The following is a 288,358-nucleotide window of genomic DNA, read 5'->3' as shown; positions in this document are numbered from 1 at the left end:
TTCTTCAGGGATAAGAAGATATCCGCCAATGCTGTCAACGCTTTCATCAAGAATGATAAGGAGAAAAGAAAACTGGTAAAGATTGACACCTACTATGACATTGAGTCCATCAAGAAGTTCTGGGGGCTTGTTCTGAGGATCATCATAGAGTATGTCACTTTGGAGCCCAGGTTTGATAGAATCAGGACCCATCATTTTGTTCTGCTTAATCATTTTAGACATAAAGTGAAAATCTCCTTTCCTTTCTATATTTTTACTTCTATGACTAAGAATATAGAGAGTTACAAGAAATGTCCTGTCAAGAACCCCACCCTTCACGAAGGTCTTCTGCTCCTCATTTTTGAGTTTCTGAAAACCAAGACAAGAGTCAAGTCCATTGGGGTTTTGGGTGGCTCCTCGGAGGACACAACCAGCTCAGACTCAGGGGAAGTGCACGTTGTGAAATCTGTCAAGTCTGAAACCCCAAAAGCCAAACCCTCTCCCCACTTCCCTAGCAAGAAGAGCCCCAGGTGCCCTCCCCCTAACCCCCCTCCCCCTCATCCTAAGGAGTCTAGTGATGAGTCGGATATGGAGTTGGAGGAGGTGGATTCGGTGGATGAGAAGGAAAGTGAGTTGGAAGATGACAAGGAGAAAGATAATGACAAGAAGGAGGTGACCCCCTTGGTAACCCAGGATAACCCCAAGAAAAGAAAATTGGACCAGACCCCAACCCATGATCATATCAGTGACTTCGCTGATTTGCCCGCTAGCTCTACTGCGCCCACCTCCCCCCTGGAGGTCCCCATTTCGCCCCCAGAAGAGATGATAGAAATCATGGTTGAAAAGGGGGGAGAGGCCATCAGGAAAAATAAGAGAAGAGCCTGAAGAAATTTCAATATGGACAGTGTCAGTATGGGCATTGTTAGAGAACTTGCTAAAATCCAGGTGTTGGGGGATCTCGACAGTAGCACCCACTATGACGAGCTCCTTGACTCGACTCTTCTGGTTCTCTTTAACAATGTTCGTGAAACGAGATTCAACTTTCTCAACAATGCAAAGAACAATCTGATTGACAATTTTCGCTCCATTAAGTGGCTTGTTTAGGAAATTGAGACTCTGAAGGACAGGTCCAACCAGACCAACAACAGGGGGGATGTCAAGGATCATGAGGCCAGAGGTAGTAAGGACCAAGTGGGCAGCCAGGAAAAAGACAGAAGCCAGGACCCCAAAGACAATCAGGAGGACATAATCACCTAGCTCGAGCAGAAGGTCCAAAGGCTGGATTTCGTCCACCAGGTTGTGACTAAACAGATTGTGGATACCCTTCATACCTTGAATGAAAACATTGTTAATCTGGGGGACTATCTGACCAAGGCCGGCCTTGTAGGGAACGTGGAGCAGAGTACAAAGCACGGAACTAGCCGGGAAGATACTTAGAAAGAGACTGGTATCTAAGAAAGTTAGGGGGACCAGATGCATTTCCTCCCCACGATCTAGGAGGAAGAGGCCAACCAGAAGGAAAGTGACGCTGCAGAAACCCTGCAGGCAATGGAAAAGAAGGGACACTAGTTTGCCCACCAGGCTTTGTTCCTGGCCTTTGTTTCTCAGGCTTTGGACCTTTTTGTTTCTGGCCTTTTGAGGCAGCTTTTGTTTTTTCTATCTTTTCTGCTTTAAGTTGTTTTATGCTGTAAAACTTTGGGTTTCAGGATCCCTGTAAAACCTATTTTCCTAATAAAAAACAATAGATCACTACCTTTAGTATTCTTGGAACTTACATATTTTTTAATCTATATTGCCATTAATGCCAAAGGGGGAGATTATTAGCATGAATATTGATGATATTCCTATGGGGGAGTATTCTAGCATTACTTGAACACTAGAGAGATTGATAACATGACTGTGTGTTGCATTCATGACTATGTTTGTTATTGATGTCAACATACCATGAAGATTGGTAGAGTAGCATACATATATCAAGTTTGTACAGATCCAGGATTGTAGATGAGGTCAAGCACAGTGGGGGACATGTTATACAGTGTGTCATGATTCAATGGTCAAGTGCACATGCAGAAAGTTGAAGACTAGTGAGAGTTATTTAAGATTTATAGAAGACAATTTGTAGATAGAGTTCTTGAGAAGTGGTTTCTAGTGTTTGGATTATATCTCTTAATAGAGATAGAATGTGGATGAATGCAATTAGATAGAGATAGAAAACAACCTGATGATGATGTCAGCAAGTGCATAAAATTTGAGGTCACATGTGTGAAGATTTGTAATTACTGTGAGCCAACAATATTTTGTAATTATGAAAAGATGCAATGAAGCATGTAACTTAATGAGGTCCTATGTAATTAATTGAGAAAGCCTCAAGATCAAATCAATAAACTATTTTGAGGACTTGGTATAAAGGAAAGTTATTTTCCTTGTGGTGAAATATATGCAAGTGAAGAGTATATGTGATAAGTGAAGAAGAATGGTAAACGTGAGTAAGCAATCTAAGGGATTACTGTGATGCGAGTTTGTAGATATGGTATTGAGATCTGAGAAATATTTGGTGCAGAAAAGACACAGTAAGAGGACCTAGAAAGAGTTTGAGTTGATAAAACTAGTTGTCTTTTTATTATTCTGAAAGGAATAATATAGAGGACAGTTGGAGAGTGAGTTTGGTGGTCTTGCCCCTAAAGCTATGTGGATAGTAGGTGCTTCTACCTTGTACAACTCCTACCATCCCCATCAAGGTTTTCCTTTTGATCAAGGATTTCCCTAGTTAACATATTTAGTGTTATTGTGTATGTGTATCTTCTTATGATTGTTGTTTATATTGATCACATGTTTGAAATTTCATAAGGTTGATAACAATAATATTGATTTGATAACTAATTCCCCCTCCCCTCTGGTGAATTTTACTTTCTAACAATGTTATCTTCGTGTTCTTCTAAGATATATGCTCTCTAGTTATGAATCTTTATAAAGAAACCAAAACCAACGATATTGTGAAGCCTTTTCTCTTCAATTTCAAGATGATACTATCCAAAAATATCTTCATAAATAACATACTCTAAATAAAAAAAATGAAGTACCATTCACTTTCAAGAATCCCTTTGTTACCAAAAGTTTCTTACCTTACATAATATAACCTGACTTTAAATTGCACCACTAACCTCTCCCACTAACTATCTAACCGTTAAAATTAGCAGATACATCACAAAATGTGGAACTCTCCACATGTCGTTGTCAACGTCACTAGTACGGAAAGGGAGCCGTACTGAATTTATTCATATTTTATTATTATTATTATTATTATATCACAACTTCGATTACGAGAGATTTGGCTCTATCATGCGGTAGAAACTTCCAAAGTAAAGTTTTATATAGGACATTCTCACCTTCACTAGGCTGATCGTTATCACTAAGATTAAAGAAAACAATAACAATAAAATGCCTTGACTGGCCCACATAATTATTGGGTTTTTTTTTTTACGGGCGTATGACAGTCTCGTGTTCTGTTTCAGCACGGTGAAAAATTTAGCGAGTGAACGAACGGATGATTTGTTATAATAATTGTATTTTGGAGATTAAACATTTGATGGGATTGACATTCTTTAACTTATCTTCAATTCTGCTATTTTTTTTTTTTTTTTTTACTAAAATCGGATCCCTGGGGCCTGTACAATTACCAGACTCACTTTTATTTCAAGAGCTGCCCTAATTATATATCTCGAAGACAGCACCATAATTCTCATCTCGATTTAATTAGTCCATAAGTTTGGATCAATCTGATTTGTGCACATGTCTGATCCTAATTTTTTATGGAGAGCTTTTTTTTAACATGTCAGTCATTGAGGACATACCGGGGGCTATGTATCTGCCTCTCATTTCGGTCGTTAATATATTTGAAAGAGAGCAGAGCTGCTTGTCTTGGGGAAAAGAGAGAGGGAAAGGGATTTCGAGAGGAGCAGAGCACAGAAATAGGTATGGCGGACGGATCCTGATGGCCGCACCAGAATATGTAATGTAACACAGGTTTTTTCCCTCTGTTCCTTTTCTTATCATTCATTTGGTTTTCTTGAATGGATTGATAGATGGGATGAGTTAGTATAGATTTCCATGGAGTGGTGGGGGGTATTGCAGAGCCTGAAAGACGGCTTTTTGTTTCTCTGCACAAGAAATTTACATCATACTCGTGTAGCCCTCGTGGGTGGAAACCATACCGCATCCAGGTTTTGCACTCGTTAAGTTGGAACCCATTTACCCCCTTGGCTTATTCTCAATTGATTTTTTTCAAGATCCCCATCCAAACCCTGGAAATAGATCCATTCTGCTATAGCATTTCCATCGGATTGCCGTGTCAAGATTAGTGGTACGGAAGAATTGGGCATGGATGAGAAGCGGGTTTATCAGAGAGAAAAAATGAGCAGAAGTAGAAATCCCCATGCCCATGGGCGAATGATGATGCCCAATTCAAGGTCAATGGCAGCCCCTTCCTCCGTTAAAAGATTCATGGTGATGCCATCATGGGGCTGCTTTGCTATTCTTAGAGTTGTGGCCAGATCTGTGCTGATGCTCATGGCATTGGCTCTCTTACCTTTCTTTTGTGCCAAGCCCAACTCCAACAGCTTTGCAGAGTCCGATCATGGCGGCTCTGCCAACACTGTTCTATTGTCCAACCCGGTGAATCAATGGCCGAGTCACACTTTATCTATTGTTTTTCAAGACATGATCTCTGAAGGGCTGTTGAAGGCAGGGCACAGAGCCCTCTGCATTGGAGTTGGAACAATGTCCGAGGAAGAAAATTTGGGAATTGATTTGATCTTTGAAGAAGATATCCGGAAAGCCCGATTTCCTTACAACTCTTTTGATTTTGAATTGGGTGTGAAATACTCTGCATTTCCCCCAGCTGAAGTGGATCGAACCCTCAAGATTGGGGGCGTTGCTGCCGTGCATCTTTCGCTTGATGAACCAGATCTGAATCTGAACACCCTACTTAAGCTACATTTGCCCAATTTTAAAATTGTTTATCTCAGAAAATTCGATGCATTTGGGCTTGACACAGTGATTGCCTTCAGAAAGTTCCAGCAATTATCAAATCACATCAAAATGATCCCACAAAAGGCCAAGAAGTGCCCTATGGATGATCTGAAAAGGGCTGCCATGAAAAAACTAGAGCACATTCTGCTGGAACAACCCAGAGCTTCATGGATAGAATCTAATGAAAACCTTAACAACATTCAGTATCTCCCCAATCTCTTAGGCTACCCCCACAATTCCACTTCCCATGTGTTTGTTGATGTAGGGGCAAACTCTTACACATCATCCATTGGTTCATGGTTCGAGTCTCACTACCCCAAGCACAACCATAAGTTTGATATATATGCAATTGAAGCAAATGGGTCATTTGAGTCTGAGTATTTACATCATCCAGAAGTGAAATTTCTTCCTTTTGCTGCTTGGATCAAGAATGGTGTAGATATTGAGCAGAAGAGAGTTAGGTCTTTGGATTTGGCAGATTGGCTGATGAAAACTGTGAATCCAGATGACTATGTTGTCATGAAAATGGATGTTGGTGGAGCTGAGTTTCAAGTCTTGCCTAAAATGCTGAGAAGTGGAGCTATTTGCCTGATTGATGAACTCTTCCTTGAATGCCATTACCAGACCCCACAGAAGAAGAAGCAACAGAGGAGATCATACTGGCAGTGCCTGGCACTCTATGGTTTGCTCAGAGAAAGAGGTGTTGTAGTACATCAATGGTGGGGATAAAAGGCTGAGCCTATTTGGACTCTATAATCAGTCCTTTTTTTTAAATGCATATGGATACTTAGTAGGCAGTACTACTTAGAAGCTGCAGTAGCATGACTTCATATATTTTATAAATAAATCCCTGTACCATGGCAGCAGAGCTTGCTCAGCATGGGACCATTGCTTCTTATTATGTACTTGATTTGGTGTGGTGACTTTATTGTTGATTAAATATTATGGTTATGAGTTTGGTGTGAATTTTGCATATTTGTGCATCTAATAAGTTAATTTATCTAGGCATCTTTAAAGGAGTTTTATGGTGTGCATTATACAAAAGTTTATTTTGAAATATTTCATCTCAAAATTTATGAAATTAATTACATGATGTAAAAAAACTTGTTTTGAAAAATTTGAAGTGGTAGAATATCAATATGTGAATGTTTTATTTAATGATTTTATTATTAATATCAATTTTTATTTTGAAAATTGTTGATTTTTTTATAATAAATTTTATTAAATATTATGGTTGTATGTTTGATGTGTATTTTTGTATATTAGAATATGTCATAAATTAGTTTTAAAGAAATTTTGTAATCTAAAATTATAAAATTATTTTGCATTTTTATTTGAAATACTTCACTTTTATTATAAAAAATTGAAATGGGTAATAAAAGAAAATGATTTACATAGTATATAATTATATGATTAGAAACTATTTTATTTAAAAATATTCAATATTTATAAAATTAGAAATTGTTTTACTTAAAAATATTTAATATTTATATAAGTTAGAGTTGTTATATAAAATAATATTTTTCTTCTCTTCAAGATTAAAATTTGGAAATCTATTACATTGGGTGAAGCTTTTAGATTTCCAAATTTAAGATGGCCATGGGCATACTCTCAAAGTCTATTAGTGAAGTAAGATGTAATATCAGTAAAGTAAAATGTAATATGTAATAGAATCAGATTTTATTTTAAAATTGGCGATTTCTTTTTAGGATCCCTTTTCCTCTTTCTTGGATTTAATAAAGTGACAAGTTTTATTTATTTGTACTTTTAGAATAAAATTTAGTTTATGTAAAATTTATTTATTCACATTATTAAGAAAAATAATTTGGGAATTTTTTTTATAAATTATATTTATGATGAATGATTGGAAATAGTCATTTTGTATAGATAGTTAGAAAGCATTTTGTACATATTTTAATCTTATAATGGCCAAGATGAATGTATATTTCTTATTTTGAGATAATTTTATATTAATAAGTAAGAGATATTTTCTAGAGCAATTGAAATTTGTCTATTATTCTTAAGAATCAAGTTTGTAATTTTTCATAGATCCATTTCTAGTGAGAAATGAAGCGTTTTATACTACTATTGTAAAAACATGGATCAATGAGCTTGGTTGAAAAACTAGAGAATTGATTCCTAATATCAATATCAATATCACAATAACTTAAACTCCACTTATAATTCTTTTAATGAAAATATTTATTTATGTTTATATAATGTTTTAAAATTATTTATATATTTATATTCTTATAAATAAAAAGTAGACTGCAGTTTATAGGGGGGCCGTGTTGCACCGATTCCTGCAGTCTAAAAAAAAAGAAAAAGTAGAGTTTTGTTATAAATAGAAAATAAATAGCCAATTTAATTAAATAAATTTCAAATCATGATTTTGCATGGTCAATTTTCATGTCTATATTTATATAATTTTAGAATTTTAGTGGCAATTTTTCTCTCTTTTATTAAGTTGAATACAAATTCAATGCTATTTGTTATCTTATTATGTTTTACTTTTATTTTATTTGAACATATTATTAGAAATATTCTTTTCGACAATCTTCTCATTTTAATGAGTTATATGTTATATTGTTAACGAATTTAAATGTATTTTGTGTAATTATTATTTATGTAAGTTGAAAATAAATGTGTTCCTCTTGATTGATGTGTCATTTAGTTTAAGAATATTTTAAAAGTTAATAATAGGTGTTTTCATATGATATAGTATAAATCATTTTATACATGATAAATTTTTTAATAAATAAATTCTTAGTTTCGTTGTATAAGATCTCTATTTGTGTTTTAATAAAAACTAAAATGATGTTTCTAAATATTGTTTATGTATTAGAAGGTTAAATTTAATTATTTATATTATATTTTGTAAATTCATTGCTATAATAAATAGAGGGAGAAAGTAAGCAAATAACCTTAAAATCGTCATTCATAAATGTGAACAAACAAACATGTTCACAAACACGTAAGACTCATTTCATATATGATGCCCATAATATTGATCACTACCTATTTTCTATACAATTTTTAAGAATCATTCTATATACATCTTTACTCAACGTAATAGACATCACATGTTTTTGAAAAGTAATGCAAAAAAACAAAAAACAAAAAAACATAAATATATTCTTGTAAATAAAGATCGTATCATCTATTGATTATTAAGTTGGTGTAATCCTAGCTATTACTTTTGAGTTTAAGAAGGAAGCTTTGTGTGTAATCTAGTTGCTTAAACACCAATCCTCAATAGGTGTTCCCTCAAGGTTCGTTTGGCTACGGGAATATAAAAATGGGAATAGGAATACTTATTCTCGAATAGAAAATGGGGTTACATATTCCCATTCTTGTTTGGTTCACCCAGAATTTGATGTGGAATTCACAAACTCAAAATTTTATGTTTTCTAAAATGAAAAAAATTTGGAATAGGTATACGTATTCCAATTCCACCTATTTAGGTGGAATAGAAAATGCTTATTTTTGGGTCAAAATTGGAATATGTATTCCAATTTTATTCCTATTCCAATTTCGATTTGGTACATCCAAATAGAGAATTCAAAATTTTAATAATATACATATGCCTATTCCACTTGTATTCCTGTTGCCAAACGGACCTTCAAAGCTTACAGATCTAAGCCCTCAAGCATTCCTTGGTACAATTCCTCAAGGCGCTTGAGGTTGCTGATCCTTGCACTATTTTGGAGACATTCGATTGGTTGGAATTTACTCAAGCATCTCCTTGATTGCCTCCTAGTCTCCCCTCCTTAAATGTGAGGTAATAATGATGTTGGAGACAAATAGTTTGAACTAAAGGTAAGAATGAGTTTTAAAGAGACCTGAAACCCTTTACAACATCAAAACACAAAGATATTCAAAGGGTTCCACAAACAAAATGCTGCCAAAAACCAACAAACACCCAAAACAACACCAGTAATGGTGAAAAATCACTAAACCCAAACTATCTTGGTGGGTTTTAAGATCAGGATACCACAACCTGATAAACAAAAGGAAAAAATACGGTTTTACTTTGCTACCCTTCTTTTGGGAGTGTAGAGTCATGTAAGAATGATGAGGAAACTACTCATGGCGTTTTCCAATAATCAAGATCTAGCATTCCTCCACCATAATAACTTTATCATGTCAAGCCTGAGAATCCAAATACCTCAGATTAGTAACACCAAGAGCCAACATCAACTGAGCCAAAAGGAAAGTTTTAGATAAGACCAACATTGGTAACCTCCACGAGAACCACTTCAGTATTTTGCTAGCCAGATCTTGTAATAAAAGAGAACAATATCATGGTGGACATAGCCATTAACACCAACATTTCACTGGTGAGAGTCAGCAATCAAAAAGCCAACAATTGTGCATTGACCGGAACTAGCAGTCATAGTTGTAGCATTCTTGTGCAAATCGAAACTAGGAGACATCACAATTTGACCAATGAAATTCTTCACTACCCCAACCTTTTGATCTAAACCAACAAGATCAACAACCACCAATTTTTTTGGAACAAAATATGAAGTAGGAACCTCACCCCCATCTAGAACAACCTACACCTGATTCAAACCAAATGAACCTTGCATAAGTTTGTAGGATTCTCATCCTATTGAGAGGATTTCTTAACCACTGTATATTGCCGCAAAGACGCTTCTTTCCACCATCAAGAGGGCTTCTTAGACTTAACTCTTTCAATGTCACACCTTTCCATTATATGTTCTGTTTTAAAATATTCTCTACATCTAAAAGGTAAATCTTCATAATCTAATATCTGAATCCAAGAGGCCTTTGGAGAGCAATGTTTAATCTTCACTAGAAGACCTTTAGAAGCATCTAAATCAACAAGAATTTGTGCATAGGTCGAATGAAAGATATAAGAAGAATCATAGTCTACCATTGAAAGATCTCCTAAAGCCTCACCCACTTCCTTGCAGATAGAATCCACCTAGGGATGTAGACAAAGGTTAGGAAAATGTACCCAAATTATCATCTTACAAAAAGATTTTGAATATGGGTTAAAATCTTGGTGCCAGGGATTAACTATTGAAGGAAAGCGACATTTCCATGTAAAAAAGTGATCATAGAGATTGACCCTCATATCCTTTATATTATCAAAATTGACTATAAAGATACATCTTACCAAGGGAAAGATATGAAAAGAGTATGTAATATGTGGTTCCCAATGCTTAGATATCAAAACATGGAGCCCTGAGAAGGTGACCTAGAAATCCCTCAAAAATTGACAAATAACAACATCTACAACAAGAGCCTTAGTCCTCTACTCAATATTCATTACTGCTTCTTCATCTAGGTCCAAGAGAAGAGAATGGTAAATAGGAAAACATGTAGTAACTTGCCTTCTAGTAACAACCTCAAACCTCTAGCTAGTAACAACCCCCAAACCTCCTCCAATACTTAAACTTTGTGCATAAGAAGACCCATTTTGAGTAGTCAAACATCAATCACCAACAAACAACAACCTAGAACAAACAAGACACCCATATCCCACACAACACTGGCCTAAGAACTTGAACCACCCACACACACATATGATACACTAGTAGAAACAACTTGCTCGAGACATTACAACCCTATAGAAGGAGCAATGGGAAATTCCTCACCCATGGGATATCCAACAGGGGAGACCTGAGACATTAGGGCCCAACGTCTAAGCCAACCCCATGCACACAAGAAGGAGCACAATGAAGAGAAGCCCAAATAGAGCCACCAAACTAATGTTGGAAACAAATATTTATTCATAATAATGATAATAATATTAGACATTACATTTAATATATATTATCAGTTCTATTCTCAAATTAATAACATAAGGATTTAATTATATTCTTAATATTTGATGATATTATTAATACATTCCTCCTTTTATTAAGTTCAATGCTTGTGTATTATTTGAATCCTCCCTTTGATACAATTATCCTTATTTATTTCTTATTCAATGCTAATTTATACATCTTGTTTTATTTTTCATCCATCCTTCAGAAAAATCACAACCCTCTATGATCCAAATCATTTCAAAAATTCATAATATTTCATTATTACAACATTTTTGAAGATTCATAACTATTTATAATTACAACCCTTTCTAAGAGTCACATCTTCTTATCATTTCAACCTTTTGAAAAAGTCCCTTATTTCCTTCTCATATTTTTACTCTTTAATTAATCCTTCATTTACTCCCATCTTCTCCTCTTGTTCTTTTTTCTTTTAAATGAACTATCCTCCCTTTTATAGCTTAATTTGAAGGAGTCAGATCTCCTTATTACACATTTATTGACTTTTCATTAGATTTAGTTAACTTATATTATTTATATTTTATTATTTATTTTATGTTTATTATAATTTATTATTAAATGCTATTTAGAAAAGTAACACACTTTCTACAATCTTATCTCTTGTAGTTAATTTAATTTATTTAGTCATTCATTACTTAATTTGTTTTATGTAATGTGCCCCCATTGTGCAACATGCCCTTAAAGTTTGTATACCACTTTTCAATTGCTTAGGGGCATTGCATCAGTTGTATAAGGATCATCAATTGCATTATACTCATGATAATTGTTTTGTATTTAGGATTACTTGAATCTAGGTTAGAACCTTTAACGATTGGTTTTTTAACTCTTAGTTTATGCTATGAAAATAATAAATTATGATAGATTTTGAGATGAAATATAATAATCTTGAAATTTTGAGCAAAAGAGGTATTGAACATGTGTAACTAAAAGGAATCATTTTTATTTTAAATTAAGAGGAAAATTAATGTTATTATCTATCAAATAGTTAAATAGATCTCTAAGAATGATGTGGAGATTCTACTCCTCTATATTCCACCAAGTGGAAACATGGTCTCTCAGGTGCATGATCACACAATGGGCTCTAAGGTTTCTCACATAAGGATGCATAGAGAAGAAATATCCAAGGTCTAGCAATCACAATTCAGCTTTACTATTGCCTCATTTTCAATCAAAGAATGGTGGCCAAGGTAGCATAAGGTCTCTCATCACATCCAAATGAATAGTATCCTCGTCATTCCTTTCCATACCTCTCCTATGTGCTCCTCTGACATTGAGTGGTGTATGAGAAAGCTTGTGATCTCTCCTCCCTTTTTCTTTCTCTAACATCCAGGAATCTCTTCATGTGATCCTTAATGTTGTGAACCATAAAGTCTAGGCCCCAATTGAGCTTGAGCTCCTAGATCAAAGGAACCAACACCTTTATGCCACCCTTGCTCTCTCCTTGTCTATCCCCCCACCTATTTGTTCCCTCTCAATGCTCCTCCTCGTGAAATTGCTCATGATTCTCTTCCTCATGGTCATTTCAACTAGAATTTTATCGATCATGCCGTCGTCCACATCTATGTGTAGGAGACATCCTTCATAAACCAATAAAACATAGCTTAGAACCTCATGATAGTATACTAATTCATAGCACAAACATAAGCCAATTTTTAGAGACAAGTATCAATACATAAAATATAAGACTCAAAATAATACAATGAGAACATAACATAGAGATCCTAACATTTGAACACGGGCTTTGATATTAGATGCAATACCCCACCCTAGAATCCTTGGACACAAGGATCAAAATATATACTAACATAATTTTTTATTTAAAGATAAGTTTAACCATCATATATAACATATCACAAGTGGAAGACTAACACACTAATTAAAGATTAGCAATCCCTTGTGCTAAGTTCAAAAGAGAAATTGCCAACTGAGTGCTTAACATGCAAGATTCATCTAATTATTTGATGTTCATTTTAAAACCAAAAATATAATTCCTACATGGTTAATCATACAAGATCAATTTTCTAATTAAAATGCATATTCAAACATGAAATTGCATCTAACTACTCCAGTAGCGATCAATATCTAATTTATTCTAAATTGGAAAGATGTGTCTCCCAATATGGTATCTAAATATCTATTTTGTATAAAAAAAATATCATGCACAAAATTTCCCTCTATCCAAGATATGAAGGTTTCCTATAGAATATCGTGCAATAAAACCTTGGAAGGGAAATAGTGAAATGTTGGAGTCATATGATCGACCTTTTTGTGTCATGTAATATGATGCATACTGTGCACTAGATGCTCTATCTTATGATGAAACACTAGAAGGGAAATGATGAAATGTTGGATCATATGATATAATGTTCTATTATATGACTAAGATGTCTTCTTTCCATGGAAAGAAGTTAAAAATATGAGATAAAATATAAATCCTCCACATCAGAGAGTACTAAGAACTAGTAACTCAAGGAAGCAAACATGAAATAAAACAAGTACTAACATCTTTGTCATCTAACATATCAATTAAAAAATCTAATATGTTCTATCTAAGAGGAACTACATCAAAGAATACAAGAATAGAAAGAAGAGGACAAGAGAAGAGAGATGGACAAGGCGAGGTCCTGCAACTAGATAATGATTGTTCTTGTTCTCCAATCCCTAGCAATGGGATATGTAGAATTGCCCCTCAATCACTTGGAAACCATATGACTACCCCATTATGCTTATGGAGATAAAGAACCAACCATAGTCACCTTATACATATGTCAAACAATACTTGACTCATGATTACATATGATCAAAAATACATTGCAATACTTCATTTTACTACTAAGAACATTCTATCAGATCTATCTAGGGACTCTGGTGGACTGTAATCAATTGGCTTTTACTAGCCCGAGTAATATGTGGGTATGGTAAATCGATTCCCTTAGGAGGACTCACACTATGTCCTTGTACTGTCTCACAAATGAGATTAACAACCATATATATACACCACCCTCAAACAGACTCTCTTAGGATACTTGACACCTGTTTAAGTGGTTCTCTTATCTTTTATTAAGTTTAATTATCCAATGTGTTTAGTTTGGTTATCAATTTTTAGAACCTCCTCACATTACCTTATCAACCACTTTAGGGATGAGATACCCGTGAGAGGCTACTCCACCCTTCTACCCTACATACTGTAATGTCCCCATCTTTTTAGCCTCTCAACAGAGTTCTTAGCCTTTCATCTTTTGAAGGCTAAGTGGAAATAAACAAATTTAATTTCTTATAAAGTCATTAAATAATTTAAAAAATAAAAGATGACTTTATATTTAATTAATTTAATATTATGAAAAGGGAATTGTCGAGAAGCACAGCTAATTATTGTTGGAAAGGAGGAATCTTCTAGAATAGTGCAATAAGATAATACTTATGATTCTTCTAGAAGGGGGGCAGGAATAAAATAAATAGAGGAGAGAGCCTCATGGCAAGGCATCCAGATTTGATATTAACATTTTCATGTGTATTTGTGGAGCCAAGGGCTTGTAGATATTCAATTTGTCTTTGGGAGCGAAAAACTCCCAATGATAGCAAATTTGAGGGTGTGAGACGTCACCTGAATTATTGCAGATTGGAGGTGATATTTCAATCACTTCATTGTGCCGAATTTGTGGCCAAGGGCCAAGTGTAAAGAGGAAGAATAAGTTGGGTGTTGGCTACAGGCACCTATTGCAGGAACGTATCATTAGGGCATCATTTGGGCACATCATTTTGGAGCTGTTTGGCAACCTCATTCTAAAGAATCAAATACTTTAAGGAGGCTGCAACATATCTAGGTTTCCCTTGTTCATTCATGCATCTTATATGCTACTGCTGTAGGTGGAGGTCTTATCACATTGAGCATTCATTCATATATATAATACCAGAGTCTTGGGTTTGATATTAGCATTGTATTGGATGAGGAGAATTAATAGATTGTTACAAATAATAGTTTTGTATTCAGATCTTGTAAATATGTCTTGGCTATAGATGCATCATATTCTCTTGGTTTTTTTATCTAAATGCATTAAAAGGAGAAAGAAAGCCTAATTTTTCATTGAGGAGCTTGCATAGTAATTGTAGAAACATGTTTACAAGTAACAAATAAGGCAATTTGTGATTATTTTTGAGCTAGGCTTATTATAGTGGTATCAGAGCCTTCATCCTGCCATCCTGTGATCAGTCAAACAACAGATGAGCGAGAGAGAAATTAGATGTTATAGCAAGGAACAATGAAAACAACAATATCAAAATCCATGGGTTGAAGGGGATACATCCTCAGAAGCATTAAGAGAAAGAAATACTATCAAAACAATTCAAAATATGGTAGAAGAAGAAAATAGGGATGCAAGTGCTGAAAGGAAATTTGATACCATGCTTGATATGATATCACGCTTATTAGCAAAATTGGATCAGCAAGCCACTCAAAATCGCAACACAGCTACTCAAAACCAAAACATAGCTGAACACAGTGGAGATAATGAGGAAAGGTCTATACATCGCACGGAAGACACTAGAGGATCAACCTCTAGGCCTCTTTTTCCCACCTTTACACCAAGAGAAGAACAACTACATGCTAATCCAGTTGTTTCTTTTGGAGATGAATCTCGACAAGCCTACTTGGAGTATACCACTCTCCCTTATGATATGAGAGAAATATGGATGTTTGATCAATTCATGAAGCAAAGGAATAGGAGAGGAGGAAGGAATGATCACTATGCTCCAATAAATGACTATCAACAAACACTTGGTAAGATTTCCATGCCTTACTATGATGGAAGTAACAAATGCACAGCTAGGTCTTGGGTTCAAAAGCTTGATAATGATCTTTCTTTGAGACCAATGCCTGAAGAGGATGCCACAAGATTTGCCACATTACATCTGAAGGAGCTGCTCACGAGTGGCGGTATCATGGGTTAGTCACACTTGGACACAACCTTATCACTACATATGAGGAGTTTACCAATAGGCTGATTGAAAGGTTTGATGTCAAAGATCTTGAGGTGAGTTTCCGCAAATTGGCACAACTAAAACAACGTGGTTCCCTTGATGCTTATGTGAATGAGTTCCAACAGTTATCGGTCATGGTTCCTAACATCAGTGAAAGAAGATTGGTGGTCTTATTCATGGAAGGATTGATTGAGCCATTGAAAGGTTGGTTGAAATCTTTTGATCCTCCCTCACCACAAGAAGCAATGAAGAAGGCAAAAAGCATGGAGTTTGCTGCCCCTACCAACAAGTTTACATCAAAGGGAATATTTTCTAGTTGTGACAACAAGAAGTTTCCTAAGAAGCAGGACAAAGCTAAAGATAAGTCTACTTTTCCGCTTGACCGTGAGACTCCTAATGATTTGAGGAAGAGGAAACTATGCTTCTATTGTAAGGGACCATATGATATTAACCATGATTGCCCTATGAAACCTAAGGGAAAGTCAAATCGTGCAATGTGGGCACTAATTGAAGATTCTGATTCAGACCAGCAATCTGAAATTAATGATTTAGAATTAGAAAAATTAGAACATGATGAAGAATTAGAGGAAGAAGTGAAGCTTAAAGAGGCTCATCTCACAAGTTTCAGTGAGAATCGTCTTTTAGGATGCGAGGGGTTCTTGCTGGTCAAAAGATTATTACTCTTCTTGATACAGGTGTGACACACAATTTCATTGATACTAGGTTTTTTGAGAGACATGGTATACACACTGAGAAGTTTGAGGGAATTTGAGTTAAGGTTGCTGATGGTTTCACTCTTAGATGTGACAAAATGATTTCAAAATTGCCCATGCACTTGAATAATTATGAGTTCAAGGTAGATTTTTATGTGGTGAACATGGGAGACACAGATATGGTTTTGGGAATGACATGGTTACATGGCATAGGAATATTCACCCTCAACCTCCATGAGATGGAAATGAGATTTGAGATGGATGGGAAAACTCATGTGTTGAAGGCACTCAGAGACACTAGTTGCAAAACTATTTCTCTCAGGAAAATGGAACATCTCTTATGTCATGACATGGTTGAGTGGGAAATAGGTTGTGTTTTGAAGCCAACATAGGAAGAGCAGCAAAAACCTATTTATCATCCTGATATACAAGAGTTGAGGATCAAGCATGATAAGGTCTTTAGTAAGATTCCACCCAGTAGACCTCCAGATAAAGGGATAGAACACATCATCGAATTGGAGGAAGGTGCTAAGCCCATGATAGTCACTCCCTACAGGCACCCTAAGTGGCTCAAAGATGAGATAGAAAAAACTATGAAGGAGTTGCTAGCTATGGGGCATATTAGACCAAGTAAGTCACCTTTTACTTCATTAGTAGTATTGGTTAGAAAGAAGGATGGTACTCTGAGGATGTGTATTGATTATAGAATGCTTAACAAGAGAACAATCGAGAACCAATACCCCATTCCAAGGATTGATGAATTGCATGCTGCCAAGTACTTCTCCAAAATTGATTTGAGTTTGGGTTACCGCCAAATTCATGTGAGGGAAGAAGATATTGAGAAGACAGCTTTCCATTTCCATTGTGGACATTTTGAGTTTGTGGTTATGCCGTTTGGGCTAACTAATGCCCTTGCTACATTCTAATCTACCATGAATAGGGTATTTCATTCATAGTTGAGGCGATTTGTATTAGTCTTCTTTGATGATATCTTGGTTTATAGCTGGACATGGGAAGAGCATCTTGCACATCTTGACATAGTTTTGGGTATTCTTGGTAACGAATCTTTATATGCCAAGGAATCTAAATGTGACTTGAGCATGATAGAATTATTGTATTTAGGTCATATCATTAGTACCAAAGGAGTTCAGATGGATCCAGATAAGGTCAAGGCAAATGTTGAGTGGCCTACTCCAACGAATCTGACACAACTTAGAGGATTTTTGGGTTTATGTGGATTCTATTGCATATTTGTCAATGGGTTTTCTTACCATGCATCACCACTTACAGATTTGACTAAGAAAGGGGCTTTTGTTTGGACTCATGAGGCACAAGAATGCTTTGAGATGTTCAAATGACTGATGACTACTTGCCCAGTGCTTGCATTGCCTGATTTCACTAAACCCTTTGAGTTGCAGTGTGATGCTTTAGGTGAGGGGATTGGAGCTATCCTTATGCAAGACAAACATCCAATTACATATGAGAGCATGAAGCTAAGAGGCCTTGAGAGGAGCTACAATATATATGACAAGGAAATGTTGGCCATTATGCATGCATTGGCCAAATTCAGACAATACTTAGTGGGCAGTAAGTTCGTTGTTAAAACAAACCATAATAGCTTGAGACATTTCCTTGGGCAACGGGATCTTAATGACCATTAGCAGAAGTGGGTAAGCAAGTTGCAATCTTATGATTTTGACATTTCTTTTGTCAAAGGTTCACAAAATATAGTCACTGATGCCTTGTCTCGCCGACCACATTTGAGCTCTACGGCTAAGGTTTTAGAGGATTGGAGTCATTTGATTGTGGTAGAATATGCTAAGGATTCTTGGGCTTTAAGTATTATTGATGGGTCACTGTAGGATGATAGGTACATGGTGGTGAATGATCTTATCATTTACAAGGGGAGGACTTTCTTGACTCCAGGATTAGAAGTAAAGAACATAGTATTGAGGTCCTTTCATGATTCACCATTGGTAGGCCATCCCGGGTATCTCAAAACTTATCGACAAGTTCGAGAGAGGTTCACTTGGAAGGGACTAAAATTTGATGTTCTACGATATGTGAGGGAGTGTGTTGTATTTTAGCAGAACAAACAAGACCATACATATCTTGTTGGTTTATTACAGCTACTTCCAATTCCAAACAGGAAGTGGGAATGTATATCTATGGACTTCATCACAGGATTGCCAAAAGTGCAAGGCAAGGATTGCGTTTATGTGGTGGTTGATCGCTTGACCAAGTTTGCACATTTTTTCTCGGTCACTATTTCATATTCAACTACATAGGTTGCTGAACTATTTTTTTGTGAGTTGTTTAGATTGCATGGGTTGCCACGAAACATTGTTAGTGACTGAGACAGTCGGTTTATGGGCAATTTCTAGAAGGAGCTTTTCAAATTGTGTGGGATCAAGCTTTCTCTGAGTACTAGTTATCACCCTTAGACAGATGGACAGATAGAGATAGTCAACAAATGGGTGGAAGGGTACCTCAAAAATTATATTGCTGGGCAGTAAAAAGGATGGGTTAAGTGGATATACTTTTGTGAGTACTGCTACAACACCACTTACAATCTTTCTATTCAGATGACACCATTCATGGCCTTGTATGGTTATGAGGCTCCTAGCTTTCTTGATTTGTTGATAAGTGATAGTAGAGTGCCTAGTGTTAGAGACATGTTACAGGAAAGTCAAGATATCATGAGGGTTCTTTGTGAAAACATCCGAAAGGCACAAAATTGGCAAAAACAATATGTAGATTAGAAGAGATTGGAACACTCTTTTGAGGTTGGAGACATGGTGTATTTGATGTTACATCCCTACAGACAGTCTACTCTCAAGAACAGTGGTACAAAGAAACTCAAGCCACATTACTATGGACCCTTCCGAGTCATTATGCATGTGGGTGAAGTGGCTTACGAGTTAGAGTTGCCGGTGGATAGCAAAGTGCACAATATTTTTGATGTATCATGCCTAAAGAAGGCATTGGGACATCATGTGGCTCCTTCTATGGTTCTACCACCCTTAGATGATGAGGGTAAGTTGATTTTAATACCAGAGGCTATACTAGATTTTAGAGAGAAGTAGTTGAGAAGCCGTGTCATTAGAGAATATTTGATTAAATGGAAGGACCTACCTATTGAGGATGCTACATGGGAGAGTGAAGGGATTCTGCAACATCCAGAGTTGAGATTGCTTGGGGACAAGCAATTTCCAGAGGGGTAGACTATAATGTCCCCATCTTTTTAGCCTCTCAATAGAGTTCTTAGCCTTTCGTCCTTCGAAAGCTAAGTGGAAATAAATAAATTTAATTTCTTATAAAGTCATTAAATAATTTAAAAATTAAAAGATGACTTTATATTTAATTAATTTAATATTATGAAAAAGGAATCGTTGAGAAGCACAACTAATTATTGTTGGAAAGGAGGAAGCTTCTAGAATAGTGCAATAAGATAATACTTATGATTCTTCTAGAAAGGGGGCATGAATAAAATAAATAGAGGAGAGAGCCTCATGGGAAGGCATCCGGATTTTATATTAACATTTGCATGTGTATTTGTGGAGCCAAGGGCCTACATATATTCAATTTGTCTTTGGGAATGAAAAACTCCCAATAATAGCAATTTTGAGGGTGTGAGACATCACCGAATTATTGCAGATCAGAGGTGATATTTCAATCACTACATTGTGCCAAATTTGTGGCCAAGGGCCAGGTGTAAAGAGGAAGAATAAGTTGGGTGTTTGCTACAGACACCTGTTGTAGGAACGTATCATTAGGGCATCATTTGGGCACATCATTTTGGAGCTGTTCGACAACCTCATTCTAAAGAATCAAATACTTTAAGGAGGTTGCAACATAACCAGGCTTCCCTTGTTCATTCATGCATCTTATATGCTACTACTGTAGGTGGAGGTCTTATCACATTAAGCATTCATTCATATTTTATAATACTAGAGTCTTGTGTTTGATATTAGCATTGTATTGGATGAGGAGAATTAGTAGATTGCTACAAATAATAGTTTTGTATTCAGATCTTGTAAATATGTCTTGGCTGTAGATGCATCATATTCTCTTGGTTTTTATCTAAATACATTAAAAGGGGAAAGAAAGCCTAATTTTTCATTGAGGAGCTTGCATAGTAATTGTAGAACTATTTTTACAAGTAGCAAATAAGGCAATTTGTGATCAGTTTTGAGCTAGGCTTATTACACATACCCTTCTTGTAATACAATGAGTGTCATAAGGTAATATAAATTCCAAATGCAACCCCAAACTATCACATACTCAATTGGCCTATATATCCAAGAATTCAGCTCTTGCAAGATCCCTACATAAGAATGGTCATGTACTTGTGGGCATACAATCAACACCACACAAATTGATGAAACACAAATATTCAACGGGATAGATTTGGTAAATGCAATCAATAGTGATAAAAGTACAAAACTCACTCAATTAGTAGGTGCTTTGTCATGAGTAAGAATTCATTTACGAATACGAAAGACACAATACAATATGAGATGGATGAACACATGGAGGAAAATTCCTTTCCATCATCCAAATTCATGCCACAAAATGCCAATTGAAATTGAATGACACAAAATGGGGCTAAGGGAAAATGCCCAAAAGTGAACATCTCAAAATATGATGAAATCTAAAACTCACTTACAAAATATATCAAAAGTCCCCAAAATAAAATAACCATCCCATTCCGAGTGCACACAAAATTTGAGAGTATAACTAGGCAAGAACTTATATTTTCAACATAAAAATAATAAAAATGCATGTACACATCCAATCCGTCTATGAAATCACATGAAAAGGAAGGGAAATACTAATTCTCAACCCCCAAACATTTATCATCAAAAGAATGCACTAAATCAAAGTAAAATAATTAAAATGAGAAGGCCTTACCTCAATACAACTACTTGAAATTGGGGATGAGGAGAACTAATTAGAGAATGATTTGAAAGGGGTGAAAATCAAGGGGAAGATGGAGATTCACACGACAAATCTAAGGAGTTGATCCTCGCGAAGATCCAACAAGCCAATATCTCCCAAATGAGAAAAAATTAAAATCTCCTAGAGAGTTTTGGAACAAAAAATTGAAATATTCAATTCATGAAATAAGTGAGTGTAAAAGGCCCACTTTTTGTCTAATATATACACTTTTATTAAAGTGACTTATAAATTAGAATAGCAATTCACTTAATAACTAATTAGTCCTTTTCCCAAATTAAATAAAATGATTTTAGGCATTTGGAATCCAACTACGAAAAATTAGTCAGTAAATAAATTAAATTATTAAAAATCCCCAAAATATAGTAAATTTCATAATTTTTGTGACAATTGTAGAACCCTAAATGTACAAATAGATTCAGTGGTCTAGTCACATAGTGAATTATGATTCCAGACGGTTAATAATAATGCAATAATATGGATATGTTATCAATACACAAATGATATTGGCTCAACATGAGAGGTCAATGTCACTATCTCCTAGTGTCATTGTTAGGGATATAGATACACATTGAAATCCTATACTCAAGGTGAATGTACCTGATACTTATTTAGTAAACAAGAAAACATCAAGTGCAAATTTTCAATAATTCATAGCCGAAGCACATGCATACTCATAGTGACATTAAAGGAGAATATGACACCTTGTAGATCTTGCAAGTAAATGACTATGACTCCATTCCCATTTTGTACTAGCACTAATATGAAACAACACATAGAAATGGTGTAGTACAACATAACAAGATATAATCACATGATATTGTATTAAACATCCATCATATATAAATATAATCCATAATCTAAGTATGGATATAAAATAAACTACCCGCATCATCATAAAGCATCATGTCACATCATTAGCATCATTATGCAAATATGATCAAATTGGATAGAAACATAATCTAACATCTAAACACTATAATAATGTTAATGAAAATCATGTATGATCATCAAAGCATCTCATTATACAAATAAACAGGTCATAACAATGAAATTGTCTCTAGGGTCAAAACAGACATGGAACAAAATACAAACACATGACGCACTTCAACATGTGCAATCAAATGTATGTGAAAAGAAATAACTTAGGAAACACCACATAAATGTAAGTAAGATGAATCTGTAATAGATGGAAAGCTAATTTGAGTTAGGGTGTCATATAATATAGACATCATAAGGAATTACATATGATAATGGGAAAAGATAAATGTGAAAGAGGAGGCATCACAAACATGGAATCAACATAGCATACCAATAAGTAGATGTATTACAGAAGAGTATGATTGAAAGTAAGATATTATGATAATTTATGTATAAATAAAGGATATAGGCATTAAGATGGAGTTGTAAATCCATTATGAATGAAGTTATTGAGGGATTTGTATGAAAAAGAGCAGGTTTTATGTTCGAATGATATATAAATAGTTCAACGAAATTTTTTGTAAAGGTCAAAAGTTGAAAGAGATTAAGAATTTGGAGAAAGGTATTAGGTAAGTCTCAGGGTTCACAGAATGGATGTAAATAAACAATATAAAAACACATAGGTCTAATAAAATGATCACATAATGAATCTAATCAAATATAAAAATGTGAGCTAATACTTTTAAATTTAAGTAAATAAAGAAGAATTCACATCACTTTATTTATTTATTCTATGTAGTCAATGATATGTATTTTATTATTAAATGTGCTTGACTATAGAGATCTTAGATTTGGTAGTCACTCAACACATCTCTATTTAACAAAACAAAATCTTGGTAGTTTTGTTTTATAAATAAATGAGGCAAAACTCATAAATCTATTATAGGATATTTTGCTAGGGCATACATTTATCATGCACTCCTTTGCAATAATTGACCATCTATTAGTTTGCATATACTTGGGGTGTTTGGGCTTGACAATCATATGGAGGAAATGCTTTTATGAAAATGAAAGATAGAACTTCCTTGCTAATCAATAACCTCCTCTTGTCGATTTGCAATTTTGGCAAACACACTAACAAGTATGAAAGTGTGTCCCTCTAGTTTGGCACGTGGTTCTCCACAATTGTTTTAAGATTCTCATTGTTATATCTTTCTTGTCCCTTTGTACAAGGTTCCAGGTCCTTTCAAAACCTATTTTTACTTAATCAAAACAAGTATGAAAGTGTCTAATTATTACGCATTATTTGCTAATGTAATGCTAATGCAAGCTTCGTGATCTATATGAAGTAATATGAATACAACTCCTAATGATCAACCCATGATAATTAATGATATAGAGCTACCCTTAAATACAAGATCCTAGATGTCAAGGTGTTTTAGCACACAAGCTCACAAGTAATTATTATAACTCTAAAGGAGTTAGCTCCAAAAACAAGAAACTGGGGTTTGAATTGGGAGGATTAGGTTGTGTGCTCTAATCTATAGAGAGATAAAACCCTAAGCGAAATGAATAATATTATATACAAGACAATATAATAAAAACTAAGAATGATAGTTTCAAGTTAGTGTCAACTTATACTTTAAACAAGACAAGTTAAACCTTATGATATTACATTTAAAGTACTCCAAGAAAAGTGAGTAAAATGAAAGGTTAAGAAACAAGGCAAATATTTTTATCTCTATGATTTGAAATGCTTATATAAAAAATTAAGATTTTTTTTTTGAATCATACTTTCTTATGAGTCGCCATAGAATGTGAACCAATACTTTAATCTAAAAAATTGATAAAAAGATTCAAAAGCATTATTAAGTTATGAAAATGTAATCTCTAATGGATATCTCCACTAGAAACCTATACTATAACCATCCTCACAATAATTCAAATTATATTTAACATTTATATATTTAGAAGAACTTAATACTTTACTATTAATAAAATATCTAAAGATATTTTAGTGCAATGTGCGGATAAATTAAGCTCAATTAAACTACAAGTTAAGCTAAATTGATTTAAAATCATCTTACAAGTTTTATTATTTTACAAATATATTTGCACATGATCCTTTTTTAAAATCAAAATATTTCAATTCAAACATTTTAAGACATTTTAGAAAAATCTATTTTTATTTCAGTGCAAGGTTATATTAAGAAGATGCTGATAATTGAATATAAAGAACATAAAAACAGTGACCTAATCTAGTCATTGATATTAGAATGAAAATACTTGAATAAACAAACATATTATAAATATATGTTTTTCTTTGTAAATATATATTTGTCTATTCTTTTCCTATTATGTACACAATAGTTTAGACACCTATATATAACCTCATACACATAAAGTATAAAATATAATGTGACTCGTGTTAAGATACCCAAAAAATCTTCCAACCAAGGAATTGACAAGAGCACTAGGGAGCATTATTTGCTCAATTTATTTTCAATGCTTATACATATAACCTGCTTGTTTTACCCCCACCATTGATGCACTGCAACACCTTTTTCTCTGAGCAGACCATAGAGTGACAAGCATTCCCAATATGTTCTCCTATGCTTCTTCTTCTTAAGGGGAGTCTGATAATGACATTGAAGGAAGAGCTCATCAACAAGGCACAGTGTTCCACTCCTCAGTAAATATGGCACTAATTCAAACTCAGCTCCACCAACATCCATTTTCATAACAACATAGTCATCTGCCTTCACAGTTTTGCTCAACCAGTCTGCAAGCTCCAATCCTTCTCTATTTTGTTCAATTTGTACTCCACTTTCATTCTTAATGGAATCACCAAAAGGAAGCACTTTTATCAGTGCTTGGTCTGCATAATCAATCTCAAATGACCCATTTACTTCAATTGCAAATAAATCAAACTTATGGTTGTGCATGGGATAGTGAGAGTGAAACCATGTACCAATGCTTGGATTCTGTCTATCAGATCCTACATCAATATATGCATAGCCTGTGGAATCCAGGGGATAACCTAGTATGTTGGGGAGATACTGAATATTGTTGTAGATGTTTTCATTAGATTCTATCGATGAATCTCTTGGTGCTTCTAGAAGAATGTGTTCTAGATTCTTTATTGCTGCCCTTATCTTTTCATTCATGGGGCACTCATATGTATACCTTTCTGGGATCATTTCAATGAGGGTTGGTGCTGTTTGTACCTTTCTGAAAGCAATCACAGTGTCAAGCCCAAAGTCATCATATTTTCTCAGATACACAGTTTTGAAATTGGCCATGAGCTCAAGAAGGCGCTTTAGATTGAATGTGGCTTCATCAAGTAAAAGATGCAAAGCAAAAACACCCCCAATCTTGAGAGTTCTATCCACTTCAGCAACTGGAAAATAGGGATATGAAGATTTCACTGCACTCAGCTCAAAGTCAAATAAGTTGTAATTACCAAATCTGTCTTGTTGGGCATCTTTTTCAAAAACCACATCCAATCCATCAATTCCCAGAGTCTCCTTTTTACCAATTCCAAGGCAGAGGACCCTGTCCCCTCTTTTCAACAGCCCTTCAGACATCATATCTTGGAAGACCATAAACAATGTGTGACTTGACCATTGGTTCTCTAAATGAACCTCACTAGACACAACAGTGTTGGAGTTGGGTTTATCACAGAAGAAGGAAATAGCAGCCAAGGCTAGAAGCAAGAATACAGATCTTGCCATAACTCTCAGAATACTAATGCAACCCCATGATGGTCTTATCACAAATTGTACATCAGAGGAGGAGACTGATAAGGGCATTGGCATTGATATTATATGGGCATTGCTGACTCTGCTTCTATTCACCTTTTCTCTGTGGAAAATCAGCTTCTCCTCCCTAAATAATGTCATCGTGAAGGAAATGGAGAAGATAATAGCAACGATTTTATAGACTCTTATGTGCTTGCAAAGATTTCTAGAAACCTTAGAAAATTGATGACTTATAAACCATGGAGAAAATAGAGAATAGTTCCACCCATTAGAGTCACAAGAATATGATGCACATTTCTTGTAGAAACAAACAGATAGCTGTCTACCAAGCTCTGTAACATTTTATCTCATTCCATGCAAATTCCATTATAATTCAAGCCATCTACCAATCCATGGAAAGAAAAATGAATGAATTGAACAAATAGAGAGTAAGACCTGCCATATTTATTTATAGTGAGATGAGCATGATCAGTATCCACCCATCATAGCTATATCTGTTCTGCTCTACATTATCATCTCCTCCCCTGCTACAATTGCTTCAGTTTTCCTCTTCTTTCCACCATTAATTGTACAAAACATGTGATCTGGAATTGGTATATGCAAAAGAAATATACACTGCAAACTTATGATTAGATTCCATGAATTCTGGTTCCGAATGCAGGATGCATCTTACCTCATCCAGCTTTGTAAACATCGACCGAGTTGTTGTACTTGTGGGCGTATTTAGTTGGTAGTATAGTTGAACAAAGACCTTACAAAGATGTCCCACACGTCTAAATTCGTATTTGCTCTATGATGGATGTGCCAAACCTTGGCGGATCGAGCAAGAGTTGACTGAAACAAATATAAAATATTAATGGTAATCAATGTACCACGTAATGTTTGTTGGTATGTTTCCATCTTGTGCTCTTAATATACTTCCGTAATTGTTAGGCATATTTGTGAGAAGTAGCAATAAATATGTCGATACATAACAGGTCCATTATAAAGACATATTAAATATTTATGGTTTTAAAAGAAATATTATAAAAGTTCATATAATATACATTGTAGTCTTTTTTCAAATATTTTTATTTATTTTTAATGGAGGGACTCTTCATTCACGAAGTCATTTGAGTTGTTCTATATTTTTTTGGCAGGTTAAAACCTTTTTGGCTAAGAACCAAAGAATGAAGAGTATTTATTTGGTTAAGTTTGTTTAAGGCATTTCACAAGCACACCAAAGACCCAATGACATCTTAGAGAGCTTTGACGTTGTTTCCTTTTTCACCAAGGTCCCTACTCCCAAGGCCATTGAAACTGTTAGACACACACCTAGTGTAGAGATTTCCATCCTTGTAGAGTTCTGTTTAAGATTGTCATTTTCCTCTTTTCAAGAGGTTCTATATGAACAAGTTGACCCTCTTGCCCATAATTGCAAACTTGTACGTAGAATACTCTGAAGAGATAACTCTAAATTCTTTCCTACTCAAGCAAAAGTTGTGGAAGAGTTATGTAGATGAAACCAATGTTTGTTGGCTCCATAGTTAGCAAAAGTTGGAAGAATTCCATGCTCACCTCAATAGCTTAGTCTAACAACCAACTACCTTTCCTCGATATCTTGCTCATCAAGAAAGTAGATGGGTCTCTTGGTAGTTGAGTGTTCTACAAACCCACCCACACCGATTGTTACTTGCATTCCTCCTCTCATCATCACTCAAGTAAAAAAATTAGTGTTGTCAAATCTCTTACTATGAGAACCTACCATATTTGTGATGAAGATTATATAAATGAGAAACTTGATCATCTATGTAATATTATCAGATTGAATGGGTACTCGAACTAGCAAAAATCTAAGGCTCTCAACCAAATGACACTCCAATCCTTTTCCAATTCCAAACCTCTCCCCTTCAACCATTGTTGCCTCAACTTTACCCTACATTGAAGGCTTATCCCAAAAAAATCTAGAATCTTTCTCAAGAAAGGTCTTCAATGTGCCTTCAAACCTTTAATCACAATGAAGCTTCAAATCCTTTCCCTCAAAGACCCATACAACATCTTTAATGAGTCTCGTGTCTCAAAAAAAAGTTCTCTTGCAATATTCCATACATTGGTGAGACAAAAAAGGTCATTTAACACTAGAATCAAGGAGCATTAAACTAAAATTATGCATGATTGGGTCCTCGAATTTTCTCTTGCATGTTACTCTTCCTCCACTAGCACCACCTTTGTCTTGAGAGTGCTCAAATATTGTCTAAGGAAGATATTTTTTTCAAGTGCAAAATTAAGGAAGCCATCAAAGTTAGCAATCACCTTTCCAATCTCAATTAGGATGAAGGGTGGATTTTGAGCTTGTCGTGGTAACCCTTGTTATCCTTCCTTAGAAATTCTAACCCTTGTCCCTAGCTCATGCTCCCTTCCACCCTCTTATGCTCTTCTTGCCTTGCCTCCACTCATTATCATCTTTCTTATGTCCTTGCTCTTATTGTTCCCCTCATTTGTTTCCTAGTGTCCCTTGATTTCCCTTTATTCCCTTATCATGGCACTTTTCCCTCCCTCTTTCTTTCATTTTTTATTCTTTTATCTTTTTATTTACTTTCTAAAGAACACACACACACATGCATATATATACCTATACAAATACATACAAAATGGAAAGAACATAATAAAAAATAAAATCTTTAATTTTAATTATTTTATATCTATTACTTACATAAATGCAATTAGTTATATATATATATATATTAGAGTTCTTTTATTTCTATTGTGGAGTTTTTTTTTTTAATTTTGACTTTTATTATTATTATTATTCTTTTCCTCTATTTTTTCACTTATTTTATTTTATTTTTGTTTCATTTGTTTTTGTTTCCTTTCCTTTTTGTTATTTCTTTTGTTCTTCTAATTGATTTCCTTTTGTTTGTCTTTGTCTAGTATTTTTTTGTTGAGTGTTTCTCTTTGTTTTTCCCCATCTCTACTTCTTGGGTTATTTATTTAGTATGAACCTATCCTTTTTATTTGTATCTCAGGCAGGCCTTCTAGTTCTCCTTGGTTTTATTTATTCTTATTCTTTTCTCTCCTTTGACTTTTTTGTCTTCCTCATCTTTTTGATGGTTGACCCTCTTACTCCTTTCTCATTTTGATGAAGGGCCACACCACCCTTATAGATTCACAACCAAGAACACAATAATATGGAGACAAAGAGAAGATAAGATGCTTCAAAAAATATGCTTTTATTATACTTGAAAATCCTTACAATATTCTCCAAATGAGAGAACTCCAAACTCTTACAATATAAGAGAGCTTCCACACTAAGAGCTTCCAACTAGCTTGCACACCAAGAGCCTCTACAAGAAGAAACCACACCTTGAGAGCTTCACTACAAGAGCTTACACATGAAGAGTTTGATTACAAATGCTCATATGCCTTTCTTAAATAGGCACTTACCATCAAAGATGTTACAAACACAACCAATGTGGGATAAAAGGTAAATACAACTACCTTAAAACAAATATTAAATTCCCACCGAAATACAACTAAGCACTACCATGTGGACCAATTAGAAAATTACATTTCCTTTGTGGATCACAACAAATATTAAATACATGATTTAAGGAACTTTCAACAAACTTCTAAGATGCCATCTACACACTTTGATAAATGGAATGACAACTATTTTTCTATTTATGCCACCTATGCACTTTGAAAATAGAAATTCCTCTTTTCTCCTTTTTTATATTTTATATTTTTTTTCTTTCTATTTTTATCACTTTCTCTCTCCTCCACAATTTTTTTTAAAATTTTTAATTTTACTTTCATTATGCTCCCTTTTATTTTTGATGCATAACGCTCTTGCATCAGACACCCATGGTAGGAAAAATTTTGTGAATATGGATTCACAAAATGATGTAGCTATTGCAAGCCCTTTTTTTCTGCTCTTCCAAGACCTAGCTGGAACAAGTATCCATTGCTGAAAATTCCCCTTTGCAATGAACTCTGTCCAAGTATAAATCTCATCCTCCTCCAATATTGCTGAATTAAATACACCTATAATAAACTCAACAACGCCACACCAATCTTCCTTTGTATACCATACATCACTAACAAGATCCTCATGGAAACCATCATCAATTTCTTTCAAACTCATTTCAAATTCAACATCCCATAATTCATAGAAAATTACCTCTTTCACATCTTCATCTTTGATTTCTTCTTCCATGTCTTCAACAAGACAAGTAACTGCTTCACTTGTTTGACTTCCAACCAAGGAATTGTATGCATTCTCTACTGCTACAGTCTTCAAATCATCTTCATTTGCTTCTAGCTCACAAATCTTTTCATCTTCATGCTCTTCATCTTCTTCAACTTTAGGTTCACAAGTATATGTATCTTCATCCTCTTGCTCTTCCATTGGATCATCTTTCTTTTCTGCATCCAAAGAATTACCAACATCTCTTTTTTGGTGATACACTCTTCTCTTTTGCAACTTTGCTTCTAATTCGTTCACTTACTTTTGCAAATTAAAGAATGCAACTCGCAATGCCTCTTGATTTCTTGCTCTAATTTTCTCAAGTCTAGGAATCCTTAGAATCCATCCAATAACTAAAGTAATCTTCTTCTTTCTCTTCTCCATGATCAAGCCTGTATAAGACAAACTTCGTGCAAACAAGAACCTCATGCAAACTGCCTCACAGTTGGCGATCTGTCTACACACTCAAGAACTTCTTCTTGAAAAATTTTACCCAATCTAAGGTCGTGGTCCAAACTGCCTCACATTTGGTGATCTGTCCACATGCTTAGGAACTTCCACTCTAATACCACTGATGAAGGGCCACACTACCCTTGCAGATTCACAACCAAGAACACAACAATATGGAGACAAAGAGAAGATAGAATACTTTGCAAAGCATGCTTTTGTTATAATTCAAAACCCTCACAATATTCTCCAAATGAGAGAACTCCAAACTCTTACAATATAAGAGAGCTTCCACACTAAGATCTTCCAACTAGCTTGCACACCAAGAGCTTATACAAGAAGAGATCACACCTTGAGAGCTTCACTACAAGAGCTTACATTTGAAGAGCTTGATTACAAATGCTCATATGTCTTGCTTAAATAGGCACTTACCATCAAGGATGTTACAAATACAACCAATATGGGATAAAAGGTAAATACAACTACCTTAAAACACATATTAAATTCTCACCCAAATACAACTAAGCACTACCATGTGGACCAATTAAAAAATTACGTTTCCTTTGTGGATCACAACAAATATTAAATGCATGATTTAAGGAACTTTTCATAAACTTCTAAGATGCCACCTACACACTTCGATAAATGGAATGACAACTATATTTCTATTTATGCCACCTATGCACCTTGGAAATAGAAATTCCTCTTCTCTCCTTTTTTTTTTTCTATTTTCTATTTTTTTTCTTTCTATTTTAGTCACTTTCTCTCTCCTCCACAATTTTTTTTTTCTAAAATTCTACTTTCAATATGCCCCTTTTATTTTTGATGCATGATGCTCTTGCATCACATTCTCTCTTTTTTCTGTGTACATCACATCCCCCCTCTTCTTATTTTTTCTCTTTTTATTCTTATAAGATCTACAATTATTTATTTTACATTGTTTTGAACTTTCTAGTATTAGAAAGTAAAGTCCACACACACAACTAAGAGTAGGGGGGTGAATCAGTTGTGACCAAATTAAACTTGAGTCTGACTTAATATATCCAATATTAATAACCAAAATAACGAAGCATAATAAGAGATAAACCATGCCCAATAACACAATGACTTTTTGACTAGGGAAACCCTTGATTAGAGGGAAAACCCTGGTGGGAATGACATCCACAAGATAGTGTACTAATATAAATGTTCCTTGTAAAAGGATGTAACTATGTTAGGAGCCAATTACAATGCAATTAGTACACCAGTCCTTGTTAAAGGATAGATCCATGTTAGGAGACCTTGAACCCTTGTTAGAAGGTTCAAATCATGTTAAAGGATGATAAGAAGAAAACTAAACTCACTATCTAAATTGCTTCAGTCAATAATAGAGAGTAGATCTTCTAGATAACAAATCCAACAATTGAACTAACCAATACAACAACTCAATTGCTAATGGGTAAAAGTACATAGTTGTGTCACCTTTTAGACTGACTTATCAGAACAATTGGATTTGAGTATTTGTATCCAAAAACTAATTCTTTTCAAACATATGACCTAGATAAATTTATTCTAGCTAAGTTATATATGGTCTCACACTTTTCCAATTGGAAATGTTTACTAAATATATGTTTTATACTAGTTTGTATCCAATTACTAAAGAAATAAAATTATTTTAGAAAATTAGCATTTCAACAACTCTTACTATTTTTTATGATATTTTGTAAGTAACATATAAACACCATTTTGTAGAGCTCAAAGTCTAGAATATTCTCACATAGAGTTGATAGTGTTTTAATTAGATATAGTATATTGTACTTAAAATATTTTACAAGAATGTATTTTAACACTTGAAAAGATGTTGATTTGGAGGAAGAAAAAAATATTACATCATATAAAAAAAAATTAAAAATTAAATGTCATTCTAGAGGAGAGAGTCCTCTTCCAGGATGTATAATTTTTCTTTTGGTCATAATAGATTTGTTTTGAAAAATGTGGTGGGAGCTAAAAACTATCGATTTCAGGTGAGTAGAAATTTCAATCATTATAAAAGAGAAAATATAGGTCTAAAGTCAATTTTTATTTTTGATTGTTCTAGCTATATATGTTACCTATAACATAGTCTGGTTTCAAATTGAAATAAGTTTATTTCCATATAGTTTTTGGGGTGGGAACTAAACCCCCAATTTTTAGTGTTTTTCAACAACTAATAAAATATCTATAAAAATTAGAAAAATTTATCAATTTTTATTTAAATAATTATTAGAAATTATAATCCTAAACTTCATCCATTTCTACACATTTCATTAGTTTACTTCATTTTCAAATTCTAAATAATAGTACCAGTTTTATGTCATTGAAGGTGAAGAATTATATTTTTGCTAGCCTTTTCCTTTACAAAAGGGTGACACATGTTTCTGACACATGTTTCTCCTTTTACCCTAATACAGTTCCTTTGAAGCTCAAAAACATCAACCAATTCTATATTTTCTCTTCTTTGATTATATTCACATCCTTTGACCACATACATGATTCACTTCACATCCAAGGAAAACATCTTTCCTTTATACCTTATCCAAATAACTAATTAGCCGACTTGTTGATGAGGCTTTCCCAATATACAATTGATTACATGGAACCTCATTAAGGCATACATGCATTTTAAAACATCATTACAAATATTACAATAATGTTCTGACATGTTACAATACAACTAAATCAATCTCCAATAATGATCAACACATTTCACCAACATAATTAATTACTAGTAAAACATATATCATGTTTTACTTATGCGACCTTTCTAGAATGATATCCAAGACTTTCTATCATGAACACAACTTAACAAACACGTCTTCAACCACGATCCAAGCTCACTCACTTGGTTCTACCTCATTGGTAAGATACAACTAATTTTCCAACAATTGTCTCTATCAATATTTCCTATGGATTGGTCTTCTACCATTCTTTACCAAATGAACTATAAGCCATCCAAACCTCAACATAAACATAAGTGAACATAGATGCAACATCTATACTCATCCATGAACATGATCCCAAGTTTGCATAGTTTAATATTTTGTGTGCCAACTTCGATAATCTCAACCCTGTGTGATGTACATAATCCATGTTTGTCTTGAACTCAAGAAGATATCATGAATACAACACATACCAAGCATATCGAAGTGCCAACCAAACATGTATTACTAACAATCTCCCCATTTGGCATTGATGACAAAATATGATGAAAAATCATTAATTGAAAACAATTTTCGAAATGTCTTCAACATAGCCCATTTGAATACAATTTTCTGAATATCCTCAACATATATAACCTATACATGCTTTAATATCAATGTTTGTTTCTCCCTTTGACATCAATCCTTTTTCTTTCTTGGTTTTTAATTGATCTCTCCACCTTTGACATCAATGGAAAAGGTTCCAATATGCCAAATCAATCTAAAGCACTCCCCCCCTCCTCCCCAATTAAGACCTTCATCAAAATATCTTCATTGGATCAAATAAATTTGCAACAATAATGTTTACCAAGTGCCAATAGACACTATTATGCCAAAAATCAATTATAAGAATTCTTCAATTAAGTTTTCTCACTGCGATCACTCCCCTTGAGTAATAGTACCAAGCATCATGTCCAAATGTATGATTAAAGCTCTAATTGTATTGGATGGATGCATTGCTGCATCATTTACTATATATCAGGAGGGGACATTACCCCAAACATGCCCCTAAAATACTCAAAGGTGTACTTAGCCAATGGTTTAGTAAAGATATTTGCTATCTATTCCTCTGTACTTACATATTCAAATCTAATCTCATTTTTTACAACTTTTTCTCTCAAAAAGTGATAATAGAAATATGTTTGGGTTTTAAATGTAAAACTAGTTTCTTTGACATACTCATAGTGCTTATGTTATCACAATGTCAAATTATAGGTTCTAAAAATTTAATACTAGTGTCCTTTATTTCTTCATCAACATAATCCAATTATAATTGTTTGTTGTTGCAATATATTTTGTTTCTATTGTTGATTGTGAAATACAATCTTGTTTCTTGCTTAGCCAAGAAACCAATCTTCCACCAAGAAAGAATGCACCACTGCCAGTGTTCTTTCTATCATCAATATACTTGCCCAATCAAAATCAGTATATGCACATAGTGTAAATCATTAGATCTATTATACCTTAAGCCAAAGTCTAAATCCCCCTTCAAATATATGAATATTCTCTTGACCACTACTAAATGTGTCTCTTTAGGGTCTACTTGAAATCTCACAACACTTCCAACTGCATTTTCTATGTATGGCCTTGTATGTGTCAAATATTGCAATCCTCCAATCAGAGATATATATCTAGTTTGCATAGCATTAGGCAAATCATCCTTGCTTGATAATTTGCATCCAACCACCATATGTGTTCCAAGAGGTTTACAATTTTCCAAACGAAATGTTACCAACAAATCCTTAAGATACTTATTTTGAGATATAAAGATACCATCTTTGTTCCATGTTATTTTCAATTGCATAAAGTATTTCATTTCTCAATCATAGACACCTCAAATTCATTCTTCATTTCATCATAAAATTTCTTACTAGCTTCATCATTGCCTCCAAATATAATATCATCAACAAATACAACAATGATTAATTATCTATCTAAACTTGTCCTTAAATATAACTTATTATTTGCATTACCTTTATTGAAGCCCAAACTTAGTAAATGTTTGTTTGACCTTGCATACCATGCTCTAGGTGCCTTCTTTAGCCCATTTAATCCACATTTTCAATTTGCATACCATGTCTTTGTCTTTAGTTAAAGGAAAACCACTAGGTTGTTCACTATATACGTCTTCCTCAAGTTTGTCAATCAACAAAGTTGACTTTATATCCATCTGATTTAACTTAAAGCTCTTATTAGATGTGTAAATCAAAGACATTCTTACTACTTCTAATGTTGCAACAAGAGAAAAATTATCCTCAAAATCTATACCTTCATATTGTGAGTATCCTTTGTAAAATAACCTTTCTTTTTTTCTTTGACCTCACCTTGTTCATTCAAATTGTTCTTGAATAGCCATTTTCTATCAATAACATTCTTATCTTTAGGTCTAGGGACCAACTCCCATATCTTATTCTTCTCTATTTGGTCTAGTTCCTCTTTCATTGCACTTATCCAAAATTCCTCTTTTCATGCCTCATCGGTAATTTTAGGTTTAACTTGTGAAATCAAACAAATTCCTTCTCTTACCTTGTTTCTTGTCATTACTGGACTTTGTTTGTACTACCAATGATTTGATCTTCAAAATGATTTCTCGCAACATATTTTGGTGTTCTTTTCTTTTCTCTAGTTTATTCTCTAGATTCATCTCTAGGTTTTTCTTCAATCTGCACTTGTATATCATTATCTGATTCAAAGAATTGTTCCTATTCTTAATTTTGATTAATCACAGGTCTTTGACTTGTACTAGCCTGATTATCATCTGAATCATAATCAAGTATCCTTTCTTGCACTTAAAACCTTCCACCAACTCTCATATTAGCACTTTCAACAATATTCTTTAATCTCATATTATAACAATTATACGATTTTCTCTTTATAGAATAACCAAGAAATATACCTTCATCACTCCTAGGGTCAAACTTCCCTATATCATCTTCTCTCTTGATGTAGCATTTGTTTCTAAAAATTCTAAAGTATTTCACAATAGGTGTGATCAAACCATAATTTATAAGGTGTCTAGCATGTTCCTTGTTTGATTTGAACACTTTTCATAGTGTATATTATAGTAGTAACTACTTCTCTCCAATAAACATGTGTTGCATTTCCTTCTATCATCATTGATCTAGCTACTTCACTCACTTCTTTATTCCTTCTTTTTGATATTCCATTCTATTATGGAGTCTTAGGAGTCAAAATTTGTCTTCCAATTCCATTGTCTTCACAAAAGATGTTAAAATAGTTAGAATCCTTTTATCATTATGCACACTATCTTTGAAAGTAGTTTGAACTCTTGGAAAATTATCTTTTAGTCTATTAAATTCAAATGTTTGCAATTATCCAATAAATATTTTAAAAGAGGGATAACTTCTTATATTGCAATAACCTTAGTATCATAAGCAGGAGTTAAGGATCTCAAAATTTTGTAGTGTACCTCATCTTATGATATTATACCTCCAAAGTCTTTTATACCTATAATAATCTTAGTAAGCCTTTGGATGTATGAAATAGAAAATTCATCTTATTGCATTCAAGAACTTTCAAGATATAATTTCTAATTATGTAACCTAGCCTTCCTTATATATTCACCACCTTCACAAAGTCTTTCTAATATAATCCAAATTTGATGAGAAATATCAAGACCCTTTACCTCAACAAATTGTGATTCTGGAAGTGTAGAGATAAGTTCTTCATATTGTAGATAGATATATTATTTTCATCATTTGTACATGTGTGTAGATCACTTTACTTCTTTACAATAATTTCAATCTTTATAATCAACCAATAGTCAAACCCCATGCAAATCAAATGAGTTTGTATCTTATCCTTCTAACTGTCATAGTTGTCGGCATCAAATTTTGGACTCTACTTCCTGAATGGCATGGATCTCCTCAAGCTACTAGGATTCCTTATCAATGATGGCTTAATGATCTAATAATAATTGTTAGAAAGTAAAGTTAACACATACAACTCAGAGGGTGTGGTGGGTTGAATCAATTGTAACCAAATTAAACTTGAATCAAACTTATTATATCCAACTTTAATAACCAAAATAATGAAGCACAACAAGAGATAAACCATGCACGATAACACAAGTATTTGTTGACCAGGGAAACCCTTGATCTAAGAGAAACCCCTAGTGAAGATGGCTCCTACAAGATAGTGTACTAATATAAATGTTCCTTATGAAAGGATATGACCATTTTATGAGAAAATTATAATGCCATCAGTACAACAAACCTTATTAGAAAACCTTGAAACCTTGTTAAAAGGTTCATAACCTGTTAAAGGCTGATAGGAAGACAACTAAACTCCCTATCCAAATCACTTCAGACACCAATGAAGAGAAGATCTTCTAGATAAAAATCCAACATAGTGAACTAACCAACACAATTACCAATACAAATCCTTTGAGGCTCAAAACCATCAACCATTTATATATATGCTCTTTTCTAATTACATTTGCATCTTTTGACCGCAAACATTACATACATGATTCACTTCACATCCAAGGAAAATATCCTCCTTTTATACCCTATCCAAATAAATAATTAGGCTAGCCCTTTGAGGCTTTCCTAATATACAATTGATTTCATAGAACCTTATTAAGGAATATACCTCGCTAATAAGCTACAACTAATTTGCTAAGAACTATCTCTGTCAATATTTCCTACACACTAGTTTGCTACCAGACTTTGCCAATTAAAATTTAACTCATCCAAACCTCAACATAAACATAAATGTAGCATATGTACTCATCTTTGAACATAATCCTAAGTTCATATAGCTTAACCTATTATGTGTCAACTTCCCTAACCTCATAAACCTTTGTGATGTATAGAATTCCTGACTATCATGAACTAAAAAATATATGTTGACATCAATGACAAAACTTGTCATGACTACAATACATAACTAGCATATCAAAGTGCCAATTAGACCTACATTTATAACATCTAGGTGTGCTTCTTTTTTCCTAATCATGAATCACAATATGATCTAGACCATTGATTAAATACATGAACATACAACATTGAAAATAACTCTAATAACACTATTTCAAAATTTTATTTTATATTAAAATAATTTCATTAAAATTTATAAAATTAATATGTTAATTGCATTTATTGTATAGAAATTTTAATTGTTCATCATTATTTATTCAAGTTAAATTAAATTTAAGGAAAGCTTGAGAGTGAACAAAGATGAAGATAGAGGATAGATTTAAACGGACTTGGTAATTGTTTCCTAAAATGATTGGTAGGACTTCAAGAGATAATCAACAAATATTACAAAGTGTTAATTTTTTGATTAATTTAAAAATTAAAGTTTCATTGGAAGAAGTTTCAATGTAAGGTTGTGGCTCCCATGAAGAATAAATAAAGATCTTGAGGATAATATATTCACACAACATATTTATTATGTAGTACAATTTTGATAACTAGATGTTATTTTTAGTTGGATGAATTATTTTGTTTCAGTAAATTATAGTGTTAAAGGCCATTCCCTTTATATTGAAACCAACAAAAAAATTAATTATATTTGATGCAATTATAGATTATGATAATCTTACTTATATAAAAAAATAGATTATGATAAAATCTAGGGATCACCCCACAACACGGTGGTTTCCATGAGCCATCTTGTATGGGTGGTTTTGTATTCAAATCCCACCAACCATTGATGCCCATGCCGTGTGCTGCCAGCCTAGTGAGATCAATCGACAAGAGGTATAAGGATGCTTATTATGCAGTAGGTCATCGGCTAGGGAGATATAAGAAGAGGTCATTGTTGATCTGTCATCTTGGCAAGGGATGTGTTGGTGTGCTCTTTGGGAGGCATAAGGAGCTTAGCTTGGGAGGTATAAGGAGTGGTTCTTCAAGAGAATTGATTGGAGGATAAGGAGATCCATGCAAATATGGTGGGTTAAGGTGGTCATGGTATTATAAACATAGGTGTATCTAGGAGGTGTTGAGGCCTCGACAACTACTTTCTCATTGGGGATGGGGTCCCCCTTAATGTGACCCCACTGGTTCAAAGTTCCAATAAAAAAAAGCACTTACCAAAAAAAAAAGATTATGATTAAATCTATAAGTTATAAAAATTTAAAAAAATCTATTAATTTACTTTTAAAAACTTCTTTTTCTATTTATATATGAATATTTATTATATGAAACATCAATGATTTACTTGTCATATGACAATAGACTAATCATTATATTCATTTATACACCAAACATATATGGATGAGATCAACTGATTAATGACTTAAAGAATATCAAGATTGAGGGTCCCAAAACCATTTCTTATTAATATTTTTATCTAGAGGTAGCCTTGCTTAATGAACCATTGCTAATATAACATCACTCAATTCTCCAAGTGATTGAATTTTTTAATAAAAGAGGGGTTAAAATTTATTGAAGCAAGAAGAACATAGCACATGCATTAAAGTACCCTCTCAAGATCCACTAATTGATCTTACTATTGTAAAAAACCCAAAGGTGATTCCCCTCTATCCGTAATGTTCTAATTTTTCATTGGACCGAAAGCCCATTTGACCAAACAACCAACAACTCCATTCCATTCTCTAGGGATATGATTGAAAGAAAAAAGGTCCAAAGAAGCATATAAATTAAGAATTTGGTTGACAACCAAAATTAATTTCCAACTTGTTGATTAACAGGTTGTTCTCCTATTATATTTGATAATCTTGACTCTTTGATACCCAATGTTTGGAGAAATAAAAGGATGTTTACCAACAAATGGGTTAGTGTATGTATCCTATCACTGCCCTCTGAATTGATTAGATACAACTCCCTATGATTCTTGAAATAATATGCAATGAATATGTCTTTATGTGATAAAAAATTCTTGATATTATAAGCTCTTAACCTGAGAGTAGCAAAGGATAACCAAGTTGTTTGTAGGCACAAACAACTCAAGCAAGATGTATATGAATAACCTATCACACTCAATGAAATGATTGCAATAGATTATCTTGATATTTTATGACTTCTAATTCTATTCTAAATGCAAATTACTCACCTAAATGCAAAAGTAGGAAATAAAGGATTATACATATGAGGGAAACCAAAATTGCTTTGGCTATTAGCCTTGACTAAAATGGAATTCAAAAAGTATACAATAGATTCACATACATTATCCTTTAATTCTCAATGAAATATCTAACATATATACTATCAAGAGAAGAAAAAAAACCATATATGAAGTAAAAAATGGAATTACCATACTACAAATATCAAAATGAAGTGGAATCCATCTGATTATTTACAAGATCATACACAATTGTCTTTCAACTCTAAGTGCAAAACTATCTAATGCATGCACTGCAAAATATGAAAAGAAAATACTGTAAATGGAATTACAGAACCATTCCCTCTCAAGTTTTCTGACCTTTATTATGTTAAATGAAGTTACATTTATAGTTCTCTACCATTTCTTAATTCTGGCAGAGCAACAATCATAGAATAAAAAGAAAATCAAATATGAAATTATCCAATCATACAAACACGTGACATCTTCTCCACTACTAATTTTGAATCCATTATGTTTCTAAAACACACGATGACCATTTGGCTTCTTGCAATCTTCAGAAAATCTTGTGGAAAATCACTATTTCTTTAATTTTCTCTTGTTTTGCACCAAATCCATATATTTCATATTCCAATAGTCACTATATTTTCAAATTCCCATCGTTGATCTCAAATCGATGGTTGAAATTACAATGTTATGACTTCCTCTATAACTTCCTCCATGGGTCCCTCCGTATACATGTCTTCTTGTCACTTTGTCACATAGAATAACGATCTAGCAACTTCACATAGCAAGATAGCAACATCCATGGATCTCTTTCTGATCTAAAGGTGATGACAAAATAATGTTAGGTCTCTTTGTTTCGTGGTGCGGGTCCCTCTTTCCAACTAGGCACACTGTGGCAAATAGTTGGCACCATTTGATTGCTTAGAGAATTTGACATTGACTTTATTTCCTTCGTGGCATTTAGTATCTAGATTCTGACTGCGTCTTGTGAAATGTGATGGCCCACTGGACACATGCCTTCATGTCACTTTGTCGCATAAATTATCAAACATGCATCTTTACATAGCGATATTATGACCTCCGTAGATCTTCTTTGATCTAACAAATGAAGGAATCCAACTTTCATTTAATATTTAAATGGGCCTGATCTGATAGGTAAGCATTTGGACTTTTCAACTAGCCAATATCACCCTTTTTTTCATTCGATTAACTTTTCAACTTTGGTCTTCGTCACCTTTGACTTGTTTCTTTTTCCATTTCTACATTTTAAAGCATTCATTCTATATTGAATTCAACTAAACTTGATTCTGAACTATTCTCACAATCTATATATCAATCTTCAACTTCAGTCTTTTGTGTTCTCTTTTGCATTTGCTTTGTATATATCTATGAAAATGTATCCTTCTTTACATATAGATCTTTGACCATGGAATTAGAAACTTTCAAAGATGAATAAATGCTTTCATAAAGAACTGATCCTTAACATGGATCTTGTATTCAACATGATTAGAAACAAATAATATGAATCATTAGAGATATTCAGACCTTCTTCTCATCATGAAAATGCATAGCAAAACCTTCCCAAAACCTAATCACCTAGCCAAGAAATAATGTATTTCTCATATGATTTCCCACATTAGATTAACTAAAAGGGAGATGAGAAGAAAGACCATTCTAAGTGAAATCTAGACTTTAACTTTTGACTTGACTCAAAAACCCTAAAGCAAAGATATAGACTGAAACTTAGATAACAACTAGCTCTATCTAGGGATTTAAGTGTGATAATGCTTGAAAGAATCCAAGAAAGCTTTGGTTTTGCACAAGGGTGACAACTTGGAAACAAAAAGGACATGATAAAACTAAGAAAATAACAAGGAACTACCTAAGGAAAACAAGCAACTAAACTAAGAAAAATGCATGAAAAGGAAAACCTACCTAGCTATCTACTACACAGGGGTTACCTGTTTTCAATTTTTCATTTGATACAACTTCATATCCCTCCTATTATAAGAACATGGAAGGGTTTCTCCACTTGGATATTCTAAATTAAAAGAATTGTTTAGATTTTCTTGTGTGATTTGAAAAGGTCATTTCCACAAAGACTGAAACTTGGAATGCATGCCTATTGGCTAATGTCTCTAATTCCATAACAACACCAAGTCACCTTCCATAAAATTTTGAGGCCTTTCTCTTCTATCAAAAAATTTCTTTATCCTTCCCTGATGTTTAATAATCTTGTCAACCATATCTTCTCTCTCTTCTTGTAGTTTAGTAAGATACAAGATCCTCTTCTCTAACTCATCTTGGAAGACATCATCTTCAATTGTAGTTTTCAATTTATAAGTAGCTAGTTCTAATGGCAATGGCAAATTAGCTTCTACTCCACACACTAATTCAAAAGTGAGAACCCAATAGCCCTTTTAGGTGTGGTCCTATCAGCCCATAAAGCATCATGAATTTTCCTATGCCAACCGTTCTGATTATGTAAGACCAATTTCTTCAAAATCTTAATCAAATTTTAGTTACTAGACTTAGCCTATCCATTTCCTTGAGGGAAATAATCAGAGGAATGTCAAACTTGAATACCATTATCATAGAGAAGCTCAATGATATCTAAAGAGGAAAAATAAGATGCATTATCGATTACTAACTTCATAAGAACTCCAAACCTGACCAAAATATGTTCTTTGAGGAACTCACATACCACTCCTAAGGAAGTCTTCTTCATTGGCTTTGCCTCTACCCATTTGTTGAAATAATCTATGGTAGTTTGTATATATGAATGTCCTTGACTAGAAGGGGGGTTAATTGGGCCTATAAAATCTAAACCCCATTGATGGAAAGGAGCTTCAATTACTACTAGTCTAAGAGGTAAGGCAACTAGCTAAGATTTACCAATAAACACCTTGCATTTCTCACAATTAGCCACCCACTTATATGCATCTTTAAACATACTAGGCTAATAATACAATTCTCTTAAAATTTTGAATGCAGTGACAATGCTAGAAAAATGTCCCCCACATGCTTCATCATGAAAAGATCTTAACAACTTTACCTATTGTTCCTTATCCACACATTTTAAAAATATTCCATAAATGGCTCTCTTGTATAAGACATCATCATGAATTACATATTTCAAGGCTTTTGTTTTGAGATCCCTTCTTTGTTTAGTAGTCAATCCTTCAGGGCATTCACCATATGTTAGAAAGTAAGTAATGTTTGAGAACTAGGGATCCTAAAGATTTACCATAAGAACCTTTGAGTATCTTCTTCTTTCCTTTGTTGATCTTCTGCTTAGGCTTTACATAGTACATTTCCTCTTACAATTTTGGTTGATTTTATTTCTATATCACTCCTCTATTATTGCAACCAACATCTTGTTGTGTCAAAATACTTTTCCCTGCAAGATTTGGCACATATATTATTTAATGAGAATGCAACACATAGAATTTGAAATTCTTGAGAGTTGTCACCACTGCATATGCATGTTTTTCCATTTGATAATATCTCAGCTCTTAGTTTTTAAATGGGATACTCATGAAAGCTATTGGAGCTTGTATTCTCTCTTTATTCTCTTACATCAGTATAGCTGACATAGTATGTTCTGAGGCATAATAGTAGATGGTGAAATCTTTGGTGTAGTTAGGATGAACAAGCACAAGGGCTTTGGCAATGGCCTCCTTGATATCTTCAAACGCCTATTTCCCAACATAACTCCATTTGAAAGTTTTATTTCCTTTCTTCATATCAACTATATATTTAACTATTTCAGAGAAATCAGGAACAAATCTTCTCAAGCAATTTACCTGGCCAAAGAAGGACTTTAGTTTAGTTTTACTTGATGGTAGACTTAATTGTTGGATGGATTTAACCCTATTTGGATCAATCTTTACTCCTTCTTTTGTAACACAAAATACTGATTTCTTTGGGTTCATGGAGATACTATGTTCTTTACATCTTTGTAAGACGTTTTCGAGATCCTTGATATGATCTTTTCTCTTGTTGGAAAAGATTGTCAAATCATCAAGATCTATGACAATAATTGTATCTTTCAAACCTTCAAAAGCCAAATTCATTCCATGTTGAAAAGTTGCTCCTGCATTGATTAAACCAAAAGAAATTCTATTGTATGAAAATGTACCCCATAGTGTAGCAAATGTAGTCTTGAAATAATCTTCTTCATTTACCTAAATTTGATTGTATCCTAAAAATCCATCCAACATGGACATCATCTCCGATCCTGCATCAGTCAGTAAAAGATGATCCATATTAGGGAGAGAAAAATTATCCTTCAGTGAGGCTTTATTTAAGTTTATGAAATCTACACAAATTCTTATTTCTCCATTATTTTTCCTCACTAATACAATATTAGCTACCCAAGTGGAATGATGAATAGGGTATATAATCCTGGCCTGCAACATTTTGTCAATTTCCTTGAAGATTGCCCCTTCAACTATAGGATTGTAATTTCTCTTCTTCTGCCTGAATGGTGTTGCATCTTTTTAAAGAGGGATTTCATGTTTGAACTTTCCACCCATGAAATTATTTAGGTCTTCATAACTCTAAGAAAATTCATCTTGAAATTCAATTAGTAATTTCTTGATTTCTACTCTCTCTTCTGGTTTGCAATACTTGCCTATGTTTATTATCTTGGGGTTGACTTTCGTCCCTGTGTTGATTCCATCATATTCACCATAGGTCTTTCCCTTCTTATCTATTTCTCTCTTTATATATGTATCATGCCTATCAAAGAGTTTCTCTAAATAGATTAAATGAGGTGGAATCTTATTACCTTTCAACTAAAACATGTCAAATCATGTCTTCTTTCCATCTCCTACCACTGAATCATCACCGTTTGCATTAGTGATTCCTTCAAAATAAAAAAATTCAAAAGGATCCTCCCCTTCAATGAATTTGAGTATTTTTTTATCATCTTCAAATACCTGCCATGACTCTTCATTATCAGGGACATTAGGCCTAAATAGAACTTCTACTTTATACATTTGATTTTTGAAATCAAGGTGTGGTAAGAGCAATGATGCAAAGACTGCCAAAGAATTAGCTCTTGAATCGAATTATCTAAGTATTGATGTAATTGAAAAGGCATCAAAACCCTCAATTTCATCCCACACCTTACTATGATATTTTCTTAATCTTGAATTCTTCACTACATATTGATTCCTGACTTGTCTTATTACCAACTCTGCATCTCCTTGTGCTTTAAGCATCTTGAATCCCTTTTGTTTTGCTGCTATTATACCAAGAAGGAGAGCTTCATATTCTATAATATTATTAGTGTTTTTGAAATCCAACTTATAAGGCAAATAATTCATTTCTCCATCAGGTGATATCAACACCACACCTACACCTAAGCCAACATTTACACAACTGCCATCAAATTATAGGGTCCACAATTGATCACCTTTATTTGGTTCTAATTCTTCTAAGATCTTAGGGGTACCATAAAATAACATATAATTGCCAAACTGTATTTCATGATACAAGATTTGAGATCTAGGATCATCTAATTTCAAAATAGTGAATTTTGCTTTCTCTTTTGGTTCTAGTTTCACTTTTAATCTCCAACTTGTATAGTGGCAATAAACCAATCTAATTTTATTTTTCCCCCATATCTTTGCAAAAACTTCTACTCAAGAGCATTCCATAGCTTTCAAGGATATCTTCTACTAGAATAGTAAGCTTCAATCTCTTAGAGGGGTGGGCAGCGAGGGCAACTTGAGCATCTTTAATCTATCCTAGCAATGGCACTTGTTTGGCATCCATTGAGTAGCATTTACCAAAAGTTTTAGTCAATAGGAGTCCTAAAGTTTTTGCAATAGAAGCAAGCATTACATTATCAGAGGCTCCTGAATCTATGATGCAATTAGTCAATCTATTTCTATTGATGAACAAAGAAATATAAAAAGGATCTAGCTTTTGATTTGGGCAGGTAGCTAAAACAATGGATTCTTCTTCTTGAAAAAATCTAGGAACTGGAAAATATTGATTATCAAAAGAAGCCCCACTAGTGCTAGCCTTATTATGATGTTCAACATTGGCATTAATACTAGCATGATTTATCTCTTTACTATTGCAATGCTTAACTAATCTTTTCAATTGATCAGGATTAGATTTCAAATAATGTCAAAGGAATTAGTAGACTTACCTTTGTACTCCTTTTCTAAAGATGAAGTTACTACACCACTATCTTTATCAACTTTATTTCATGGTACGTTATTCTTGACAAGAACTGAGTTGTTGTTCTGATTTCTATTTTTTCTAACCTCTGGTCATTACTGTTAATTGAGGTCCTTCTAGAGTAGCAAAAAAATCTCCTCCTACCTCTGAATTTGACTCATACTCCAAGAAATATTTTTTAGAGTTTCCACAAGGAGCATGATCATCCTCACTTTCAGGATATTCAATTGTTTGTTCTTTGTTATCCACCATTTGTCTATATATGATCATATCAACACATGTATCTCCATCATGATCTGCTCTTAGGTGAAATGTACACATATGTTGTCTTTTTGGACAAGTTCAATTGCTAATCTCTATTGAATAGGTGGTATTTACAAAGATTTACCAACATTTGGATTTATATAACCTTCCTGATGAGGTTGATAAGTAGGTCTATTGACTTGTTTTTCCAATGAAATGAACTCATTAGACAATTTTTGAAGCATGGCTTCTATATTATTGGAAGTACTAGCTGTATTTCTCATAGTTCTAGATTGGAACTCTCTTTTCCACTTACTAGAGGCTATCATTTCATCCTCCATCTCCACAGCTAGTGTTTGAGCAATTTGGAAGTTGGCTACATTTTCTCTTCTAATTTGGTATCCTAGATCAAGTGGCATAGAGCTAATGTAGAAAGTTTTCTTATTATCATCAGTAGGTGCACTTGCAACAAGAATTCTTTTAAGAAGTTTATTGAATTTTCCATTTAAATCTCTCATAGAAATTGAGGTTTATTTCTTTATTTGTGCCAATTGTAATAACAAGGTTTGTCCATCTTTTGTTCTTTTGTATCTTTCCTCAAACCTTTGTTTCATTGTGCTCCAACTTGTGATACATCGTTTAAGTAGGTCTTGAAACTAATCGGTAGCATTATCCACTAGTGTATCTACAAAAATTATGACTACCACATCCTCATGTTGAGGATTTACTACACCACAAGCCTTATGGAAAGCACTCAAGTGCTATTTTGCAGAAGTAGAGCCATCTCCATTGAATCTGGGAAAGTTCTTCCTTGATGCTCTTGGCAGATCGTTATTAGCCCCCAAGGAAAGAGGACCGATAGCATTTCCCCATGGTTGTGCCATAACTTATGGTGCAATGATTTGATTTGTTTGAAAAGTAATAGAAATAGGAAGAGCAATGCCAATCAATAGCAAAGCATCAAAAATAGAAGGAATATAATTTAAGGCAATAGGAGGATTAGAGGATTGAATTCTCTATGTTCTATTTGGAGGAACAATTGTAGACAATAAAGTATCTTGAAGTTGCTTGGTTATAGATTCCCTTGCATGTGTTCTTCCTCTTCTGCAAAGCTCTTCTAGGATAGGAAAGTTAGACTTGTTGAGCTCTTCATATATTGGGTCAATCTTTCCTTTCTCCTTGGCACTCCTGGTATATTTGGAATCTAGAGTGTATCAAATGTTAAGATAAATGGTATTTTTCAAATTTACCTTATTAGTCTTCAATTTTAAATTTGTTTCTACTTCTTCGACAGGTTTAGGTTGTAGTATCAAGTACTTATGGAAAATTCCTGAATACCACAAGTCTTTTCTCATAGCTCAAATATATATTTTGAGTGTAACTAATTTCGAAGGGAAATTCTTCAGAACTTTCATTTGAATTCTCCCCAATAGAGTCACCAAAAACTGTTGGTTAACAGTTTTTTGTCCTATTATATTTGATAACCTTGACTCTTTGATACCCAATGTTTGGAGAAATAAAATGATGTTTACCAAAAAATGGGTCAATGAATGTATCCTATCACTGACCTCTAAATTAATTAGGTACAACCCCCTATGATTCTTGCAATAATATGTAATGAATATTTCTTTATGTGATCATAAATTGTTGATATTATAAGCTCTTAACCTGAGAGCAGTAAAGGATAACCAAGTTGTTTGTAGGCACAAACAACTCAGGCAAGATGTATATGAATAACCTATCACACTTAATGAAATGATTGCAATGGATTGTTTTGATATTTTCTGACTTCTATTTCTATTCTAAATGCAAATTACTCATCTAAATCTAGTAGGAAAGAAAGGATTATGCATATGAGGGCAAGTGTAATTGCTTTGGCTATTAGCCTTGACTGAAATGGAATTCAACAAGTATGGAATGGATTCACATACATTATCCTTTAATTCCCAATGAAATATCTAACATATATGACACTATCAAGAGAACAAAAAGAACCATATATGAAGTAGAAAATAAAATTACTGTATGACAAATATCAAAACAAAGTGGAATCCATCTGATTATTTATAGGATCATACACAATTTTCTTTCAACTCTAAGTGCAAAACTATCTAATGCATGGACTACAAAACATGAAAAGAAAATACTGTAAATGGAATTATAGAACCATTTCCTCTCAAGTTTGTTGACCTTTATTATGTTAAATGAAGTTACATTTATAGTTCTCTATCATTTCTTAATTCTGGCAGAGCAACAATCATAGAATTTTAAAAAAATCAAATATGAAATTGTCTAGTCATACAAACATGTGACATCTTCGCCGATACTGATTTTGAATACATTATGTTTCTAAAACACATGATGCCCATTCAACTTCCTAAAATCTTCAGAAAATCCTATGGAAAATCATTGTTTCTTTTATTTTTTGTTGTTTCACCCCAAATCCATATATTTCATATTCCAATGGTCACTGCATTTTTGAATTCCCATCGTTGATCTCAAATTGACGGTCAAGATTAAAATGTTATGACTTCTTTTATAACTTCCTCTACATGTCCGTCTATATACACGTGTCTTCTTGTCACTTTGTCACATAGAATAATGATCAAGCAACTTGACATAGCGAGATAGTGACATATGCGGATCTCTTTTTGATTTGATAGTGATGAAGAAATGATGTTAGGTCTCTTTGTTTCATGGTATGGATCCCTATTTCCAACTTGGCACACCGTGGTGAATAGTTGGCACCATTCCATTGCTTGGAGAATCTGACATTTACTTTCTTTCCTTCATGGCATTTAATGACTAGATTTTATCTACACTTCATGAAATGTGATGGCCTACTGGATACATTCCTTCACATTGCTTTGTCACATATATTATCAAAAGTGCATCTTTACATAGCAACATTATGACCTTCGTAGATCTTCTTTGATCTAATAGATGAAGGCATCCAACTTTCATTTAATATTTAAATGGGACTGATCTAAAAAGTAAGCATTTGGACTTTTTAACTGGCTAATAGCACACTTTCTTTCTTTCAATTAACTTTTCAACTTTGGTCTTTGCCACCTTTGACTTGTTTCTTTCACCATTTCTACATTTTTAAGCATTCATTTTGTATTGAATTCAATTGAACTTTATTCTAAACTATTTTGATGATCTATATATCAATCTTCAACTTTAGTCTTCAATGTTCTCTTCTGCATTTTCTATGTATATATCTATGAAAATGTATCCTTCTCTAGATATAGATATTCGACCATGGAATTAGAAACTTTTAGAGATGAAGAAATGCTTCCATAAAGAACTGCTCCTTAACATGAATCTTGTATTCAACATGATTAGGAACAAAGAATATGAATCATTAGAGATATTCAAAGCTTCTTCTCATCAGGAAAATGCATAACAAAAGCTTCCCAAAACCTAATCACCTAGCTAAGAAATAATGTATTGCTCATATGATTTCCTGCATTAGGTTAACTCAAAGGGAGATGGGAAGAAAGACCATTCTAAGGGATATCTAGACTTAGACTCAAGACTTAAACTTTTGACTTGAATCAAAAACCCTAAAGCAAAGATATAGATTGAAACTTAGACAACACAACTAACATGCTCAGATTGTCTAGTATTCAACAAATGAACAATCACCTAAAAGTAATATTCACAAATAATCTTTCGTCATCCAAGAGAACAAGCATGATTTATGACATACAAAATAGTCATAGCCTCCATGAAGTTGTTAGTATGGTACCCTTTATGAATAGAAAATACAAAATAACCTTTCCCAAGTTGTCTCTACCAACTCCCCCAATATTTTCAAGACCTAGATTTCCATGAGAAAACTCGTCTCTATTGGTTTTCAAAATGCCTTATAGAAGAGGACTTCACCTACCTACCATATTAATCTTCTAAGTAGGGACTTGTTTATATCTATCTCACATGAGCTATCATTATTGAAGAGGAAAATGGAGATGATTATAGGAAATAACATGACTAGGATCTACAACCTCTATCACAACACATTTTCCAAGATAGTTTCTCCGAAAGAATCTATAATTTTCCACCACAAATAGTAATTGCCCAATGTTACATATTAAAAGATATGTTAGAGTAAAGGGTTAATTTACTTTCATTTTTTAAATTACCTTTACTCCCTTTTAAAGATTTTCCTTTATGCACATGCATTCCCATTTAATAATTAATTATTAAATGTCATTTACCTCTTAGGGTTTCCCTTTTAGGTTTTATGATCTCCTTCTATGATGATTGATCAATTATAAATTCATTTTCAATCTGATAATATATTCTTTCCTATTTTTAGAGCCAAACCCTTGCCTTCTCTTTATCCTTTCTTCTCTTTGACAAGTTCTTGTATGCAAGTTTTCTTTGAGTTTTTTGGATTTGTGTTTCTCAAGTCCTTCATGGTATCAAAGCCAGATCTGTTGTAGCTTGTTCAATTTTTGAAGAAAGCGAGAACAAGAGTTTGTTGGATCAGATTTGGTTGTTTTTGGGTTTTTTTTGTGAAAATAGGGGGTCTTCTAAATTTTGGAGAACTTTGAAGCCAAACAGACCTCACAGTTGGATTCAAAAGATGTCAAAACCCCTATTTTCATATAAACTTTGTCAATTTTGGACACTTGGAAAATTTGAGGCAATTTATTTTTGCATACTAGGGTCGTATGACCACTGACACACAATCTGAGGTGCACATGTGTGATTCTTTAAAAAAGTTAAAATTAAAGAAGCAATACAATCACCATTATGGTTATTAAAATTGCACAATGATTAGAATACCATCGCAACGGTTTACCTAATTGTGGTGGTGGCCGATTGTGGTTTGTTGAACATTGTTTGCAGTTTTAAAATTGTTGTCCTCAACCCTTTGCCGACCTTGCCCGTGCACCATCACCAGGCCACCACCATCACCAGGCCACCACAATGCCACCACCACTTGGAAGTGTTGTGCCCAACCACCACCGACCAGCCTACGGTCACAACAGACGCCAGGTGCTTCTTTTTAGCCATTTTTTCATTTTTTTGAGGGTTTCAAGTTTTATTGCACTTCCAGAGGCCCTTTCAATTTTTTGGCTCTAACTTGAGCATACAAAGGTTCTTTTGGGCAAACAAAATATTGTTAGAAAGATGATTCCAACACGGACATGATGTAGAAGGTATATTTTGGTGGGCAGGCCACCTTTTCTTACTTCATGTTGGTGTTTTGAAATGCTACAGGTTTCAAATTACCCCAATGAGAACAAGACACATCTAGGGGTAGCTAACTCCCATCTTCAACATGCTATTTCATACATCAGACCAACTATAAGGCTAGACCCTTGTTCTACTTTAGGCTCTACAAAACCTAGGTGGGTGGACCTCAAATTCACTTATATGGTAACAGTGTAAAAACATATTCCTAAATCTATTAAGCAGATTTAACCCTTATTTCTCCCGATGACTCATGCAATCACATATATCTATGGTAGCTAAATGCAAGATAATGAAATTCATAAGCTGGGTGAGGGCATCCTTTTTAGCTCTTCAACATGAAAGGGAAATACAATTGATTAATGATTTTGAATATCAACACAACCCCAAACATGCAACAATATAAACAAGTGATCCTATAATTGATCAATGCCTTAACCATTGGGAAATTTCATGAATCAAATGTCTACATCTGTGATATCAAGGACATATTTCATACACCCAGACATCAGATCTATCCTATCACTTTGTGAATTAGACATCGATGTTCATAAATACCTCATTCTCATGAGATATACTTCTCAAAATAACCAATATTCCTGTCAAACACATCAAGCATTTACTTGACCCTTTGTTCCAATAGAAAAACATATCTGACATACAATCTTAAAGGGATGCAAATGAGTCTCAGTTCTTTGTTCCTAGACCACATAAGATTGTAGATTACTGAGATAAGAGATGAGAATCATAATGAAACTAAAGAGATTTTGCTCATTTGTATTCATTTCTTTGAAATATACATTCAGATGCATGAAATTAAGACATAAAAAGCACCTAATAGATCTAAACTTTCATTATTATCTTCACTACTACTGTCATACAAGAGAAATATGCTAAAGAATAATGGTGGAATCACAGTTCTGGATCCAACAAGGTTGCCTTATAGAAAGACTAAAAATTTCCAACCAACAATGGTCTCATAGTGAAAAAATTGGAACCCCTACAATGGATGAAAGAAAGAAAGATATAGAAGAGAGTGAATTCTCGAATCTGATCTGAAGACAACATATGTCCACTTGAAATTCCCTCCTTTGCTATTGCAAAACCTCTGCTTTCTTCCTACCCCTTTGATCTGATTTGGTTTTCACCAATATTCTGTAACTGACTTGAAATATCTCTTGCTCAATGATGAAAACCATTATGTTTGCCCAAAATCTAAAAGCCTCATGAAATGCTGGTAAAACTCTGGGTTTAAACTAAATGAAGTGACCAAAATCATCCCCAACTGCATTTTTACCATATTTTACCAAGCCTATAACTATGTTTTCAATTTTAACCCATTTCACTGAGAAGGCCCAAATTTTACATTTCTGGCTATAACTCAAACTAGTGAATTCTTGTGCACAAAAAAACTCCATAATCGAAAAATTAATCTTCTCCTAGTTCTGGTGATATATAATATGTCTATATTCACCTATAGGAAACCCCCTGAATCTCATTTTGAAAAATCTACCCCTCTACTATAAAACTCTGGTTTGCACTTCTTATTTTAAAAAATTTAAATTTTTCTAAATTTTCAACTTTAGAATATATCATTTTCAATTTAAAACATGTCTGCATGTACCCTTTTTAGGAAAATGTTTAAGAAAACATTTTTAAAAAATTTTGATTTTTGACCTTCATATTGCCATTCGGGTCAACCTTCCCTTGACTGTGCTACCACATGGCAACATCTGATTGGTTGACCTTTGCAAACTCACCTGCCATTGGGTGCCACATGGTGGCCTCTGATTGGCTTGCCTAGAATTGCCACATGGCAGCCTCTTATTCGTTCTTGGATATCCACATCGCTACTGATGAGATCCACCACCTTACCACCAGCCTAGGACCACTACCACATGGCACCCGGGTGAATTCCTGCATTATTTATCTTTTGAGCAACTTCCCGAAGCAGGGAAGAACTCACCACAGGATTTTCCACATGGTGTAATTTGATGCATTTGCTTCCACGTCGTTGCATTAGCATCTTCCACCTGTCACTGTCTGCTTTGCTTATAGGCCACCATGTGTCCATTTCTTATTTGTCCAAATTTTATGTTGCTACTAAATTAGTGGGGCCCATTTCCATGTGGTGCTTAGGCACTTTACCACATTATTTAAACCTTGTGCATCTTCACAATGCGGGGATGCACTAACCACTAGATCTTGCCACATGGCGAGATCCAGAGCATCCACATGTCACAACTTGGTTGGTAGGCAATTCCAAATCAACGCTACTACATCATCATGTTAGGTAAAAATTATGGTCTTAGTTCACTACCGACCACGGGTCCCACATGGGCACTTACTGCTTCCAAAGCAGTGGTGTCTTTAAGACACTATGGCATACTTAAACAAATAAGGAGCCCATTCCACAACCAATGTGGGATCTTACATGGCGATGTTTTTTGTTTTTTATTTAAGCTGCGACCTTCTTTTTTCTTCCTCCCATGTTTTTAAAACATGAGGCTGCTCCTCTTGGCAGCTACCATACTGATGGTGTCCTCTTTCTTCTTCATATGTGGGTTTCCTTTGTTCTCTGCCCTTCATTTTCTTCAACACAGGGCTCCTCCATTCCTCTACCAAAGAGCTATGCAACCTGCCTCCAATAGCTTCTCTTTGGCTTGCAACTCACTTCCATGGCGTCTCCCCTTAAACCTGGGTGTATTTGCAAAATGTCTGGCCCTTGCTTTAGCACTAAATTCCTCTGATGCTTACTTTTCCTTCATTCTTCAATTGTGTGGGCTGCTTCGTTTTGGACTCCCTGGCGGCTTCTTCTTGCAAGATGTAGTCTTCCATGTCATAGTGGCTTCCCTTGTCAGCAGCTATCCCTGCCTAGTCACCCTTGCATGCAGTCTGCTCTCCCACTTTTTACAAAATATAAGTGGCGGCCAACATCAAGCAGCTACTCTCTAGAGATATCTTGCCAAGGATCGCAACACTTGTCAAATTGCATAAGCTTCTCTATTTCATTTGGGTGCTTCAGATACTAGTTGTTTTGGTATGCAAAATCTCATGGGTTATGTCAGATTTTGTGGTTGGCAAGATTTTACGACAGTGTTGCAAGGGGCTTGGAGTTTGTGGAAGAAGATATTTGAGCAGTCTAGTGCAGAAAGGTATTGATATGAATCCTATGTTGTAGTCGTAGGGCACATCTGTATGATTGGTGAGAATCCCTCAGATGTGTGGGAAGCCAATAAGAGTGCCATCGACAAGACAACCCTTCTTTTCAAGACAGGACATGATGAGGGCATCATGATCATCAATTGTCTCTTCACCCGACCATTTCTATTGAATGGCTGCATCGAGGTTTCCAACTCCTAGATAAGCTTCAAAACATGACACTTACTAAAGTTGTTACTATTTTATCACAATCTTCTTTAACTTTCATGCGTATTTCCCATAGTAGATACCTTTTTTGGATCTTTGCTTAATTCATAATGTTTGGCTTGATAATGAAATCAAATAAGACTCTTTATGCAGAATGGTTCCCGTTCTAGTAATATGTATGGAGAGGCTCGATGTAAATATATATGTTATTTGATCCTTCTCGATAATCAGCTATGGTGACCATACTTTGGATCCTTCTGTTCGATCTAGAACATCGAGATATGTTCTGATATATTAAAAATGGTGGATATTTGACTTTCAGTATTCTTATATTCCTTACACCATCCATGTACGAGTCCTCCCAAAACCTTAATGGATAATGGCAATCCCTCATGATATCAGAATACCAGGATCTCAATTGGTAACCACAATAACACCCTTTAGGCCTTGACACCTTCCCATAGTTGCATATTTTGAAGAACAAGAATCCTAGCAATATTTTGAATCAACTTAAATTCTCAAACACATTTATCATGCCTTATACTTACCAATCAATACCATTTTATTTGTTACATGCAAAGCCTTATATATATCCAATTGATCTCATGTGCGAGTAAGCACACCGAGCAATTATAATGATTAAAGTCATTATGACTTTCCTTTTAAAACCAATGCCTGATCAATCTGGTGATATTAGTCAGGCCCCAAGTGGGTCGACTAAAAAAAAAATTATTTTCAAAGAACTGAACTGGAAAATTGATCAACTAAACATTTGATACAGATCTGAATCAAAAACCATCACTAAACTGCCAATTAAAACTCCTTTTATCACTTTCTTGCAACCTATCAACTTTGTGCTAGGAGGTCCTTTGAATGTCTTTAAAAACTCATCCAAATAGATAACTAGGCTCTGAAATCAACAATATTGATTCTCTATTTCGCATACTCCTACCCTGTCAAATCTCATCTCATGATGAATTCATAGTCAAAAGATATTGATTATCAAAGTTGCCTTCTTAGAACTTCCTACAAGAAAGCATGTCAAAAAATAATAAATCACATTTGGATTTGGCTTTGAAAATTGGGTAAATTGACACTTGGAGACACAAAAATTGGGATGTTGGTTCACTGTCATGAGAAGAATATAAAATCTAGATTTGGCCTCATGAAAAATAATTGGGCGCATTTGGCAAGCAATCAAAGTGAGATACTTGGAATTTGCAGACCAAAAACACTGACAGAAAAACATTTTTTGCAAACAGAATGGACTTGGGAAAGTTTGTAGATGGGTTTGTCAAGACTTGAAAATTGGCACACTTAAAGTATTTTTAGAGTACACCATAGTGGTATAATTTGTTTGATCTCACCTATGACAGATTCAGAGATATGACATCACAAACAGGGGTTTTGACAAATTTGCACTTCTTGACACCAGTAATAAGTTAGAAGTTGCATTTGGAATCATGTTTGAAAACTGATCAAACAGATTTTTCATAAGCTCAAAATCAAAACATAGTAAGTCTCTGACCTCTAAAATGCAATGCAAAAGGAACTTTAGCATTTTGCTCAATTGGGTCAAAATTATGACAAGTCAAATAGGGCTTCTTAGAATTTTGAACAATTCACATCAAAATGGCAAAAATAAATGACCAACTTTGAGGGATTCAAAACCTAGTCAAATGGATTCAAAATGAATCAAAATCTAAAACATAGGCTCTCTGGTATGGACACTAAATACTCCCAAAGTAGCAAGTCATGAAACATTATTGGGTGTGAGATACTCAATTGCAAACACAACCTCCTGTTGCTATTTGACACAGGTGAAAATGCAGAATTCAAAATTGCTCAAAATGGGACTTCACATAATGGCTCAGAATGGCAATTTATCATCATAGGACAAGTGGATATACTAAATGCAAGGTGTTAGAAACATTAAACACCTCCTAGGCTTCAAATGGACAACCGGGTACATATGCATCAAAAAGTGCTCATGGGGCTTGATTTTTCAATGGTACTCAAAATTGAGGCTTCAATTTTGAGTCCCAACATTTCATTTACCATTTTTTTCCAGATTGGTACCTATATTTTTGCTCAAAGTTAGATAATGCTTTCTATCTTTAGGGGCATAGCTTGCTCATTTTAGCTCCTTTTTCTGATTCGAAAAAAGCACCAGAAAGATCTTCTCGAGAACTATCCAAATTCTCTATTATTTTCATTAGTAATTTTCAAAGGTACATATGATTCTCAAACTAAATATTTTTTTCTCTTTTCTTGTATATGCATTCCTTCTTGTAGATGGGGTTTGGATTTTTGCACTGTGGGGGGTGTTTTTGTATTATTATTTCTATTATTTATATCAATAAACCAAAATTTTTAAAAAAAATCCAACACCTTCTAAAACAATGGCCGAGACTTCTTCTTGTCTATAACTTTTCACCTCTCATGCCTATCACACATGGAAGTCCCTAATGACATTACTTCTCTAGTCAAAAGGGTTGTGGTCTTGTTTAGACGCAGTGCAACTAGTTTGACAAAGGCATTTTGAGGTCATGTAGCATAGGAACAAGATGGAGGAGGCAATGCGATTGATTTCTTTACAAGTATCAAGATAGTCTATAGTTTTATCTTGATGAGTGCAATGCTCCTCTAGCTATGTGGACCAAGCTTAATGACTTGTTTGGTATAGTGAATGAGTTTAGGGCACTTCTAATTGAGGCAGAGCTTACGTCTCTTGTACCAAATTCTTTTCCTTCCATTGAAGAATTCTTGATGAAGTTCAAACAACAAAGATCTTTATTGTAGGGTTGTGGGAAAACCAAGGCTGACACTAAGTGCATTTGCTTGATTCTTTCTAAGCTTCATGGAAACTTTCAAATTTTTGCTTCTACTGTCCATTCTACCATGGATGCTTTGGGCAATAGATTTACCATGCCATCCTTCGTGGTTTTATGTGATCATTTGACTCAAGAGATAGCTAAGCTCTCTCAGTTGGATTCACTCATAGGCTCACAAATTTATGCATTGTTAGCTCAAACATCATCAGGAAAGAAGGAGAAGAAATAAAAGTCACATCCTAAGGGGGATAAACCAAATCCATAAAGACCAAAGTTTCCTTATTGTAATAAGCCTAATCATGACAAGTCACATTTCTATGAGAAGAAGTTATACGAGTATGCAAAACATGTTTCATATTTGATAGCTCTCCTCTAGAAGAGCAACATTGATATTCCTTCTACTTCTCACAGATCTTCTTCATCATCGTCATTTCAATCAGATGGTAAAGACATAGGAAAGGGTCATGTGCTATGTGCAACCACTACTCCACATTCTTCTAGATGGTTACTGGATTCAGGTGCTTCACACCATATGTTTTCTTCTCAAGATTTGTTCTCTTCTTTTGAGACTTCTCCTACTCCACACATCTGGATGGGGAACAACATTGTTATGACTATATGTGGGAAAGTTTTTATTGAAATTGATGATAGTACATTTCATGATGTACTATGTGTTCCATCTTTGTCCTTTAACCTTCTTTCTATTTATCAGATTACACACAGTGGGATAGGGAAGACAATTGAGTTTAGACAAGATTCAATGCACATCAGATATAGTGAGACATGCAATATTGTTGCTATAGGGACCATTGATCATTATTCCTACTTATACTCTTTCTCTCATTTTGGCTCACCATCTCCACTATTAGAGACTCACTCTCCTTCATGAGAGATTACTGAGGTGAAGTTAGGTGATGGGTCACTTGAACTTATGTGTTGTTCTTGAGACCAGTGTTGTGACTTCTACACCTCCACCTCCTATTCATATTCCATCTATTGCACATGATTACTCTTCAACATTTCCTACCATTGAAGCTCTAGTCATCAAGTCACCTGGTGCAGTTGTTGAGGATATATCAGAGGACACACATCTCCTCTCAGATGACAAAATCAACACACCTACTATCCCACCTCCATTGGAGATTCCATTTCAAGATTCTTACACATTCTCCTTTGAGCATCAGCTAGGACTTCTAGCTTCACCTTACATTCAGGGGTTTCATCCTCCTTGTCCAGTGCCTTTTTTTCTTTAAGATTGGAGCCACATTGGTCTATTCATTGACATAGGAGTCCTTCCATTCTGGGGGAGCTATGGAGTCTCAAGCCTCTATTATGGTGGGTTTCATTATACTTATGGTTTTGAGAGAGTATCTTGAGACATATCATTTGTACTTTTTCTTTCTATCTCTTTTTGGAGTAGGATTTTTCCCACGTTTTCCCCCCTATTTCTCTGTTTGTTAGAGATTTAGTTGTAATTGGGTGCCTCATCTAGCCTTGCCTTCAGGACCCAAGTTTGCTTTCAGCATTATAGTTTCCTTACTTTTTCGTGCATGGTTTGTAGCTACATTATTGCTCATCTTAAGTGGGGTTGTTAGAGTAAAAATTCATCAAATTATCTTTACTCCCTTCTTAAGATTTCCCTTTATACACATTCATTCCCATTAAATAATTAAATATTAATTATTAAATATCATTTACCTCTTAGGGTTTCCTTTTTAGGTTTTACGATCTCCTATAAGAATTGATCAATTATAAATTTCATTTATTCCTTTAATCTGATAATATAATCTTTCATGTTTTCAAAGTGAAACTCTTGCCTTCTCTTTGTCTTTTTTTCTCTGTGACAGAGTCTCACATGCAGGTGCTCTTCGAGTTTTTTGGATTTATATTTCTCAAATCCTTCATGGTATAATGACTCCCCTCTAACCAAATATGCTATATAATAAAATAATGACCAAGAGTTCAATCCACTTGAAGATACAAACTTTTGATAGAAGCCTTTCCTCGAAAAACAAAAAACTCAACCAAGGAAGAAACATGCAAAGAGGCTTGATTTCACACATCCCACCAAAGATTCCAAATATGACTACTAAAGGAACATTGGAAAGAGCCTTGGGAAACTCTTTCCTCACTATTTTGACATAACACACATATCAAGGGGCCTTGGAAACCATGCTTATATAAATTATCTTAGATACGACATTGGTTTTGGAGCACCAACCTCATGCAATTTTTTACACTTGGTCCATGATCATTTGTACTAAAAATGTTTCCACCAAGGATCCTAATTCTTCATAAAATTATGTTGCACAAGCTCCACATAACCTATATAAACATAAAACCTCCCTAGGTATATTGCTTCTTTCTGAAGCTAAGACATCATTTCAAATCAAGGTAGATCACTCTTGAGACTCAATAATCTAAGTCAAAATATTGTCTATCTTCCTCAAAACATCCAAGGGACCATTCAAAAGGATGATTCTTGTGAAAAAAATTTCCAACCCAAAACTATGAGCAATCTTATAATGATCAATAGTGTCCTAGCCAATAGTTGTTATGGTGGCACAAAGAGATTGATGATGGGGATGAGTAGAAAGGATAGAAAGATACTATCCCAAGAGTCTAACCAAAAAGAGCTTGAGATCCCAAAGGGAAAAGAAGAGGTCATTATTCACTAGATAAGCGTCCAACTTTAAAGTATTCCATATCATAGAGCCTCTTTCTGCTATAGGAAAGCGTGAGACGTCAAACATATTAGCATTAGGAAGATAAGTATGAGTGAGATTATAGGCCCACAACTTATTCTTGCTAGTACACCAATGACAATATAACTTAGTAAAAAGTTCTTTACCATTTAAAATAGTAAAACATAAGCCAAGGCATCCTTATCCTTGAGTCTACATAAAGTCTCCGATTTAATTGGCCTCTATTTAACAATTGACAAATTATCACTCCAAAAAAATTAACAAAAAAGTACATCAAATTCTCAAATAAAATACATGGCAACACCTATATATAAGAAGAGCTTAAATTCTTGACTTTAAAAGAGTCACAAGAACAAGAATAGATAGCTAATGATAAGTCCAATTATTAAACTTGATTCAAAATTTATCAAGCAGGATTTCATAAGAGGCCTTGGTATGTCTACTAATAATAAGAGGAATGCCCGAATAAACAAGGGCAAGAGACCCACTTTGAAACCAAAAAATATCATCAATATGCCTTTGAATGGCTTGAGGAGTAGTAAAGAAGAAAATTTAGGATGATCCAAAGTTGCAAGGTAGATATCCAAAAGATACCTAAAAGATTTAGCTTCTAAACAATAAGCTAGATCCGTAAGAGAAATATAATCCACAAAATAAGATGTGAAAGTTTTGGCATTCCATTGTTGACCTAAGTGTTGAAGATTGATAGGTAAAGCAAGCCAATAGACTTAGTAATTATAAGTGTTGTCATTGTTGGCAACACTTACAAAGGAAACAAAACCAGTAGAAAGGTACAACTAGTAAGGCACTACAATGTGCATCTCTAAGTCACACAAGTAAAGAAGATATGGGAGCCCAAGTAAGGAAAAAATAAAGGTGATCCACTTAGATGAAGGACACTAAGTGAAGACCACATGCGCAACAAGAAACCAAGCGATAGAAGCAAGTGAATATATTAGCAAGAAGATCCAGCCTAGATGTCATGATGAATATCAAGTAAGAAATATGTGACTAACTATTCATGTAAAGGATAAGAGAGTAGTCTATGTCATATTTAATGGTGATGGGAATGGAGATTGAGGAACAAGTGGAAGAATTGGAATTTGAATTCTTCCTAACTAGGGTAAACCATCAAAGCCACATGACACCCATGACTCTTGTATGAACACACTACATTTGACAAGAGTGGCTCACTATTGCAATAGGAAGCTAAGGTAGCAATAGGGCGAGAATTCATAATATGAGGATTTAAAGAGAAGCTAAAAGGGAAGAATAAAAGAAGATGAAATGTAAAGAGAAAAGGTTAGATTTCCAAGTGTTTTTTCATAGAGCTAGATAGAGCCGAGAAAAGATAAATCTCTACAAGGAGAAGAAGAGTGACAAGAGGGGTCATCTTGAAAGTGTTGTTGGACTAAGGAAAGCTTGGGAGAGGCCTCCAAGATACAATAGTGCAAAGCTATTGTGTGCAAGAGAAAGAAGATCCAAGCGCACCAATGATCAAAGACTAGAGATTACAGAGCCACGAAGAGGAAGATCATAGTTGTAGATCAATCAAAAGAGCCAACCAAAGATCTATGTCAAGCTAAGTTTAGTAGCAACATTGATATATCATTTCCCTATTGTTTACTTACCTTTGCAATAGTAAATCCCATCGAGGGTGAATCTTTGCAAGCTCTTTGTCTAAATCCCCTAATAGGGTGACACATTAACTTGTGTTCTAAAGTCCTTTAACTAGGCTTCTCTTATTAGGTAAAGATCTTAATAAGTCTTATCTAAATCCCCTAATAGGGTGGCACCTTACAACGTCATTGTAATCTTTCAATGTGGATAATCTCTTGACCAGGTGCACTTTAGAAGAGTGCAAATTTGTGAGGATTGACTCACACACCGTAGTTTTTACCCTAGCTAGGTTTCCACAAGATCTGAGAAATTATGCTATAACATGCACTAACCTGTAATTCAACCTTCTTCTTTGGTTGTGGATACCAAATGGAATATTATAAATTTTATTCCTAACCCTAAAAATAATTTGGGTTACTTAAGGTCATTCCTAGCAATGTAAAGGCAAATTTTTGTGGAGTTTGGGAGACGGTGTTGTGAGCAGGGTTTTTCTCTAGAATTTGATTATGTTGTAAGCCTATAGGGAATTTGGTTGAGTCTATTTTTTCCTATAATGAATGTAATAGCATACTATTTTTGATAAAAAAAAGTCTCCTTTCATGTTGTGTTCATTTTTCTCTTGGGTTGTGCCCTTATCAATTGGTATTAGAGAAGGAGTTCTTGAGTGTGTAAACAAAGTACTGACTATGAGGTAGTTTACACCAGGACTATGTGGTTGTGGGTTCTAAGATAGTGAGAGGGTTCCTCCATGAAGAGAGTGTGGTGGAAGGGCCATAGGTGTTCCCTCTAAGGTTAGATCCCTGTAGAGACAAGTTCATGCATTATAAGAGGAGATCTGTAGAGGGATGAATCCTCGCATAAGGGATTAAAATGAGGAGGAAAATGAAGAAGGAAATGTTGTACAGGAAGGAGAATTCCTAAACCAAGTGTAGCGAAATTTTCTTAGGGCCATTTCCAAGCTAGGAAAAAGACCTAAACTTGAGTTCTCCATGTTGTCGAGAAATCTAAACCATGATGAGTTGATCAACTAGATCAATGAGATGGAGAAATATTTTGAGTATGAGGATATTCAGGACACTGATAGGGTTAAGTTTTCAAAGGCTAGACTAAAGGGCCATGCCAAAATTTGGTGGCAAGAGATAACATTAAAGAGGAATAAAAAAGAAAAGGATAAAATCACAAGGTAGGATCACATGATGAACAAACTAAAGAAGCACTTCATTCCTATTGAATACGAGCTTGATTTGTTCAAGAAGATGCAAGGGTTCAAGCAAGTGAGAAAATCTATCCAGAAATATATAGAGGAATTTTACCAAGTCCTTATTAGGATAGGGCATGCAGAATCTAACATGGAGAAGGTTGCTCGTTCTCTTAATGGATTAAGACCTACCATTCAAGAGGAGCTAAGTCTTGTTAGAATGACCAACATTGAAGAGACATACCAGTTTGCCTTGCGAGTTGAGGAGAAGCTAAAAAAAATTTGATGCAAAGTAAAGAGGAAGGGGTGGTGGTAGGTCTTATGGAGGCCAAAATGAGGACTAGAAGAAAAATGAAGATGTGGATACTAGTCAAAACTACTAGAACAAATGTTTCAACTGCTCCCATGATCAAAATTTTGGAGACCAAAGAGGAAGAGGTAGAGGAGGAGGAAGGGTTCAGGAAGAGGAGGCTTCTATAGTAGATGTTTTCACTACAATGAAGAAGGCCATCGATCCTATGAGTGCCCTCAATGCCAAGGAAGGACATATAGGAGAGTTGATGGTCAAGCAAGGGTTTCTCATGCAGATGGTGATATCAAGTCATCACATCTAGAGGATATAGAAAGAGGAGATGTTTTGGTTAATAAAAGGGTCTTGCTAAGTGGTGAGATTGAACCTAGACAAAGGAGTATTTTTTGTACTAGGTACAAGTGTGAGGCTAAATGATGTGATGTGATTATTGATGGTGGGAACACTAACTTGGTGTCAGAAGAGATGGTCATGAAGCTAAAGCTCAAGAGGGAGAAACACCCCCATCCATATTAGATAGCTTGGGTGCAGGATGATCATAAGGTCCTGGTTAGTAAACAATATTTGGAAAATTTCAAGATTTGGAGTTAACATGATGAGGTTCTCTGTGACATCATATCGATGGATTTATGTCATTTGTTTGTGGGAAGGTTGTGGTGGCATGATAGGCATGCTATATATGATGGTCATGCAAACACATGTTCTCTAATGAAGGATGGAGTTTGTTGCAAGTTGAAGCCCTTGATAAAGGAAGATGGAAAGGTATGTAGTAGTGTTAGTGTATGTCTTGATGATGGAAGAAAATTTTGGATGGCATGAAACATCAACATGTGTGTGATATTTTAATTCCTAGAAGGGATAAGCAAGGTAGTAGTGAAGTTCTAGTAGAAGTCTCAGGTCTATTAAGTGAGTATGGGGATATCATATCTAATAATATCCTAGAAAGGTTTCCGCTAGTAAGGAAAATTAGTCATCAAATAGATCTAGTCACTAGATCTAGTTTTCCTAACAAGGCTGCTCATAGGATGAATCCTACTGAGACAAAGGAGTTGAATAGACAAGTTCAAGAGCTATTAAGGAAAGGTTTGATTCGAGAGAGCATGAGTCCATGTGTAGTACCTAAAGTAATAGCACCTAAGAAGGATAGAGAGTGGAGGATGTGTACAGAATCTAGGGATATAAACAAAATAGCTATCAAGTATCAGTTTCCTTTGCCAAGGATGGATGATCTTATGGACTACTTGTGTGGAGCTCAGTACTTCACAAAGATAGACCTTAAGAGTGGCTATCACCAGATACAGATAAGAGAGGGAGATGAGTTTAAGACCACATTCAAGATGAAGGAGGGTCCATATGAGTGGTTAGTCATGCCCTTTAGACTGACCAATGTGTTGAGCACCTTCATACGATTTATGAATTAGGCACTTAAGAAATTTTTGGGAAATTTTTTATTGTTTATTTGGATGATATTTTGATTTCTAGTAAGTCTCTGGATGAACATTTGTTGCACATTGATAGTGTCTTTGAGAAGTTGAGGGAAGAGAAATTGTTGATTAATTAGAAGAAGTGTAGCTTTGTCTAAAAGGAGTTAGTCTATTTGGGGTTTGTTATATCAACTGGAGGTCTCAAAATGGACACAAAGAAGGTGAAGGTCATCTTGGAATGGCCTAATGCAAGGTCTTCCACTAAGGTGAGGTCATTCCATGGCTTGGCTATTTTTTATAGAGAGTTCACTAGGAATTTTAGTAGTATCTATGCACGCCTCACTAAAGCAATGAGAGGGGATAGGAAGGAGTACAAGTGGGCTGCTGGAGCTACAAGGAGTTTTGAGTTGTTGAAGAAGGTGACAAAGAAACTTGTGATGGCACTCCCTTATTTTAACAAGGTGTTCTAGGTGGATTTTGGTGCTAGTGGCAATGTCATTGTAGCTATATTGAGCCAAGAAGGTAAGAATATCACATATTTTAGTGAGAAATTGAATGATGTCAATAAGAAGTATTCTATTTATGATCAAGAGTTTTATGCAATAGTTCAAGATTTAAATAAATTGAGGCATTATTATTTTCCAAAAGAATTTTTTTTTTTTATACTAATCATCAGGCATTAAAGTACCTAAAAATCCAAGATAAATTAAGTCAGAGATATTTGAAGTGGCTAGAGTTCTTGCAAAGCTATACATTTGTATTGAATCATAGAAGTGGATGTCTAATAGGGTTGCAGATGCATTAAGTAGGAGAAAATTATCACTGACAAAATGAAGGTTGAAGTGGTTGGGTTTAATGAACTCAAGACTTTGTACCCTAAGGATCTTGATTTAACAAAGGCTTGGAAGGCCTATAAGGAACCTATTAGTATAGATAGGCCCAAGTGGTTGGATTATATGATCCAAGATGGTATATTGTTCAAAGGTAGTCAGTTGTGCATTCCAAGGAGTTCCATGAGGGAGAACTTGATCAAGGAGAAACATAGTCGAGGGATGAAAGGACACTTTGGCCAAGATAAGACCATTGCCATTGGAAGTGAACATTATTTCTGGCCTCAGTTGTCATAGGATGTGAAGAAGTTTGTGCAGAGTTTTCAAGTTTGTCAAACAGCTGAGGGAGTGAGTCAAAATATTGGACTCTATCAGCCATTTCCCGGTCCATCAAGGCCTTGAGAAAATATAAGTATCGATTTTGTTCTTGGGTTTCCAAGGACACAATGAAGTAATGACTTGGTATTTGTGGTGGTTGATAGGTTTTTGAAGATGACTTGTTTCATTCCTTGTCACAAGACCCACGATGTGATGCATTTTGTAGATTTGTTTCTTAGAGAGGTGGTGAGGCTATATGGTCTCCCAAAAAAATTATTTCTGACAAAGATAATAAAAATATTGGGTATTTTTGGAGGACTTTGTAGAAGAAGTTGAAGAAAAAGTTTAAGTTCAGTTATGCACATCATCAGCAGATTGATGGACAAATAGGTGGTGGTGAATGAAAGTATGGGTAATTTGCTGAGGTGTTTAGTAGGGGATAACCCCAAAGGATGGGATTTGATTCTACCATAGGTGGAATTTGCTCACAATAATTCTATGAATAAGAGTATTGGTAGGTCACCATTCCAATTTGTATATGGGAGTAGTCCAAGGACAACACTAGAGTTGAGGAAGATGGAGCAAGGAGAGAGGATTAGTACTGAGGTAGAGGAATTTGTTGAACATGTCAATAACCTACATGAGGAAGTATGTGTGCATATTGCCAAGATGAACTTGCAGTATAGGGCTAGAGAAGATCAAAAGATGAGACATAAGGAGTTCTAAGTTGGGGATTTGGTTATGATGTACTTGAGAAAGGAATGATTTCCAGTGGGCACCTACAACAAGCTAAAGATGAAAACATTTGGTCCCTGTAAGATTTTGAAGAAACATGATTCAGGGAATACATATGAAGTGGAGTTGCCAAATGGGATCCATATTTCTCATGTTTTCGATATTGTAGACTTAACAAAATATTATGAAGATGGTGTAGAGGAGGAGTTGATACTTGAGCCATGTTCCATTCCTACTTTTGAGAAGGAGATTGAAGAAATTTTGGATAGTCGTATGGGGCGGAGTTCTAGAAACATGTAATATGAGGAGTACCCAGTGAAGTGGAAAGGATGACCGATGGAAGATTCAACTTGGTTATCTAAAGTGAAGGTCACCCGTTTGGGTTTTCCTCAACCAACTATAAAGTGATAGGGTTACTTTTTAAATCACCCTAGGTGTTTGATGTAGGAGCATCTAGTGCTGTAAGGGAAATCATGTATCACCCAAAAATATGCTTAGTGTTAGTTTTTGTTTAATGTGTTTGTATTTTGAGATATCCATTTAGGCAAATTAGAGATTCCAACTCTTATAGTTCCACTATTCCTTTACTGGGTTAGTGTTTTTGAGCACCTCAAGTCACGTACCAATGTAGAAAATGGGTTGCTTCACAATAGATCCATAATTATGATGAGTTAGAGGGTGTAAGCTGGAAGGATAGTTTTAATTCTAATTTTAAGCACTCCAGAACAAGATTCGGGTGAAAAGGCTTCATGCTTTGTGTAGACACCTAAATTTGATTACACCACTTTGGTAATCTAATTTAGCCATCTCTAAGGGCATCATTAATTAAATTTTTATTTAATTAATCATTTGCCATCCCTAGTTGATTAATTTAATTAATCATCTATAGTCCTAATTGATAAATCAAATAACCTATTATTTATCAATTAAATCCTATTCTTCTATCTAATTCCAAAAAATCCCCATTTATTAAATAAATCTATTTGATAAATAAAATTCTCAAATCCAAAAACCCCTAACTTATCCCTAATCCTCCATTTAGCCTAATCCACCCCATCCACCCATACTAACCAAGCTTAGTCACTAACTCACCCACCCTCATTAATGCCATCCACTTGCACATCTCTAACATCCCTAATCTAATCCTAGACCCAAGCCTAATCCACACCCTAATGTTGTCACATTCCCTAAACAAGTTTAAGACTTTCCTAAACCAAATCAAAGTCTCCCCTCAAAAATCCCAACCACCAAGTCATGAGTGCTCTTACAAACCATAAAAAACTCTTACAAGCCTACTCATGACTCTTACACCCATCTTCCACACTCTTCCCTCTTCCACACTCATTCCTCTTACATCTCTCTTACATACTCAACCCCACTCATCATGCCTTTAACCAACCCTTTACCCTACCCTCTCACACCCATCCTCTTTGTGACAAGTGTCACCTTCCCATTGGTGCTAAAAAAGCACAATCCATGTGCTCTCCTTTGAGTGCATCTTGGCCCTCCTTAAGCCTTCATCTCTCCTTGCATCTTAGCCCTCCATCCCTCAAGCCCTTAGCCTATAAATTGAATCCCCTCCCAAGCCATTTCAACAACAATCCTTGAGCTAAAGTTATCATGCTCTTTTGAGAGCCAAAATCCATACCCATACCCTTATAATGCCAAATTGAGAGCTCACAAAGCTACCAATTTTCTATTACCCATCTCCACCATTGAAGCAACTTTGAGCATCTTGAGCATACATCCACATCAAAGGATGCATCTACAAAATCAAGAAAGCAATGGAGTGTTTTCTCTTTTGAGGTTTGCACTTCTTGTTTTCTTTTCTTTGTCTAAACATATATGTGAATTTAGTTTTAGTTTGTGAATGTTTACTTTATTGTTAATGTTCTTTGCATACTAAATCTTGTTCTACACTTTGAAAGTTATGGCAGTTTAAAGTTTTCTAGAGACCTCCTAAGAACTCTTCAAAGTCAGGTTTGAGACACTAAACAACCTTGTAAGGGCCTGAAAAATGGGGGATGATAAAAGATGGTCCATAGGCATATAAAGAACCTAGAGAGCTTTCCAAAAATGTAAACAAGTCATCAATCGAAGTCCTAGATCAAAAGTTATGCCTCCTGAAAGTTGGACTACCATTTCTGGAATCTTCTAATTTTGCACCGACTTCTAACGTGACTTCCAGAGCCTTCTTCTTTGGTGGTGGATGCCAAATGACATATTCTAAGATTTATTCCTAACCCTAATCCTAATTTAGGTTAATTAATGTCATTTCTGGCAATGTAAAGACAATTTTTGGAGTTTGGGAGAAGGTATTGTGAGAAGCTTTTCTCCAAAATTTGATTATGTTGTAAGCCCATAGGGCATACAGTTGAGTATGTTTTTATTGTAATCAATGTAATAGCATATCATTTCTGATAATAGAAGTCTCCTTTCTTATTGCGTTCATTTTTATCTTGAGTTGTGCCCTTATCAAGAATAGTCTCACTAAAGTAGAAGCTAGCATAGAGAGAGAGAGAGAGGAGTGACTAAGACCCACTAAAGAGAGAAATATCACATGAATCTTGAAACGAAGCCAAACCTGCATAATTATCCTATGAACCAAGGCACTGGAACTGACCAAAATTATTAGATACAAGAAGTATAATGAAGCATAACATCAACACAATCCTTAGTCTCCTAAATGTAGAAGATGTATGGTGAATGAACTACAGCCAAATCATGAATAGCTTTTTGATAGGAGGTTCTATTCAACCCCCTTACATTTCAAGAGATAATGATCATACTATGGGTCAAGAAAATTGAACATCAATGGGCTTGACATACCCTAGTTCCACCAATGAATCTCCAAGAATCTTAGTCTTTTCTAGGTCCATCTTATGCCCTTTTGAGAAGTTATCATAAGAACCTTTCTCACTAAGCCTTGAGAAGACCCCTTATCCTTAGCACTAGCTAAAACCTCTCTATCCAAGTCTCCTAGAGAAATATAATCTTGCACACAAATAAGTAAAAGTCACATGTTGATCTTACATTCCATGAAGATCATGGTTCGACTTTGGAATTGACACAACATTCATAGCCACACCATCAACTATAGAAGATATATTTTGAGGGGACCCTTCCACCAATGATAAAATATCTAATACTTCAAAATCTTAAAGTCTCAAACTACTTGGCTATCTTTCAAGGTCAGTTTTTGCTCTCTTCCCTTAACTCTTGTGTTGACTAGTACAAACCCATCCTTATTCTCACATGGATCACACTCACTAATGTGAGCATCTCACTTTTCTTTTTCACCCAAAGTGGGAGAGGGGAATGAAGGGGTATTAGTAGATCAAGGTTCTTGACGAAGTCTAGGTAATTTCCATTGAAGGTGACTATACTCATGATAGAGTTGACACTAGAAAGGAAAATATTCATAATCTAGTTGTTGAATCCAAGATAAAGATCAATTCCATTGAGTTTGATAGGGAATTATTCAGATCAATTTCTACACATATGTAAACAAAAGAAAAACCTTCTTATCAAGTGTTTGTGTAGAGACGACAACATGCTTGCCCAAAAGATCACCAATGCTTTGTAGAATATCTTCTTTCCAAAACTCTAAAGAAACTCATGGAGAATGAACCTAAACAAGAACCCAAGAAGGAAAATCTTAAGCCAAATTAAAACCCATATGCCATGGTTTAATAAAAAATTCAACATGATTGTAAAAATATCTCCCTCCTTCAAAAGCACAATTTCAGTTTGTCATATTGAACATAACTGTGTGTGAAAAATGTGGACAAATAACAAACACACATTTTTTGTGCCCACCATGGGAACATGAGTTGGATGCTTAATCTTTATATTTTTGACATAAATCAATCTTTATACACACTTTATCTTATGGTTCTTTGACTTAATGTGCTTGTCATGTATGTGGACACACATTAATCAAAGAGGGGCAAATGTAAGCACACAAAAATGGTCACCTTGACTATGTGCCCCGGTTTCATAATTTAGGTCAAGCTTGAATCAATATTTGCATCATCATTTCCTTTGATCAAATTAAGTTATTTGAATTATTCAATTTATTTGAATTATTTGAATTATTTAATTAATCATTATTATTTTACATCAATTTCTTTGATTAAATTGAAATTATTTTATTTAATTATTTTAAATAAATGGTTTGATCATCTTGATTTTTGTATTATTTAATTAGAGGAGTTTTCTCTCTTTTAATAAAACCCCTCCTCACTTAATTTTATGTGCAAAAATTATTATTTTAAAAGAAACAATTAAATAATTGTTACACACTTTATTTTATAAGAAAAGGGATTATTTTACATTTAAATTAAATAAAAACAACCCTCATCTTATATTTTTATTGAGTGTTACACTCCACATCTCTTAATTAAATGTTAATTGCACATTCTCTTATGTGGGTCATACCCTTTCATTTAACTTTCATCTTCCCTCCAATTTGGGAATGCCTCTTTGGATTGATATATAAAAGAGACCTCCTCCTTCATTTTAACATCATGATGATTTCCTATGCTATGGTTATTATAGACATTTTTGAAGCTTTCTTGGAGACTTGGAGATATCTTGCATGTTTATGATCATTTTGAATCTTTCGTTCATTGGATGTACTTGTGAAAACCAAGACCGATGTTCATATGACAGCCACCACTTCAAACTTTCAAAGGTCTTTGCACATTGATGATAGGAAGCTATAAGTCAATTCTTGATCTTGCATTTTCATGGTGTTATTTTGAAAGATTTTAAGTGTAAGGATTCATAGAAGTGTGTTTGCTATTTGTCCACATTTTTCACACACAATAACCACCATAACATAGATGTGAGTGGAAAGCACAACCTCCATATCTCCTTCAATCTTCTATGAATGTTGAATCTAGGTTTCCAAAGAAGACAAAATCTAATTAAAATTTGACACGTGTACTTTATAGATAAAACACAAGAAAGAAAGATTCTTCAAGAATTTTGTATATGAGTCTATAGATGGCCTATAGTAATATGGGACTACCTCGTACTCCTTGTAGGAGACATCTAACTCTTCTAGGATTGTAATTTGTGATCTCCCTTTCCAAAGAATAAGTTCACCACTAACCAACTCAACTTTAACTACAATATGCTAGATTTTTCCCTCGAGACAAGTCTTTAATCAAAAATCCATAAATGGTTGAGGGAATGTTCTCTTAAAAGAAACATCAAAAAGTGATATGATGCAGTAGCTCTATATCAATTTATGTTTAATGACTATTTGACGAGAACACACATTGTGCTAGATTGAGACTTCTTCTAAATCCAAAAAATAGATATGGTAGATGGGATATTATAATGAAAGGAACATTAAAAAAGAGCCTTGATGAAGTAACTCTATGATCACTATTATTTATCAGTGAACACTCACCACATTATACAACCTATTATGTGCACATAATAACCAAGATTGAATGAACTATCATAGACCACACTAGAGTGGAACTTACCTTATAACACTATTGCACATGTAAATTTAGAAATAAAAAAAGCAATTGAATCCTCAACTAGTATGTATAGTCACCCAATTTTGATCTAGTAAACTATAAGCCCCCTTTATGAGTATTTAAATCCATAAACTAGACCACACTCTGCATTTAATCAAATTTGCATACTTTATTAATAATTTATCCTTGATCAAACCATCTCATAGTTATTTATTTTATCTTATGGTTTGACTACATTATCCTATGTTTTAATTTTATTAGAACACGTCTCCTTTTAATTAAATAAGAATCCCCTTTATCCTATGTGCACATAAATTATTATTTTTTGATTTAAAAATAAAAAGAAAATGAAATTTGTCTACATCTTAAATACACACTTTTCAAGGTGAGTGAAATCTTGACTTTTCGAAAGGTTTTTGCCTCTTTATCTCCACCACTCATTCTTTTGCCTCTTGACAATCGTAAGCATGTGGAGCAACTAAAGAATAAATCTCCACTATTGCTTTTTGCCTCTCAATCTCTACCATCCAAATCCCTTTAAAAGGAGGCTTTGCCCTCACTCTCTCATAACCTTATATCGTCATGCTAGTGTTATGTTTCCATTTGATTCTTTATTTCTTGAGCACTTGAGCACTCACTTGCACTCTTGCATACTTGCATCCTAGATTAGCATTTCTTCTATTGCATTTACCTTAGCTCATATAGCTCAACTAGGAGAAAGTAATCTTTCATCTTGTTAACTTAGTTTTCTTTCTTGTACTTGCATCTCATAGTAGCTTACTCTCGCATCTTCAATCTAGTTTACTTTGCATTGCATATTCACTTGAATTATTGGACACTAGCATCTTTATTGTTTGTACTCTTTGAATCTCTCATTGTATGTTGCACTTTGCAAGGGTCTCTAATCCTTAGGTTCATTTGAGAGTCACTATCACATCATTTGATTCCTTATACACCATGGATAGAGAGCTATAAGTCATCTCTCAAGTTTCCTAATCCATGGGATTCTTTGAGAATAATGGTTTATAGAAGCGTGCTCACTTTTTAGCATATAGTATGGCATTCTAATTATGCTAGTATGGGAGAGTTTGTCATATGCTAAATGACTTGATGTGTGTACATGAATCATCTTTTAAGTGCTCTAAACTCAAGATATGGTTACAAAGCCTTATCACTTTGTAAATCAGCTAAAGATCCAATTCCTTATAGGTCATTAGATCAAAGTTGACATGGTGTATTAGATGCTTCTCACCAATACATAGAGGACATACCCTTCTTAAGCTACTACACTCCATGGGAGGGTGCCATGTGTCATGTATTGAGATTCCTTATTAGTCAATATCATTAGAAAAAAATTAATAACAAACATACTAAAAAATGAAGAACGATGCCTACCATGATATGGTGCAATGTCAAGAATCCACCTTAGAAACTCTTCATTGTCAATCTTAAATCCTCGTGCATTATTTAATTTGATGTGACCTGACATGATCTAATGAGGAATGTCACCACCAACCTCCATGAGGCTTCAAATCACCTAGTAGTATATGGAAATTTAGAGAACACCAAGGCAAATACTTTGTAATATTAATTATTTAAGTAATTATTATTATTTGCACATTTAATTTATAATCAATTTTGTAAAGAAAAAAAATAAGCTCAATAATGGATAAAAGTTAATAATAAATTAAATAAAGACTAAAAATGACCAAGAAAAGCATACCCTTACTTTGAACTCTTAATGTTCATCATTCATTATTGCATTACTCAACTTGTTAGATGATATAAGAATAATTCATGCCATATATTGACTACACAAACATGTTAAAACGAACTCTACTATAGGTCCTCATAACTAACACAAAATAAATGTAGTGTTGAACCATCCTTTGCCACAAGACAATATAGGACCCATTATAATTCGTGACTCGAGACCATGGGCATTGACATAATAAATCATATCTAGTGCACAAGAGACTCTGATAACTATCAACACAATCTTTCATGCATAAGAGGGATCATTATATCATTAATTATTTGATGAAGGAAAAGTAATTTTGAAACTCAAATTACTTAAAATTGTAATTCCATTGAGTTGCCCTCTTAAAAAAAGGGGGTGATAAAAGGTCTTACTGCCCCTCTTACAAAATATTCTAAAATTTGAATATATAAACATTAGGTTACTTATAATTTAATTTCTTAATACACGATCATATTAGCATGTCAATAAAAATTCCTATTAATTTACAACTATGACAATTAAAAATGACATACACGCTTCATTCTTCAAATCAACATATAATACACTAATTTAAGTAAGCTAAAAATAAAGAAGACAATATTGAAAAAATATGAAACTATTGATTTTTAACCACTAAATTATATCATATTAGACGCATTTTTAACTTCAAAATTATATCTAAAAAAGATTTTTCAAATTTATTTTGAGAAAACACGAAGAGTAATTCAAAATTGTATATTATAAACACAATCACTTAAATTGGAAATTGCTATCATACATATGACATTGTATGATTGGTTTTTTGTAATGACCCCTTTTTCCATCCACATTTGATAACATAAATTTGAGTCAAGAATCATATTTTTTTTTCTATTTTTTCCCCATCTCCCCAATCCAAATCATAATTCTTATTTTATATGGAAGAAGAGACCTTTCAAAAGCCATGTCCCTTCAAAATTGTGACTATTTATTAAAAACACAAATATAATTTATATATTAATATATTGAATACTACTTATTATTGCATATGAAAATATAATAATATTATAACTATAATTACGATTATTAATGTTATGGTTATTCTTTATTTATTAAATATTAATCTTTAATATTATTATTCTAATTATTATTTATTTATTAATAATAACTTATATAGTTAATATTTAATATACTAAAACCAAATTAAGATGCATGTATGTATAGTAGTACATGATGATATTTATTTTATAATATATAATGAATTATATTAATATTATTTATTTGTGTATGTATTATTTATTCTTTTGATATCATTAACTTTATATAATTATTTATTATTAAGTCTTATCTCAAAGTGGGTATATCATAGTCCCCCCCCCCTTCGAATTTGCTTGTCCTCAAACAATTGATTTGATCCTCATTAATTCTTAGTCTGGATTCATTCTCTTTCTTGCATATGTGTTAGGCACTTGCAAAGTAGGCATTTAGCATATAATAGCATGTACAAGAACATATGAATGAAGACACAAAGTAGACACATAAATGCATGAAGACGCGATGCAAGCACGAGGTAGACATGAATGCATGAAGACATGAAGGAAGCATGAAGCAAACACATTGACGCGTGAAGACACGATGTAGACACATAGTATACATGTTAGAATCTTGCTTAGAGGTAAGAAAATGTTTTACTACTTTGATCGTGAATGTCGTGTTCCTTTCCCCCATCTCGAAATCAAAAGTTCTTGAAGATGCATATTTTTAACAACTTTTTTTATAGCTAGTACTATAATAGGGTGTATAATTCCATAGTGGATGGTAAATTTACTACTGCTCGAGTTTGGACACGTTCAGCTTGGGGCTCCCTCAAATTTTTAATCCATATTGAGATTCTCTTGCCCTAACGTGACCGATTTACTCCTCCCCCTGTGCGCACTACCTACCAACTAGGAACATGTTTAATTGCATTATGGATGGAAGGTTTATTGCTGCTCGAGTTTGGACACATTCAGCTTGGGCCTCCCTTAGATCTTAAAATTCATATTGGGATTCTTTTGCCCCAATGAGACCGATTTCGTCCTCCCCCTATGCACACTCCCTACCCACTAGGAACATGTTTGGTTTCATTATGAATGGAAGGTTTATTGCTACTCGAGTTTGGACGCGCTCAGCTTGGGCTCCCTTAGATCTTAAAATCCGTGTTGGGATTCTCTTGCCCAAATGCGACCAATTTACTCCTCACCTTGTGCACACTTCCTATCCATAAATTTAGGGGAAAAGGACATTAAATGTCCCCCAACCGGGACATTAAATTTTTAATGCAATTTCCCTTCACAAATCAAATATCTCATTTTTTTTTTTGTCTTGAACTCTATATTCTTACAAACCACCAATCACTTTCTCAATATCTGATAATTAAGTTTGAATATCCATTTAATTTAAAAGTCAATCTGAATATTTGAAATATTTCAAACCCTTTGTGACAACATAACTGCAGTCTATATTCCAAAGAAATGCTTAATTCTAGATCTCTAAATAAACTTTTTATCTCTGTAATTATTGCAGCGTGTCTAAACCTTTCCTTATTATCAGTCTTAGCCTCTTTATAAGATAACTTTCCTTTCTAGTGTTCTGAATCATAAATCTTCTTCCAGCTATAAAGGAGTGTGTTTAATTCATGTGATTTTAATCGACATATATGCAGCAATTGTTTCATTCTTGCACCTTCCAAATATTCACAATACATAAGTTTTACGCCCCTTGAGACACTTTCTCCTAACTACATTGGCCAATCCAATATGTCATTTGATGCCCTTATTAAATCCACAAGTTCATTAAACAACCTTTTGGTCAACCCCTTATGAACAGTACCATCCAAGAACATCCAAATTTTTTGTCAAACATTTTACATATACTCAACATTTAAACATTTTAATAATAACTGTAACTGGTATTTATTTCTTTACTAGCCGACTTAAGAGTTTCTTTCAAAGAACTTATGCAAGCAATAATGCGACATAATTTTTTTGTTGGAGATATTAGTCAACACTAGTAACAGAAATAAGAGTTCTGGAATTAAATCTGTGCACTTGGTAATTCATCAGTCTATTATGTTCCTCAGTAGTATAACAAACTATATAATAACTCTTTGATATGGAAAGATTGCACTTTGTCTTGTCATAAATCTGGAAACAGCAGTTTGAAAGTCAATTCCCAATATGTGCCTAGAAAACTCTTCCGTTTGTTTAAACACAGAGCACCTGCAATGCCTCGTACAATCACAAGAATACGTGAAGCTACGATCATTTTCAGAGAGGGCCCCAACCATTGAAATCCTATCGCGGTTTAAATTACTAAATCATTTAACTTCTTCAAACTCCAATCTCTGCACACATCGATGAAGATTTTGCAAAATGCCTAGTGCACCACTGAGTGCATGTTCTATTCTCTCGTGTGAAGAGAGCTTTATCAACTTTGTGTAAATGACTGGAAATGGATTCTGAACCTTCATAGAGTTTGCAGTCATACCTTCATCGTCTTCTCTAAAGGAATCATTATTATAATCTTCTCTGATTGTAGCGAACCATTGTTGGCACTTTTAGTTTTTGGTTGATGCTGCAAACCCCACGTTGCGACATATTTGTAGCCAAAGTGAAGGAAATGAAGGGCATGTTGCATTAAGAAGTCGGTCAATGGTTGCACAAACAATTTTTCCAATGATCAAGTAAACTCCATACAATAACAATATTTCTGAGAACGTTTTCCAGTAGACCCCACAATTGTGACAAGGTTATGCATGATCAAGTAACAAGAAAGCCGAAAAATGTTATTGCAACATTTGTATAAAATATTTAGCGGCAATGCAGCTTCAAGCCACCTTTAGGAAAACGATCACGAGCGTTTGAGCCAATAGAAAACTCTCCTCTCAAATATTTAGCCCGAGTCTATAGACTTTATCTAAATATTAGAATATTTCACGACAACCTTCTTCAAAACTATTAAATTGAATTATTGAACCATTGGAGAACACTGAAAATAAATATTGGGTGTACAAACATTAATTCGCCACTTATACTCCCAGCGTTGATAAATATTATTCTTCACACTTCCACTTCCATAGTTTTTCTTTCAATATAGTAGCCGCAAACATTACATGGATACAAACATTTCTAATAAACTTCTGAACTCCTTTCTTTGGTTTCAAAAATAATTTCATATAGCAATCTTCAGATGAGTCAGACCCACACTAAAAATATGCGAATTCAGGCTATTGGTTCCTCAAGAATTTTTTCTTTAATTTATGCCAATGTTATATGTCCCACACACTCTTTCTCAGAAATAACAAATGCTCTAGTATTGCCTTTTCACATATTAAAATTATAAAGCTTGTAATAGCTTCCAAATTTCAATCAGTTAAAATACCAGCTTCAGAATAGATTACTGCAAACCAATTAATTGTTCAACGTATTGGTTATCCTTCCAAACTACAATCTATACTCTGCTCCAAACAAATGAACTGTATTTTATTTTATTGCTCATACACACTCTCATAGGCTGGTAGGAAAACAGCTCTGAGACCAATTGTAATGTCCTCTTTCGAGACATTACTCATTTTTACCTTCGATTTATATTTTAGGTTTTATAAAATCCATTCATATCCCCCATACTGATATAATACTTCTTTTTATATAGTAATAAGAGAAGAGACACGTCTTTTCTTTTAATATGTATATTATATTATTGATATTAATATTATATCACTGTTTATTAATACAATATTATTAATATTAATTCATTATATATACTTTAATTAGATAACTCATAACCTATATGCTTAATATATTAATATTTATTATTGTATAAAATATAATGATAGTTGATATATATTTCTATATATATTATGTTATTATTATTTCAATATGTATATGTCTATAATGATATGTTATTATATATAAAATATATATTAAAATTTATATTTAATTTGATATTATTATATATATTTTAGATTTAAATATATTCAATAGTATATATTAAAGATATTTAATATTATAAATAATATTTGTATTTTAAAATAAATAATAATAATAAGATTATTTTAATAATCTAATATTAGTAATTAATCTTTATTTCCCATTTAAAACTATTCTGAAATTAGGACATCACATTTTTTAAGGAGAAAAACATACTACATTAAAAAGCATGATACAGTCTTACAATGCCGAATCACATACGCTAAAGCAAAAACCTCGCAGCTTGGACAAAGACCAAGAGATGGACACATTATCATGACTGGTTGGCATGGTAATATTTTAAATATTTTAGCATTTCTGAAAGCTTTGAAAGCTTAATTGATTGGTTTTCAAGATAGATCGATGCTAACAAGAGTTGCTAGCATTTAAAAAACTCCTCCATGTAGTAATGATTTCACCACTTGCTCAATTGCTAAATACATAGAGCCCCTCTTTTCATGGTCTAACAAAATAAAGGATCCATGCCTTTTGAATAGTGTTATGAATGACCCTCTTCAGTGCGAGCCAAGTCATGCTGAACTAACAAGCACAAACTAGAAAACGTGTTCAACTCTCATCTTTGCAATTAAAATATCATAGCAATGATCGCATCATTTCATGCTCAGTTTGAACATGAGACCTAGTGATAGCTTTGACAGAACAACAACCGCTGAGAGACATGGCCAATTCAAGCTCATCATGAAGCATATCTAACACTTTCTTAACGCCACTCTGGCCTTTCACTGCGAGACCAAATACTATTGGCCGTCCCACCTGCAGTGTTGCGAATTGGAAAACAACTTGAGATTCTTACTCAAAAGCAAGAAAATACTAATGCAATCATGTGAAGCCAATCCATTTACCTGGCCATTCTGCATTTTCTGTGTAACATTTAATAAAACTCCGGAAAAAAATAAAAACAAAAAAGAGAAAGATGTCACAGACCAGAACTGCTTGTGCTCCAAGAGCCAATGCTTTGAACACATCTGTGCCACGACGAATGCCACCATCCAATAGTACAGGGACTCTTCCTCGTACAGCATGGACAACCTGCTCATAATAAGTATATAAATATTAGTGCATATTAATATTTTGGAAAGTATGCAAAGACCCTTCAACTATCAAATAAGGAAAATGTGCGCCTAACGGCATCACTTTCTTATGCGTGGTATTCAACGTTGTGATTCATTGTAATTAATATTGAATACTATACACAAGGGGAGATGAGGGGGTATATAGCAAAGAAAAACTATATAAGTGATTGAGAAATAGTTTAAATATTTATTGAAGCTAAAAAGTCACAAACACAACTTTGCAGTGGATACTAACCATGGAAGGCATTTAAAATTTCAAAAGGCTATAAAAAATTATCAGTGCTCCATACTTACTTTGCTGTTGTATAACAGATGGACACTCTGCGTAGGAAATATTTCTCTATTTCAAGTTAAAAAATATATTAGCTCACTACCATATTTTACATGGAACTAGACTATTTCTCTATAGGCCCTAGCTGAGCAAAAGCTCTGACGGCCTACTCCGTTATAGAATATGTTCCCATTATTTTGTGTGTTGGTTATCTTCTACAACTATCATAGCAATAATGAGGCGATGAGGAAAACAATGTGTAGCCTTTTCCACTTAAGATCCTCTTCAACTAATTATATGGTATCATTCCGAATGGATCATGAAAAACATATAGTCGAGCGGACTATTTTCCACCGGATAATAGTCGAGGATTATTAATCCTCGTTAAAATTAAATTGTGTTAGAATTTAACTTATCATGGGGTGCCAACGCTACGAGTTCTTCCCTTCTAGCATCTATCAACAACATAGAAATAGCAAAGCTAAAGAGTCAAAATGGAGAAAACCCTCACCATGCTACCTTGTCTTGCGTCTTAACTAATTTCCTTACTGTGGCGAAGAGAAATTATAATTAATTAAAATTCAAACCGATGAGAAAATAAAATAAAATAAGCTGTTTTTCTTGCTCTGTACTTGCGCAAATTGATCCAAAGAAGTTGATTACGCAGTTAGCATGCAATATATCTCCACTCAAAATGATTATTGCTACGTTAGACTCAAAAAAGCTTCATGGTTTTTCCTTCGAATATAGAATTTCAAACTATAATCTATGTCTACGTACCTAAGGATGCATCCCTAGCGGAACTGGACTCGCACCTCATAAGTGATTTTTTTTGCACAAAGTTGGTTTGATGGTGGAAGATGATTAATGTTTTTGCACTTTCCAATATAGAATAAAATGCACTGGGTATCTTCTTCTCTCTTGAAAGGAAAACCTATTTGACGGCTCAAATATCATTACCCCAAGGTTTTGGTAATCAGGTCTTGACTGTGCTTCAGATAGCTCAGTCAATGTATCTGATTTTGCTGATATCCCACATAGTTGGAAGTCTGTTTGTGCAAGATTTCTCAGAAAACCCTAAGATCTAAAATATCAATATCATCAGATTTTACAATAAGAATTGACGTTATAAAACTCGTCAAAACTAATTCCAAAATAAACTTAAAGAGTAGAGTTCAGAAAGCTAAAGTAAGACCTGAATGAAAATTTGTGAATATTAAATTTTAATATATGAATTCCAAAATGTCAACCGGATTTAATTTCACTAGATTATATCAAAGCTACAACAAAATAGATGCAATCTTCAGAGGAATTCTTCAAATTTACAGAACCAACTCATTCATAAACAACTAATGATTGAACTTGAATACATAAATGATGGGCTCAGACTAACCATACGTTGAAACTTACAATTAGCAAGCACCGGTGGTATGATCCTGGAACTTTACCAAATATCAATCCCAATATATCTTCATACTACTGAACTTAAAAATGACTTTAAGAAGCAAGAAACCATGCTAACATTCAAGCTTAACACAAATATTCACCAAGAGTGAAATTTGAAATTAATTTTTACTGTCTTTTGGCAACTATTTCTAGTTCTTTTTAGAATGAGAGAGGCTAAGGCGTTTTATAGATTTAATTTTCTAAATGGAGAGACCTAAGAGAGTTTAGGTATTTTTAAAATGCAATTTCTTACAATAGCCAGAAAAAATATGAGGCTTTATGAGAAAAATGCAAAATAAACTTTTTGGCACAGATTCTCTTGAGGAAAAAGACAGATGTTGCAATTTTGATCTGAAAATTTGCTAAGTGCCTAGATTACATCAAATCATCTTCAGGCACAACACTCCTGAGATGAGGGCTTGTAACCCAGATCACAACACCATGACAAAGGCCGACTCAAAATAAAGATAAATAAAAGTAGACTAAATCTGTTTAAGGTCAACCTCCAAGTAATATGTTGCCTTCAATCAAAACAATAAATTTTAGATATTTTGGCCAACTTGTTCAATGTTTAAAATAAATTAAATTTATATTTCCTTAAGGCTGACACTCTTTTGAATAATGACAAATGACGTGCATTTAAAAAGTAGAAAGGTCTGATTACTTGGAAGGCGGTGATCATTATTAGGAGGGTGTAAAAAATTCATAAAGGAAGCAATTTGTATTAAAAGCAGTAAATTATGTATAAGGCAGAGATTTGTTAGAATAAGAAAAATTATTAAAATATAATTAAGTTTTAGCTTAGTTAATGGATTCGCATATCGGATCACAAAATGAAAAGAGAGACATTACTCATCACAAAATTGGATGTTGTTTAATTGTGTAATAACCCTCCTCAAATCTGCCCTCAAAAATGCTGATGAAAGCTCAAAGAATTTTGTCAAACAATTCACATGCAAGGGACGTATGACTGATATAGTATTTCAGCTAGCTTCAAATGACCTTTTTACAATTTGCATCAATGAAAATCTTGTGCTAGAAGACTACAATGGACTACACAAATGACCTAACATGAGTGTGCTACCAATTTTGACAATATTCAGTGCATATATATGATCTAAGCATGAGAAATGAACACCTACAGCCAACTGACATTTTTACAAACAGTTGGTATGCAAACTAACTAGCCGATAAATAATGATATTAAATTGCTTAAATGACACCAGCAACTATTATCTTCTTAATTGCAATGAAAATTACAATGCTCATGAAATATGGCCAAGACTTTGGCATTTACATGGATTACAAAATGATAATACTGGTATAATGCACACTTACAGCTGAAAGTTTATAACACCCTAAAAACAATACTAACAAAAGAACCTAGTTGTAGATGGCTGAAATAATTTCCTTCTATACTGCCCCTTCTACTTTGCTTTTTCCGAATTGCTTTTTCGGCTTGCTTTTTCGTACCCGCTTTTTTAGCTTGCTTTTTCGGTTCCGCTTTTTTCGGGCTGCTTTTTTGTATTTGCTTTTTTCAAACTACTACCATGTTGAATCTCAAGACCATATCTTTCAATGGCGTCAAGATTTCCAACTTGAAGGGATTTCATCCTTCAAACTATTGAGATATAATCTCCAGAAAATTCTCCAATTTCTTTGATATTTCCAAGCTTCCATAAATGAGAGCTATCCTCTTCCTTTTAATCCCTTCCTCACTTGCTCCACGCTTCCGTCTTGCCAATGTGGGATAATACATGACTTTTAATATTACTTCTTTTTTTCTTTTTACAAAGTCCATGTATGTACTCAAAAGGGGGACTCTTGATTTTTATAAAGTGACTTTATGAAACATTATAATATTTAATTTAAATAGTCACTTTACCGTTGTAACTTCAAACATTAAAATAATATACCAAATAAACTCGAAATCCCACATATAATAGCTCATTAGAAAGAGCCCAACAAAACGCATCTCATCCTGTCACTGAAAATTGAAGGCACTCCATCCCCCTATTGGCTTACTAAAAATAGTAAGTCTTCCTGACAACCCAACAAACGAACTCCATTTGGCCTATAATTAAATTTGACTAGGCCAAATAACCTTAGGATCCCTTTTGAAGTCCTGGTTAGCCCTCGAGACCATACAAGAATGGGCTAATGACAACATACCTCCAAACTGGCTAAGTGGGGGACATTACAGTCCGCCCCTCTTGAAATTGCTTGTCCCCAAGCAATCTCAACTCAGGATGCTGAATAATCTCCTTTGCCTCCCATGTCGCATCCTCAAAGGGTAGGTTCCTCCACTTTACTAGGTACTCCCTGATAGTCCGCCTGCGAAGCACCCTCTCCCTGGAGTCAAGTATAGCCTCAGGAATCAAGATAAGTTTTCCCTCATCATCGAGAGGTGGCAATACTACTTAAGGCACCACATTATGCCCCAATGCCTTCTTAAGGTGTGACACATGGAACACGTTATGTACTTTATTGTCTGCAGGCAGCTCCAACTCATAAGCTACCTCACCCACTCTCCTGATTACTTTGAATGGTCCATAGTAGCGTGGTTTCAATTTCTCTGCTCCACTCCTCTTGAGAGAGGACTGTCTATACGGCTGTAACATGAGGTACACCATGTCTCCTACCTCGAAAGATCTCTCAACCCTATGCTGATTAGCATATTGCTTCTGCTAATTTTGTGCCCCTTGCAAATTTTCCTTCAAGGATCGCATAATGTCCTGACACTCCTGCAATATATCCTTGGCCTTAGGCACCCTACTGTCCCCAAATAATAAATCCAGAAAATTAGGAGCATCATACCCGTACAGTGCCATGAAAGGGGACATTTGAATAGACATATGGAAAGAGGTATTATAGCAGTACTCCCCTAGATGCAGCCACTTCACCCAAGCCTTCTGCTCTCCTGCAATGTAGTTTTGAAGGTACCCCTCAACCCATTTATTCACTATCTCTGTCTGCCCATCAGTTTGGGGGTGGTAACTGGTACTCGGAGTTAGCTCTGTTCCACACAACCTAAACAACTCCTGCCAAAAGTGGCTCATAAACCTACTATCCCTGTTGCTGACTATGTTCCGTGGCATCCCATGTAATCTAAATACCTCTCGAAAGAATAGCTCTGCAGTCTGTACTGCTGAATATGTGGACGAAATCACAAAGAAATGTGCAAATTTTGTCAATCTGTCTACCACAACAAAAATGCAATCTCAACTCTGTATCTTGGGGAGGCCTGTAATGAAATCCATGAAAATGCTATCCCACTTCTTCTCTGGTATGGGTAGGGGCTGTAGTAAACGACCTGGAAAGGAATGTTCTTGTTTGTTCTGCTGACATACTGGGCACTCCCTAACAAACTGAAGCACCTTTGTTTTGAGTCCTTTCCAAGTGAAGCGCTCTCTCACCTGTCGATATGTCTTAAAGAATCCGGGATGTCCTGCCAATGGTGAATCATGAAATGCCCTCAGAATCTTCTGCTTCATAGCAGACTCGGGTACTAAATAAATCCTTTCCTTGTAGATGATCAAATCATTTACAACAGTGTATCAACTATCTTGAATAGTTCCTTCAATAACACTAGATGCCCAACAATCCTTGGCATACTCTGCCAAGATCAACTCTCTCCAATCGTCCATGACTATCCCAACAACAAGCAAATGAGGCCTTCTGGATAAAGCATCTGCGACGATATTTTTCTTCCCTTTGACATAGACTATGTCAAAATCATAAGCCTGTAACTTACTCATTTCTGTTGCCTGTCATTGAGATCCTTCTGTCCAAGGAAATGTTTCAAGCTGTTATGATCTATTTTTACTGTGAATCGGCTCCTTGCTAAGTATTGCCTGAACTTAGCTAGCGCGTGCATGATTGCTAGCATTTCTTTGTCATAGATGCTGTAAGTTCTCTCAACACCTCGTAATTTCTTGCTCTCATATGCGATGGGATGTTTGTCCTGCATGAGGACAACTCCTACGCCCTCTCCTGAGGCATCACACTGCAGCTCAAAAGGCCTGGTGAAATCTGGAATGGCTAAAACAGGGCATGTACTCATCGGCTCCTTGAACCTGTCAAAACAATCCTGAGCCTTCTCTGACCACTTGAAACTGTCTCTCCGTGTCAAATCTGTAAGTGGTGCTGCTATATGTGACAATCCCTTCACAAATCTGCGGTAGAACCCGCAAAGCCCAAGAAATCCCTTGAGTTGCGAAATGTTCCTCGGCGGTGGCCAATCCAAAATGGCCCTGATCTTGTCTGGGTCAACCCGAACACTTCCTGCACTAATAATATGCCCTAGATAGAGCAACTCTGTCATCCCGAACTCGCATTTACTCATCTTGGCATATAATGACTCCCTCTCTAGAATGTTGAGCACTGCATCAATATGCTTCAAATGTTCCTCCCAAGTACGGCTGTATATCAGTATATCATCAAAAAAAATCAACACAAACTTCCTCAACTGATCTCTGAATACTCTATTCATACAGGACTGGAAATTGGCGGGGGCATTAGTCAACCCAAAGGGCATGACTAAGAACTCAAAATGTCCATAGTGGCATCTAAAAGCTGTCTTCTCCACATCCACCTCTCTAACCCGTATTTGGTGGTAGCCGGATCTCAAATCAATCTTAGAGAAGTAGCAGGCACCGTGCAATTCATCAATAAGCTCATCAATGCGCGGAATAGGGTATCAGTTCTTGATTTTCTTCTTGTTTAGTTCCCTATAATCAATGCACATCCTCATTGTACCATCCTTCTTCTTCACCAATATTACTGAAGAAGCAAAAGGACTCTTGCTTGGTCGTATGTGCCCCATGTCAATCAACTCCTTGATTGCCTTTTCTATTTCATCTTTATATCTCTTTGGATGGTGGTAGGGTGTGATGATGACTGGCTTAGCCCCTTCCTCTAACTCAATAACATGCTCGATTCCCCTATCCGAGGGTCTCCTTGGAGGTATCTCACCAAACACCTTAGTATGTTTGGTTATTATTTTTTGTACATCAGGGGGATACTCCTGTTTATGTTGCTCTGTCACCTCAGGCATTACTCTAAACTCTGTTGTCCACTGCACCTGGTCGTGTCTGAAGAAACTCTGCATCCGCTTGAGTGACACCACTCGTAGTCTCCCATCTGACAAACCTCTGAGTACTATCTTCTTACCATTTGCCTCAAACCTCATTTCCATTTTCTGGAGGTTAAATGTAAACTCTTCCAGAGATTTCATCCAATTCATCCCAAGCACCATATCCTGATCACCAATGTTGACAACAAAGAAATCTCCCACCATGTCATAATCTCCCAAACGAAGCTGCAAGTTGGAGATTTTCTTGGTACAGTCGATTTTGAAGCCGTCGGCAACCATCACCTTAAATCCCCTATGCTCTTCTGTATGTAGCCCTCTGCGTGTCACAAACTTTTTATCGATGAAGTTATGTGTTGCCCCCGTATCAATGAGTGCCACAAATCTTTGTCCATCCAAAGTTCCCCTAACTCTGAAAGTGACGGCCTCCTGTATGCTAGACAATTGAGCTATCGTGCTATCACTGTGTGCTTCCTCATGTGAAGAATTATCATCTCCATCTGATTCTGATGACTGCTCTGAATCTCCATCCACTGACTCTTCGGCTGAAAAGTACTCCATCTGTTTGGCTTTTGCTTTCAATGGACACTTATGTGACAAATCCCAAGGCTCCCTGCAATGAAAACAAAGCTTCTTCTTCCTAAGATCATTAAGTGTCTCATTGTCCAACCTCTTACTTTCCTCCCTATGTGGCTGACCCTCTCTATGAAAAGGTTTACTGACCTTATCTTTCCTCGAAGGGAAACTCTTTGCCTGGAATTTATTTTTAGAAGCTGAAGAGGAATCCATGTCACGAGCTTTCTTAATGGCTTCCTGCAAAGTGGGAGGGTTGAGAGCTTTAATCCACCCTCTCAACGAATCAACTAACCCATCCATAAATAGAACCAGTATCCTCTGTTCAGATACATCTGTTACTAACACTGCAAGTATCTGAAATTCTGAAATGTATGTTTCCAATGATCCCCATTGTTTAAGCTGAGCTAACTCCTTGAAATGGAGTTCTGGATCCTTCCTATCAAAACATTCAATCAGTCTCTCTGTAAACTCCACATATGAGGTAATGTGTGCATGACCCATAGTGACCATACCATGATGCCACCACTCGTGTGCTAACCCATCCAGATGAATTGCTGCATACTTAATAACTTCTTCCTCAGGCATAGGGTTCAATTGAAAGTATGTATCAAGCTTTTGAACCCAAGCTCTTGCTATAGACTTCCACGAGCCATCATAATATGGTAACTGAAGTTTCCCTATTTTCTTTCGTAGCTCATAGCTCTAGTTCCTATCATGTCCACGTGGCATATGTTTCATCCGCACATCCATATACTCCCTAAAGGTAATTGTAGCAGTAAAATCTGGACCTCTGGACCTCCGGCTTCCCAATCTCTCCTCAACTGGTCCTGTATATCAGTGATCTGGGGCTCTGGTACGGGCTGCTCTAGAGCTCTAGGAGGAAATGTGGGAATCATGGGCCTCGAACTCACTGTCCTAGCTTGTTGGGGTGCTTGACCGAAATTGTTCTCAACTTGTTCACCTCCATTATGTGTCCCATCCTGATTATTCCCATTCTGATTGTTACCATTCTGATTATTACCATTCTGATTATTTCCTCCACCTATGTTAGCGTTCAACCCCATTTGACGAGCCATCATCTGCATCATAAGCTCCATTCTCTGATTTTGTTCCTATGCCCTCTGTTCTGCTAATCATTGTCCCTGTGCCAAGGTCTCTAATAACTGTAAGAATCTTTCCTCTCCAGGATCTCGAGCATTCCTGTCATCTCGATCACCCATATTGATGTCTTGATGAAAGAATACCTCCTCTGTGTCTGTATGACTGGATTCTATGTCCAACTGCACGGATGAACTAGATTGTTTGCTCTGCAGGTCTGAAATCCTATTTTGTCTTACTCTGGTATTGCGGAAATTATAAGGCCCCTATCGCATTCTCAAACAAAAAATGCTCTGATTTTAGTGTTTTGACATTTCGTCAAACACTTTCCCCTCTATTTGGCTGTTCCAAATTCCCTATAAGACCACAGGATGGCAGGACTTATAGCCCTAATACCACAGTAATAACCCTCCTCAAATCTGCCCTCAAAAATGCTGATGAAAGCTCAAAGAATTTTGTCAAACAATTCACATGCAAGGGACGTATGACTGATATAGTATTTCAGCTAGCTTCAAATGACCTTTTTACAATTTGCATCAATGAAAATCTTGTGCTAGAAGACTACAATGGACTACACAAATGACCTAACATGAGTGTGCTACTAATTTTGACAATATTCAGTGCATATATATGATCTAAGCATGAGAAATGAACACCTACAGCCAACTAACATTTTTACAAACAGTTGGTATGCAAACTAACTAGCTGATAAATAATGATATTAAATTGCTTAAATGACACCAGCAACTATTATCTTCTTAATTGCAATAAAAATTACAATGCTCATGAAATAAGGCCAAGACTTTGGCATTTACATGGATTACAAAATGATAATGTTGGTATAATGCACACTTACAACTGAAAGCTTATAACACCCTAAAAACAATACTAACAAAAGAACCTGGTTGTAGATGGCTGAAATAATTTCCTTCTATACTACCCCTTCTGCTTTGCTTTTTTCGAATTGCTTTTTCAGCCTGCTTTTTCGTACCCGCTTTTTCAGCCTGCTTTTTCGGTTCCGCTTTTTGAACTGCTTTTACGGATTGCTTTTTCTGCCTGCTTTTTCGGTTCCGCTTTTTTCGGGCTGCTTTTTCGTATCTGCTTTTTTCAGACTGCTACCATGTTGAATCTCAAGACCATATCTTTCAATGGCATCAAGATTTCCAGCTTGAAGGGATTTTGTCCTTCAAACTATTGAGATATAATCTCTAGAAAATTCTCCAATTTCTTTGATATTTCCAAGCCTCCATAAATGAGAGCTATCCTCTTCCTTTTAATCCCTTCCTCACTTGCTCCACGCTTCCGTCTTGCCAATGTGGGATAATACATGACTTTTAATATTACTTCTTTTTTTCTTTTTACAAAGTCTATGTATGTACTCAAAAGGGGGACTCTTGATTTTTATAAAGTGACTTTATGAAACATTATAATATTTAATTTAAATATTCACTTTACCGTTGTAACTTCAAACATTAAAATAATATACCAAATAAACTCGAAATCCCACATATAATAGCTCATTAGAAAGAGCCCAACAAAACGCATCTCATCCTGTCACTGAAAATTGAAAGCACTGCATCCCCCTATTGGCTTACTAAAAATAGTAAGTCTTCCTGACAACCCAACAAACGAACTCCGTTTGGCCTGTAATTAAATTTGACTAGGCCAAATAACCTCAGGATCCCTTTTGAAGTCTTGGTTAGCCCTCGGGACCATACAAGAATGGGCTAACGACAACATACCTCCAAACTGGCTAAGTGGGGGACATTACAAATTGCAAATGGTGTTTCATTTAATTTTGTGAGATCACCTTATTTTAGGGAGATGGTGGAAGCAATAAATGAAGCAACCCATAGTTACAAACCATCTGGTTATGAGAAGTTGTGCACTATCATATTACATGATGAGAGGAAATTTGTAGAGGCTAAACTTCAATTAATAAGAGATTTTTGGGTTCAATCGAGTGTGTCTATTATTTCGGATGGGTGGAAAGATTGTAGAAATTGTCCATTGATCAATGTTGTTGTATGCCCTAAGGGGACAATGTTCTTGAAGGCAGTTGATTGTGAAGGGCAAGTGAAAAATTCAGAATTTATTTCACGCATTCTCATTGATGCCATAGACTCAATGGGTCCTGATAATGTTGTCCAAGTGGTCATGGACAATGCAAAAGTTTGCAGGGCTCGAAGGATAATTGTAGAGTCTAGAAATGATCATATCTTTTGGACACCATGCACCGTCTCACTCTCTCAATTTGGTGATGAAAGCAATTGGCACTGAAATATATTGGGTCAAAAAGATATATGAGGAAGTTGAAGAGATTCAAATGTTTGTGACAAATCACATGTCACAAGCAATTTTTAGGAGTTTCTCGGACTTGGAATTATTGAAGGTAAATTTGTATATTTAATATATAATTGAATATTATTGGATTCCATAATTGTTTTTGTTTTTTACATTAACATGTTTTAATTTTTAAATGTATTACTAACTTGAGTTTAACATGTTCTTAGATTGCTGAAACCCACTTTGTCTCTCACACAATCGTTTTGAGATGACTTGTGAAGGTCAAAGAAGCATTGAAACATATGGTCATTAGCCCCCAATGGGGCATTTGGAAGAATTTCAATACAAGGGTCTTAAATGTGAGAAGAATGATACTGGATGAGGATTGGTGGGGTCTTGTGACTTATGTGTTGGAAGTCACTGATCCAATAATGGTAATGCTTCGCTTTGCAAACAACGATGAGTCATGCTTTGGGGATATTTATGATTCCATGGACCCTATGTTAGAAAAAATTAAAATGGTAAGTTCTACACTCTTTTACAACAATTTTTTATTTAAGAGATATCTAGATTCTAAAGTTTAAATTGACATATTCACTAATTATAACTATTATTCAAATCTCATATCCTAGGTCATACAAAGGAGGGAGAATGATCCTGAGGACACCCTTTACAAGAAGGTGGAAACAATTGTTCATCATTGATGGAACAAGATGACCACAGCTTTGCACCTCCTTGCATATGCTCTATCCCTGAGGTATTGTAGTTCTTATCAAATGCTTGTGCTTATTTTATCCAATGTTTGTGCTATTGATATTTGATAGTGTTCAATTGTCTTTTGTTATCCCTAGGTACTATAGTGTAGATGTGCTTCTCCTTCCAGGTAGAGTGCCACCATTTCGAGATGCAGAGGTTGCAAATGGGTATAAGAGGGCACTAGCTAAAATATTCCAAGATCCAGAGATTGGGGCAATTGTGAGGAGTGAATTTCCTACCTTCATCTTAGGTGAGAATTTCCACCCTATTGCCATAGTAGACCAAAGCAGGATGGATGGCATCAAATGGTGGTACCTTCATGGGCAAGCCTTCATGTACCTCCAACCTCTTTCCATAAAGGTCCTATCCCAAGTTTGTAAAATTTATCGCCTAAAGTTGATTTATTAAAGGTTAACACTCTCAATTCCTTGAATTTATTATTTAATTTATTTATCTTGATTGTTGTAAATATAATTTTTAATTTCTCTTTAGGTTGCCAACTCTTCTGCAGCTGAGCAGAATCAGAGTACTTACTCTTTTATCCACTCAATCAAATGCTACCGGTTGACTCTAAAAAAAGAAGACCTTGTGTTCATTCACAACAATTTGCAGTTGTTGTCACGGAAGGATCCAATGTCCAAGAAGGGGCCCAAAAAGCTTTGGGATGTAGCACCCGAGACTCCTAATTTACATATGACCATCCGGGATCTTGCTAGATCCACTTTGATTGATGTGGATGATGATGAGGAGGATTATGAGTTCACAATCCCCTCTACTACAACCTGGTTTTGAGTTCCTCTACTGATACAGATGCAACACTTGTAGCTCATCAGTATCCCTCTGATGGGGATTTTCTTAAAAATCCATTTGATGATTAAATCAAAAACTTTAGTCTTGAGTAAATCATGTTACAAACTTTAAGTTTAATGATCTATATTTTGAATGTTACAAACTTTCACTTTCAGTAATTCAATGTGAATGTGTTGATTTTCTTTATAATTGTGAAAATAGATTAATTATCACTGATCAAGTATACTAGATTCATAGATGCATACTAGAATCATAGATTCATACTATGTAATGATATAGTTTTAGAATTATGTATATCTCTTATTTTTTAGTATATATATGTATATATGCACAAATCCTCCACGAATCATAATTGGGAAAAAAATTCCAAATCCACGGATCCGATTCACGTGCCCAAATCGGATTCGTGTCATGAATCGGCAACTAAGAGTTTTATCCAGTTGTTAAGAGCAAAAGTCATAACTCTTTTGAAGGAGTAAAAATGGTGAAGAATCATGACTTCAACCTCATATTGGAGGGTATAAAAGGAAGAATTCATTTGAAGGGGAGGAAGAATAAAATCATCACATGGAAAGAAGCATTAGATCTATGAACAAAAAGGCAGATTGACTGAAATATTAAGGCAATGGTTCTGTAGAGAAGACACCTCTTTTGAGAAAGGTTATCCTTGGCAAAGGCTCTGGCCATTTGTCCCTTCTTGAGGACAATATAAGTCAAACCTCTTCTTGGAATAAAATGTCAAAGTGAGCAGATCAAATATACAGATCTACCATCAATAATAAAAAACCAGGCATCAATCAAGCAATTGACAAATATCAAGGAATTGGATCAAGACCACTCATGGAATCTGTTTCAAGATACTTGCAATCTTCAAAATCAGTATTATGAATTTAGTCGTTTGTGGTATGCAACTATAACATATTCATTCTCATGAGAGATGTATTCATGTGAACCACTACTCATGAAACATGGGTCAATGAGTTTGACTCAAAAAAATACATAGTTGAATCTTAATAGCAATATCACAATTTGACATGCTACGAAAAATATCTCCTACTTATCAGTTGCTGATCTTAAGGAGTTTTCTAAAGAATGGGTCATATGGCACGACACTTGTTGAAGGTTTTGCCACTGGGGTTGCAAACAGATTGGTTTTAACCATGGAGTAAACTCCATAATGAAGCTCACTCGAGCTGGATTAGTACTAAGATGGGTGACCCCCTATGAAGTCTTGGTGCTTCATCTCTGAGCATCACCTAGATTCAATAAGTGCGAAGTGTTCCATTCATTCTCATGAGTGATGGGTTCATGCAAACCACTGCCCATGAAACATGGTTCATGAGTTCGACTCAAAAAACTATACAATTGAATCCTGATAGCAATATCACAATTTTCCTTGCTATGAAAAATATCTCATATTTATCAATAGATGAGCTTAAGGGGCTTTCAAATGGATGGTTCATAAGGCACAACATTTGCTGAAGGTTTTGCGAATGGGGTTGCAAGCAGAGTGGTTTTAACCATGGAGGAAACATCATAGCAAAGTACACTTGAGTTGTAGTAGTACTGGGATGGTGGCCTCCCGAGAAGTCTTGGTGCTTTGCCTTTGTGAGCATCACCTAGATTGATGCGGGAGCATCCTTGGGTTGTTGGCGATATTGCATCACCCAAAAAGATATTTGTTTTGTTTTTTGTTTTCTAGTTCTAGTCTGACAGTTTGAGTTGGCGATCACTTGATTCCCTATTTCAGATTTCGTGGGCTTGGTTTATTATTGTAAACCTCTCCCATGTTCACAGAATTCAATGTTACACATGTTCGGAGTTATGTTTCATCTTCTCGGGTACTAATTTCCTGTATGGTTCTTCCAACAATGCATAATGTTTTGCTTCTGCGAGGTTTATCTCTTTCCATGAGGTTATGTGGCTTTGCATATGGTTTCTTGGATCAAGTGAGGACCTATATCTAAGGTCACAGATGTTCTTATAAAGTATCATGTATTCAGTCATTTAATATTTGTGGGTCAGTCCTATAATGTATAACACATTTCCTATTATTGGAGAAGGTGAACTCTGTTGGTTCCCAAAATTGCAGATTGGAATCTTACGAGTCTTGCCAACTTGATGCTGGGATATCCAATTGGTTATGGCCAACTTGACGGAACTGAACAATGTGGTCTGAGTTCCCTGCACTTCTAGCTCTGCAAAACTACCTAATCCTGAACAGAACACTTAAGCCCAGGATGCTTATAGTAGATTGGTTAGAATATGAATGCAACAAAACTTTTTCAAATGGCAAGAATTATAGAAAGCTTTTAACTTACAAATTAAAAATTAAGAATAATGAATATGTGCGGATTTTAAATAAAAGTAATTATTATAGATGATTGCAACAAATGAATATATTAATTCTTCAAAGGAAAGATATGAAATAATTGTTAGCATATGGTTGTGAATTATGAAAAATATAAAGACCAATGCGGAAGGGCGATAGAGTTAGTATTAAAAGTTTAAAACATACAACTTTTATAAAATTCTACACACGTAAATTATAAACAATTTAGTAATCAAGATGCGGCAAATCATATAAGGACACAATTTTAAAATAATCTAGAATGTATTTTAACTCCTGTGGTTCGGAGGCAAACCAGACATCGATTCATAAACAATTAAATATTTTTCAATATCTATGATGCTCGATTTTAAAATGCTATAATTGATTGTGTCCACTTATCTATCATATAAATTATTGTGATATTGCTATCAAGATTTAACTGTGTGATTTTGAGTCAAACTCATTGACCCATGTTTCATGAGTAGTGATTCAACATGAATCCATCTCTCATGAGAGTAAATGGAACACTTAGCACTCATTAGATCTAGGTGATGCTCACTGGGGTGAAGTACAGGGACCTCTCGGGAGGTCACCCATCCTAGTACTACTCCAATTTAAGCGCGCTTAACTACGGAGTTTCCTCCATGGTTAAACCCAAAGCTTACAACCCTATTTGCAAAACCTTCACCAAGAGTTGGGCCTTATGAACCATTCATTAGAAAGCCCCTTAAGCTCATGCATTGATAAGTAGGAGATAAATTATTTATAAAAGAAAAACAACAATTATAAAGGATGAAACTATATAATATTTCAACTCTAAAGCTTCATGCAAATAAAATAAATATTTCTTACTGATCATGCCCGAAATAAAATTGCATTGGAGATACTCCTTACGGACAATCCATCCAATACAGTTTGACTTCATAATCACATATGAATATATTTACTCAATAATCCAGAATTCATGAGCTTAGTTCAAAACTTCATTTCTTTACCAATGAAAGAATAAAATATATCGTAGAGTATATAGCAAAAATTGGGAAAAGTATATCTTATATATCAATATATATGAATTGTGTGTCTTTTGATTTTTCATCTCATATTTATAAAGGATGAAGGGGCATTATTAACCATTGCACCCTTTTGTAACAAAAATTCCGATCATATAATTTTAATATAATTTTGATTTAATAATGATCAGTTTTTCATGGTTTCCACTCATTATATGATGGCCAATTCCAATTTAATAATTGTTAGAGGTCACCAAATCGCTCAAGCTCTATATCCAAATAGGCTTCAGTGCACACCATAGCTTCTTCTAGATGATGACAAGGTTTCCAAGTGTATACTTTTGGACATTTGAGTGCAAGAATACACGGACAGGGTGACCTTTGGAGGCATGTATGAGTCAAACTTGGCTTGTTTGTCACTCGAGGCTTCCTCTGCAAAGACTCTCCTCCCGTGTCCATACTCAAGCTTTGCCCACGTGTTTTACATACCTGCCATAAATATAGAGTGCTGTAAGTAAAATATATGGATAATAATTGATAGGAAACAATACCAAAAAGCCCCACGGAAATCACTAATGCTAAGGAGAACAAATACGCTTCAATTAATGGCTTGCTTATTCATTTTTCGTCTTTGCATGATGTAAAACATTCCTGTAGCACTGGGGAGACCAATCCAAGTGCTTGATTATATGGAGTCCATTTTCAAACTTTTGATGGCCAAGAACATCTCAGGCAATCAGCCTTAATACACATCATAGATTGATCATTTGATGGATCAAATAACCATAGATTTTCATCACTGGTTCAAGAACCCTAATAAATTTCATTAAGTATCTACTGTTTGACGTCCATATTGTATTGCTCTTCATTTCAGACTGTGGTCGCAGTATCCTTTGCTACCTTTGCCGAGTATCATTAGGATCAACTAGTGCTGTGCTCTTAAGGTTATGTGTTCGCTGTGTGAAAACAATCTGTTCACAATCTTAGATCTTTTGACTGTAATCGTGCATGATGAATCATAAAACTTAAGCGCTCTGTGCATATCAGACCATCTCCAATAAGTTCGCTGAACCTTTTCAAGCACTCCACTGTCATAATGAAACTTATATTCTTTGCTTTGATCTCAACATATATAATCATGTACTGTTCCTCTGTAATAACCCCAATCAAGCTCACACATATAGAACTAAGGCAAGTTCGTAACTAGATGCTTCGCAACTACAACAAAATTCTCAAATTATGGCTTCACAACTGTAAATGAGATTGGGATTCTTAAAGATTTACTAATTTCCCAAATAATGAATATCGAATTGACAATTCTTAACAACAGCCAATACTGAAAGTAATAGCAAAATCTTATTAATTCAAGCTAAAGCTGGCAGAATATATAAAATGAGACTAGTGTGAGGAACTTGGAAATAGCTTCTTTCAATTAATTGCAGGCCCTGAAAATGTATCTACAGCAGCCCAAATATGCAGAAATAAATAATGAACAACATAATATTGTCATTTAAAATCCAGAGAGTTAAATGCCCAAAATAGAGATTTTATGATATTCAGATTCAGAAATAATACTGCTCTAGAATGCAGTTTGAACAACCCAAATAGTAGAGATAAACATGTCAAACAATAGACATTAATGTGTCCTTTGACAGGACTTTTAGACCACTGAAATCCAAAGCCTGCAACCAGAAATCTAGGTGTGTGAAGAGCCAATGAGAACTTACAGCAAAACTCTGAGAAATGATGCCAAACTCCAGACCCTAGGTGTACCAAAGCATGAGATTTTCTTTACTTATCAGCCCTATTCTCAATCAATGGCAGAATATAGATAACCTCCAGCCAACATATATCTTCCAAGCCACAGTAAGTACAGTAATGGAAGATGCCAATCAAACTCCAGAAATGCAATACTCCCAGCCACAAATAATACCAGTAAGGGAGATTAAATGGAATCACTTTACCTCAGCAGTGATTTGAAAACACTTTTCAACTTCCCTTATATCTTAGCAAGGGCAACAAAATTCAGTACCTCAGAAAGCCACAAAGGCAAAAAAAGCAAATATATATTCAAGCATGCTTTTCTCAATAAATGGACTTGTATTTATAACCTCCAAATTCCTTTTTGTTGTCAAAATGTAACTTCACTCAAGAAGCTTCAACACACAACATTAATAAGAAGCTTCCTTTAGATTCTCTCACTTGACTTGGCTTAACTAATTTATAAATGACACTTTTCAATGATAACACAACTGTCAACTTAAGTGAAATTATAACTTTTTAATAAGCCATTTCATAATTAATAATAATTTGGCCACTAAAAATATAATAACTCCCAAAATACTCATCATTTAAATATGTCGTCTGAAATAGGAGTCATACCTATTATTTCTCCATGTGACCAAATGCACTTTCCAAAAATAGAAAGGGTCCATCTCGATCAACACCAACTTACCACAATTAGTAAGTACACAAAACTAAGCGCAAATGAAGTCCGATCTGAGCCAAACGAAGACCAACATGTAGCTTGCTGAGATGTGGAGAAGATGAGACCCTCCCAAGCCAAGCCACTACCACAAAAGACCCTCTATCCACAATAATTAGCCTACGAGGATCACAATAATAGGCTAATCTCTGAAACTTTGATGCTAACAAAATTGGGGACATTACATCCTCTATATAGTGCATATTTCTTTTTCATCATTGTTGTACTTGTATTTTCATACGTATTTTGAACTGTGTTGTGTCTTCTAATACCTGCGATAGACACAAAATCTTCTTCACACAATGCTTAGAAACATTTTTGGATTACTTAATATGAATTATTAACTTCTGTATTCTGATGAATGTCTGATATGTTGCTTACAGCAACCATATCCCAAACATGGATTATAAATACTTGCACTTGTCTAGCTTGAGCAGTGATATAGTTACTGTTCCTTATGTGGTTATATAATCTTATAATATTAATTTGATGCTCTCTCAATGATATATTCGTGACTATATCCTTTAGTAATTCTATCAAATAATTTCATATACTCTTGATAGGGAGCCATAGGCTGGGATAGTTCATGGGCCAACTCAATACCTCTAAACTTTCCATATATGGCTACCAAGTCATTCCCAACCTCAATATGTTCTAATTCCACATGTTCACGTAGTTAATAAAATATATACATGCTTGGTCTTCCATAATGGTCTCCAGATGCAGATATTCACCAAAAAAGTAATGAGATTGGGATTCTCCTTATGCATGCTCAAGACATTTACTGATGTTTAGTGTGAAATCTCCTAAAATATGCAAAATAGAACCATATTAACCATAGGGTGAAAAGTTCAAAATAATGCATAAATGGAGATCCAAAAATTAGGGCTCCATCAAACTCAAAGCCGACCTGTGTCCTGATGGCTATATATGTAATGTAGATGTGTCTTGTAAGGTATCATGGTTGGTAGGGGAGGTGATAGTTCGAGAGCTAAGAGTTGGTCTATAATATGGAATGTATTGGCCATAATTGGGAAGGCCTTACAGCCAACATGCATGGTGTTCATTTGATGTAATTCAAGATTTGATGTTTATAAAGGATGTTGTTTAGTTTTCAATTGTATCTTGTTGTATTTCCGTTGTATTGTCTTTGTTGGGGGTTTTAGTCATCTCCTTTGGGGATACACCAATCTTGTACTGCATCAGATGGTATTAGAGCAAGGTTGATCTAGTTAGTGGCTTATTAGAGAATGGTTGATCTTGGTGGGCTTGCCAAGACCTGAACTTCTTGGTTGTGAGGTGGTAGATCGTTGTTCTGGGTCGCAATTGCATATGACTTGCACAAGTTGGTGGAAAATTATTACAAGCTTGTTGACTTCTTGATGGTGAACAAATGTCGAAGATTGAGGTAGTTGCACCTTGTTTTGATACAGCATGCTGCCTAGAAGGATGAATCCTAGGAGGTTGGAACATATGTTTGAAGAATTTAAGGCATAAATGAAGAATGAGATCCATAATATCTTGAATGGCTTGAGGAGAAATCCTGAGACGGAGGATGAATATGTAGAAGCTGTTGAAGATCTTGAAGCACCTGAAGTAGAGATTCCTATAGAAGAAGAAAGATTATTGAGAGTTATGGCACAAGTTGGTAAGAGTCATAGAATGGAGATATCAAATTATTCTGGTTCATTAGATCCTAAGGAATTGATAGATTGGATTAATGAACTTGAGGATTATGTTGAGCTTGAGAATATTCTAGATCCATAGAGGGTTAGGTTAGTACAAACTAAATTGAAAGGTCATGCTGCCTTGTGGTGGAAAAAAACTGCAAAAAGATAGAGAAGATAATGATGAACCTAAAATTAGTAGATAAGATACGATAAGATAAGATAAAAAAGTAATGTCCAACAAGAAACCACAAATATTAATGTAGATGGAAACCTATGGTTTCTAGATTGAAGGCTAAATTCATTCCTGAAGATGATGAACATGAATTATTTAAGAAGTTGCAGAACTTGAGACGGAAGGGCATGAATGCAAAGGAATATATTGAAGAATTTTACAAGGTACAAATCAGATCTGGACATTGTGAATCTTGTAAGGAAAAGGTTGCAAGGTATTTTAATGGTTTGAAATTTAACATTTAGGATGAGTTGAGCATGCTGAAACTTAGTTTAGTTGAAGATACTTATCAATATGCATTGAAGGCAAAAGATAAGTTAGGAAGGAAGCAAGCTAAACAGTTGACAAATGTGGATAATGGTAAACAAGAAATTTCTGATAAGAAATTTGCATTCAAAGGTACTTGTTTCAAATGTGGTAAAGAGGGACATTAAGAAATTGAATGTTGGTAAAAAGATTGACAAACAAAACTTGGTAGTACAAGAAGATCATAAAAAGGAAACATCTGATGTTGATTTGGCTTCACATGAGGTTGGAAAATCTCTCCTGCTGAGAAGGATCATGTTAGCTAAGCATGATGAGGAACCAGTACAAAGAAGAAACTTATTTAGGTCTATTTGCAAATCTCAAGGAAAATGTTGCAAGGTTATTATCGATGGAAATGGTTAGAAAGCTTGAATTGCAAAGGTTAAAACATCCTACTCCTTATGGTATAAGTTGGTTTCAAGATGATCATATGGTGCAAGTTAGAGAACAACTCTTGGTTAACTTCAATATTGGACCTTTTAAGGATGAAGTTTTAAGTGCTGTTGTTAACATGAGTGCTTGTCATGTTTTACTTGGGAGACCTTGGCAGTTTGACAAAGGAGCTATTCATGATTGCAGAAAGAATATTGTTATAGTTGAGAAGGATTGACAAAAAATTGTTTTGATTCCTTGAAGGATGGGGAAGGATGAAGGGCAAAGAACTTTAGTGTCTTTAGAACTTTCAGCTTGAATACAAAAGAGCATGCGGTTCAAGTTGTAGTTAATGGAAGATAGTCTAATTGGAGAAAGTTGTCTAATTCTATAGTTAAGAATATAGGTGAGATAGTTTGATAGAGGAGCTATTCATGATTGCAAAAAGAATACTGTTACAGTTGAGAAGGATTGAAGAAAATTTGTTTTGATTCCATTGAAGGATGAGGAAGGAGGAAGGGCAAAGAACTTTAGTGTTTGTAGAACTTTAAGCTTGAATACAATAGAGCATGCGGTTCAAGTTGCAATTAATGAAAGATAGTCTAATTGGAGAAAGTTGTCTGATTCTATAGTTAAGAATATAGGTAAGGAAAGAAGATTTCTAATCAGATGAAGATTTGCAGTAAGTGTGATTCATTTAATCCTGGTAGTAGCAGCAAATATGAGGTATCTGATGGAATAGTGGGTTATAATAGTAAGTTTGGATAGACTTCTGTGTTGATTGATGAAGAGGTTTGTGGGTTAAGAATGAGCATAGGATTTATGTGTTGAGTCCTTTCAAATGTTCATAAGTCCTTATGGAACATCTTTTTATCACCTTGGGTGTCTAATGTAGGAGCATCCTTGGGTTGTTGGCAATCTTGAATCACCCAAAAAGATATTTGCTTTGTTTTTTGTTTTCCAGTTCTTGTCTAACAGTTTTAGTTGGTGATCACTTGATTTCATATTTCAGGGGCTTGGCTTCTTATTGTGGACCTATCCTAGATCATTCTTCTATGTTCACAAAATTCAATGTTACATATGCTTGGTGTTATGTTACATTTTCTCAAGTGCTGATTTCCTATGTGGTTCTTCCAACCATGCATGGTGTTTTTTCTTTTGTAAGGTCCATCTCTTTCTGTGAGATTATGTGACTTTGCATATGGTTTCCTGGATCATGTGAGGACCTATATATTGTTAGTGTAGTTTTTTATTTTTCCTATTTTGCTAGGTTTTTCCTACACTTTTAATAATCCCACTTAGGTTAATAAAGCATGTCTTATTAGGTGAATGGTTGTGAGGTGTCACCTTCCTACATGTGAGCATCCATTAGCTATCTTGGGAAGATACTTTGCTATCTTTAGTCCGATAGATGGTTGCTCCTCATTGGTTGGTGTTGCCACCTCCTCCCTCTTCCTAGCCTATATAAGCATGCTACCTGGCTTGTATTTGCATATCTCTAATTTTTTGCATCCTCTTAATGCTATTTTGCTTCCAACATTTGCATTACTCTCTTGGATACTAACTCTATGATGCTATTTTGATTTTGTATCATTTGCATTCATAGTTTAGATATTTATTCTTTGCACTAGTTTTCTGGGTTATTAATTTTATCAGATTCTAACATGGTATCAGAGCTTTTCTATGTCCAAGAGTAGATTTTAGTTTCCTTATTTGAGAGATTCAGGGGGGGCTAATAAATTTTTTTGTAGTTTTTTGAAAAATGAAGTATGCTCTTCTCTTGCATCTTTGGATGATCTTGAGAATCAGAAAAGTTTTGACAAAAACCATTTCTTTCTGGGGTTTCAATCTCAAATTTGACAACCAACTTGCATATTTGGAGTTTTCAATCAGTATTGCAGGTTCCAGCATGCCATTGATGGACTTAGGAAGCTGATCCAGCATTTGCATGTCATATTTTGGTTGCTAGGGTCGGTTTTTATTTTTGGAGCCGTTTTTTACTGTTAAAGGCGTTTGATTTACACTACAGCAACATCTTCTGTACATCAGCAAGGAAAATGCTTTCTGGGTTTTGTTCGCAGCCCCAAAAAACCATCTGGGTATCTTTTAGATTTTGCATGCAAGCTGTATATTTTTCAGAATCGAGCATGAAAGGCTACAGCCATACCCCTCTCCGTTGGCAGTCGCAGATTTGAACGCAGTTTTCAAATGTCTCATTCTTGCTCATACGAACTCCGATTTTGATGATTCTTGTTATGAACTTGGCTATTTTTTTGTTCTCTATCCACTAGTGGAGTTGTTTTTTGATTTTCATGCATGAATTCTTCAGAAATTGCAAATTCTCAGCTGTGACTGTGCACAGTTCTCGTTTTGAAAACTTCGGAGGATCATAACTTTCTCATAGGACCTTGTATCGAGGCGATTCTTTTTTTGAAAGTGCATGATTTTTCGAGTAGATCGCAGTGGTGCTATTTATTTCTTTGATTATTGTGCCCAAGTTTCACTTCTAGCATATGCTCTTCATGAGGGTTTGTAATGCATTGAAATCAAGACCACTAAGTATTTCTTTCTAGTGGTAGTTGTAAACGCACTAAAATAAAGTGCCAAATCATATTTCTTTGGGAGGGGGTTCTTTGATTGAGTAAAAAGGGGGGTGGGGGGGCATTGTCATGGCTGGGTTCTCTTCTTTTTAGCATTTCTTCTCTGCATTTCTTCATTATGGATCAAACAAATATGCCCATCCTAACTCCATACAATTACTTTGAGTGGAAATCACGCATGACAATTCACTTAATGAAAGTTGGATTAAATAGGATAACTATGGGACTTGAAATTGAACCTACTAAAGATGAAGACAAGCCTAAGTGGTTTAACAAATGTGATGAGGCATATGGAACATTGTGTTTGTCTGTTTCTCCTGACTTGCTATTTCACATTGAGTCTTTGGATACACCAAATGAAGTATGGACAAAGCTAGAGACACTATTTGGCACACAAGATTCAATGAGGGGTCATATGTTGGAAAATGAATTAATTAGTTTGAGTCCAGGCAATTTCAACACAATCCAAGATTTCTTCACCAAATTGAAATCACTAAGGCTGCAGTTAAAACAATGTGGAATTGAAAAGAAAGATGAACAACTGATTCTTAGTATTCTCTCTAAACTAAGTTTAGAATATTCTGCGTTTGTCTCTACCTTCGATGCTACTAAGGGTGCACTTGGTACTCAATTCACCATGCCATCTTTAGATGATTTTGCTGTCAATCTCACTCGAGAACAGGACAAGCTAATCCAGATGGGCATTCTTAAGTCCTTTAAGTCACATGCCTTGGCTGCTAACCAAGGCACAAAAGAACAAGGACAAAGTAGTAATAACAATAGTAAGGACAAGAAACAAAAGAATAGCGAGGAGAAGAAGGATTAGATGCCGGTTTCTTCAAAAGCAACTATTAATACACCATCTTCCAAGGGCGATAAGCCTAAGAAAGAAAATGTCAAATGTGCCTATTGTAAAAGACTTGGTCATGATGAACATAAATGTTTGCAGAAACAATTTGATCACTTGACATACATTCTTGAGAAGAATAATATCAATGTTCCTGAGTCTATCAAACAAAGTTCTAATGAAGGGTCTAACAAGGAAAAAGAAAACAGCAAGGGGCAAGGAAAGGGCAAGGCCCTTTTTGCAGTTGCTTCCTCACCATCCACTTGGGTTCTTGATTCGGGTGCTTCACACCACATGGCTTCATCTAAGGAAGAACTTGCATCCTTGGAGCCGTGTACTATGCCTTCTATTTTGATGGGTGATAACACTCTTGTTGAGGTGTGTGGGAGAGGGTCTGTTGTTGTGGGGGATGGTACATTCCATGATGTTCCTTATGTACCCTCATTGTCAACTAATCTCCAATCGGTACACCAGATCACTCATACAGGTTTAGGCAAGCGGGTTGAGTTCACTCCTAGTTCAGTGGAGATATGTGAGTTGCACAATGATTCTACAATTGCAGTTGGGAGAGCAAATCATCAATCATGACTCTATATGTTTTCTCACTTTGTTCCTGATCCTCCTTTGACTGTTTCACTCACTCACTCTAATGATGTGAGCAGATTATGGCATGAGCGGTTTGGCCATCTTAACTTCCACTACTTGCATCAGCTTAACCAACAGAGCATGGTCACAAGGTTGCCTTCTACTTTGACATTGGAGTCACTTGGAATACATGATAGATCTTCTAATGGGTCAGATTCATTTGAGCAGTCTTCTACCTCCACTTCTGATGCAGAGAGTGATTCAGAGGACTCACCTCCTTCCTCTCCTAGTCATCATTCACAGGTTGATGATTCTTCTCTAGATTCTCCATCTTTTGGTCCACTTTGGGCTAGAGAGACCTTGCAGTTTGCAGGTGATTGGGTTGGGGATCCATCAGACACCAAGCAGACTCATTCACAATTCTAGGATGCTCTACATATCTTCATTGCTACTGCCTCAAATCCACAGTCCTTTCATGAGGCTTCTGGTATTTCTGAGTGGGATACAGCTATGTAGGAAAAGTATAGTTCCTTGTTGAGGAACCACACTTCGGATCTTGTCCCTTTTTCTAAGGGAAGAAAAATTGTTCGATGTAAGTGGATCTACCGGACAAAATTTGCAAGCTTTGTTGGAGGTATGGGATGCTTCATCTTTTGGGGGGGCCGCTTCCTCTCACTTGGAGTCCTAATTTTCTTTGGGGAGTCTCTTTTCTCTCTCTTTTGGGGGAATTTTATGTACATGGGTACCTCATTAGGCTTGACTTGCCGGGACCCATTTTTACATCCACCTAAGCTTCGCTTATGGGGGGGTGTTAGTGTAGTTTTTTATTTTTCCTATTTTGCTAGGTTTTTCCTACACTTTTAATAATCTCGCTTAGGTTAATAAAGCATGTCTTATTAGGTGAATGGTTGTGAGGTGTCACCTTCCTACATGTGAGCATCCATTAGCTATCTTGGGAAGATACTTTGCTATCTTTAGTCCGATAGATGGTTGCTCCTCATTGGTTGGTGTTGCCACCTCCTCCCTCTTCCTAGCCTATATAAGCATGCTACCTGGCTTGTATTTGCATATCTTTGGTTTTTTGCATCCTCTTAATGCTATTTTGCTTCCAGCATTTGCATTACTCTCTTGGAGACTAACTCTATGATGCTATTTTGATTTTGTATCATTTGCATTCATAGTTTAGATATTTATTCTTTGCACTAGTTTTTTGGGTTATTAATCTTATCAGATTCTAACATATATAAGGCTACAAATGTTCTTATAAAGTATCATGTATTTAGTCCTTGAATACTTAAGGTCAGTCCTATAATGTATAACACGTTTCCTATAATTGGAGAATGTGAACTCAAAGTCGACCTATGTGTCCTAATGGCTATTTAAGTAATGTAGATGTGTCCTATAAGGTATCATGGTCAATAGGGGAGGTGATAGCTCAAGAGGGAAAAGTTGGTGTAATAACCCCTCACTGGTTATGACTAAAACAAACATCAATTTCCTTAGTAATCAATTGTTTGACATTTCGTCAAACATTTCGCAGGCAACCATGGTAATGCTAGATGATGCTAGCTTAGTTTTTACTCAAGATATTAGCATGGGAACTTAGTGGATATAAAACTAGATGTAATGCCAGCATAGAACTAAATTCTCTAACACTTTTAATTATAATTTCACATACACAGCTCAATTCAAAATAGATATTAGAATGATGATGAACAATTCCCACTTAATCTATTGTTGTAGCATATTTCGGCATTTGCTAAACACATTACAATTATTAGCAAAAAGAAAAATGAGCCTGGTATTATCTCAGCCCAATCTCAATCTGCAACAGCAATTAAAGTTGCTTAAGCTGAACTGGATGTTTTCAGCTTCCAAACTAGTCAGAAGGCTTCTCAATGAAATCACAAGCCACAATCTCTAAATGCAGGGCCTCAAGCACTAAACGTGAGCATTGAATCTTCAAATGCAGGTGTTATTTATTGATTGCAATTCTGGAAATAAATCCAATCGCTGTTGTAGATGATGTTCATAGCCTCTCTAAAGGCACCACAAATTCCCAGTCCAAACCGCAACCCTTAGGATGTTCTAATGCTGCCACAGACGAAAACAAAAGCCTCTAAATGCAAACCATCTCTCCAATCAGAATCGCTGGTCTTAATCTTTCAAATATGCAACCAAATCCCTTACAAAAGGAGGTAAATTTCTTCAGCAGTAAATAACTTCTCAAATACAGTGTAAATAGTAGAGAAGTAATAGCAAACTTGCACAATTCTCAGCACCAATGGTATTCTCTAAAGAAACAATGGTACAGAAATGGAGATAAAATTATAAATCAACCGAAATAATTCTCAGACTTAACCACAATACCTCAGCTGTGGAAAAGCCCGATGGGACAAACTCAAAAACTCCTCACAAGCAACAAAGGCAAATAATCAATCTGATGTTTATCCCATCGAATGGGCTCAAATTTATAATCTCCAAACGGCACCAATTTCCCAAACGTAACTTCACTTAAGAAGCTTTCTCAACACAACATCATTTATAACATTAAATATATTAAAGTGTTATCTAATATAATTTATTAATTTCTTTTGACTCCCAGAATTGACCTTTTCCACCATAAAATAATATTTTGACACACAAGGCCATTGTTTCTTGTGCCCACAATTTAAAACTTTTCAACCCGGTTCCAACGAGCTATGATATTGAGGTGACCAACATACAACACCAATGAAAATAGCAACTTCAACATATTTAGATGAATAATAATAATTCACCTGTCTTGTAAAAATGATTGAAAAAACATCAAAATCAAAATCAAACAACACCAAAGTCATTCTGATGAAGAAAGACTATAAATGAACCTTACAGGGTGACTTACTATAAATAGATGCTCCCTCAAATTTTTCTTGGAGCCCAAACCAGAAGCCCAAAATAAACACTAAGAGCATCATTCAACTCCTCCAACTCAACTGAGCTCATTGGAACTAATAGTTGACATACTATACATAATTAAGTCCCTCAAACTGAGCCAAAACTCACCATAGGCTACTAGAAAGCCTAATAACTTCGCAACTGAGACCCTCAAATTCGACTATCAGCTCACGAGGTTAGCGACAATGAATTGACCAAGTCAATTGCTGGAACCTGTTTAAAATGGGGACATTACAATCCTCCCTCCCTAAAATTGCTTGTCCCTAAGCAATCCTAGAGCAAAAATGTACACCATAGTCCACTTAATTCCCAACAGTGAAACTATGCAATATCACTGTTGCATACAACTGGCTCCTGAATTATCAACACCCAAATAAAGGATAGCAATAACCAGATCATCTGAAAACTGATTGTAGACACTGATGGAGGTAACAACCCATGAGATTCATCCCAACTGAAACACCAACTCTATCAACACCCGAGTCCTCATCCAACTGACACTCACACCCAACTGCTCTATGGAGATGGTAACAACCATAGGTACCTGAATCACTACCACTGACTCCAACCTCCGCTAAACTGTCCCGAGTGTGTCAATACTACAAGTGATCTAACTTGCAGCTGTTGATCCCATTTGCAAAAGACAATGCTAATTCATCCCATAATGGATGGTATGATACTAGAGCCAACCCACATCGACGTGAAACTAAGTCCTTTACCTATGGGTCAAAAGAGAAGTGACGAACATTCCTCATAGTGTAATGTCGTTAGAAATTCCCAATCTATGTCAAGGGCTCATTAGTATCAAACTAGGAATCAAGAGACAACTCCAAGATTTGACTCCAAACCACTGGCTGGGTAGGATCTTGGGCAACCCTCTCAACAAACCCAACCACAAAATCCGTGTGGAGAAGCATTGCAGTCAAGGTCTCTACAATCTTCCCTACCAAACACCGCATAGCACGAGAGCCCCAAATGAGACTACCCTTAGATACTCTATATGAATCCTCTTGCAACACCGAACTCGAGTAAATACTCCATGAATGACTTAGTGCAGTAGAAATTGTATGTGGAAGAATCAATATGCTCCCTCGCGACCCACAGCTGATCCCTCTGAAAATGTGGCACTTCCAACTATCCATTGCTACTAGTTGTATGATATAGAGATGTAGATTTGCTTCCAGCAAAAGGGAGAAAATCACCATGAGAGATCATCTCCATTGATGCTCTCATCTCCCTTTTACCTACTGCACCCATATCTTGGATGGATGTGATTGTCACATTGTCATGTCCCTCATCCCCAACAATGGAAGCAAACTCACCAACAACCACCACAATATGCAACTAAACTGGGTCTAAGGTTGGCGTAGACTATACTCGCTCCAACTCCACAATCACCTCATCCAACCGTGACTGTGACTCCTAGAAAGCCAACTGGGTACACTATAGTGAGTCCATAGTCACCTCGAGCTCATGGGTGAGCTCAACCACCTCCTCTTTCTCTGACAATGTCCCATAACAGGTGCTATCCCACTCCAGAAAGTAATCCCTATTAGCAACTAATTGTGAATAATTATGCTTCAAGATCTTGACAACCTCTCGAAGCACATGAACCTTTGCTAGAGAAAGAGTACTATTACCGTGCTCATTTGACATAGGAGCACTCGAACCATATGTGGCTAACATCTAGTGAATCACATCATAATGCTCAAAAGCTGAAGAGATGTCACCATCACTCACCTTCAACAGACTAGCCACATGATGCCTCTGTAACCCTAGACCCCTATGCAAGCCTTTTGTCTCACTAAATGCACTATGATAAAAAACTCAATCAAAGTTGCTCATCACATGATCGCTCATTGCATGTGCGCTACCGTCCTTGCACACATCTGCAATCGAGATACAACTACTCGGTACCTCAACCGACACCTCCTTTGAAGAAGCGGAAGTCCACACAGTATAGCACTCCTCGCATGACTCTACTTCCCCCTCAACAGAAAGTCGTTGTAAATCTTGATCCCAGAACCCATCCAAAACCTCCTCGAAGTCACCACCTGATATCCGACAAGGGATATCATACCCAATGCAGCTCATAACATCATCCAACAAATCATCAGAGATATCCATACTTTATGTATCCGCATCTCCTGACAGATGCTCAACTGCTAGCACCTGACTCTGCGCACATAACTCGATGTCAAACTGTGAATCAATAATGCGAGAGCATGATCCAACACCCACCAACTCTGTTGTAACACCTACATCACCAACATTATGACTAAGTGACTCCCTGCATGCACCGGTCCCACTTGAGGAGTTGCCTCTTGCGTTGGAGCAACACTATGACCACTGACATATAAATCTCCAATAAAAATTCCCTCCTCTAGAGAGTCTGCACAATTAGTGGAAACTACTACCCCAATAGCCCTTGCACTATCTGTAGTGACACCTCTGAAATCTTATACTTGTTGACGCTCAGTGTTGCTGTCTACCAAGGGCCCTGACACATCCACATGTCTCTGTGTGGAATGTCCATCATCGAAACTATGGATAGGACTAGTAGGTGTCATACTAAATATAGGAACATCTGCATCATGGACACCTGTTGGCGAAAACTCAAGCTTCCTTGCAAACTCGATGCTGGCCTCCTAAACGCAGAAACCATATAACTCACTACTCTATCAATTGTCACTAGATCTGACTTTGCCGCTAACATCTGCTAACGAAGCTTAAGTTTTCCCATACTCTCTCTCAAGGCATTTATTTTCTTGCTATTCTTCACACTGCTCCATCGGCTCATAGAACTACTAGTCCTCATGTATCTGTCCATGGCTAGAAAATGTCAGGGTGTTGGTCACTCCCAATATAACAACAAATCTAAAATAACATTGAATTTCCTACCCCACAGGATGACAATAAATTGCTCTAATACCATTCTAATAACTCTCCACTAGTTATGACTAAAACAAACATCAATTTCCTTAGTAATCAATTGTCTAACATTTCGTCAAACATTTCGCAAGCAACCATGGTAATGTGTAATGTCCCCTTTTTCTGGGACATTATAATTCTGTGTGGCCAGCTCACTTCGCCTAGGTTCGGGGGCGAAAAGGTTCTTATGGGGTTTAGTTCAAGATTTGGCCTAGACATTTCCAGTTCCAGACCCATCAAAGCAGTTTTGGCAAGTTGTCTAGATGCTTACTATTTTTAGTAAGTAATCAGAGCATGGTATCTTCGATACCTCAGTGTTGGTTTGGAAGCGTCTCGCCGAGAGCTTTCCAATGAGCTATTGCATGAGATTATCTAAGTTCATTTAGTCAGCTATTTTAATGCTTGATGATTATATGGTTTCCTGACTAAGTGACTAATAACGTCATTTAACTTGTCACTTTATTTTAAAAAGTTACTATGTTCACTTAAGTGACTAAAGGACAAAAAAGGTGTTTTATCCCACATTGCCTATAAGAGCGTGCATCACATTGGGAAAAGGCTTAAAGGTACAACGGGCTCCACTTGGGAGGATATGAAGATTATAATATTCAAGCAAATATTAATCTGGGAGCTGGAAATAGTTGCTGGTTATTTCTTTGAGGATGTAAATCCTTGAAGAAGCGTTTGAAGGTTGGACGCAAACCTAGCCTTCTTACAGGTTTCATTTACATTTCCAATCTGACTGTCATTTTTGTTTATAAGATTGGATTACTTGAGTTGTTGCACGTTATTGTATTGCTGTTGTATAATACAGTAGCGCATTTTGGGTTATTTGTGTTAATTCTTGGTTTATTATGTACTACCTGATTATTGGAGAAATAAACAAGTTTTTCTGGAATTTCTCGTATGCACATTTGCTGGTTATAGAATCGATTTAAATTCTGGAATTTTTATTGGATATTGGTTTATTGTTTGGGTTTTAAGATTGCACTTTAATATTACAAGTTTTTGGGGAAATATCCGAAAGGGGATAATACAGTGGTATTAGAGCCAAAGACCTTGCCCTCCTGTGGAAGTTTATTCAAAGAAAATAAATAAATAAATATATATATATATATCCTTTGAAGTTATAGACCCATTTGCAGAACTGTAACAGATGTTTATTTCTTTAATGAGATTGTTGGGTGTGGTGTTAATGATCACAAAACTACAAGAAATTTATGAGAGCAAATAATGTGTTCCTGAAGGTTGAAAGTAAGTTCAGTATTTTGGGTATTTGGAGTTTGAAGTTTGAATATTGTTGTTTCTAAACTGGCAGTCGAGTTGATATTTGATGGTATGTTCATTGTGATGGTCTAAGAAAACGATAATCAGATTAATCCCCAGGCTGTGTTACAAGGAGTTACAGGTTGGCATGAGTTTTGTTACCACATCAGAGCAGAGCCAACTGGTGAAGATTGAATAGTCGGGAGTTTGAACAAGGGCATTCTCAACGTTGGAGTATTCTAACTATTTCCAGACAGGTCGTCACACTAAAGGAACTTAGACATAGAAAAAAAGGGGCGTGCTTGCTATAGCTGGAAGTCATTTTTTTTGAGCAAGATAGGGTTACACAAAGGTAGAAGGCCCACGGGGTTCAGGATACAGGCAAGAGTCGAGGTGGCTAACCCAAACTTGATCTTTTCCCTCGTCCATTGAGAAGTCTATGTCTGGTATGCAGCAAGTGTGGACGGTGGACAGTATATATTTCTACGCCTAGGTTAATGCCGACAATCACCTTGGACGGGTTGCAAGTTTGAAAACGTGAGTGGAAGACAATACAGATACGTGGACACAGCTATAGCGAGTTAGTTCCTCCCACTTCCAACAACAGAAAATCTTGGAATAGCACACTCGCTAGTTGGGTTAGTTTCTAGCATTCATGTTCGGGCTATCTGCATCCTCGTTTTTCCTACAGCGTGGTTAAGTTTGATATCAACAGTGTTTTAAGGAAGGGGACCCTCAACTTTCATGCTTTGGCCTTATGAAAAATAGCAGAGATGGAAAGAGTTACAACGCAAATCTTGCATACACACCTCCAGAAAATTTGAGAACTAGAAGAGTCACACCTAAGAGTGTCAGTTACAGTTATGGCACTGTTCTTTTGGACCTTTTAAGTGGAAAGCACATTCCACCAACCCATACCAGAGGGTCTCGAACCAGAGCCGACTATAACATTCAGGTGCACATTGATACAGCAGGACGTCACATGTTTTAAACCAACACAGGAGCTCTCTTACGCATAGTAGGTGTCTGAGGAGGTAGAAGGGTCGGGTTAGAAGCAGACTTGATATTATTTCCAATAGTGGCCGGTTGGGAGTAGGGTGCGAGCTAGAGGTGTATTCCCTAGGCGTCATAAACTCTGAATAGATTTCTTCATCATTCACGGGTCTGTCATCTTAAATACCTTGCATAAACTTGAACAACTGTGCTGTTATTACATTCCATTATACAAGGTCGACTGTTACTTACATTGCAGAGTAGTGAATGAAATAATGCCCAGTCTCAGTGCGGATGTTATTATTAAATTTCCTTGAGTTATTAAATGTGATTCAGTCATCGATTCTGAAATTTCTAGGCAGTCGTGTTTTAATACTAGATCTATATTCATTGCTAGAAATATATGATATTTGTGGCTCCTTTGATAACAATTACCAAATATAAGTTCTGCACTTGTGATTGAGCTGGTGTAATTTCCTTTAATGCTGAGACAGAGATATTTCAGTTGTGTTGGTGTGGGTAGAAGTCGGCAAAGGCATGAGGAAACAGACCAGGCAATAAGTACAGTGTTTAATATATATCTAGAATGGAACAGTTATATATAGGTGAATATTCACAGGTGGCTAGGCAGAAAAACTAACGTCAAGATATTCTCATACGGGCTGAGGCATTAGCTAACTAAAAACACCTTGCAGTATACCTACATGCTAAGTTTCTTTCACTTACACAAGTTTCACCATTCTCATGTTGGGAAGGGAAACAAGAGCTAGCAAAGATTGAGACTATCAATCTTGGGCCACGGCATAGTTTCATCCTGGTGTGTGTTAATCTACAGCAATGCATTACCTTTCAAAGCAGCAATTGTATCAAAAGGGTGTTCCTATAGCGGCAAAAACCAAAACAATGGGGGTGCTGAATCAAATGGACTTCCAACTTGATATTAAAACTGAAGTAAGGAGACTATACAAAAATTATAACAAATTCCCATCAAAGCTTCAAAAAGAATTTCCTTTCATGGATTACGTGGACTTTCCGCTAGGGCTGCAAAACAAGACGGATATGATAAGAAATAAATGGTATGATTTGGCTTGAGATCTCCTTGTAGAGGACAGATAAAAAAATTTATATAAGGAAGTCGTTGATCAACTTGATAATAGTACTAAAAGGAAAGAGGAACAAGAGGTCCCTATAGTATCTAGAAGACTCTATGATGAATTCCCAATAGTTAGTGACCATCGTATAGATGACCTTATGGAGGGCAAAAATCAGACCTTAGAAAATGAATCAGAAAATTCATTTGATGACAATGAATCCCAAGATTATGATGTGGAGGGACACGCAACCACCTTGGAAGTGTAAGAGTGTGAAGATATTGTTATGTCAGCAGCTTCTACCTTGTCAGTTGGGCCATCCTATGAGGTGCATAGCAACAAAACCCTAGATATTGAGGAGTGCCTAGATGATAGCATACACAATGCTGCTTATCATATGGTGAGTGACATTGATTCAGCCTCATATCACAGTGCGGGTGACAAATTGGAAGATTGGTATGGAAGTGTTTCGTCACAAGGGGATCATCATTTAGCAAGCCAATTGAAGGTTAATGACATGATGGTTGCCACAACCATTAAGCATTTTGATGTTGCTCGTCAAATGTTGGCCACCTATGGTTGGAGTACTCCTTTGACAGATGAGCATGGTGATAGTGTTTTTTCCCTTGCAGAGATACGTGCACTCTGAGAAGCGATTGAAATGATGAAACAAAATTACCTACAACTACTTGCAGATAGAGATTTTCTTCTCGAGCGGGATCACATTTGTTATGTTGCATTGTAGGGAAATGAAGAGAAGGTTGATAAGCTCACTCATGAGCTCGAGGTGACTATGGACTCTTTGCAGAGTGCCCAATTGGCCCTTCAAGAGTCACAATTATAGATTGAGAAGCTTACAGAAGAGTTGAGTTTGGCACAGTCTCCACCAACTGCAGATATAGTACAATTACATACAGAGGCAGTTGATAAGAATTTTATATCCATGGGTTGTAGTAGGGATGTGGTTACATCTATTGCAAATATTTCAGTTGGGATGAGTACCTTGGTGGAGAATAGTAGAGAACCACTAGTTGTATCGAGTTCTCTTGAGGTTAGTGCCATGACAGTTGATACGAGACAATTTACTGGTAGCTCTTGTGTCACAATGGTGGATTCTCCTGAGAGTTGTGTGGTAGTACACGACGCTACTCTGTCATCCACATAGGGCATTCGTAGAGTGTCATCTGATTGGGAGTATAGCTCTCATGTTGGTTTGTTTCCATCTCCTAGAAGCAAATCTGTCACTTCATTCCATGCAACTGATTTTGAATGCCGGTTTGTTGATTTTCAGAGTCAGAGGGATCAGCTGATTGATTCAAGTGTTTCTAGTGATGAGCCATTGACAGAGGTTGGAGCATTTTACCATGAATACACAGTGAGGAGTGCTCATCATTTTTCTTTTGACCCACGCATGGAGGACTTGATGATGCATCAGTGTGGGTTGGTTCCAAAATTATATCATCCTTTGTGGGATGGGTATACACCATCTTCAAAAGGTGGGATTAGTGGATGCAAGCATCCAACTCAGCTGTTTGTGGGGGATTACTTGCAGGGAAAGCTATCGGTTATACATCATGCTGATATGTATCCAACATGGTTTGCTACTTCTATGTCACGAAGTTCTCTTATGGGTACATGGTTACAGGACGACTATGGTGTCAGTTGACATGATGGTTTGGTTAGTTATCACATCCATGGGAGTTTAGCGGGAGCTGTAGAGAGATGTTGTGTTATAGATGCTACTAGGTATTTTGACCTCTATATGGCGAATGGATGTGAGGTTCGATTGTTTTGGGATCCAGGTGGCGATAGGTTTGACACAATGTATTGGTTGATCAAGAATCCAGGTGTTAATATTACCTTACATCTAGTGGATTATGCTGTGACTATGAGCTGTGTGTTTCACCCTTCTAACACATTAGAGTTCCAGAGATTAGGAATACTTCATTTCCACCAAGGTGATATAGTGGTGGAGTCAGATTGGCTGGATCTACCATTGTCATCGGTATGGATATTGCCAGAGTGGTATAGTGGTAACGCGGTGCTGATACTATAGGAGTTGGTCAGTGGTAGCTCAGTTAGCGCACGAGTTCTCATTTGGGATCCAGGGGGAGCATCCCTATGCACATTATCATCTTGGGGTGGATATTGGTATATTGCCGAGCTCCCATCATCACTTGACGGTAGAGATTCGCAGGGGCACTCATGGAGTGAGGCATTCATTCTGTTTGAGGGTAGTGGGACACGGGGTAGTAGCACATGGCCGTTGGTGTCCCTTTATGGTGAGACTTGGGATCCTGGCATTCAATTATCAGGCACATTGATTTTTATTGTACTATTTCACCATTCTGAGTTCAGGAAGATGCATGCTGGGGTACATCGGCTAAGGAGTAAAACCGCATTCTCGAGGCGAGTATGGGATCCTGGCATTTGGTTTCTACAGGTATGAACGGATTGCTTGTCCAGATGCTTACTATTTTTAGTAAGTAATCAGAGCACAGTATTTTCGATACCTCAGTGTTGGTTTGGAAGTGTCTCACCGAGAGCTTTCCAACAAGCTATTGCATGAGATTATTTGAGTTCATTTGGTAACCTATTTTAATGCCTGATGATTATATGGTTTCCTGACTAAGTGACTATTAAAGTCATTTAACTTGTCACTTTATTTTAAAAAGTTACTATGTTCACTTAAGTGACTAAAGGACAAAAAAGGTGTTTTATCCCACATTGCCTATAAGAGCGTGCATCACATTGGGAAAAGGCTTAAAGGTACAACGGGCTCCACTTGGGAGGATATGAAGATTATAATATTCAAGCAAATATTAATCTGGGAGCTGGAAACAGTTGCTGGTTATTTCTTTGAGGATGTAAATCCTTGAAGAAGCGTTTGAAGGTTGGACGCAAACCTAGCCTTCTTACAGGTTTCATTTACATTTCCAATCTGATTGTCATTTTTGTTTATAAGATTGGATTACTTGAGTTGTTGCACGTTATTGTATTGCTGTTGTATAATACAGTAGCGCATTTTGGGTTATTTGTGTTAATTCTTGGTTTATTATGTACTACCTGATTATTGGAAAAATAAACAAGTTTTTCTGGGATTTCTCGTATGCACATTTGCTGGTTATAGAATCGATTTAAATTCTGGAATTTTTATTGGATATTGGTTTACTGTTCGGGTTTTAAGTCTGCACTTTAATATTACGGGTTTTTGGGGAAATATCCGGAAGGGGATAATACATAATGCCAACTGACACTAGTTTAGTTTTTACTCAAGATATTAGCTTGGGAACTTACTGAATATAAAACTAAATGTAATGTCAGCATAAAACTAACTTCTCCAACACTTTAATTATAATTTCACGTACACCACTCAATTGAACATATATATCAGAATGATGATGAACAATTCACACTTAATCTATTGTTGTAGCATATTTTGACATTTGCTAAACACATTACAACTATTTGCAAAAGGGAACAATGAACCTGGTATTATCTCATCCCAATGTCAATCTGCAACAGCAATTAAAGTTGCTTCAGCTGAACTGGATGCTTTCAGCTTCCAAACTAGTCACAGGGCTTCTCAATCAAATCACATGCCACAATCTCTAAATGCAGGGCCTCAAGCATTGAATGCAAGCCTTGAATCTTCAAAAGCAGGCCTTATTTATTGATTGCAAGTTTAGAAATAAATCTAATCGTTGCTGTAGATGATAACCGCGGCCTCTCTAAAGGCACCACAAATTCCCAATCCAAACCATAGCCCTTGGGAGGTTCTAACGCTGCCACAGATGAAAATGGAAGCCTCTAAATGCAAACCATTTCTCTCCAATCAGACTCGTTGGTCTTAATCTTTCAATATGCAACCAAATCCCTTACCAAACCAGACAATTTTCTTCAACAGTAAATAACTTCTCAAATAAAGTGTAAACAGTAGAGAAGTAATAGAAAACTTGCACAATTCTCAGCACCAATGATATTCTCCAAAGCAATAGTGGTACAAAAATGGAGATGATTCAATTGGAATAATACTCAGACTTAACCACAATACCTCAGCTATAGAAAAGCACAATTAGCTTCAAACCCTTACACTTCAGTAAGGGGACAAACTCAAAAACTCCTCACATGCAACAAAAGCAATGGTTTTTCCATCAAATGGACTCATATTTATTATCTTCAAATGGCACCATTTCCCAAATGTAACTCCACTTAAGAAGCTTATTAAACATATTAAAGTGCAATATAATACAATTTATTAATTTCTTTTGGCTCCCAAAAATGACCTTTTACAGCACAACATAATATTCTGACACACAAGGCCACTATTTCTTGTGCTCAAAATTTAAAACTTTTCAACCCGGTTCCAATGAGCTATGATTGTTGTTGGTAAATGTATAGTGTAGCCGACGGGTAGAGTAGTATCCGAACGGGCGCGTGACACTTGAGTCACCCCTTCGGAAAAGTATATGTACACATCCGAGATGGACTTTGGAATCATCGATAGATCATTGTAATCATTGTAATCGGATTGTAATCAGCAAGTGCATACATGAATAAAGTACCTGTTCTAAATTGAATCGTGTTATACATGTGTTGAACTTCTTACCCTATGCAGTAAACATTTGGCGCCGTTGCTAGACGTACTTGGAATGAACGAATGATATGAAGATTAATGTCGAATTTGCCAAACAAAGATCGGAATAAGGTGAAAGATAAGAATGAACTAAGTACAGCAATTTAAATTTAAATTTTAACACAGCAAGCAGAGCGTCGACAGAGACTTCAGTAGATTGCTGAGGGGCACTGAAGGGGTGACGAGGCATAGACGGAGGGAGTGCACTCACCTATTAGGCTGAGGAGTGCCAAGGAATTGCTGAAAGAAACTCGACAATGCTTAAATTTGGTGGAGGAAACAAGGGAAGAATTCCTTAACCTGTATATGCCGAGGGGAGAGTCTCCGAACGGAAGGGAAGCAACTCGCATGGCTCGGAGTGCCGAGGGAGCACGAGCGTGGAGTGATCTCTTCGTTCCTGATACACTGGACGAATGGATACAAGCGGAGAATAGAACGTCACTTGAAGATTTCTCACCAGACAACGCAGTTGTTGAGACTGTTATCCAGAACAGCGCGGGAGTCCAGAACAACGGGAGAGCACAGAACAACGGGGGAGTCCAGAACAGCGCAGGAGCTCAGAACAGCGCGAGTACACAAGTACCTTAGAATCAAAGGCAAGTAACGATGGCTGGCCCTAAAGAAAAGTTACCCAAGTTTCATGGTGATGGTTCAGTAGACCCTATTAGACATTGTAAAATGTGTGAAACCATATGGATGGCAAATGGTGTGACGGATGAGGATGATTGGGTACGACAATTTCCAGCGACCCTACGGAGTGTGATGATAGATTGGTTTTCTGACACTAATCCTCAGAAACTTAATACATGGGAGAATGTAAAAGAAGAATTTATAGCAGAATTCAGATTGCTCCAAGATGATAATGAAATAGTGGCAAAAATATACAGCACCAAACAAGGAAAGAATGAGACAGTCCGAACCTATGCCAGGCGACTGAAAGATGGAGAGTCAACCAGCGGATTGGCTGAAAAAACGATGGTTCGTGGAGGGGCTACGGCTGACTCTTAAAAAGAAAATGAAGATTGTACCGCCGGCATCGTACGCCGATGCGTATACTCGCGCTATGGATTTGGAAAGTGAACAGAAGACGAGTAAGAAGAAAAAGCATAAGTCCTCTAATTCAAATGATTCATCCTCAGAAAGTAGTAGTGATGAGGAATCAAACAAGAAGGTGAAAGCACTACAGAAAGACATGCTTCGGATGATGAAAGAATTCAAAAATTTGAAAAAGAATCCGGATATAATAAAAGGAGAACTGTGGTGCACAGATTGCAAGGAGGATGGCCATACGAAGAGTTCATGCCCGAAGAAGCAGTTTTGTGACATCTGCTAGGTGGCGGGGCATTCCCTGAAAGAGTGCCCGTTTAACTTGAAAGCAAAAGGACACCAATAGGTGTTACTAACGTAGGAAGCATCGAACAATAGTAATAACACGAGCAATGATGCAACTTCAGGTGGATATCGAAATAATAATAGAGGCGGAAGGGGTGGAAACAATAACAATAACAATGGAGGCCGGAGTAGAATACAGTATGATGCGAGTGGACGGCCAATGATACAGTGTCGGGCATGTAATCTTTGGGGTCACTTCGCGAGGGACTGTACTACAAAGGAGACGCTGCAGCTACTGTGCAGATGGTGTGGTCCAGGGGACCATGAAGATTCAAAATGTCCAAAACAAAGCGTAAATTTATTAAGTATTGAAACAAGTAATGATAACGTGTTGGCAATCACGCAGGAGCAGGCGAGGAAGGCAAAATATCGGAATGCGGAAGAAGAGAAGGAGAGGTTACAAAAAGCCCAAACAAAGATAGAGAAACAGATGAAAGCGGAGAAGTCACAAGTGAAAGAAACTGCTGAAACTCCGAAAAGAAACTTGGCAGAACAAAATATGGTGAAACAGATAATGCAAACAGAAGTGCCAATTAAATTAATGATCTTCTTCTCACCATGCCACAGGTGCATACGGCCATTATAAATATGACAACATCCCCGAGAATGACGGAGGAATCAAAGGATAGTAAGGAAACAGCCATGGGAGCAACAACAAATCCGATGTTACTAGCACTGACGACAAGTAGACATCCAGTAGTGGTGGAGATGGGCATTCTAGGTACGGTGCTAACGGATACAATAGTAGATGGAGGATCAGGAGTGAATGTGATGTCGGAAGATATCTGGAAAAAACTTGGACAACCAACACTATGGCCACCCACCTTTCAGTTACTAACAGCAGATCAACATGGGATAAAACCCTTGGGCACTCTAATGGCACAGCCAGTAACAATTGGGACACAACCATTTTTACTGGATTTCGTAGTTATTCCATTAAAGAGAAGAGGGTATGACACCATCCTGGGATGGGGGTGGTTGGTGCAAACTAAGGTAAAGCATGATTGGAAAAGGAACACCCTGTCAATGGAGAAAGGAGGTAGGAGATTTATAATTGATTTGCATACACAAATGGTAGGAGAGGAAGCAGCGTTGTCGGACTCAGAAGGCGAAGGTGAGAATGATGACGAAGGGAAAAAAAGGATGGAACCAGATGAAGAAGGGGTGTTGAGATTAGGAGGGTCAACTGATGACGACCTAGATTCTGTAAATGGACTACTACATTGGCAAATGGAAGATTATGAGGTTTTTCTGAGTTGCAACGTCTTGAGCGTTGAGGAAGAAAAAGAAGGCAATGAGTTTCTGAAGGAGTATAGTGAACTGAAGGAAGGAGAAGTGCAGGTGGATGAAACATCGGCCCATACGTTCAGTAAAGATAAACCAATGAAGTATGAAGAGCCGACAGTGAAAACAATAAACTTGGGTGATGAGGAAAATCCAAAGAACATTCTTGTAGGAGATGATTGGAACCCAGTATTGAAGGCAGCAGCTTGGACGTATAAGGACTTAAAAGGAGTGCCACCAGAGCTGTGTGTCCACCGGATACCATTAATCGAAGGTGTGATACTGGTACAGAAGCGGCCGTACCAAAGGAATAAGAACTATGTAGCATGGGCCGTGGAAGTTGCACAAAACAGGTGGAAGGTATGGCATCAGAAGCGTTTAAAATTGAACAACTTTCAACCCGGTCAATTGGTACTGAAGTATAATAGACGAAATGAAATAAGGCCTGGAAAATTTAAAGTTAAATGGATTGGACCATACAAGATACGGGAAGTTGGATATAACAGAGCAATTAAATTGTAGACACTAGACAGAAAAGAAATACCAGATGCCGTAAATGGATCAAAGTTGAAAATATACAGGGAAAGGAAGGATCCTCCGCGGGCAGATAATTGAACGAAGAAAAGATGTCTGTAAATAATGTATATATGTATAATACTAAAGTTGAATATTGTTTTAAAATGTCAAGTGAGAAAATGTAAAAGTATGAAGTGATAAAATGAAGCATGAAGTAAAGGCATTAAGAGGCAGATTTTTAAAGTAATCGAGAGCAGAAGTCTACCATACGGCTTTGGCAGAGATTGTATAGAAGAGAAGCAAATTAATAAAGTCATAAAATAAGAAGAGTCGGGAGGAAAAGACCGTACAACCTTAAAAAAAGAAAAATGGAGGCAGTTAAATGACCATACGGCTTAGTTAGATGACCGTACGGCCCAAAAAGAACATATGTTAAATAAAATAAAATATTAAATAGGAACAAAAGCATGATCGTACGGGCCAGATGACCGTACGACCTCGAAGCTTTGGTGGGGGCGAGCAAGACCATACAGAAGATATAAAGACTGTACCGTATGGAAGATTGAAAGACCATACCATACAGAAGACAGATAGACCGTACGACCTCAAGTGGAAAAGACCATACTGTATGGTGGAATAAGGATTACAAAAGGACCGTACGGCATGAATCCGTACAGATTGGGGGACCAGAGGAAGCAAGGCCGTACGTAGGAGGAAGAAAGAAGGTCCGTACAGCTACAGGAGCAAGAAGAATATAAGAATGTATGCATTATATGTAAGAGATATTTGAAGCCATCTTGAAACACAGTCTCAAGCTAGGAAGGAGAAGTCGCAGGGCTAGAAAATAATTTCCCTAGGAGATCAAGCGTATCCATATTGAAGGCTCATGAAGAATAAAGTCCGTACGGTGGGATCAGAAAGCATTTCACATAGATTTGGTGACCAAAGGAAAGGGAGAAGCTGGGACAGCCGTAAGAAGGGTATCAGGAAAGGAAGAGGAATTGTTGTAGCCAGTTCACAAATCAAGTCTATAGGAAAGAGAAAGTGGAAGAGCAAAAAAAAGATTTAAAAAAAAAAAAAAAAACGACGACAGATTGAAACAGTTCGGAATGAGTAATGCATGATGCCAAAGGGAAGGGTAGACATAAGCAGTTGCTAGAAAGAGTGTGGAATTGGAAGAAAATGACAGAAATAGTGTGTTCCATGCAGTTTTGTGTGGGTTTTGGAATGCTATTTTGGTCTTGGCTAGTGTGTTCCATGCTGCCCCAGGACCTCGCGGGGGCACTACCCCTCGACCCCGCTGGGGGCGTTGCCCCCTAGACCCCTAGTCGTTGCGGATATCAGTCATGGAAAGTCTGACTAGTTGGTGAAGACTTGGAGCTATTGCAGGCATGGAGTGTCTTTGTACTAGAGGCACTTGGAGCAGGTGTTGGATGTAAGGCTGTCTTGGTGGATGCGTACAGAGCTCGGGAGGAGCTGATCATCCAGTTGGAGACAGTACAGCGACACTTGGCTCAGGGTACTCAAGAGTGGGAAGCAGAGAAAGCAGCATGGGTGGCTATCAAGGTCAGCTAAGGAGACAGTATTGTGTTAGCAGAGACTACAGATGCAAAGTGGTTTGGAGACCAGTTTGGTGCAGGCATGAGATGAATGTGAAAGTGATGTGACAGAAACAAATCTGTCTTGTTGTAGTTAGTTAGTTAATGTATTTTGTTGTTAATTTGTTTCAGATATTTTCTAATTGTCGTCTGAAGACGACCTTTCTTTTGGGGGAGGGATGATGTTGTCGGTAAATGTATAGTGTAGCCGACGGGTAGAGTAGTACCCGAACGGGCGCGTGACACTTGAGTCACCCCTTCGGAAAGGTATATGTACACGTCTGAGATGGACTTTGGAATCATCGATAGATCATTGTAGTCATTGTAATCGGATTGTAATCAGCAAGTGCACACATGAATTAAGTACCTGTTCTGAATTGAATCGTGTTATACATGTGTTGAAATTCTTACCCTATGCAATAAACAATGATACTGAGGTGCATACAACACCAACAAAAATAGCAACCTCAACATATTTAGATGATGAATAGTAATAATTCATTTGTCTTACGAATATGACTAAAGAAGCATCAAAATCAAAATCTGACAACACTAGAGTGATCCAGATGAAGAAAGATGGTGAGCGAACTTGACAAGGTGACTTATTATGAATAGACACTCTGTCTAAGATTCTTGGAGCCCAAACTAGAAGCCCAAAATAAAAACTAAGAGCATTACTCAACTCTTCTAACTCAACTGAACTCATCGGAACCAACAGTTTCCTTACTATAAATAGTAAGTCCCTCAAAAATGAGCCAAAACTCACCAAAGCCTATTAAAAAGCCTAATAACTCCACAACTGAGGCCCTCAAATCCGACTATTGACTCACGAGGGTTGCGAGACTTCGTCGAAGATTCTTGGACCCCAAACTAGAAGCCAAAAATAAAAACTGAAAGCATTACTCAACTCCTCTAACTCAACTGAGCTCATCGGCGTTGAAAATAGTGGATCACTGATAGATAAACAATTACAAATGCTTGTAGATAAATTCTTAATCAAACTATGCAAAATATAATTACTTATCTGAACTGTGACTTGCAACAAACTTTTATCAGTCTTCCTTCTTTAGCAATGGCAAAGACTCCTGATCACTATATAACAAAATGAAGATGATAACAATAAACAATGTTGATACTTATCCGTAGGTACTCAGATGCCTTTGTTCGATGCTTTTCCCAGCGGCAGCAGTGAGTATAAATATATGCAAGAAGAGAAATGACTCTGAAGAGTCATGTCTCTACATGGACCAAAAGCCACGTAGGGACATGCCTCTTCAGAGGCATGTTTAGTTAATACAACTGTCCAAAACAAATGATATAAGCCGCACCCGATAACAATCAAAGGGCTCAATAATGCTTAATAAATAACCACGGCAAAGCAAGGGTATGAAACCCGATACAAATAATGAGTCGTTGATAGTATAAGCCGGACCAATATAAGTTGGTCAACAGTATGTTTACCTTGTTGTTAGTAATTCGTATGTATGATAGAGGTATATGGATACGTATATGTATGCATATGTAAGTATGAATATATGTAGATATGCACATATCTCTGTGATACATATCAGACAGTGGTAACATAAATTTGATACTTATCTCTCTGTAATATAAAACAGATATTAGTAATGCAGATGCTTATATCTTTGTGATGTAAAGTAAATAGTGGTAGCATTCATGTTTTGCTTCTTCTAACGCTAAACATTAACACTCCCTCTTTAGCTAGGGAGAAACAAAACATCAATTAAATCAAAGTCATCACATAAGCAACATCATGTGAATCAGCAAATGGTCTCTACTTGCACTTAAGCAATGTCTAGAGAAGCCCGGAAATAGTCTCTACTTGCACTTAAGCAATGTCTAGAGAAGCCCAAAAATAATCTCTACTTGCACTTGAGCAATGTCTAGAGAAGCCCAGTAATAATTATCTACAAGATCGTCACCTTGTAAATAATTTTCTTACACTTGAATATGTCCATGAAAGATCGTCACCTTTCATTACATATCAAATACAATTAAGTAACTAATAGAAACAAAATCTCAAATGAAACAACTCTTTTATTTCAAATTTTTCCATTACAAATAATCATACCAAGTTTTTCTCTGAAGTATTCTAGTTTCACTTTAGGAAGAGGTTTGGTAAGGATATCAGTTGTTTGATCATTTGTACATATATATTCCAATTGAATGACTTCTCGATTAACCATATCTTTGATGTGATGAAATGGAATTTTAATGTGTTTAGAGTGATTGTGAAACACAGGATTAGAAGAAAGCTGATACAACTTTGATTATCACAATAAATCATAGTGAGCTTCAAAGGTCTTTTAAAGAGATCTAGAAGCAACTTTCGTAGCCATACTGCTTCTTTGGCACCCAAGGAAGATGCAATGTACTCGGTTTCGGTAGAACTTAAAGCTACAGAAGTTTGCTTCTGACTAGTCCAGGAAATCATACCAGATCCAAGACTGAAACAATATCTTGATGTGCTCTTACGCTCAATAGAACTTCCAACCCAATCAGAATCTGAGTATCCAATTAGTTCAAGATTGACTTTGTCATATTTGATTCCCATTCCAATGGCACCCTTCAGATACCTCAATATGTATTTAGCTACATGCAAATGTATCTTCTTAGGTGCACACATAAATTGACTCAAGGTATGAGTTGCATAGCATATGTCAGGACGGGTATTAATCAGATACATCAGGGATCCAATAATTTTTTTGTAATAAGTAGATCCACATCCTTAGATTCATTCATATCATCTTTTAGTTTGTAGGTTTATCTCCATAGGCGTAGCAGCCGGTTTGAATTCCATCATTCCAAAATTGGTTAATATACCAACTGTATATTTTCCTTGATTTAGTATAATACAGCTGTCCAACTGCCAAATTTCTAACCCCAAAAAATAGTGAAGTAACCCTAGGTTCTTCATTTCAAATTCAGCAGAGAGATCTTGCTTACATTTCTTTATAAGATGTTCATCACCTGTAATTAGCAAATCATCAACATATAATACAAAGATAACCATATCATTACCTTCAGATTTGAAGTATAGATTCGGATTGGCTTCATTTTTGACATATCCCAAATTCAGTAGGTGATTATCTATTCTTTCATACTAGGCTCTAGGAGCCTATTTAAGACCATAACGTGCTTTCTTTAATTTACAAACATGAGTCTTGCAATCAAAAGTATTAAACCCTTCTGGTTGTTCAACAAAAACTTTTTCTTCAATCTTTCCATTGAGAAATGTTGTTTTGACATCCATTTGATGTACTTTCCATCCTCTAGATGCAGCAATAGCTAGAATTGTTCTAACTGAAGTATACCTAGCAATAGGGGCAAAAGTCTCATCATAATCAATACCTTCCTTTTGAGAGAAACCTCGGGCTACAAATCTTGCCTTGTACTTTTTAATACTGCCATCTGCAGCTTGTTTAATCTTGAACAACCATTTGAAAGAAACAACTGATTTGTTTTTGGGTCTTGGTACAATGTCTCATACATCATTTTTCAATATAGAGTTATATTCCTCAATCATAGCTTCCTTCCAAGATTGATGTGATAAGTGTTTCTTTAACATTAGTAAGTTCATATTTTACGAGTTCAGATAGCAGTGCAACATAACAGGATCGATTCCTAGTTCTTTTGGTTTTCTGAATTACATCATCTAGTTCAACTTGATTTTAAGCTAACATTTTCCTGGCCCAAAGGGGTCTCTTCTTATTGGTATGGTTGACATTTTCTGATTCTGTATGATTTGACATGGAAGAGATGTCAGAATTATCCTCCCTCTCAATTTCTGTAGCTTGATCTTCTTCTGAAATGGATTTGTCACTATTACTAGAAATTTTGAAGGCATTGTCTTCTTCAAATATAACATCTCTACTAATGTCAATTGTTCTTTGTCCAGGAATATAGATCCTGTACCCTTTTGAAGTTTCACTATAACCAATGAATATTCTCTTTTTCCCGGAAGGCTCCAATTTGGTTCTCTTTTCTTTTGGTACGTGAATATAGACCGGACATCTGAATATTCTTAGGTGACTTAAATCTAGTTTAACATCGGTAAATACTTCTTCTGGAGTAGTGTTTTCTAATATAGGGTGAGAGCAATGATTTTGAATGTAGACAACAACATTGGATGCTTCAGCCCAAAAGGAGTAATGAAGATTTTGATCATGTAACATGGCACTGGCAGATTCAACAATAGATCTATTTTTCCTTTCAGTTATTTCACTCTATTGAGGATTATAAGGTACAGAACACTCTCTCTTAATCCCAACAGAAATACAAAAGTTTTTAAAGATATCAGATGTGAACTCACCCCCATTGTCAGACCTTAGGGTTTTGATCTTTTGTCTTGATTGATTTTCAACTAAGGATTTAAATTCTTTAAACTTGGATAAGACCTCAGATGACTCTTTTTGTTTTAGAAAATAAATCCATGTTCTCCTAGAGTAATCATCAATGAAAATTACATAGAAATGACATCCATTAAGAGAGGGGACTAACATAGGACTACAAAGATCTGTATGAATCAATTCAAGAATGCTTTTAGATTTATGATCACTTTTGGGAAATGAATGTTTAGTATTTTTGCCTAAAGCACACCCTTTACAAATTCTTGAATGATATGTTTTTAGATTTGGTAGGCCTTTCACAATTTTACCTATAGATGATAAGGCTCGAAAGTTAAGGTGACCTAGTCTTCTGTGCCAAATTTCAGTGGAATTTGACTTTTCATTACTAAGGGTTAACTTTAACTTAGGATTTTGATTATTACAAAGCTTATAAAGACTTCTATCCCTAACCCCAATGGAGATGGCTTTCTTAATAGATGAGTTCTTAGTCCAAGATAGAACTCTATCTCCTTAAAATGCAATTTTGTACCCTTGATCAGCAAGTCTAGAGATGGAGACAAGATTTCTTTTAATCCCTGGCACATATAGGACATTCTTGAGTTGAAGGATTCAGAATTCAGTTGAATAGAGCTAGTACCAATTCCTTTAATAGGGTGAGAGGAGTTATCTCCAATAGTTACTTCTTCTGATTCATGATTTGAGAGGGTATTAAACTTATCCTTAAATCAAGTGATATGACGAGAAACTCCACTATCTATGATCCAAGTGTTGTGATTAGTGCTTAACTCACTTGAGAGAGCTACTATAAATGTACAATTTTCTTTATCCATTTTCTCATTATTTTCTTCTTTAACTTCTGTTAAAGCTACTTGAATTTTCTATTTTTTAGGACATACATAGTAGGAATGACCAAGCTTATCACATTTAAAGCATCTTACTTTGGACCAGTCACATTGTTTGTGAGATTTGTGATTTTTGTTGTTGTCCTTCTTGTTATGCTTGAACTTTCTTTTCTTATTAGATTTGGAATATAATGCTTGGATGTCCCCATCTTGATTTAAAATTAGACCTCTGGAGGCTAATCTAGACTCTTCTTGAGTGCATTCATTCTTTAGTTGATCAAATTTTGGAAGTTCAGGACGCGAACTTAAACCTCATATAAAGGTTTCCCATGATAGAGGAAGACCTCTAAGAGCAATCATGCTTAGTTTTTTATCATCCATTTGACTTTGCATAGTAGCAAGTTGATCCTTTAATTCAGTAATTCTAAGGAAGTAAGAGGTAATGAATTCTCCATTTTTCATTTTTATGTAAAGTAGATCTTGTTTCAGAGTTAGCAATCTACTTGTATTATTAATTTCAAATGTATTTTGAATAGTGGAGAACATATCAAATGCGGTTTTAAGATTTGCTATGGATGGAAGTATATGATCCTTTACTGAATTTATGATTATTTTCATTGCCTTATTATTATGCCTTTTCCATATTGCTTTCTTAGATTCATTTTCAGCCATGGATAATTTTGTTTCAATGTGATTTTCTAATTCCATCTATTTTAGAATTATTAATAGCCTGGTTTTCCAAGATGAAAAGTTAGATGCTCCATCTAGCCTATCTTCAATTTTTACGTGATTCACAATATGATCTTAATTTCATCCAAATCTGCCAATAGTTCTTTATTGGTTAGAACATTATCTCAGAAATCGTCATCTCTTATAATGTCTTTATACAAGTGTTCATTATTTCAAAAATTGTCACCTCTTAAATAACAAACACAAATAGTGAAGCCCCATAATAGTCAATATCCTGACAATAATATAAATTATTATAAGAATACAAAACAATTCAATCATACCTGGATCTTTCCTGAGATGATCACTCTCAGAGAGGTTTGATAAGAATGCCTGCTTTCTAATTTCCAGTACTTAAGGATAAAGTCTAGAGAATAATTAAATTCTCTCTTTATCCAAGTTGTGATTCATAGACGTCAAATGTCTCTTTCACAACACAATCTTGAATCTATTCAAGATTTTCTAATAGGCCTCTACTGATTTAAAATGCCATAAGATCATTTGCTAGCATAGCAAATTCGTGCTAGAAGATTCTTTTGTATTACTGCAAACTGATGTTGCAAGATTGTTTGCTGAGAAATGCTTCCACACAATGATGTTTATAAAGGTAGGCTGATCAGATGGTTGCTTTCTTTAGAATTTTCAAGACTCCTACTAGATATCAAATCTTTCGAGCTCCTTATTCAAGGTTGCCTTGATGAGATGTTAGACTTCTTTTGAATCCAAACTTCTTTCCTACAAGAACATTCTTCAGAAAACAAAATCAAGGCATATACTCTTCTTATAAAAAATACAAATGAAAGATATTATAGACATAAGGTAAAAGAAGAGCTCAAGCACAATAGATACTTATCTTTCCATCATAACCTTGATGAAAGCTTTTGTACTTTATGAGTATACACTATCTTGACATGGTACACTCAATCTAAATTTGTATAACCTAGATCCTAGGGAGTCAACTTGATCTTCTAGGTACTCTCTTTGACATATAACCTTCTTATAAGATGATACTTATGATTTTCTGCTACAAATTCTTTATTACTTGGGAACCAATAAAGCATGGTCTACTCCCTCTGAGTCAAGATTCACCATTGCAGATCATTTAGCTTCTCCTTTTGTCAGGAAGGCATACCATGCTAATATCCATGATCTTAGTGTCACAACATGATGTCACTTTATTTACTCCTTTCTAAGAGAACCAATACTAATAATCTGAATAGACATAAGGTTATATAGAATGCATCTTTTCTAAGTCCACAGTCATTAGCACTCCCTCTTGGACTTGAGGGAAGATCAGAAATGCCTTGAGTAAAATGTTTATCTTAATAATCTGTAGTCTCATGATGTAATCTTTATCCATGTGTATCTCATCGAGTTATCTTCAATGATGAACTCCCTCTCAAAATAATCAAGTTTGTCTAAGATGATAGAATCATTTGTTCTTATTCCAAGGTTCCCTTTTATAGTGGATCAAACTTATTCTGAATGGGAGTTTCTGGCATTCAGCTTGCTGTAAATTCTCCAAATGTCTCCATATCTTATGATTAAAAAATTAGACTCTCTCTGATTCTGAGTCTTGACAGGTGCCAAGAAAACTTTCTAACTTGATGCCATCTCCCCTTCTAGAAGAACATGTAAGAAATTACCAGGAACTAACACACAATTCCATATACTACCAATCACTGAATGGAATTCATCAATCAACCCGGTATGTCAATTAATCATCCGCATTACTTCAAATAACAACAATACATGTCCTTTCAAAATTATTTTGACAAATAACTATATAAGTTCCCCTTTTTACTTCACAATTTCAAATAAGGCTCCTAGGCTTCATGCTAATATTGAAATGTCAATATAGATTCCTTCTAATATTTAGCAAAATATAATGAAGCCTGCCAAAAAGAATTGTGGCCATTCATCAACATCAGTATATCATCTTTCAGAAATATTATTCCCATCCTTGGCAAAAATTGACTCTTTTACAGACAATTAATAACGTCCTCAACTTAATATTTCATTATATTCTCTAATTATGACAAGGTCTATATCAAATCACCGTACGCCTTCAACTTGTAACTCTAATATTCCCTAAATCATCCAAATTGCACAACGACACTTCAAGGTGAGAATCATGGACAAACAATTCAACGACCATTGAGAACATTTTCCTTTTAGGGTTATCGCTTCTTTATTAAGAAATGAGTTTTTCTTCAAATAAATATATCTAACTCCACATTGTGATCAACATTCCACGAGGAATCATTTTGGTACAATCACATTTCACTTTATGACCAAAAAAAATTTAGACATTGGTCGTAGCTTATTCTCACAACAAACCTATCATACATTTCAATTCATCCAAGGGCAATGATATCGTGTCAGACTTAAAAGGAATTTTATATTTTTCTTGTTCTTCGTATTTTTGAGGATTATAAAGGATATGGAGTTATTCCTGTTTTGAATCTCCAAAGTATTGATGATGTCGATTACTTCTATTGCCCTATGTATCTGATGTTCACAATGATTGTGTCCTCATAATATTCCCATTAATCCAAAGTCATCTATTATATGCTTGTTCTCACCACTGCCGGTTTGGATGAATAGTACATTGATAGTGCAAAATGTTGGTTGCGTGCTTGGTTGTGTCCAATTTCTTCTCTTTGTTTCTACCTGCTAGAAGAAGAACGATAGTCTCAGCATTCTCCAAATATGAGTCTGTTTGTAAATTCCTCCTATGAGTGCAGGAATAATTTCATTCCTATCTTTCGTGATCTGTCGTTTAACTCTACTTGCCTTTCATTCCCTCTTGCACCCCTGAATGGATTAGATCCAAGGCCATGCACAAATGACGTAATACTTGCCAATGATTTCCTTCTCAAACTTATCTCTTGTGAATTCTTCATTTAATGATAACACCATCGCCTGAATGTCTCCCTAGTACCCCATGATCTGGAATCCAGCGGAAAACAAATTATTCTTACTGGAAAGGATGGTACTGTTGTCGTTTTATCAATTCCTTGAGATTAACTCTGACTAGTTCGGGTGCATTTAGCGGAAAAATTTTACACCGAAGAAAAAAAATCCTTCCATTTTGCATATATTCAATCCTCCATAGAATGTTCTGCCATTTCTTCCTAAACTTTGCTCATCAGATCTACCTTCTAGTTTGTAATACTAATCTGAAGGAACATGGCTCTGATACCATGTTAAATTTATTGATCTTCTACAAATGTTTTCATTTCTATAGATGATTCAATTTGGGCAAATTGCTAGAAGAGCAGACTTATAGATTTCGGTGTGTCTTCTAATCTGCAATCTAGCCCTCCCTTATACCTAACTCAAGGGGCATGTGCATTGAATGGACATGTCCCTCTCTAGGTTGGCCTATTTAACAACATAATAGTTTCCTCAAGATTGGTGCTCATTCCAAGAGTTACTAATGGTTACTAACTAACCACGCTAGTAAATAAGAAGGCTTATAAAAGCTACAAGGAAGATGCTGATCTGTCTAGAGGGGACAATATGTTTTATTGACCAATATTTTAAGGGAACGCATGCATCCATATCAGACTGATCTGAAAATCAGAACACTTGTCTTATCAAAGTAACAAGGAATTAATAGATAGAAGGAAAATACTAAGATTTGGCTCTGTAAGCCTAGTCTCTTAAGTTCATAGATTGTCATTAAGACTTATATGGCTGCAACCAGGTAGGCCTTATGCCTGGCATGTTGAATGAAAATTATTTGGTCATTGCTGCATTGATTCCTCTATAAATTGTGTGTTTTCTCTATTTAGTGGCTTTCGTGTGTAACTCTAAGCAATGGTAGGTGGGAGGTGCTCTTTTACCCTCCAGCCTTGCGTCAACGACACGTAGAATTCAAAGACAAATCATTTATGTCACAGGAGGTTCCAAGCCAATTAACATCTTACATAAACCTCCTTGTATTCAGCTAAATCAATTATTGTTCCTTGTTACAATTACTATTTTCCTATATTTTTTCTTATATCAAATGATATCCATAAAACTGGTCATCAACTAGTTGTTTTAGGAAAAATTCCATCATTTTATTGTTGAATGAGATCATTTGATATTCAAACTACTCCCTTGTTTATTACCCACAAGTGTAGATCCCTTTGGGTTCCCTCAATTGCTCCTTGGGTTCCCCACAGTCCTTCACATGCGCCTAGGTTCTCTATGGGGTCGACTTTTCCTTGGTTCTCTGTTTAACCTACAAAGGCCCAAGCGCATAGTAAGGGCTTGGAAAGGAACCTAAGGATAACTGACCTAGTATTGGTACCAAGATTGCACCCATACTAGAACCCGGGCTAAGCCAAGGGACTTGGTAACTTAGGAATTAGGTGAATAAGTAGAACTAGACCAACATATAGATCCCTGGTTATTGAATCCAGCAAAAATTACACTAGTGGGTATATTCATCTATTCAATGTTAAGATCAGGAGATTGTGCCTAACCCCCTACTTTTAGAGTTCCATCTCATTTTAATACATGGTTTTCACCACTTCAAATGCCCAATGCACTTTAGTTGGCCTACAATCATCAAATGTGGTATTATTAAGGACCTTTACAAGTGATCAAGCTTATCATTCAAGCTGGTTATAAAGATAATTCAGACTGAGAGAAGTTATGTGTTAATATTTAACAATATTTGAAAGTTCTTGTGAAGAAAGAACACACAACAAACTTTCTCTTATGGAGAGAACATGGACACTTGTGGTCCTCATTCTTGTTAAGTACATTGACACAAGTTTGCAAAAATGTTATGATGGAAGTATAGAAATCCCTCATCAATATAAAGGCATGGGGCATAACTCCTTTTCTCTTGGGAAGAATTGTGTACATTGTTAAAGGTATTCAGAATCAAGTATACTGTAAATGGAAAAGTAGAAAATACGTGGCCAATAGGTGAACATGGGTTTCTCTAAAGGGCACTAATTACATTACTACCTTCCTCACAATTGCAAGGAGATCTATGATTTGCATTATGATTTCTACAATTACTTCTTCCTAGAAGTTTCACCAAATGAATGAGACATCTTTGCTTCTAAATGAAAACATTGGTGCGGAGTCCAATCTACTATTGCACTAGTTTTGTCAAAGCTGGTCTTCTTATGATTGGTATGTAAGATGAGGAAAACTTTCTATGAAGAAAAACCGTAAGTATTGGTATTGGCAGATGTATATTACCCTATTGTGAGTTATTTTATCCAAATTGTGTATTGATCATAATAGTTGTTGCACAATTATTTCTGGTATGTTGCCAATTTGAAGACAATCGTTTGAATATGCTCCCTCATAAGGACATAAATAGAATTATAGTCTACAATGGTATCTGTATTTTAACTAAAAAATGTTCTTTTCCCTAAAAAAATCCATGATTTTAGGTGGAACCTTATCTAAATTACTTTGAAACATGTTAGTTTAGACAAACAAACCCTTTGAATTGAAGAACAAATAGATAAATAACCTCTTCAAGAGCAGTAATAGATGCTGGTGAATAATCAAGTTGACGAGCACCGTGATTAGAAACAATAATTCCAGCAGCTCCAGCTTGTACGGCCAATTCAGCTGTTAAACACAAACTGGATTAAAGTCATTTTTTTTTTCACATTAGATCTGACTTAAGGGCTATGGTCTAAATAAATAACATTAATTTTAATTGCAATCATGACCCAAAGTTATTTAAGATTGTAAGCAATACCATAATAATACATGAAAATCATTCAAATTCAATGAAAACAATTCAGACAATGAAGAAGAATTCAAACATGATACTAACCATCCTCAGAAGTCAGTATCCCCTTCATTAAAATTGGTAAATTTGTAATTGATTTCAACCACTTAATATCCTGCAACAACTCAACGAGACAGATAGAAATAGAAATCCTCCAGACATTAGATGTATTTTAATGTTGAAAATTCAATTTTGAAATTCCAAAAGGAATTCAGTTAAAAGATAATACTGAAAATATAAATTCACAAAATCTTTCACACAAATCAATGAGCCCGTGAAACAGATACTAATTCCAAGAGACATTTGAAAATTTCCAAGCCTAGGATCATTTTTGTTGAATATAAAACCCAATGATTTATTACAACAAATTTATAACAACTTGCCGGCCTCATATGGCAGGGCTTCCAGACAGTTACTACTCTTGTTCTAGATGGCAATCATGAAACAGCAATCTTATATAGACATGTCATTATTGGTTCTACACTTCCACTAGTCTACTAGGTAATACATACATTAAAAATAATAAATGCTAAATAAAAAGACCACTAATTGTCCTCTATTCTTGGATGAATGCATTGACATCAGGTTGCCTCTAAACTATCCCCAGGCAACAGAACTATAACAAAGCAAATGATGTTCATGTTGACAAAGTGCTTTACAAGAATACCCCAGACTGTGGGAAGAGATCAAAAAGAAGAGGTAGGAAGTCCCTTTCAGAACTAAGAGAAATGATAGATTATTATTTACAATTGATACCACTTATAATATGATGTTATATAATATATTACTGAACATTAGGATACAGTATCATTGCTCTCTGTGATATTTCAATTAGATTTATGCAAGGATGATCTCTGCTCTTTATATCTGATCTGTACTTCTGCTATAACAATATGAGTTGTGTAATTAGTAGCTATTTCTGATATGGCACTATGGAATATGCTGTAATGTGCCCAACTGGTTATAACCTTGACAAATACCAAGTTCCTTACTTATTCAGTTGTTTGACATTTCGTCAAACACTTTGCAAGCAAGCTCAGATACTACTGTAATTAACCCAGGTGGCTCACACTGTTTTTGAACACAATATGGGAATATGGAATGAAAATTGCTTCAAAAAATTTGAACACAATATGGAAATATGCAATAAAAATTGCTCACAAATACCAAGTAATCTTGTGAGTGAAATCATGCAACTAAGTTTGAAATTTCAGATTGAGCAAGAATTACCAATTAGAAGAACATGAAATTCTAAGATAAATTACTCACACTAACCAATGAACTGCAATATTTATTAATGGTGCAAATGATAGACGTTACAATATGAATGAACTGAACCTGGCTGGCAATGTCATTCCCTCACCCTCTCCCTTAAATTCAGAATTGCAGCTAATATGAAAGCATGTGCTGCAATGGCGAGCCATGATTTGGATGCCAATAATGGGTATTCAAGTCGCAGGTGTCAAACGCCTGCAAGAGGGAAATCTAGCAGCCATTTGCACTTCCAATCAGGGTGTCAATTCAGGTCCCAAACTCTATGATGGAAGAGGTCCACATTGCAAGAATAGTCGCTACTCACACAGACAATCTAAGCCACGACACCTTTCAAGGAAACACAGATACTACATGCCCAGGAAGGAAGAATTGGCATTTGCAAACAGTCAATTTAATGCCACAAAATGCAGAACAAATTCCACCTCTAGGCATTGATTCTAAACAGCTTATACAGGACTGAATTCCCCAGGGTGCAATTCTTCTATAAACCCTTAGTACAATCAAGATCTTCTCACAACCATTACTGGGCAACCAGTATAGATGAAATGTCAATTTGCAGATTAGGCATGAGATATGTCTTTGGCAACTCAATGTCCAGACTTTCAAAACAAATCATTCCCAATCACCATGTTGTGAAATTATAAATCAGAATTATAAATCACCAATATCCAGAAGTAGGAAATTACCAAAATCCCTAGCATTGATTTTCCTTCACAGCCACAAGGATCACAGTAGAGAAGGCAATAATAAATATTAGGATTTAATCAGCAATACCTCAGTTGTGGATTAAATGCACAACCCAGCTTTAAACCCTTATACCTCAGCAAGGGACTCGAAAACCAGACAAAACTTAGAAACCCTCACAAAGACAAATAAAATCAAATAGACAATTGGAATTTTTTTCCCTTCACAATGGGCTCATATTTATAACACCAAATGCCACTAAGCTTCTTTGTCACACCTTTTACTTAAGAAGCTTCATTTTCAGAATTTCATTTTATAACATCAAATAACATAAATTGCCTTAATAATAATAAAGCATCATTAATTAATTAATAAATATGAACCCCATCAATAAATAACTCTATCCAATGAAGGTGATGACCAATTGCCAATGCCACCAACAACATTACCAAATATGGCAACTATCCAGAGTAGATTTACTAAAAATAGCAAGTCCACAACTCAGACCCTCAAATCTCATTGCCAGCTCATGAGGGCCGCGATGATGAACTGGCCTAGCCAATTGCAGAGACTTGCTAAAAATGGGGACATTACGTATGCCAAGTCTGCTCCTATCGCTTGCTGAGATATCTTGTTCTTGATCTATCTTTATAAATATGCACGTCTTCTAATATTGCTTATACCAATGATATTTCAGATCCGTTCCTAATAAGTATGCAACGTCTCCAATTATTGCTTATAGCAATGATATTACTGCATTTCATCTTAACTTTATAAATGTGGAATGTTCAGGTTGTTTCTACTAGCAATCTTGTATGCTATGCCACCGATTAATGCCAAGAAGGTAATGGAGCGATCCAAACTGGGTATAAGAGATAAATGAGTAAGATTTGGTGATGCCTTGAAGATGGGATTGATTTTCAATATATATCTTATAAAAGCAAATAGTTGGATCCTTTGAATATTAAGAGATTGATGCAAGAGCATTGAGGGGTAGTTGGCAATCTTGCATAACCCAAAAAGATTTCCTTTTTGTTTGTTTTTTGTTCTAATTGGACAGTGTCTCATGTTTCAGTCTAGTTGATCATTACCTTATACGATCCTTATGGTGTGATCTAGGCATCATGGAGATCCTATGCCTAGCTTCGCAGCTTGATCAAATGTTTCAAAATGAAATTATCTTAAGATTGATTTGGTCATGTAATTGGTTTCCTGTTCTACAAACCAGGTTGGCAAGATTCGACATTTGATGAAGATCCACATTATGCATGTTGAAGATTGTAGCTACGATAGAGATATTTATCTCTGATTTTATCTAATAGAAATATAACCGTTATGGTCATCTTCATCTCAAGAAGAAATTTATTGATAATGTAATAATCTCAGCTAGTTCCAATCAAAAGTTCAAGTCTGGACTATAGGTATTTTGTCAAACATTTGCCACTCAAACCACTCCTTTTAGTAAATATTAATACTATATCATTATTAAATTGCTTCTGTAGAAATAATGCTATGAAATAGATATAACAACCACTGTTACCGAAAACTAAGAAGTCACAGAATCAAAAACTTGATCTCAAAAAATGGTGTTACGCTTCATTCATGACACTAGACCAACATTTCTAAATTGATAACAAAATTTCAATACGGATTAACCCATATGTAAACAAAATGTAGAAGGAACAAAAGAATGATAGACCCGTGGTAACTAGTGTGAATCTGTAGGGGTCTACTTACGCAAGTGAGAACACGTCTAGTCTTCACCTTCTGAAAGATCCCTGATGGATCTCTTCCACTGATCTGCTGTAATTTATATTTTTAAATTTGTTTTCCCTATTTATTAAAATTTTCTTGCAGAGCTAGACAAAAGTTGCAGAAGGGTTTGAATTTTTGTATTTTTGATGATTTTCAATAAGTAATAACAAAAGTACAATAACATGAACCAGTTCTAAAAATGTATTCCAAACATATTTAAAACAAAGTCGCTTCAAGCAGATTTTCTTGAATATATGCCTAATAAGTAACCAGATGAAGATTTATAATCATATTTAGATGAATACAACAAAGGACAAAGCCAACCTAAAGACGTGAATGAGAAATATGACCCGAGAAAGAAGTTACGACTAGATTCCAGCTCTTCAAGTGCTGCATGTGGGAAAGAATATGGCTGCCAGGCGCGGTTGTACAGCTACAAAGTGCCCACATGTGGATAAAATGTCCAAATCCTAGCTAAAACTCTGACTCAATACTGCGTTCCCCTGAAAAAACAAAGCACAATCTCCAAGATTCTTCTGATTGCTAAGAATCCAAACCATTGTTTTGGGGGCTACGTCTCAAATAGGGAAAGCAAGTGAGTTTGGCGTCCCAAAAGCTAAAAGCTCAATCAGAACCGAAAATCCCAAATCCAAAATGTAATATGTCAATAATGCCTTCAAACTTTGTCTTTATCTCCTTATAACCCACCAAACTTAGCTCAAACCCTAAAAATGTCTCCATGTGGCATTGGGTTATGAAATAATATATTTCTCATTTTTAAAGTGGTCAAGTATCCAGAAAATGACCTTCTTCCCAATAGAAAGAAATTTGTTTACCGAAATGCTCTAAGTCAAAAGAGAGATATTTAGAAAAGTTAAAGACCTTTCCAACGAGCTATTACACCAGGGGATATTCACACAGATGAGGCCATAAAACCCCTTATTACTCCAAAATGGCTATAACTTAGCCTTATTTAAATTATTAAAATGCTAACTTAGGAGAATATTTCAATATATTTAAATATTTCCCAAATAGCGAACTGATAGCCAAAACACCTCTACAACGTGAAACTGATCTCGTCACATCTTGTGACTGATGCTGGATAATCTGAAATAACAAAGTCTCATTCCTCAAAAATAAGGATACTCCTACAAAATAGGAATGTCTCTGAATCTCCCGAAACTAAAACCATAGAATGATCTCATAGAGACTCAAGAATGTAATCCATCTCCACCTCCTAAAATGTAGGAAACTCCTACAATTAAGGAATTACTCTCAACTGATCTCCTACTGTCTGAAACTCCAAATCCAAACACTGTGTAACTTGACTGAGTCCCTAAACACCATTGCCAACCTACGAGACTCTAATGATAGGCCAACTCTATCGTCTCTAATGTCCACTCTAGAAAGGGGACATGACACCTTCGAACACTCCAACCCATTGCCATATGTCGTAGTATTCCCTGCGTTAGGTTGATTGTGTTAGACTCCTTCCACGTGACTTCCAAATTGCATATGTCTGCAGTTCAGCTAAATGCTGCAACCAGTGAATGAAGGGCTTGGCTATCACAATACTGGTGCAATCCCGTGAGACACTGTTCCACTTTAGGTGAGGGACCAACACATTATCACTAAAACTTCTCCCTGTTAATATCCCTGTCCCAACCTACTAAAATAGAGTTACTCTGCATTTACTCCCATGGCCAAATGAGAATGTCAGCCAATAATATCTATTGTTAACCCTCAGTTCAGCCAAATCTCCTTATATTGCCAAAATTTGCTACTTGCCATGGAGTTCTAGCTTTTCTAAAAATTCAATAGATCAAATCAACTCTCATCTCTGAATATGCAACATGAGTACTAGGTTTGCATCCAACCTCACTGTTTTTCCTTAGGGGTTTCGTCCTCAAGAAAATAACCATTCACATTTAAGCAACCAGAGCAGTAGAATATTTAATTCATAAACTTTTTCGTGTGTTCTTTCCCAAGATCGAGTCTCATATTTGTAACCTTGAAGTGAGGGAAAAGTGTTGGAATAAGACATATGGGATAAAACACCAATTTCGTCTTCTAGTCACTTAAGTCACTTTACAAAGTGAATGACTTTTAAACAGTGTAACGAGGCTCGGACTCGGCAAGGGTAACTTGACTCGTGACCCAGCTCTGACTCGTGACCCGGCTCGGTGATGACTCGGCAAAGTGAAAAAACCTCGAAATTTTGAGATTTTTTAGGATTTAAAGAACATTCCATGCACCCATTATTGAATAAAGCGTAAAGACACAATAACATCATTAAATAGAAGATAATTTGATCATAATGCACATGCTACATGCTTAAAGTTAAAAACTTAAAACTTAAAAGTCAAACATGTACAATACTACAAACTTACAAACTTACAAAGGTAAATTGCTAAAAGTAAATACTATATTACTAGTAATTAAAGTCAAACTAAGATAAATCCATGCAAACCATCAAAATGTATATGTATTATCATTTATGCATTATTAAATCCAACACATCACTATAGACTGTTATGGGAGCCCTTTTAGGGTTATATGAGTTGTTTACCGCATAGGGTAAGAAGTTAACACATATATAACACGATTCAATTCAGAATAGGTACTTTATTCATGTATGCACTTGCAGATTACAATTCGATTCCAATGACTATAATGATCTATCGATTCTAACTGATGATTCCAAAGTACATCTCGGACATGTACATATACCTTTCCGAAGGGGTGACTCAAGTGTCATGCGCCCGTTCGGATACTAATCTACTCGTCAGCTACACTATACATTTTACCAACAACAATTCTTCTCAACTGGTCAGACACGACTGATGCCCGCAATGACTAGGGGTCCAGGGGGCAACGCCCCCGGCGGGGTCGAGGGGCAGCGCCCCTGCGAGGTCCTGAGGCAGCGCCCCAAGTGCACTCCCTGTCGCAATACAGGGCGAAGTCGAGGGGCAGCGCCCCTCGCCGCCAAGACCAAATTAGCACTTCGAAACCCACACAAAACTGCATGAAACACACTATTTTTGTCATTTTCTTCCGATTCCACACTCTTTTTGGCAACTGCTTCTGTCTACCCTTCCCTTTGGCATCATGCATTACTCATTCCGAACTATTTCAATTTGTCGTCTTTTTTCTTTCTTTTTGCTCTTCCACTTCCTCTTTCCTGTAGACTTGCTTTGTGAATCGGCTACAACAATTCCTCTTCCTTTCCTGATACCCTTAGTCTCTGAAATGAAAAAAAAAAATGTAAAAAATTATATTTTAAAGGCCCAGTTTCAAGCCTGTCGCGGCCGAGTCAAGGAGGCCGGGTCACGCGAGTCACTCCTCATGACTCGCCGCTCGCAGGTCACGAGTCATTGTGACTCGGCGAGGTCAGCGCGGCTCGCTAACTCGCTTGACTCACGTGACTCACCGTGAGTCACATTACCCTGCTTTTAAAACATAAAGTAACTTTATTAAAGTACTTTAATATATTAAATGACGAACTTAAGAAAAATCTTTCCTTGTGATTGGCAGGCATCCTTACTGTTAATGACATTGAATCTATCGGATGTGGAGATAGATTAACCTAGCGCAAAAGAACTAGCGCGAAAGAGGGGACATGAAATAGACTCACCTTGCCACGTGGCGTATTCATACAGTGAATCCTTCTAGCGAACTAGATATTAGCTAACAGATTGTTTCGCAACTTCCTTTCCCTGGTCTCAATCACCTCTGTCAGGTCCAAAACAAGTCTACCCTCCTTGTCAAGTGGAGTTGAGCCCTCTGACGGTACAACCTGCTGACCAATTGCCTTCATGAGGCATGAGACATGAAATATGTAGATTCGACTGCCACCAGGTAAATCCAACTCCTAAGCAACCTCACCAACCCTCTTGGTTATGCAATAAGGTCTGTAAAATCTAGGCTTAAGCTTTTCTGACCCACTTTTCTTCAAGGAGCTCTATCTATATGGTTGGAGACGAAGATAAACCATGTCACCTATCTCGAAGCTTCGCTAAATACAATGTCGATCAGCATGTAACTTATGTTGGTTCTACACCTATTGAATATTATCCCTAAGAGATCTAAGAATATCTTGTTGATCCAAAATCCAATCTTTGGCTAAGGGAGCCCTGTTGTCGTGTAAGGCCAAATCAATGAAAGAGAGGGGTTCGTAGCCATAAAGAGCGCGGAAAGGAGTCATTTGAATGAACATATGATATGTGGAGTTATAGTAATACTCCCCAAAATACAACCATTTAACCCAAGCTCTTTGCTGACCTACAATGTAGTTTCTCAAATACCCTTCCACCCATTTATTCACTATTTCAGTCTGACCATCCATCTGTGGGTGATAACTAGTACTGGGTGTCAACTCGGTACCTGCCAATCTAAAAACCTCCTACTAAAAGGTGCTGAGAAACTTGCTCTCTCTATCACTCACGATAGTCCTAGGTAATCCATGAAGACGAAAGACCTCTCAAAAGAACAACTCTACCACTTGAGAGGCTGACCAGTCCATTGCAATAGAAAAGAAGTGAGCGAACTTAGTCAATCTGTCTACCACCACAAAAATACAGTCCCTGACCTGGACCCTCGGGAACCTTGTAATAAAATCCATGGAGATACTCTCCCACCTCTAAGCTAGAATAGGAATAGGTTGAGGTAAACCTGCTGGGAAGCACTGTTCTGACTTGTTCTACTGACAAGTCTGGCACTCTCTAACATGCTGCAATACATTGTCTTTAAGCCCCTTCCATGAGAATCTCTCTATAATCTGCCTATAGGTTTTAAGAAAACTTAGGTGACCCGCTGAAGGTGCATCATGTATAGTGTGCATAATAGTCATTTTAAGTTTAGATTCTGGTACTAGGTAGATTATATTCTTATAATATATGATATCATTCATTACCTTATACCGATCATCTTGAAGTAGACCATCCATAATCTGATAGGCGCAAGTATTTTTTGAATACTCATCTAACAGTTGGGACCTCCAATCTGCTGAAATCTCAGAAATGGCACAACTCCATCACTGGGTGTCTCCTCGAAAGTGCATTAGCAACTATATTATTTTTACCCTTGACATATTCAATATCAAAATCATATGCTTGAACCTTGCTGACCCATTTTTGTTGTCTTTCATTCAACTCCTGTTCTAGAAAGTAGCGAAGGCTATTATGATCAGTCTTTACTGTAAACTTACTTCCTACCAAGTACTATCTAAACTTGGCTAAAGCGTGCATTATCCTAATCATGAGTAGAATATATTAGTTCACTGTCCCTAAGTTTTCTACTCCCAAAAGTTACGAGATGTGGGTCCTACATCAAAACTACCCCAATTCTACTCCCTGAAGCATCACACTCCAAACCAAAGGGTCTAAGAAAATCAGGAAGTGTCAAAACCGGACACGTGCTCATTGCCTATTTCAGTCTATCAAAGACTTCTTCTAAATCCTTTGTCCATCTAAATGCCCCTTTCCATGTCAGATTGGTAAGAGGGGCTACTACCTAAGAAAAACCTTTAGCAAATCGCCTATAGTAAGAGCAAAGGCTGAGGAAGCCCCACAATTCAGATACGTCTCTTGGTGGTGGCCAATCAAGGATTGCCTGTATCTTTTCTTGATGTACCTTAACTCCCTCTACACCAATCATGTGACCAAGATAAAGAATCTCAGTTAGTTCAAATTCGCACTTAGACTCCTTTGCAAATAAAGAGTGTTCTTCCATGAGGCTAAAGATCTCCTCTAGGTGCTACAAATGTTCCAATTCCTGTTAAAGGTCAAAATGTCATCAAAGAAGACCACCACACTCTTTTGTAGATGCTTTTTAAAGATGTGGTTCATGCATGACCGAAAAGTAGCTGGTGTGCTAGTGAGCCCAAATGGCATCACCAAAAACTCATAGTGCCCATAGTGGCATCTGAAAGTTGTCTCATGCACATCATCCTCCCGGAATCGTATCTGATGGTATCCCGATCAAAAATCTATCTTCAAGAATAAAACAACTCTATGAAGCTCATCCAGTAACTCATCAATGCAGGGAATTAGATACCTGTTTTTAATGGTTCTCTTATTAAGGGTACGGTAATCAATACAAATTCGAAGAGTGCCATCCTTCTTTTTAACCAACACCACTAAAGAGGCAAAAGGGCTTGAGCTGGGCCTGATATGTCCCATATCTAGCAGTTCCTTAATCATCTTCTCTATCTCTTCCTTGTAATGCCTAGGGTGACGATAAGGAGTGGTAATGACGGGTTTGGCACCCTCCTCTAGCTCAATGATATGCTCAAACCCTCTATCTGGTGGAATGCCTGGGGGTAACTCCTCAAATACCTTCCTATGTTTGTCAAGCACCGCTTGGATGTCACAATGATATTGTTGTCCTATACCTTGTGTTTACTTAGAAGAGATGAAACACTATGTCGCCCATTCGATATCCTTGTGCCTGAAAATGGCTTCCATCCTGTGAGTTGTTATCAAATTGGGCTCCCCTTTTGGCATAGCCTTGAGGATCACCTGTTGGCCATCCTATAAGAACTCCAACTACATCTTCTAATGATCAATTGTATATCTGCCTGTGGTCTGTAACTACTGTCTCCCCAACATGGCATCTAGTCCATCTAAATCCACCACATAAAAATCTGCCTCAAGAAAGAAATCCTCAAAATGAATCGGAAGTCTTGACACCTTTCTTGTGCATCTCAATCTCTCACCTTCTGCCACCCTAACCTTAAACTCAAGTATGTCGTCAATCTATAACCTCCTCTTGGTAACCCATTGTGAGCTTATGAAGTTATGCGAGACACCTGTATCCAAGAGACATATAATACGTTGTCCTCTAACAATTTCTTTCAAATTAAAGGGGTGCCATGTGGGATTGGTAGAAAGTGATGCTATGATAGGAGGCTGCCCCTGGGTACCTTCCTTCTTCTTTCCTCTAGGTGGTCGATCCTCGTTCTCCTCCTCATCCCTGCCCTCTTGTTGCTCATCCTCCTCTGAAAGCACCTCTACATAATGTATCTTGCCTTTGCCAAGGCATCTATGATCCGGTGTCCATGGCTCTCTACAAGTGAAGCATAGCTTCTTCCTCTTAAGTTCATTTCGTGTCTCAAAGTCCATCCTGGGAGGTGTAGCCTTATGCTGGTTTTTTTTCTTTTGGAAGGAAGTGGTCCCCTTATACGTCTTTTTAGGAGGCTGTAATATCAAAGAGGGTGACTCTAAATCGTGGGCGATCTTAATAGCATCATCTAGAGTGTTTGGTTTAAGTACCTTAACCAAACCTCTATATTTATCCTGTAAACCCTCGGTGAACAGCATTACCTTACGCTGTTCTGTCAGGTCATGAACCATCACCAAGATCCACTGAAACTTGTCAATGAAATCATCTAAAGATCCGCCCTGTCGTAGCTGTGTCAAATCCCTGTAATAAACCTCTGTATCCTTCCTATCAAACCGAGTAATCAGCTTAGAGCTAAAAGTCTCGTATGATGTAATGAAACCATGATCCTGTGTAACCAACCCGTGGTGCCACCAATCATATGTTGCTCCTTCTAAGTGCATCGTAGAAAATCTAATGGCTTTTTTCTCTGACATATGTTTAAGTGTTAGGTATGTGTCTAGCTTGTGAATCCAAGCTCTCATAGATGCCTTACTGCTGCCATCAAATGTAGGGAGAGATAATTTGTTCATAGCATACTTTAGGTCTCTGTTTGGTGCTCTAGGCCTCCTATCTTGTTGCTGTCTATCTGACTCCCTTTTCTGATTTAGATATTGGACAAAGGACATCTTTTGTTTAATTGGATCGGGAAACAAATCCCATTCATCATACATCGCCATAACATTCTCTGGTAGTAAATTGGGTGCTGGTGCTGGTGTTGCCTCTTCCTCTACATTAAACACTAGCACTAAAGGCCTATTAGTGTTTCGTGTGGGAGCCCTAACAGCTCGAGGTGATCTAGCTACACTATTACCTCCACTATGATGGCTCGGGGCTCTCCTATTAATAGGGGCTAATTGTTGTATATTAACTGCAAGTTGTTGAAGCACATCAACTATGTTATTCTACCCATCTCTAATAGCCTGCAATGTTTCCCTTACTTCCCTGTCTTGTTCAATTTCATTATGTGCCATTTGAATGTTGTTTACCTATTCTGCCTGTTCAAATTGAGCAACCTGTTTAGTCGGTCCCACTTGTTCCTCTATTCCAAAAATCAATTCTTCATCCACTGAGTAACTATCCTCAATATCAATTTTTTCCGAAGACCCTACTTGTTTTGATTGGAGGTGACTATAATTATAAAAAAAATTCCTCATACCCCGCTGCCATTTTATTTCCTGTTTAACCCACAAGATGGTAGGAACTGTAACTCTAATAGCACTGTAATAATCTCAGCTAGTTCTAATCAAAAGTTCAAGTCTAGACTATAGGTATTTTGTCAAACAGTTGCCACTCAAACCACTCCTTTTAGTAAATGTTAATATTGTTTCATTATTAAATTGCTTCTGCAGAAATAATGCTACGAAATAGATATAACAACCACTGTTACCAAAAACTAAGAAGGCATAGAATCATAAACTTGATCTCAGAAAATGGTGTTAACACTTCATTCATGACATTAGACCAAAATTTCTAACTAATAACAGAATTTCAGTACAAATTAACCCATATGCAAACAGAATGCAGAACGAACAAAAGAATGACAGACCCGTGGCAACTAGTGTGAATCTGTACGGGTCTACTTGTGCAAGTGGGAACAAGTCTAGTCTTCACCTACGAACACTCGAACCCATTGCCATATGCCGTGGTGTTCCCTGCATTAGGTTGACTGTGTTAGACTCCTCCCATGTGACTTCCAGATTATATACGTCTGCAGTTTTGCTAAATGCTGCGACCAGTGAATGAAGGGCTTGGCTATCACAATATCAGTGCAATTCTATGAGACACTACTCCACTTTAGGTGAGGGACCAACACGTTGTCACTGCAACTTCTCCCTGTTAATATCCCTATCCGAACCTACTGCTATAGAGTTCCTCTGCATTTAATCCCATGTCCAAATAAGAATGTCGGCCAATAATATATGTTGTTAACCCCCAATTCAGCCAAATCTCTAGAGTGTGCTCCATACCTTATATTGCCAAAATCTGCTACTTGTCATGGAGTTCTAGCTTTTCTAAAAATTCAATACATCAAATCAACTCTCATCTTTGAATATGCAACATGAGTACTAGGTTTGCATCCAGCCTCACTGTTTTTCCCTAGGGGTTTCGTCCTCAGGAAAATAACCAGTCACATTTAAGCAACCAGAGCAGTAGAATATTTAATTCATAAACTTTTTCGTGTGTTCTTTCCCAAGATGGATTCTCATATTTATGACCTCAAAGTGAGGGAAAAGTGTTGGAATAAGAGATGTGAGATAAAACACCAATTTTGTCTTCTAGTCACTTAAGTCACTTTATAAAGTGAATGACTTTTAAAATATAAAGTAACTTTATTAAAGTACTTTAATAAATTAAATGACGAACTTAAGATAAATGTTCCCTTGTGACTAACAGGCATCCTTACTGGTAATGCCATTAATCTATCTAGATGTGGAGATAGATTAACTTGGCGCCAAAAGAACTAGCGCAAAAGAGGGGACTTGATAGATAAGGAGGTATTTTCCACAACAAGTCAAATTGTGATATTGCTATTAGGATTTAACTATGTAGTTTTTGAGTCAAACTCGACGACCCGTGTATTGTGAGTAGTGATTCACATATGAATCCATCTCTCATGAAGACATTTATGATAATATTTGAGATAATATTATATGTGCAGATGTTTCATGAAAAGAGGTATGTGTATGGAAATATGAAGAGTTTTATATTTGGAAAATGAGGAGACCTCAAGTTGTGTAATGAAAAGTTTCTCTATTCTTTATATATATATATATATATATATATATATATATATATATATATATTGGATCAAGCAAAAAGCGTTGCACTTGAAAAAAAAATATTATCAATAAAAGTGATTTTTTCATGGTGTGGCAGGGTTTTCCCCTTCAAGTGAAAGGGTTTTCCCAAGACAATTTCTTGTGTCTTTTGTGTATTTTATATTTTCTCTCTTACTGTTGTTTATCTAATATTTTCTAGGCAAAACATTAACAATGTGAAGCCTAATGGCACACTGTTCTATGGTGTTATAAACATGAAAGACCTCCTTGTGTGCTTACATGTCACGATGTATCTAATTGGGGGTGTTCTTATGGATTTGGGTCCTCATCTATATTGTTTGTAATATGTTTCTTTGTCTTGGAGATTGTTCATTAAATAAGCCAACCCTGGATGACAATCTTGTATATAAGTAGGCTAGTAGTTCTTGTCTAGAGGTGGCAATTAGATAGCAAGATTGGTAATGAGGAGAGCCAATATATGTGATTGTGAAGTTTGGGACTAAGGCTAGGTCCTTAGTAGTGAGGCATGTTTGATGAATAATCTATAATCTGCACTTCCAGGCCAACTTGACGATAATTGAAGATCCTATTTCTTTATTTATTGTTCATTGGTTTGTTTTGCCATTATTGCTGTAGTAATTTAGCTGAAAGGTTGGACATCTCCTTTGGTGATTTCTCTGACCTTGATTGTGTCCAATGGTAATTAGAGCCCAGTTGTAATTCTTGTGATTGCAGATCCGAGATCTTGAGATTGTGAAGTTGCAGATTTGTCAGTTGTGGGGTCGCACAGCCACAGATCTAGCCTACATTAACAAGGGCTTATGCAAGGCAGTTCAGGATTGAAGTTGATTCTGCATGACAACAGAGTTTTGGCAAAAGTTTGATCATGTCAAGTTCCAAAGATTGTGAATCCTAAGATCCTAGTTCTAGGGTGGTAGAGGTGGGATTGGACCTACAATTGCAAAGGATTGCACAAAAGAAAGGGTTGGTGGATCATTTAAAGGACAAGTTGGTGATTTTCATAGATTGTACTAACAAATTTGTTTGAGGCAAATTGAAGATATTGGTAGATTGCTTGATTGTGTTAGGGAAATCAACACTTGCGATTAGATCACCCAAGCTAAAGAAGTTAAGTAAATTTCTAAATTTGCAAGGATGATGCCTAGAAGAATGAATCCTAGAATGCTAGAGCAAATGATGGAGGAATTCATAAATGAGATAAGGACTGAGATCCAAAATGCTTTGACTATAGTTAAGAGAAACCCTGAGACAAAAGATGAATTTGAAGATGTTGAACATCTTCAGATAGCTGAAGTTAAGATCCCTATAGAACAGCAAAGATTACTAAGAGCTACGACAGAAATGGATGAGAGTCATGGAATGGATGTTTCTTTCTTTCTTGGTTCATTACATCGCGAGGAATTGATAGATTGGATTAATGAGCTTGAGGATTACTTTGAACTTGAAGATGTTAAGGATCCACAGAAGGTTAGGTTAGCACAACCAAAGTTGAAGGCTCATGTTGCCTTATGGTGGAAAGAATTACAGAAAAAAAGAGAAGATAATGATAAATCTAAGATCAGTAAGTGTAGGGTTATGGCTTCTAGACTTATGGCCAAGTTTGTTCACACCAAAGGATTATGAATTAGAATTGTTTAAGAAACTGCATAATCTAAAGCAAAAGGATTTGATAGTTAAGGAGTACACCGAAGAGTTCTACAAGATGACAATCAAGTCTGGACATCGAGAATCATCTAAGGAGAAGGTGGCTAGGTATGTTAATGCTATGAGACTTGACATTCAAGATAAGATAAGAATGTTGAGGATTAGTACACTTGAAGACGCTTATCAGCATGTCTTGAAGGAAAAACATAAGTTGAAGAAAAGACATGTTACACCAAAGGTAAGGGATAAACTAGTTGGTGATAAGAACAAGGATAAACTTGCGATTGATGAGGAACCTAATCAAAAGATTCATGGAAGAGCTAGTGGAAATAGATAGTTTAAAGGTACTTGTTTCAAATGTGGAAATGTTGGAGACATAGATTTGCAATGTTTGATTGGTTCTAGCAAGGGAAAAGGAAAACATAACCTAATGCAGCATGAGGAACAAGTTGACAATAATGAACTTGTTGAAAGAGAGGCTACACCTACACCTGAGATGGGAGAATCTTTTATGTTCAAGAGAGTCATATTTGAGTAAGAAGGAACTGAAGCCTATGCAAAGAAGGAAAATGTTACAAACTATTTCTAAATCAAGAGGCAAATGATAATGGACAGTAGTAGTACTAATATCCTAGAATCTCAGGAGATGATAGAGAAGCTAAGACGAAGGAGACTTAAACACCCTGGACCATATGGAATAAGTTAGTTTCAAGATGACCATATGCTGGAAGTAAAAGAGTAGTGTTGGGTTGAGCTCAACATAGGAGCATACCGGGATGAGGTATTATGTGATGTGGTTAATATGAGTGCTTGCCATGTTTTGTTAAGAAGACCTCGGTGATATGATGGTGGAGTTATTCATGATTGTGGAAGGAATGTTGTGTCAATTGTGAAAGAAGGCAAGAAGCTCACTCAAATTCCTTTGAAGTAAGAAGGAAGGAATGCTAAGAATTTGAGTGTAATGAGGACTTACACCCTAGGAAATCAGGCTGCTTTAGATCAGAAGGTGATGGATTTGAAGTAGGTGGCTAAAAGTATACTACTAGACTTGTAGATTTGGATAGTTGGCACAACAATTTGCAGAAAATGTACCTTGCAAATGACAATATGTGAATTAAGAATGAACATGGGACTTATGTCTTGAATCATGTCAGATGTTTATAAGTTCCCTTATAGAACACTTTCTATTCCCCTGATGTGTCTGATGCAAGAGCATCCAAGAGTAGTAAGGAATCTTGCATCATCCAAAAAGATTTCCTTTCTATTTGTTTGTTTTTTGTTCCAGTGCGACAATTTCTTATGTTTTGGGTAGTGATGGGTCCACTTGGCTCGTCATCTTTTGTGATCATTATGGTATGATCTAGGCATCATAGAGATTCTATGTCTAGCTTCACAACTCGATCCGATGTTTCTAGATGAAGTTATTTTAAGATTGATCCGTGTTAGAATATTTTTAATATTTCTAGTATCTTGCTATATTTAGCTCATTCTTCTAGAACCTTAGTTAATGGTCATTTAGGCTTTCTTTTTAGTTTCTCTCAGCTTAGTCTATTTTTAGACTATGCTATAATTAGCATCTATAAGTTGTATTTATGATTTCACTATTAATGTAATATTAATTCAATTTTCTCCATTTATTCAGTCTTTAACAATTTCATGGTATTAGAGCAGGAGCCGGGTATAACTCCCTTTTGGGAGGGTTTTAATCATTTTTTCCTCAAAAATTATCTGATGGATTTCTACTTTTTTCCCTCTAGAAAATTTTTGACAATGCCTTCAATAATTTTTCCTAAAAAATTATTAGATGGGTTTTCAGTATTTTCTCTTAAAAATTCAGTTGGCTTTTATAGTTTTCCCTCAAAAGCGTAGTTCCATAATCTCTAAACCGTATTTTCTATTCTATATCTCTGTTGTTGTCTGGTTTTGATTGATTTTCACTTCAAAAATCTTGTTTGGTTTTGGTCGGATTTATGCCTCAAAATCACTTCTAGTTTCCCTAATACGCCAAGTTCACATGTGATGTTATTTCAAGGTTTTTATCGCTTTTCTTCAACAAAACAATGCTTTGTACACTTCAAATCATAGTATTTTGCAATCAATTTTGGGGTATCCTGCTCATCTGCAATAGTTTGAAGTGTTCCACAGCTCTTCTCAACGTATCTCTGTTTCAAGGAAGGACAATTTTGTTATCGAACATCAAGTTGGGTGCTTATGTCATTATTTCTAGTCACCAGGTTCGCAGATTCTGGGAGAGGCAATAAAAGAATTTGTGACTTAAGACATGTATCATCTTCTATAGGGTAGTTGATAGAATAACCAATAAGGGAGGGTATTAGAATATTTTTAATATTTCTAGTATCTTGCTGCATTTCGCTCATTCTTCTAGAACCTTAGTTAATGATCATTTAAGCTTTATTTTTAGTTTTTCTCAACTTAGTCTATTTTTAGACTATGTTATAATTAGCATCTATAAACTATATTTAAGAGTTCACAATTAATGCAATATTAATTATGTTTTCTCCGTTTGTTCAGTCTTTAATGATTTCAATTTGACTGTATATTTGGTCTCCTGTTCTAAAGGCCAGGTTGGCGAGATTCGACTTGCGATGGAGAGCCACGTCATGCGAAGCCTAGTGCCACATTTTTCTATGTTATTATAAACATGGTAGACCTCCCTGTGTGTTTGCCTGTCATGACATATCTAATTGGGGGTGCTCTTATGGATTTGGGTCTTGATCTATATTGTTTGGAATACTTTTCTCTGTCTTGGAGATTGTTGATCGGATAAGCTGACTTGTGGCTAGCGATCTTGTAAGTAATTAGGGTAGTAGTTTTTGTTTAGAGGTGGAGATCAGGTAACAACATTGGTAATGAGGAAAGCCAATATATTTAATCATGAAGTTCAGGGATAAGGCTAGGTCCTTAATAATGAGGCATGTCTGATGAATAGTCTGTAATCTGCACTTGTAGACCAATTGGATGACAGTTGAAGATACTATTTCCTTATTTGCTGGTGTTGTTCATTGTTTTGTTTTGGCATTTCCACTGTGGTGATTCCGCTGCAAGGTAAGACATCTTGTTTGGGGATTTCTCTTGCCTTGATTGCATCAAAGATATATCTCTCCCTTAATTGCATCTCTTCATGGTTTACGCAAATCACTTTTTAATACAAATCACACCTTTCATAATTAATTGTTATTTGTTTCTTTTGTCTGGTTGCTGCCCTTATGTAATTGCTAATTGTTATTTGTTTACTTCAACTGTCATTAATTACTCAATCCTCTTAGGCAGAAATAGCAAAAATAAGTATCCTCCTACTCAATATGATCATCCTTAAATGATCAATTCCCTTATTCTCCTTCTCAGTAAGTGATGATTGTGATGATCATATGTTATGCTTGCTAATGATTACAAGATTGACTTCTGCTGTAATCCTTCTTCCAAAATGATGGTAATCGATGTTGGATCATGCTCTTCTTTTATTTCCTCTTTGTATGACAAGGGCATTACAATCTCCGCTCCTTGAAATTGCTTACCCACAAGCAATCCAAGATTTGAGTATTGGAGAACTTGTTCATTTTCCCTCATGCATCTTCTAGCGTAATAAAGTTATTCCTTGGGAACTCAATTCCTTAACTTTCTTTCCCTTATATCTATGATCTTTTCTGGAATCAAAACGGATTTTTAAAGGTGGATGTTCTTGGGAAGCAATGATTTATTGTCCAAAGGCTTTCTTGAGACAAGATAAATGGAATACATTGTGTATCGTGCTGCTTTGTCGTAGCTCCAACTCATATGCCACTCCTATTCATTTTGTTACTATGTAGGGCCCATAAAATCTCGGTCTCAATTTTTCCACACTACTTCTCTTCAAGGAAGACTCTTTATATGATTATGACCAAAGATATCATTAATTTCCAATCTCAGAATTCAATGCTTGTCCACACAAAACATTTCTTGATTCTTGGCATTTGTAGATTCTATTTAAGGGAGTTAAGAATGTCTTGGCATTCTTAAGCCTATTCTTTGGTATGAGGTACCTTTCTTTCACCAAACACCAAATCCAAGAATGGTAATACATCATATCCGTACCGAGCCTTGAAGGGTGTGATCCCAATTGACATATGGTATGTAATATTATAACAATATTCTTCTATATGCACCCGTTTGATCATGTCTTTTGTTTTCCTACCACATAAGTGCATAGTTAACCTTACAATCAATTTATTTATGATTTCTGTTTGCCCAATTGACTAGTACCAAAGTCTATATGTTTCCTATTGAGTGAACAAAATGATGTAGTATTTTATATTCTAAATCATTCAAATCTTGTCATACCTATTATGAAGTGTACGACATTAGCTCAACCAGGTCGTAGGACTATCTCTTCTTTTATGCAGTATATGCTAATCCTTATAGTCAGCCCAAATCTTCAATATTACTAACTTTCTCCAAGCCTCTAAGTCATCATATCTTTAGAACTGAACCTCCTACTTTCCTGATGAAGCTTGACACTGAAATTAGAAACTTCAACAACATTTATTAGCATCAGTAATACTTGGCACCTAGAGAGCCCTATTTGTAAAGGAAATTCAGCTCCTAACTTGTGCTTTTTTCATTCAAAAGATACGAGCAATTGATAACTGCTTGCAACATTCCATCAAAACAACCTAATCACTTTGACATTAAGTCAAGTTGTAAGGGTAAGAGTAGAAATAAAATACCCTAATATAGGTGAAGGTAGGAAATTGAATAAACCAATCACCCCACTCATAAATAACCATTATGATAATATCAAAAATATGAACATAATTTTCATATTTTAATTTCTTATGATCAAAATAAATAAAAGAATCATTCACTGTTTTGTAGTATTAGTTCATACTCTCCTTAAACTCTAGCCACTTATATTTTTTTCAAAAAAAATGCCCGTATACTTGAAATTTATCCAATGTATTGAATGGAAGAACTTGTTGGAATGTGAAGTCATCTAAAGTTCTCTTCTAAATGTGGTTGAGTCATCATGGACTCTCATCTAGTTATGGTTGAGTCATCGTGGACTCTCATCTAGTTGTGGTTGAGTCATTATGGCCTTCTCATCTATATTATGTTTTAAAACTAATTGTAAGTAGCAGGCTTTTATTAGACATCTTACTATAAATAGCAGGATTTTATTAGGCGAGATACTGTGAGTAGCAGGGTTTTATTTGGTGACTTACTATAAATGGTAAATTTGATTGGAAACTTATCATAAATAGTAATTCGGACATGTTATGTAGTTGTGAGAATCATACTTAATTTAGTAAGTAAATTGTAATTAGGTCTATGCAATTCAGTTGGTATATGCAGCTCAAAGTCATTTTTTGATGCCCATTTTGAAGATTGTTGCAACTATGAAAACTCCTGAGAAATAATATTGAAAGATATTTGCGCATGGCTTTCTTCTTGGTAAAATTTTACTAAGCTTTTCCACATAAATTTCGAGTGTTGTGTCTATGCTCTCTGTAGTTTTCTGCGCTTTTAAATTTCATAACAAATGTTGTACTCATGCATATACCAAACATGACATCAAGCAAAAACATTTTATTGCTAACATGAGCTAACTAATTATAGATGCAATTATCGATAAGAGATCCCCAATGAATGAACTTTTTCCCTTCATAGATGAAAATTAATCAAATAGGACATCCAATTTTTAGAATTTCAGCTTCAACTTGCCTTGACATCTTATTCAACATCCTGAAAATTGAGAAAGTTCTTTTTGAAAATGATGTTGTTTCAAGCAATTGGGCAGCTATGAAGGTCCTCTGCATTCATCCTTCCTTTTTTTGGTAGTCTCCTTTTTGTAGTCTTGTAGGTCGTTTACTATTTATCTTTGCATTCATCCAAATCAACCAACGAGGTCTCTTTAAAAGGTTGCAACTCAAAATCAAGACTATAAGAATTTTAATTGCATATCTCTCAATTATCTGAAACTATGATGTGCCTAGTGTTGGAGCAAATAGGAATTATCCTATTTACCATGCATAAGTTTTCACTTAGGCAGACCACATAATATTTAATTAGGTAATTAGCTGCATATTAGGCACATCATTCAAAAATGTTAGTGCATTTGTTTTTAGTTGCCCATAGTTCCACAGTTATTTCTCCTGACCAGTTTTTTTCTTTCCTTTATAAAAATGTGTACATTATTTCTGCATCTCAATCCAAACCATTATTCGGTGAATTTAGCTTTGCTTCTCTCTATGTGAATTGGGTTACTAGAACACCTAGTTCTTGGTTCAACCTGTGCACAGTATCTTAAGAACTCTAAGGACTGAAAAATAACTGGAAAGAAATTCATTGAATCAGTTTTCACTTTGTTCTACTATTTTTTTGTGCATATCAGGCATAGTTTTTTATTTTAAAAAACAGTAATTGTTAACTAATACTATAAGATTATTAACTACTAATTAATGTTATTTCAAACAAAAAATATAATAAACAAAAGGGTATAAAATTTCAATTACCTAAAGCTTTTTTGTTTCTTTAAATCATTTAGTAGAAATGAGGAGTATGCAAGGAGTGACTATGGAGGCACACTTTTACAATGGGCTCTGAAGCATGCTCCCAAAGTGTTTTAAAATTTATTTATATATTTATTTTTAACAAATTTAAAGTTTAAACATCAATCACTAAACTTTGTGATTTGATTTTCACTCTTGACATCATATTTTTGACTTTTCAAATTTTTTTTTTAAACATTACAATTTTACAATTACTATTATGAAAAAACTCTTTTCTATTTTCTTTTTATAATTTTAGACATAAGAAACAATATTAGTCTTAATTACCAATTAATAATTATTTTTAAAATATTAAAATTAAAATTTTTTTAGGCAAATTGCTCTCATGGGGGGGAGCTCACTTCATTAATCAAACCAAAATAGGAAAATACATAGTCGACCAATCCACGGATCGGGAAGCCCAAGGATCAAACAATTTGGAAGTCCACAATCCAAGAAGGGACAACAAGAATATAAGATATCTCTTATATGATTGTACAATGGTAATGTCACCATGGTAGCCAACACCTACAGTGCAACAATTCCATCATTACGTATCCGTGATTTTGCACAAAAAGTAATGTTCCCTTTCTTTATTTCCAATTTGTGTCTGACATCCTCTCAAAAGTTCCCCATATGAATTCCTTGTTTGATTGGATCGTCATGTCATTTTGATCAATTGCCAAGTTTGATAGCATATTAGTAGCAACGCTTTTTCTATGTTAAGTATGTTTCATTGTGTACTCCTCTAGATCATTCATTAATGCGAGTAAGCAATTGATCCGCATTCATAATTTTTAGTTGAGCACATGTCTAGACACATTGCCTTGATCATAATGTTGGAGTCAACTTTAATATCAATCTATTGAATGTTTAGTTCCTTGATGCCTTTGACCAATGCCAAAATCTCAACACCATCATTCGGCCCATTTGGTAGCTTGATTGATGCAAACCAAATTAGGGAGCCATTACTATCTTTGATAATGTCCCTCCCTTGATTTTCCTAGATTACCATGCAATGCACTACTAGATTTTCACTTTAGCCATCCTAGTGGGGGAAGTGTGCATTTTGCCATCAATTTGTCATGTTCGACTTTGATAATATTTCTTTTGGGAGGTATGTGAACCTTTTGTTTGATTATTCTATGACTATCACCCCAAGAGTTGTAAAATTTGGATTTTTTTCTTCTTACCTAACATTCTAAAATTCATTGATTCCTACCTCAAATTTGGATAGCAAGCCATGGCCTATAGTATGAACATCCTTGAATAATTGAGTATTTAACACTTTCCATAAGTGTCATATTACCATTGTCGAAATGGCCTTAGACCTCAAAGATCTTTTGTACAAGATTGGCCAGCCCTTGAACAAGTACCTCAATATGTTCAAAAGGGGGCCCGTCCAACCAAGTAGACTTTGTAATCTACAATCTCTAGCAATATGTCCAAAATTGTTGCACTTATTGTTAAATACCAAATTTGCACCCTATTGCAACCTTAAAGTTTCAGCAATATGGCATAACATGGGACTCTTCCTCTGCATAATTAGAACTCAGAAACCAATAGGAGTCCCAAAAAACTAAGTACAAACCCCTTGGGTCAAATCCATGGAAAAAGCCTCAAAAATAGGAGTCAAAACCACCAAAAATGATGACTAACTGACTCATAAACTCCACTAAGTCATTAAGAAACCTATGACTCATGCTAAACTGCCATTAAGTGCTCCAACTGGCAATAAAGACCCCCTAACTGCCATAACAAAGTCAAATTCGACCAACAAACTCCTATATTCCCTCCATATGACTCCAACTAATTCATAACTCCCAAGTCAAAAACAATATCTCCATGACTTCTAAGACAAAGCATTATGACACATCATATTTGACTCATTACAGCATAAGAAAGTATTCAATTTTTCCTTTATTTGCATTTTGAAATAACAAGTATGTTAAATGATTTATAAACACTATTTAATATCTTGTTATACAATATGGACTTAATGCAAATGTAGAGTCATAACGCCTAACTTCAAACATTTCCTAAATCCCCCCAACAACATATATTAATCTTCAACCCACGTAGGAAATATGGAAATGAAATCCCATAAAAACCCATAGACTTCAAAATTTTATGGAAAAAGTTGAGGAGAAACATATTTTGCACTTCCAACCCTAAAACCTTTGCACATCACATCTTTCTGGAAAGCTTGAGAAGAATGGAAACGCATAGTGGTTGAGCACATTTTTTCATCTGCGACACTTTCATGATCAAATTTGGAGTTGTTTTGTGTCAAGGTCGCCATTAACAGACATATTTTTGTCTTTCCTATGCATTTTCTCGCCCTTTTGGTAAATCTAGAATTTCAAGGGCTTCTAGATTTACATTTTGAAGGTATGCTGCAAGCCACCCTTGTCATGGTAACTTTTTGGGCATTTCTTAACTATTTATGCTGCAAGCTATCCTTGTCATGGTAATTTTTTGGGCATCTCTTAACTATTTTATCTCACATTTGCTAATTTCTCTGCCACTTTCAAATAATTCTGAAACTTTCATACAGCCACAGTGAGGGTTTGCTCAATTTTTCTTCTTTGTAATTTTGTTTGTCCGCCATGGAGAACATTGGATGCATCTTCTAAACTCGTAGGTACAACTTTTCTAAGTGCAGCTATCCCAATTTTGTTGAAGATCCTGTGTTATTTTGCTCAACTTATTTACTTTTTTATTCCAACTTGCTGCCACCGTGGCTGAATGTCCCCATTTTTGCTAGCATCAAAATTTCATGGATTAGTCTATTATTGTGATCCTCATAGGCTAATAAAGTGGTTAAGGGGTTTTATTGGGGATTGGCACTTTATGATGGGGCATAATTTCATATTATAATATTATAATAAAGTGATAATATTATAATTTTAATTTCATATTATAATATTATAATAAAGTGAAAATCTAAGAATATCTTTTATCCCACATTGGGGAGAAAAGTGAGTTCCCACAAGGAAAGAGTAAAAGGGCATGCGAGGTTCTTTTCTTATCATCCGATTATTATCATTTACATTTGATGAGTTGTGTGGATCCAAGGGTTTCAACATTTACCACTAGAGAATGGAGTTCTTTTGTGTCTTCATTTGAGCTAGTGAAATACCCAGTGAATTTGGTATTGGAAGGACATCATACAGGTGTTCTATTCAACCATATTGGTGAAAGATCCTTCAAGGGGATGCAGTTATTGGAAAAGACAAATCAGTCTTTTCATTGTGTCAAATTTGTGGCCTAGGGCCAAATTCAAGGAGTAAGATTGAAGGAATAAGTTGGATATTGCTACAGTATCACTGCCACAGTAACACCGCTATAGTAATGTTGCTACAATATCGCTGCTACAATAATGCTGTTACAGTGATCTGCTATAGTAATTCTCTACAGTGTCATTGCTGCTATAGGAACTTGCTACAGTAAAAATCTAGATTTTCTTGAGTAGTTTTCCAAGTTCCTATCTATTTCATTTGTATTGCATAAAGGATAAATTTGAATATTTAAGGGCATGTGTAAGAATTTAGATATCATTTGTAATATAATTTATATTAGAGTTTTACATCAGAATTTGTTGCCCTAATGTCTTATTGATGTGGATGCATATTTTCTCATTTATAGTCAATGCTTTATGTTTCAAAAAAACACAAACATTTGTTGTTGGTTGTTTGGAGTTTTCCAAGCGTATCAATTAAAGTTTGGCATATATATATATATATATATATATATATATATATATATATATATATATATATATATATATATATATATATATACATACATACATACATACATACATACATACATACATACATACATACATACATACAGACATACATACATACATACATACATCCCTTGTATGCAAAGTGTTTGACAAAATTCTCAGCTTTCCAATTTGGAAATAAAAATCAGAATTGCACGGGATATTATAGTGGTATCAAAGCTTGCTTGCAAATTATTTGACGAAATGTCAAACAATTGAACTAGAGAAGAAATTGGTGTTTGACGAAGTTATAACCAGTTGGGGATATTACAGTGGTTCCAGTGGGGTGGGAAAGTTATTTTATTTTCAGATATGTTGTTACATGTGGAGTGAGTAGCACTCTAGCATTTTCTAGTGATGGAAAGACATATGGGGACTCACAGTTCTAGAAGTTGATGGAGTAATGATGAAGTTAGCACAAAAATGAATGCTTTGCAGGAAAGTATGGAGAAACTTAAGCTTCATCAATAGAGGTTGGCAAAGAGCTTGTCGAATCCAGAGACAGTTGAGAGGGCAGTGAGGTATATGGTTTCTACCTTTAGAAGGCTGAAATCAAGGTTGCAAGGAAGGAATCTTGAGTTTTTCCCGACATGTGCCCATGATGCAGATGTACCTATATTTAGTACAACACCAGCTAGTTCTATCAACAGTGTTGATGATGTCCTTATTTCACAGGGACATGTGGATGTGTTAGTGTCCTTGGGGTGGATAGCAACACTGAGCTTCAGTAGGTGGAGGTTCCTAGAGTAGTCGCTATGGTTAGGTCAAAGGCAATTGATGATGTAGTTGTCACTAACTGTTTAGATGCTCCGGAGGAGGGAGTTGTTGCTGGAGACTTATATGTCAGCTATCGTAGAGTTGCTTCAGTGCAGGAAGGAGTTGATTCCTCAGGTGGGACCAAGGCACGCATAGTCACCCAACTGTGATGTTGGTGATGTGGGTGTTTTTAGCGGAGTCAATAGATGTGAGTTTATGCTCTAGTATTACTAATTCGCAACCTGACGTTGAGTCATGTGCATAGAGTCAGGAGTCCGCAATTAAGGCTTTCTCAGGAGATGTTGACGTAGATAGTATGGACACATATGATGATCCATTTGATGATGCTATGAGATGTGTTGGATATGACACCCCTTGTCAAATATTGGGTGATGACTCCGAGGAGGTTTTGGATGGATCCCAGGATCGATGCTTACAAGATCTTCCTATTGAGGTGGAAACTGAGACATGCCAGGAGATTGATACAGCAAGGGCTTCCATTTCTTTGGATGAGGAGTTGGTTGAGGTAAATGATAGTTGTATGTTAGATGCATAATTTTGTGAGGAAGATAGCACACATATGAGCAATCTTGTGGTGGAGAGTTCAGATTTAGTTTCCTATCTCAGTGCAGATAGTGAGCCACAAAGCTTGCATATGAGTTAGGGATTACAGAGGTATCATGTGACTTGTCAGCTGAAGGTGAGAGATAGTGACATTTCTTCAGCTCTTGAGCATTATGATGTTATCCATCAGATGCTAGCTACATCTGGTTGGGGTGCTCCTATGTTTGATGAGCATGGTGATAGTACTCTTTTTCTAGCAAAGGTTCATGTGCTTCGAGAGGCTGTCTGGATCTTGAAGCATAATTACTCTCAGTTAGTTGCTGACAAGGATTACCTTCTAGAGTGGGGTAGCACCTACTATGAGACGTTGTTAGGGAAAAAGGAGGTGGTTGAGCTCACCTAGGAGCTTAAAGTGACTATGGATTCTCTTCAGCATACTCAATTGGTTCTTTAGGAGTCACAATTAAAATTGGATGAGATTACCGTGGAGTTAGAACGGGTACAATTGACACTAGCCCCAGACCCTGTTCGGTTACACATTGTGGTTGGTGGTGAATTTGCTTCTATGATTGAGGATGAGGGACATGATGATGTGGCGAACACATTCATCTAGGATATGAGTGTAGTATGTACAGAGAAGGTGAAAGCATTAGTGGAGATGGGCTCTCATGGTGATTTGCTTCCTTCTACTGGAAGTGAATCTATTTCTTCTTTTCATAGAGTTGGTAGCATTGGACAGTTGGCATTGTCACATTTTTAGAGGGATCAGTTGTGGATTGCGGAGGAGCAAATTGATGCTTCCACATATAATTTCTACTGTACTAAGTCATTCATGGAGTATTTGTTGGAAAGCTTGGATTTGCGGGAGGTTTCATACAATATATTTGAGGGTACTCTCCTTCGGGGCTCTTGTGCTATACGATGATTGGTGAGGAAGATTGTAGAGACCTTGGCTACAATGCTTCCCAACAGGGATTTTATGGTTGGGTTTGCTAAGAGGGTTGCCCGGGATCCTGTTCGACCAATAGTTTGAAGTCAGAGATTAGAGCCATCTTCTAATTCTCAGCTTGATGATGATGAGCCCTTGATAGAGATTGGGAGTTTTTATCGGCATTACGCTGTGAGGAGTGCTCATCACTTTTCTTTCGACACACAAGTAGAGGACTTGGTTTTCAAGATTATGGATGGTGACAGAAGGTTTGGTATTCATTATACCTACAGAGGGCGTACTTCTTTGCCAAGGGATGTAGATTCTGAGATATAGGATATTGTGAAACAGTTGGATGCACTAGTGAATGAGATGAATCAAAATCACAAACAGATGACCCAACTGGTTTCGAATCAAAGATTTGAGCAGAGCATGATATTGCTTTTTCGAAAAGTGATATGTGATGATACCGTTGTGGCTTCAAATTTGTGGGACATTTCTTATGAGACATTGCATGAGTTGGGCACAATTGAGGTGGAATGTGATGAGAATTCATGTCAAGTCAGATGATGCAATTGTTGTCATGAGTTCCCCAGATCATGTATCTAATGGCAATGCCACGATAGTGGGTGTAGGAGCATGCGAGGATACTATCATATGAGCAGCCACTTCTATGTCAGTTGAGCCATCCAACAAGAAGTTTAGCAGTATGCATGCAGTTTTAGATGCGTGCTTTGATGATAGTACACTTGTTATTGTTGATGAGGTGAGTGATGTAGTGATACAGTCATGTTATACTATCGATCAACAAAGTGTTGATGTTCACTTCATGGATAGTCCTATGTTCGACATGGATGCAACATTGTCTTATGACAATCCGTTGTTTGAGGCTGATGTTGATCACTCACCTAAGTGGAATTGGGCTCAACTTTCACCATATATAAAGATCTAGTTTTGCGTTGCGGCAGTTGGTAATGTTCTTGTGTCCATAGATTTTGATGTGGCAACACCTATTATTGATACAATTGGCATGAGTGCATATGGTTCTCCTATAGCTACATCTCTTCAAGGGATTGCTGATCAAGATTCCAGTCCAGTATGAATTATACGGGTGGGGACCAAGATGAAGATATTTCTTGTGGGGTTTTCTTCTGGTGATATTCTAACTCTTATATCATTAGCACAGGTTTTGAGTGCTATACTGTAGGTTATGTTGCTGGTCCTGATGATGTTAGTGGTATACAGTTGGTTCAATGTTGACAGGGATGTCACGTACTACTTCATTTGGGATCCAGGTGGAGGTTGGAGTTCATTGTGTTGTTGGATTGCTTGAGGGCAAGCAATCTTGGGGAGGGAGGACTGTAATGTCCCCATTTTCGCCAACATCAGAATTTCAGGGATTAGCCTATTATCGTGATCCTCGTAGGCTAATAAGGTGTTTAGAGAGTTTTATTGGGGATTGACACGTTATGATGGGGCATAATTTCATATTATAATATTATAATAAAGTGAAAATATTATAATATTATAATAAAGTGAAAATATAAGAATATCTTTTATCCCACATTGGGGAGAAAAATGAGTTCCCACAAGGAAAGAATAAAAGGGCATGAGAGCTTCTTTTCTTATCATCCAATTATTGTCATTTACATTTGATGAGTTGTTTGGATCCAAGCGTTTCAACATTTTCCACTAGAGAACGGAGTTCTTTTGTGTGCATCCATTTGAGCTAGTGAAATACCCAGTGAATTTGGTATTGGGAGGACATCATACAGGTGTTCTATTCGACCATATTGGTGAAAGATCCTTCAAGGGGCTGCAGTTGTTGGAGAAGACAAATCAGTCTTTTCATTGTGTCAAATTTGTGGCCTAGGGCCAGCTTCATGGAGTACGATTGAAGGAATAAGTTGGATATTGCTACAGTATCCCTGCTATAGTAATGCTGCTACAGTAACACCCCTACAGTAACGCAGCTACAGTAACACCGCTACTGTATGGTTGCTATAGTATCATTGCTACAGTGTTGTTGCTACTGTAGGAACTTGCTACAGTAAAAATCCAAATTTCCTTGAGTAGTTTTCCAATTTCCTATCTATTTCATTTGTATTACATGGAGGATAGATTTGAATATTTTAGGGCATGTGTAAGAATTTAGGAATCATTTGTAATTTGATATATATTAGAGTTTTACATCAGAATTTTTTCCCCTAATGTCTTATTGATGTAGATACATATTTTCTCATTTATAGTCAATGCTCTATATTTCAAAAAAATACAAAAACATTTGTTGTTGATATATATATATATATATATATATATATCCCTTCTGTGCAAAGTGTTTGGTGAAATTCTCAGGTTAGCAATTTGGAAATAAAAGTCAAAATTGCACGGGCTATTACAGTGGTATCAGAGCTTGCTTGCAAAGTGTTTGACGAAATGTCAAACAATTGAACTAGAGAAGACATTGGTGTTTGACAAAGTTACAACCGGTTGGGGTATTACAGAATGTCCTCATGCAGTTATTATCCATGATATTGGTCAGGGAATAGTTGTAATTCAATTTAAAACCTGCATAGTTCAAGCTCTTATGTTCTTTCTAATTGATAAATTCTTGTTTCAGCTTGAAACCACCTTTTTTGCTTGCTGGAAATTGTGAAAAAATATGTAGGTATGCCACCATATTGGAGAAACAGAAAGTTGACATTTTCCCTTGAACAACATCTACAGATTTTGGTTTTTTCATCCTTTGCATATATATTTGTATTGAGCTTACAAGCCATGGCTGTTGTTGTTGCCCAAAAAGTTGCTTGGTTCTAACTACCCTTATTTTCACATTTGTATCTTAGCTTGCTTACAGGAACCAGCACAGATCTCCAGCTGAGGACTTTTCATAATAGACATTTTACTATTCTAGGTTTTGTTTTAAAAAAAAACCTTGACATTTCTTTCATGTCTTTAAGCTTTTCCTGTGATGGCATCTTATTTTATAAACCTGTAGGCTCCTTTCTGGATGGAACCTGTTGTTTTTAATAAATTGTAAATTTTCCCTCTTGGCTGAGAGTAGAAATCATTTTGATGAGAAGGGTCTTCTGAAACAATTCTTTCATTTTCCTCTTTTTCTTCACACTCCTTTTATGAGACTGGTTCAGCTGTTTCATCTCAACATTTAGCTACCATTGTTTATATTCCTGCATTTTCTTGATAAACAACGGTATCATGACTTCTTAAAATGTGTGTAAGTAACCTTCCTTTTTTGATTGAAGAGCTACATATTACTTCATTTGGATTTCATCATTAAGCAACACAGAATTGGGATCAATGCTGAAAATGTTCTTTGATAGGCATGCAACGAATATTACCAGCTGTAAATAGCGACTTCTATTTTAATACACCATTTTCGTTCCTCACTATATTTCTGTGCTTATTTTGTATGCCTAAAATGACTCAAGAACGCCACTTTATATAGAAGATGTTATTCCTTCTTCCAATCCCCTTATAGAATTTCCTTACTCAAAAAGCTGAAACATACAATTATGCCTGTTGTTTTCTCCCAACTTGAAATAATGAAGCATATCTGTAAGTTTACTGGATGTACATTCATGAACTGTTGACATGTTTGCTAACAATTAATCCTTGCACCTTTTCTGTTGCTGCTATCATGGAAGATGGTTCATTTTTTTAAATTTTTTTGGCACGTATTAGCTCATTGCATCCTGCTGATTGATTGTGATTGTTGAGATGATACCATACTCTCTTTTGCCCAATTAGTTACAATTTATTCAACTTCATGTTCATATTATGATTGTTTATACTTCTGTATGCATATGATGTCACATATGATGTCACCAAAATGAATTGATTGCCCTGTGATGCTCAACTCCTTTGATGTACACTTATGTCACTTCAGTTGATATCTTCAATGCATTATTTTCATTCGAAGAAGAAACTAATTGGTGACTTCTTTTATGTGAACTTGTCATATTTTCCTCACAAATATATGGAAAACTGTAATAGCTATATTGCAAATGGTAGCTTTCTTTGCTTCTGAACTTTGTTCAGTTCACTTGACTGTTAAAAGAATGCAGAAACTGTCTTTGACCATCTCCATATTGCTGATATATCACTGTATTCTGGAATATTGCTTGTATAACTGGTCCTTAAGTTGATTCATCATTCTTTACATGTTTGCTTCATCTTCTCTTTTCTGTCCTCAAGATTCATAATGCTGATCCAACCTGATATTGAGCTTTCTTTCATAGTTATTGCTGTGTAATTTTCATAAGTTCTAAGGTTTTGGTTTTTCTTTTTTTAAATACACTTTCTCTTAAATAATTGCACACTTGGTTGAAAATATGATATGCACATTTGAGATAATAAAAGGTTTTGAATCAGAAAATGATTCATCCCTTTGATATTATATTTTCTTTTGACTGATATATGTTGAAACAATAGATCTTATCCCTTATAAGCACGTCAGGCTCAATAACCCTCGTAGGAGCCTACGGTTATATCCGCGTACCTCTAAGGGATAGGATGTTGCACAAGAAACAAACATGTTAGAAAAATAAATTAGGATTTAGGGATTATGGATGTAAATGTACATGCAGGCAAGGGTAGGATGGTGAGATGTGTGGGTCATTGCTTAGATCTTTGAGATCTAACCCATTACTGTTATATTTGCAGGACTTGGAGCAGAAGCGTTGAGAGTAGGACAACAGGATCAAAGATGTGGACAACCAACAACACGGCCAGTCATTTCAGGCAATGATTGGCACCCATGCCCCATTTTACTTTCTTGTTCTTTACTTTCTACATTTACATTTACATGCATAGATAAGATTTTGGCTTATTTTCATTGGTTAGTTTCATGGACTGTGTGAAACGTGTCAAACACTTAATGAATAAAATTACATTTTAAGAAAAGATTGGGGTATTCATTTGATCTTATGTGATCTTTTTATTTTTCATCATGAAATGTAATTTGTAAGCATGAAATGACAAGTATTTAACATAACCAAGTGCATGATCATAAGCATTTTATTTAGCAGTCAGTCTAGTAATCATGGCTTTGTCAATTTTGAGCCAAAATGTGAAAAATGAGTAACAACTTTGGCGACATCTTCCATATGTTTGCCTACTAGACATCATAAAACTAGTAGCCTTAGCACCTCCATTGGACTACATAGTCTTGACAACATACATCTTTAGAACCTGAAAACAAAACTGAATGATTTATGTGCTAACCGATTGGATCAGGTAGGTGTGTATGAGCATACTCAACGGGGTTCGTTGATTTGATACTCATTGGACTTGTTGATATACAGGTATGTGATCCAACCAACAAGTAAATAAGTACTTTATCTCTGTTTTCTACTATGTGGATCAGTCATAGATGTAGAAATGAGTCTATTGGATGTGATGACCTATAGACTAGTTTGTATTTGTATGGCTGATCCAGATAGGAATATCTTCAGCTTTGACTCGTGGCTTTTGCAAATTTCAGATTTGAACTTTGACCTTTGACCAGCAACCTTAAAACTTAGAATGTGTTCAAAACACTTAGGGAAACCAAGAACTGAAAACTGAAAACATTGATAATCACTTATTTGAGCATGCTAGGATGAATGCATGTGTAAAGGTTAAGGATTAGGTATGTAGGTCAATGGTGTACATAGTAAGATGACCTATTCTCTTGTATATGTGATGTAGAACCTTGACATAAATTGACTCTAGGATGAATGAATATGTGGTTGTCAATGTGACATGCTAACAACTAATTGTGCCTCAGCACTTAGGAAAAACAAGAACTCTAAACTGAAACAAGACACCGAAGCAACCTATCCTAATATGTACAAGGAACCTTGCAGATTATACCTCAAAACAACATTAAAGGTGAATACATTGACTAGTATTGACAGCACATCTCCTTCCACAGTTGATAATTGATAAGGCTTGTGCTCCTTGCATTCTAAAATAACAAACGGGCCTCCCCAAAAAGAATCAAACTTAGTATGCTTACCTGACCTGCTCTTTAGTTCATCCCACTCAAGAACAAAATCAGCCACATTAAAGTACAGTACTTTCACCTTTCTGTCAAAGCTCTTCTTCACTTGCATTTGCTGATATTCCATAGCTTGCATTGCTTTTGATTTCTTTTCCTCCAATTCCATCATCTGGGCATAATGTACTCATAAAGGATCTCCTTCTTCAAACAAGACCAGTTGACTAACAAGATCAAAAGCTGGCAACTCTATTGAAATGGACAATTTAGCCTCTTTGCCATAAACTATTATATAGGAAGAATTCTCAATGATTTTCTTATGAGTTATCCTATCAACCCATAAGGCAGCGTTCAACTTTGAATGCCAATCACACTGATTTTCTTGCAAATTCCTCTTCAATATTCTGATCAAATTCTTGTTTGTGGATTTTGCTAATCTATTGGTTTGTCGGTAATAATTTGAACTATTGCTGAAATAAATGTCATGTTTAAGTGCCCATTCAGTCACTCTGAAATTTCTTCACCACTCAACTGTTCACAAAGCCCTTTACCCCTAACCAGCTTGATAACTATAATGCTCACATCATACTCCACGACTCTGGTTATCCAAACTGCCCTTTTCTCATTCAAATCCTTGCTAAGAAGAAATTCTTTGATACTTGGATGAGCTACTCTCAAATGGATTTTATTATAGGACAGCAAATGTCTAAATGTTTTCAAACTTTTAACAACAAGGACATGTTTTTCAACAAAGTTGTACCTTTTCTCATACTCTTCCAAACTTTTGCTAAAAAAAGCGATTGGTTGTTCCAATTCTTCTGAACATTGTTGGACCAACATAGAAGATATCACTTCACTTCCTCTATGCATACAAGATGAAGTCCTTGCTAAAATTCAGATTCATTATAGCAAGAGCTGCTGCTAAAGCTTCAATGATTGCTTGAAAGTTGTTTTTTGCTTCCTTACTGCAGCTGAAAATAGCATTTTTCTTTAACATGGTTGTTAATGGCTTCAACAAATCTGCAATATCAAGCAAAAAACACCTCACAAAATTTATCCTTCCAATGAAAGATTGCAGCCCCTTTTTGTGATATGGTAAAGGCATCTCTAAAATGGCTGCAACTCTCTTAGGATCCACTGTGACACCTTGCTTAGAAACAATATATCCTAAAAATTTACCTTCATGCATGGCAAACACACTTTTTTAGAATTGAGAGATTTTCCAAACTCTCTGTACCGTTCAAAAATCTGTCTCAAATGACTTAGATGATCTGCTGCCTTCTTTGAATAGACTATGATGTCATCCAAATACACTAAGACAAGCTGTACATGAGGCTGTTGAAGGCCATTTTCATTGCCTTCTGAAAAGTTGCACCGGCATTAGAAAGACCGAAAGGCATCTTTCGGTAGGCCATGGTTCCCCATTTGGTTGTGCAAGCTGTTTTGAATTGATCTTCCTTTTTTACAAGAATTTGGTTATATCCTGAATAACCATCCAACAATGAATACCTCTCTGAATCAGAAACTATGATAGTGGGGTTGTCGTTGCACCAAAGGACCGATCTGTTAGAGCCCAATAAAACCACTCAACTTATAGTATACAGGAGGCGATTAAACCCTTGTCATAGATCCCGAGGGAAGCGTTGAACATTTTGCCAACAATCTCCCCCTCAATGTTACCCGAGGGTTTGAGTATTTGAACCTGTGACCAAGCTCTGATACCACTTGTTAGAGTGGGGTTGTCATAACACCAAAAGATCGATCTGTTAGTGCTCGATACAACCACTCAACTTATAGTACATAGGAGGCAGTTAAATCCTTGTCACGGATCCCGAGGGGAGTGCTGAACATTTTTCCAACAAAAACATATTGCAGAATTTGCTCCATGGAGGGCAATGGGTGATGGTCATTCAGAGACAACCTATTAAGATCTCTGAAATCTACACACAATCTCAACTCTCCATTCTTTTTCCTAACCGAGAGAAGGTTAGATACCCAACTAGCGTGCTTAAAAGGATATATAATATTGCTTTCAATAAGCTTCATAACTTCTTTGTCCATAAGAGGCTCTAGTTTGAGGTTAACTGGTCTTTGCCTTTGTCTGATTGATTTGGAGTTAGGTTCTAACTCTATGGTATGGTGATAAAGTGTTGGGTAAAAGCCTTTCAAATCCTCATATTTCCAAGCAAATATATCACTAAACTCTTGAAATAACTCAACAGATGATTGTTTTTCAGAATCTAAAACTATTTTTCCAAACTTCAAAGGCTTACCCAGTTCAATCTCCAAATCTGCATAGTGTTCTTGCTAAATCAGCAGGCTGGTTTTTATTCTTTTTAGTCTGATAATCTATATTGGAAATGGATTCCAAGGTAACAAGACATTTAGATCCAAACTTCTGGGTAAAAGCCTTTCAGATCCTCATATTTCCAAGCAAATATATCACTAAACTCTTGAAATAACTCAACATATGATTGTTTTTCAGAATCTGAAACTACTTTTCCAAACTTCAAAGGCCTACCCGGTTCAATTTCCAAATCTGCATAGTGTTCTTGCTGAATCAGCAAGCTGGTTTTTATTCTTTTTAGTCTAGTCATCTATATTGGAAATTGATTCCAAGGTAACAAGACATTTAGGCAATTTACTGGACTTTAGTTGCACCACCTGATCTTCATAATATTGTTTTAACCTATCCTGATTTGAGGCTGTAAAAATGTCCTCTTCTAGCAGAAAGTGCAAAATCTACTCATCACTCTCAAAAACTTGCCAATTCATATTATTGTCAAGAATTGAAGGTTTGACAATAATTTTAATATGCTGCTGATTACACCCTTTCTTAACATTGTTAGGAATATCAAACTAAGCTCCTATAGCAGCCAACCGATCAGCATGCTGATTCAGTTTTCTAGGAATTGCAACAATATTGAAAGCTGAAAAATCTTCAATAATATCCCACACTCTATGTTTGTAGGCTTTCAAAGTGTCATATTTCCCTTGATTTACCACTAGTTCACGATCACCATGAACCTTCAGAGCCTTGATACCTCTCTTTCTCGACCATTCCAACCCATTAATCAACCCTTCATACTTTGTTGTATTGTTAGTGCATGCAAAACCGAACCTAAAGGCTGCATAATACTTAACTCTCTCAGGTGAAACTAACATCGTACCTCCACCAGCACCATGTTTACTCCTAGATCCACCAAAAAAATATTTCAGACCTCATTTTGTTGTTCAAAATCAGCCTCTGCCCCTTCATGAAATTTGGCATAACCAAACCAGCCTCTTGAAACATATAGTTACCCATACGAGCATCTAATACTAAATCACTTTCAGCGTGATGAGTACAACTTTCAGCCCATTCATCTAAAAGTATATCAGGAATTCTAGCAATGGATGTATGTGAAACAAGGGCAGTATGTTCATCTTGCTCAAAAATGACGCAATTTGCATTCATGATACTAGGTATATAAGGTTCTATATTATCTTTTGCAAGTAACTCAGATTTTATAGTTACTTTTGTTCCATACCTAGTGCAGAAAATCATGTGAGACTAGTCAAATGAAAAATAACCACTATTTTGGCTGTGAATTCTCGTGATAGGTAAAGACCAAAATAGGGAGGCAAGTCTATAACATGGATGTCTAGTGGAATGGAAAAAGTAGGACAAGCATGCAAGGTCAAACTAGAATCTTTTATGAGGCCTATAGAATTCACACATGTGCCATCTAATTGAGCTACCCCTTTTTCTATGGGCTCATACTTCAATCCTAACTAATCAACTACCTATTTAGGCATTACTAGAAAAAGGCACCACTATCAACCATACAGTTATGCACTAAGTTCTTCCCAACAATTAATGAAACATAGAATGGAGGAGGTTTCATGTTCTTACCTTGAACTGTAGTATTTGGTTTCTTGTCTGCATCCTACACTTGATCAATGTTAGCCATGACCACCTTCTCATGATCACCGGTAGCTTGCTCTTGAGTATCTTCACTACGCAATGCTTTCTTCAACATTTCAGCTCGCCTGGGAATGGATAGGGAATCCCACATAGTCATTGACACGTTCATCTTGTTCATGCTATCCACAATGTTGTAGGGCATAGCTGAATGCACCTTCTGATGTATTTTAGCAATAGTAGGATCTGCGTCTTTGTGAGGTTGATTGCTGGTCGGATGAGTTGATGACTTCTGTGGGATATTTGGACCTTTTGTGAGTGATCATCCAACATTTACAAGCTCTTCATCTTTATTGGTTGTTTGCTCCATTTCTAGAGCTCTTTTCTTTGCTCGAGTGTATGTTATAATTGTTGGATCACCATTCACACCACAAAACTCTTCACCTTGCCAATTCAAGGATGTTGTCTCATTGGAATGGGCATCCTATTGCTGTTCAGGTATAGTAGTAGATGTATCCGGATGTGAACTTGCAACATTTTCGACCATTAGAGCTTGGTTGATCATCCCATTCGAACATGTTGCTTGATTATCTATTTGATTACATAGATAACACCATTCATAATCTCCTGCAAGGTTATTTTGAGCTGGACAATTTCTTTAATTGGATCTGTTGCATTCAAAGGCCCTGGATTATATGGTTGAAATGGCCTTTGATTTACATTTTGACACTATCCTTGATCATTTCCTTGGTAGGGCTGCCTATTTTGTTGGTATTGTTGACTAAACCCTTGGTTTTGATATGGCTGATTTTCTCCTTGTTGCCTCTAGTTATACTATTGAAACATTGGCCTCGAACCTTGATACTATTGTGTTTTTATGTTGATTAGCTCATTTCCCAAGGTCTGCAAAATAGTCTTTATTTTTTATGACTGCTTTTAATCTCTTGCAGCTCATTCAAAGGTCCAGTAATAGCACTTGTCTGATTTCTAGCAGAATCTATAGTTGGAACAACACGTATTGCAACAAGAGGGGGTATATGCAATGGCATATTTGGCTAAATATTTGGAAAGTATGGCATGGGAGGCATAGGAGCTATCTTTCCTTCTTGAATGAGGCAATTTTCTACCCTTATAGTTATACTATAAGCTAGGGACAGTGACTAATCTCCCATGGACTGTATCATTACTGATATGTCACTATTGAGACTCTTCAAGTAGTACAAAAATGCGTAATCAGCAGAAGGTCTTACCATAGCAAGTATCCTATTCCAAGGCTTTTGAAATTGATGTTGAAATCCGTCATTTGCTCTTGAGGAGCTCTCTTTATAGTAGTGGTCTGATTTTTTTTCAAAAAATTTGATTAATGCATCTCCCAACTCATCCCAAGTTGATGTGGAAGCCATAGGTAGACTTTTGAACCATTCTAACACCTTCTTCTTGAAAGATGTAGCTAACAATTTTACAGTCACATAGTGAACATTACATAGTGCTACTACATCTCTCATATGCTCAAAAAGAGTAATTTGCCCTTCTCCTATGAACTCTAGCAGTCCTTTCAAAGCCGCTAATGGTATGTCATTTTGTTGTTGAAGATTCAAAGGACTACCTTGATCAAAACGTACAAAAGCGAAAGCTCTTGGTGCAACCATATTATGAGACTGTGTTGATATGCTCATTGAAACTAAGCTTGTGCTTGCTGTTATAGTACTTGAAAATGTTGAAAAAGTACTTGACTTGTAGTAGAAAAGCTTACACTTGTAGGAAAATTGCTCTTACTGTTTGGGAAGCTGAAATTCCTAGGAACAATAATGGGTGGCTCTTCTCTAACAGTCAGTGATGTTGAATGTCTTAAAGGACGTTCACTATGCAATGATCTTCCTCTTCTGACATATACTCTTGGAGGAGTTCTCTGAACTCTCTTTGCACGAGGAGTTCGATCAAGAGTCCTTCATTTCCTCTTGGGTGAAGACAACTATAGATACTCAAATGACTTTGAGCTTTTGGTTTCCAACTTTCCTCCTTTCTCATATAAAACTTTGTATTGGTCGCCTTTCTTCAAAAACAGAGTCGCCAGCTATGCTGAAACTCAACTTCTACAAAGTTAACAACTTGTTGCAGCATGTCAAAATAGCAAATAATTCTGAAAATTCTGAGTTTGAGTCCCATCGGGCATGCCAAAACTATTACCAAAAGATTGCAATAGGGTGCAAATTTGGTATTTAACACTTATAACACATAACTCCATTTCTTATGATATTATTTGCACCAATAGGTCTACTAGCTGCAGGGTTAGTACCTTGATACATATTATTATCATTAAATCTAGGTTTCCTACATTCATTAGCTCTATATTCATAAGCAAAGCAATTATAGCAGTAACTAGAAAAAGGGTTAGTTGGATTCCAAGGTCAAAAGACATCATACAACTTCCCATACAAAACTATTTCCTTTATACCCAACTGTTCTGTCCTGTCAGCCTTTAACCTTCTTGCACGCTTCCCAAAACATAAAATTACTTTATGCTAAGTTAGGATTAACATCTAGGATGTCATCCCATAATAGCTAAGTAATTATTTTGGCAAACCAAAATAATTCCTTAACACAATTTACAAATTCCTTGTGTATGTTTTGTTCTGCCTATACATGACTGCAATTGGTGAAACTCTAATAGCTCTGTCTATATAGCTCATTATAACATGTGCACTTGGAGATATGATCTTCAATGTCCATACTACCTCATGTTAATTGCTAACATGCCAATTCGCTCCCTGTGAAGCTCGCCAATCAAAAAGTTGTCTCTGCTGACAATTAACCTTTGTTACATTTAGACAATTAACTCCAAAGTTTACCTATTGGATATAGCATATATGTTGCCATGAATGACAACCTCATAGTGTTACATCCCAAATTTTGACCTAAATTGAAATATAGCCATTGAGGTTCATATGAAGTCAGTTGGCAGTTTTATTTGTTATAATCTTGCGAAATGGTAAGATGGTTAGTCATTATAATTTCAAGTGAAGATAACAAGTTAGTTGATCATTTATCACAAATTTATGGAATTGAGAAGATGGTTAACCGTTATGATTATTTATGATTAAATAATTTATTATGATAATATAATTTAACTGGGCAGAATTTCCTTGCAGGAAACACGTCAAAGGGATGGAAGCATTGTCAAAAAAGAATTAGGCAAGGGCATCACCATCATTGGGCAGATGGGTGGAGAGCCTAGTGACTTGAAACAAGATACATTTGTGAGACCCACATATGCTATTTAAATAAATAATTTAAGAAACATAAATAATTAAGCTAAAATAATAATATGTACCTGAAGGATTTTAATTTATCTTTCATCATATTATTATAATACATATTTCTATATGCGCATATGAATATAAAAATGAAATGGCGCCATTACATTATAATAACTTAATATAATGATGTCACCCCATTGATATACTTACATGAACATAAGCAAGTATATATTATAATGATAATATTCAAGATATGATAACATTTGAATTATAATAATAGTCGAATTACAATCTTCCAACTCTATTCCTTCCATTTTAATATTCTTTCTTTTAACTAATTAACACTTGGCATGATAAATCGATTTAACACTTGGGAATTCGAATGGCTTATAATCTTTCCAACTTTATCTTCCAACCTTGTATTTTCTTTTCCTCCTCTTTGTTTTAAATTGCATTAATGTTTTGAATTCGAATGGTCATCTTGGAAGTTGAGGAGTCACGGCTAACCTTTAAACGAAGCCATGAATCGACTAAGGCAAAAATATTCTTTCCTCACTTTACTATTATTTGATACATTCATATTATGCTGAGCTTAGACGTTCTCAGCCGACCATTCCCCAATTTTTCTTAATCCTAATTTCCTTATTTCCTCTTTATTTTACTGGCAACTGAAGCTTGAGATCTTGTATCAATTAGCGGGTGAGCTAGTAGCCAATAGGAGTTCCAACCAGGGCAAGAGGAGCCAAATCTTAATCACAGGTCACGAATTTTAAGCAATTGCATGTCATACTTTACCTTTTTCTTTTCTAAGTATAATCCCAACTGTAGTCGGCTGTTCATTCCAAGGTTGAATGAAATACAGTAAAAGCATTTGAATTCATAGTTCGATTTTTCACTAAGTATAATGTCTAACTGCAATCAGTACATAATGATAGGATTGTGAATAGAACAAAATATGTTTTCCAACACTTTTTTAATTTGAATTGAATATCCATACATAGCCGTCTATGCATTGTTCGACTGAGATCAATTTATAATACTTTGTTGTTGGTCCCCTGCATTACATAGAGATCATTGAAGATCTTCAACGTGTATCTTTGTGATTTACATCATATATGAATTCAAAAGGTAGCTGTAGAAAACCTAATTGATTGTGTGAATCAACATCAATGCCCATGCTATCATAATTTTCCAAACATAATCAAAACACTTATAACACTGAGGAATTCACCAACAAGATGCCATAGAAATAGTGAAGAGGTGTAAGTAATATCAGAATGCTCATAATATTACAAACACCAAGGAATTCACCGAAAAATAAGCCATGACATGGTGAAGAAGTGTAAATAAAACAGAATGATCATAATCTTTCAAGCATCTAGGATTCACCGGCAAAGAAACCATGAAATGGTGAAGAAATAGAATGATTCTGCAAAAACGCAGAAGAGAAATCAGATATGATTAAAGTAATTAATGAAGCATTAAATTTTACAATCTTTAAGAATATCTTTTTCAAATCACAAATTGTGATAAGCTAGAATATATATGTTATTCATGAATTTGTTGGGGATCAATAGACAGAGCCGATTGCTCTGAGATCCTAACACCTAAGGTTCATCGGCTGGATAGCCATGGATAAGGGTGAAAAGGTGAGATAAAGTTTGTAATGACTTAGAAAATGAAAGTCAAATATGATACATTTAATCTAGAATAATATCATTTAATAGCTCATGCATGGTCATGTTATTGTAATCTCCTGTTGTTAAGTCGAGTGGTGTAGATACCAGGATTGCTCGGTAGATGACAAATGTTCCAAGTCCAATTCTGAGTAGGGAGGGTTTTTCTCGTTAAAGATTGTGTGGGGAACAAGTTAAGGTTCGAGGTTAGGTGGTTAAGACCCTAACAATGTTTCACCTCTCCCCAAGTTGTCAGACGAACAACAGACAAAGATAAGCTATACATTGAATTGTTGTGGGAAAACAGGTATTATCACTTTTATGATGTATATGCAAGAAGGTAAGATTGATTGAGTTACATTATTATTGCAGTTATTTTTACACCTAGATGCGAGAGATAGATTTATGGATTGTTTTCATTTATAAGAATATTAAATATGAGCATATTTTCTAATCTTGAGTTATTGCCATAGTTAAGCAATCGGAAAGAAAGAAATGATATAGTGGTATCTAATACCCTAAATAATCTAGTGGTAACTGAAGCCCTAATTGATACAATGGTATATGATGCCCTAAATGATCTAATGGTAATAGATGCCTTAATTAATACCATCGTATGTGATGCCCTAATTTTTATATAGTGGTATTTAATGATAATCGTCATTTGATTTTGATTTAGAAGTATTGGATGGAAGTCATTATATGATATTGTTATAGTGTTATTTGTGGACTAATCTGGGTGATTGCAGAAGCATCTCTGCAATGTTTCTTGGTTCAAATTCCATAGTATGTGGATTTTAATTTTTATAGTAAATTCATTGATGGGGTTTTAATTTCTTAGTTAAAAATTTTGTTCGACTGTTTTTAATGGTAAATCTCTTTCACATGAACATGACTGATATAATTGTCTTCCTATGAAACAAAGTAATAATTGATTTTCAATGAGTATGTTAGTTGCTAATTAAACTCGGAAAAACTGGTTGTTACATATGGTATCAAAGCACTGGGTTCAACGCTAAAACCTTGGGCCCAACACTATTTTTGAGAATCTAAAAATGTAAATGTTGAAAAAGATTGATTTTGCATAATTGGATATTGCAATCAAAACTGAAAAATCACACCGGGAAATCATCCAAAATTGCTGGAAAAGGGCTGAGATGATAATCAAATGGACAAATGTATAAACTGCAAAATCATAAAGATGAAACGGAATTAAGAAGATGAAATGATTGGCAAGTCGAGTGGTGGTGATCGGGTTGTTGAAACCATTTGGAAATCCTTGGCCAAGGTAGTTTATAGGCATATGTGTCATTCTATGATCACTTGATGTTCGTAGACATCAGTTATATAGGTATAACTAATTGGGCACTCAAACCACCTGCTAGCTTGGTGGCTAGACTGAAGAACATCCCAAGGAAGCCATTCTAATACGTTAGAATGTGTGGGGATAAGTATGGTCTGAGGCCAAAGCTTACGCAATCCAAAACAATTTCTGTAATCTTGATAAAATGTTATCAAAAATCCATGATGATGGCTAAATATTTCTTTTCAGTTGAATGTTCCCAGCATTTACTTATGCAATTATATTCTTGTTCTTATGAAATGGTAGTAATAAATTGTTATTTATTTTGGACTTGAACTGAAGGAAAACAAAATTGTGAACCATGATCCTTTCTGATGTTGATTAAATGACAAGATCATTTTGTGCTCTAGCATGTAGTAAACACACTTGCATAATTGAAACTATTAAATGCTTGTTTACAGATGTAAACTTTTGTTTGACTTGAGTTTTTCCTTGAAACAATACACTAACGAGATGGGCACGAAAGCCTAGGTCATACAAATGGAAAAGATAAACTTCCAAATATTTACAGATGAATGATGAGCTACTCGATAAGAATGCTATGAATTGTTTATGATGCTTATGATCTTGATTAGATGTATGATGATCTTGCATAGTATATCATGTTTTTACCCTTTGACACCCTGCTATACATGTATAATGTACATGCGATGTTGACTTTACATGTTGAGCTATTGTATATTGTTTTGGAGATGAAGTGTATATTCTATCGTAAGATGATTATTCTAATGAAATGTTATTGTGATAAGATGAGCATGAAGGCTAAGGTTACATAAATAGAAAAACATGGATTTATTAATCTTTTTTAGGTGATCTGTAAGTTTGCAAGAATGATCTACCCATTAATAAGTGCCATATGTCAAATGGTATGTATAAGTGATTTAAATTATGATCAAGTTATGACCTAGAACTTGCTAGTTGAAGGATTCCAATTTTGAATACTTATCTTACTCTCAGTTATTGAACCCTGAAAATTCTCTTAAATAAAGATATCAATATGGAATCGAACTAATGATATAGTGAGGCGTCTACATGAGTATGACAGGAATATGAAATAGAATCAACTCAATTGATGCTGAGATGACCACAAGTACGGTAAAGTGAACTTAGGTGAGTATGTGTTTAATTTTATGATATCATGCAAGTATCTTTCTAAAAACATTGAAGTAAAAATTGACCTTGAGTTTTTGAGTATGATTTAGATTTGATCCAATTTTGAAAAGAAATGATATCACAATGCTATATATATATATATATATATATATATCTTGTATTTGGAATATTCTTTTAGTGTCTAATTTGCACAGATCATCGAGGACGATGAAACATAAAGGGGAATGGTATGTTACATTCCAATTTTAAAATACTCCTTTATAGTGTTCATTTCAATTTCAAGTTCATTGAGGACGATGAACCACAAGGGGAATGGTATGTTACATCCCAATTTTTTACCTAAATTGAAATATAGCCGTTGAGGTTCACATGAAGTCAGTTGGCAGTTTGATTTGTTATAATCTTGTGAACTGGTAAGATGGTTAGTCATTATAATTTCAAGTGAAGATAACAAGTTAGTTGATCATTTATCACGAATTCATGGAATTGAGAAGATGGTTAACTGTTATGATTATTTATGATTAAATAATTTATTATGATAATATAATTTAACTGTGGAGAATTTCCTTGCAGGAAACACGTCGAAGGGGTGGAAGCATTGTCAAAAAAGAATTAGGCAAGGGCATCATCATCACTGGGCAGATGGGTTGAGGGCCTAGCAACTTGAAACAGGATACATCTGTGGGACCCGCATGAGCTATTTAAATAAATAATTTGAGAAACATAAAATAATTGAGCTAAAACATAATACGTACTTCAAGGATTTTAATTTATCTTTCATCATATTATTATAATAAATATTTATATACGTGCAAATAAATATAAAAATGAAATGGCACCATTACATTATAATAACTTAATATAATGATGTCACCCCATTGATATACTTCCATGAACGTATGCAAGTATATATTATAATAATAATATTCAAGATCTAATAACATTCGAATTATCATAATAGTCGAATTATAATCTTCCAACTCTATTCCTTCCATTTTAATATTCTTGCTTTTAACCGATTAACACTTGGCATGATAAATCGATTTAACACTTGGGAATTTGAATGGCTTATAATCTTTCCAACTTTATCTTCCAACCTTGTATTTTCTTTTCCTCTTCTTTGTTTTAAATCAAATTAATGTTTTGAATTTGAATGATCATCTTGAAAGCCGAGGAGTCACGGCTAACCTTTAAATGAAGCCACGAATCGACTAAGGCAAAAATCATTCTTTCCTCACTTTTCTATTATTTGATACATTTCATATTAAGCCAAGCTTAGAGGTTCTCAACCGACCATTCCCCAATTTTTCTCAATCCCGATTTGCTTATTTCCTCTTTATTTTACCGGCAACTGAAGTCTAAGATCTAGTATCAAGTAGCAGGTGAGCTAGTAGCTAGCAGGAGTTCCGACCAAGGCAAAAGGAGCCACATCTTAATCACAAGTCACGAATTTTAAGAAATTGAATGTCATACTTTACCTTTTTCTTTTCTACGTATAAGCCCGACTGTAGTCGGCTGCTCATTCCAAGGTTGAACGAAATATAGTAAAAGCATTTGTAATTCATAGTTTGATTTTTCACTAAGTATAATGTATGATTGCGGTCAAGACATAATGATAGGATTGTGAATAGAACAAAATATGTTTGCCAACTCCTTTCTAATCTGAATTGAATATCCATCCATAGCCGTCTATGCATTGTTAGGCTGAGATCAATTTATAATACTTTGTTGTTGGTCCCCTGCATTACATAGAGATCATTGAAGATCTTCAACGTGTATCTTTGTGATTTACATCATATATGAATTCAAAAGGTAGCTGTAGAAAACCTGATTGATTGTGTGAATCAACATCAATGTCCATGCTATCATAATTTTCCAAACATAATCAAAACACTAATAACACTAAGGAATTCACCAGCAAGATGCCAAAGAATTGGTAAAGAGGTGTAAGTAATATCAAAATGCTCATAATCTTACGAACACTGAGGAATTCACCGGCAAAGAAGCCGTGACGTGGTGAAGAGGTGTAAATAAAACAGAATGATCATAATCTTTCAAGCATCTAGGATTCACCGGCAAAGAAGTCATGAAATGGTGAAGAGATGAAATGATTCTGCAAGAACGCAGAAGAGAAATCAGATATTATTAAAGTAATTAATGAAACATTAAATTTTGCAATCTTTAAGAATATCATTTTCAAATCACAAATTGTGATAAGCTAGAATATATATGTTATTCATAAATTTGTTGGGGATCAATAGACAGAGCCGATTGCTCTAAGATCTGAACACCTAAGATTCATCGGCTATATAGCCATGGAGAAGGGTCAAGAGGTGAGATGGAGTCTGTAATGACTTAGAAAATGAAAGTCAGATATGATACATTTAATCTAGAATAATATCATTTAATAGCTCATGCATGGTCATGTTATCGAAATCTCCTACTGTCAAGTCAAGTGGTGTAGATAGCAAGATTGCTCGATAGATGACATATGTTCCAAGTCCAATTCCGCGTACGGAGGGTCTTTCTTGTTAGAGATTGTGTAGGGAATAAGTTAAGGTCCGAGGTTGGGTGATTAAGCCCCTAACAATGTTTCACCTCTCCCCAAGTTGTTAGACAAACAACAGACAGATAAGCTATACATTCAATTGTTGTCGAAAAATAGATATTGTCACTTTTATGATGTATATGCAAGAAGGTAAGATTGATTGAGTTACATTATCATTGCAGTTATTTTTACACCTAGATGCGAGAGATAGATTTATGGATTGTTTTCATTTATAAGAATATTAAATATGAGCATATTTTCTAATCTTGAGTTATTGCCACAGTTAAGCAATCGGAAGGAAAAAAATGATACAGTGGTATCTGAAGCCCTAAATAGATACAGTGGTTTCTGAAGCCCTAATTGATTCAGTGATATCTGATGCCCTAAATAATCTAGCAGCAACGGAAGCCCTAATTGATACAGTGGTATTTGATGCCCTAAATGATCCAATGGTAATTGATGCCCTAATTAATACCATGGTATGGATGCCCTAATTTTTATATAATGGTATTTAATGATAATCATCATTTGATTTTGATTTAGTAGTATTGGATGGAAGTCGTTATACGATATTGTTATAGTGGTATTTGTGGACTAATCTGGGTGATTGCAAAAGCATCCCTACAATGTTTCTTGGTTCAAATTTTGTTGTATGTGGATTTTAATTTCTATAGTAAATTCACTGATGGAGTTTTAAATTCTTAGTCAAGAAATTTTGTTTAACTGTTTTTAACGGTAAATCTCTTTCACATGAACATGATTGATATAACTGTCTTCCTATGAAACGAAGTAATAACTGATTTTCTATGAGTATGTTAGTTGTTAATTAAGACCCAGGAAAACTGGTTGTTACACAGAGTATCCCCTTAGCCAAATTGTCAACATTAAGTCCAATTTTATTAGCATTCCTCCAAGAATAATTTTTTTTATTGAGTGTTGCACCTTGTGAGCAATTCCAATAGCATCAGAGATCTATCTCCTGAGAACAAAGTTGCATTGTTTAGATTAATTTTTTTTTGGAAAAATTGGCTTTAGTCTATTGTAGATCAGTTTGGCAATGATCTTATAAATCATATAACAAAGAGAAATTGGTTGGAAATCTGAAAGTCACATTAGGTCCTCTTTCTTTGGAATAAGATTGACATTCATATTGTTCTACTTCTGTAAAATCTTCTTCAAATTCCTCGACTCTTTCACTACTAAAATATTTGAGCCCTTATAAGATCTGCAATTTTGGAAAACTAGAGCTATAAAGTCGTTTGGATCTTTGTCCAAGTGGAGCTGGAAAGTAGCCACTTTGATTTCTTCTCTTGTGGTTGGGGCAATGAGCATTTTTTTATCATCATTTGTGACCACATGGAGGATTTAAACAAGAAATTCAATATCCACTTTCCCAGTAACCTCATAATCTCCTAATAGCTTTTTGAAGAACTTGACTCCTTTAAATTTGATTTCATAGAGGTTACAAAGCAAGAACCATTCATATCTCTTATTCGTGATATTTGGTTCCAACTTCTCCTCATTCAATTAGAGTTATGAAAACAAATGTACTATATCCTCCATTGGTATCTTGTACTTGTGATATCTGGTTCCAACTTCTGCTAATTGTGTTTCCTGCATCAGTGTTGAATCGACTTCAAAAATGCTAATGTGGTGTTTGATCTAGTATCTCTTGTTAACGGCATTTAAGCTCCTAAGGTTCCATGTTATAGAATTCATTGATCCTTCAATACGAGGGAGTGCTTTGCTGGATGGGATCTTAGCATAGATCTGATTGAGGTTTGATAGTTGCTGCAAGCATCCTCAACTTGCTTTTGTCTCAGAGATTTCCTACCAATTCTTACTTTGATTGGTCTTGGTTGAAGCAATTTTTCCTCTGACTGACTGATATGCCTTGGTTTTATCACATCTAGTCATTGTTCCTGAACTCTTTGTCCAATTTTGCTCCCTCTTCCCCTTCAGACTTCACCTTTACTTCCAATTATGTTCCTTATAATGGACTAGTTGACCAGTCAATTTCTTGTAGATTTACAAAGGATGATGTGTGAAGTATCCAAATTGCTATAGTAGTCTCTCTAATTTTTATTAATTTCTCTATGGTCTTGTCTGTGGCAACAAGGTTCAGCATCTTGTTGTTTGATGTTTCCTCCCCCTCTTTTGTCATCGCTTTGACTTTTCTTTGGACTAGTTCCCCGATAAGGTCTCCCATGATTGGCATTTGAGAGTTTTCCTAGTCATTGATTTTTCCTTTAATGGGGAAGTATGAATGGGCTTGTTGCTTCCTAAAATATCATTGTTGTTGGCGTATAGCTCGAGTGAAGGTGGATCATTTTGAGCCTTTGTAATCCTTTCATTGTCGTTGTCCTTTACCCATTTGTTGGTCAGTGGTTGAAGGCAATCAAATGATACATGTCTTTGGCTTGCACGTTTGGAGCAATATAATTGATTGAGCTCTACCTCAATCTATTGGTGCCAAATCCCAATGAAATTTTCCAAACTGATTGTATTGGGAAGAGGTTTTATAAATTAACATAAGTCTGGTGTACAAAGCTGAATCCTCTATCCCGATCATTGGACTGATTACTTGACCTAGGTGGGAGGCAATCTTTCTCAACCAATCCCTAGTCGAAAACTCCAGCTGTGAGTTGTAGAGTCTGATCCAGTAAGCCCTCTTTGAAAGAACCATAAGTCTGGGGTTAAAATTATTAACCAACGTTTGTACGTATACCAAAGGACCACACCATCATGGGCTTCTGTTCGGAAATTCATCCCTCTCCTTTTCGGATATGAATTCTACCATGTGAACAAGTGTGTTGGTAGGAAGGACATATCTGCTTCATGTTTTATTTCAGTGAGCCACTGATGAATTACTTCTCTGTTCATACTTCTGCCAATCACCTCCCTGATTATTGCTTCCTGTTCTAGGGTTTATGCCGCCCACATACAACAATAAAAAAATTATTAACTAAAAATAATATTCGAAACAACAACTTTGATTAGAGTTATTAACTAACAATCAATCATAAATTACTAATACTCAATTTTTAAAATAAAATTGATAGGCAGATTATTAATTCAAACATTGAATATTGACCATATGCCCATTTTTAAAATAAAATTGATAGGCAGATTATTAATTCAAACATTGAATATTGACCATATGCCCAAAAATTCTGTTTAGATTTTGACAAACAATTCGATAGACACAAATGACATATTTATGACTACATTTCAAGTATCACAATTGCTCTCAATTCGATACAACTAACCTATTAAAAAAAAATTAATTTGAATCCTATCAAAAGTAGACATGCAAATTGGGTTTCTGTTTGCTTGGCAATCAAGCAAGTCAAAGTTGGATAAGCAATTAAACGAGCATTTGATACAGCAAGAGAGAATGTGTGTATGGTCTGAATCCATATTATGGTAAAACAGTAATACCTTCCAAGTAAAAGAGCTGTCCAGAGTTTGGGAAGCATAAGAGGCAAGTCCTGAACTCTTCTCCTGCAAGGAGTAGATATTGAAGTCAGACAAAGTCATTTGACTTTTAGAAAACAGTTGTATTTTAGTTTAGTGAAAACATTAGAAATAAGAGATAATAAATACGTAGAACAGTTGGTATTGGTGTGACGCAACAACAGCTGCTGAACTTGTGATTTCAAGTTATTTGGTGGCCCATGTGAAAGCCTACATGATACCCATAAAAATTATAAAGAAAGGAAATTTCCATACAAATATAGAATGGATGGTGAGTATTTCTATTTCAAAAATATTAAGTAGCACAGGCTTAATATGGAGGAAAAACATTAAGTCACTACAAACGTTCTTGGGTTCAGAAAACCTAATAACTTTGTGCACATTCTAGGTAGAAAACTGGCTTGTGTCACTTTGAAGAATTCATTGATTAAAATTTTAAATTTTTTTATCTTTGTGAAAATTAGCCAATTGAAAATTATCCCATTGAATTTCTTAATGATGTTTTTGTGGAGCAATCCTCTATTTTTATGATTTTTTATTCCATTTGCATTGTGATACAGCAAGAAATAGTTTGTCTGGTAGAAGTGTGGTTGCAATTTTAGAAATGATGTCTATGCAATGCAAAATTGGCTTTGGTCAAAGGCACTGATGGGATTCTCTATAATACCAGGTGGTTGTTGTTTAGTCCCTAGGAGGTTTATTGAAACCCTATTTAACGTTTTTATACCTAATCTTTGTCTCCACAATGTTGGGCATTTGGTCCCTTTCTCGGTGATTATTTTGATAACAAGAGGAGCAATGTGTCATGTTCTTTCCAATAGTGTAGCTAGTTTAGAGTAGTCAACACAAAAGCATTTGAAATGATGTTTTTCATAGAAAACCCATTTCTTACATATGAAAATTCAGAGTATTATTAGTAATAAATAATTTGAAATATCTGTCAGTTGCAGATGTCATTAAAGATACTTAAATAAAAAGAGCTAGAGATGAACAAGTAAATATTTGACAAGTGAAGAGTGGAACAAAAAATAGAAACTTGATTCACCTAAAATTAAAATTCTTAGATCAATATTCTCTGCAATTGAATGAAGATCATTTGTTTTAATTATCAACTATTATTTTTACAAACTGGTGCAGAAACTAAGTGTGAAAGATAGAAGTGCAAAAACAAGGAAATCAAATGACGGAGGCACAAAGGCAGGAAACAAGGCAGAATGTTCATAAATTCAGTTATCTGAAATGATCCCATTTAAAGTAGATTTATCTTCTATTACCCACACTTTGGTTGAGGCCTTCAAACAACCTGAAATCATGGAACAATAATCCGAAAGAATGCCAATATTAAGAAAATTCTGCAATGGGTGGATGAAAATGGGGGAAACGAACCAGGAGTTTAATTCTTACCTAAACGTTTATTTAGTGGTGGACTTTACAACCGAACAATAACAGGATGATACACAGGCAAAGGCACCTTGGTGGTTTGGCAATTCACTCATCTTTGTGCAGAAACGGGAAATCATTTTAACCCTAGAGAAAAAATGACATGCAATTTGGCCTTCTAGGTCTGACTTTATAACTTGTCATTGAAATATTGGTCTAGCAGTTGTTTGAAGATGATTGGATCACAGCTTGGAATGGTGTTAGGGCTAGACATAAGGGATGACTAAGAGTTATTCATCATGATCATGATAATAACTATCAACCCGATTCCTGAAACAATCAGATTAAAATCATAGGGAGAATTCTGGAATCAACCAATAAAAATTGAGTAAAAGAAATTTATTGCATGCAATGCAATAGTTTAAGTCATCAAGAAGCAAACTGTCTAATTCCGTCTTGGAGATGGCCCTTCCCACTCTTGATGATATTGGACCCAAAACTAATGAACAAAACTGTGAAGAATAGTTAATTTTGATTACCTCTCTAAAGAAATCCTGCAATTTGGAGAAGGGTTGGACAAACCTTGTGGAGAATCATCCAAATGCAAAAAAAAGTAGCATTTAGTTCCCTCCTGCTAGCGGCAACGAAGAAGCTATGGTACAAGTAGAAATAGCTGCAGGGATACTAGAGAAGGAGGATAGAAATTTGGAAATATTTGCCACATATGGAGACATTTTGCAATGTGATGAACTTGGCATTGTGAATCCAAGATGCATCAACCATTCCGCGTATGAGTGCTTGAAAAGACTGAGAAAGGGAAGGGTCTATATAGGAAATCGAGTAGGTAGAAGAGGCAAGAAACAGTAAAGGAGTTAGGGCGCTCCAGCATTAAGAAGTACATAACAAGATACAAGGGAGGTTACTCTTTCCTTAGAATATCACAACCTTGAACATCAAGGGCTTAAACTACCCGAATAAAGGATGCTTGGTTAAATGTCATTTAGAAATAATGACAGACATTATTCTCCAAGAAGAAATTAAATTGGAATTGAAGGAAATCAAAATTGTTAAGTACAACAAAATTTGGGTGGATGAGTTCAATGAAGTAATCAGAACGATGGGAGGCCTCAGGATTTTGTAGAAAGCAACACATGCAATTACAATGTTTGGGTCAACATCCAATCAAATGAGTTCTTTTTATTTTACATTTACAAACTAATCAAAATAGAGGACAAGCAAATAACATGTAAAGAAGCAGGTTCTCAAATAACAGTTTACGCAGGTAGGGAATGCATATTATGAGGAGAATATAATGTGATCTTAGATCTTAATCGGAGGCTTGAAAAGAGTCAATAAAGTTATGCAGGAATTTCATGAATTTTTGGATGCAAATAGTTTGGTTGATAGCATTCCCAAAAATGGCTCAAATAACTAGACAAATAGACGGATTGGCTTTACCAATAAATGTAAGGGACTGGACAGATTTTTCATTGTGCAAGACTAGAAATATTAGCTTGAGACTGATGGACACCCAAATTTTATTGGTCTCCATATCTGATCATTTTTCAGTCAAACTATAATTAATGATGGATAGGGTTCCACCACTAATACAAGATAAGATGTTTTAAGACATATTTTAAGACAGATTTATTATCATCTTAAGTTTTCTTCTATTATTTATTTATCTTATTAATTATATTTTAAAGCGGTAAAATAAAGAGTTCGCTAAAATATGACATCAAATTATTTTTGATGGGGATCAATACCAAGTGATTTTTTGGGACTGTTAGCGGCATTGCAGTAGGGGACTGCCAAATGCATGTGTAAGACAGTTAGGGAGTGCCATATTGCAGATGCTTCATGTAATGTTCCCTTTGGAACATTAGAAAATATTGAAGTCTTATTTCATGCAATATTAAATTGACTTTGAGACTTGGGCTCAAAATATTAAAAGGGTCGATTTAATGTTATATTGAGGACAAAGGGGACAAGGAGGAACAAGATGAAATGCTTTGTAGAAGTTGAAGGGCCACTAGGGAATAAGACGTAACCAGAGAGGAGCTGAAGAGTCAAGGTTTTGTTTTAAAAAGGAGAAAGTTGCTCATTGTTGGACATGCTTGATTTCATATTCAGATTTCTAGTTCTCTCTTGGAGAGTTTTCAGAAAGCTTCAGCTTTCAGCCGGTGTGAGGACGTAGCCCCTCGTGCAGGCAGACAGTGGACGAAAACCCATTGTCAGGGGAGATATCAATTCAGGTGTCTCATCGAGCTTACAGGTTCTTTCCGTGTTTTTCCAATCTGACTGTAACTTCTGTGTATAAGATTGAATTTTAGTTGCTGGTTATTGTATTGCTGTTGTAAAATATAATAACATTTAGTTGTTGGATGTTATATTGCTGTTGTACAAAGCAACATCACTGTTTGAGAAATTATTAGAGTTTTCTGGTTTTATCATACCAGTCTATGAACCTTGGTTGCATGTTGATATTTTAAATGTTATTGCAAATAACGGGTTCTATAAATTTGAAGAATCTTCTGGTTTATTATAGCACTGTGTCTCATGTTCGTATACCCGATTTTTGAATGTTATATCTGGGGACATTTATATAATTGGAAAATTGTACTGGTTTCCGAATGTGCTGTAAATTGTCCACAAGGTTTAATTTCTAAGGGTATTGTTAAGGGAATCCGGCAAATATCCTATTCGGGATATTACACTTCAGAGGAAATTTATGGTTGACATGTCCTGGGCAACATATGAAACCTGTCTCCCTACTTCAGTGGGTGTACAAAAAGGGTAAGTTAGTAGAGACAACTCCATTAACATTGATTTGGGTAAGATATGAAACCATTGCCCCTACTATAGAGAATTTTGGCTGTTTTTTCAAACAAATAATGGAGGCAGGTCTAAGGTTAGATAAGTGATTGGAATTCCCCACTTCCCAAGCAATTACTAAAGGAATTATAACCGGACTGGTAAGTATATGGCTGTAAATTTGAATTTGATCCCATTGGGTTCTAATAAGAAGTGGATGGAATGTTCCAATGTCTGATTCACCTTCAAAGACTAGGTTGCCCGTGTATGAGTCTGGTGAACACCAGAATCCAACTCCAAATAATGCGTACACTAGGTCCCGGAAGTCGTACAAAGTAACTGGAATAGGTCATACGATGGGCATTGGAAGATGTACAGACCAGCCGATGGATGAAGGTCTAGCCGTACGGTACTGGGGGAGGGTCGTATAGTGCTTGTATGGAGGCCATACGGAAAATGCCGTAAAGGTCATACGGTTAGTGTGGATGACCATACGGTATGGATTGGGCCGTACGGTGGCTATGGCATGGCTGTGTGGCAAGGGACTGGAGGTCATATGGTGGTTGTGGAGTGTCTGTACAGTGATCGATTAGAGGCCAAAACAATATGGTAGAGATGGACCGAATGCACTCTTGGCAATATACAAACAATATTAGATATTAATGTAGTCCAAACGCAAATATATTCCAGAAATTATGTAACTTGTAAACAATAATGATGCTCCAATTCGCCAGATCTAAGCCAAGAAATACAGTGATGGAATAGGGTGAGGGTTGAATCCCACAGAAACCGCAAGAGCCAAACAGGGAAAATCTTTCACTTCCGAAATAGCAAACAATCCAGAACTCCAACAGGAATTTGTAGTACAAATAAATAATCCAAAACACATACCAACTACTACCTACATGTCGTTCTTAAATACCCGTTGGACAAACTTTCTGAGGGTTTACAAAGATAGCCGACGGCTACACTTACCTACGAAAACAATTAAATAAAAATGGGTCCGAGATATACTAAATCAATCGGCCCATTAACAAAGGTTTGATTATTATTTATTTTATGACGGGAACATTACAGTCCTCCCGGCCCAAACTGTGCTTGTCCTCAAGCAAATGCAATGTCGGATGTTGCAAAATTTGTTCACCTTCCCAAGTTCAATCATTCAACAACAAGTGTTTCCAGCATACCAAGTATTCCTTTAAAGTATGGTTCCGCAGGGTCTTCTCACGTACATCAATGATCTCGGTCAGTTCCAATATTAGCTTCCCTTCTTCATTGAGTGACAGCAGGTTTGTAGTTACCGTGATGTTTTGTCCCACAGCTTTATTTAGGCAGGAGACATGAAAAACATTATGAATGCGGCTTCCTTCTAGAAGTTCCAGCTCATAGGCAACTTCACTAATGCGGCGAGCTACACGATTAGAGCCATAAAACTGTAGCTTCAATTTTTATTTCCCTTCTTCCTTCAATGAGGACTACCTGTACGGCTGGAGTCTGAAATAGACCAGGTCTCCCACTTCGAAACTTCTCTTGATCTGGTGTCTGTTAGCGTACATCTTTTGTTGATTTTGCACCCTTTGTAAGTTCTCTTTCAAGCATTTCAGGATGTCTTGCCCTTCCTGAAGCCAATTCCATGCCCTTGGTGTGCGACTGTCACCCAACACCATAGAGATAAATGATAGGGATTCATACCCATATAGTGCTTTGAAGGGTGTCATCCTGAGGGACATGTCATAAGTGGTATTGTAATAGTATTCCCCCAAATGCATCCATTTGACCCATGCCCATTGTTGTGTCGAAACGTAGTTCTGGAGGTAGCCTTCTAGCCACTTGTTCACGATTTCCGTTTGTCCGTCTGCTTGAGGGTGGTAGCTCACACTTGGCAATAATTCTGTTCCTGCCAACTGAAACAATTTTGTCCAGAAAATACTGATAAACCACCCATCTCTTTCACTGACAATGTTTCGGGGTAACCCGTACAAACGAAAAACTTGTCTACAAAATAAGTTTGCTACCTGCACGGCCTGAAAGTTTGAGGGGATGGCAAAAAAGTGTGCATACTTCATCAACCTATCCACCACCACAAAGATACAATCATTCTCATTTATTTTAGGAAGTCTAGTGATGAAGTCCATAGAGATGCTTTCCCACTTCCATTCTGGTATAGGCAAGGGCTGCAATAACCCGACAAGTAAAGTGTGTTCGGATTTGTTTTGTTGGTAGACTGCACATTCCCGTACATACTACAATACATATCCTTTAAGTCCTTCCATGAAAACCTCTCTCTAAACTATTTATAGGCTTTGAGAAACCCTAGGTGCCAGACCAAGGGTGAGTCATGTATTTCCTTCAGGATTTTCTGCTTCACTTTGGATTCAAGCACCAAGTATATCTGATCCTTATAGTAAATGATGTCATCCACCACCTTGTATCGGTCATCCTGAGTGTCGTCGTCCATTAGATTACATGCAAATGTGTTTTTAGAATATTCCACCAATAAGTGTGCTTTCCAGTTAGCTGAGATCTAAGATAGTAAACAGATGGCAGGTTTTCTTGACAGGACATTTGCAACCACATTGTTCTTCCCCTTCACATTTTCAATGTCAAAATCAAAAGCCTGAATCTTACTTACCCATTTTTGTTGTCTTTCGTTTAGATCTCGCTGCTCCAAAAAATATCTCAAACTGTTATAATTGGTACGAACAACAAACTTGGCACCTACCAGATACTGCTGGAATTTGGTTAGTGCATGCACAATCGCCAACATCTCTTTGTCATAAATGGAATATAGGCGCTCTACTTTTGTAAGCTTTTGACTCTCATGGGCTATAGGGTGTCTATCTTGCATTAATTTTGCACCAATTCCCTCTCCGGATGCATCACACTCTAGAATGAATGGTAGTGTGAAATTGGGTAAGGGTAGAACCAGACCAGTGCTCATTGCTTCTTTTAACTTATCAAAAGTGTGTTGTGGCCTTTCATTCCATTGGAAGGACCCTTTCTTAGTTAGATCTATTAATGGTTTGCTGAGTTGAGAGAAACTATTTACAAACTTGCGATAGTAAGTGCACAGACCTAAGAACCTCACAACTCAAAGAGCAATTTTGGTGGGGGCCAATCTAGGATAGCTTGAATCTTCTCTTGTTACTGACAACATGCCCTAGGTATACTATTTCTGTCATTCCAAATTCACACTTGGATTGCTTGGCGAACAAGGGCAAAGCCTTCATGATCCCTAGGATATCATTTAAGTGTTTCGGGTGTTCTTCCCAAGTTTTGTTGTAAATAAGGATATCATCAAAGAATACCAGAAAGTACTTACGCAGTTTTTTGTTGAAGATGTGATTCATGCAAGGTTGAAAAGTAGGTGGTGCATTCGTTAATTTGAACGACATTGACCATGAACTCATAATGCCCATAGTGACAACGGAAAGTTGTCCATGTCTTCTTCCCGCATATGGATCTGATGGTATCTAGAACAAAGATCTATATTAGAAAAATAAACCACGCCATACAGCTCATCCAGCAATTCATTGATCCTAGGAATAGGGTATCTGTTTTTCATTATCTTCTTATTCAACACACGATTGTTCACACACATGCACATCGTCCCATCCTTTTTTACCAAAACCACTGATGATGCAAAAGGGCTAGAGCTAGGACAGATCCATCCTTTCTCGAGCAACTCATGAATCGTCTTCTCGATCTCATCTTTGAATTTTTTGGGATGATAGTATGGCGTGGTGATTATTGGTTTGGCGTCAGCTTCCAACTTGATGGTATGTTCAAACCTACAATGGGGGGTATGCCAACAAGAATGTCTATAAAAACCTTATACTCAAAATATTTTGAAGATCATCATCCCGATGGGGTGTCTATTGTCCTTTTATAGGTTTCGTCGAAACGAAACAATGTGCAGTCCATGCAATGTCATCATGCCAAAAAATTGCCTCCATCTGTTGTGCTGAAACTTCCTTCAATCCCTCATTGGCCATTCCACGGAGAACAACCTTCTTCCGATCGACAACAAAAGTGAAGTCTGTTTGTTTGAAGCTCTGAGTGTATTCATCAAGTGTCTCCATCCACTATATGCCCAGAATAACCTCCATATCATCTAGGTCCACTATAAAGAAATCCTCCGTCACAGTGTGGTTAGCCATGGTGATACTTAGTTGTGAAACAAGGTGCGTACAGGGCAAGAGTGTCCCTTCGGCAACCTTGACCTAGAATCCCGTGTGTGTCTCAGTAGGTAGACCTCTTCGTTTCACCAAAGATGAGTTTATGAAGTTTAGAGTGGCTTCGCTATCGAGCATCACCATGACCCTTTGTCCTTGAAGAGTTCCCCATACATGAAAGACTGTACATCTCAAGCTCTCGGCTAGGGCGATGGTTCCTCCACGTCATACCACTGTTGCGATTCTCTCCGTATGGTTCAAATTAATCATTTTGGTGTCCTCATGGGGATGGTCATCTTCTATGGGTAGATCCTCCTAATCGTCCTCATCATCGGATACGACTTCAATGTAGTGTATTTTTCCTTAACCGAGGCATCTATGCCCAAGCTCCTAGGTCCCTTACAATTGAAGCATAGTTTCTTTCTCCATAGCTCCTGTCTAGTAGCTTCGTCCGACGAAGGCTTCTTCAGCAGAGGTTTGTTATCTCTGTCCTTTGGAAATACTGGCAGTTTGGAGCGTGAGTAACCTCGAGAGGATGATGTTGATGATGATGCCATGCTTCGCACCTTCTCTATAGCCTCCAAAAGGGTGGCAGGATTTTTACCCAACCCTACAGTGGTTCCGTCACTCTGTCCATGAAGAGCACTATCTGTCTCCTTGCAAAAATGTTCGTGACCAAAACAAAGAATTTTTAAAATTCTATGATGTATTGGTTGACCAATCCAGCTTGCCTCAGTTGTGCCAATTCTTTGAAATTAAGTTTCGGATATTTACCATCAAATCGATCTATCAATCTTTCAATAAATTCCACATAAGTATTTATTTGGTCATGCCCCAGTGTGATGGTGCCATGATGCCACCATTCATGCGCCACTCCCTCCAAGTCTAGTGCTGCAAATTTGATTGCATCTTCTTCACGCATTCGATTAAGTTGGAAGTAAATATCGGCCTTCATTACCCGTGCTTGAGCAAATATGGATCCAGATCCGTCAAATGGTGATAGATTTACCTTACTCAACTTCCTTCTAAGATCATCGTTAAAATATCATCGATTTCCGCCTCCAAAATATCTCACTCTCAGTTCTATGTAATCTTTGTAGGATATATCCTCCTCCAAATTTGCATTATTCCAGTCTTCTCTCAACCGTTCTTGAACTTCCTCAAAGGTTGTCTTCTTTCCTTCGTGTGGTACCTCCGTCTGTGGAGGGAAAGACGACATGGAAGGTCAACAGTGTTGGATGAGGGTTTGCCTTACCCGACACTAAATCCGCACTATGACCATTTTGTTTACCGGATATTTTATTGTCTGCCAATTTCCTGAGAGTTTCTTGCATAAGTCACTAAGTATCATTGATCTATGCACAATTCCTCGAAAGATCTCTTAGTAGCGCCATGAGTTCGGCAACAGTAGGTTCTTTTTCCACCATTCTATCAATCGAATGGGATCTACCTCTCTTCCGACTATAAACTTTCATTCACTGTCCATAGGTTGGCAAGATCGTTGGCTTCGATACCACTGTAATGTTCCAATGTCTAATTCACCTTCAGAAATTGGGTTGCCCGCGTGTGAGTCTAGCAAACACCAGAATCCAACTCCAAATAATGTGTACAATAGGTCTCATAAGTTGTATAAAGTAACTGGAATAGGTCGTACGATGGGCACTAGAAGATGTACAGACCAACTAATGGATGAAGGTCTAGTCATATGGTACTGGGGGAGGGTCATACAGTGCTTGTATGGAGGTCATACGGAAAATTCCTTGAAGGCTGTATGGTTAGTGTGGATTCCCTTATGGTATGGATTGGGTCATACAATGGCTATGGCATGGCTATGTGGTGAGGGATTGGAAGTCGTACGATGGTTGTGGAGTGTTTGTACAGTGATGGATTGGAGGCCGAAACAATATGGCAAAGATAGACCAAATGCACTCTTGCCAATACACAAACAATATTAGATATTAATGTAGTCCAAACACAAATATATTCCAGAAATTATGTAACTTGTAAACAATAATGATGCTCCAATTCACCAGATCCGAGCCAAGAAATATAGTGACGGAATAGGGTGAGGATTGAATCCCACCAAAACCGCAAGAGCCAAATAGGGAAGATCTTTTACGTCCGAAATGGTGAACAATCCAAAACTCCAACAGGAATTCGCAGTACAAAGAAATAATCCAAAATGCATACCAACTACTACCTACATGTTTTGCTTAAATACCCATTGGAGAAACTTCCTGAGGGTTTACAAAAATAGCCAACGGCCACACCTACCCATGGAAACAATTAAATAAAAATGGGTTTGAGATATACTAAATCAATCAGCCCATTAATAAAGGTTTGATTAATTATTTATTTTATGATGAGAACATTATAGTGGAATCATCTTCGAAATAATGTTGAATTTGAGGGAAATTCTATAGGTATAATGGATCTTGCAGGAAAGATAAGGGCTATGACTAGGAATGGCTCTCCACAGTTGGAGATGGGTTGAAAGACTGTCTAGTGCAAAATTTGGGAGCCTAATCTAATGGTAGATGTGGTTTCTACCCCTCTTAACGCTAAGGGAAAATATTTACACAAGTATACAATTTTTGTGTAGGTTTGGGGAGAAAACCCTTCTCTTTCTCATCTTAACAAGAAAATGTGTTTTTAATGGTATGCCACTTTATATTGTTAAATTATCTCTGCAAATTGGTTGGTAATCGTTTTTACTTCCACTGAGGTAAGAGAGAATGTTTTGAAAGGGATTTATCATTGGATTGGAGAGATTCCATTGCTTTTTTATTTGTTGAAACCACATCTTCAAGCTTCTTGAGCCCTTTCAAATCTTGTTCCGATTTGGTTTAATTACCCAATTTTCCATTATAGTTTTCAGATCTGGTGATCCCTCATAAATTTGGGGATGTCTTTGTGTAATTTCTTAATTTTGATTGGTCACTTTTAAATGAGAAGTCTTCCTTTTTAGTTTTTGTTAATAGACACAATTGCTTTGACTCTCAGCTCTATTAATCTTAAATCTATTAATGGGATATGGCATCACAATATATTTCATTATAAATCTATTTTTGCTAAACTGAACATTGTTGTTGATATAATTATTGGCTCTCCCCTTTCTTCTGATAAACCTTTGATAAGATCCTTAGTCGGAGAAAAGTCTTTTAACTTGGCTGGAGCTTTGAATAAGAATCCTATCCCTCATTGGCCTATGGTAGATGATCTACCAAGCTCAACTTTGATTGGGGGGGCATCCTCTGGCACTATCATTTTGGGTGAAACCATCAACCTTCATCTTTAATTCCCTAATTTCCTTCCAATGCTTTTAACGTAAGTGGGGTTTTGGATAAGAGTATTACCCCTCATCGGCCTACTACAAGTGGTTTATTAGACTCAACTTTGATTTGGGGAGACATTCTCGAGCACTATAATTTTGGGTGATAAACATCAATCTATATATTTAGTTCCCATATTTCCCTCTAATGTTATTAACATAAGAGATGTTTCCATTTCGTCTACGAAGATTAGTTTTATAATTTTATTATAAATGATAAAATTGATATTTGTAATTCTAGTACTCCCAAAAGTCTGGCACTATCTGCCTGGAGAGGTTCAATTCTCCAATTTGAAGTGTAGTGACTGTATTCCCAAGAAAACTAGCAATTTGAATTCTACTTCTATTGATATCAAATAAACAAAAATTGGCGTGTTTAAGTCAATCATTGAATCAACTCAGCAATTTTTTCCCTATGAATCGCTTAAATCGTGATACACATAAATCGCCAAAAATTGTTGGAAACACCACAGGATATCAGTTGCACGACGTGTTTGATTTGTGACTCAAAAACATAAAAAATGACAATGTTTTTTATTTTATTTTTTACATTTGCCTTTCGAATAATCCTAAACAGCCTTCTATTTCTTTAGTATGACAAATAGAGAGGAAAAGTGAGAAAGAGGAAGAGAAAAGAAAAACCATAGGTTTGCAACCAACAAGAAAGAAGGGCATCAAGGAGATCACAAATCAATTTGGGGAGGCCATAAGTTTGCATCGGGAGCATTTGAGGAATCAATAGCAACACTCTTCAACACATTTGCAAGAGGTAGGGCAGTGTTGCTTCTTTTTTTTGTATGTTAGTGTATTCTTCATTTTTGTTTATTTTTTTAAATTTCCATTTGTAAATTAGGATCTTCAATTTTTTTACTAAATTGCAAAGTAGGATTTTTTGTTTTTTATTAGTGTAAGACTTTAAAGTTTTTAATTGAATTTTCTTATTGCAGCAGCCTTAACTTTCATTTTCCACAAGATGAGGCTTGGAAATATACCGAAGAATTTCTTGGAAGAGCAAAACATCAAACATGTATGTTTTGTAAAGATATAAATTCTGGTTGCATCTATAAATTCAAATACCATATTCGTTGCATAGCTAGACATAATATTACCCTGTAGACTCAACAAACTGCTAAGGCAAAACACTTTTGTTATGTGGCATTAGAAAAATATGAACAAGAGAAGTTAAATAAGAAAAGGCAACTTGAACACTTAAGTGCTATTGGCTCCCATGCTCATGTGGCCACATTCGCATCTGCAGGTTGTGTTGGAGAGGGTTCTTCTAGGTCTCCCTTTTCCTAGTGCTAGTGCTACTGCTTTTGCTAGTGCTAGTCATTCTTATAATGAGACTGGGCCTAATTACATTTCAGCCTACAGTGTGGAAGTCCAGATTGGATAGTTACTTTGTGCCGCACACTACTCCTGACTCACAACCCTCATTTGAGAGCATGGGTTTGAATAAGGAGATTCATGACGCTGCCAGAAAACAAATTTGCAATTTTTTGTACTTTTGCAACATTCCATTTATTGCAGCCAAGTGATTAATTATTTTTTATTTGTTTTTTTTAAGTTTTAAATTAAATTTTAATTATTTCTACTTGTGTAATCATAGATTCATATTACATAATAATTTGTCATCAAAATTCCTAAACATAATCTATTTGTGACAGGTCTCCTTATTGGCAAGGCATGGTAGATGTCGTAACTATTTGTAGTCTGGAGTTTAAAGCCCCTACAGAGGCTGAGTTTTGTGGCTACCTCAAATGATATGGTAGAGGATATGAAGCTTGAGCTAGAGGACCACCAAAAGGAAGGGACCATAAAGGGTTGCACCATCACGACTGATGTTGGACAAATAGGATGAATAGAACACTCCTTAACTTTCTTGTTTCTTGTGGAGGTGATTAATCATTCTACTTTCCTATATCCATTGTGAATTTTGATTGAATAACTTCAATTTTGATTTGTTTATTGTTAATTTGTAATGCCCCCATTTCTGGGATGGATTTAAATAATAATATAGTTAAATATAGTTAAGGCTCTTAGCTAGCTACCATTCGCAAGAGACACATGGAACGTATATAGTCAATAGTACAATCATTCGAAACTCATATATTCATGTTGGACTCAACATTCACTTATCACACAAATATATATGGAATAACAGTCCAGTCAGCATTCCCAATTGGCAGAAAAGATAAGGAAGGCTACTAGAGAATACATATGTAAAAGAATATCAATTCTGAAACTGTATAATTTAGTCAGAGAATAGATAGGAGAGGATATAGTAAGGAAGGAGCATGAAATTTAAATCTAGATCAACAATTTGTTGAATCACAGCCAATTGGAAAGGAGGGATACAATATAATCTATATTCATAAGCTCGCATAGAGAGAGATAAGAGACAAACCGTCATTTAAGGGAGCATACATGCATCATTCTCAAATAATCCTCTAATGGATATTGTAGACGAGTTCATCAATGACAACACTCAACCCTACCATTATATCGCTAAGTATAATTTAGAAATAATAATTAGCTTCATCACAATATAAAAGATTGTGAATATTTGAAGCATGTCTAGAATGATCAAGAAACAACAGTAGATAACTGAGGAAAAACTTACAACATATTTTACAGTCATATCAATAATACAATGTTCACCGAATAACTGTTGTACAGTAAAGTTGAAAATTGCAATTATCAAAGATGATATTGACAAATGATTTCAATTATCTAAAGGTGATAAATCATAAATAAGTGTAATCCATTATCATCCATCTAAGGTTTACAATGATCTTGTGTCACAAAAATATCTTGACATTGGAAAAAAAGTCGTGGAAAGGCTATTACTTATAATCATCTTGTAACCTAATCAAGGGACATTACATAATTTGCTAATGATCCATATCACATGATAATGAATTGTTTTGCTCTATTCAAATTTTGGAGGATTTACTATGTTCATCAAAACTATTGATGCTTCCTCTCATGTCAAAAGCACCACATACCTATGTGAGGTTATTTTAGAAGTCATAGCAAAGGTGGAAGATATAAGAGAAGATAAGATAATGATATTAATGTCCAACGAAAGACCATAAAAAGGTCTATGGGACTGTAGAGTTACAACAATGAGGCTGGCAACAACAGAAGCACCAAACGGTGTCCGAAAATAAAAGCAAACAACAAAACAAGAAGGAGAAAAGAAATAGAGAGAGGCCAAGACAGACGACTAAGAGTCCTTTCTAGGAAAAAAGAAATCAATAAGCCTGCCAATGAGTAGAAGCTCTGCTCTGTCTCTGAGAACTCATAGAGGAGTGTCATTGTTGCAAATAGCTGGTATGGAATCTGACAAATCAGGTAGATCTAGAATGGCTAGAGGAGCTGGCAAAGCTAGATGACCTTTTCACACCACGCAAAGGAGATAATGGTGTAAAAAGGGCAGAAATGAGCTAAGTGGAAGTATGTCGGTAAGGGAGTAGTGACTATAGAGTGCTATCACAGAGAAAAGTGGCCTCCTAAAGATAAAGTGTTAGACACCGCTGACCATAGTAACTGAAGAAATCATAAAGAGAGAAGCACTCCCGAAATAGATAGAAAAATCTCCCTCTGATCTCATAATAGATAGGACAATGGAAAAGAGAGTGAAACTCAGTCTCAGTTTCATCCAAAGTACACAGCTTACAGAACCATTTCCCGCTGTCAATATGATGGTCGGTTTGAGCCCACTCTAAAGGATCCCAAAGAGATACGCAGGGCATGAGACCATCGCCAAGAAAGGTATAGCTAGGACGAAAAAATCCCATCAAAGATCTCCAAAAAGTGCTCCGCATAAAAGGACATCCTCGGACGTAACCCAGTAGGCGGGTTAATCCAAGTAGTGGCAATGTACTTGTTGTGAGGTTCTCACACCATCGCCCCAAATTCTTTGAGGACCCCCTTTCTTGATCGCCTTGGCAAATTTTTGGCTTGTCCAAAAAAAAAAATTTGAGTTTTAAAAAATTTCACGCCTTGGTACCTTCGGGCCAAATGTGGAGAGACTTAGCTTATCTTCACCCGACTTCGCTTGATTTTCCAAAGCCACCAATTTCATTCTTAAGCTGGACAAAATTTTAAAGAGCAATATTTGGCAGGATAAAATTGTAGATTTGTACTTAGATGTTTTCTTTTGAAAATCCTAATATAACTGTGTAAATTTGAATAATCTTTCAAAAGAAAAAATTTTGTTAGACTTAAGTTTTGGAAAATCTCAAATTTTCCTTTGGTGAAAATTTTAATTTTGTTGAAATGGGGCTAAATCTCAAAAAATCAATTTTTGACTCTAGGAACAATTTTATTTTATTTTTGTCAAAAATTTCTAATTGGCATAGCAAAATTGATTTGGGGAAAAAATTGCAAAAATTGGCTTTAATAGATTTAAATTGCCTTGAAAACGTTTTGCCTTTAATGGAATTGGTAATTTAATATTGAAAAATGGCTTTTGGTTAGCCAAAATCCAATTTTAATGACGTATTAATTACTAAATCCTCGTTAAAATGGAAATATTTCACATCCCCAAGGCATCATTTAATTTCTTTTTGCAATTTGGAGCTAAATGGCAATTTAAAAGTGCAATTTTCCTTTTGACAAAATTAATTTTTTGAGCTAAGTATTTAATTGTGGGCCTTAATTTTGTTTTAATTTTACTTTTTCTCTCCTCTAGGACCAAGTCGGCTGGCTTAGAGGGAGAAGGAAGTTGGGTATAAGAGGAGGCCTCTCTCCCATTTCTTCCTCACATTTCATTTCTTCCTCTCCATGCTTAGGCGAATTTCCTTGTGAGCAGATTTTTGGTGATTGGCAATTTAATTTCAAGGCAGATTTTCTCCATTCCTCGGTGATTTTCCTCTTGGGACAGATTTCTCATTGTTGGAAGACTTGGCAAAGGGCAGATTTCTTCCTTTTTTTGGCGATTTTTGCTAGAGCAGACCTGATTTGTGTGCCATGAGCGATTTGTGTAAGGGTCTGATTTTCTCCACTTAAAAACTCGCACTTTTCATATTAGACTTAGGCGATTTTTGTTGGGAAAGAAGATACATGAGAAAGTCTGATTTTTACTTTGTGAACAAGTGGAGGATAGCAATAGATGTTTAAATTTCTGATTTGCAAAGGGTTTGAAGTTCTTAAGGTCAAGTCCTAATTCCGAAAAGTCGTTGTAAGATTATTGGTTAAGGTGAATTTTCATCATCTAGAGTTGCAAGGGGTCCTTAAGTTGACATCTTTCTTTCGTTCTAGTCTTAGGATTGCTTCCCTTGGTTCTACTTGCCTTCTCGTCCACCACTCTACCATCCCGTAATAGGGCAACGAGCATGGAGGATGTTAGTGCAAGTAAGAAACCCAAGCGGACAAACACTAAGAGAGACAAAGAGGATATGATGCCCAAAACTCCCTTCTTCTCGAAAATGAAGAGAATAACCGACACCAATATCGGTACAGTGGACATGATACAGATGAAGGAAAGACTAAAGGAAGGACAATCCCCTTTGGCAAAAAGGATATACAAAAGTGGAATTGCACATGCCGCAGCTTTTCCTCCTACACTGTTGTGTCCAGAGTTGGTCATAAAGTGTGCATCCAGATTTGATCTAAACAGTAAATCCATCATTTTTTATGAAGGGAAGAGAGTGTTGGCCAACATCGGTGAACAAGCAATCGAAAAAACATTCAACATTCCCCAGTACAAGGGTATGATGGTTGTGATGATGGATCAAGCAACCAAATCATTTCAAGATAACCAAGAGGCCTATTTCACGCACCTAAAGCAGAATTGGATTCACAAGGGAAAGAAAGATGTTAGCAGATCAACAAGGTTCACAATGGCAAATTTCAAACCAGAATATGGTGATCTCGTTGTTCTTCTCAGCCGGATCATGGGCCTAGCTCAAGGAATGCAATTTGAAAGCTAGATGTACTTCTTCATTGATGAGATTGAAAAAGAGAAAAAAAGGTTTGATTGGGCTAAGATCATAAGCGAGAACTTAGAATTGCAACTCAGAACCGTGCAAAACCAAAGGCAATTCTACATGGGCTCCTATCTGTTCTACCTAATTGCTAGATTGTACAAGAGTCCAAGACTAAAGGCCTTAGGAGAAGTTGGTAATGGACTGGGGCAATATTTGGTACATGAATGCTATCCGTAGCTCCATTTGCACAACAACAAGGATTACAAGATATTTTGTGATGCCTTCGCTATGAAGATAGTAAGGGTATTACAAGGGACACCTGCTAAGAGACTTTTACTGGAAGCAGAAGCAAGAATTAAGAAGTATGGGAGTTGGTTCATCCAATTTCCTCAATTTACATACATTAGAGTGGCAGGAAGTACAGTTTGTCCTAAGAGGCTTCCAAGATACCCACCCGACAAGGTAGTTTTAATGGAATTGGCTAGGCAACTTGAGCACTATGATAGAATGATGAGAAATGAAGGGAAAACATGCATTACATTCTCAATCATAATTGACAATGATAGTTGCCCAGATCGGGCCTCCTTTGAAGTTGCAGAGAAGGAATTGGAATGGTATCATCTAGGATGGTACAGAGCAAGGCAAGGGTTTGATCCTAAGGGTCTTATCAAGGTATCTCATGGAAATGAATTCAAGCATGTTCCCACCATAGAAGATTTTTGGGCCAACGCCAAAAATGACTTTCATGTGAGAAAGCTAGCTTTCTCAAGGCTATCGGTGAACATGATGAGGGCTATCAGATGGAGAGGCCTTGATATTTCGGATCAACTGGAGGATGATGGAAGTGTGCTAAGAAAAGACTATGATATAGTAGAAGGGACAAAATTGAATCCAGTGGATTGGGATGACCATCAAGATCCTTCCTTGGAGGCAGTCACAAGGGCAGTGGATTTACATACTAAGTCGTGGTATAATGAAAGTCTAAGGAAGCTACAAAGGCAAAGGATCCCCCTTACCTATGAAATGATGAGGCCAAAGGAGAGACAAGAAGAATCAGTCGGACAGAGAAATGAAGGAAGTGGCCGGCAATAGGAAATGGTTAGAAATAGCAAGAAGAAAGTTTTGGAGGTAGAGAAGGGCAAAGAACATCCAGAGCCTCCAGCCAAGAGACAGCACGCAGCTCCATCAAGAGAGAGTATAATTGAGGCTAGAAGCCAAGAGGTCAATTCAAATGATAATGGGGCCGCGGTGGAGGTGAGCTCTGATTCGGAATCAAGTGGCTATAGTGAAAGCTCCAAGTACTCCCCTCTCTCAGAGAACCAACAAGGAAATGATATGGCAAAAACTAGTAGAGAAGAAGATGGACCAATCGACGTCGAGGCAATAAGTTAGGCACCCGAGGCCATTGGTGATGCTTTGTTAGTCGAACCGAATCCAGATTTGGGGAGATGCATTGCACCATTATGATTAAGGAAAATGCTTATGCCAAGAGGCGAGGTGGTAACGGCCCATAGAGTTGAGGACATCCAAGGGTTAATGGAAAAAGGTGATAGCGAGAACCAAAAACAAATGGCAAAAATAGTGGCAAAGGTAATCAAGAGCGACAGTGATGGTCACTGAAAGGTTCAAATTGCTATTCCAACAGTCAACAAGGCAGTAGATGAGATTGTGGTCTAGGAATATGAGATAGTGGAACATAACTTGGGAAGGAACACAGATGATATGGAGTGTGAGGAGGTCCAGGAAGGTATAGCATCAATCAGAGAAAGGTTGAGGAAGGCAAATGAAAGGATAGTAAAGTTGGAGGCCGCGAACAAGTATTGGAGAGATTGCCAACCCATCCAACAGCTACACCAAGTAGCCCTTCCTCAAGACAGCAGGAGCAATTCAGAAGAGATATCAGCTCAACTACACAAAGTCAGGGATTGGATCCATGATACAATCCAAAATAAGCAAAATTTCTTGCCTTCCTTCATCTCGACATTCCAGTCATTAGTGGCCATTAGAAACAAGTTCAGATTATTCGAAGAAGAGTGGAAAGGTTTCCTTCCCATCAGAGATTTGGCTATTCCTAGGCTACAAGCGTTCATTGGGCTACCAGAGACATATTTGCAGAGGGCCAGGTTGGTTGATGAGAGAGGATTGAGAATAGTTGAATCTTGGTTTGTTGCATTGACCACCAGATTTAGAACACTTGAAGAAATACATAATGAGATTGCATGGCACAGCCCAAATGTCGACACTTCTATTTCAACCATGATAAGCGATGTTGGGGTGGCACTTGATTTTGAGGGTATCAAAGAAGAGGATGTCAACGAGACAGATTTTGGATCAAGAATGGATGAGTTGGGAAAGGTTGCCATCAGGAAGAAGCGTTTGGGCACCCTTTCCTCTCTCAGTTCTTTTATCGGATTTGCGAAGGAATATGAGAAGGATCACGAAAGGATACTACAAGCAGCGAGCAGCGTGGCGAAGTCAACGAAACTCAAAGTGAAACACACACCTTGTCCTCCTATGGAAGAAGTTAATGAAAGGCTAGCTAAGTTCATTGCCTTAGCTAAGAAAATGAAAGAAAAGGAAAGAGTTCTATTAGAAGATCATTTGATGTAAGCCCAAGTGGCGAATTTCTCTTCTAGAATAGGACAAGTGTCTATTTCTTATTGGCCACCATTTTGGTGCCTTCTCATTGGTTGCCACTTTTTGCACTTTTTTCATTGGTCCATTAATGAGGTGGCAGCTTCTCATTGGCCGATGGGGTGGCAACCCTAATTAGGGTTTTGAGGATCCAATCTGGATCGTTGATCTTGTTTTGATCTCCACTGTCCATTGTATTTTTGGCCCCTATAAAAGGCCATTTGCTCTCATTTGTAAAGTGTTGGAGAAATTGTTGCGAAGATAATACCAGAATTGCTCTTTTTCATTGTTGCGATTTGCATGTTGATTAAGAACACTGGGTATTATTGCATGTTTTTTACTTCCACTTAGTTAGATTTCCTTTCAAATTGTTGAAGCAAATTTTATTTGAAGTTGTTTAAGTGAGAGTAAAGTAGATGGATAGTTGTATGGTGGCATTGGTAAATGTTTGATAGGGATCAATACTAAACCACTAGCATCCTAGCAGCTAGTTGGGAAGCCTTGTGTGGTAAATTAGTTTATTATTCCTTTGAATCATTGCACCTATGGAAGTGAGGCCAATGGTCAGCTCTCATTAGGTCGAATCCCCGTTCATTTGCTAACCTTCCATTCATAGGAGTAGAAGTAGAATAGTGAGTAGCTGGGTAGTTGAAGTTTAGAGAGGGAAGTTAGGAGTAAGTCGAATATCAGAACTCACCCATTCACCTTCCACAACCACCGCTTTCCATCAACATCATCATCGGCAAACACACCCTCCATCATCACTACCATCAACATTGTCTACCGCCCGCACATTTTACAAACCGAGCCACCGTCACCTTCATCCCATCAAAGTCCAAATCATCCTCAACAATTTGCGTAAGGCCGCCTACATGATTACGAACGAATCACATCGATAAAACTGAGCCAGTATCCACAAGAGTAAGGAACATTGGAGTTATTCTTATATCCCATGAGCAATAACTTTTCAAAAGAGGAATTGTATGTTTGATACTCCGTATCAAATGTTCAATTACTAATATGTTATGTAAGTGATACAAAACTCGCATCAATAGCACTATCTATAAATGTCAAGTCTGACATGCTCATTTAAATCCTGACGTAAGGGGAAAAGATGAGTAGGAAAGATGAGTAGGGGCATTCAACAAGAACTGGTAAGGGGAGAGGTGGTTAATATCTATCCCAATCGATCCTAGCAAAGAAGAGACCTGTGCATACCAACAACGAGCATGAGGACCAAAATTAGAACTCGCAATAGTAACCGAAGAGCATTAGGCCAAGTAGGAGTACCGATCACAATCCCCAAACGAATCCACCAAACCACGTAGACGATGGAGGAACCAAATCAGATCAAAAATGGCCACAAGACTGAAAAGATGAGCCCCTAACTCAGCAAGAATGATACTATGGAGAGTAAACCTGTGACATCTAATGATGCACCGCAAAAGCAATGTTTGAACCCCCTCGATCGACGCCCAGTCAAAACCAAGGAGAGACGGGCCCCAGATCAGTGTAACAGGACTCTGCGAGTATGACCAGGACTCTGCAAGTCCGAGGTAGAGTCCCAGTTTCCAAGGCAATTGGCCTCTGGACCCGGACTCGACCGAGTCTTGGCAGAGTCCATGTGGACTCGCCGATTCCAAGGACTTGCTAGACTCACTGAGTCCTGAGCCCAGGACTCTCGCCGGCAACAAACACATAAAGCGCAAAAAAAATAAAAAAACATTGATTTAATTGTATTTTTCCGGTTGTTATAAAATCTAATTGACCTAAAAAGGTTATTCTACCATTTGCTTATGCTTGTGATAGAGAGGAAAGAGTTAGAGAAGAATATTGGGGTTTTGAGAATGAAATCAGCAAATTGGTTGGCTCTCCCGTATCGATTGTTGATGGTTTGTGCAACTTTGTAGCTTGCACTTAAGCATTGACAGGAGCTTAAGGAAGCATTTGGAGGAGGCTTCTACAAACTTACTTGCATTTCCATTGTTTGACTTTGTGCAAATTTGAAGAGGTAAACAACAAATTGCATTTCTTTGTATTGTTTTGTAATATGTTTTACATTCATATTTTTTACTTCCCATTTTGTTTACATTTGTTTAGTCTCTACTTCTACTATCTACTAGTTAGAATCTAAATTTATTCTAATTTATGTTGATAACAAAGTAAGAAGACCCTGAAGTTTAAAAATCTGATTTGATGCTAACTTTTTTCTATTTATAATATATTCATATTGCAGCAGGCTAGCAGCAAACACATTGAAATTTGACATAATGCCTCAAGGTGATAGAAGTGGAACTAGGTCTGCATTTAACCCTGATGTAGACCCAAGTGCAATAGCAAGAGATAGGGCTTGGAAACATGCCATCCCAGGGCACAAAAAGGGAGTTGTTACATGTTGGCATTGTAATGTAGTATATAATGGGGGAGGAATAAATAGATTGAAGTATCACCTAGCACATATACCTAGGCATGATGCTAAAAAATGCAAATATGTACCCCAAGATGTTATACGAGACATGCAAACTCTTCTAAAGGAAAAAATGGAGAAAAAAGAATTGAAAAAGAAGCAACAAAAAAAAATGGCACAACTAGCCCAATAGAGATCTTCTAGTTTTCGCTCTTCATTATCCCCTACTCCACCTATGGATGCCACTGCTTCTACAAGTGTGACCATTGGGCCTCGCATTCGTAAGCAAAGATCGACACTTAATTCCATGTTTGTTCCACGCACGGGTCCAGGTGCACAACCGTCACTTGAGAGCATGGGTTGGAATAAGGAGAAGCGTGATCATGCAAAATTGGCACTTGGAGACTTCTTCATCTACAACAACATTTCATTCAATGCAGCAAGGTACTTATTTATTTAAATTTAAATTTTTGTCTTACTTCTCTTGCTTTCAACTTTCAACTTTCAAGAGACAATAATACGCTTAGTTTGTTTATTTTAATTTGTATTATGTTTTCAAATTTATTTATAATATACTAATTTCTTTAACTTTAAATTTTATTTAATTTGTTTTAGATCTCCTTATTGGCAAATTGCAATCAATGTTGTTACTGTTTGTGGTCCGGGGTTCAAAGCCCTTAGTGTTGACAAGCTAGGAGGCCCTATTTTGACTCGAAGGGTGGCTGATGTAGAAGGTGCAATCAAGGAGCAGCATGAGGTGTGGAAGACAAAGGGTTGCACCATCATGACTGATGGTTAGATTGATAGGAGTAGAACACTCCTCAACTTTCTTGTCTCCTCATCAGGTAATTGTACTTAGAGTCTTAGAGATTAAAAATTTAGAAGTAGAACTTGTACTTAAGTGATTAAGTTTATAAATTATGAATTTATAAATTATGATTCATCATTAATCATTATACTAATTTGTTTCTTTTTCTTTAGGTGCCACGATTTTTTTGAAATCAATTGATGCCTCAGGAAAAACAAAGGATGTTGAATATCTTCGTGATGTAATAGATGAAGTAATAAAGGACATGGGTGAGGAGAATGTGGTGCAAATAGTTACAAATAATGCAGCACATTATGTTGCTGCAGGAAAGCTTCTTATGGAGAGACACCCTCACATATTTTGAACCCCTTATGCTGCTCACTACATTAACCTCATGTTAGAGGATCCTGATAAACTCCCTTGGATAAAAACAATTATAGAGCAAGGAAGGAGTGTAAGCAAATTCATATATAACTATACATAGGTCCTCAACCTCATGAGGAAACACAATGAGTAAAAAGAGTTGTTTTGTTCAGGGGTCACTAGATTTGAAACCAATTTTCTCACATTGAAATATTTGTTTGATTCAAAGGGACATTTGAGACGCATGTTTGTGAGTGAGGAGTGAATTGCATCATCATATGCAATGACCACTACAAAGATTGGTGCAACTGATCACGTTTTTTATGAGGCTTCCTTTTGGACACCGATTGCTGATATTGTGACGATAATTTTCTTCTTTGTCCTCATTTCAACTTTATTTTGTTTATGAAATTATGTTATAAATTATTGTTCATCTTTTAAAGAAAAAACTTAAAGCTGATTATTTCTCTTCCAACTTTATGATTGTAGTTTGTAAAGCCGCTTGTTCTCTTACGAAATGTTTGTGGAGAGAAGCCCTCGTTGGGCTACATTTATGAGGGCATGGATAGGGTGAAGGAGGTCATTCACTCTTTTTTTGTAGGGAATTGAGATAGGTATAGGCCTATATCAGATGTCATTGATAGATGTTGGCACAATCTGCTTCACAGGCTTATACATGCAGTGGCCTACATCCTTAATCCAACATACCAATTCAGCCCACATTTCAAGACTGATGATGAAGTGTGGAGCGGCCTCTACGATGTTGTAGAAAGAATGTCACCTGATTCAAGAGTTGGAATAGTTGTAGTCCATGAGATTGAGTTGTTTAAGAAAGCTCAAGTGGACTTATTTGCACGGGAGTTGTGCAAGAAAAATAGGACAGAATTGATATTTGGTAAAATCTTTGATTCTACATCCTAATTTCTAATTATATTACCATTTTAATTTGATAAAGTCAAAGTTATTGAAATGATTTAAAAGTTTCTTCTTTCAGATGCATGGTGGGAGATGTTTGGCACAAAGGTGAAAAATTTACAGAGGATTGTGATTCGCATCTTGAGGCAGCCATCTAATGCATCAGGATGCGAACATAATTGGAGTCTATTTGAGCACATACACTCGAAGTGCAATAGGTTGGCAGTGAAAAAATTGAATGATCTTGTCTTTGTTCACTACAACCTTCGCCTTCGCCATAGACAGATCCTTGGCACCGATACATCACTGATTGTATTAAAGAATGTTGATCCAGATGCAAAGTGAAACACAGAGATTGCTGATCCTGTCTTTAGTGATGAAGATGTGGAGTAGGTAGATCAGGTGGATCGAGAGGTTGAGGCAGTAGCGATGGCAGTCGAGGAGGCTAGAGCACGAGGAGACAGAGTGCAAGACCCTGAGGCTAGGAGTGATGGATCCGAGTCTAATGAGGTGGATTATGTGGGTGAGGATGAGGATGAGAATGAGGATGAGGTTCAGCCTCAGACACAGAGAGAGAGGATGGCTCTATAGTCTTCCATTACTTATCTTAGGCACACTTGTAGGACATAGACTACTATGAGCCTTAGTCTTCTAGTTGTTATTTTGATATATGTTTTGAACTTTTGACACCATGGATTTCGTAATCCATGCATATTGTAGACATGTTAGTCTTTAACATTGGAGTGACACTATGTTTATTACTTTATAGTTTATAGCTTTATATTGTGTTATTCAGTTTTTTTATACTTATGTGCTCTATGCAAAATTGTGTATGTGTATTAAGTAGCTTCTATTTATCTCAAATATTCTGTATTTAATGTTAATGCATGAAACAATCGTAAAATCCTTAAAAATCTTTAAATTTCATGGGTCTTTCTATTTTTTGATTCCTTGCCGAGTCAGAATCCGAGTTGGATTTTGACTTTTCGAGTGAGAGGCGAGTCTAAGTCCCATAACTATGCCCTAGATCACAGACCCATAAAGAACTATCGACCGCACAAGGGAGTCCAAGAGAGATAATTTGGACAAGGTATCCTAAAAGTGATGTCTAAAGAAGTGTTTCTCAAGCATAGCAAGAGAGCCCATACCCTTGTTGACCCTGGGTAGAATTGTCGGTCTCATACTGAACCGCAGTCTAGAAAACTTAACCCCAAGATAAGTATAAGATGAGGTGATCTCAATCTCCTGTCCCTGAAGAAAAAAGTGAAGATGGGAGGTCTTCAAATAGTTAAAGATCATGACCCAAGTCTTACCTAGGTTAACCACAAGCTGTCATTGATCACAAAAGGAAGCCAAGCCATCAAGAAGCCTCTGTAAACTGTCTAGAGAGGAAGCAAGAAGAACCACATCATCCACAAAAAGAAGAATGGAGATCAACACTTGGTGTAGATAGCACCCATCACCTAGGAGTGAAGACTTCATAAGGAAGTCCTCCAACTCATCAATATACAACCCGAACAAAGTAGGAGAGAGAGGACATCCCTGCTTGACCCCAATAGTGCTATGGATTGGATCCGAGAAGCCCTCAAAGAATCTGAATCTGTCAATGACAGTCTCATATAATCTCATAATAGCGTTAAGTAACATATCAGAAATCTCAATCTCGCAAAGCCTCTCAAAAAGGGCCATCCTAAGAACATAATCAAAAGTTTTGCGAAAGTCAACAAAGCAACAGTATACCTTCTCCGATTTGTGTCTAGCCTCCTCAGTAATAACCCATAAAGTGAAGATGCGATCCATAGTCTGATAGTCGGCCCAAAAACTAGCCTGCCCTCTAGCCCTACAACCTTTCTTGTCAAGTTCACCAATCAGCATAGCATTAAGTGTTGCAGCATAAAGTTTGACAAACATATGCCCAATCATGATGGTTCTATAATTCCCCGGATCAAAAATCGAACCAGTCTTGTGGATAGGATAAATCAAATGCTTGGACCAAGAAATCGGGAACCCGGTGCAAATCACTCTATTGAAAAGAATAGTGAGATAGGGATCCAAAACCGAGGCTCCAAACTTGAAGAGTTTCTCCTGGAAACCCTCCTCATTTGCCTCTTTGCTACATCTCATGGATCTGATGGCCTCATAAATGCAAGAAGGGGTGAACAAGTGGCAAAAAGGAGGTAGGAGAGGGTGCAAAGAAGGCTGCCCAGGGATGTCATAAAGAGCCATGGTGTGGGAGGCAAGGGAGCGAAAGTCAGGGTGGAGGGCAGAGGGGAATAGCAGGGAAAAAGGGTGTGCCAAAAGAGCTAAGGATTGAGGATCAGCATGGAACAAAGGGATTTTCTCTAGGAAGTGGTAAAGGAACGTTTCTTCTTACGAAGAAAACAAAGGTAAGATAAATGAAGGTGAGCAAAGTCGGAGGAGTGAGTCTCAAAAGCAAAACACATTGAGCGATGGAAAGCTTTACAGTCCACATCAAACCATCGGTTCATGGGACAAGTATTACAACATTTACTGCAGAAGGGCAGCGAAGGACGATGAGGAATGGAAAGGATGGCAGACTTCTGGATAGCCATCGCAAGCAAGTCAAACATGGAGGTGGCCTCACAAGAGTCAAAGAAACATGTAGGGTTGAGGAGTCTCGACAGATGAGAGGAAAAAAGATCACAATTGTTGTCAAGAAAGTGGAAACGAATGGGTGAACAAGTAGTAATAGAAGAGAGATGGGGCGACGAGAGATGGGGCGGAGTGAGAGGAGAGATGTACATACTAAGGAGAGCATGATTCACAAGAGGGAGGTGTAGGATGGTGAAACTGTGGATACTAGGGATGAAGGAGGGACAGGTGAGGGCATAATCAACAATGCTAGCACCACCACAATGAGGCCAGCAAGTAAAGAGCTCCGATCCCAGGAAGCAGGAAAGACTGTTCAAGATCACAATACCTGAAGACTCACATAGTTGCAGCAAATGGCGACCATAATAGGAGAGTAGTCCAAGAGCATTGTCAGAAGAACATTGAAGCCCCAAAGTGGTCGGATCAATCTCAGTGGAGCAGATAGAATTAGAACTACGATCGTAGAGCGAAGTCTGGAGTTCTCTGGTCCTCACATTGAAATCTCCAAGAATAATGATGTCCCCTAAAGCAGCAAAGTTAGAGATAGTCTCGCTAAGATCAACAAAAGGGTCCCCATCCTCCGTACTATGGATAGAGTAATAGGAGGTAGCTCGCGGAAAATAACAAACAACCAAGAAGAAATCACGTTGACGGTGAATCTTACGGTCAATGCGAACCCACAAGAATCTGGCAAATGCATCAGAGTGAATAATAGAAGTACCACTGAAAATATCATCCTTAATCAAACAAGCAACTCCACCTGACACACAGACCTCACTAGAAGCACGAACCTCCTCCCTGCAAATAGATAACCACTGATAACTTGTAACACTCGAAAGGGGACACACAAGGCTCTCATGAGTCTCAGTAATAACAAGAATATCCGGGGACTCCATAGCCTCATACAAAAAATCAGGTAATGAACATAAGGAGCCATTGTCGTTCCAACAGTTAACAAGAAGAGAGCAAGTGGGGGTCTCCCTCTTGTAAGAACTGCTGGCAAGACCGTCATTTGGTCTTGGGGGCTTGTCTTTCTTCCCAACCACTAGGGGGAGAATCCTGAATAACTGCTTTGAGATTTCTGATAACAACCCATTTACCAGCACACCTTGCCTCGGCCACTACATGAGCATGTTTCAGCTTTGCTACCTGAGCCTTCATGAGATCTTCATCTAGGAAAATCTTGTAAGGAAGAGAGAATAACTTCCTCTTAGCTCTGAGATCCCATAACCTGTCTACAAGTGAGAGGAACCGGATAAATAAGACGCCACCATGACCAACCCAGTATTTGTCCAACGTGATGTCGAAAAGGCTAAGCTGATCACAAAGAAAAAAGCGTCCAGCTGAAAGAGGATCAGAAATAGGAGGGAGCCCACAAACTTGTAGGTTGAGTTCACGAACTCTCCTCACACGCTCATCTTCGATCTTTCCCTTGAACCATCTTATCAAAAGTAGCTAGAGGCATAGAATCTGTGTTTTGGCAAAGGGAGGCCCACGACTTAACTTTCAGTTTGGTTTCAGATATAAGAGAAGAATGCTTTGCTGCTATAACAGATTGTTCCTCTTTGATGGTATCAAGCCCCTCAAGTTGCGCAATAATGGAATGGATATTGGATTGCAAACTTGCAGTCTCAGAGGTGAGTATCGGATAAGCCTTGGATCAGAGACGAGTTCGAGCTTGTAGTGGCCTTGAGTTCTGAGATAGTATTAGTCAAAGAGATAATTTTCTCTTTTAACTGCATATTATCCATTTCCAGCTTGGAAATCCTATCACAAAGTCATTGAAAGGTTAGAGTTTTCTGAACATGTGAGGAGCAAGAGTCCATTATCAAACATAGGCGAAACCCAATAAATGAAACCAGTAGGCAATAACCAGTATGATGCAAATCTCATGCGCTTTGCATAGAATCACCAACATAAAAATCCGCAAGCCCCTGCTGTAAAATCACAGCAAGAATCACAGAAAGCACCAATACACTAGTAAACCAGTAAACTAGAGCTAGTCTCAAACACAAAAGCACCCTCGACTGACAGTAAGTTATACACCCTTGACCGACAATAAGTTACACATAGTTGTATGTAGAAGCAACCACAACAGATGTAAAAATGAGGTATAAATGAGGAGCAACAAACAATCTTATGAAATCAAAAATACAAAAACTAGGAGGGTGTAAATATGGTAGTGACAATCACAAACAGTATCCAACCTGCAACCAGCAGTGATCAAAACAATAACAGCCCCGAGGTCGTCACACCCAATCTCGAACAAGAGAAAACTGCCACCAATAACATGCTACGTGAATGAGAGATATGAGAGAAAGAACATGGGAATGAAAACCGCCCGATTCACAGAGCTCGAACGCCTTAGAAAACCATGGTTAAGGTGGAGAGTAGGTGCAAGTGGAGGAAGTTGTGATGGGAATGGTCATCACAGAGAAGAGAATGTAGTGCCCGATTCACAGAGCTCGAATGCCGTAGCTAACTACAGTTAAGGTGGAGAGCAGGTGCAAGTGGAGGAAGTTGCAACAGGAGAAATCGCGACGGGAGAGGTCATCAAGAAGAAGAGAATGTGGTGCAAATGGTGACTAGGTAATGCAACAAGTTACATTGCTACAAATAAACTTTTAATTTTTAACTTATCAAGTTTTGAACTTTTCTAATTCTAAGTTTGCTAACATGTGTAAATTTCTAATTAGTTTAAAATTGTTGCAGGTAAGCTTTTGATGGAGAGGCACTCCACAATATTTTGGTCTCCTTGTGCAGCACATTGCCTTGACTTCATGTTGGAGGACATGCGTATGCTTGAATGGATCAAATCATGCGTAGAAGGGGCCAAAAATATATGCAAATTTATCGACAATCATGCGTTTGTCCTCAACACAATGAGGAAATACATGAGAAATAGGGAGTCAGCTCATCTTGGCATCACGAGGTTTGCCTCAAATTTCATCACACTGAAGTCCTTAATGAAATCAAGGGAAGAATTGAGCTGCATGTTTGTTGAGATGGAATGGATTACACCTTCCTATGCTATGACCACTACAGAGATAGATATGGTGAATTGCCTCTTTGATGAGAATGGTTTTTTGGGCACCTACTCAAGAAGTAACTAAGGTAAATTTCTTACAATTTAACTTTAATGATTTAGTTTTACTTTTAGTTTTATATTTAAGTTTTGACTCTAATGTTAATTTTACATTATATGCAGATCAATAAGCCCATTGTATCTCTCCTATGAACTGTTGATGGGGAGGAGCCCTCTACGGGCTACATAAAAGAGGCATGAATAGGGCCAAGGAAGTCATTAGAGCCCAGTATGAAAAAGTGCAAGAGAAGTATGCCCCTATTTGGGAGATCATTGATAGGAGATGGTAGAATCAACTCCACAAGCCCATCCATGCAGCAGATTATTACCTGAATCCAACATATCATTTTCGTCCTATGCTATGACCACTGCAGAGATAGATATGGTGAATTGCCTCTTTCATGAGAATGGTTTTTTGGGCACCTACTCAAGAAGTAATCAGGGTAAATTTCTTACAATTTAACTTTAATGATTTAGTTTTACTTTTAGTTTTATATTTAAGTTTTGATTCAAATGTTAATTTTACATTATATGTAGATCAATAAGCCCCTTGTATCTCTCCTATGAACTGTTGATGGGGGAGACAAGCTACATAAATGAGGGCATGAATAGGGCCAAGGAAGTCATTAGAGCCCAGTATGCAAGAGTGAAGGAGAAGTATGCCCCTATTTGGGAGATCATTGATAGGAGATGGCAGAATCAACTCCATAGGCCCATCCATGCAGTAGACTATTACCTGAATCCAACATATCATTTATGTCCTGGCTTCAAGGCAGATAAGTATGTTCTAACAGGCCTATATACAATGATGTAGAGGTTGAGTGGTGATGGCAATGCCTTCACTGCAACGATTGAGCTAGACAAATTCAATAATAAGGGGCGAATTTCTCTAGTAGGATAGTCATAGAAGCTCACAGATCATTACAGCTAGGTAAAAATAATATATTCTTAAAGTTAATTGTTACAGCTTATAAGTCATGCATTTTAGTTTTTGATTTTGTAATTTAGCCTTAAAGTTGTACATGTAAATGAGATTAATTGTTTTTCTTTTCCTTTATTTCAGATAGATGGTGGAAAATGTTTGGGCCCTCAACCCCAAATCTTGAGAGGATTGGCATTTGTATTTTGAGTCAGCCTAGCAGCGCTTCTAGATGTGAGTGTAGTTGGTCTTTGTTTAAGCATATCTACTCGAAGAGGCGAAATAGGTTGTTTGTCCAGAGATTGAATGATCCTGTCTTTGTTCATTACAACCTCTGCCTTAGGACCAGATAGATTTTGGCCACTAACTCCTCTCTGATCATTCTAGAGGAGATTGATCCAGAGTCTGACTAGCTTACTGAGGCTCTTGATGTAGGAGTCTTCACTGAAGAAGACCATGAGTGGGTTGACTAGGTAGATATAGAGGCTCAGGCTGTAGCCATGGCAAAACAGGAGGGTAGGGCATGTTCAGGCACTGGCAGACGTAAAGGTGCATGCACAGACACAGGCCCTACTTATGTTGTTTGCGAGTCTATCTCACATGCAGGGGCTATGGCTCATCACTCCTCTAGGACCTACCTTAAACACCTTTGTGGGAGGCAAATAGGATACTCAAAAGCTAAGGTTGAGGCTGAGGCTACAACCAAGCTTCAGGGTGTTGACGAGGCTTGAGCTAGAGCCTTGTTATTTCATTTTGTTTACAGATAGACATATGTTTTATGGATCTTCATCTCACATACATTTATGATTTGACAACATTTATTATTCTATGTATCTATGTTATGACTCATTATAATCCCATGATTTTGCAATGTCCCCACTAGCAAGGACAATAATACCTGGAAAACCAATATTAATATTTATGCAATAATAAAAAATATTACACTATTCTACCCTCTACCCTAACCCAACCTTAAAGATGTCTCCATATTGGGATCAATAACCCTCTTGAGGATCCTCAAATCTCCAGTTACTTCTTTGTCTTCTATGAAGTGCTCCCTTTAAGGTTGTTTCTATAAGAGACATTCTCTATCTAGGGCCCTTGACACATATGCATATGTTAACCTCTATAGAATATTCCAGCCTTATAACCATATTAAGATCACTCTCTTTCCAAAGGGATTCTCTTGATCTTAAGCTATTAACCACATTAAGATCACTCTCTTCCCTAAAAGAGGACTCTCTTGATCTTAAACCACTAACCATTAAGTTATGTGTGTTATCCATTTCAAATTACATCTTTAAATATACATATGTATATGCATAAATTATCCACAAGTATGATTTATTAATATAAACGAATTCATAAACATAATTAAACAAATATAATCCATAAGCGTACCTTTCTTACCTTCTTTGCTTGGTCCATGTGGCTCTATCATAGTCGGCCCTTCAATGAATTAGTCCTTCTAGATTATCTCAAGTCTATATTTAGTCTAAAGTAACGAGAATCAAAATCAGATTAGAATCGGCAAGGCCGAATTGAATCGTGAATCGGCCATGAATCGCAATCGAATCGGTCACAAATCAGCAAATCCAAAAAACCCTTGAAATTTAGTAACTTATTTCATAAACCCTTTATCGCTGATGCAATTCACCGATTCACAAAAAACCGTTTGGCTTGAATCAAATCACGTGAATCGCCGCGATTCTCATTACTATGATATTTACTTTCTATAATTTGTTCTTTTCTAATTATAAGGAAAGAATAAAATATACTTTTTTGTTTCTTTTTTTCCAAGGGCCACAACCTTTCATAATACAAATCCTTTTAAAAGTCACAACACTTCATGGTTATAATCCTTTCGAAAAGTCACAACACTTCATAACTAAAATCCTTTGAAAAAGTCCCAAAACTTTATAATTACAACATATTTTAAAAAGTCGCAACTATTCATAACTATGACCCTTTCAAAAGTTCACATCCTTTCAATATCATTAATATCTTTTCAGAAAGCCACTTCCCTATTTTCTTCATATTACTTTCCTCTTCCATTTTTCTTTTTTGAACTCATATCTTCTCATCCTCTTTTTCTCCATCTCTAAAATAAACTATCCTCCCTTTTATATTTTAATTTAAAGGAGTCAAGTCTATTTGTTACATATGTCTTGACTTTTCATTAGATTAAGTTAATTTATATTATTCTATGTTATATTCTTTATTTACTTACTTATTTGTGTTTATTATTATTTATTATTAAATTCTATTTAGAAAGTTAACATACTTTTTACAAAATTGTCCCCTGTATTTAATTTTATTTCTTTATTTATTCATTTTAATTTTAATAATTTTTAGTTATTTAAAATATCATACTAAATATTATTTCATTGATAATAATAATTAAATAATTATTATTTCCTATTTTTATATTTTAGTATTAGTTTTAATATAACTTTGTTATTATTATTTATTTAATTAACATTGTATTATCTAATTATTATTAAAATTTTATCTTAAAATGGGGATATGATAGATTTCTATTTGCTTAAGCTATAATTTATATTTTATGTACGTGATGGATTTATCATTTATGTTTCAAGAACATGCTGCCTCAATGTTTGCCTACTATCCACTTTATTGAAACCACGTATTGTCTATTCACGCCACCGTATAGAATAACAATACTTATTTTTGCTTGTACTAGACTATCAAGTGTACAAGAGAAAGGTGTAATGCTTCTCGAACTCAAACTCAATGTAAGCACTCAATTTCAAGAGGATATGATCTCCACCCTGCTGACTAGGGATCAGTAAACTGTCAATATTGATTTAGAAGTTTTAGGCTATTCTAAATTTTGGTGAAAGAAATTCTCGAAAGGAGATCCAATAGTCAGCTACCAGTGAGGTAAAAGTTGCTCATATCATTAGCTATAGATCCACTGTCAAAGAAATGTTCAAAGAGGACTCAAGGGAGCATTCAAGAAAACCTCCCTAAAATGAACACCCATTCTCACATCGAAGATGTCGTGCTACTAGTCTCAGTTTTCCAGATTGGAGAATACCAATTTTATGATTTCAAGTAAACTAGAAATGCACTATGAATCATGTTTACAATGCTTAGTATCAATTTGTCTTCTACGCGAATGAACCTAACTATATAATTTAATTTATGTGATGATTGCATTTTCTGTAGCTTGTTGAAGGTCTTACTACAATATGTGGCAACGTAAATGAGCAATTTCATGGTCTTATAGAGCTTTTCCAAACTGGGGAAAAGGTAGCTTCAGTTTTCTAGTTTCTCCCCTTGTTCCTCTTGTGTGTATGAATACACACAATCCCAAGTATAATGAACGTACAAACATGAACTAATTATCCAATTTCAATAAAAGCCCAGAAGAATTTTCGTTGTCAGTTTTTTTATTGATTATTAAGTTTTGTATCAATTATGCAAACATTAGAATTCACACCAAAACTGATGTGCATGATATATCCTGTAAAATATAAATGCTTCTATTGTGATTATTTCATAATTTTTCAGTATTTTATGGAAATGAAGTTGGTTTGTTCTTGTATACATGAACTTCTTTTGTGAAATGCATTATAGGATAGTATAATCAGTATGCCCTATGGTATCCACTATCAACATATGTCTCGTTTATGGATGATATAACAGTAAATTGTCAACTTTTAATAGTTTATGATCAGTTACCTATCTTTACTTTTAGCTAGAAATGCTAACCGGTCATACCCTTGAATTTATTGTTTAAGCACGTCAGTGATTTAATCCCTGTTTGTGACTTTCATTATTTTGGCCGAATGGTGAAATTTGGATAGTATGCTAACTCTGTTCTATTTGTGCAAAAAGGCAAATTCTACAATTAAATCAACTGGGACTTTTATTGTGTGCAGGGAAGTGAGGTATTGTAAGTAGTCATAATATAAAAACCCTTTTCTGAACATTTATACAATCATACTTCCAAACCAAAACTATATAGTATAGGACCATTATGTACTATAGAGGCTGTCAACTATTGTATGGAATTATCTCAACTATAATTGATTCTATTCTATATGTTAACATACCAATAGCTGAGTTGCAGGGGGCTTGCCTCTACCAATATAGGGGCTATCATAAAACACTAAATTAAATTGCACTCCCCCTATAGTTGTCTAGTTCAGCCTCATGGTGCTATAATACGGTAGCTAGTTAGTAGTCAAAAATATCAAATTCATGCCAAAACTTGGAAAACATTCAAATAGTTTTCATGCAATTTGTTCCAACATTCGTGTGTAAGTAGCAAGCTTGAGTGTATGATTTGAACTTGTCAAATCCTAACGCAATCTATCTACCCAACATTTAGCTCGTAATTTAAGTATGTTCTTGTTTGTTGCATCCTAAGAGCTTCATTGATAGTATATGCTCTCCATTTCTTGGCTATTTTCAACATCTTTCTCGCAAATGTCATTAGAAGCCTTTTTTGGTGACTTGATTTGTTTGTCTCCTCTGCGTGGCTCATATCTATAACACTAGAGAATTGTAGATTTTCTTACTTTAAAGAGTGCTAGCTTAATGGAAGAGCGCCTACTTTAGAAGTAGGCGGACGGTGGTTCGAATCCATTGTGCCCTAAATTAATAAATAATATTTTAATTTATATTTTTAAAATTTGACTAGATATTGGTTTATTTGAATAGTAAGCTATCCTTCAAAATTCATTGTCTATAACATCTCAATAGAAACCAAAGTGAGTGGGCTTAAAGACATATCTGGCTCTATTTAAGGCAAACTTTTTTTAATTATAATTTTTCTTGATAAAGTCAAATAAAAATGTCATTCAAGAGACAATAACATTGGTATTTTATTGTCTCGAGTTAAGACAATCTACTCAAAATCATCTTAAATATTATCGTAAAACCCCTCTCTATGTAGTAGTGCACCTAAGAGCTATTTCCAACTTGAGAATATGTGGCGGAGGGATGAGAGACCGATCAACTCCTTGGAGGAGTGGTGGAACAGTTGCCTTGGCAAGGAGAGCACAATCAGCTTGAAATTTGTCCAAAGATTAAGATTCATCAAGATGAAGTTGAAAATTGGAATAGGCAGTTCAAGAATTTTTTTTATGAGAAAGATATGATAGAAAGGAAAATTGAAGAGTTAAAAACAAAGTATATCCTATGGTATGTTCCAGGAGGACTAAATCATTGAAATGCAACTTCAAAAAGAGCATTCAAATATACAAGCAACAAAAGAGATATAATGGAACGATACAACAAGAGAAACAAGTTAAAGGGTTGGGATCAAAAAACTAAATATTTCTACACAACAACAAATGCCATAAGAGAAAGAAATCAAATAGGAGTGATTAAAAAGGATGGGACAGTGCAGTGATGTCGACCAAAATAGGCATAGATGACAAAACAATATGATTTTTCTCTTCCATTTGTGCATCACATTCAGATGACAATCTCAACAGTGACACATAATTCCTATCTTGTATCCCAAAATGCAAAGTGATGCAACTAACCAAGTGTTATTTGTGCCCTATACTTTGGAGTGAAATCATGAAGCCACACAACAACTATGTTTAGATAAGTCACCAAGGCCAAATGATTTTCTTACATCATTTAATTAAAAGTGTTACATTTTCTAGGCAGGGATGTTTGGCAAATAGTCAAAGAGTCCCAAAAAAAGAAAGAAATTTGTTAAAGGCATTAATAAGACTATGATTGCATTAATACCAAAGAAATAGGAACGTTCATCACTTGTGGATTTTAGAATAATATCACTATTCAATACTATATACAGAATTCTATCAAAAGCTATGTTCCCCGAGGACGCGTACCTGACCAAAATACCATAGTTTCCGAGATGGGGACATCCCAGGGACGGGGGGATGGGTATGGGACATACCCAGTCGTCCCCAAAAAATGCAATTTAGCAGAGGACATCTCTGAAACTCGAGGACACCTGGGGAAAAAAAGGGGGATGGCTTGCTATCCCCGGTATGGAAAGGGGACATCTAGACGTCCCCCGACCATACCGAGTACAACTGGCCATCCCCCTTTGTTTGTATGCAAAAAGTTTAAAAAGTTTAAAAAGTGAACATTAAAAAACATTTTTAAGCCTCCCAACTAGGTCGCCCAGGTGGCCCTACCCCTCCAAATGCCCTAAAAGTTTTAAACTCACCACATTTTAGTTGTTTTGTCATTTGTTTGGTTTTCATTTTTGTGTTGCAGTGGGCTGGAGTTTTTATTTTACAAGAGGAGGTGATATTTTTGCTTCCAATAGCTTGACCAAGGGTTTGATCTTCCATTTTGTGCCCCAAGTATGGAACTCTTTATGCTTCCATCTATCATTTTTTAAATAGATTTGCAGCTTGCAAAGTCTGATTTTTTTAATTTACTTTTCATTGTTTCAGCTCATATATCTATTGCATATTTAAACCTCAAAACAAAGCACAATGAGCAGTAGTGAGAGTACTAGTAGTAGTAGTGATGAGAAAGAAAATGTGATTGGGGTTGATGTTGCTAGTAGTGGGACTAGGAAAAGAGTCGATCCTGAATCTGATTTGTTTAAAGCCCTTCCACCATTATGAAGAATTTTGCAAAGGATTCTTTCAATAGGAAAAACCCTCTTCTCCAATATGTCACACCTAGGGCAAAAGATAAAAAGAATTCAGGAGGGACTAGGGTGTGGGATTGTCATGTTTGTCTTGATGATTTTAGAAGCAACTATACAAGGGTGAAGTTGCACTTTTTAGGTCTTTCATGCCAAGGAGACAAAGCTTGTCCTAACTTGACTGATGAACAAAAATTAGAATACCAAAGATCCCACTTAAAGACTAAAATGGATGGGCACAATTTGACAGTGACATCACCATCTATTCTCTCACAATCATCTAGGCATATGTCATCCGCCATTGGTACTAGTGGCAACCCCACTAAGTCTAGAGGGAAGAGAAAGATGAGTAGTGGTGAGAAGGACTCAGTGGAAAGTATGTTTAATGCACGGGCAAAGGAAAAGTGTGAGGCATCCATTGGCAGATTTTTTGTTGCTAATGGTATCTCATATCATGCAGCCCGTTCCACTTATTATAAACAAATGGTGAAAGATATATTGACCATGAATTCCTCATTTGTAGCCCCTAGTGAGCATAAGCTATGAACCACCATCCTAGATGAAGAGTACTCAAAGGTTGTTTTGTTATTTTAGGATATGAAACGCACTTGGGGTAGGATGGGTTGCTCTATTGTGATAGATGGGTGGACCAATGTTAGACATCGGTCACTCATCAATATCATCGTCACATCCCCTGTTGGCTCTTTTTTTTGAAAGCCATAGATTGCTCACAAAAGAGGATGCAGAATTCTAGTTCACTATTTTGAAAGATGTCGTAGAGGAGATTGGGTCGTCTAGTGTTGTACAGGTCATCACAAATTCTACACCTGTGTGCAAATCCGCTGGTATGATGATAGAGGGTGCTTATAGGCACATCTTTTGGATCCCTTGTTGTGTTCATTTCTTGAACAATGCTTTGAAGGACATAAGGAAGATTGAATGGGTGAAACAGGCGGTGCTAGAAGCTAGAGAAGTGCAAATGTTTATTTGCAACCACCACACTTCACTTGCTCTATTCAGGTCCTTCCCTAGAAAGGAGTTCCTCAAACCAGCCGAGACAAGGTATGTCAATTTTAATTATAGTTTACTTTTAGTTTGTTTTAACTTCAAGTTATTTAAAAAAATTATTTGTAAGTGTTACAAACTTACACGTGATGTTTTTAATCATTAATGTTTAAGTTTAACTTTATTAATATATTAATTTATAATTGTTGCTATAGGTATTACGCATATTTCATCTTGATGTAGAGGATGATTGAGGTGTATGAGGCCCTTCAATTGATGGTGGTGAATCCAGAGTGGGGACGATGGTCTAATTCTAAGTCCTTTGAAGGAAAAGTAGTGAAGCAAAGAATCCTTGATGAGAGTTGGTGGTCTACAATGAGGTAAGTTGCTGATTTTTAAATTTAATGTTAGTCTTTTGCTTGCTAATTTTCCTACTAACAGTCTTAAAACTCTTATAATTCTAATTCTGGTTTTCATTTTTTTTTGCATCTTGCAGATATATTTGCTCTATCATAGCACCCATTGTAGATGCCATTAAATGTGTCACCAGTAAATATGGTATCAGGATGTATGTCGTCGGTATCAGAATGTATGTCGTCGGTATCAGGATGTATGTCGTCGGTATCAGAATGTATGTCGTCGGTATCAGGATGTATGTCATCAGTATTAGGATGTATGTCGTCGGTATCAGGATGTATGCCATCAGTATCAGGATGTATGTCATCACTATCATGATGTATGTCATCAGTATCGGGAAGGTTCTATGTCAGTATTAGGAAGGTTCTTATTATGTAGCTGACATGTTGTATGTAGCCGACGGACACCTTCGGGAAGGTTCTTTGGAATGTATATATACCCCCTCCGGGGAATCATTATAATCATCATATCATAAGCATAATGTAATATCTTTGGCATATGCAAATAATATAATAAGTTCTGCTATTCTGATTCATTGTCTGTATGCATTGATTTCTTTACCCAGTACGATAAACATTTGTCACCATTGCCCAATGAACCTGGAAGGAAGGAGGAATGAAGATTAATGCCAAATCAACTTAACAAGGATCGAAATAAGGTAAAGGAAATGGACGAAATACGCACAACACAAGGAAATCTAATTTTGGCACAAGCAGCCGAACGCAGAAGGAGGTTCCAGAAGATCGCCGACGGACATAGAAGTGCGGAGGACTTGTTGGAGGAGACTCGACAACGGGTGGAGTTGGTGGAAGAAGCAAGGGAGGAGTTTTTGAATTTGTATTCGCCGAGGGAAGAGAATCCAGATGGAAGAGAATCGACTCGCACGGCTCGAAGTGCCAAGGGATCAAGAGCGTGGAGTGAACTCTTCGTCCACGATACACTTCCAGAACGGACAGATTCGCTTAACAGAGACCCTTCTTCACCAAAAAGCACAGCTACCAGAATACAAAGCGTTGGTATCGGGATACCAAGTGTTAGTGTCGAGATACCAAGCATCGGTATCGGGATTGAAGGACCAAAGGAGAAGTTGCCTAAATTTGATGGTGATAGAACAGCCGATCCCATCCGACATTGTAAAACATGCGAAACCATTTGGAGGGCAAATGGCATAACGGATACAAACGAATGGGTCCAACAGTTTCTGGCCACCCTACGAGGTGTTGCAATTGATTGGTTCACCGATACAAATCCCCAGAAGTTAAACAATTGGGACAACATCAAAAAGGAGTTCATTACGGAATTTCAACTGTTGCGCGATGACAATGAAATCGTAGCAGAGATTTACAACACCAAACAAGGGAAGAATGAAATAGTCTGAGTCTTCATAAGGAAGTTGAAGAACTTGATCAACAAAATGGAGAATAAGCCAGCTTATGGGTTACCGAAAAGATGGTTCATTGAAGGCCTTCACCTAAAGCTGCAAAAGAAGATGAAGATCGTGCCACCATCGTCATACACTGAAGCGTACAATCGGGCAATGAACCTGGAAAGTGAGTAGAAGACGAAAAAGAAGAAGAGTAGCTCGTCGAATTCAGATGACGACACATCTTCAACAGAGGAAAGCAGTGATGATGAAAAGGGTAGCAATAAGGTTCGCACCCTCCAAAAGGACATGATTCGGATGATGAAAGAGTTCAAGAACATGTAGAAGGACACCAAGGGAAACGAGCTATGGTGCACCAAGTGCAAGAAAGAAGGCCATATGAAGAGATCCTGCCCGAAAGATCAATTTTGCTGATCTTTCGCAAGATTTGCCAGATCATGGGACATTTGACAAATGAATGCCCTTTCAACCTAAAAACAAGAGCATTGCAGCAAGTGTTCCTGACACAGGAGGCGTTCGCGTCAGGAAGGAGCAGGAACACCAGTATGGAGGATGCCACGTCGAGAGGATACAGAAATAATCGGCAAGGTCAAAACAACAACAATAGCAACAACAATAATGGTAGCAGGAGTCGAATTCAGTACGATGCGAACGGCTGACCCATAGTTCAATGCCGAGCATGTAATTTGTGGGGTCACTTTGCCTGAGACTGTACAATAGCAAACACACTGAAATTATTATGCAGATGGTGTAGACCTGGCAATCATGAAGATGCCAAGTGCCCGAAGTTAGGAGTAAATTTGATCACTATCGGGACAGACAAAGAGGAGGTTCTGGCCATTACACGGAAGCAAGCAAAAGTGTACCTTGACCCGACAGAAGAAAAAAAGCGACAGGAGGAAGTGCAGGCAGAGATGCAAAAAGCAATGCAGGCAAAGAAAGCACACCTGAAGGACACTATAGGTACCTCCGCACGGAACTATGCAGAACAGAACATCGTACGACAAATCTTACAAATCGAGGTACCCGTTAAAATCAATGATCTGTTGCTCACTATGCCTCAACTCCGTACGGTACTCATGAACATAGCTCCAACTGCTAAGTTACCAGCAGAACAAGGAAGGGAGAAACAAGGTGGTGCAAGTGAAAAGATCCGATGATGTTAGCCCTCTCATCTGGACGCCATCCGACAGTTGTCAAAATGGGAATTCTTGGGACTTTGTTGACGGAAACGATTGTAGATAAAGGGTCTAGTGTCAATGTGTTACCAGAGGACACCTGGAAAAGGTTGGGACCACCGACATTATGGCCACCTACATTCCAGCTGCTAACGGTCGATCAACACAGAATCAAACCCTTGGGATTCCTGATAGCACAACCAGTGACGATTGGAACACAACCATTCCTACTAGATTTCGTCGTGATCCCGCTGAAGAGGAAAGGGTGCGATGCCATTCTAGGCCGAGGGTGGCTAATTCAAGCCAAAGTTAAACACGACTGGAAGAAAAATACTCTATCACTTGAAAGCAAAGGGCGGAAATACGTCATTGATCTACACACTCAAATGGTCGGGGAAGAAGCCCTGTCATCAAATTCCGAAGCAGAGGATGAAGGGAGGCAGTGTATGGAATCAGATTAGGAGGGAGTCCTATGGTTGGAAGGAGACAACGATTTGGATTCGGTGAACGGTCTTTACCACTAGCAGATAGAGGACTATGAATTGTTTCAGGGTTGCAACGTGCTGAAGATAGAGGAAGGACACAATGAGGATGGATTGCCAAGGGAATTCACGAAGGTAAAAGAGGGAAATGTGTCGCTCGATGAAACACCTGCCCATGCATTCACTGAAGGGAAGCCCATCAAATACAATGAAGCCACACTGCACACTATGAATTTGGGAGACAAAGCCGACCCAAGAAACATACTGGTAGGAGATAACTGGGATCCAGTATTGAAGGCAGAGACATTCAAGATATTCTGGGAATATAAGGATGTATTTGCATGGACATACAAGGACCTGAAAGGAGTATCGCCAGAGTTGTGTGTGCACCACATCCCGTTGATTGAAGGAGTCGTACCTGTACAGAAGCGACCCTACAGGATGAATAAGAACTATGCAGCACGGGTTGCAGAAGAGATCAACTGGATGTTAGAAATTCGCATCATTTTCAAGGTGCAGATCAATGAATGGGTGTCACCCATAGTAATCTCACTAAAGGACACCACCTAGATCCGAATATGCGTTGATTTCAGATGCCTGAATGCAGTCACGATCAAGGATCCGTTTCCAATTCCATTTAGAGACAGCATCTTGGAGGAGGTAGCCGGACACGAGATCTACTCATTCATGGATGGATTTTTCGGATACAATCAAATTTCAATCGTAGAGGAGGATAAGCTGAAGACGAAATTTGTCATAGAAGATGGAGCGTACGCATATAATCGGATGCCGTTTGGCCTGTGTAATGCCCCTGCTACATTCCAATGTATCATACTGCACATCTTTGACAAAATGTCTGTCGAGAACTTCAAGGCATTCCTGGATGATTGGTCAATATTCAGCGCTGAGGACAAACATCTGGCAGCACTGGGTGAATGTATGGAGAGATACTAGCGCGCGTGCCTAGCCCTGAATCTGAAGAAGTGTAGATTTATGGTTCCACAGGGAAGGTTTCTCGGACACATAGTTTGTAAGGAAGGATTGAAGACAGATCCGGATAAGGTGAGAGTCATATTGGAGATGCAGTCGTCCACCAATGTAACGGAGGTAAAATCTTTCTTCAGACATATAGGCTATAATAGACATTCATCAAAAAATTTGCCAAGGTAGCATACCCGTTGGACAGGTTAACGTGCAAAGGAGAAGCATTCAAATGGGAAAAGGAACAGGATGAAGCATTTGAAGGTCTCAAAGTACAATTGGCTACGGCACCCATCTTGGTGTATCCAGATTGGAGCAAAGAGTTTCATGTTCATGTCGACGCGTCCAACTATGCAATTGGAGCAACCTTGGCACAAACAGGTAGCCACAGGTTGGATCACCCGATCTACTTTGCCAATCGACTGTTATCAAAGGCTGAACAGAATTACAATACGACTGAATGGGAAGCTTTGGGGATGGTCTATGTTGTACAGAAATTCCATCATTACTTGCTGGCGACACCATTTGTCTTCTATGTCGAACATCAGGCTCTTTTGTATATGGTCAATAAACCTGTCATTCAAGGAAGAATCAGCTGCTGGTTACTTTTGTTAGAGGAGTTTACCTTCAAGATCATCGTATGGCCGAGGAAGAAACATGTAAGCATAGATCATCTGTCATGCCTCAAAACAGGTGAACTAGCAGACGGTGTGAATGACGACTTTCTTGATGCACAGCTGTTCCAGATTGCTATACTGCCAAAATGGTACACGAGCATCGGGGAGTACCCGTCGACGGGACAATTTCCAAGTAGCATGCCACCAAATGAAAGACGGAAGTTGGTGTTGCCGAGCCGAACGTTTCAACTGATCAATGGGTTGTTATATAAAATGGGACCCGATCAGATCCTAAGGCGATGCATCCTAGAGGAAGAGATCCCAAGGGTACTGAAGGAAGCACATGAAGGACCAGTAGGAGGACACATGGGACCAGACACAACCGCAGAGAAGATACTCCTGGCAGGACTATGGTGGCCGACTGTACACAACGACGCCATAGAGTGAGTCGTTGCATGCGATACATATCAGCGAGCCGAGAAACCTTTGAAGCGAGACTTCATGCCTCTGAATCCCTCTCATGCCCAGGAACTCTCTGAACGATGAGGATTGGACTTCATCAAACCCCTAAAGGCAAGCAAAACCACAAGATGTCGATACATCGTCGTAGCAACAAAGTACCTGACCAAATGGGTGGAGGCACGCGCACTACCAGATAACTCGGTGATAAGCACAGCAAAATTTATTTATGAGCAAATTATTACCAGGAACAGGATTCCATTGCAGTTAACAAGTGATAAGGGTGGACATTTTGTAAACCATGTTATTCGACTGCTTACCACTAAGTTCAAGATTTATCATTCAATATCGAGCCTGTACTACCCAAGAGCAAACGGACAAGCCGAGGCTACCAACAAAATCTTGGCATCAATTATCTACAAATCCTGCGTGGTTAAAGGCGAGGATTGTGAGGAAAAATTACCCTCCGCTCTTTGGCTTACTGCACAGCGTATAAGGTGACAATGGGGCACACACCAGTTCAATTGATATTCGGCCAGGAGATAGTAGTACTAGCGGAATTCATGATTCCGAGCCTAAGGATAGCATTGGAAAACAAGTTAGGCAACATGGAAAGCTTAAAGGAGCAACTGTATAAATTGAACAAGCTGGAGGAGAAGCAATTATTGGCGCAGTGGGCGACTGCAGTAACACAGAACAAGCATAAGGCATGGCACGATAAGCACTTGAAACTGAACAGATTTCAACCTGGACAGTGGGTGTTGAAGTACGATGGCCAGAATGAGATCAAGTCGGGCAAGTTCAAAGTTAAGTGGGTTGGACCTTATCAGATTCGGGAAGTGGGTGATAATCGAGCGATCAAGCTATGGACGCTGGATGGACAGGAAGTTCCAGAAACAGTGAATGGATGTAAGCTGAAAATTTATCGTGCGCCAGCTAAGTCGCCATCAGGGCCTATTAAGGAGCAATATTTTTTTTTAAAATGAGAGAGAAAAAGCACCGTACGGTCAAGTGACCATACGGCATTGGGAACAAGAAATGACCACCATACGGTATCAGGAGCAATGACTACTATACGGCATTTTATATCAAGAATATGAATCGTATAGCATTTTGCATGAACCATACGGCATTTTATATGAACTGTACGGCATTCCAAGCTAAATGGTATCCACCGTACGGCAATTTATAGAACGAACATGAAGCTATATCACTGTACGACCATCCACAGGTGGTGTGAGGGAGCATAAAGAAGCTACATACGGCAGGATCACTCCAGGTTTCGGGCAAACATAGCAAAAGGCATAAGGAAGCGTTGGTTTTCCAATTACGTACGGCACTTAAGGAAGTCTGGAGGCTCATCATTGGCAGCCGTATGGCATCTCCAAGTTAAGCAATATTCCTCGTAGGCTCTCTAGAAAATGGCGTATGGCATTTTTATAAAATGAACATGATCTCCGCAAACTAATTTAGCGTACGGTGTTGGAGATTTTTTTTAAGAACATAAGGTACAACGGCATTAGCATAATCGCCGTATGGGTTGCAGATAGGAGAAAGTCTTCCGAAGAGAGCTTCAGGACCATGCGCCAAGTATTGCAGTATTTGTATTATGCAAAGACAAAATAGAAGATCACGCTTGGAGTGCTCTGTAGAATTCCATACGGAAGAGTTGTAAAACCTTTGGTGTCACTCGAAGTGCCCAAACTGGAGGCGTTTAGAGGAGGAGACGTATAGGAGAATAAGACCTGCAAGTACCCTGCAATTGAGGGGTACGGCATTCCAAAGCTTAGAGGAGGATTTATGCTCACATCCATACGGCGTCCCCTAGCAGTAAAGAAGAGAAGCCATATGGCGGGCTAGGAAGGAGAAGGCAAATATTGCTTGCTAGGATCTATATGTTGAAGGGGATTTTGACAGAAGACAGGTGTTTGCCAGGATCCGTCCGATAGAAGGCAGGTGTATGAAAAATCACTGACCTAACGGCAACATATTCAGCAAACTCATAAAGGCATATTAGGTATGCAATCAGCCGGTAAGAGGGCTTGGAGGAAACAACTAGATCAGGATTCAGCCATGAACCAAGATGTGTAGGCAGGGCCTTCTGAAGTGCGTCCACGTGGAAAGGACAAGGGCAAGCAAAGGGCCAAAATGCAAAATCAGCCGGATGTGCACACAACGCCACAGACTGTAGTTTTCGAAGGGTTGAATGGATGAGACTGCAGGAAATGGTGGAATGAAAATCCAAATACTCACCTCGTTAAAGCAAGCATTTGAAAGGCGCAGGTGGAGTGGGCAATCCGGATGCCACTTTTCTGTATCCGAGATTTTGAGGGCGTCTTGCGTCCTATGATTGAGGCTTATGACAGGCATTCCCAGAAGTGTTCAATTCCGTATTTGGGATATGACATAGTGATATCATTTCGGCCAGCCAATTTTACTAGAGTATTCAGTATACCAGGAGCGGTGCAAGGAGGAAAGAAGATTGATAGTAAGTCCAAAAAGATGAGCAAGGAGACGAAGTTACAGCTGATACAGTTGGTGTGTAACGACCGAGTACAGCAGCAGCTGGATAACCTTATTGGCACTTCGAAGGGCAGAGGGTTTCGGAAGTTTGATATTAGAGAAGGCCAGTGGAAGTGCCTTATGGATGTGGTAAAAAGTAGGCTTACAGGGTCTAGCAGGGTGTCCGACATTTCCTTTCTATTGGTCAATATGATGAACGGGCTCATAAACGGGAAGGTGTACGACTGGGCTTCTCTATTAGCCACGTGCATGGATGAGTTCATGACTTTGCAGCATAAAACATTTTATATGTCGCACTACGCCATCAGACTCTTTCTGGAAGCTACTGCGAGGACGATACCCCATGAGCAGCTAGAAATTAAGCCAAGTCCGGTGGTACCTGGCGAGCCTCCGATAATGCAATGGAAGCATTTAGACTCACCTACATGACAGAAGGGCGTGGGCCAGAAGAGGGCACGGCAAGAGATGGAGGAATTGGGCAATAGGGATAGTGGCCACCAGGACACATCTTGTGAGGATGACTCTGAGGATATGGAGGTGGAGCTGGATGAGGAAGATGATAGGGAAGGCGGAGTAATTTCAGCAGTCCCACTTCACTTCTTGTGACAGTTGATGGCTACACCAGTGACTACTACATCAATTCTGGCATTTCCAGCCCCACATATGCACACCATGGCAGATGTTCACATCCCAGGGTTCGGACAGTTTCAGCATCCAGTGGTGATGACCCCAGTAACTCTTAATCCCAGATCATGGACAGCGGTAGCAGGATTAGTTCCACACTCAATGTTGGTCCAGACTTCAGCAAGCCAGAGGATAGCATCACCAATAGGCACGCCTACGAGTATGCAACCTACGGGATCATAGCCTTAGCCAGCAGTTCACGAACCGACTCCCGTACCCGTAGCATAAAGTTTGCCTCAGCCTCCTCCTGTAGCAGAGCCTGTAGCAGAGGGAGGAGTCAGTCAGGGGGGCACACAGGAGTAGGTTCGTCTAGAGGTGATTGGGACAGATGCAGTAGTCACCATAGCGGACACTGGTGGATGAGGATCAGGATGCTAATTTCAGTATTTCGAAAGTGCAACCCAAGGTGCCAACAATGGAATGGATGAGCACAGCGAGTCAGGCGAGTGAGTACTCAAGGCAACGGCTACTTGTCCCTGTTGCCAGAGGTCCTTCCATTCAGTCTCCTATGAGAGAGCATACGTAGTTGGAAGCCATTTGGTCGAGCAGCGAGGTAGTTGAGATACCGACATCACCAGGGGTGGAGGATCAGAGTCCAACAGCAACAAAGAAAGTAGATGAAGGGGTGCAGGTGTCGGACCCTCTACCAGTAGCGGAGGAGAAGGATAAGGATGTTCATTCTCGCCTTGCTATCATCGCAGAGCAGAGCAAGTCCCTGGCAGAGTTGGTGTTCACATAGAGAAGACAGGCAGAGGCTAGGCAAGAAGCTCGAGAGACGGCAGAGAAGGCTCAGGAGGAGACGGCCGATCGATTTGCCACCCAGCAGATTGCATGCGAAGCAGAGCAGGCCGCCCTGTTAGCACAACTCGAGGAAGGTGCACGAGGGAAGCAGTAGGCAAAACAGCAATTAGCAGCAGCAAAGCAGTGGTTGGTAGAAGCTCTTTAGGAGGACTCGGCGAAGAGGGCTCATGATCAAAAGAAGTTGAGTGTCAAGAGGTTGCATTGATGCTGAAAGAAGTTGTGGAGGAGAACTCTCAAATCACAGTTGATTTGAAGGTTTGGACAAAACAAGTGTATCAGCTTCGACGCAGCCGGTCTTCACAGTCTAAGACACAGCCTTCCGGTTCATGATGTCTGTCTATGTTGTTTTTATGAATAAATGTATTTAGTTGTTTGTTTGAGTTTTGTTGTGTGGTCGTCCGAAGACGACTTTTCTTTTTGGGGGGATGATGTCGTCAGTAAATATGGTATCGAGATGTATGCCGTCAGTATTGGGATGTATGCCATATGTATCAGGATGTATGTCATCAGTATCAGGATGTATGCCGTCAGTATCAAGATGTATGTCGTCGGTATCAGGATGTATGTCATCGGTATCGGGAAGGTTCTTATTATGTAGCCGACATGTATGTAGCCGACGGACACCTTCGGGAAGGTTCTTCAGGATGTATATATACCCCCTCTGGGGAATCATTGTAATCATCATATCATAAGCATAATGTAATATCTTTGGCGTATGCAAATAATATAAGAAGTTCTGCTATTCTGATCCATTGTCTGCATGCATTGATTTCTTTACCCAGTACGGTAAACAATATGTTGATATTGATGCTCCTAGTCTGGAAGAGATCTATGAGACTATTGACAAAATGTTGGGGAAGATAAAGAGAATTGTGGCAGCAAAGGATCCTACATTGGGGTTTTATGACGAGCATAGTAGGCCTATTGTGACGCGGAGGTGGAACATGATAAATATCCCGCTTCATATGGCAGCCTTTTCTCTAAATCGCAAATCATTTTCACAGTTGGGTGGAAGGGACCTCCCATGTGATGATTCTGAGGTATTGGATGGCTTCACAAGAGCAATTGATAAGATGTATTCAGCTCAAGATGCCTCTACCCTTCGTGCATAGTTCCTTGACTTCACCAACCTTCATGGCCCAAACTTGGGTAAGCCACAAGCAAAGTTGGATAGAGTTGTTTTGGCACAGAGAGATCCTATTAGATGGTGGACCTGGCATGGGAGAGATACACCTGAGTTAAAAATATTTGCTAGTCGTCTCCTTGCACAGGTTGCTAGTTCCTCAGTTGCAAAGAGGAATTGGTCCACATATTCATATATCCACTCTATCAAGAGGAACAGACTTACCTCTAAAAGAGTGGAGAAGCTAGTGATAGTGCATCGTGCTCTTCGACTTGTGGATTGTTAGACTCCAAAGTATACGCAGACATCACCTTTGTGGTGGGATGTTGAGCTTGAGGATGTGGCCCAAATAGATGAGGATGACACGGCACGAAAATTGGTTGGGGTTCCATTAGATGAGACTACGCTTCCTGTGGAGGATGATAGTCAGGACTCTGATTTTGATGCCATGGCAGTAGAAGCAGAATAGGAACAGCAGTCTGCTTCATTTTTCTATGTTTTGTTTTTTATGTTGAATGTGAATATGATTATGATACATTGATACATATTACTTTATGGCAGCCCTCTAGCCCTTGGGCCTATAGCTTTGGGCATATTTAGATTTTGATTTTCTCTTTTATCATGTTTATCATTATGACATTATGATATTGTTAATGTTCACTAATATTGATATGCATTTTGACAATTGGGTATTGAAATCGGATATTATTTCCTAAATGGCATTCAAATGTTGTATGTTATAGTTCTATAATGTTTAAATGACATGCTTTGTGCTTAGTTTCATATGAATGACTTGTATATTCACAAATTTCAATGTATATTTTAAAATTTCCCTATATATATATATATATATATATATATATATATATATATATATATATATATATATATATATATATATATATATATATATATATATATATATATATATATATATATATATGTCCCCATTTGCCGTCCCCCCCGGTTCCCAAAATAGCCCAAAAAAATTGCCATCCCGGAAACCCGTCCCACCGTTCCCCGTCGTCCCCATACCGGAAACTCGGGGTAACATAGATTATTTATCAAGGTCACCGGGAGACGGGGAGACTTTGAGGTCTCCGGTACTGGTACTGGTACTGGTACGGCAATTTTTCAAATAGGAGACGGGGGTACTTGGAGACGGCAATATTTTTTTTTTTTTTTTTTTTTTAAATTTTAATAGTTTAAACTTAAAAGAGTCTAATACTAAAAGTAAATACAAAATTTCAAATTTTCAAAATAGTAATACCGTAAGACTAAAAGACTAAAGTAAATAATAAATTAATAATACTAGTGTTGTCACATTAAAAATTAAAATAGATTCATAGAGTCAAACTATCAAAGATTATAATAATAATAAGCGGTCAGATACAGAAGCACATTACTGAAATAGATTTTAAAACCTGACAAATTGGCATTGCTACAAAAAATTTGTGAAAATTATTGAATTATTCAAAATCGATGCATGCATAAAGACACACTTAGGATTTCTATTTTCTAACTAAGAGTTAGGATTGCTTAGTTTAAGAGGGAGTAAATCATTTTGTAATAGTGTTTTTTTTCCAGTTACACAGATTCAAATAACAAAGATTCCCATATTGGTACTAGGATATTGCCAACAGCAGATAAACAGGTACGAATAACAAATACGACTTATACATCAAATTGAAACATGATATCCTCTTGAAAAAACAGAAATATGGGACCAAATACATTCATGTTAACATACATAAAACCTCTAGTCTATCACTGTTATCGCTGAGTCTTTATCAGCAAATAGATGCTTGGTTTTCATGAGGAATAATACTATTATCAAGCATTTGCATATCAGATTTCTGTAACATACGTAATACTATCTTCTAATGCACTAACAACAGTTTTTGCACCCTAATTCCTCAGCCGCATAAATTTATGTGATTTGGGATCTTTACTGCAATCCTGCACAGCTTCCAATATGTTGTCTTAGACTTGTATCGTGTTCCAGTAGGTGACGTACATCACCAAGCAGTTGTTACAAAATTCATATAGTACCTTAGATTTTTGCATTAAAAACATTTAAATGAGGGCTAAAATATATAAAATTATTTAATATTATATTTTACATTTATATTTTATCAGGAGACTTCGGGGAGACTTCACTTTTTGAATTAGGAGACGGGGAGACTTCAGGAGACTTCGTCATGAAGTCTCCAACCTTTTTTGAGGTCTCCGGAGACGCGAAAAGTCTCCGAGACGCGTCTCGGTCTCCGAGACGCCACTTTTAGGGGGGAGACGGGTCTCCTGGTAACCATGTTATTTATAATTACTTTGGGAAGGCTGTGAGTTGCTGCTCAGTGATTGATTCAATTTATGAGTATTTTTTCAGGAAAATAAAACATGGAATTCAATGCTCAATGAGTCATTAAACCATCTGTATATTGATTTGCAAATTAAAATCAGAAAATTCATTTCATTTCATCTACATGTAAACTGTTTGACAAAATTTCCAGTGGAAATAGTTGCAAATATTGGTTTGCAAAACAAAGGCATATATTATATTAAGTCTATAACTTATCAAGGAATGCAGATGTGGTAGCATAAAGAATTTCAGGTACATATAATATCTATCTTAAATATCTCAATAATTCTGCCATGAAGCTTATCCAAGACAAAACATTTCAATGAGATACCTACATTCAACACCATTATCGCAGATCTATTGCTATGGGATTTTATGGTTAAAATAACTTCATTGTATCCTCAATTAGGAAGCACTAAATTCATACTGCCATTTCCTCAAGCACTCTTTGTGCTCTTCTTTCAACCATTTGGCCACTTGGTTTAAAACTCATTTCTTTGATCCCTTGGGGATTATACGATCTAGTTCTTCCAAATGTACTTTTATTTTAAACATGCCTCAAGAATTAAAAAAAAAATAGGATTATCTATTTTCTGAAAATGTCAATTGTACCAGATTAAATAAGGTAATAAAATTCAAAACTAAAATGCAAGGCTCTTTATCATGTTATCCATATTAAGATAGTAAAATCAATCATAAATATGATCAGCCCATGAATTTATGTCTTGATCACTCACTGTATCCATATCTACTGAAACCAAGCCTTCGAGATTCCCCGGAATGGGCACAACAAGTCTGCCATAAGATTAGACCATCTATTAGAAGCTCAATTCAAAAGGATTGTACATGTTTTCCAAATAAATTAGCTATATATGCACCAATTTCATTTCTCATAATTAACACATGCTAATTGACAACTTGAGATATCTGTAACTGTAAAAAATTTTAACTAATTTTATTGAGTTTTAGTGTACAAGCATAGATTATAGCTAAACTCAAGAATTTTCTGCTTTTTCTGCATATGGAACACAAATTATCATGATCCTAAAATGATGCAGAGCAACCAACAGAGTTTCCAGATAGAGCAAGGTTGCAGGAAGAAATCACACAATCAGGCCAACAGATAATCAAACAGCACTAAATACTATTTTGAAGATTTCCAACTGATTCAATAAATCATTACCTAATGAAACAATATAAATGTGATAGCAGACAAAATTTCTTTTCAATAACTTTCCTTGCAGTTCTGTTTCAGCTATGCACCCAATGTTTCCTCTATGTGTTCTGTTTTTGAAATTTGGAGTTCACACAACTACTTTTGATGTCAAGCTGTCCATATTCATTTCTCTTTCACAGCTCTATCTCGTTCCATATTTTTCCCAGATCACTTGCCTATCTGCTTGTTCTCTCAACTCGCTGTTTCCCTCACATCTTTCTTGTTTGCACTTTCACTCACACAGAGGAAAACAACCACCTCCAAGGTCTGTGAAATCAAAGCTGCCCACTTCCTGTTCAACTCGCTCCTAAATCTCCACAGTTTTGTCCTGTCTTCTTTGAGAGCAAGTCTCTATTTCCTTTTTGTTTCAGCTTCCATCCCCTCCTTTCGCCTTATTTCCTCTTACATTGAATGTCTCGCTCCTTGGTTTTAGGCAGTCTTGTTTCTGCTCTGTCAGGTGCCAGGAAGAAAAATCTTTTACTCTCTTCCACATAGCCGGTATCTTGATTTTTTCTTTCTCATTGCCCTACACAGCATTCCCTTGGTTCCTGCCTCTCACCTCTTTTCTGGTTGTTTCTTCTCCCCCTGCCAGAACACCCCCTGACTTGTGTGTTGCATCCCAAAACTGTGTTTTTTTTTCCTTTCTTTCCTTTCAGTTATTCATTGAGAAAACGCCTCCATCTTTCTCTACATGCTCAACCTTGGGCACTTAGTTTTGCTAAGGCAACAATTAGAGGCTGAAGATAGCTCAAAGGAGGCATGTTATTCAAAACAACTGAAACATAAAACTAAACTTCAAAGGGAAAACAAACAAGAATCAAGCAACTCAAATCAAAATAACACTTTGTTTTTAGGGTAATGCATATTGCTTATGAATCCAAGTGCTCCAACATCATGAGAAGATACAATGTCAAATTCCAAACATCTTGTGATGTCCCTTTTCTAAATTGCCTTGTAATCTGCGCTAAATTCACAAAATTCAAATGAAACAAGGAACACAATATAATTAGAGATATAACCCTAACCTAGGAATAAGATGAGATAAGCCGGTCTGGAGGCCTACAGCCTAATTAGATAACAATATAATCAGAATACAATAAATACATTCATTTTTTAGGATTATACCATGTCCCCTCTTTAGGCCAGCATTATTCTTTTTTTCAATTAACTCTTATGGTCCTAGGAGTTAATTGTCCCACAAGGGGACTAAGTGTGCCACCTTGCCTTAGATAGGAACAATCTTTATAATTTGATTTAGAGTGCCCACTTTTGGGACCATCACCTTTGAGATTTAGGACTTATAGCATTGCATTTTTAAGTCATTTGGTTGTTCATAATCATCATTCACAACATACTACTTCTTGTGTCTACAATTCCTATTAAGGAATTAAGCATTGAAGAATAGTTCAGTAGCAATATCAGCACTACATTGCAAATAGATAGCAATGGCAAGACTCAACATTGTCATTTTGATTCTATCTAGCAATTTTCGGTGTCGCATCTAAAGGTTTTTATTGACATTATGAGCAGAAGTCGGAAGCATTGATATTATAAAATATACATTTCTGGTTTTGCTTGTGTGTGCATATTTAGCATCAACATTTCGGATCACACTCGGTTATCCATTATGGGGATGAAAGAGAGTGCAAGAGATATGAAAAATGTAATAGTGATTACATTAGTTCAAATTGAACTTGACTCTAGTGATATAATTGAGTGGCTGTGTCAATAATCATATCCAACAATACTTGTAATGTTGGTGGCAACAAGAGGCAATACACCTTTCGAATTACATCATCATCTACCACTAATTGTGAACAAAAACCTTATCTTAGATAACATTGCAAAATGCAAAGACTCCCTTGCATATCCACTTTATATTCAAGCCTTATCACATACCAGTACACATCGATATTCCATACTTGACTGAGCCTCATTGATTTGAAGTGAAAACTTCATATTGCATTGACTCACAGCAATACTATCATCAGATCTGTACTGCTCGACTTGGCTGCATATAGTAATCAATCATTCACTTTGGTCAATCATCCTTGATAGTGACACCTATATGATACTTGATATCTGTGATCTGTATCATTCATCTTGTCACCTGCAAATACATAGAGATAGCAACGCCATCATTGTTCTTGAAACTTCCACTGATTGGAACCAGCATCATCTTTGATCAAAGGCACCATCTCGAGCATCACACCACATCATAGCAGGCATGATATCATGGTCATTAGTACAACTAGGTCTTGATTTGGTTATTTATATTGGGAACAATACCTCTCTGATGTATCTGTATCTGCGCCTTTCAATATAGATACCAATCAGTCAAAGGTCAATCACATTGTAATTTGCATTCTGATTATATATTAATCTCTAAAATCTGGCTCTCAATAAACAGTGCATTTTTTGGGTAATGCAGATTGCTTATGAACCCAAGTGCTCCAGCATTGTTAGAAGACACGATGTCAAATTTCAAAAATCTCGTAATGTCCCTTTTAGTTTTCTGGATTACCTTGCAATCTTCTTTAAATTCACAAAATTCAAATGAAAAAAGGAACACATTCCTGGTGCTTCATTTTCATCATCATCACCTAGATGCATTGAGTGCTAAGTGTTCCAATCATTCTCATGAGAGATGGGTTTGTGTTAACCACTACTCATGAAACATGGGTTAATGAGTTTGACTCAGACTCAAAAAGCTAAACAATTGAATCCTGATAGCATTATCACAATTTGACTTGTGGTGGAAAATATCTCATACTTATCAAGGAACACAATACAATTAGAGATATAACTCTAACCTGGGAATAACATGAGATAAGTTTGTCTTGAGACCTGCAACCAAATTAGATAAAATTTATAAACATATAACACAATCCATTTAGGGAAATGCCATGTCCCCTCTTTGGGCTGGCCCTATCTATTTTGCTATTGGCTCTTATAGTCTTGAGGGAGTTAATTGTCCCACGAAGAGGTCCATTCAAGGGGAGGCGCTAGTGTTCCACCTTACCTTAGATAAGACCTATATAATTTGAATTTGGGTGCCCACTTTTGGTACCACCACCTTTGAGTTTTATGACTTATAGGATTGCATATTTAAGTAAGTCATTTGGTTGTTCATTATTATCATTCACATATCATTTCTTGTGTCTACAATTGTGGCTAAAAGCATTTGAGAGCACTTTTGTAGATCCATATCAGCACTACCTTGCAAATAGATAACATTGGCAAGACTCAACATCGTCATTTTGATTCTATCTAGCAATTTTCAGCTTCACATCTAAAGGTTTTTATTGACATTAGAGCAGAAATCGGAAGCATGGATATTATAAAATATACATTTCTGGTTTTGCTTTTGTGTGCATATTTAGCATCAACATTTCGGATCACACTCGGTTATCCATTATGGGGATGAAAGAGAGTGCAAGAGATATGAAAAATGTAATAGTGATTACATTAGTTCAAATTGAACTTGATTCTAATGATATCATTGAGTGGCTGCGTCAATAATCATATCCAATAATACTTGTAATGTTGGTGGCAACAAGAGGCAATACACCTTTCGAATAGCATCATCATCTATCACTAATTGTGAGTAAAAACCTTATCTTAGATAACATCACAAAATTCAAAGACTCCCTTGCATATCCAATTTATATTCAAGCCTTATCACATACCAGTACACATCGATATTCCATACTTGACTTAGCCTCATTGATTTGAAGCGACAACTTCACATTGCATTGACTCACAGCAATACTATCATCAGATCTGTACTGCTCGACTTGGGTGCATATAGTAATCAACCATTCACTTCGGTCGATCATCCTTCATAGTGACACCTATACGATACTTGATATCTGTGATCTGTATCATTCATCTTGTCACCTGCAAATACATAGAGATAGCAACAGCATCATTGTTCTTGAAATTTCCACTGATTAGAATCAGTATCGTCTTTGATCAAAGGCACACCATCTCAAGCATCACACCACATCATAGCAAGCATGATATCATGGTCATTAATACAACTAGGTCTTGATTTGGATATTTATATTGGGAATGATACCTCTCTGATGTATCTGCACCTTCCAATGTGGATACCAATCAGTCAAAGGCCAATCACATTGTAATTTGCATTCTGATTATATATTAATCTCTAAAATCTGGCTCTCAATAAACAGCGCATTTTTTGGGTAATGTGGATTGCTTATGGACCCAAGCGCTCCAGCATCATTAGAAGATACGATGTCAAATTTCAAAAATCTCATAATGTCCTTTTTAGTTTTCTAGATTACCTTGTAATCTGCTTTATCTTCACAAAATTCAAATGAAACAAGGAGCAAATTCCTGGTGCTTCACTTCCATCATCATCACCTAGATGCAATGAGTGCTAAGTGTTCCAATCATTCTCATGAGAGATGGGTTTGTGTTAACGACTACTTGTGAAACATGGGTTAATGAGTTTGACTCAGACTCAAGAAACTAAACAATTGAATCCTGATAGCATTATCACTATTTGACTTGTGGTGGAAAATATCTCATACTTATCAAGGAACACAATACGATTAGAGATATAACTCTAACCTGGGAATAACATGAGACAAGTTTGTCTTGAGATCTCCAACCAAATTAGATAAAATTTATAAACGTACAATACAATCCATTTTTTAGGGAAACGCCATGTCCCCTATTTAGGCTGGCCCTATTCTATTTTTCTATTGGCTCTTATAGTCTCCAGGGAGTTAACTGTCCCACGAAGAGGTCCATTCAAGGGGGGGCACTAGTGTTCCACCTTGCCTTAGATAAGACCTACGTAATTTGAATTTGGGTGCCCACTTTTGGGACCACCACCTTTGAGATTTATGACTCATAGGATTGCATATTTAAGTAAGTCATTTGGTTGTTCATTATTATCATTCAAATATTATTTCTTGTGTCTACAATTGAGGTTAAGGAATTAAGCATTTAAGAGCACTTTCATAGATCCATATCAGCACTACCTTGCAAATAGACAGCATTGGCAAGACTCAAACATCATTAGTGTCATCCGATCTAGCAAGTTTCAAATTCACATCTATGGGTTCTCATCAACATTTTGTGCAAAAGTCAGAAGCATTGATACTATAAAATATGCACTTCTAGTTTTGATTGTGTGAGTATTTAGCATCAGCATTTTGGGTTACACTCTATGATCCATCATTGAGATGAAAGAGAGTGCAAGAGATATGAAAAATGTAAGAGCAATTACATTAGTTCAGTTTGAACTTTACTCTAGTGATACCATTAAGTGGTTGTGTTGATAATTATGTCCAAAGATACTTGTACCATTGGTGGCGAAAAGAGGTGATACACCTTTCAAATAGCATCATCGATATCTTTTCTTAATTGTGCACAAAAAAACTGATCATATCCAAGTAATATTCAAGCCTGATCACATACCAGTGCACAACGATGTTCCATACTTGATTGAGCCTTATCGATACGAAGCAGCGACTTCATATAGCATTGACTCAAAACAATACTATCATTAAATCTGCACTGATCAACTTGGGTTTTATACAGCAACAAACCATTCACTTTGGTTAATCATCCCTGATAGTGACTCCTAAATGATACTTGATATTTGTGATTTGTATCATTCTTCTTGCCACACACAGATACACAGAGATTGTAGACACCGTCATTGTTGTCGAAATTTCCATTAATTGGAATCAACATTGTCGTTGATCAAAGACTCGAAGGCACACAATATTAAGCATCACACCACATCATAGTGGGACGATATCATAGTCATTATTGCAATCAATTCTCATTTTGGATATGTATATCAAGATCGATACTCCTCTGCACCTTCTAATGCAGATACCTATTGTTTTGTATCATCCTTAAATGTAAGCACCTATGTGCTCTACAATTTTGTGCTTGTTTAGCACTCGCCTTGGTGTGTTTTCATTAAAGATTGCATATTAGGACTTTAGAATCACACTTAATACATACCTAATTCAAATATGGGTCCTCTAATCTCTCCAAACCAAGGTAGGACCTTGTTTCTAAGTGCCCTCCTCTATTTTCCCTCCAATCACAAAATTCATTTTATCTCCTAGGTCCTCTCGAACATTTGATGGCCTCAAATACAATCCTAAGATCGTAATCAGATTTTGGTTCTTATCTCACATCCACGGACAAACCGGGTCCTACAAACCAAATTTTGGCCTGCTTTAGGTGCAACAAGTCGCCCTTGTCCTTAGGGTTTTGAGCCTAGAATTGGGACAAGGTCTTGTCTTGAGGTATTTGCGGAATTTCAAGATCTACAATTGGCCCGCTCAATTCTATCTCTCAATTTCACTATAAAAGTAACCCTCATACCTCATTTTGGTATGAGAGCAATTACAAAGTCGGAGCTCCGATTTGAAGACATCCCATGAAGTGAGGATTTTCTATTGAAGGCCGTATCTACCTCTTTCAAGTATCTACTCTAAAAAACCCCTTTGGTTACTACTCTTTAATACACCAATTTTTTATGCAAATTTATTGTTTGACATTTTGTCAACATTCGGCAAGCAACACTAATACCAAATATTGATAATAATAAACAAAGTTGGGGTTATGAACATCCATTCATTAAATTTCAGTCTTGGTACAGATTGAACTATAATACCAATTAAAACAAGAGCAATATCATTTTATCATTCACTATATTAAAACATTGTGCAGATCACAATTTATTTAAAATATAAAATTGAACCTAATGATACCGTGGTAGTCAATGAACCTAATGCCACCCGCTTTGAACCAAATTGCAAAACTCTAGACTATAAGTTGCTGGTTTGGATCCTTCCATGGTCTCCTCCAATTCAGATTATCAACCAGCCCACTAAGATGTGCCACCTGCCTTAGGATGACTGCCAACAGGGACGTCACCCAATATGGAATAAAATCACAGGCCTGGAATCAGCTTATGGACTTTAAAATGTAATCGTTGGGCAAGTATGAAGTGGCGGCAAAATATGATTCTAAACGCAGTTGAAATAATGGATGGTAAGTGCCTCTAATGCTGATGCCAAGCTCGAACTCTTTCACACAGGCCTAGGTATCAAACAATAAACCCGTCCACCATGAAATACGGCCTCCAGATTGGTGTGTTAGCTGCTGGTATGATAATCATAAGGAACTAAAGCTAGCTGCAACTAATTCAGATCTCCTTAAAATAGTAAGACAGTAGGAGAATCCTTTTACAACCTATTATACCCAGCAACAAGTTGTAACTCAACCTTGATAATTCTTAGAAAACTCCATAGAAACCCTCAACCAGACTCTCAATGAGTAAATATAATTTCCAATGTAATAATCAAGATTATTCTCCTTACCCACGAGAATATAGTGGGAGAATGTTGGCCAATTGTATACTTCAACACAATTGCCAAGAACTTCTCAAACGAGACCTTTATACTTCAGCAAGGGCTCACAAGTCAGAAATCAGGAAAAAGCCACAAAGGCACAAAAAGCAAATATATATTCAAGCGTGCTTTTCCCAATGAAATGAGCTCTCATTTATAATCCTTCGCTACCCAAAGTTTCCTAAAAAACTCCACTTCAAAAATTGTGGAAGTTTCTCAAAAGAACTCAACACTAGAAACTTTCCAACACACTTTTTAGAAATAACACTTAATGTCATTATAATAATAATATAAACATTATTATAATAATGCAACTTAATAATTAATGAATAAATAAGAGCTCATGCAATTATTAACTATATTAACTGCAGGTGACGACCAACTGCTGAAGCCACCCACTATGCTGCCAAAAATAGCAACTGCCAAAAATAAACCTACTAAAAATTGTAAATCCACAGCTGGGACCCCCAAAACACCCTGTTAGCTCATGACGATCATTATGATGAGCTAACTCCATCAACTGCACAGACTGGCTGAAAACGAGGACATTACAGTCCTCCCTCCCCGAAATTGCTTCTCCTCAAGCAATCCGACATCATACAAAAACCTCCACCAAGATCCCATAAGAAACAAGCGATGTCCCTATCCTCACTGAAGCAACAGAATGCCAATACCATCAACATAACCAATAACATCACTTGCAATATAACACTGAACACTTGTGCCAAAGTGTCACCTGTAGTCAAATTCATTGAAGGTCCCAGTATGTCCTCTGCACTAACCCAATCATTTCGCCAATCATCGGACTTGGGTACAAACAATCTCTGCACAACATACAAATCCTGCACAAATCTAAAGCAGTATGGACTCCCAATAAAATATACCTCACTAGAATCCTTATCATCTCTAATAACCCTTGTAAAAGATGAAGCCATAGGAGAACTAGGTGTAGTATGTGGTTCTCTGTTGCTCTCAACACATACACTCACCTCCATTGTATCCACAACACCTACGTCCTCATCAGAATCGACAAATATAGAAACACCACCAACTACCACTATAGGAAACTGAATTGTATTTGCAGATGGTGTAAATTGAGCTCAACTCCACTTAGGTGAGTGATCATCGTCAACCTCAAAACCAATAACATCTAAGGTACTACTGCTAAGTGCCTCACTAGATGGTTCATTTATCACAAAAGTAGTTGTAGATATATCATCGCATACACTTACCCCCATTACCATTGCATTCCTAGGTGAAGAAGTACGCCCTCTGCAAGTATAATATCTACATCGAATGAATCTTCTATCACCATTCATAATGTCGGTAACCAAATCACAAAATTAATCTGAAAATTTTCAAAGTCAGCACCAAACAAAATAATAACTAAGCCCAATTCCTGTAGGTTGGCAAGAAACTGCTCTAATAACACTGTAAAAACCCCGTTTGGTTACTACTCTTTAATACACCAATTTTCTATGCAAATTTATTGTTTGACATTTTGTCAACATTTGGCAAGCAACACTAATACCAAATATTGATAAATAATAAACAAAGTCGGGGTTATGAACATCCATTCATTAAATTTCAGTCTTGGTACAGATTGAACTATCATACCAATTAAAACAAGAGCAATATCATCTTATCATTCACTGTATTAAAACATTGTGCAGATCACAATTTATTTAAAATAGAACATTGAACATGATGATACCATGGTAGTCAATGAACCTAATGCCACCCTCTTTGAACCAAATCGCAGAACTCCAAACTGTAAGTTGCTGATTTATTTGGATCCTTCCGTAGCCTCCTCTAATTCAGATTATCAACCAGCCCACTAAGATGTGGAACCTGCCTTAGTATGATTGCCAACAGGGACGTCACCCAATATGTAATAAAATCACAAGCCTAGAATCAACTCATGGACTTTGAAATGCAATTGTGGGCACGTATGAAGTGGCGGAAAAATTTGAGTCCAAACGCAATTGAAATAATGGATGGTAAGTGCCTCTAATGCTGATGCCAAGCTCGAACTCTTTCACACAGGCCTAGGTATGAAACAATAAACCCGTCCACCATGAAATACGGCCTCCAAGTTGGTGCGTTAGCTACTGCTATGATAATCGCAGGGAACCAAAGCTAGCCCCAGCTAATTCAGATCTCCTTAAAATAGTAAGATAGTAGGAGAATTCTTTTACAACCTGTTATACCCCAGCAATAAGTTGTAACTCAACCTTGATAATTCTTAGAAAACTCCACAGAAACCCTCAACTAGACTCTCAATGAGTAAATATAATTTCCAATGTAATAATCAAGATTATTCTCCTTAGCCACAGGAATACAGAAGGAGAATGTTGGCCAAATGTATACTTCAACATAATTGCCACGAACTTCTCAGACGAGACCCTTATACTTCAGCAAAGGCTCACAAGTTAGAAATCAGGAAAAAGCAACAAAGTCACAAAAAGAAAATATATATTCAAGCGTGTTTTTCCCAATGAAATGAGCTCTCATTTATAATCCTTCATTGGCCAAAGTTTCCTAAAAAACTCCACTTCAAAAATTGTGGAAGTTTTCCAAAAGAACTCAACACTGGGAACTTTCCAACACACTTATTAGAAATAACACTTAATGTCATTATTATAATAATATAAACATTATTATAATAATGCAACTTAATAATTAATAAATAAATAAGAGCTCATACAATTATATACTTTATTAACTACAAGTGACGACCAACTGTTGAAGCCACCCACTACACTACCAAAAATGGCAACTGCCAAAAATAGACCTACTAAAAATAGTAAATCCACAGCTGGGACCCCCAAAACACCTTGTCAACTCACGAGGGTCGCTATGATAAGCTAACTCCATCAACTACATAGACTTGAGAAAAACAAGGACATTACGTCTACATTCTTTATCAACATCATCATTAAGTCATGAATTGATCATGAGGAGAGAGTGCTCACACTCTTCCATCATAGGGTTGGGTATGATTCCTTGTTATTTTCATATCTATACATTTGTCGTTCAAATTTGCATGTTTACGTTTCAAATCTATGATTATTTGCGTAGTTGCAAAAAATGGCAAAATATTGCCATATTTCGCCAAAATCGCAATATTTTGCAAACTACAAAGTCAGCCAATTTAATTGCCTATATATCTAGCTACAATTTTCCAATAAAATTGCAGCAAATTTTTCTACAAAATCACCAAATCATGTGCAGAAAAAAGCCAAAAAAACGTTGACTAAATGTATAATAAAAAATGTTTAAGTTGAGCCTGCATAAGTTAGGGTTTTTTAGTGAAAGAGGCACGATGGTTGTTGCTAAGTGTTATTGACCAAAACAAAAAGATAGGAGCTGCTATCGTCCAAAAGTGCACATGATCATGGAGGAAACTCCATAGTTAAGCATGCTCAAGTTGGAGTAGTACTGGGATGGGTGACCTCCTGAGAAGTCCCAGTGCTTCACCTCTATGAGCATCACCTAGATCCAATGAGTGCTAAGCATTACATTTATTCTCATGAGAGATGGATTCGTGTGAATCACTAGTCATGAAACATGGGTCGATGAATTTGACTCAAAAAACTACACATTTAAATCCTACTAGCAATATCACACTTCCAAGCAATTTTTATTTTTATTTTTTGGTGACGAAAATTCCAACAAGATTAGATTTGATGGCTATTGCAGCCTACAACTTGTTACATTCCAAATTTTTGCCTAATTTAAAATAATCTCATAGCCATTGAGAGTTCATGTGAAGTCAATTGACTAGTAAAGTTGTTAAAATACTTGATCATGTGGAATGGAATTATTGTTGTTCGTTATTATTTCATGAGACATGTTAGTTAATCATTATGCTTGAAATCGACAGTGATTATTTTATATTCTGAAAAATCATGGAAATTGAAAATGATTACTATGGAAATTTAAAATGATTATGTGATATTTTGAAATTTATTTGATATTTTGAAAAAACATGGAAAAATGTTATTACTCTGGGATCTTTTCTTTTGTAGAAGCGTGACGAAGGGGGGAAGTACTGCCAAAATGGGAGGTAGGAATGGGGCACCAAATCAACTGATGGATCATCGAGTATGAAATCTAACTACCTTGACTAGGGATGAAATGGCTAGAGAAGCAAGAATGTGCAAAGGATGACCATAAGCTAAGTTGTTAAAATTATATAATTAAACTATATAAAGAAAAGATTACCTTCATAATGTGGTTGATCTCAAAGTTCTTGCAATTTCTATCATGTCTTAATATAATAATACCGTAGCTATACTCATAATTGTGTGGGCATAAAATATGTACATGTATATATACATATATATACATGTATGCATAATCTCTAATAAATGTATACTTATATATGTACACATATATATAAGGCTACACATACAAGCATAAGGGGTGATATCATTATATTAAGGAATGAGTATGAACTTTCTTATTTGTTAATCTTGTTATTTGGACCTTGGCGATAGCTTTATTATTTTGCCTTAAGCAGCCACCTTTCATACTTTTTTTTTTCCATCGGGCCTTATAATTATGGAATGATTCCTTTTAATTTATTTCGAATCGATGGCCTTGCTAAATGTCTTGCCACCTCAGACTTCTTGTGTAACTGAGCATGCATTCAGTGAGTGTAACAAACGGTTTTTCATAACAAAAACAAAAACAATCTATATAAAGATTTTCCAACATTCATTGAATAGATATCTAAAATCCTTTTTCATAAGACATTAAGTATTTAATCAATTAACTAAAAATAACCATAACCATATCTGAAAATAACTAGTTTAATGATTAACTACTGTATTCATGATCATCTGAAATAACTAGATTAACGATTAACTGGAAATAACTATATTCATGATCATTTGAAATAACTAGATTAACAATTAACTGGAAATAACTATATTCATGATCATCTGAAATAACTAGATTAACGATTAACTGGAAATAACTGTATTCATGATCATTTGAAATAACTTGATTAACTATTAACTGAAAATAAATAAGTTATCAATTAACTATCCTTTCCACATACAAGTAAGTAATGCTTATTAAAAAAAGAAGAAAAGAACATAAAAGTATCTTCTGGAGGGTCTTTAGCTGGTTGTGCAAGCCTCGGCTTTTGGTAAGAGGAGAAGCATTGACATAGGCTTAACCTCCCAACCTCGGACCATACTTATCCCCACACAATCTATTGAATTAGAAAGGCCCTCCCTACCTTAGGATCGGGCTTGGAATGTTCTTAGTCCAGCCACCTAAGCATCCCGGTGTTTAGAATGTCTGCACAATTATGAAATGGACACATCTGCATAATTGGCACCACAGGCATCAAGTGATCGATAGATGGCAGACACGCCTTTAAACTACCTTGGCCAAGGATTTCTGATGGGCTCAACGACTCCATCACCACCGCTCGACTTGACAACAGATTACATTATTAGGGACGAGCATGAGCTATTAAGTAAGATTTAGTTATTTTGATTTGAAGTATCAAGTCTGATTTCACTCTCTTTATCCTTGCAGGATTTCATCTCACCTCTTCACCTTTTCTGTGGCTAAACGGCCAGTGAGTCCTAGGTGTTCGGAATTTCAATGCAGTCGGCTCTTATTGATTCATGAATATTGTAAACTTCCAGCATTTCACAATCTTTTTTAAAAGAAAAAAACTTGCATAACTATTTATCAACCGAATTTAAAGTCTATTGGCAAAAATAGTTTATGAATCCATGCTATAGACACTTCACTATGCTTACTGGTAAGCAACTCCCTAGAGTTATTTAGTTATAAATGATGATACACTACAGCTACAGCTATGGAAATTGCTTTGTAAAAATAAACATGGGAATAACATGAACTGAAATGGTTATCACATGACCTGATATAAATTTGGATCTGTTCTGAAGTTTTGCAAGTCGTTTTTGGTAACCAGCTCTTCCTCAGTTGTTGTAGACGTATCCCAAGTGCATAAATACTTAATCCTCAGTAGGTACAGAACACATACGACAGAGTATAGAATGGCGTTGCTTATGAATGGAAAAGGGTTCAATGGTCTTGCAGATATATGAAATATGTGTAGCATGTATCGATTAAGAAGTGAGTCATATTAAGCAAAGAAAGAATTGCGTTTTTAAAAGAAATCGAGAATGAGAGTTCTCGTGTCTTGTCTCACCCAATTCAAGATATAAAAAGGTCTAAGGAGACTCTTTGGCTTCCGTAACTTAAAGATTATTTGTCAATTTAATATGCCAAGTGTTTAATCCGTTATAAACAAGGAAAGAATAAAGATGGAAAAAGAGTTGGAAAGTTATAATTCGAATATTATTATAATTCAAATATTATTATAATTTGAATATTATTATAATTTATATTTATATATGTACATGTAAATATATTAGTGAGGTGGCATCGTTATATTATAAGAAAATAATTTAATGGTGCCACTTCATTTTTATATTTATATGTATGCACAAATATATATATATATTATAATAATATGGTGAAAGATCATTTTAAATCCTTTGAGGTACGTTTTATATTTTAACTCAATTATTTTATGTTACTCAAATTATTTATTTTAATAGCTCATGTGGGTCTCACAGATGTATCCTGTGTTCAAGTTGTTAAGTCCTTATCAAAGAAGTTTAAGGTCATACCTATCAAATCTGTTGACTGGACAAAGCAAGTATCCCATTCTGATGATCCCGTTTAGCAATGCTTCCCTCCCTTCATCTTCTCCTGCAATCACCCATGAAAACACTTCCACCATAATAACAATTCCATAATAATTTTCATATAAATTTTTAAAAGACTTTAAATTATTAACCATAATTCCAAAATCAAGCAATTGCTAAACATCATATAATAGTTAATGGTTAACGACCATCTTCATTAATAGTTAATACAACGGATATAAATAACTACCTACTTCACATGATCATGAAAGAAAAATCCGTTAAATCCAATAGTTATGAGCAAGTTTAAAATTAGGTAAAAATTTGGGATGTAACAGTGAGCCTTCAAATTCTACGCTCACCCCTCACAATGGGAATTCATTCTTATTTTTCTCACATTTTGGGTCTACAGTTTCATCGTTTTACACTCTACTTCTTGTCACGAATCCTCTATTCTTCCATAACTATTGTTTTAATCCAAAGCTAGTGCATATTCATTTCCATCAATTGCACTAAGTAGGCTCGATTTATTGGCTAGACTACTAGCATCCATCTACAAGACAGAGCCATTGCTATTATTCTTGCATGGGAGGGCCAACCATATTCAGCCTTGACTGATTTCAGACAGTGCTTGAGTCGAGCTTGACAATTTTCAGGTCATGATTTATATTTTGTTTATCTTTGTGCTTATTCAAAATTCAAACAATAGATTTATCTGATTGGTCTATCAAAAGAAGACATCAATGTTTTTTTTAATCTAGAATTTGAAATGATTCACAGCCTATGTATATCTTCTTTTACTTTTACTCTGTGTCGATATAAGAAAGTGGCATCATGCTGATGGGAACAATATTTCCAAGAAGACACTTTCAAGTATGATGGTGCATTTTTAATTGATCTCTACCAAAGAGTGCCAACTCATACAGGGGTATTATCAAGACTCAATATACCTCTACAATGAATGCAACACCTGTATGATATTGGAAACAATTTGGAAAGAATTATATTTCTCATTTGTAATGCCATGGGCCAGATTTGGGCATAATGAGATGGTGGTATTTATATTCAATAACCAATTCTCACTTATGGAACCACCTAGGAATTCATCCATGAGGACCAGCATGGTGGAGATGAAGGTTGAGAATGGAAATACCGCTGCATGAAAAAGTAAATATAAATCAGTAACAATAAATCATATCTAAATAACCAAGTTAGCTTATGGTAGTCCATTGTAAAATTCTTGTTGTCAAGTCAAGTGGTGGGTGATCGGGCTTATTTATTGCCCATTTAAATCATTGGCCAAGGTAGGTTAGTGGCATGATTGTTGTTGAGATCACTGGAGATCAGAGTGCTAGCAGTTAGAAGATAGGTTGATAGAAGGTTAGGATAGTGGTGTGCCAAACTTAATCCCAAGGTAGGGAGGGCCTTTCTTGGTAGAGATTGTGTGGGTATACTTAAGGGTTTACGGTTGGGAGATTAAGCCCATGGAAATGGTTCTCCTCTCTTCTAGATGTCAAGGCTCGCACAACACAGGGACATTATTTGCATTTTCTCAAGTACTTATTTCATGTTTTTGCATTTGATTTGATATATTAGTTATTTATTTAAATTATGTTATTTTTATATATTAGATATCGAGATTCAATTACATTGATCAAACATGAGATGGAATTGCAATAAATGTGGTAGTTTCAACTGTATTTCATGTGAACCTAAATTAGGAATGTTAGTTTATTTTTCAGTTATATGAATTGTAAGTTATAGTCAAGCTCGTAAATCCCCTTCTAGTGAATGTGTAGAGTACCTAATATAATTGTCACTCCCTTCGGTTATGATTATAATGGCTTTACATTAATTAATGGTTTAAGTGGCTGCTGGAATTTACCCTGTTACATAGCTAAAAAAGTTTTGCATTTTCTCTCAACATGGTCAAACTAGGGCATATTATATATCAAAATTTATGAAAAGGTTAACCCGAAACCAGTGGTGAGGTCTGTTTTTTGCCAAGGAGGTCATTCTGCAAGCTCCCCCTAAAATCCTCATTTAAATGAAATATTCAAAAAAGAAAAAAAACTTTTGACCAATAATTTCACATGCCCAAAATCTGCCAACATCCCATCATAACAGCAAAACCAAGAAACCCTTAGATCTGCAATAAACAACCTAAAAAACTGATATATCTTGCCCTTCCTTTTTTTTTCATGCATTCCCATGGATTCAATCTAGGGTTACAACAACAAAACCATAGCTCTGATACAACTTGTAAAGAAACTTGCAAGCAAAAAAATTTATCTTTTCCACATAACCCAGAATAGATCTGAAACAAATAAGCAATTAAAATCCACATGCAAGAAGATAGAGAACATAGCCAAAAAAATGTGACACGAGATATATCCTGGAAAACCCTCATTGAGAGAAAAAACCATCCTCCAAAAGCATACATAACCATGTATTATTTAGTAAAAACACCACTACAATACAACCATGGAAATTTTCAAATTCATAGCCACAACCAAGCAATCCATGTGAACAAGCATGAATCCACACATCCCATGCCATGCTTCTAGCCTCCACAAATGCTCCCTTGGCCGTTGTGGTTTCTTTTATAGTAGCAATCCCCCACAAAACCACTAAGTGGTATTTCATAAACCATGTGATACCAAACCCCTATTGACCCGCATTTAATATTGGACATTTATTAATTTTCTCCAATATTAAATAATTACATCAAATATTATCACAATGGGTCAATACAACTCATCAAGAATAATTGATGGGAATCTCTAAATGTTGCACGTCCATCTAGGTGCTCCTAGGTGCAATATTACATAATACAATATAAACAATATTATGCAATGTGTGCAAAATACATAATGTCAACAACATGAACTTGGTCATCCATCAAAGGCTTATGTTGAGCCTGAGGCACCTGTTGAGGATGTTGTGACTGCAATTACTTCAGCACAACCTGCGCAACAGCAACGATCTCTTTTGAGCTTTACTTCTAAATACAATTTAAAATTTCTACTTCTAGTCTTCATTGATACTGAAAGTTGAACTTAATATATATTCAAAAGTTGTAGTTTCATGGAGTTTGTCTTTGTATGTGTATTGAACTTATTTTTATTCAGATGTACTTTTTTCTTATATATGATTCTATCCCTATGTTAATCTACTAAGTTTTAATTGCTATTAGTTACTATGTAACTCAAAAATTTGAATAATATATGGTGGAGATCTCAAATCATTATATGTTCTACAAATTTGGTGTGTATATGTGTGTTTTTAAGAATATTTTAATAAATTGTATATTTTCAAATATTCAATAAGTGTCAATTTATTACCACAATTTTGGCTGAAGTTTCTGGCGATTTGGAGATTTTTAAAAATTTTAGGTTGGCCCGATGAAACCAAGTTTTTCAACTCAGATTATTTGCATGCATTCAATCATACATTGATTGCAATTTCATGATGGGGGTTTCACTATATCACACATAGGATAGATCTACACAGTTACTTATGCATTTCAACTCATATCAATTTAGACATACTCTCGATTCACAAGCACTACACATTATCTTTATCATATTGTCTATCCATAGAGGTGGGGATCACCAAAACAGGGGATTGACCAAGGCAAACCCTATATAGTCACATACACAAAACCTCATATTAGCAAATGCGGACAATCATGGATCTAGCTGTAAATTCAAAAAAGTCTTACAAACATAGAGACATAGCCACACTAAAACTTTGGGCAGAAAAGTCCAAGTACAAGCCGATACTCGAAATATCCCTGGGGACAAGTCGCCATTGTGAACTTGTCCGTCCCAACTTTCAATGAAATTTCAGGAGCAGATACTTGTAGGTCCGTAATTGCCAGATCATCAATTACAACTAGTTATGACACTCTAACAGTTGGGAAACTCAAATTCGAAGTACAATTATCTCCATCTTAGTTCCAAGTGCACTTGTTCTAATGTCTTCTCCCTTGTACTTGCTTTATTAGATCAGATCTGTCATTAGCATTTCATTTCCAAATCATAGCAACAAAGAATATAAACCCTACAAGCATAGATCTTGTATTGGCACCCTTACTCCTATGGTTTTGCTAATCACATTCGCTTTGTGGTGGTTTCCTATTCCAATGTGTGTCTTGGGGCAAGCTTTTATATTACTTACCATTTCATACATGACATTTTGGTGAACCTGACTTATGACAGCATAGACTATGGAAAAAGGAGACATGACAAGAGAACTAGGGAAAGTTCCTAATTTTGGGCTCAGAGGATTGACACTTATAGCACATATTGGGCAAGTCAAGATACATAAGTCTTTGAGTGAGACATTGCTCACAAATTTGGAGGCCATATCCTCTTTCATATTAATATATCAATCTAAGGTTGTATCCTCATCTTCAAGCTCTAGCGCTGCAATTTGATTATGAGCGAAAAATCTGATCCAAAAATCACCAATTAAGCCATATGTCCCTTATGTCTTCAATCCTCATGTTCAGAAGCATCCTTGACCTATAACCTTAAGAATGTTAGGCTGCAAGTGCACCTTGTTGTGAGATTGCATGGAGACATTCTACTAGTCAAGACTTTGATTCTCCAATGTATAAAATGACAACAAAGTTATATTGGATTGTGAGTTGGGCTCATCCACGTGCTTAACTGAGATAGATGAGACCTTTAGTGTCAATTAACTGATTAATTAAGAGCTTGGTCTAGTTGAGAAGGCAATTAAATGAGATATAGGGTTCTTAGAAAAAACTTGTGCTGGCATTTTTCAATCCATGTTGTTCCATTATTCCTCCTTTCAAGACAACTGTGAGGAAGCATTTGGAGAGAGCATAGATTTCGGACAACCCATGATGATTATCCCTTGATCATGCGGTTTGGAGCTTAACATCTAAAGCAAGTGTTTGACAAGTTGACGTAAAAGAGCACGTCTAGCAAAATAACGACCACCCTATTCAATGCCAATAGTTTGTTTAAAAAACCATTGTTAAATCAACCTTAACATAGACCCTTTTGAGTTCAAGAAAAGTAAAATTTGTGATTTAACTAACTAGCCTATGACAGCCTAACAAAGGATATCAATATATGGAAACTTAATCCATACTTAGACATTTAAACAGTTATGTATAATCAGAAGCTAAAATAACTAAAGTCCAACATGAAAAGTCAAAACTTCAAAGGGCATATTCTCAAATTTCAACAAAACACCGCAGCATAAAACAGTTTTGTCACATTGGAAATTAGCAAAAGAAAGCAAATGAAGCCATTTGTTATGTTTATGATGCCAGCAATTCTCATGCCATGAGGCTCTCCATTACACTAAAATCCAAACTCTACACATGCACTTAGATGGGCTATGCCTGGTATAAATTATAAGATCCCACCAAAGTAAAGTTTTCATGCTACTGGCAGACAGATCAATTGCTTCTGAAAGACGCAAACTAAAAGCATTGGCAGGCGGCTTCAAAGAATTTCCATCCTTCCCTTGTGATATCTTAAACACAGATTTTCAGCTACCTTGGGTGTAATTCTTCTCTCTAGCATCTGTAACAAATGTTAGACATTGCTAAATTGTAGCCAACAGGAATGACTAGGCCACACAACAGAGAAGAACTGTAAGAATAGTTAATGTGATATTAATCATCTATAATAATGAATCAGTTCTCAAGGGAATTCAATTAATATTAGTTCACAAGGTCAGCTTGGCAATTCAATAAGAATGCATGATATGTGACACCTTCCTTTTAATCTTGAAACTGAGATTTGGTAAACGAAAAACCTTATGTTTGTCTCACAGAGAAAGTATGAACATCATGTGACATGCTAATATATAAATCTATTGGAATCTCCCTGTACAGACCTAAAAAATCATGTTATCATTATGTGCCTATGAGAAGAAGGTCATCATGGCATCCTTACTTGTTCCTCATGTCAGCCTCCCTGTGTCCAAGCTTTGGGGTGTCAACTGTTAAAACAACCGCTTTGTAGCCTACACGCTCTGCTCGCTGTACTATTTCAGCTGAGATATTTCTGTCCTTATATATCTGTTCAACAGGAAAACATAAGAGACATATTATGGCTTCAAATTCAGGTGTTAATGCTCCTTTACTAAAATTAAATGTGAAGTGTAAATCTTTTAATATCAAGATCTAGTGAAACCCTAAGATTTTTTGAAGTTAGCATACATAGAGTTGAAGAAAACGAACAGCATCACCAGTGGCTGCAATCTCCTCAACAGTGCAACTGGAGGAAAATGAGACAAACTGCAGAGTAATAATGTCAGTGTGTTGAAAACAAGGAAGACAGGGTATAACAACCACCCTAGATGATTAAGGAAATACTTGCACTCTAATCTATATAGTATGTGTGCTGTGTTGTTCAAAAACTGAACCCAGATGACAAACTTCTCTGCAAGTTACTGGACCATCAAACATACAATCAACAATAGCAAGGACTTATAAACTGGAATGTTGATTTTACCATAATTGTACCAGCATCTGCTGCAGCCCTTGCTGTTGCTAGCTCCCCTGTTAGAAACCAGTTATGAACAAGTTTTTGGGGCTGAGTCTAATAAATCAAAAGTGAAAAAAATCATTAAGAAATTGAGTCTAGGAAAAAATACCTTGAGGATGAGCTAATTTATGCAAAGCTGTTGGAGCAATCATGATTGGTGCAGAGATCTTGAACCCTAGTATACTGATTGACAAATCTATGTGGGTCACATCTACCAAAACTCTTGGACGAAGCCTGTTAATCAATTTGCATGTAAAATACCTTAGTTACTTTCCTACAGGGTCACACAAAACAAAGTACTTGAAGCATTTTTATTTTGTCTGATAGTTTCCGTGACTATTGACAGCATGAAGTAGGATCAGATTTGCAGTTTACTACTTTATTGCAGCAACCATTACTGGAAAAATGGTACGATAAGCCAAATAATCTGAATTGTGTTGAAAGAATTTTTTCAGAGAAGCTGTTGAATACTGAAAGGAGGATCAGGTACTTGAAGAGAAGGTAAAAGCACATCGTTAGGCTAAATTTAGTGTAGCATGCTCTTTTCAGAAATGTTCAACAAAGTCAATGCAAGCTAGAAATACCCCGGAAAATCCTTTTAAAACTTCTTTTCGGCAAAAAGGCAGACAATAACCATAAGCAAATGTCCTCAGGTTAAGATACAATGAATTTGAGGTGACCTATTATAAGGAAGGTGACCAAAACCCCTCTTGACGATAAGGCAATCCACCAACCCGTGAACATGTAATGAGGTTCTGGTGTACAAAATGTGAGGTGACATTTTTAGGCTTCAGTTCTATCTCATTTCCTTAAGACGCATTCGGCGCTTTCTATTTTAAGATTTACAGCTATATGCTTTTCATCAGTGCCATTGTCTATTCCTCCACCTAAGTGACATGGTAGCAGCAACTGCCAGTATTTTTTGTTCGATGTAATTTCATGCGGTCTGCCAAATTGAAAAACTGCAAAGAAGAGCGTCTTTTCTAGAATTCGTGGAGCGGCAGCTACAGAGAAGATCCTCGAAGGAACGTGGTGAAAGGGCTCTGAACGATCGCTGCACCTTCTAGAGAGTTTTTAAAATTATTTCGTCAAAATGGCATCCGAGTACAATTTAACTTTAAACTTTAATTCACAAAGGTTTCTCAAAACTTAGTGATACATGTTTCAGAAATAATTTAGCATATAATTGTTTAAGGTTTTCCATGGAATCACTTCACTCTAAATGTCTCCTAAATTCTCTAAATTACGCATGCTCCCTGCTTTGGGCCACTATGTTATTGTAGACATTAATATTTAAATCATATTAAATTATTTGATATATTAATGTTCAAAGTGATGAAGATAAGTCATCATTAATCTGTAAAGTTAACAAAAAATAAACGAGCGTGACGAACAAAAGTATGACTCTGGAACAGAACCACTGCTGTAGAGCAACACACAACTCCCAAAGCCATTCGAACACAGGTCATTTTACTTATAAGCGAATCCAACTTTTAAAAAAAAAAAAATATCAGACTATTTTCTTCCATTTACTCTTGAGCCTCGCTAGATAGGTAACTGGTATTACCTAATGCTTCCAACAAATGACAAGTGTTATGAACAAAACTGGGATTTAGGACCATAACCAAAGCTGAAGTGGAAGACAAAACTGCCAAAGCCATGCTGAGGTGGAAGGCAAAACTGCCAAAGCCATTTCGACACAGGTCTTTTTACTTCTAAACGCAAATCCATGAATTTTATATTTTAAAAAAAAAACGTTTTGTTTAATATGTCCATTTATTCGCCTTAAATATGGATAGAATTTACAAAAATTTATCAATATTGATGCAAATTATCCCGATTTAAAAGATTCCCTGCGTTTCACACCTTCTAAGATCTCAAGTATCCTGCCTCTTCCGTTTCTATAAAGATAAACCAACCTGATTCTCTGGAAGGCAGCGATGTTTTGCTTGAGTGTCCATTCGTCCTCTGCACCTCCCGCGTAAAAGCCATATACCGTTTTAGGAAGCACTTTACTTGCCAATTCACTGAATTCACTCACATTGACAGGTTCTGAAGCCATTGTTATACTATTTGTAGACCGAGTACAAATTCACAAAAAACTGAGACAGCTAATGAACCCACGATTGTGAAAATCTGAGGAAAAATAACTGGGGTTGGGAGATGAAGAAATTATGCTATATATTAAAAAAACGAACACAATGCCGTCGAGCAAAATCAGCTCGAAAAAATGGAGTATTTGTTAACAGAAGGATGTAATACTTCGAAAAATTAGGACGAAATTTGAATTAAATTGCACCGAATGGGAACGTGACACTCGATTGACAGAGCAAACGGAACGACGGGATTGGTCCGCTGTTTAGTTTTAGCATGTGTAGATTTCTATATAATCATGAGTCGTTGCTGTGAGGATCCAAAACACGTATTTTCGCAAAAGCCGTGTCTGAGATGAATACCAATGGTTAAAAAGATCCCAAGTCGAATGGGTACAGACCAATTTAAAAAATATATATATATATATATCATTTTAAATATATATATATTAAAGACAAAATAAAGTCAAACTCTTTTTTTTAAGTAGTGATTTTTTTCAAATTTTTTTGTTGTTTTCATCTTTTGAAAATTGGTTAACTTTCTATTTTTTTGGGAGGATAGCCGCCTCCACTTGAATGCAGAGTTGTAGATTTATTTAGATTTATTTGGATTTATCCTAGAAATTGTGCATTAGTCAGGTGATCTCCACAACAAACTAAATGTCCAACAATTACAATTTATTTCCTACTTATATTATAAATGAAAATATTACAAATAAATTTTTAATTATTTAGAATCTATTAAAATTATTAGAAATGGAAAAAGATTAATAGAAATATTAGATTTATGATTTTTTTTTTTTTTTTATATATTGAGAATATTTTTATTACATTATGTAATTATTTTTTACCTTTTATCTATTAGTATTAGTAAGTATAATGTAATGTCAAATATATATCCTATGGGAGGCTATACCCACGACACTTACTTTGTTAATTCGGTTCGCTTTTTGTGACTTGAGAATATTTTCTGTAACGGACCAACTCCCATCAACTTCAATGGAGATTGGACAGTAGTGGTATAAATTTAGTGTATTTGAAGAAAAGTTAAAATAATATAAATTTAAATCTGATTTTGTGTAACATGTTTCTATTAAAAATGTTCAACAAACTTAACACAAACAAACAAGAATAAGAAATATATGATAAAATTTCTTGAAAAGTTCTTTCATAAAAAGACAATTTATATTAGAAGGAAATATAATGAATGGTAGATATTAGTTTTCCACAATCCATTAGAATTCTTTGTTGTATTTTTTGGGCCGATTGTGTAACAATTTTTTGGGTGATATTACTGTTCACCTTCAACTCTCTCATCATCATGATGATGGTGTGATGCAAAATGTTGATGCAAAAATTGTTACACAATCAGCCCACAAAATACAGCAAAGAAATATAATGAAATTATAATATAACATTATCACAAAAAAGACCAAAATTGTATTAATAATAATATTTTCAAAATTATATTAATAAAAATATGTCTAAATTATCAAAAATCACTATAATGTCTATAAAAAGTGTTGTAGCTTCTATATTCATCAATTGTACCTTTTCCTCACTAGAATCTTCCAAAAGAGGAGTGGGTCTCATGAGATCAAAATCATATTGCTAATGGAAAAAAAAATCCTAAAAATAACCTTCGATACATTTCAGAGCTGCACAGATCTCTACAATAACCACTCAACTTTTTTAAAATGTCCATTACATGACTCCAGCCTTACTTGATTTAAAATGTGCCAAATACTTGTCCTTTTTATGAATTATAACAAGTGCCATTGGCTATCCCTACACCCAAGTGCCATGATGGCTGCAACGAGAATTTTTTGTTCGGTGTATCTTTCCGGAGTTGAATTGAAAAACTGTAACAAAGAGCATTTTTAGACAGCAGCTGCTTAGTAGAATAGATTGCTCCACCTATTAGAGATTTCTATATGATTTGGTTTAATCAGGTCTAACTATAATTTTAATTTATACGACAAAAAAAAAATTACGGATATTTTTATCACTCATGACCATTGGTACATGTTCCAAAAAATAATCTAGTAGGTAATTTATTAATTTACGACCGGAATCACTTCCCTCTGAACATCTCCTAAATTATCAAAGCAACATCTTGGCCTGCAAGCGTTTTCCTTTATTTAACGTAAGCAAGAATTGAACAATAATGATGTAGTTTTGCCTGATTAAAAATTTAAAAGTAGGTCACTGTAACTCTAAATTTTTAATCAATGGTACTCTCTAATGCATCGAAGTGATATGCGAGTGTTAGGATAGTTCGGACCAGAACCAAAGCTTAAGAGGGGAAAACAACAGGCAAAGCCATTTGAACAGCCTTTTAGTATAAACGCAAATTCATCAGGAAAAAAAGGCATAAATCAAAATATTTGCATACAGTTGCTTTAAATACGATAAATTTCAATTACTAACGATTCACTGCGTTTCCTAATAATCGAGATCTCAAATACTTGGCTCCTTTCGTTTCTGTAAAATAAAACCAACCTGATTCTCTGGAAAGCAGCGATGTTCTGTTTTAGTGTCCATTCGTCCTCTGCACCTCCCGCAAAATAGCCATATACGCTTTTTGGAAGCATTTGTCTTGCCAATTCACTGAATTCACTCACATTTACGGGCTCTGAAGCCATTTTTTCACAATATTTAAACCTAGTACTGATTCACAATAAAACTAAGCCAGCCGAGGGTTTCGCAATCGTAGAGATCTGAGGATAAATAACTTCTGGACTTGAGAAAGGAACAAGATACGGTAGATATGAAGAAAAAGAGCACAGTTTCCGTGCAGCAAAATAAGGTCGAGAAGAAGAAATGGTAAGTAGGAGATGATTTCCACAGCTAGTCAAATTGTGATGTGATTTCCACAGCTAGTCAAATGGTAAGAAGAAATGGTGTTTTTTTCAGACTGTGGGATTAAATTCGAGGTAAATTGTAGGAAATGGTAATATGACACATAAATGACAAAGCACGGGAACGTTTGGATTTGTGTCGTTATCTTATTTTTGTTCCAATTTTGACGAGAGGCTTATAGTTATCATTATTTGCAAATATTTCAATAGTCTAATAGTTAGCCATCATCATAAAGATCGGAATCTCCTATTCTCAGAAATGAACATCAGTAGGCGACAACGGTGTCCGAGAGGAAGAGCCAAAGTTGGGTTAAGGCTTGATGTTTTGTTTGGATGTATATTGGCAATTGTATATTCTACCTAGCTATGTGGCAATACATTAAGGAGGATTTCTATAACTTGTATTTGGAAGTTATTGAGAAAGGATCGTTGGGTCCTACTATCAATTGTGGTATAATCTGATTTATTCCTAAAGAAAAAAAGGAAGTACCATTTCAGGTTGGCGTTCTATCACTTTGCTCAATACTTCCTACAAAATCATAGTAAAAGCATTGGCTATTAGGAATAAACATGTTGTGCAAGAAATTGTTAACCTCGAGTAGACAAGGTCCATTGGTGGCAAATTCATTCTAGATAATCTCATGTTGGCATGGGAAACATGTGAATGGGCTCAACAAACAGGCCAAAATGCTATTTTGATCAAACTTGATTTTGACAAAGCTTATGACAGAATACGTTGGAGCTTCATCCTTAAAATGCTTCAATGGTTGGGATTCGGACCTAAGTTTCGAGCCCACGTGTGAATGTTGTTTGAGGATGCTAATGCTCAAATCATCATTAATAATGTGGTAATAGATTCATTTCCACTATAGCGGTCTATACAGCAGGGTTGTCCTCTGTCTCCATACCTTTATGCTCTTTCAACTGATGCTTTGGGATATATGCTCAACAATCCTAATAACATGAAATGGATTTCATGAGTCTCCATCCCATGTGATGCTACAATCATTAACTCACACTATGTTGATAATAGTATGTTGTTTCTTCAAAATTCTGAAAAAAATATATAGTTTATACATTGGATATTTTAGAGTTATATTGTGTTGTTTCGGGATCCAAGTTGGGTCATGAAAAAACTAAATTCTTGATGGTGCAGTCTAGTCCAATCTCTCATTGGATCCCTAGGGAATGGAGACAAATTAGACATGGGGAAATCATGAGGTGTCTTGGTGTACCATTTGGTATTGGGGTATCTCTTTCTGATATATGGAGATGGTATCTTGATAGGGTAAGGAATAAAATTTGTAATTAGGAAAATAAGTTTCTTTCCTTGGTTGGTAAAATATAAGTTTCCATTAAAATCTTTCTAGCAACTCATGTTTATCGTTCCTCGTGTTGGATGCCTTCTAAGAAAGGATATGAGGACTTAACCAAAATTATTCATCAATTCCTATGGGCTAAAGGGATGCTACCAAAGGTTTTATTACTACTTCTTGGTCTCATTGCATTCAGCCTAAATGCAAAGGTGGATTGGGATTAATAGATCCAAGAATACGAGGCTTATAGTTCCAAATGGATTATCAGAGCTACTCATGGGAATGAACCTTGGAAGATTCTAATATGAAACTGTATTGACCTAGCTATTGTCAAAGGTAAATGGCGGCATATAGAACAATATAGGACAACTTGATAAAGTTCTTCACGCCCCTTTTTTCTCTATCAAGGCCTCTTTTTCCCTTCAATCTATATAGAATGCTTGGCAACAAGTTTTCCATCTTCTAAGTTGGAAAGGAAACTCTCTTCATTGTGGTTTTAGTTTTTCCACTTCCTCTATATGGTGGAACAGGGACATCCAATACCAAAATCAACCTCTTTCCTTAATGTTTCTAAAGCATCCTTATTATCTATTTAAGAAAGGCATTTGTTCAATGGGTGACCTTTGGGACTTTCATACTATGGATTGGTTACCATGGCATACTATCAAAGTCAAATTTAGTTTCACAGTTATACAGTGTTCCTTATTTTTGTTCGATCTCTAGTTCCTTTGGATTTGTCTATGAAATTGTGTACCCCAATACAATGTAAATTTTCCAAGTATTGGCGAAGCATATCTGCATATCTTTTTTTATGTTTCCCTTTAAAGAAAAATTACTCACATTTGCTTCCTTAGTTGCATGTGAAATAGAGACTGAATTCTAAATGGAAATGTAGATTCAATGAATTTTTTGGCTAAAATTGTCAGCTCAAATCTGGATGTCCAAAATTGTTGAGGATGCTCAATTGTTTGTTTGGAAGATTTTACACTGCAAGTTGCCCATTGCAGACAAGCTGAAATGTATGATGGTCCAATTGATCAATTGCCCATTCTATCATAAACCATATAGCGTGAGGCACATTTTTTGGGGATGTTAGTTTGCGAAGAAACAATGGAATTTTGTTTTCAATGATTTTCTTGCTTTTTTTTTGTCATAAATTAAGTTGGAAAGAGGCTCTTCATGGGGTTGGTTTACATACAAATATTATTACTAACAGTGTAAGACAAGTTATATTGTTGCATATATGGAGGACAAGATGCTTGGCTATCTTTGATAATGGAAAATATTTTCATAAGGAATTTTTAATTCTAAGGCTTTACTCTTACATTTTTTATTGGTTGATATCTATTTTTTCTCAACTACAAGTTGATGTTGAAAAAGATTTAAAGTTGGATTTCAAAATGCAATGAATTAAAGCTCAAATTAGTCAACTGCTCAACATATAGAAGGTCAACATTGGACGTCTCTTGAGATTACTTTTACATGGTTGATCTTGCCTTTTTGTCATTTATTTGTAATTTGTAATGCTCACGTTGTTACATGTTGGTCTTTTTGCAAACCTTTGACTATGTATGTATTGATGTTATCTATGTTCATACAAGAACTACGTGTATTGGCATTTGACGTGTGCTTCAACTTGATTCTTTTTGTAGTTCTTAACTGCAACTCTTTGTAATCTACATGTAGTCAATAAAAAAATTTATTTTATTTTTCTCCTCTATCTTGAATACTTGATGTAAGTTGCCACTCGCTAAGGGGCAATTATATGCATTTGTATTAAGTGTTAATGGTCTAAAAATGTATACTTTCATTACAAAGGGGTGCATTCTAGTAGCATTGTAGACTGTGCCATGTAAGCTAGAGCAAGGTTGGTCCTTTTAGAGATGTGTTATCACTTTAGTTTGGATTTACTCAAGACTTAAGCCTCCTTATTGATTATATTAAAAATTGAGTATTATATTTTTAAAGAGTATAATTTAAAGAATATAAAATTAATATAAAATACAAATGGAAGCAAATCTTAGAATAAAAATATAATTATCTAGTAATAGATTTATTTTTTTTAAAGAATTATCTTATTAATTATTAGGTGTCTTATATTAATATATCTAGACTTATTAATATAATTTTTGTGTCAAGTCATAAGATCCAAATAGATGTACTCATAATCTAGTATAATTTTCATTAATGATTTCATTAAAGATTTGTTTATCTTTATCATTATTGAGGGTAATTCATTTATGTATGTTTAATTTTGTATTATTATATAAGATTTTTTACTTACATTATTAGATCAAGAAAATTATCAAGATATGTACAACAAAAAATTTTGCAAATCATTTTTTCTCTTTTTTAATAAGTGTTTTTGATGCAAGAGAATCTTAGGGAAGTCAACAATCCTATATGCAAGGGCTTCGTGCTTGAGTTTGTGGATTTATGATTAGCGTGGTTGGGGATTTTTTTGAGGCATATTAGAGAACCTTTCCATAAGTGCACGTAATGTTTTGAGTTATCGTCTCGGAGTTAGAGCCATTTTGGTGATTGTTGGTCGTGTGTTCCCGATTTACTAGCGGACTTTGGAGATTGTATTTGTGAGCTTTGATCCATAGGAGTTAGTGTGTGCACTTTTGGATTTGGATCATTGGTTAGCACATCAACCTATGTCTCAATGTGTGTATTCTTATGTGGTCTTATGAGTTAGTTATGCATTGTAAACTTGGGGCATGTCTTGGGTATTTAATTTATGTTATGTATTTATTGTTTGTAGCCAAGCCGACTTATGGCTTGATGGGTATACTTAATGTAGGTGTATTTAATTAATGTAATTGGCTAGGCTGACTTGTGGCTTGGTTTAGTATAAGTAGAGGGTCTTGTGGATTCTAGACCCATTATCATTCATCATGGAGAAGATGACTAGCTAAGAAGAGAAAAGTTGGAGCAGAGCTAGTGGCTAAGTGTGGACTTGGGAAACAAGAAGGTTGCTTGGCAGCTTGCGAGCATGAGTTTAGATTCTTCTTGGATTTCTCTACCAAGTTGTAGATCTAGGCTAGGTAGGGTTTGGATCTTGCAAGATCTTGTTGGAATGTCATTGTAATTACTTATGCATTTGGTCATAACCCGGAAGGCCTTACAACCAAGAACATTGCATGTAAACAGTTATTTTATGAATAAAGAGTTGTGATTTGGTATCAGATCTTGCATTTTTCTTTTGTTTCCACTGTGTGGTTATTTTTGGGGGGCTAGGATGTCTCCTTTTGGGAATTCTCTTACCTTGCACTGTGTCAGGTGATGTAAGAGTCTGGTTTGATTTGGTTGATTTGTTGCAGAGGGTTTGCAAAGATCTTGGAAGATGCCTCTAAGACAATTGGACCCTAGGGTGATTGAAGGTCTATGTGATGTTATGGTAGTAAAGATCTTAGAGAAGATTAAAGTAGAGCTCAAATTGAGATGGCATTGATATAGAGTGATATGATCGTTGAGATCATAAGTGTTATAGGTGGTGCACCTTAGCATATGGGTACCAAAGATGGTTATGAGAAAGCTGATGAAGACTTTGAGGTTGCTAGATTGAGTAGTGAAGATAGAAATGATCAAGTTGAGAGACCTATGGGAAATAGGGTTGGTTAGTTTGATAGATTTGGATCTCAGTTGAAGTTGAAGCATAAGATGTAGGTTTCTAATTTCTCAGGTACTTTAAATCCTAAAGACATGATTGATTGGATTGGTGAATTGGAAGACTATTTTGAGTTAGAGGATATTGAAGATCCACTTATAGTAAGGTTGGCACAGACTAAGTTGAAAGGACATGCTACTTTATGTTGGAAGGAATTGCAAAGAGATAGAGAAGAGGAATGTGAAATGAAGATCACTAGATGGAGATTCATAATGACTAAACTGAAGGCTAAGTTCATTCCTATTGATTATGAACTTGAGTTATTTAAAAAGTTGTAGAATCTGAAGAAGAAAGATATGACCATGAAGGGTTATACAAAGGAGTTCTACAAGCTAACTATTCAGTCTAGACATAGATAATTGTCTAAAGAAAAGGTGGCTAGATATATTAATGTCTTAAGATTCAATATTTAAGATGAGATTGGTATGTTGAATATTGCTTCGGTTGAGGATGCTTATCAGTATTCTTTAAGAGCAGAAGAGAAGTTGAAGAGAAGACATCAAGGTAATCCTCGAGGGAAGGAGAAGCAAGATCACTTGGTGAAGAACAAACAAAGTGTTGAAGATGAACTAAGACCTATTGAATAGAGGAAGAGGACAAACAAAGGTGCATTGGAGGGTACTTTCTATAGGTGAGGTGAAGAAGGACATAGAGCTTATGAATGTCCTAAGGATAGTGAAAGAAGAATTGTTGTGTTGCAAGAGGTTGAAGACTTGGTCAATGAACCCAAGCAAAAAGGGGATAACTTGTTGATTTAGAGAGTGTTTCTTGGAAAGGGGATGCTAGAAGCTTGTCAGAGAAGGATTTTGTTTTAGACTCATTGTAAGTCTTGACGTAAAATTTGTAATGTGATTATGGATGATGGTAGCACTAATAACCTAGTTGCTAAGGAGATGGTTTAAAAACTTGGTTTGAAGAGGATGAGACATCCTTGTCCTTATAGGATTGGTTGGTTACAAGATGAACATGTTCAATGGCTTGTTGATTTCTAGATTAGGCAGTATAAGGATCAAGTGTTGTGTGATATTGTGGACATGAGTAGTTGTCACATATTACTTGGTAGACCTTGGCAGTATGATTGCAGGGTTATACATGATTGTGTCAAGAATGTGTTTACTGTTGAGAAAGGTGGCAGGAAGCATTTCTTCATTCTACACATTACTTGATTCCTTTGCAGAATGAAGAAATTGGTAGAAGGAACCTGAGTATTGGTAGCTAAGTTGAGTTAATGGATCCTGAGGGGGTTAGATATTAGTGTGGAAATAAAATCTACTGTGCACTGAAGATAGAGGTGGACATGAAAATTTCAAAAAAGAAGTTGCAGAAATGGAACAAAGGAAAGAGTGTACAAGTTGGTGTGGTTGAGGACATGTATGTGAAGAACCAATCCAGGGTTTATGTGTTGAACCCTAAAAGATGTTCTTCCAATTGTTAAGAACATCTTTTCTTCTTACCTAGGGTGTGTGATGTAGGAGCATCCTAGGGAAGTAGCAATCTTGTATGTGGGGGCTTTGTGCTCAAGTTTGTGGAGTTATGATTCACACAATTGGGGATCTGTTCAAGGAATATTGGAGAACCTTTTCTTAAGTGTGCATGAAGTTTGGAGTTATCATCTTGGAGTTAGACCCATTTTTGTGACTGTTGGTTGCGTGTTCCCAATTTACTGGTGGACTTTGAAGATTGTATTCATGAGCTTCGATCCGTGGGAGTTGGCATGTGTTCTCTTGGATTTGGATTATTGGTTGGCACATAGACCTATGTCTAAGTGCATGTATTCTTATGTGGTCTTATGAGTTAGTTATGCATTGTAAACTTGAGGTATTTCCTAAGTATTTAATTAATGTTATGTATTTAATTTTTGTAGCAAAGTTGACTTTTGGTTTGATGGGTGTATTTAATGTGGGTGTGTGTAATTAATGTAATTGGTTGGGCTTACTTGTGGCTTGGTTTAGTATAAGTAGAAATTCTTGTGGAGTCTAAAATCATTATCATTCATCATGGAGAAGATGAGTAGCTAAGAAGAATGAATTTGGATAGAGCTCGTGGCTAAGTGTGGGCTTGGGAAATAAGAAGGTTGTTTGGGGACTTGCGAGCATGAGTTTAGATTCTTCTTGGAGTTCTCTACCAAGTTGTGGATCTGGGATAGCTAGGGGTTGAATCTTGCAAGATCTTGTTAGACTATTATTGTAATTGTTTATGTATTTGGTCATAACCTAGAAGACCTTATAGCCAGGCACATGGCATGTAAACAATCATTTTATGAATAAGAGTTGAGATTTGGTATTAGATCTTTCATTGTTTTTGTGATTATGTTGTGTGGTTATTTGTTGCGGGCTAGGACATCTCCTTTTGGGGATTCTCTTACCTTGCACAATGTCAATTTTTACGGTAGGGTTAGAGGCTTGACTCATTGATGAGAGCAATATGTGGTAGGCATCGGGTCCGATCAACCCCTAACCTGCATGGTACCAATGTGTGTGTCAGGCTAGCACAAGAAATCACATTAAAAAGTTACCCAACGCATTGTAATTTGTAAGGGGCTATCTGATCTTGTCATATAAAACAAAAAGAGTTATTTTTATCATAAATAATTTATGGAAGCTACAAGGTTCAAGTGTCAACTCCAACATCTAGTGACAAAGTGCCACTTTTTCAACTTTTTGTCTATTCTTTAAGAGATTTAACCCTAAGCATTCAAATGATGCACTATAGAGAAAATGAGTGTATCATTATGCTCAAAATATCCAAAAGCATCAAGATCAATTATGAAATAGTTGAAATTTGAGGTATTTTTGGGAGGCACTAAATTTAAGATGAAAAATATATGTGCAACTACTTGTATCATATAGTTTGTATTGTTGGTGTATGGTGTTCTCTACTAAATAGTTGTCATTACCATGCCAGCCTATGAAAAAATAGTCAAAAAAGTTAGTAAATATTTTTAATAATATTTGGTTGAAAAAAATTATGGCAAAAAAGTGACTTCTAGCATATTATTTATGTGAAGGATTTTGGTTTTACAATAGATAATTTTGGAGGGCGGGATTTTTAAAACCTTTAATCGATGGGGTCCTATTCCCTAGTCACACTCAAGCTACTAGGGACTTGAACATATGTAGTTGTGAATTTTTGTGATTGATTCATTACAAGGTACCAACTTAACCACTTATCTTAGTGGTATCACAACTTGCAACCAATATATAGCTTTTGGATACCACAAGGTCACTACCTCTAATATATTTGCTTAAAATGAGCTATTCTTTTCATTTTTTTATAAGTTCAATTTATGAACATAATTTTCCACATATGAGAGGTCATCATAAAGTTGGTTCAAAGGACTTTCTAGTGACCTAATAGTATTTTTTTCCTGCTTCTTGGCTTATAGAATTTATTTCAAATCTCTATTTTTTTGTGATTCTTAAAATTTTAGAAAGTTAGTTAACTATACAGTTATGAACATGATTGCTTATCATTTTTATAGAGCACATAAAAGTAAAGTTTAAAATGAACTCTTTCACCTTTATATTTTTTGTTATCAATTTTAGAAACGGGTTTGGTTTCTTGGAGGGGTAAATTTTGTTTAGTATAATTCCTTTAAAAGTAAGGAACATACTCAAAATAGCAAATAGTCACTTTGTAAAACTCATCCATTGAGTACCTTACACCAAATGACTATCACATTGGGAAACCTCAGATGATTAAATTTCTCATCTCCAAGAGACTAAGCTCTACATTAAATGATATTGCACTTGAGTTTACTTACCATTTTGCAATTAAAAACTTATAAAATGGGATGTACACTTGCTGTTTCCCTCTTTAAGTCTCTTTTTCAATAACATAGGGAAAGGCCATGCACTTCAACATTATAAATTTTATTACAAGTACCTAACATCACATGATGACTTCATCTAATCTACTTCTCACTTTTTTGTAGTAGCACTTCTTAGATTATAGTGGATAAATCTTCATAGATCTTGTTTTGGGGGTCAAATACATTGCATATGGACAACTATAATATTAAGGATGTTCTCTATGCTCCTAAGGTTTTTTTATTTATTCTTTCTATTTTACTAAAATTTTCACATTATGGAGTGTGATAGTTTTCTTAGTGAGGTTTTCATTTAGGATCTCATATAAATATAAGTTTTTTCCTATAGGTAGAGTTGATCATGAGTTTGAATTGTATATGATTCATGTTTTTGAGTCATTAAATGGTTTATCATACATTGCTAATGTGAATTCCTTTAGTAAACTTTGCCATGAATATTTTAGTCATGTTAACCACAATTATCAATAGAAGATTAGTACACAAGAAAATGTACTTCTAGCCTTTTGAACATTCACACATAATGGGAATATATAAAGGTTGTATTCTTCCTAAACATCAATATGACATTTTTTCAAAGGGTGAGATGCATTGTGATTCTACCCTATTAAAATTATACATAATGGTGTTATTTCCTTTCCTAGTCTTTTTCCAAGAGCCAAGTATATGGTTAAATATTATTGATGATTTCTTGCCTCATACATTGTCATAAAATTTATCAAATGCAAGAGTGATGCATTCAACAATGTTAAGATATTCAAAGTTTTAATGGAGAGGTATATATATCCTTTAAAAGAAATCTAGGTGAATATGTGAACCAAATGTGTTAGAACTATTGCACAAAGTAAGATCTTCATCGCTAATTTTATGGCTCTATCCTTTTAGACTAAGTCTAATCAGTTATGCTAACTATATTCATAATAATTCCCCTCAAGGAAGTTATGGATATCTCTTCATAAGTGGTCCAATTTCAAGTTGAATGTTTCCTTCATGGCATAATTTAGTTATATTGGTGAGTCTATAATCATATGTGATACATGTTCACTTCTTCTTTGGGTGTGTGCAAGAGGTTAAGTCTAGTTTTGGACAAAAAGTGGAAGTCTTTTTCTTTATGTTTATAATTTTTCACAATTCAATCAATACTTCTGAAGCACTTAATTATTGAATCTTGAAAAAAAATCCATTATATGAAATGTAGTACTTGGAGTCTAGTTCCCAACTGTGTAATTCATTTTAATATCTAGATGATACAAATTGATTTTTGATATGCATGAATAATAACCACTATTTAAAAGTCACTTTTTTCAAGTTAATACCATCCATGTGCATGAAACCACATTTTGAACTATATAACTAATAACTTATATTTCTATTAAGAAAGGAACTATAAGATAATAAGTATTTATGAGGATATATTTTAAAGTTTTTGTTTTTGATATTCAAGAAACCAAAAAAGTGGGATGGGGGAGGCGGGTTGGCCCTTAAGAGAAAAATGGTGAACCCATTCAAGAAGATTACTAGCTACTTAATTTAACCAACACATTCATAGCCACATCCCTTAATATCAAAAATTGGTCCCCATATAACATACATAGTTAAATCAAGCTCTTAGCTAACATAATAATAACCATATTACTATTTACTAAAGCATTGTCCATCCTAATAATTGTAATATAAACATACATTCTAAAACTATTTTAAAAGGTTTTAAACTCTAATAAAGCCATAGACAACTAGTCTAGAATATCACCAGATGGAACATCCCAACAGAAATAAAGCATAGTAAAGAAAATGTTAGCATGAATGTTGATGGTAATCCTTTGGGGGAGTATCCTAAGCATTGGAGAGTATTGACATGTTGCATTCATGACTGTGTCTGTTATTGATGTCAACATAGTAGTAAATCTGTGAAGATTAGCAAAGTAACAAACATAGATTATAGTTTTACGAACAAGGTTTAGATTGTCAAGGGATGAGTGGTCAAGGATATGTTGTAACTTGTTTCCTAATTATGAGGTGAAATGCACATAGTCTAATTCAAAGATGTACATAAGCTATAAGTGATTTACTAGAAGCAATGCAGAAACATAATGCATGGAAAGTAGTTTCTGATGATCCTATTATATCTTCTAGGAAAGATATAATCTGGTGATGTGTACTTAGATAGTGATCGAGGACAGTATGATGGTGATGTCAACAAGTGCACAAGCCCTAGTATCACAAGTGTGAAGTTTTTTATATATTGTGAGCCAACAATGCTATTGTAATTGCGAATTAATTAATTATCTTTTTATAATTAATTGGGAAAGCCTCAAGCCTAACTCAATGAATTATTTTGAAGATAGGGTATAGGAAAGATTATTTCCTTGTTTATAAGTGTGTGTGTGTGTATCAAGTATTGAATGCAAAGTGCAAAAAGAAGCAGAGTGTTTGGTGAATGTGAGTAAGTGATCCAAGGGATTTTTGGATGCAAAGTTTGTGATCTAGTATCAAGACCAGATGGAGTAGAAGTCTGGTTGACAGGAAAGAGAAAGAGGAAGGAAGTACAATTCAAACCTATTATTCTACAAGGAATAATACAAAGATCATTTAGACAGTGGGTTCATTGGTCTTTCCCTTGAAGCTATTTGGACAGTGGGTCCATCTACCTTCTACAACTCCTAAGAGGGTTGGCACAACTCCTAATAAGGTTGGAAACACCTAACAAGGATTCAAAGTCTCCTAACAGGGAGTGATATGTACTGAATATTGTTATAGACTCCTAACAGGGTACATCTTCTAAGAAGGAATATTTATACTAGTGCATCATCTTGTGGGTACCATCCCCATTAAGGTTTTCCCTCTGATCAAGGGTTTCCTTCGTTAACATAGCTGGTGTTATTGTGCATGAGTATGTTGTTGTGGTTTCTAATTATATTTTTCGCATGGTTAAGTTTGATTAAGGTTGATAATTGTGATAATAGTTAGATAACTGACTCACCACCCCTCTTAGTTAGATTGGTTGACTATATATTCTAACAATTGGTATTATAATTTTAGGTCCTTGAAGAAAAAGGTTATAACTTTGGGAGATCAATGGTGAATCTTTTCAGAAAGGACAGTCCTAATTTTGATGGGGTCAATTATAAAAATTGGGAGGATAAGATGAAGAATCATCTATTATGTATGGGTCCAGATTATTGGCTTTTGACAAAGAGAAGCAAGATAATTGTGGAGGGAGAAAAGCTTGACCAATGCAGTGAAGCAGAGAGAGATCTATTCAAGTGTAATATGCGAGCTAGAGAAGCCACACTATTAGCCCTTCTAGAGAATGAATACAATCTAGGTAAAGTCTCTATTAACATATTATGAGATTTAGAAAACATTAGAATCTACTTTTCAGGGTGATAAGCATACGAAGAGAATAGGATTGCAAAATTTGATATGTGCATTGCAAGATGCTAAAATGATGGAAGATGAATCTTTAAGAAGCTATGTTCATTGAATATCTGAGATTTTTGTAGGAATTAAATCATATGATGGATCCAATGAAGAAGATGAGGTTGTGTGGAAGATCTTGAAAACTTTGACACCCCCATTCAAGCAAGTAACCCAGATGATTGAACTATTGATACCCTGTACTGAGAAGTTTACAAGAGAAACCTTGCTTAGAAGATTGGAATGAATTGAAGCTGATCTTAGACATGACAAGAGTTGAAACAACTTTTAGTGCTTTAAGTGTTCAACCTAATTTGACAAGAAGTGCGAGAACACATGGAGATTTTGATAGCAACAGTAGAACTAGATCTGATGAAGATAAGAAGATTAAAGAAGGTATAGCCATTCTTTTAAGAAGAGAACCAAAAGGTAAGAACATCTTTAAATGTTGGACTTGTAATGAATTTGGTCATTATGCATCTAAATGTCCCAAAAGAGAGAAATAGTATAAGGGAAAGTTTAAGCCTAGAAGACCTAGAAATTGTCTATATGCAAATGAAGATGAGGAATCTGATGAAATTTTTTAGATTAAAAGTGATGATGAGCTAGGATTTACAACCATTAAGGAAGATGATTTTGACATAGAAATTAGAGAGGAAAAAGCTCTAGTTTCTCAAGTTGAAAAGAAGTCTGATTGGATAATAGACAATGGATGTTTACATCACTTGATTGGGGATATGAATAAGTTTGTTAAATTTAGGAATTGTGATGGAGGTATTGTTAGAGTTGGTAACAATGTAGCCTATCACATCATAAGGATAGATTCTATTATTCTTGATGGAAAGAATAACACTGATGATGTTTACTTTGTTGATGGGTTAAAGCATAACTTGTTGAGTGTTGGACAGTTGGTAGATAAAGGTTATCTATTGCAATTCACATAGAAGACTTTCATTATCAAAGACAAAGATGGTAAGCTGATTTCGAATAGGAACAAGGTTCGAAGGTAATGTATTTCAGTTGAATCCTAATGAAATAACATGTTTGGTTGCTAAAGTGGATAATAGTTAGCTATGGTATATGAGGTTTTTTCATATAAATTTTGATAACACTGTGAAGGTTAGTAGCACATTCATAGTTAGAGATCTACCTAAGATAATAAAGCATACTAATATTATTTGCAAAGAATGTATCTTGGCTAAGCAGAAGAAGTTATCATTTCCTAGCAAGAAGTTCACTACTACAGAGAAGATGGAGATTGTTCACATAGATTTGAGTGGTCCCTCCAAAACAAGAGGATTCTATGGAGAAATGTATTTCATGATTTTTGTTGATGATTTCGCTAGAATGGTGTGGGAATTTAAAGATATTTAAGAACATAGTTGAGAAAAATCTTGTGTTAAGATAAAATGTTTGAGATTTGATAGAGGAGGAGAGTTTACCTCTAGAGAGTTTAACATGTTTTGTGAAGAAAATGGAATCAAAAGATAGTTGTCTTCACCCTAGACACCTGAGCAAAATGGAATTGCTGAAAGAAGAAATAGATTAGTAGCAAAGGCAACAAGAGCAATGATGTTTAAAAATGATGTAACCAAGACATTTTGGAGAGAAGTGATCAATACAATAGTGTACACTATGAACAAAGTACATATCAAAAAAGGTATGAATAAATCTTCTTATGAATTAGGGTTTAGTCATTCACCCTTAGTGAAGTATTTTAGAATCTTTGGGAGAAAATGTTATACAAAGAGAGATGATGATATTGGTAAGTTTGAGCCAAGAAGTGATGAAGGTATGTTTCTTGGTTATTCATTGAAGAGTAAAGCTTACAGACATTTTAATCATAGAACTAAGACTATAGTTGAATGTGCAAATGTAAAAGTTGATGAAAAGTTTGGAATTAAGGATAAGATGATGGATTACAATTATGATGAAGAAGAGGATATTACTGGAATTATTAGATATAATTTAGAAGTTTTCTTCGAGACTAACAATGATTTGCAGAATGATATGCAAATTATTGAGAAAAGAGGAGAAAGACCCAAACCAAAAGAAGAGGTAAGAGTTGAGTTAGAAAATCCTACCTCTAATAGGAACTTGACAAGGAATCAGCCTCCAGAGCAGATAATTGGAAGCATAGACAAAGGAGTGATGACAAGAAACATAGTTAATGAAGAGATATGTTTGATTTCTCAAGTTGAACCTAAGAGTGCAAATGAAGCTAGTAAGGATTATCATTGGATTCAATCAATAAAAGAAGAATTAGATCAAATTGTGAAGAAAAACACATGGTAATTAGTTCCAAGGCCTAAAGACAAGAATGCCATTGGAACCAAATGGGTATTCATAAACAAGATGAATGAGCAAGGCAAAGTTGTAAGGAACAAGGATAGACTTATGCATAAAGGATGTTCACAGAAAGAAGGAATATACTATGAAGAGACATATGCCCCTATAGCTAGAATGGAAGCAATAAGAATGTTCTTGGTTTTATGCAGTGAAAAAGAAATTCAAAGTGCATCAGATAGATGTAAAATCAACCTTCCTAAATGGAGAACTTGAAGAAGAGGTATACATTGAGTAGCCTAAAGGATTCCCTCTGACAAAAGAAAAAGAAATGATATGCAAACTGAAGAAATCTCTATATGGTCTAAAGAAAGCCCCTAGAACTTGGTATATATGGTTAGACAACTATTTGGCAAAGCTTGGATTTGCTAAAGGTATGATAAATATTAACTTGTACTTGAAAGAAATAGAGAATGGATTGTTGATAATAGTAATTTTTTTGATGACAAAGTATATAGAGGTAATGATGAAGCAAGTGATAAGTTTGTTGAAGAAATGAAGAATGAGTTTGAAATGAGTATGATAGGAGAAATGGACTTTTTTCTAGGTTTGTCGATTATGCAAAATAATGATGACATTTTTATTTTACAAGCTAAGTATTTGAAAGACTTGTTGAAGATATTTGACTTGGAAAGTTGTAAGCTTTTTGGTACACCAATGATATCTGGTCATTATCTAGAAAATATAAGACACCTATAATTGAGCAGAAGAAGTATAGATCCATGATTGGAGGTTTGCAATATCTGAATCACACTAGACCAGATATAGAAAATGTAGTTGGGATTATAGCTAGATTTCATGATGATCCTTAGGAGTATAGCTATGAAATAGTAAAAAGGATATTCAAATATTTGAAGGGGGCATCTGATTATGGAATATAGTATGATAAATCAAGTGATTTCACTCTATGTGCATATACTAATGCAGATTAGGAAGGCAGTATGGATGACAAAAAGAGCACCAGTGGTGGAACATTCTTTCTTGGAGGAAATTAGTTTCTTGGCTAAGAAAGAAACAAGATTGTATCTCGTAGAGTATAGCTAAGGCAAAGTATGTAGCAGAATCAAATAATTGTAAGCAAGTGATGTGGATGAAGTAGATGTTGAAAGACATTAGGATAGAATTTTCAGAACTTGTTATCATATACTGTGATACCACAAGTACAATGAGTATGTCTAAGAATCTTGTATTGCATTATAAGACTAAGTATATATCTATTAAGTATCATGTTTTGAGAGAGAAAGTAGCAAAAAAGGAGATTAGATTGGAGTATGTAAGTACTAGAGATCATATTGCAGATATCTTTGCAAAACCCTTACCTAAAGATACATGATTAATTGAGAGGTATGCTTGGGGTTATGCCCCTACCTACTTCAAAGTAGATGATGCAAATATTGCATTAGTCTAATCGTATGAAGAACTATTGTTTGATTAGATTGAATGCTGGTGCTTCCTATATGGGGGAGTATCTGTGATGAGTAGAGTCATTAGGGACACTTGAGCTAGTTAATGTATTTGAGCAATAATTGATATAATGAGGTCTTTGTCATTGATGTCAATGGGGGAGAAGAGTGCATGAAAAAAATTGCCTAAGTGTGCATGGGGGTGAAGAGTGCATAAAAATATCTACTTTATTAGGGAGATTTAGAAAGATTATGAATATCTCTATGGGGGAGATATGCAACATGGAGATACAGAATAAAGCAATATTCTAGAGGAATTTTAGATTTGATTGATGAAGAGGATTTGAAAAGATGAGAACAATGACAACAACACCAACAAAGTAATTTTTGGTATTCTTGGAATTTAGATGTTTTTCATCTATGTTGTCATCAATTCCAAAGGGGGAGGTTGTTATCATTCGTGCTAATGGCATTGCTTTGGGGGAGTATCCCAAGAATTGGAGAGTACTGACATGTTGCATTCATGACTATGTTTTTCATTGATGTCAACATAGTAGTAAATCTATGAAGACTGGTATAGTAGTAGACAATGATCATAGTTGTACAGACAAGGTTTTGATTGTCAAGTGATGCATGGTCAAGGATATGTCATAACTTGTGTCCTAATGACGAGGTTAAATGTGTAGAGTCTAAGTTAAAGATGTATAGAATCTATAAGTGATTTATAGATAGTAGTACATAGATAGAGTGCATGGAAGGTAGTTTATGATAATCCTATTATATCTTCTAGCAGATATATAATCTAGTGATGCACAAATAGATAGTGATTGAGGACAGTCTGATGGTGATGTCAACAAGTGTGCAAGCACTAGTATTGCATGTGTGAAATTTTATATATACTGTGAGCCGAAAATGTTATTTTAATTACAAATTAATTAATTGCCTTATTATAATTAATTAGGAAAGACTCAAGGTCAACTCAAATAATTATTTTGAAGATAGGGTATAAAGGAAAGATGTTTTCCTTGTTTGTAAGTGTGTGTATATCAAGTATTGAATATGAAGAGCAAAAAGAATCTAAGTGTTTGGTGTATGTGAGTAAGCAATCCAAGGGATTTTTGGATGCATAGTTCATGATTTGTTATCAAGCTCAGAAGGAGCAGAGGTCTAGTTGACATGACAAAGAAAGAGGAATGAAGTACAATTCAAATATATTATTCTGCAAGGAATACTATAGAGATCATTTGGACAATGGGTTTATTGGTCTTTCCCTTGAAGCTATTTGGACAGTGGATCCATCTACCTTCTACAACTCCTAATAGGGTTGGAATCTCCTAATAGGGACAATATGTACTAAGTGTTGTTATAGACTCCTAACAAGGTCCATCCTCTAATAAAGAATATTTATATTAGTACATCATCTTGTAGGTACCATCCCCACCAAGGTTTTACCTCTAACCAAGGATTTTCCTAGTTAACATATCTGTTGTTATTGTGCATGAGTATCTTGTTGTTGTTTCTGGTTATATTGTTCACATGGTTAAGTTTGATTAAGGTTGATAATTGTGATAATAGTTGGATAACTGATTCACCCCCCACCCTCTTAGTTATATTGGTGGACTATATAATCTAACACAAAATACAAAACAACTATTGGAAATAACAATGGGAAAAGTAAGTTATGAGAGGGGGGGGGGGGGGCGCTGGTGGTGTGAATCAATAATACTTTTGCCTCTTAAAATATATCACCAACATCCTTCTCATAAGTTAACACATACACTGAAATAACTTAACATGCATCACATCCATAACATAAAGTAAATAATACATAACACAATAAATTTGGTTACCTAGAAACCCTCCAATGAGAGGGTAAAATTGGAGCGGGGATGACATGAATAGTCACTACTGCAGTTGTAAAGTGTGGAATGTCTTTGATCATAATCTATGATCTACCTTGTGAGAGGTCTACCCTGTTAAAGGCTCAAAAAGACTGTTAGGTCTCACCTTGTTAGAGGATTTAAACTCACAATAATGTAATCACTTGGTTAAGAGATTTACAATAGCATGTTAGGATTGCTCAATTAAGATATTTTATCTGTATCACCCATTAGAGTGATTCAACACCGCGATCCTTTAGTTAGCACCTTATTGCTTGATGTCAGATCTCCTCCTTACTATGTAGACCTTGATCCTCCTAATTAGGTATGTCTCCTCTGTCCTTTCACTTCTTTACTTTGTTCTTCTCAAACTAATTCTACAATGTATAACTCTGTCATAGCTATCTAAACCACTGTTAATGTCTTCTGAACTCTTAGCATTCATCTCCTTGCACATTCATACACCTTTTAGGATTTTGTTTCGTAAATAAACATTGGTGGTGATGGATTAGGTAAGAATCAATAGCTATGGTTGATCCTTAATGTCGCCTAATGCTTTCCTCAATCTGATTGGTTGCATGTATTGCATAGGGACTCATAATATGACTCCATACTTATCTCTTACAATCAAAATTATGATTATGTCAGCCCAAAAATGGTTTACATAGAAGTTTGTGCCATTACAAGCATCTATGACATAAATTGTTCACTTGACATCCAAAGGCTCTGATGCTCAGCCTTCAATGTGCTCTTAATATTGTAGCCTGGCTTCTAAATAGCTCGGCACACTCTGTTTACTCGGTGCCAAAATCACTTGGCACATACTATTTACTCAACTCCCTTTGTTGGCTGGACACTTGAATGACTCGACACACACTGACTGCTTGACACCTACTAGTGCTCAATACTAATTGTCATATTACTCAACATGTACTATCTGAACAATTATGCTCAACATGCACTTTACTTTGTTGAATAATGACTAAGTATTTTGTCACTACTTTGTCAAAACCAATATGAGATTATCAACAAAAAAGGCCTATTTTTTTCATTTTCATTTTCCTTCCTCATCAATGAGACCTTTTCCCAATCATCATCTAGGAAATCATAAAGCTTCTTGGAGTCCTATGTGCCAAGAGCTCCGTCCACCTTTTCATGCTAGAGAAATTACAACATTTTAGTTGTCATATGTGTCACCTTCATCAAAAAAATTGACAAGATCATGAAGCACTCATCCAAAGTAGTAAATTAGACCTTAAGTGCTTCAATAACATTACTGGTATTCTTCAAGGTACCTTCTAGTTCTTGGCAAATTTCATTTTTTTCCCTTGGGCCTCACTACATCATGAGTTTGTAACACATTGGGGATAGGTAAAACCTTATATTTTTCACATTTCCTAGTCCTCACTAGGGAGGTAGAAGTCATCACTGAGGTGTCATTGGTGGTTTGAGCTACTAGGTGGGTAAAGTAGGTGAAATCAAAGGTGTTCATGGTAAAACTAGAAGAAAAATAGGTCGAGTTGAGAATGACTTTTATCTTCTTTTTATCTTCTCCCTCCACCAAGACTGAGGTCTCCTCTTCTATACCATCATCTTTATCCTCATTGAAAAATTTATCCCTAACCACTTTCTCCTTCCTTCTTGACTTTTTTTATCACTCCCCTAATAATCCTGACTCCTCTTCACCAGTCTCCATCTCTCTACTAGCCACATGCTTCCTCCGCACTCGAATCTTGGCAAGTCTACCTAACCTTTGGTGGCCTCCATCATTATCTTCTTCAGAACCAACCAACTCAACCTCAATAAGATGTTTAATTTAAGAATTTTTTTATATTAATTTGGGCTTTCTATGAATTGATTTTTTTTTTTTTAGAGTTTTGAAAGGGAGAGGATGATGTGGATGGTTAAGGAGTGGGGGGCATAGAACATCCACCGCCCATAATCCTTGGTGGATTTTTTAGACCTAGGGTATCCTACAAAGCAATACAATAGGGTGGATCAAAGGCAAGATGAAAGTTATAAAGACAAATAATAAGCCCTTGGTGGATAGTAGTGAACTTCTTACCCTTTTTCTTTCTATCCCTCACCTCCATCACCATAGCTTCTAGGTCATGAAGAAGAAGAAAAAGGGATAGAAATCTCATCGTGATGCCTAAAATGGTTTAGTAAAGGAACTTGTGATAAAAATAGAACACACCAATTCTACCTTTCCGTGTTAGATATTTCATAAGCACAAGACATGCATCATTCCAAGGTTCTATAAGGTCCTCATTCTTAATTAGCTCTTCATCCATCTTGAAAAACCTTTTGAGGCTTATCTCCTCAAAGACTTTGGTGACTTTATGCCATTTTCTACCTTCCATGGACAAACCAGTGGCCATGGAAATGATTTTATTATTTACCTAGAAATTAATTCCATTAATGGTGACTCTCATATAAGTCCAATGGTTAACAAACTATAAGGAGCAGTTATCATCATATCATGTCATAGCCTCCATGAATAGAACCATACCCCCTTCCTTCAACACCATCTAGGTAGAAGATTTTATCACATAGTCCTCAATTTTGGATAATCCAATCCTCACTGAGTCACCACCCATCTCCATCCCATGTTTAAAATCTTTTGAAATCTTCAGATTGAAAATATTGATTAAACTAGTACTCTAGAAACCAAATATTAGAGAAATATCATTCATAGATCGCTCACAAAGCCAAATATTGTTGATATAGAAGCATTTCAAGTTACTATAACTATTATTCATAATGGTGGAGAATTATTCATCCCATCATTGGTGAAAACAAATGAGTGTATAACATTTATTGCTATCAATCATAAAATTTACTCTTGTTTGAAAAATGTGCTCACTATTCCAAGCCAAGAGCTTTGTGTGAGGGTAATAAATGTTTTGATTCACTCTGCTTCTAAAAAAAATATCTCGTAATTATTTTTGTAAACCTTATAGACATAATCATATGGACTTCATAAGTCAAAAAACAAGCCACTTTCAAATAATTCCTTCATTTCATAACTATTTTTAAATTTAAATTCAAAGTAATATCACACAGCTAAAAAGCAACAAGTTACTTTTAGGATCTAGTAAGGTACCCACATCCAAAAGGTAGCCAACATTCCATATATATTCCCAATGTATATGAGTATGTTCCCTTTCTATAAAGGATTGAATTTTTGTAGGTAAATACTTTATTTGTCTTTAGGATCTCATTCCTTGCACTTATATCCCCAGGCACAAATCTAGAACAACATTTCCCTTCCCTATAAATGTGTTGTATGTTATACCTTTCCATGCAATTCCACCCATGTTGTCAAAACATACTTCTTCCCTACCACATGTTGGAAAAATCTTAGCACAAGTAATCATTTGGAAAATGCTTGTGTTGAGACGCATTTGTTGTAAGATCATAATAGAGGAAGCACTGTCTGCATGGAGCCAGGGGAGACAACCAACATTGTGAGGAGATGTTTGCAGAATGGAGGAGCTCCACACAACATTAAACTAAAAGCTCTGTTTAAAAAGAACAATAATCACCACATAAAGAGCTACATGTGTAGAATGGGATGATATCATAGTCATAAATGTCGTGGAAGGAAAAGTAAAATCACAGGATTCATCCATGAGTCTGGTCAAAGAAAAGCTTTTTGATGTTAATACCACATGCACTCTATGGAGGGTTTTTTATGTGTTTTTATATCCAAATGCCATATCATGTAGTGTCTTAAAGACACAAGTTTTTGACAAGGTGGCAGGTTGTAAATGGGGCCCGCGACTAGGCTGGAGGGCTATCTTAGATAAATTTTGAATGAACATGCAAATCAAGAAAATGACATGGATTTTCAATGAATTACAAATTGACAAGTGGTAGGAACATGAAATCTGTGGACCAACTAGTAGCCAACATGTGGCCATAGAATGATGTTTCAGGTAGTGATGTAGGAGTCCAAGATCTGAGGTATAGGATGGCAACACGTGGCAGATTGGATAGTTGTCACCATGTCACCAAGGAAAGATGCAAGGAGGATAAGTATAGTGACATGGTGACCAACTAATGTGGCGGCCACGTGGTAGAACAAACACTAACTAGAGGATGACACATGGGAGTGATTTGGTACTAGATTGACTAAGATGGACCAATTAGAAATTGAGAAGTGGTGGAGGTTTCCAGACTGGCATGCTTCCTAAGGAGCTAAGGTGGCAAAAATGACACATGTCACATGGTCACTATGTTGCGATGACATGGCACAATGCTAACTCATCATGCAACATAGTGGCTAATGATGTGGCAAAACAGGTCTAATAAAAAAGTGACATGTGGTGCCCAACTGGCATGTGTTAGGTGACTATACAAGAATCTGACAAATTAGGGCATGAT

General features: G+C 36.1%; 2 protein-coding genes across 4 annotated transcripts; both read right to left on the bottom strand.

Annotated features, from left to right (window-relative positions):
• Nucleotides 1-24,803: 24,803 nt before the first annotated feature.
• Nucleotides 24,804-26,862, bottom strand: LOC149572245 (uncharacterized). Its single transcript, XM_089810950.1, has one exon. The coding sequence runs from the start codon at nucleotides 26,296-26,298 to the stop codon at nucleotides 24,928-24,930; it is 1,371 nt and encodes a 456-aa protein (XP_089667076.1). The 5' UTR covers nucleotides 26,299-26,862; the 3' UTR covers nucleotides 24,804-24,927.
• Nucleotides 26,863-80,206: 53,344 nt separating this feature from the next.
• LOC149572244 (peroxisomal (S)-2-hydroxyacid oxidase GLO4-like) lies at nucleotides 80,207-266,048 on the bottom strand. 3 transcript variants are annotated; one of them, XM_089813481.1, is made up of 11 exons: nucleotides 265,750-266,048; nucleotides 261,264-261,388; nucleotides 261,122-261,168; nucleotides 260,827-260,904; nucleotides 260,561-260,685; nucleotides 240,024-240,081; nucleotides 187,242-187,304; nucleotides 136,078-136,147; nucleotides 135,734-135,866; nucleotides 80,767-80,871; nucleotides 80,207-80,595 (listed from the first exon to the last, which is right to left on the bottom strand). In XM_089813481.1, exons 1-11 carry the CDS (start codon nucleotides 265,890-265,892, stop codon nucleotides 80,580-80,582), a joined length of 963 nt encoding a protein of 320 aa, XP_089669607.1. In that variant the 5' UTR covers nucleotides 265,893-266,048; the 3' UTR covers nucleotides 80,207-80,579. The 3 variants fall into 3 exon arrangements, with proteins under 3 accessions (XP_089669607.1, XP_089669604.1, XP_089669606.1); XM_089813478.1 differs by having other exon boundaries at nucleotides 135,766-135,866; XM_089813480.1 differs by lacking the exon at nucleotides 265,750-266,048 and adding an exon at nucleotides 263,074-263,642 and having other exon boundaries at nucleotides 135,766-135,866.
• Nucleotides 266,049-288,358: the final 22,310 nt, after the last annotated feature.

Source organism: Cupressus sempervirens, chromosome 2, assembly GCF_028749045.1.
Source record: "Cupressus sempervirens isolate cs-2001-9-10 chromosome 2, ASM2874904v1, whole genome shotgun sequence".
NCBI classification, from domain to species: domain Eukaryota; kingdom Viridiplantae; phylum Streptophyta; class Pinopsida; order Cupressales; family Cupressaceae; genus Cupressus; species Cupressus sempervirens.
This window is presented reverse-complemented; position numbering and strand designations above follow the sequence as displayed.

Bases quoted from the DNA above. Each gene is read 5' to 3' on its own strand.
- LOC149572245 (XM_089810950.1), bottom strand. From the start codon at position 26,298: ATGACATTATTTAGGGAGGAGAAGCTGATTTTCCACAGAGAAAAGGTG.
- LOC149572244 (XM_089813478.1), bottom strand. From the start codon at position 265,892: ATGGCTTCAGAGCCCGTAAATGTGAGTGAATTCAGTGAATTGGCAAGA. The intron at 261,169-261,263 runs GTATTTTTTCCT...GGTTTCTAACAG, and splicing joins TAAATTAGCTCATCCTCAAG to GGGAGCTAGCAACAGCAAGG. The intron at 80,872-135,765 runs GTTATTTATCTA...TATTATGAGCAG, and splicing joins CTATTACTGCTCTTGAAGAG to GTTGTCCATGCTGTACGAGG.